We start from the raw sequence: 288,358 nt of genomic DNA, 5'->3' as shown, positions 1-288,358 counted from the left end.
TCTCTTTATCCAGCATCTTCTCTTAAACTCTTTCTCCCTCCCCGTTTCTCTGTCTCTACTCCTCTCTCACTCCTTTTGTCTCTGCTTCTCTCTCTCCCTCCCTCCCTCCCTCTTCATCCTCCAGATCTCAGCCCCAGCACCATCTCCTCCAGGAAGCCCTCCCTGACCCCTCCTCCAGACCCAGCTTCTGTCCCTATGTCACAGGCTCCTAGAACTGTGTTCCTTCCCTTCAGAGTCCTTACCGCTATTTCTTTTTTTTTTAAACATATTTATTTATTTTTATTTTTGGATGTGCTGGGTCTTTGTTGCTGCTTTCGGGCTTTCTTTAGTCGCGGCAGCAGGGGTGGGGGTGGGGAGAGGGAGCAGGGCTACTCTAGTTGAGGTACTCAGACTTCTCATTGGAGTAGCTTCTCTTGTTGCAGAGTACAGGCTCTAGGGCACACGGGCTTCAGTAGTTTTGGTGCATGGGCTTTGTTGCCCCTCGGCATGTGGAATCTTCCTGTACCAGGGATCAAACCTATGTCCCCTGCATTAGCAGGCGGACTCCCAACCATTGGACCACCAGGGAAGTCCCTTACCTCTGTTTCTAATGAATGATTACAAATCAGGGTGTTGGTTCAATGTCTGTCTCCATCTTCCACCGGAGTGTAAGTTTCATGCCTGCTTTTGCCTTAATCAGCATTGTATCCTCAATGCCTGGTGTACAGGAGGGGGGTGTGTGTGTGTGCGTGCTAAGTCGCCTCAGCTGTGTCCGACTCTTTGCGACCCTAGGGACTATAGCCCATCAGGCTCCTCTGGCCATGAAATTCTCCAGGCAAGAATACTGGAGTGGGTTGTTATGCCTTCCTCCAGGGGATCTTCCCAACTCAGGGATTGAATCCGTGTCTCCTGCATTGGCAGGCGGGGTTCTTCACCACTAGCGCTACCTGGGAAGCCCATACCGGAGGCTCAGGAGGTGCTTGGTGGATGCTTTTGGTGTATTGCCTTTCCTTCTGCCCTTCCTCCTCTCTCCTCTACTGACTGCCTACCTGCCCCAGCCTGAGGCCCCTCTTGTCTTTCATTTAACCTCAGGCCCCCTGGTCCCCACAGCTCCCTGTGGCCCAGGGTGGGCCTTGGCTCTCAACCTTCTTATCCAGGACCCTCAAAGCCCTGAGTGGAGACCCCGAAGTCCTAAGCCTGATCCAGCCAGCGGGTGCTCACTGTACTTTTGTTGGAGGAATGAGTGATACAAAGAGAAGGAGATCGTATTCCTGCCATCCCTGCTTGGTGCCACCTGACCTTGGGCAAGTCGTGACAATACTCTGAGTTTCTTTCTCCATCTGTGAAGTTGATGAGGCTGGGGTGAGGGGTGGGCAGCAGAGGCATTTGATGGGTGCCTGCACTATAAGCCGTAAAGTGCCTGGTTGGTGTCTGTGACCAGCAGATGTTGGCACATTTTCTTCTGATATCTGAGCAATGAGGAGATGAAAAGCCGATTTGTTTCCCCACCTCCGGTTGAAAAGCAAAGGTATCACTTTGCCAACAAAGGTCCGTATAGTCAAAGCTCTATTTTTTCCAGTAGTTACGTGCAGATGTGAGAGTTGGATTATAAAGAAGGCTGAGCACTGAAGAATTGCTGCTTCTGAACTGTGGTGTTGCCAAAGACACTTGAGAGTCCCTTGGACAGCAAGAAGATCAAACCAGTCAATCCTAAAGGAAATCAACCCTGAATATTCATTGGAAGGACTGATGCTGAAGCTCCAGTACTTTGGCCACCTGATGCAAAAAGCTGACTCATTGGAAAAGACCCTGGTGCTGGGAAAGGTTGAGAGCAGTAGGAGAAGGGGGTGAAAGAGGATGAGATGGTTGGATGGTATCGCTGATTCAATGAACATGAGTTTGAGCAAACTCCGGGAGATAGTAAAGGACAGGGAAACCCAGCAAGTTGCAGTCCATGGGATCGAAGAGTTGGACACGACTGAGTGGCTGAACAACAACAACATTCAGGGAACCCACAGTGGGAGGAATTTGGGGTGCTGGAGCTCTTTGATGAGGGGATTAGGGGGAGAAGGAAGTCGAAGTGTAAAACGGTTCTTTCTTGTGTGAATTACTGAGCGCCTACTGTGTGCCTATCACCAGTCAAGACTTGGGCTCTGTGAGCAAACAAAGCCGAACCCTGCTTTTAGTTTCCCATGCGGTCATTCCACCATCCGTGCATTTAGCAGATGCACACTGAGCACCTACTGTATGCTGGGCACTGTGCAGGCTCAGAGAGAAGCGGTGAAAAAGCCTGGCACGACCACGTTCCTCTCCCACTCTTCTGTCTCTGCTCAGGGCTGGGTGTCCTTCCACACTCAGAATTACCTTCCTTCTGCCCATTTGAACTGTGAGGAGGGATTTCTCTTCCCCATTTGTTTGATGGAGAAGCTGAGCATTGGGCCACCCACCCAAAGTCATGTATGTTAGAAAGTGGGGGACCTGGATCAAAACTCAGAACTGGCTGATGCCAGGGCCCTAATTCTCTGGGGCCCTTGGGTTCCACTCGGCCTCTCTTTCCAAGCCTTAGTTTCTCTGTCTGTATGCCAAGGTGGTGAACGGGGTGACCCTGAAGCTCATCCAGTAATGTGGGTCAGTGGAAGGAGAGCTGGGGGTCAGTGGAAGTTGGGGAAGGGGGGTGCCCCACCAGCTCAGCCTCCACGGGACTCTCCCGGCTGCAGAATCCGGAGGTGGTTCCTATTATTGGCTCCAAATGACTTTTGCATCCATTTATTTGCTGCATTTTGATTTTGCATTCAATTTCCGGGCCACTCATGGTGTCTGCGCTGCCTGGGGGATGTGAAATTGAGGCAGCCAGGAGCGCAGCTTGGACACGCCTGACAGCTACTGCTCCTTGGAGGGGGAATCACTGGACCGACTCCACAGTGGAAGGGCCCGTGAGCTGAGGCTGCCCTGCTCCCCACACACCCACCCCCCTCACCCCAGCCAGAATCTAGCTGAGGGGCCTCCTGCTTGGGAGCTGGACTCCTCCATTCCCCCCATCCCGGTCTGCATATACCTGAGATGAGAACCTCACTGGTACCTTGAGGCCTTTAGGAAAACCAGGCTCTGGTTTTTCACAAAGAATCTGAAATCCTGCTGGAAATGTTCAGGGGCATTTGAGAAGGGAGTCCAGATTTGAACCCCAGCTTGATCCCTCCAACCTCTCTTCCCCAGTCACCATCAGCGTGACTTTCTAACATTCAGTCTGACTTTGCCACTCTTCCACTCAAGACCTTCCCATGGCTTCCCATTGCCCTCAGGCTTAGGTACAAGTTCCTGGCTTTCCAAGCCCTGTCCGCATCAGCCTCTTCTCTCAGCACTTCCTGCCATACACCATAAGCTCCAGCGTCTCCCAGCAGCTCATATTGCCCCGTGTCCACACCTGTGCATAGATTGTTTCCTCTGCCTGGACCATTTGCCTCCATTGTGCCCTCTAAGCACTCTGGCACGTGTGTGCCAAGTCGCTTCAGTCATGTCCAACTCTTTGGGACACTATGGACTGTAGCCCACCAGGCTCCTCTGTCCATGGGAGTCCCCAGGCAAAAATACTGGAGTGGGTTGCTGTGTCCTCCTCCAGGGGATCTTCCCAACCCAGGGATCGAACCCATATCTACCTGCATTGACAGGTGGGTTCTTTATCACTTGGGGAGCCCTTAGGCACTCTTAGTGCTCCACAAATTGAGAGCCATCAGCTAACCTTCTGTAACAAGAGCTACACTTAGCACTTTTTATGCCTTCCTCGCTTGGCACTCACAGCCCCCTAAGAAGGATTCCTGTTACTAGCTCTTTGGAATTCAGTGGAAAGGCTCAGAGAAGCCAAGCAAGTTGCCCAAGGTCACACAGCAAGATACCAGTGCAGGCAGTCCAACCTCAGAGCCCATGCTCCTAACCTCAGAAGCCCAGAACCCAGTTCAGAGACCACCTCCTGGGGTGGGTGAGGGGTGAGAGCATCCCCTCAACTACACACACCCACCTCCATCCCAGCAGAGGGACCCCCTTCTTTGACACCTATGTACCTAGGAAGTTTTCGATGATTGCACTTCTACACTGGGGTGGTGCTCTTATTTTTTAGCGTGTCAGGCTCTCTCCCAAGATGCCAAGGCTTATCAAGGGCAGTGGCTGAGGGTTCTGGTGCTCAGCGTAGGCCTTGGCACAAAAGGTAAATAGAAATTAGGATTATTCTCGTCAGGTACCCTGCAGCGATGATGGAAAGAACAAGTGAAGTAAAAGTTGCAAACAGACCTTGTGTGGCTTCTGGGGGGAGAAGTGGGAGGGGGTTATTATGCAGAGAGGTCACATGCATTGCCTGAGCCTGCACAGCAATGATGGGTAATGTCTTCCCTCCACAAAGACAAGGCAGGGAGAGTGGGTGCTGAATGATCTCTGAAAATGCTCCCCCATAGCTGATTCAGTAGCATTCCAACCCTCGAACATTGGCCTTGGAGAATTTGGGGGAGAAGGAGGGTGCCTTTGGGGTAAGGGGTCTGATGGAGGCCATCTATCATAGCAGTAGCTGACACAGAGAGATGGGGGCGATTTTTCTTCATGGTTTGCAGACAAATGAGGTGGACAGAAAATGGATGGCAACCTGCGGGCTGTGAGAGGCCTGGGGCCGGGCGGGGAGCCTGGCCACGACTGCCCAAGCAGTGGGGAACACGTTACCAGGCGACCTCTGACTCCCAACCCAGGCTGCTTGCCTCAGCACAGGGTTGGAGGCAGCCAGGACCGGGGAAGGTGTCAGGACAGGAGAGGGGCGGGAGGCTGTGTGTCAGGGGGCCGGGGTTTGTGCAGCTGGCTGTGTGATCAGAGCAAATCAGGTCTTCTCTGGGTCTCAGCTTCCCCACCTGGCCCCGTGACTGGACTGGGAACTCTGCAAAGGAAGGCACTACAGCTTCGACTGACGGGGGTATCTGAGCCCTGCCTCATCCAGGCCTGGCAGGATCTGGGCCAAGAAGATCACCGGCTTCCCCCCAAACCTCCTTATTCCTTAGCTGCCCTCCGAGGTGGCCTGGAGAGTCAGAAAAATGGACACGATCCTGGCAGAGGCCTCAGGAGCCCCAGTACTAGACTTTCCCTACTTCCACGTTGACTTGAACTATGGGGTTTGGGAAGCTTGGAATCTTAGAACCTGGGACACTTATCTCCCTGGAGACCCAGATCCCTCAGTGTCAAGTATGATGGGTGTAATTCTCCACTCACCCCAGGTGTACAAGAAACGTCACTTCCTTGGCTTTCCTATGGGGCAATGTCATTTCTGGGTAGGGGCCTGGGGCTGCCATGGTGGGAGAAACCCAGGGAGGTGGGGGTCTTCTCTTTGATGTGGCCGGAGGACATTTTGGGGACTGACGTGGGTCTTCAGGAAGGACAGTTGACCCTCAGTTGCTGTCCACCATCAAGACACGCTGCCCTGCTCTCTGCTGCTGGTCATCCTGGGGTCCTGCTGTCCAGAGGCCCCTCTGGGGCTGGGGAGTCTCCCTGATGCACCATGCCAGGCATGGGAGCCTCTGAGAGGTCACCTCGGGTCTGTGTACCCAGACTTTTCTTCTCGGATTCAGTCTGGAGTAGGGCACAGGTCACCCTGCTCTCAGGCTTCCCTGGCGGCTCAGTGGTAAAGAATCCACCTGCCAGTGCAAGAGGGCAGTTTCAATCCCTGGGTCAGGAAGATCCCTTGGAGGAGGAAATGGCAACCTACTCCAGTATTCTTCTCTGGAGAATCCTGTGGACAGAGGAGCCCAATGGGCTACAGTCCTTAAGGTCTCAAAGCATTGGACACAACTTAGAGACTAAACAATGACAATACCACCCCTGCTCTCGAGTCCTCCAGACCTGACTCAGTTCTGTTACCATCCTCAGGCCTGGAATTTGGGTAGGACTCCTTTCCGAGAGGCCTCAGCTTTCAAGGCTCCTTCTGATTCCTCATCCCAAGCCCAGCTGAGGGAGCTGTCTTGGGGTCTCAGGGCTGCCTGAGAGCCTGGACACTCTCTGGAGCATCAGCCTGCCTCCCACCTCTGCTGTTTGTGCCCCTAAACCCTCCTCTTCCTTGCAGGGTGTGGCTTTGCAAACTTAAGACCAGGAGGACACCAGTTGGAAATAAGAAAATGGATACATACTTCGAAAGGATCATTTGACTACCCTGAAACATTTGTTGTTCAGTTGCTCAGTCGTGTCCAACTCTGCGACCCCATGGACTACAGGATGCCAGTCTTCCCTGTCCTTCACTGTCTCCCAGAGTGTTCTCAGACTCATGTCCATTGAATCGATGATGCCATCCAACCATTTCATCCTCTGTCACCCCCTTCTCCTTCTGTTCTCAACACCGAGATATTAGAATGATATAATTTGGGGATCTTGGAATCTCAAAATCACAAAAAACAGGATTACTTAATTCCCATTACAATCTTCCATTGGAAGATAGATAAATAAAATGTGGCAAATTAGTAAACTGAGCATACCAGTTATAGGTAATGAACTTCAGCCACATGGTATCGACATGAATAAATTTCAAAACTATAATGGTGAGTGGAAAAAAAAGAAAAAGCAAGTCACAGAAGGCTAAGTATTATTTAATATGTAGGTAAAGATCAAAATCTCACCAGCAGTATGGAAACATTCATAAACAGTTAAAATACAACACAGAAGGATTCCTAGAGAGTGTTTCTTTGGGCTAGGGAGAAAGAGAAGGGGATTGAATTGAGGAGGGGTGTATTCAGGGGTCCTCAAGTGTAGCTGTAACATTTTATTTCTTTAAAAGGTCATAACTAATAAAATATATATTTATAAATATACAAATTTGTAGGGTAAATATGCAAATAGATAGTATAAATATACAAATTTTAGTGACCAAACCACTGCCAGGTTTTTGGGCTTCCCTTATAGGTCAGTTGGTAATCTGCCCGCAATGCAGGAGACCTGGGTTTGATTCCTGGGTTGGGAAGATCCCCTGGAGAAGGAAATGGCAACCCACACCAGTATTCTTGCCTGGAGAATTCCATGGGCAGAGGAGCCCGGCAGGCTACAGTCCAGGGGCTCACAAGAGTTGGACATGATTTAGCGACTAAGCCACCAAGAACAGGAGCAAGTCAGGCATCATTCTAAGTTAAAACTGGGTGGTGAGTACATTGGTCTTCATTACATTGTTCTTTGGATATTTGAAATAAGTCATAATAAAAATAAATTGTATTTTTAAAAATCCTGAATCTGGGATGTAGGAGACCTCTAATCTTTGGTGTTGCTGGGGATTCGGGATGAGGGCTTCCCAGGTGATTCAGGGATAAAGAAACTGCCTGCGATGCAGAAAACGTGGGTTTGATCCCTGGGTCGAGAAGATGCCCTGGAGAAGGAAATGGCAACCCACTCCAATATTCTTGCCTGGAAAATTCCGTGGACAGAGAAACTTGGTGGGCTGCAGCTCATGGGGTCACAGAAAGTCGGACATGACTGAGCACACACCGTGTGTTTGAAACATCCAGGGTCTTACTCAGCTAGCTTCCATCCTCTGTGCGTATGCTTCCTACCATGGAATGGCTCAGAGCTAAGGATGAGATGAACTCTGGGGCTGGATGAGGTCGGGAAACAAACATAACCCTCATCAGTAGAAACTGTTCACAGGGAAGAGAAGTGACCTAGGGTGATATAAGAGGAGTTGATAACACATCAGGGGGCCAAGCTGTGCCCTAGAGATGGGTTGCTGAAAATGAGGATGGGGTCTGCATAGTTGGAAAGGGATGTTCCAGAGCAGAAGGCAGTGTATGGATTCAGCCTGATAGAAGGGAGGCTGGTGGGCCCAGGGACTCAGGCCTGGACAACCACACCTCCCTCCTCCCTGTCCTGTAGAACCCAGTCCTTTTCACCAAGTTCCCTTATGGCTTACAATCCAGTCCTCCAGCCCCTCTTTAACTTCAACAGCATGTTTCAGGATGCATGCGTGCCTGAACACGTGGATCATGTCCCTGCCTTTGTATGTCCCTGGGCTTGTGTGCTCATGGGGTGCCCAGGGTAATGTTAGCTGCCCCTGGACCAAGTCCCCGACACATCATCACTGCTGCCAGATGACTCCCAGCCTCTTCTTTGCTTCTCTCCTCCCACCACATCCTCTCTGTTCTCCACATTGAGCCAAGAGTGGGGGAAAGATCTAAAAGATCTTTCTTTTAGAATCCCAGCTTGACTCTTTTTTTTTTTTAACCTTTATTTATTTGGCTGCACCAGGTCTCAGGTGTAGCGTGTGGGATCTTTGATCTTTGTTGGGGCATGTGGGATTTAGTTCCTTGACCAGAGCTAGAACCTGGGCCCCCTGCACTGGGAGTGTCGAGTTTTAGTCACTGGACCACCAGGGAGGTCCTGGTGGGGAGATTTTTCTGAAGCACAAAGCTGACTCTGTCACGCCCCCATGTGGATGAAGAAATACGTGTCACAGACAAATTAATGTGTTTGCGCATGTAGGCTCCTGCATCAATGTGTGAACATGTGTGTAAACACCATATTTTGCTTTCATATATATTTTCTTTTTGTTTGGGTAATAATCAGACATGGTAAAAACTTGATACAATGAAAAAGATACAGAGGAAAGGTCAGCATCTTAGCGGCTGACTTCTGGAATGATGGAGGAAGGACTTCCAAAAATCTAATCCTCCATAAAAGCAACAAGAACACTGGAAAAACTCTCGAATACATTTGCTTTGAACGTTGGAAATTAACTAAAGGCATACAACAATGTGAGGGGTGTTACTTCAAGAAAAATGGCCAAATCTTGGTAAGAACAGTGAGTTTTGTGATGTTTCGATTTACTTTAATCTTATCCCCTCTCCCCAGCTCCATGGTAAAGCCGACAGCTTTGCAACCACAGTAACTGTGCAAACCATCAGCCTAGCAGCCACTAGAGCAGACAGAGTAGGTTTGGAAATCCCCAAAAGTTTCACTCCTATAGAACTGTCATTACTTGACCTGTTTGGCAAATTGCTCAAAAATTTCATTTTTAGAACTGGTCTTTATCTGCCCTGAATTAGAGCTCTCTCTGTGCAAAAGTTCTATGTCCCAGGGCTTTTGTGACAACAATCAGAGGCACTTGTTTAACATCACAGCTCCCTGAGGCAGCAATATCTTAGTTAGAGCTAAGAAAAGAGTAACCAAAAATCTTAAAAGAAAATTGAGGGAATGAATGAGGGACTTTGAAAATCCCTAACATATCTGGGGATTCTAGAAGGCCATGTGCATGCCTAGGAAAGATGTGAGAAGGCCATAATCTTTCACCTGTGGCTGATCTGAGGCTCTGTGTAAGTAGAAAGTGAATACAGGGTTTTAAATTCCCCAATACATGCACTCAGTCCTATGGCAAAGACTGTGAGACTTAACAGGTTCACAGCAATTAAGAAAACCTTAAATGTCTAATCATTCGATTCAGTTCAGTTCAGTCGCACAGTCGTGTCCGACTCTGCGACCCCATGAACCGTAGCACGCCAGGCCTTCCTGTCCATCACCAATTCCTGGAGTTTACTCAAACTCATGTCCATTGAATCGGTGATGGCATCCAACCATCTCATCCTCTGTCGTCCCCTTCTCCTCCTGCCTTCAATCTTTTCTAGCATCAGGGGCTTTTCCAATGAGTCAGCTCTTTGCATCAGGTGGCCAAAGTATTGGAGTCTCAGCTTCAACATCAGTCCTTCCAATGAACATTCAGGACTGATTTCCTTTAGGATGGACTGGTTGGATCTCCTTGCAGTCCAAGGGACTCTCAAGAGTCTTCTCCAACACCACAGTTCAAAAGCATCAATTCTTCGGTGCTCAGCTTTCTTTATAGTCCAACTCTCACATCCATACATGACTACTGGAAAAACCATAGCTAGGACTAGATGGACCTTTGTTGGCAAAGTAATGTCTCTGCTTTTTAATACACTGTCTAGGTTGGTCATAACATCTTCCAAGGAGCAAGCATCTTTTAATTTCATGGCTGCAGTCACCATCTGTGTCTTTAGCGTATCTTTACTCCCCTTTTACATGTTTTTGAGAGTACCTGTGTCGGGTGTTCCCTGTGTCTAGTGGACATTTTCAGTGTCCCACTCATATTCCTGGCCTACTCTGTGGGCCCCTGTGGACAGCTCTTGCTTATGCTAATGGCTTTCTGTGTCTCCTTCTAAGGGCGTTTCCTGGGTGCACTCAGCTTAGAAATTCAGGAGAATTAATGCCCAGGAGCAACACTCAGCCATTGAGGGACAGGATTTTCAGACAAATACTCCAACTTCCTTACACAGTTCCAAAGTGCACTCCAGAGTGTGTCCACAGTTCCTGAGAATGTTTGTAAGTCATCAGGACTTACATACCAGGGACCTCCATGGGCAAATCATTCATTAACACACCCTCCTTGTCTCTTGTCTTCCGCCCTGTGCTTCCTGCCACCCCAAGTCCACTACTTGTATTCAAATCCCTATCTTAGCATCTTTTTTGTAGAGAAGCCAGATTTAGACTCTGAGTGTACATGTGTGAATACGGTGCACACATGTTCGTGTTCATGAGTGCATAGGAATCAAGGCATGAATGAGGACATGTGTGCACCTATGGCAGCTTTTCTGTTTGAGAACAGGTGTGATGTGTGTGTGTGCACATATTCATGTTTGTATACACTTACACTCCAGTCCAGATGCTTCCACTGCCGGCTCTGCACACCTATGTCTGGGCAAAGGTAGATATCTGTCATATGGTGCGTGAATGGGCTCTCACTCCTGTTTAAGGGTATGCTTGTACACATGCATGTGCTGGCGAGGTCAAAGGAGCCTGAGAAAGGCCCCCGAAGGCCCTCTGGTGATTCGGAGCCTCTGGTTGGGTGGCGTTGGGGAGGTGGCCAGGGTGTGCACTCTAACAGCCACCTGTCTCCGCTTCTCTTTCTCCACAGCCACCTGTCTGGAGACAGCCTCATCAGGCTGGTCCTGGATGTGTGTTCTCTCTGACGGGAGGCAGCTGGAGCGGCTGTCAGGAGCCTTGCCGGTGATAGCAAGCAGTCTGCCTGGCACCTGTGGGCAGCACCTAATCACTGTCCTGGTGATGGCTCCTGGGAGGGAGGGAAGAGGTGACACAGAGCAGCTATTCTTGGAGTCTGGATACTCTTCACTTCACTGCTCCTTGTCCCCTGTACATGGGAGGGTGAGCCCCAGTTCCTGTACCTCGTCTGGAATCACAGAGCTCACCCCTACCCCTAAAGGACTGACCTCACTGGCTTTGACTCTGGCCTCTGCCACTGACAGCCCCTACTCATCTCTTTTTGGAGGAAGCATTAATGTTAGGTCTCCCTGTGTTTCCCACTCCCACACCCTCTACCTCCAAAGCTTTGACTTCCCTCTTCTGCCTGGAAGAAGTTCCCAGGGAGGACAAGGTGGACTCCTGCCTCTAATGCCCCAATCCCAGTGTTTGAGGCTTGAGGAGGGAGACCAGGTGGGCTCAGCTGCCCAGAGCCAAAAAGGACAAGGACCAGAGGTCAGGCAGACAGGGACCCCAGGAAGGCAACTCTGTTGGTGTTAAAATGAGACCACCAGCTAGTGGGGAGGAGAAGGCATAGAGAACGGCCCCAGAGCCCTCCTAACTCTCAAGAATAGGGGCTGCAGACCACAGAGCAGGGTGTCAGGATCCCAGGACAGAGGTATAGAGGTCAAGACAGGGCTGAGGTCCTGCAAAAATTGGAGGGAAAAACCTCATGCTCTAATTGAACTTACCACTTATGAAGGAGACTGGCACCCCCTGGACGCCAGTTCAAATCCTAGCTCCTCCAGTTATCCAGCTGTGTGACCTTAGGTGAATAGCTTCACCTCTCTGAGCCTCGGTTGCTACTATTATAACGTGAAGATAACAGTGCTCAATGTAAGGAGATAATTTTGGGGAGGACCTCACTTAGAGATGGGCATAGAGCAAGCACGGCTATCCACCTTGGGGAAAGAAAACCACGGCTCTGCCTACTGGGATTATCTGAGAAAAGCTTAGGAAACGCTGCCAACTCTAGCTCCCTATTGTTGGTGGAGGACTCACAGTAGCCCTCAGGGTGCACTTGAGCCCTCAGTCCTTCCCTTCCTGACTGCATGACCTCTTCACACCTCAGTTTCCTGCCCTATAAACTGGAGATACTAATAGAATACAAACAGAGTGTGCGTGTAAGAATAAATTGCTATTAGTTGCTCTAGGAGTGAACTACTTGTTAATTACTATGAATGTTAAAAATTAACTGCTGCAAGAATTCATTGCTTTAAAGTACCCATCACAGTGCCTGACACATAGTGAGACTCAGCATTAATTAGCTATAATTACTGTCATTCTTGCGTCAAGAATGAACACCCACTCTGTGCCAAACTTCATGTGAGGCCTCAAGGGTCTTGGGAGAGAGTGCAGAGCTGGGCTTGGTTTGGTCCCTGAGCGCTCAGTCAAGAGGTGGCAGAGGGGAAATATAGAGACATCCAAATATGTGGAAAGTGCCAAACAATACAAAACAGAGTCATAAAAAGGTGAGATGTGGGAGGGCTTCCTGGAGGAGAAGGCCTTTGACTGGTGTTTTGATGTCTGGGAGTGTGATGACAATGCAATTAATGTTTATCAAACACTTGCTCTGTGCCAGTAATATTGTGTTCTGCCTGTATTATGTTCTTTAAGGCTCATAATAGTGATAATTAGTTAGGACAACCCATTTCATGGATGAAGAAACTGAGGCTTAGAGAGACTAAGACATTTGCCAAGATCACACAGCCTGAATTTAAATTCCCAGTTATTTGAACTCTGAAGCCCCACACTCTTCCATTCACCAGGTAGAGGGATGAAAAGTTGCAGAATTAGGAAAAAGGTGGGTACAAGCATTAACTACACACCTGTTCTGGAAGTATGCCAGACCCTGGGCTAGGCCCTTGGCATACTTGATCACATGCAATCCTTACAACAAGCCATATGAGGGAGACAACAATTTATTCCCATTCTAGAGATGTGGCAACTGAGGCTTGAAGTGGTTGAGTGTTTTACATAAGATCAAACTAGAAAGTGGTAGCATTGGGATCTGACTCGACGTTATCCAAATCCCCAATCCATGTTTTGTCTTAAATCTCAGTCCCAGGTGTTTTGTCTCTGACATCAGGTATATGCCCTGGGAATAGAGAAGTAATTGTCCAACTCTAAATATTTAAGAGTCCTTAAAAGGCATAGAGGATGGAGCAATTGGGGCCAGATTGCAGAAAGTTAGATGCCTGTTCATGCAGTTCATATGGCAGGCAATGGGGAGCCATGAAAGATTATAGAGTAGGGGCATGGTGGGGCCAGAGCCACATCTTCCATAGATAAATCTCACTGCAGCACCTAAGATGGATTGGATGGGGGCGAGAGGTGACGCTGACGTTAGATGACAAGCGATATGGACAAAATGGCCTTCTGCTGGGTAAGGAAAGCAGAGAGCTCAGTGATGAGAAACAGCCAGGGGCAGGGCCATTAGCCTTATCAAAAAGCTGATTGCTCTTAGCAAAGTATTTAATATAATTTCCCACTATTAGGACCTAAACCTGGGCTAGCAAGATTATTAATTCTAAAGATAATCATTAAGCTGGGCGGATGGTATTTTAATATATGGCAACAGGCAAGCTATTGTCATTTTTTCCCTTCTATCTTGATTGCGGGTCACCCAATTAGGGCTGGCATCAAATGCCCCTTCCTGGAGGCAGTGAGATAAGGCTTAATGTTCTCAAACAAGAGCTATTGGCTGTGACGAGAGGTCCATAAATATTAATAAATCTATAATTAGTCCTGTGAAAAGGGGGATCAATCCAGGAGAAGAGTTCACCCGTTAATACGAGAAATCACTTTTGCAAAGTTGCTGGGAAAGCAAGGCTTTTCTGTTCCAAATGCCAGACTGTTCTTTGTTCTAAGAAGATGCAGTTCTGTTGAATCTACCAGCCTCTTGATTCACATCTTATTCTGAGATAGTAACTGGGGGTGGTGAGAATACCCAGAGGGCTCAGTCAGGAACAGAGGCAGTGAAAGAAGGTTGGGGTCCCCATGATCTTGTCTTTAATTAGTTTAATGTTTAACTTTAAAAATTTTAAGTTACTGTGTTTCAGAATCCCAATAAGAAAAGACTTCTTATTTTTCCTACAAAATTCATGTGGGATCATGGGCTAAATTAAGGGGGCTTGTAGAGCTGTACCCAGAAATTTGAATGTGTTACTTTCCTTTTTTTTTTTTTTTTTTTGCCCATGCCACTGGGCATGTGGGGTCGCAGTTCCTCAACCAGGAATGGAACCTGTGTCCCTTGAAGTGAAAGTGCAGATTCTTAACCATTAGACTTCCGGGGAAAACCAATATGTTACTTTTCTATTTAAAAATTTTTATTGAGGTCTAACATACACTCAAGAAAACACACAAGTCTGGAAGTATAAAGCTCAGTGACTTTGACATATGTTTATCACTACATGAATGTGAGCAAACTCCAGGGGATAGTGGAGGACAGAGGAGTCTAGTGTGCCACAGTCCATGGGGTTGCAAAGACTCAGAGACAACTTAGTGATTGAACAAGAACAACCACCACCACTACCTAGATTGAGATAATGTTTCCATTACTCCAGAGGCCTCCCTTGTGCTAGACTAACCAGGTAACCACTTTTCCAATTTCTACTACCACAGACAGTCTGCTTGTTCTTGAACTTCATAGAGATGGAATCATACAACACGAACTTCGTGTCTGGCTTCTTTCACTCATTATTATGTTTCTATATCAGAAGTGAACTATTCATTCTTAAATAATTGCTTCTGCTTTTTGCCTTATCACAAAAGTAACACTTGTCCTTGTATAAATGACATAAAGCACAAATGAATAGAAAAGAAACCAACGGACATCACCCTTGTACTTGAGTACTTCTAAGAGCATCTCTCTATATTTAAAACATTAGACTAATTAGGCATGTCCATGGTTGAGATTTTGGTAAATGAAAGACCTCTGGTTGCAATGGACAGAAACTCAACTTCAACTAGCTTGAGCAAGATTCAATTTGTTGGCTCATATAACTTAACAATAGACCCATGTTCCCCTAACAGTGGAACCGGGAATTGGAACAGTGTGTCTCTTTTTCTCCCCATTCTTTCCTGGCGTGGCTTCAGTGAATCAAAAATGTTCTTCTGTGGCCTGTGAAACGGCTACCAGCAACCCCAGATTCAAGTCCCCATTTCAGCAACCCTAGCTGAGAGGGCGGAGAAGGTAATGGTACCCCACTCCAGTACTCTTGCCTGGAAACTCCCATGGACGGAGGAGCCTGGTGGGCTGCAGTCCAAGGGGTCGCTAAGAGTCGGACACGACTGAGCGACTTCACTTTTTTCACTTTCCTGAATTGGAGAAGGAAATGGCAACCCACTCCAGTGTTCTTGCCTGGAGAATCCCAGGGACGGGGGAGCCTGGTGGGCTGCCGTCTATGGGGTTGCACAGAGTCGGACATGACTTAAGCGACTTAGCAGCAGCAGCAGCAGCTGAGCGGGCACAACCCACGGTTTTTATAACCAATTCCAGGGCAAGCTCTGATTGGCTTTGCTGGAGTCACATGATCATCCTTGGCCCAATCACTCTGGCTATGCTAATGAAGGACCTTTGATTGGCCAGCCTGAGTCACAGCTAGAGCGACTGGTGACTACTTCAACCCCTCCAGGAACAGAGGGGTAAAGAGGGAAAGGGTTCCCCCAAGAGCACCTGACGGAGAAGGCGATGGCACCCCACTCCAGTACTCTTGCCTGGAAAATCCCATGGACGGAGGAGCCTGGTAGGCTGCAGTCCATGGGGTCGCGAAGAGTCAGATACGACTGAGCGACTTCACTTTCACTTTTCACTTTTATGCATTGGAGAAGGAAATGGCACCCACTGCAGTGTTCTTGCCTGGAGAATCCCAGGGACGGGGGAGCCTGCTGAACTGCCGTCTATGGGGTCGCACAGAGTCGGACACGACTGAAGTGACTTAGCAGCAGCAGCAGCAGCAAGAGCACCTGAAGAAAGTAGGCTAAAAAAGAGTGCTGGGGTCACTAAACTAGGGGACCCCATGTCTGTCTGCTCTGTGGGGCAGGAAATCCTTCAAGGAGGGGGCTGAGGTGGCTTCCCCTCCTTTGTGCTCTGTTACTCAGCTGTTTTAGTCTTCTCTTCGCCTTCTGTGCCTCCACCTCATTTTTTTTTTTTGTTTTTCCAAAGCCAAAAAAAATAAACCAGCTTTGGGGCTTAAAAAAAATGAGCCATCCTGCGGAGAAGACAAACCTTAACCCTCAAGTCAAAACTAGCCGACCCTGATGAGCCCCTGCGTACACCCGGCCAGCCTCCTGGCTGGGTCCTCGCCCGGCATCCAGCCCAGAGCCTGGCACCAAGGCGGTGCCTTCAGATGTTGTTTGACTAAATGGATGGAGATGGTGACAGCCCTCCTCGAGCATTCGCGGTGTGCCAATTCTCCATAATTTTCTAGACATCTTGCTTTACCCTCACAACTGTCTTCTGTGGTAGTGTTTTGATTTCCATATAACAGATTTGCTCTTTTATTTATGTCACTATATATTTGCTATCGAGTGTCTAGGGGGTGCAAGACAGGCAACATACTGGCTCTCTTTCACGAAGCTTACAGTCTAGAGGATGGGGAAACTGAAGCTGGCAGAGAGGGCGCGCGGAGTGGGGCATGGGGAGGTGGGTGGGGGCTGGGAGGAGGAGAGGCTCTTTCCCATCTCCATCTGGGAGGGGTCCAAAACAGGGATGAGAGAGGTCACCCGAGCTCTGAGCTGGGCTCGGAGGGGATGGGGGACTCAGCAACTGCTTCCCCGGGAGCCTGGACCGGTTTCAGCCGGTCCAGGGCACCCGGGCTGCTCCAGCCGGGCCCTCTCCCCTTCCTCTTCCCCCCTCCGCTGCTTCGGGCACAGTGATTGACGCGGTAATTGGCGCGCGTAGGCACAGGGCTAATTGAGGTCGGGCTGCAAATTGCTGCAGCGGTGGGCGCGGGGACTGCGCTCTCTCCCTCCCCTTGCTGGGCTGGGTGTGGGGACGGGATGGGGGTGAGGGGGTGGCGCGGGGCCCCGCCCCTCCGTTCCAGGTGGAGGGGAGATGCTGAACCACGCCGGCCGGTATCCTGAGGACTCCCGGGGTCTCTGATTTCAATGGGATGGGAGATTCCAGGCAGGGGAGCAGTGGGGGCAGGGAGCCCCCCAACCCAGGTTGAATCTCCTCCCTGGTGCCTGCGCTCCTGGGGAGGGAGGGACAGGAGAAATAGGCCCAGAATCTATCTTTGCCTCATCCAGCAGCTGGGGGCTCATGTCCAATAATTTCCCCTCTTCCAGCCTCTATCTCATACACTCACTCACTCACTCATTCCTTCATTCACTCACCTTTATTGAGTGCGTTATGTGTTTCGCTTACTGAAGATGAAGTTGAAATCGGATGACTTGGTTCCATCCTCTGGACGCTAAATACCAGTGGGGAGACAAACCTTTACCAACCAATATTTATTATTACAAACAGAGGTGCTGGGAGAGGCCTTATCTGCAGAGATTATTCATATATGATGATCAAAGGGGGTAAGGGGGCCTCTCTGTAGAAAGGACATTGCAGCTGAAGTCTGAGGGGTGAGAACACAGTGGGAGTGGTGTGTGTGTGTGTGTGTGTGTGTGTGTGTGTGTGTGAAGGGGCAAAGGAAGACCACCTCTCAAGGAGAGGTGAGCAGAAAAGCCCTGATGAACTGGGGTCCCATATTGTGCAGGATGCTGCAACTTGCTTGTTTGGGCTCACATCCTCCTGAGATGGAGGCATGATGATACAGAAGCCACCCCTGCGGAGGTGATTTCTCATCTGCTGCCCAGCAGGACTCTTGTTTGGAGAGGGACAAGGAAGCTGACAGGGCTGGAGGCTCAGTGCAGACAGCTGGCATGGGAGGAAAGGGTAGTGAATGTACCAGGTAGGTACAGGTTCCCTGGTGGTTCAGGCTCAGAGCTTCCAATGCAGGGGATGCTGGTCCCATCCCTGGTTGAGGAATTACGATCTCACATGTCAGGTGTTGGAGGAGGGCATGGCAACCCACTCCAGTATTCTTACTTGGAGAATCCCAAGGACAGAGGAGCCTGGTGGGCTCCAGTCCATGGGGCCACAGAGAGTTGGACACAACTGAGTGACTTAGCACACATATCCATACTTGCAAAGAGATGGAAATTTTTAGGTAAAAATAAACAATAAATTATTATCAAGTGAGAGGAAAGACTGGGAGCTTGGGGTAGGAGACAGACAATCTGTATCACTGGTAATAACTGAATATTTAAATATGTGCCTATACTTTTATAATAATTTTTAAACTAGTTTCTAAACAAAAGCAAGTGAACCTGGAAACCCAAATCCCTGGAAGCCACATATATATGTGTGTCTTCCAGTCACTTGACCCTGTTGCTCTGAGGACCCGTCAGAAGTGGTTTTCACCCAACCCAGCATCATCAATGGGACATGTCTGCTTTGGTTCAACAAGATTGTATCATCTATCTAATTTCTTTCTGCTTTGTCTTTTGTAATTTACTCTGAAGATTAGATTGTATTTTATATTTCACTCTAAAAATTTTATAATAGCCATTGGCCAAAAGTGTGAAAGATCTGAACTTGACAGCTTTGTAAATTACCGGCCCACACCAGTCTGTTCCTGTCTGCCTCCATCCAGGTCATCCTCCCACTAGCCACCCAAGAGCTCTAAGGAGCAAATCCAATCCCATGACTCCCATGGCTGCTGAAACCTCCCCAGGACTCCCTGCTGCCCTCAGCATAACTGATAACAACAAGGCCATCTGTGGACAGAGCACTGACCATGGCCCAAGGCCGGCTTTACGTGGACTGTCTCTTTGAGTTGTCACGAAGACCCAGTGAGGCAGGGATCATCTTAAATCATTTGATGAGGAAATGGACCCTATGGACTGTAGCCTGCCAGGCTCCTCTGTCCATGGGATTCTCCAGGCAAGAATATTGGAGTGGGTTACCATTTCCTCCTCCAGAGGATCTTCCTGACCCAGGGATCTAATCTGTGTCTTTGTCTCCTACATTAGTAGGTGGGTTCTTTACCACTAGCGCCACCTGGGAAGCCCCGCAAGTATGTATATATACAAGTAATTCCTTTCTCTCCAACACAGTCAATATTTTACACCCTGCTTTTTTCAGTTAATGGTGTGTCTGAGAGATCATTTCATATTAATTCTTAAAACAGCTATATAATAATCCAGTGTGTAAGTGGACCATTATTTAACCAGATCCTGCTAGAAAATATTTTGGCTGTTTCTTCAGTGTGTGTGTAGGAGAAATGAGATTGATAAGATAAAGGGGACAGACATTCTTTTTTCTTTTTTTAATATTTACTTATTTTACTGCACCAGGTCTTAGTTGCACCATGCAGGATCTTTGGTCTTCATTTCGACGTGTGGAATCTTTAGTTGCAGCATGTGGGATCTAGTTTCCTGACTAGGGATCGAACCCAGACCCCCTACATTGTGAGCACAAAGCCTTAGCCCCTGGACCACCAAGGAAGTCCCATGGAAAGACCTTCTTTATGTTGATAAATGTTTCCAAATGATCCCCTTGTAGGGAACACTGTTGATGCTCCACTGTGATCTCCTTGGGTTTGCTGTGAGTGTGCCAATGTTCTGGGCTTTGCTCCTGATAGTTCACACTCGTGACCTTCTTCAGCAGCCCATCCATAGGCTATTGGAGCTGCTTTGCCCATAAAACAACTGAAATGCCTGAATGTAAGTCCTACCTCGGGGGACTTTCAATGACTGGCCCAGGAGAATGAAAGCCCAGTTCTCATGTCTCGAGGCTGGACAAACTCTGATGTGTGATTTATACTCCAGAGCTCCCCGTGGGACCAGGTTGAGGCTGGAACTTTGCCTAAAATCTCACTGTGGCAGGCAGCCTCCAAGATGGCCCCAGGATGCTCATGCCCCTGGTAGTCATCCCCACATTTGAATCTAGACTGTGATGTGACATCACTTCCAAGAGTAGGCAATAAGAAGACCAAGGCTTCTGTTTTGGGAACTCTCTCTTGTCCCCTCTCTCTTTCAGATTTCTTATTCTGTCCTGTTCTAAGCAACATTACAGAGTGGTCCATGTGCCAGGGAGCATCCAGGGAGGACCTGAGGCCTGTCAGCACTTACAGGAATGAGTTTAGAAGTGGATCCTCTCTCAGTCCAGCCTTGAGAAGCCTTCAGCTCTGGTCAAGACCTTGACTGCATCCTCTTGAGAGACCCTGAGAGACCTTAAGAGATCCCGTCTAGCTAAGGCATTCCTGGATTCCTGACTCACAGCAACCATGAGATAATAAATGTTGATGGTTTTAGATTCTAATTTGGGGAAATTTGTTATGCAGCAACAGCTAACTGATGCATATATCTTGCTTGGCTTCCTCCCTTCCCTATCTTGCTTCCCCCACACCCTTCCCAGTCTTCCCAGGGAGTACTCCTGTAATAAGTTATGTGCACAGGAATCCTCATCTCCCTCCAGGAAACCAACCCACCTGCCCCTATAGGATTTATGCAGTGTTCACTGCCTACATTTGGAGGGGAGAGGAGCTATTCCCCCACAGCCTCACAACATCATTTGCTATCAAACTTTTAAACTCAAATGTTGTCATGAATTGGACATGACAAGAGGACTCTTGATTCCAAAGAGGATTACACAAGGAGGTCTGTATGTCAGAGCTATAGACATGTGACCCATGTGCCCCTTCTTCAGCACTCCTTGTAAATTCCCACCTCTCTGCCCTTACATAGGCTGGGCCTTTGCTCACTTCATTTGTCCAAATCTCTGTCCTTTCCATAAGGTCCTATTTACCATCCCCTCTCCCTACAGGAAGCATCTTCTGACCTCTCACTTCCTTCCCCCAAGCTCCCTCAGTTCCATGTGTCCCATTCTGATGGCTGTTCTCATGGCTTTTCCCCAGCTTATTATTTCTGCTCAAATATTATCTCCCTGCCCACACTAAGAGATCTTTGAAGGATGGGACTCACCTTCCAGGAGAGTGCTTGGTACAGAGGAGCTGTGCAGCCATTGTTCATGGATGAATGTGAATGAACACACAACCTAGGTTATGCTCAGGGAACCGTCCCAACCTCCTTCTGCCCTGTGTGTCTCCAAGTCCTGCTCCTTCCCCTCCTTAGCTCTGGTTCAGGCTTCACCTGTGCTGATGGTCAAGGCCCTTCCAGTTCCATCCCTGTTTTGTCCTCCCCTTTCATGTCTTGCTGGCCCCCACCTCCCTCTCCATCCTTTTGAGCTATTCTCAGTTCCCTGAAGATGATAACTATTGTCAGGGCCACTTCCGAGGCCCTGTACTAAGCATTTTACATCCTCACGATTTCTGTGCAGCAGTTACCATTATCAGCCCATTTTACAGATCAGAAAACCAAGGCACAGAAGGGCTAAGGTCACACAGTTGGCGAGTGATGGAGGCAGATGCTCTTGGTTCCCTGTCCCACCATCAACCTGCCCCAGGGGGCATTTGTAGCCAGACACTGGACAGGTCAAGTGTATCTCTGGCCTGTGGGGGCATGTTGAGCCCAAAGGGGCAGACAGGTAAAAAAAATGAGGGCAGGATTCCAGCCTCCTCACTCCACAAACCCCTTTCCATCGCCTCAGGACAGTTCTGCAGCCTGTTAGGCACATGCTCTCGAGCATCCCCAGCAGAACTGGGTTCCAGGTGCCCACAGCAGCTGCCTGCTCGTGAACATACCCTGCACTGTCTACCTTCCCTTCCGTTTCCGGTCTCACTTCCCTCACTGTGCTAGGATCACCCCCCAGATATACTGCTTACACGTAAATTCTCACCTTAGGATCAGCTGTGAGAAAACCCCGATGAAGCAAGCAGCCTCAGACTGGGATTTGCCCTCAATCTGTCTGCCTTGGGGCTACCCTGCTCCAAAGCCTCAAGTCCTAGCCCACCAAAAACCCTCCCTGGGGACTTCTCTGGTGGTCCAGTGGTTAAGACTCGGTGCTCCCAATGCAGGGGCCCTAGTCAGGGAACTAGATCCCACGTGCTGCAACTAAGACCTGGTGCAGCCAAATAAATATTAAAATAATAATAAAACCCTACCTGGAGTATACTCTCCATCCCTGATCACCTCACCTTCACCTAAAAGACCCAACATAGATAGGTTTCTATAAGAAAATTTGTCTGACATCCCCTCCCGCAGCCATGCCCTCAGTAGCTCAGTGGACAGGCCTCACTCCCAGACTCTGTACAATCCCTGTGCTGTTGTCTGTGCGCCTCTGGCTCCCTTGTCACCCTGGGAAGGATGCTGTCTTACTCATCTTGGAAAACCCCAGGTCCACGCTGGACTTCAGTAGCAGAGGCCCTGGTCCATGTTCAAATCAACTGCAGCTCCGCAGATCAGATTCCTCCTCTACCCTCTGCCTCTCTACTCCTTTCCACCCCACCCCCAACCATTTAATGTCATTTCCCAGGGGCAGGCCATCGTTTCTATCTTTTAGTCTGCCTGCTTGGGCACCCCCACATCCCCTGCAGTGCCTCACCTCTCTCGGGCACGCAGTCTTTCTCTGCGACTTCCATCACACTTCACTGCACTAATTTATTTTCCTATCTGCCTTCCCAACTGGATTGTGAGTCCTTTGAGGCCTCCTGTGTATCTTGTTTATCGCTGTATCCACACTGTGCCCCTTGCATGGTACCTATTACATAGTGGGTGCTAATAAATGTTTGTTGAATGGATGAATGAATTAATTACTTAATACACATATCCCCAGATCCCTGAAAGGAAGGATAAAGGAACTGGTGTAAATGACTTAGAAATCTCTGGGTTGTAAGTGAGAGAAGCAGATCTCAAGCTGGCTTAAGTAAAAGAGGGACTTTATTGGCTCAATCACTGGGATGCCCAAGTGGACTTCAGGCATGGCTAGATCCAGAAGCCAAATAAGGCCAGCTGCAAATTCTCATTCATTTCTTCTCTGAGTTTCTCTCTGTCTTTCTCTCCCCTTCTCCCCCTCCTCCCCTTATCTTCTCCATCTCTTCTTCCTTTCCTCTCTGTGTATTTCTCTTCATGTTGACTCTGCTTCTCTTTGAGTATTGACATTTTCTACTACCATAGGCAAGTGCAATCAGAAGAACTTAGTTTTTTCTCTCCTTGGGCCTCAATTTCCCTCATCTGTAAAATGAAGTGGTGATTCAATCTGATGACTTCTAAGCCTCTTTCATATAGTCTTCAAGGGGATCCCAGATAACGTTTCCAGTTTCTAGTTAGGAAAACTGAGGCCCAGAGAAGCAAGTGATTTGTTCAAGTTAGGGATGGAGTCCTATGGTTAGGCACCGTAGTCTAAGTCTCTGACCTTCATGGAAAAGAGGACGGTGTCATTTTGGACACAGAACAGCAGAGAGCAGGGCCTCAGCATTGACTCCGAGCAATCCACCTCCTCTCTCACTTCACCCTGGCTCATCCAATGCTGAGACTCTTGGGCCACTGAAAAGATTTATGTCGAGTATCTGTACGTCAGATACCCCAGACCTGGATTTGAAAATCAGCTCTACCACTGGCACTGCCGACCCTGCAAGTCATTTCCTCTCTCAGCCTCTATTCTTTTCATCTGGAAAATGAGAAAATAATAGTAACAATGAGCCCTACCCTTCTGGGTTGTGTCAAGGATTCCAGGAGGAGATGAAAGTAAAGCTCACAGCACAAGGGCACAGGGAGAACACTCGCCCATCTTTGTCTGGGACCATCCTGCTGTTAAAACTTAAAGTCTCACGATTCAGGAACCCCTCCATCCTAGGAAAAGTGGATGGTTGGTCACCCTATCAGGCAGGCACCCACATCTGGCAGCAGGGAGTAAAAGGTGTCCTCAGAAGACCCCAGAGATCAGGCTCAAGCAAGCCACATGGCCCAGAGCAGTGAAGGAGCCTTGCCCAGGGTGATGCTGGGAAGCATCCCGGCCTTTGCTTTTCAAGCCGCTAGCACAGTAAGGAGGCCTGAGATGCTGCAGCTCTCTGCTTTTCTCACTGACCCCCTCTCCTAGTTTCCAGAACATTCAGGGGCTCTCAGAAACTCTGACTTCAAGAACATGCAGCTGGAAAAGACCCCAACCCTTACCCCTTCTCATTGAGCACACTCCCAAAACCGAGGTCCACAGATGGGGAAACAACTGGCCCAGTGTCTCGTGGTGGGCTGTCTCCAGTTTGTCTGACTTTGCAAGTGGGCTCCTGGATGCTTTTGGTTAAAATTCAGTTGCACCTATGCTGGGGTGAGAGCTGGAAGATACAGATGAGTGATGTCAGCATGGTGGGGGATGGGCACAGCTTCAGAGCCCAGTTCTCAAGGCCACAGACTTGCTCAGTAACCTCCCTGGGCCTGAGTGACCCATCTGTGAAAAGAAAAGGTGATAATCTCACCTGGAGTGCCCCAGGCACTATGGTTTAGGAGTGACTGAGAGCTCTGGGCAGTGTTAGTCCTGTGTTTATTGGATTGGAAGACTGCTTTAGTGTTTCTGAAATCTTGGACATCCTCAGATCACACCTGTATTATTAGTTAATATTGTTCTTTAAAATAATTGCCTTGTCAAAAACTTAAAGTATTTTAAGGGACTATGTCACATCACTTATTTGATATACCAGTTGCATACTTTTCTCATCCTATTTAAAGTAAGTTCAGGACTTCCCTGATGGTACAGTGGATAAGAATCCACCAGCTAGTACAGGGGATATAGGTTCGATCCCTGGTCTGGGATGATTCCACATGCCGCAGAGCAACTAAGCCCGCCTGCCCTAAAGCCCGCACGCCACAACTCCCGAGCCCATGTGCTGTAACTACCTAGAACCTATGCTCTGCAATAAGAGAAGCCACCGCACTGAGAAGCCCGCACACCGCAAGGAAGAGTAGCCCCCCTGCTCACTGCAACTAGAGAAAACCCACGCAGCCACGAAGACCCAGCGCAGCCAAAAATAGAAAAAAATAAATAATATTTTTTAAAGGAGAGAGACACAATATTATTTTTTAAAGTAAGTTCAAAACTATTCAAATAAAGGTTTAATGCTGAAATAGCCCCCTGCCAAAACCTAGGGTATACCCCCAGCAGCATGCACATAGTACTTTGCAAAACACTGAGTTCATCTAATCCACACCCCCTGCGTCCTGAGGGTTACAAAGCAAGGTCCAGAAAGAAGCAGGGATGCAGCTGAAGCCACACAGAGCGAGTGCTAAGGCTGAGCGCAGACTCTGCCAGTGTCGCCACCACTCTGGGGCAGAAGCCGCTGTCCAAAGGAGCCAGGGCTTCCCTGCTTCTAGGCGTTTGCACAGCCTATGCCCTGCCCTGGAAAGTCTTCCCTCAGCTGTCCTAGGCCAACTCCTGTTCAGCCTTTGAGACTCAGTCACTTTCTCTGGAGCATTCTTGGCAGGCAGAGTGAATCTGACTCACTTGTAAGCCCAGATTGCAGTGGCCTCCTTGGGAGGCCCTCTCTTCCCACTGAGCCAGGGGTGTCCTCCAAGGTAGGGCCATGTCTGGTTTATTTCTACTGGGAATGGGTACCCTGGGGCTGGACACCCAGGAGTCCCTGAGCAGTGCTGGTTAATTAGGGGAGGCTGAGGGCAGTAGGAAGCTGAGTGCTGTAGAATCGATGCTTTGAACTGAGGTGTTGGAGAAGACTCTTGTGAGTCCCTTGGACTTCAAGGAGATCAAACCATGCAATCCTAAAGGAAATCAGTCCTAAATATTCTTTGGAAGGACTGATACTGGAGCTGAAGCTCCAATACTTTGGCCATCTGATGTGAAGAACTGACTCATTGGAAAAGACCCTGATGCTGGGAAAGATTGAGGGCAGGAGGAGAAGGGGGCAACAGAGGATGAGATGGTTGGATGGTATCACTGACTCGATGGACGTGAGTTTGAGCAAGCTCTGGGAGTTGGTGATGGACCGGGAAGCCTGGCGTGCTGCAGTCCATGGGGTTGCAAAGAGTCGGACATGACTGAGCAACTGAACTGAACTGAACTGAGGAAAGTAGGGCCCTGAGGCCTGGGTCAGTCCTGTCCAGGCTCAAGAAAGACAGGGCACCAGGCCAGCAACTCATCCCAGTGATAAAATACTTCAACTCGGGCCCCCATCACTCCACCAGATACATTTCAGCAGCTGAGAAACAAGTTCAAGGGCTCACCTGGGTCCGTTGCTTAGCAACAGGAGGCTGTAAATGACATCGCTCTGACACGTTAACTAACCCCTCCACGGCAGGCAGAGGATAATGAAGGCAAAGGCAGACGGCGAGACGGAATTAAAAACCTGACCCAGGAAAGAGCAGAGGCAGGTGCTGGGGAAAGTGGGAGCCTGCAGCAGGTATATGTGGGCCTGGGGATGTGGGAGGGATCTCTGAGACACTTGCTGGCTGCCCTGTTCCTAGGAGCCTTGATCAGGAGTTCTGGGCATGTTTGCTAACCTATAAAGGGGATTTGCAGAGCTTGGTCCCTAATGACAGGTTAGGCCTTCCAGGGCATGGTGCCTGTGATTCCAGCGGTGGCCACTAGGAGGACAGCAGCGACTCCAGCGCAGTGGTCAGAACTTAGATCTTTTACGCAGTGGTCCCCAACCTTTTTGGCACCAGGGACTGGTGTCATGAAAGACAGTTTTTCTGCACATCAGGAGGGGGATGGTTTCAGGATGATTCAAGCGAAGCACATTTACTGTGCACTTTATTTCTGTTATTACATCAGCTCCACCTCAGATCGTCAGGCATTAGATCCTGGAGTTTGGCGACGACCCCTGTTTCCTTGTTTGTTTTAATTTGACTGCACTAGGTCTTAGTCGAGGCAATGAACTCTGCACTGCAGCATGCAAACCCTTAGTTGCAGCATGTGGGATCCAGTTCCCTGACCAGGGAATGAATTTGGGGCCCCTGCATTGGAAACGTGGAGTTTTAGCCACTGGACCACCAGGGAAGTCCTGAGGACCCCTGTTTTATAGAATTCCTAAACTGGCAGCAAACCTAGATGAGGGTAGGGGGTGCAGGGGACATTGATTCAGCACCACTTTACTTTTTAAAAACTCATCTGATTGTCTTAATAGCTCCATAACTTAGGGAAGTATTTTCATTTTACAGATGAAGAAACTGAAAGCCATTCATTGAACAAATGTTAACTGAGCACCTCCTGTGGGCCAGGCCCTATTCCAGGCAATATATAGAACGGTGAGGAAGACAAACATCTCTGCGCTCTTGGAGCTGCCACTCTAATCTAGGGGATAGATAATAAATAAGTAAAATGTATCAGCTAATGGTAAGGGCTCTGGGGAAAGTAAAGCAGGAAAGGGCACAGGCGATCCGGGGCATGCGAATAATTTGAGTGGTCAGAAAAGGCCATACTGAGAGGCCATTGAACCAAGATTTCAGGGAAGTGAGGAGTAAGCCATGTGAAAATTCAGAGGAAGTATGTACCAGGCAAAGATCCCGAGGTGGGGGTAAGATTGGGGTTTATCAGATTTGGTAAGGAGTCCAGTGTGGCTTCAGTGGGTGAAAAAGGAGGAAAGTAGGAAGATGGGAAGAGGGTGTGGGGCCAGGTTATGTAGGGCCCTTGTAAGCCAGTATAGGGACTCTGGGTATTTCTCTGAATGAGATGGGAGCAATAAGAATATGACCATTTAATTTACCAAATAAAAATACAGGATGTCTGGTTAAATGTGAATTTCTGGGGACTTCCCTGATGGTCCAGTGGTTAAGACTCCTTGCTCCCAATACAAGGGGACTGGGTTTGATCCCTAGGCAGGGAACCAGATCCTGCATGCTGCATCTAAGAGCCCACATGCTACAGTGAAAATATCAGGTGCTGCAATTAAGACCTGGGGCAGCCAAACAAAGTAAAAAATAATAATAGTAAAAATTTAAAATGTGAATTCAGATAATGAACAGCTTTTTCTTTCTTTCTTTTTCTAGTGTAAGTATGTTCCACATAGTGCATGAAACATACTTCTAATAAAAGTTACTTTCTGTTTACCTGGAGTTCAGATTTCACTGGGCATCCCATATTTTATCTGGCATCCTAACATTGGAGAGTGTCACAGAGGAGTGAATGGCCTGACTTGTGTTTCAAGTGGGTCTCTCTGGCTAGTGTGGGGAGCATGGACCAAAGGGAGTAATGGTGAAAGCTGGGAGCCTCATGAAAAGGTCATTATAGGTGATCCAGGTGAGAGATGATGGAGGCTTGGACCAGGGTGATGGTGGGGGAGGTGGTGAGAAAGGGTCAGATTCTAGACACATGTTAGAAGTAGAGCAAGTGGGGTTTCCTACTGGATTAAATGTGGGGTGTGAAAGAAAGAGGGGTCAAATGTGACTCAGAGGGGTTTAGCCAGTGTGACTGAAAGGATGAAGTCATCACTTACGAAGATAGAGAAAGCTGAAGAGGAAGCAGTTTGGGGGGCAGAAAGGGGAGATTGGGGTTCAGGTTGGACATCTTAAGTTCAAAATTGAGGCATCCCATAATGAGATTTGGAGTAGTATCTTGTACAGGGTTGAATAGTGTTTCCCTCCCCCAAGTCCATGTTTACTTGGGACCTGTGAATGTGACCTTATTTGGAAACAGGGCCTTGGCAGCTGTAATCGAGTTAAGATAAGATCTTGCTGAAGTGGAATGCGGATGGAGCCTTTAATCCAATGACTGGTGTGCAGTAAGAAGATGGAAATTTGGATGCAGAGAGACACAGAGAGTGAAGGTGATGTGAGGACACAGAGGAAGATGGACGCTGGGATCAGAGTGATACATTGGCAAGCCAAGGAATGCCAGGGTGCTGGCACCCACTGGAAGCTAGGAGGGAGGCAGGAAACATGTTCCCCATCAGGTGCCCCAGAAGGAAACAGCCCTGCTAACACTTTGATCTTGAACTTCTAGCCTCCAGAGTTGTAAGAATAACCAGTTGGTTGTAATTTGTTATGACCGCTGCAAGAAATTAATACAGATCTAGAGGTCTGGAGGAGAGGTCCTGGGTAGAGATAGGACTTAGTAGACATCAAGACATAGATGATATTTACTTATTACTGTTTTTATTTATTTAGCTGCATTGGGTTGAGAGATCTTCACTGTATCATGCAAGATCTTTCATTGCAACACACGGACCCTCCAGTTGTGGCACACGGGCTCCAGAGTGTGTGAGCTCAGTAGGTGTGGAGCACGGGCTCAGTAGGTGTGGAGCACGGGCTTAGTTGCGCTGCAGCATGTTGGGTCCTGGTACTCTGTCCAGGGATCGAACCGGCATTCCCTGCACTGGAAGGCGTTCTTAACCACCGGACCACCAAGGAAATCCCAGATATTTAAAGTCATGAGACTGGATGAGATTACCAAGTGAAGGCAGATGAAGAGGACCAAGGGCTGAGGCCTGGGGTCCCCAGACTGAATAGATGGGGATTTGAGGAGGGGCCAGCAAATGATACAGAAAAGCAGCAGTCAGTGAGGTGGGAGGGGGGCCAGGCAAAGCCAAGTGAAGAAAGTGTTTCCAGAAGAGACCATAATCGATTGTATCTGTCATGACTTTTCGAGCAAATGAAAGGAGAACTAAGAATTAACCGTTAGGGTTAGCAGCCTGGAGGCCATGGGTGACTTTGATCAAAGCAGTTTTGGAGGAACGATGGGAGATTTAGCTTGACTGGAGCAGCTTAAGAGAGAATTGGAGATTCTGCTTCGTCTCTCTTCTCCGTCCTTCTCCTTCCCCCAACTCTCTTTCCTTCCCTGCTCTTGGAAGTGACAGCCTGGCCAGGGGCTAAGAAGACAGCAGGATCAAGGAGGCCACAGGGCCAAGGACAGGGTTGGCGTGGTTGGAGTCTGTTTACATCCAGGGGCTGAGCAAACCCATAAATATACTGAGGATGATGGAAACCAGGGGTCCCAGGCTAGAAAGAAACCTGACATATCACGTTGGAATTGGAGGTATTGACTTGAACTGATGGTTACAAATAGCTATAGATATAACTACAGGTATACATGCACAAATGTGTGTTTAAATGTCTGTACGTATGTGGCATAATATTTCCTAGCTCTGTTGAGAGGCCTTGTGAGCAATGACTCTCACTCATTTTTTTTTTTAAATACCATCTTTTCTCACTGTCTTGTCTCCTCTTGCCGTCTCGCCTACCTACCGCCTGGGGGATGCCCCAGGAATATTTGCTGCCTTCCTGGCAGTAGAACCCCATCCGAGGCCCCCGGGACAGCCCCTTCCTCAACTCAAACGAAGCAGTTCTGCTTTTATCTGCTTTTTATGTTGAGGTTCTGCAAAGTATTTCTTTTGAAGGAAGGTTCACACATTGCATAAAGCTGGGAACAACTTGAATGTCCGTCAGTGTGGGGAATAGATAAATAAACCGTGGGTTATTCATACAGGGACCAATAGGCAGCAGTGAAAATGAATGAACTAGAACTGCTGGGATGAAGCTCACAACATAATATCAAGTGAAAAAAAATAGGTTTCAGAAAGATACACAGAGGATGACACAATGTATATGGAACTCTAAACGGATATAAAACAATACTGTTTAAGCATACACACCAGAGTAAAAGTATTTTTAAAAACATGCCTAAAAATGCTAAACAATCAGTTTTACATGATGGTCATCTCTGGGGAGGCAGGAAGAGAGGGATGGAGTTCAGAAGAAAAACTCAGGGGACCTCAAAGGTCTCCATAATGTTCCATTGTTTAAGCTACATGCTGGGCACAGGGGTTTTTGCTACATAATTGACTCTGTGTTTTGTAGGTTAAGATCATCTTTGGCCATCAGGGGTCTAGTGGGAAGAGCAGACTTAAGGAATCTCTCAGGGCTGGGTTTATATCACAGTTTCCTAGAGGTGTGGCTATGGGCCTATGGGCAAGGAGCTTCACTTATTTGAGTCTTTTTAGATCTGTAAAATGGGCATCAAGAATTCTCACCTCACGGTCTCTCTTTCCTCCCTACTCCCTCCCTCCTTCCTTCCTTGCTTTCAGTGGGTATTTATTGAACATCTACTGTGAAGAAGGTCCTTCCTGTACGAGGTACAGGTGGTAAGGTCCCTCAAGGTGCTTGCATCTTGAGAGAGACAGACACGTATCAGACCAACACATTGACACAATTTTAAACAATGATAAGAGCTTGGAAAAAAAAATAAATAAACAGGCTTCGGTCATAGAGAATCACCGGAGACTCAGATGGAGGGATCAGAGGCAGTTTCTTAGAGACCTGAAGGTGTAGGAGTGGGAAGAGCGGGGAAGGTGGCTGAGGGACAGCATGGATGAAGGTCCTGGAGTGGGGGAGCACCTGGAGAGCTGGGGTACTGGAGTTAGAGTGAAGCTGGAGCGAGCTGGAGAGTGAGGGGTCATGGGGGAGAGCGGCGTGACGTGGCAGACGGGGAGGGTGAGGTGCGTGATGAAGCACGGGCTTGCAGGGCATGCGGCAGGACTCTTGGTATGTGTGCTCAGGAAAGGCGTTGGCCTTCCCCCCATCTCTTCTTTTTTATTAAAAAAATTTTATTTATGTATTTATTTATGGCTGCTCAGGGTCTTTGTTGCTACACGAGGGCTTTCTCTAGTCGTGGCCTCCAGGGGCTACTCTCTGGTTGCAGTGCATGGGCTTTTCACGGCAGTGGCTGCTCCTGATGCGGAGCCCGGGCTTTAAGGAGAGCGGGCTTCAGTAGTTGTGACTCTTGGCTTCTAGAGCATGGGCTCATTAGTTGTGGCACATGGGCTTAGTGGCTCTGCAGCATGTGGGGTCTTCCTGGACCAGGGATGGAACCTGTCGCCCCTGTATTGGCAGGAGGATTTTTAACCACTGAGCCACCAGGGAAGTGGCTCCACCTCATTTTGGGGGAGTAGCTGGGGTGACAAGTGGACATCTGAGGATAGGAGGGGAGCCTGGAACCCTGGACAGCCCCCAGAAGCACCTGCGGTGGCCTGGACTGTGGCTCTGAGTCTTTCCATCCCTCGCTGCTCCCCCAGTTATAGGTCGGTGCTCTCTGCCATGTTACTTTGCCGTACTTCCCACTGGGATTCTGACTTAACACTGCTCAGCTATGGGACTTGCTTGGGCCAGGGGGCTGTCAGCAGAGGAGCAGTGAGCAGAGGCTTGAACAGCACGTGCGTGGTGGTGCTTCTGCCTTCGCCACAGTAACGTGCCCAGCCTGGCCTGCTGGTCCTGAAAGGAGATGGGGGCCAAGCAGAGCCACCCCGGCTGACCCAGAGATTTGCAAGCTAATTAAATGCTCCTTGTTGTTTACCACTGAGATTTTCCCCGCTGTTTGTTATGCAACATCCAGTTCCTTGCTTCAGTGGTATCCCTGGATGCCGGGCCTTTCCTGTCTTTACCCAAGCCCAGGAGGGTGGGAAGAAATCAGTGGGCTGAAGCCCAGAATTCTGGCCTTGAATCTGCCAAAGCCTCACTCTAGGCACTGGGCAAACCCTTCCCCATATGGAGCCTTGGTTTTCCCATCCATGGAATGAGACTTCTCACCTTGATTGCAAAGGCCTTCATGGATTACAGCCTCAGGGAATAGGAGCTTAGTCTGTCCAAATATAACCATGTCCCTCCCCTGATTAAAACTCTGAGTGGCTCCCTGGGGCCTTCAGAGAGAAGTCAAAGCTCCCTAGATGGGACTTACCTGGTGGCCCAGTGGTTAAGAATCCACCTGCTAGTGTGGGAGACAGGGATTCGATCCCTGGTCCAGAAAGATCCCACATGCCACGGGGCAACTAAGCCTGTGCTCTGCAACAAGAGAAGCCACGGCAGTGAGAAGTCCGGGCACCACAGCTAGAGAGTAGCCCCCTCTCGCTGCAACTAGAAAAAGCCCATGTACAACAATGAAGACTTAGCACAACCAAGAATAAAAAGAAAGAAAGAAAAAATCTCCCTAGACTGGTATTCAAGGCCCTGCATGATTACTTCCTGCCACAGACACAGCTTGCCTCCCCCAACCCCTCACTCTTTGCTCCAGGCATGCCTTATGGGTCCCAGGCAGCCTGCTTGTCACACTGTGCTTGTCTGTGCCTCTGGGCCTTTGCACCTGCAGTTCCATTTATTTTCAAAGTCTGCCACTGCATTTCTCTGCTTTGTGAATTCCCATCTACGGGGCGTGTTTTGTTTGTAACTAACATTCCAGTTCTCATTATATAAGCAGGTACCATTATCTTAGCAGGTACCATGCTAAGCCCTTTATATGTGTGTTCCAATTTAGTCTTCAAGCAACACAATGAAGTAGGTATTATTATCAACTCCATTTTAGTTATGAATAAACAGAGGCTCAGAGCAATAAATTGACTAGTTCAAAGTTATAAAGCTATTAAGGACTGAGGGCAATCTGACCCCTAGGTAACCGAAACAGATAACAGATTCGAACCCAGGTCTGTTTCCAGGCTTCCAAGGTGGTACTAGTGGTAAAGAACCTGCCAGCCAATGCAGGAGACATCAGAGATGCAAGTTCAGTCCCTGGGTCTGGAAGATCCCCTGGAAGACAGCACGGCAGCCCACTCCAGAATTCTTGCCTGGAGAATCCCATGGACAGAGGAGCCTGGTGGGCTACAGTCCATAGGGTCTCAGAGTCGGACATGACTGAAGTGACTTAGCACAGCACACACTGTTTCCAGAGCCTATGTATTTAGTCACTTTTTCATGCCTCCTTTGCCTGCAGAATTCCTATGCAGGTGCATGAACTATATTCATTCAACTCACAAGCACTTTTTGAGCGCCTACTGGGTGCCAAACACTAAAGCCAAGTTCTTTAAGGGTAGTCGTTTCCTTAATCCTCACACTTGCCCTAGGCAGTCATCATTTTTACTGATCCCATTTTGCAGATGAGAACAGCTGAGGTCCAGGTGAAGTGAAGGTCTTGCAGCCCGTAAGTGGTGAAGCTGGAACGCATACCCAGGAAGTCACATACCCAGGCCCAGACTTTACTTCTTGGTCACTCTGGCTCTCAGTTTGCCATAAGATTCAAGACCAAGTTCAGACACCATCTTCAGGACGTTGAATATTGGAATTCCAGGGGATTCAGGACTCTAGCCTGTCCATAGGCTCCCTCACCCAGGGGCTCCACAGCTGACAGTTCGGGGTACAGTATGGTCTGAACAGAAGTCGGGAGCCTGATAGCACCGTCAGGCCCCCCACTCCAGTTTCCAGCCTGATGTACAGACCCCCAGCCCCCACCCCACCTCATCCCTACCCCCTGGGCCTCAGTCTGAATCCAAACAAACACAAAGCCAAATGACTTTCACTCTGTCCCTTCCATCTCAGTGATTTTGGAGGAGAATAAATACCGAAGCCACTGGCATGAATAAAAATTAATATAGAACCATGCTAACTGCGCAGGGATGTTTTTTAAAAGGAAAAAATCCTCAATTTAAAATCTCAACACAAATAGACTCTTATAAGGTCAAATGAAAGATGCATGCCTCTGGAAAGCAAAGAAGTCATCATTTGGGCTGAATTCTCACTCTTATTTCCTCTGCCTCGCCTTCATTCTGTCCCCTGTCTACATTTCTTTTTAGCCTATCTTTGCCTCTTCTCTTACCTTCGCTTGCTCTTCTTGACTGTGCGTTTGTGTGTGTCAATTTCTCACTTGAAATTCAGTGCAGAATTTCAACCTCGGGAGAGTAGTATGACCTTGGTGAAGTCATTTTTCAGCTTTGTGCTTCAGTTTTCCAGTCTTCATGATAGGAAGTATAATTACTCCTTGCAGAGGGACTCTAAGCATAGCACGACAGGCCTTCATAAAGGAAAATGATGCGTCCAACCAGTCATGGGCAGTCTCACCCACTGTCTGGGTTTGGGCCTGGAGGGTGGGCAAAGATTAGGAACAAGCACCATCTGGTCACCAAGTGATGCCAGTGAATCACTGTGGTGAATGGTCTTTTGACCTTGGGCTCTTTCCTGCCAGTCTGATTCAGTCTGGAGCTATCCTAAGAAGATGATTCTGGTTGTAAACAAAGGAGAGGGTGAGCAAAATGTAAGGCCTAGTGAGAAGGAGGGTCCTCAAAGGTTAGGTAAGAGCCACAGCGAATGGGACCATAACCACAGGATGAAGCCCCCAACAAGTTTAAATGAAAGTCAGAAGCATCGTGATTAGTAGAAGGAAATGTCCTTGACAACTGAAGGGAAACAAAGCCCCACGAAGACCCTACTGGAATGGGAGGCCCTAGGCTGTGGTCTTTTTAGGGCAGGATCACATCTTTCTTGTTCACCATATCTCCCCAGGACACAGCAGAGGGCTTGGCTTTGTAAATGCTTGCTGAACAACCTACTTAATGAGTGAGTGTATCTATTCCTGGAGCCCCCTAAGGTGTGACTAGACACCATTCTCCCCAGAGCACAGAGCCTCACACACAGCATGTACTCATCACCCATGGGCTGAGTGTCGAATATCTGGGTTTTCTGGTTGCAGATTTGCTGTTCTGCCCAGGTATCTCTTTAAGTGGATATGAGCGGGGAAGGGGGGCATCAGCAGACTGGGTCACTCTGACCCTCAGTTTGCCATAAGCTTCAAGATCCAGTTCAGACACCATCTTCAGGATGTTGAATAGTGGAATCCCAGGGGATTCAGGACTCTAGCCTGTCCAACAGCCCCCTCACCCAGGGCTTCACAGCTGACAGTGCAGGGCACAGTATGGTTTGAACAGAAGTCAGGGAGCCTGATAACACAGTCAGGCACCCCCTCCTCTAGTTTCCAGCCTGATGTGCAGGCCCCCAGCCCCCACCCCACCTCATCCCTACCCCTTGGGCCTCAGGTTCTGAATCCAAACAAACGCGAAGCCAAATGACTTTCACTCTGTCCCTTCCAACTCAAGGAGTGAGGGCACCTGAGTATCACTTTCTCAAGCAGCCCAGGCCTCTCTACCTTTCGTTTGAGGCATTATGATAACAGGAGGCAGAGGGTTGGATTGAAAGGATGACAGCAGCCCATGTATCCTCTCCCTCCAAGGGGCACCAAGCCCATGCAGAGAAGAGGGATGGGACAGTGGAAACACTGGAACTGAGAGCTCTTGGGCTCGGTAAAGTAAAGCACTTGACTGGGAGTCGGGAGCTCTGGCTTCCAAACTCAAATCACAACAAGAACATCAGGAAAACACCCCAGAGCCTGCTAACCAGCAGGATCTGATCTAGTCCTATATCATAGGCTGGGTTTACTGGAAGGCAGACTCAGAGATGGATGGAGCTCAGGAGGCAGAGTGCTTACTTCTTGCAGGAAGGGGAGACCCCTTCCAAGGCCCAAAAGCGGGCTCTTGTCTAACACTCGGAAATGAATTGTCCAAGGAGACATACGTGCTGACAACACAAGAGACTTTATTGGGAAAGGGTGCCTGGGGCGGAGGGCAGGAGGATAAGGGAACGCAGGAGGACTGCTCTACCACGTGGTTCTCGGGCTTTATGGTGATGGATTAGTTTCTGGGTTGTCTTTGGTCAATCATTCTGACTCAGGGTCCTCCCTGCTGGCACACGCACTGCTCTGCCAAGATGGATGCCAGCGAGAAGGTTTCTGAGAGGTGATAGGACACGTGGTGTCTCCTTTTGACGTTTCCCGAACTCTTCCGGTTAGTGGTGGCTTGTTAGTTTGGCGTTCCTTACCAGGACCTCCTGTCGCAAAAATAACTCACGCAAACGGTGACTGTGGTACCTGGCCAGGGTGGGCGGCTTCAGTCAGTGGGCTTCTCCTCACAGTTAGGGAGTGCTCTTCAGGATCAACAGCCGTGGGTGAGAAGGGACGGGGTTGGACTGAACAGAGGGAAAGCAGAGCTGTGATACAGACTCCACAGAGGCCTCAGCCAACCTTATGGATAGTTTTGAAGATAAGATGACATTTAAGTTGTCCAGAGTTGGGACAGGCCTTTATGCTGCCTTATAAGTCAGCTATGGGATGCAGCCTGCCCTAGGAAAAGGTGTTAGGTTGAGTGAAGCCGTTCTCTTCAGCAGATGCAATCCCTGTAGGGGACTGATAACTTGTGGCTTTCTGATGATGGCACCCCCATTGGTGGGGGAAATCCTTTGGTTCTGAATGGGGGACCTGGATGTGTATCACAGCATGCTACCTACTTCCATTAACACTAATCCTTCCTGCAGTCTTACAAACTAGATATTATTATGTGATTTCACAGATAAGAAAACTGAATTCTGGAGAGTGTATCTATTGCGCTTTTCCCAAGCCACACAACTAGTAACGACTAGTTGTGGAGCTGATTCAAACCCAGGTCTTTTCGGCTCTTAAGCCCTTCCTTTTTCAACTACATCTCACTGGCTTGAGATTCATTCATCCCACCCAAAATTCTACTTGTTCACTTTGAAGACTCTGACACATAGCCTTCTATCCATGGGGACTCAGCCTCTCCATCTGTCAAATGAGGGGTTTAAACTGTATTTAAGATTTTTAACCAGGGGTTCACATATCCCATAAAATTATAATCTAAGTTTATGTATGAGAAAAAATTTTGGATTTGTATATATTGCTGGGTATGTGTGTTAGTCTGTCAGTCATGTCCGACTCTTTGTAACCCCATGGACTGTAGCCTGTCAGGCTTCTCTGTCCATGGGATTCTCCAGGCAAGACTACTGGAGTGGGTAACCATTCCCCTCTCCAGGGGATCTTCCTGACCTAGGGATTGAACCCGTGCCTTCTGCATTGCAGGCAGATTCTTTACTATCTGAGCTACCAGGGAAGTCCATATTTCTGAGTAGAGGATCCTAAAAGGTTTTTGAATCCCCAAGGAGGTTGAGACAAACCAGACTGGATGGTTTAAGGTCCTTTTCAGCTCACATGTGCTGCAATTCTTTATCCTTGAGAGCTGAAAGATCACAGAGCCAAAGCCTTCCATCCTCTGTGGCAAGGTCCCACCAACTTTTTTTTTTTTTTTTCAGTTGAAGGATAATTGCTTTACAGAGTTTTTTTTTATTGTTTTTTTTTGTCAAAGCTCAACATGAATCAGCCATAGGTATACTGCTTCCTAGGTGGCTTAATGGTAAAGAATCTGCCTGCAGTGCAGGAGACGCAGGTTCGATACCTGTGTTGGGAAGGTCCCCTGGAGAAGGAAAAGTCAACCCACTCCAGTACTTTTGCCTGGGAAATCCCATGGACAGAGGACCCCGGCAGACTATAGTCCACAGGTTCGCAAAGAGTCAGACCCGGCTTAGTGACCAAACAATGAAAGAATGGATGATGGAAGACCCTTGACTACCCAGAATCCGTGAGATAAGAAGTCAGCCTGTAATAGATATGGACGTTTTTTCCTCTCCCTCCTGCTTTTTTTTTTTGGTGAAAGAGTCCCAAATGTTGCAGTTGTCCTCATAGTGACATTTCCCCCATCCTGGGGGCCTCTCATTCCTCTCCCCCCAACAGTGACGAAGAGGGTATCGAGCCGGGCAGTGGAGAACCCTGGTGACGGATTAGTGCTGCCAACCACCGACACAAAACCATTTGGTGTGGGGAAATGATAGATGCTAACACTCATTTTAAACACAGGCAACTGAATTCCTGCAGACAGGCACCACGGCTGGAATTTAGGGCACAGCTGCTAGGTTCAGATAAGGTGCCGAATCGGCTCTGCATACCTCGATGTTACTTAATAATGAAAATGTGGTGATTGATGCTGCTGTCTTGAGAATATAACCTCCCCATTTGGAGGTTTGCAGCTCCCAAATCATCCATTCCACTGTTTTTTCCTTTCTTTTTTTGGAAAGGCAGTGTGGAGGAGGGGTGGATAAAGGATGGGGTTGGCAGGGGAGGTGGGGGGTGCGGGATGCAGGGACCTGGCAGCAGGAAGCTTGTGATCCTAAAGAATTTGAAAAAGTCGAAAGAGCTTAGTTGAAAGAATTCAATTCTGGCAAGCTTACCTGGGACAGGAAGTTCAACATGGAAGACCGGGTTAGACCAGTTACTCCCAGTATTTTCATGGTCAAGGGCTTCTTTTACCACCCCTTCTCCATTTCTATGATGTCACAAAGAGCCAATCAGAGTTTCTGATACAGAACTTCACCTCCCACCTCTCCCTTGAGCTACAGGAATGTGTTATCCGACTCTTTGTGACCCTGTGGACCGTAGTCCGCCAGGCTCCTCTGTCCATGGGATTCTCCAGGCAAGAATACTGGAATGGGTAGCCATTCCCTTCTCCAAGAGATCTTGCCGACCCAGAGATTGAACCCGGGTCTCCTGCATTGCAGGTGGATTCTTTACTATCTGAGCCACCAGGGAAGCCCAAGAATATTGGAGTGGGTAGCCCTTCCCTTCTCCAGGGGATCTCCTGACCCAGGATTGAACCCAGGTCTCCTGAATTGCAGGCAGATTCTTAACCATCTGAGCCACCAGGGAAGCCCTGAGCTACAGGAGACATTGGCCATTTATCTGCAATCTCCTGAACACTGTTGCTGAGAAACCTCTGATTCGGCGTGTCAAAAACTGAGCTCATCATGCTTGTATCCAAATCTACCCTTTTTTTCTCACTTTGGCAAGTGATACTACCTATGAGAGATACATGGGCATTATCCCAGACTTCTCCTTCTTCCTCATCTCCCATGTTCCAGATCCCTAATCCTGCTATTTTTATCTCACAAATCATTCTCTTTTGAATTTACTTACTTTTCTGTATCCCCATGGCCTTAAAACATAATCTTGCTTCTTTCATGATCTCACCTTCTTTCCCCTAAATATCCTTCTGGGCCCCAGTTTTTCTCTCCTATCCATCTTCCATCCTGAACATGAGTAATCTTCCTAAGTAGAAACATACCATGTTATTATCCCTCTTCTTAAAACCCAACAGTGGCATCTAACTTCCTCTAGGACAAAGTCCCATTTCCTTATCTTAGTACCGAAGCCATTTAAGATCTGGTTTAACCCTAACCCTGACCTATATCTGTAGCCCGTCCCTCCATGTACCTCACACTCTTTTGTTGGATCTACATGAAACTCATGTTTCATGGATTTCTGCTTCCTTGCTTTTGCCCACGCTGTTCCCTCTGCCTTGCAGGCCTTCCATCTTCTTCATCTTCTTCAAGACGCAAATGTTTTCTACTTAGAGAAAGTTATCACCGCCCTCCATAACTCCCTACAATGTTGATTTCTCTTTTTTTATTTGCTATTATAACTATGAAAAAAGTGAGTGTTAGTCACTCACTGGTGTCTGACTCTTTTGTGACCCCATGGACTGTAGCCCTCCAGGATCCTCTGTCCATGGAATTCTCCAGACAAGAATACTGGAGTGGGTAGCCATTCCCTTCTCCAGAGGATCTTCCCAACCCAGGGATCGAACCCGGGTCTCCTGCACTGCAGGCAGATTCTTTACCCACTGAGCCACCAGGGAAGCCCCACTGTAGTCACCCTGTATTACAATGGTAGGTAGCCGTCATCACCTCACTTGCTAGACCTGGGTTCAAACCCCTGGTTTATCAACTGGTTTACCATTTATCAACTGTGTGATCTTGAACAAGTCATGTACTCTCTGAACCTCGGTTTTTTTCTCTATAACACGGGAATAATAATAGGACCCATCTCAACAGGTGGTGGTGAGGATTAGATGCTAGATGTAAAGCATCTAGCGTGGACTCTGGCACACAGAAGATGCTTAATAAATGTTAATTCCTAGGGTGATGTTGTCAAGCTAGAGCCTACGGAAAATGGGAAGTGCCTACTTCTGGTCGGAGTCCTAGAAGCAGAGCGTGAGAGGGGTTTGGTTCATGGGATTTGTTGAAGAAGTGCTTTTAAGCAAAACCAGACATTACTTTGCCAACAAAGGTCCATTTAGTCAACGCTATGGTTTTTTCCAGTGATCATGTATGGATGTGAGAGTTGGACTGTGAAGAAGGCTGAGCACCGAAGAATTGATGCTTTTGAACTGTGGTGTTGGAGAAGACTCTTGAGAGTTCCTTGGACTGCAAGGAGATCCAACCAGTCCATTCTGAAGGAGATCAGCCCTGGGATTTCTTGGGAAGGAATGATGCTAAAGCTGAAACTCCAGTACTTTGACCACCTCATGCGAAGAGTTGACTCATTGGAAAAGACTCTGATGCTGGGAGGGATTGGGGGCAGGAGGAGAAGGGGACGACAGAGGATGAGATGGCTGGATGGCATCACCGACTCGATGGGCGTGAGTTTGAGTGAACTCCGAGAGTTGGTGATGGACAGGGAGGCCTGGCGTGCTGCGATTCATGGGGTTGCAAAGAGTCAGACACAGCTGAGTGACTGAACTGAACTGAGTAAAGGAGGGCGGGAAGCAGGAGAGGGAAAGGAGAGGGGACAAGCACAGATGTCATCTCAGGTTATCCACTGGGGGCTCTGGAGCATACAGTGTCAGTCATGACTGGCTCTGAGCTGCCCCTGGGTAGGAGATGGGGAGGGGGTGTAACCTCCCAGATGGGGGGGTATAATCTCCCAGAAGAGGTGCCCCGTCAGTGACAGGGGGATGAGAAAGCTTGCCTGGGAAAGTGGGTCTGGATAGCTGTGCCAACAAGACCCATCTCAACATCTTAGGAGAGACTCATTGCTTTCAGGGGACTGGGAGGTTATTCTTCATGGAATGAAGGCAGAGTCCAGACTTTATAATTGCCTCAAGTTTCACTCACTCAATATATTCACTCTGAAAGTGTTTAATGAGCATCTCCTATGGTCCAGAGACTTTCCTAGGCTCTGGAGAAACCATTGGAGAGCAAAAGATGCCCTCAGGGACCTCGTAATCAAGTGTGAGTGACAGAAGGTCATCAAATTATCACACCAAAAGACAAAGGTCTCTGAATAGAAGGATCTCAGTTCTGTGAAGGGGTATAATAGAGGGAATCAGGTCCCTGGAGGTGAAGGAAGGCTTCCTGAAAGAGAGCCTTTTGAGTACAAGTCTTAAGATTAAGAGTAATTAGGTGGGGAAGCGGCGGGGATGTGTAGCTTTGTTCCTACCCCTTTCTTGCAGTCCTGCTAAAGGGAGTGCCGCTGCCTTAGAGCTGTTGTCAGTCATTCACACTTGAGTATGAATGAGATTTTAATCCTTTTTTGAGAGAAGGGGAATCAAAAGTCTGGGGGCAATAAATACTTTGAAGAAGAAAAGTTATTTGTAAAAAAAAAAAAAAAGAAAGAAAGAAAAGAAAACTAGAAAAGGGAATTGGGCAGAAAACGAAAGCAAGAGCTTTGAGAAAACCTTGATTTTGCATCTGCAGTAGTGCCCCATCTTCTCTAGGGCTTCTCTCCCTCTCTCAAGCAAACTTTGGAAGCTGGGAGTAAAAACTTGACTTGGAGCCACCCTTGCCCAGGGTCTGCCTTTCTTGAAGCCAGAGCTGGCAACTGTCTATGTAACATGATATAAAATCCTCCTCTCTGCCCAGTCCTGCTGCCCATGTGTCAGTGGTCACTGCCTAAAATTCCCACCATTAGTATCTCCAAGCTGAGGCTAGTCCCAGGAGCTCAGTTCTCATTCTGACTCTCTTTTTCTGACCCTGGGCATGTCCTTTCCTTTCTTACACACGAGGGAAGGCCTGGACTCAATTTCTCTGAGCCCCTGCGGCCCTAGCTGTCTATTTGTTTCTTCTTTGCTCACTACTGCTTTATTAAGGTTGCAGACTCAAGGTGGTAATCGGAGGACAGAGGGGGGGAACCCTTGAGAGGTCTGGAACCCAGGCTGGGCCCCTCTCTTGGCCCTCTGGTTCTCAGAGGTTGTGGCCCAGGAGTGGGGAGGGAGAAGGGCACTGGAAGAGGCCTTCAGCCTCTCGTGGCCCTTTAAATGCGGCCAAAATGACTCCTGCTCTCCAGATTGCTGCCTGCAGCTGTCAGACACGCGTCAAGGTCAGAGGTGTGCATCTACCCCAGACACAGCAATAATGGCTTCTAATGGACTGTAAACAGGTGAAGTTTGCTGCAAAGATGCCGCCACTGCTGCTGGAATGATAAAAGCTCCTTTCTCATTAACCCTCTCCTGGATTTTGCTCGTACCATGACTGCACTGTCTCCAAACGGCGCCTTCTCCAAAGATGATCTTGGCTGGCATCTCATCCACCCTTAAACAACAGGTCAAGAGGAAGGCTATTATTATGTCCACTTTACAGATGGGGAAACTGAGGCCCAGAGTGGGAAAGGGAGTAGCTTGGAGTCTCAGAGTTATGACGTGGCACAGTCAGGACTAGACATCAAGACTTCTCTGGTTTCAGAATCCACGCTGCTATGAGACCTTACTCTGCTCTGTCTGCAGCCTACTAATGATTTGCAGTGGGCATGGCCAAGAGGTGCCAGAGAAATAAAAAGTGACCTTGAGGACCAGAGTTCTAGAGGGAAAAATGAAGGCCTTTGAGTCAGACCAACCTGAGTTCAATTCCTGATCTGCTTTTGACTAGCTGTGTGACCTTGGGCCCATTAATGAACCTCCCTGAGCCTCAATTTCCTCTCCTAAGAGGGAGCAATAGGATGATCCTGAGGGCTGAAGGAAGCTGTGCGTGAAGTATCCAGCACAGGGCTTCCCTGGTGGCTCAATGGTGAAGAATCCACCTGCCAATGCAGGAGACATGGGTTCGATCCCTGGGTCAGGAAGACACACAGCAAAGCAACTAAGCCCATGCACCACAACTGTTGAGCGTCTGCTCTGGAGTTCAGGAGCTGCAGCTACTGAAGCCTGCGTGTCCTGGAGCCCGTGTTCCACAAGACGAGAGGCCCCACCACGATTAGAGAGTAGCCCCCTGCTCATCGCAACTAGAGAAAAGCACTCGCAGCAACAAAGGCCCAGCACAGCCAAAACAAAATAAATGCAAATTATTTTTTAACAATTGTCTGGCGTGGAGGTCTCAATAAAGGTCAGCCTCCTCTCAGGCTCGCCTTTAGCGGGACTGAGCTGTCTGAGGCTTTCTAGATAGAGGAGGTGACCTTCATATTGGGGCTGCCACAGGAAAGGCAGTGACCCAGGTTCCCAAACCCACCCCTCCCCTGGGGACCCTGAAGAACACTGTTCCCAAGGTCATCTGTCGCCAGGCGGTGCCCTCCCCACTGCAACCCCCTCTCCTTCCCTCCAAATCGCCCTCCCTCCAACACCGTCCACCCTCCACACTAGCGGGCAGGAGCGAAGACAGCACGGGCCATAAATAAGGCCAACGAGGAGGCAGTAATTCGACGGCCGTTTCCCGTCACGCTGCTACTTTTACTGCCACCACTGTCACCGCCGAGGCTGTAGGGGGACGTTGGATGGCTCCTCCCATGGGCCGTTTCTTTCTGAGCCTGTTAGATGCCAGGCAGGGAGGTGAGGGGGGTGAGGGCAAGGGCACGTAGGGGAAGGCAGATCAGGACCTCTGCTCGCCACCCCCCGCCCCTGCTCCCGCCCCCGTTCCCCCTCCCCTCCCCACCCAGTGCTGCTCTCCCACCCTGCCCCACCAGGCTGCCCTTCACCCCCGAGTGGAGACCTGTCTCCTCTTGGATCAACTTCTCCCTGAACCTCAGAAGAGGGACCCTTGTCCTCCGCTATAGATGCACCCCTGTGCCTGCTGTCACCCCCCACCTCCCGGCTTTCTCTCCACAGCCCTTTTCACCATCTGACATCCTGGTCCTTTATTTACTTAATTTTTTTGGTGTTGCCTGCTTCTCCCCAGCACATGGTCTCCTCTCACCAGGCTCCCTGAGGGCAGAGGTTTTGTGTTTTGCTTACTGCCCTATTCCTAGCACCTAGAACAACACCCAGCGCTTAGTAGGTGCTCAGTAAAGCACAGAATGTATGTATGCACTCCGCTACTCTTGGCTGTCTCATACTTCTTCCAAAGCATATTGATGGTAATAAGCAAACATATCGGTTCTAGGCACAGGGGTGAAGTGCTGCTGCTGCTGCTGCTAAGTCGCTTCAGTCGTGTCTGATTCTGTGCGACCCCATAGGTGGCAGCCCAACAGGCTCCCCCATCCCTGGGATTCTCCAGGCAAGAACACTGGAGTGGGTTGCCATTTCCTTCTCCAATGCATGAAAGTGAAAAGTGAAAGCGAAGTCACTCAGTCGTGTCCAACTCTTAGCAACCCCATAGACTGCAGCCTACCAGGCTCCTCCATCCATGGGATTTTTCCAGGCAAGAGTACTGGAGTGGGGTGCCATTGCCTTCTCCAGGGGTGAAGCGCTAGTGGCATCTAAATGAACCACCCAGCTCCATCTCTGCCCTTCAGGTGGGGGGGACTCAGCAAAGTGGCACAACAAAGGAGCTGTGATTACTGACTCTGGAGTCAGAATGCTTGACCTTACTTGGTATGTGACCTCGGGAGAATTTCCTGTACCTCTGAGCCTTGGTTTCCTCATCTGTAAAGTGGGAATGGTCAAAGGTGTTATAAGGAGTCAGTGAGGGCATGCATTCAAATGTGATTTAGCATAGTGTGTGTGAAAGTTGCTTAGTTGTGTCTGACTCTTTGCAACCCCATGAACTGTAGCCTTCAGGCTCCTCTGTTCACGGAATTCTCCAGGCAAGAATACTGGAGTGGGTAGCCATTCCCTTCTCCAGGGGATCTTCCCAACCCAGGGTGTCCTGCATTGCAGGCAGATTCTTTACCAGCTGAACTACGAGGGAAGCCTGATTTAGCATAGAGGCAGGTGCTAGGAGTGCTCAGTGAACATTGGCCATTGATCTATGGTTCTTACCCCGTGAGCTCTAATGTAGGAGGAAACCACGTCCTGAGAGTCTGTTGGGGAGGAGCACGTGATCGTGATGTGGAAAATCGAGGGTATGGTTTCTAAGGATCAGGCATCCAGAAGCCGGGAGTTCCTGGTGGAGGACACAGAAGGAACAAAGGAGTAGAGGAGTGGGAGGAGCTACAGGCTCCTGGTGAGTGTGTGTGTGCGCGCCTGCGCGCATAGGGTGGGAGAGGAAGAGGAAGAAGAGGTGGAGGGGATGAGATCAAGGAATCCTCCAATCCTGAGAGGAGGAGTTTGGACCCTGTCCTAGGGATGTGGGAGCCACTGAAAGCATTTGCACAGCAGTGGGCATGGCCAACCCTGGGATTTAAAACCTCTATTTGAGGTGGTCTGGATGGGCTTGGGGGACAAGAAGCAGAGAGGGCTGCCAGAAGAGGGCTGGTATTCCAGGTGGGAGATGCTAAAGATTAGACAGGGGCTAGCAGTGGTACCCAGACCCAGGTACCCTGCTGATGGGCATAGGCCACCTGAGATGCCCACCCTGACACCCACTCCTGATCCCCAGGAGGGTTCCAGGGAAGAAAAGAGGAGAAGAACCTGGGATATATGTCCCTACTCCTTTCCTAAAATGTCTCTGACTTTCAGAGACCTCAATCATCCACTCAGCTCTATGGGTGGAAATCCCAGCTCCACTACCTACCTAGTGGTAGTGGCATGACCTTGGCCAAGTCACTTCACCCTCTGGGTCTGCCCGTTTACCTGGCCCATGGGGGAAGGCTGAGAAGGGAATAAACCACAAGTCCCTACTCTATATCAGGTCCGCCACTCACAGAGGAAATGCCTCTTCCCCTGAGAGTTATAGGAATTTCACATGAAGCTTTATATGGGGCTAATCCCATATAAATGTTGGGATTAGATGTTGATGGCATCTTATTCCTATTTTACAGACTGGGACACTGAGGCTCAGAGAAGAGAATTGAAGTGGTGGAACCAGGCGGTCTGGTTCCAGGGTCTGAGATGCTCTTGACTCCTGTCTTAAAATGAAGGGTAGCAGAAACCTCATGGCCTGTGGAGTTGCACCAACTTTATGTTTTCATCTCAGCTTCACAATGTATTAGTTTTATGGTCCAGGGCAAGTCAGTTTCCTTCTCTGAACCTTAGTTCCTCACCCATAAACTGTGCATCACTGCAAAATAATGAAAATAAATGGCATTGAGTTTGAAAGTGCTAGGTACATAATAGGTGCACAGCAAAATAACTGGGCTTCCCTGGTGGCTCAGACCGTAAAGAATCTGCCTGCAGTGCAGGAGACCAGGATTCAATTCCTGGGTCAGGAAGATCCCCTGGAGAAGGAAATGGCAACTCACCCCAGTATTCTTGCCTAGAGAATTCCAAGGACAGAAGAGTCTGGGGAGCTACAGTCTGGGATCACAAAGAGTTGGACACGACTGAGCAACTTAACTAGAAAGTAACTTCAGCTACTGTTTCTCCCCTTGTAAAACGAGAAGACGGCACCGGAAGATCTCTCACTGGAAGGTCAAGTCTGACCCTCAGCTCCCATGACAGCTGTTGATGTGGGAGAGGCTGTTTAGATCTTCTGAAACCACCCCAAGCAGCCTCCCAGCTTCATCCCTCCATGAACCAGTGACCTGCAAAGGGAGGGGTTGGCTTAGTGGTGGTCTACAGGAGGGTATGATGAGAGGTGGACAGGTGAGCAAGGAGACTTTAGAGATGACTGTCAGCTGCCAACTCCCCGAGTATAGGGTGGGGCTCCAAGTACAGTTGAGTGTAGAGGGCTGGGGCCCCTGAAGGGAAGCTCAGCTGAGGTTCAGACCCAGGGGAAAAGGAAAGGACACAGTTAATAGAGTGTGACTTGTTCCTGGAACAGAGTGTGAAAGCCCTAGCTTGGCAGAAAGATGCTCAGAAACCTGATGTACTAAGAGGTACCATTTTACAATCCCAAGACCATTGGTATTAATACATTGCTCTTAAAATGCAAAGAGCATTGGTAATTGAATTGTATAGAAACACATATACATGTGAATACAAGTAAAACTGGAGAAATTGGAATAAGATTAGTAGATTGTATGTCCATGTCCTGATTGGAATATTGTACAATAGTTTTGCAAGATGTCATCATTGGGGAAAACTTGTAAAGGGTGCATGTTATCTCAATGGACTATGTCTTTCAACTGCATTTGAATGTACAATTATCTCAAAATAAAGGTTTACTTGAAAAGAGAGGGGCAGAGACAGACACACACATACCACCTACATATACTGAGGCAGAGGATGGGGTCTAGAGCGTCCTGGGTTTGAATCCCAGCTCTGGCCCTTTCTCATTTTGTGGCCTCTTCACCCCTTTGACTTTCACTTTCCTTATTTAAAATGGAAATAAAATGCAAGCCATTCAGAACCGAAGGGCAATGAGAGTGTGTCGTATCCCCACTGGTGGCATGTAGACAAGAAAATATTCAGAGGGAGATTTTTAGCAGGTAATGCATTTATTAGAAAGCAAGAATGAAAACTTTCATTTTCTTACACTGAAGATAGTAGAAATACGACAAAAGAAGTCAAAAGGAAATAGAAAGAAGGGGACTTCCTTGGTGGTCTAGTGGTTAAGAATCTGCCTGCCAATGCAGGGGACACAGGTTTGACCCCTGGTCCTGGAGGATTCCACATGTCCTGAGGCAACTAAGCCTGTGTGCCACAACTACGGAAGCCCACGTGCCTAAAGCCCGTGCTCTTAATGGGAGAAGCCACTGCAATGAGAAGCCCGTACGCTGCAACTAGAGGGTAGCCAGCCCCCCGTCACTGCAACTAGAGAAAGTCTACACACAGCAAAAAAGACCCAGCATCGCCAAAAATAAATAAAAATGTAAAAAAATAAAATGAAAATAATTTTAAAAGATCGAAGAAGAAATGGATGAATCAGAAAATGAGATGAAGACGATAACCCTTACAAGGTAGAGCTGTGGCAAGACTGAAATAAGATCATTCATTCATTCACTCAAGAAAAATGTGTGGCACAAGCGCATCCTGTATTCCAGGCACTGTGCTCAGTACCAGGGGAACAAAGGGAAGCAAAACACACAGCCCTGCTCTCGGGGAGTCTTCAGTCTAGTGAAAAAGGCAAAAGCAGTATGATGTTCAGTGAAATCAGGGAGGAAGCACAGGAGGACTGGGGGCATCCAGAGGGAGCAGGAAGTATTCTCCCAGGAGCTGATATCTAAGGTGGATAAATGGGGTTGTCCATCAGAGTGTTCCTGGCGATGAAAATAGCATGTACTAGTGTTGATGCAAGACAAGTTATGCCCCAGAAGGAGAAACAAGCATCCCTGACATTCACTGAGTACTTACAACAGCCCAGGAAGGAGAGACTATTATTATCTCCATTTGTAGTCCAGGGGATTAAGTCTCAGAGAAGTTCCTTAACATCTCCTAGATTCTTCAGCAGGAAGTGATGACGTTGGGGTTGAACTTGAAGGCTGAGGCAAAGCTTACATCCTTTATAAGGATGTGATTCTGGGACAGTAAGAATGAGGAGGAAGGGGAAGTGAGATAGAGAAGGAGGGAAATACATGATGGTATGTTTCCGAGCTGGCCCCAGCTTGGAGCCAATGCAGCAGGGGGCTAGGTCATGTGGGGCAGCGCATCCATAAGCCATGTGAGCCTCCATTCTTTGAAATAGTTCATTGTGTGTGGCTTTGTCCCCTCTCCTGGTCATTAGTTCATTCAGTCCACGGAGCGCTGTTACTTGGCATCTCCAGGAAGCCACTGGGGGAACCAGACCCCATGCCTTGCACATGGTGTTTTATCTGAGCATGAAAGAGCCAGAGTCTCCCTCAGACTGGGTTGAACCCAAGTGTTGGGCCCTGGTGAACGTGATGCAGGCGATGCTGCAGGCTGGTCCTCACCCAGAGGAGACTGAGGCAGCTGGGCTAGACGATAAAGCAAAGGCAGAGGCCAGGCTCACCGCAGAGCAAGAGGGGACCAGGTGGGACCGAGTCAATCAGAGAAGATGCATAAACTGGGTCTGGGGTACCAGGTCTGCTTGATTCTGGAACTGATGCACAAGTGGTTGGAGCTGAGGCTGGGGAACTGGGTAGCAGCCAAAGCCCAGAAACCTTACTGCTTGATGGGAGAAATGGGGCTTGATCTGCAGGGCAGTGGGGAGACGTGGGAGCATCCTTAATGCCTGGCCGACTGGCCGGCACCAAGAGCAGCTCAGGACGAGCTAGATCCCATTGGCGGGGAGTGGGGGGCTGTCCCATCACCCTCAGCGTCCCCCTCCCCCAGGTCCAGCCGAGATGACTGCAGCTCACATCCTTCAGCATGACATTGGAACATCGCTGGGGGAGTGGAGGGTGACGGAGCACCATCCTGGGCGATAATGGCTCCAGCGCCAGGAGGAAAATGACATAAATAATATCCCATTAGAGGCCCCGAGCTGCTCTGCTGAGTGCCTTGTTTTGCTGGCAACATTATGGGCTTCATAAACAGACTCATTTATTTTCCAGCCTTCTCTCTGGCTGAGGTGGGGGGCTGGAGGGTGGGTGTCGGGGAAGGTGACCGGGGGTGGCAGAGGCGGTGAGGGGCAGGAACAGCAGGATCCTGTCCTAGCCGTGGCTGCCAAGGCCCGGCACAGCCCACCCCTCCAACCTCAGCCATCACACGGGCCTACCTCTCCCACCTCCAGCCTTTTCCGTGTTCTCCTTCTCTACCTGGAATGCTCTCCCCAGCTCAGTCTTTAGAAATTCCACTGCTTCCTTCAAGACCCAATTTTGGTGCTTCCTCCTCCATGCCGCCTGCCTTGATTTCCCTTTTTAATGGGACCTCAAATTTCCCTTAGCTCTTGTCAAGGCAGGAGGCCATCCTGGAAGGAGTTCTGGTATGGATGGATCTGAATTCAAATCCTGACCCTGCCTCTTGCAAGCTTGCTGACCTTGGGTAAGTCCTCTTACCTCTCTGAGCCTGTTTTCTCTCGTGAAAGGCAGTAATGAGAATAGCTTATACATGACTTCCCTCATGGTCCAATGGCTAAGACTCTGCACTCCAAATCCAAGGGGCCCAGGTTCAATCCCTGGTCAGGAAACTAGATCCCACATACCACAACTAAAAGTTCCCATGCCACAACTAAAGATCTTGCATGCCACCACTAAGAATTCCACATGCCAAGACTAAGACCCGGAACAGCCACACAAATAAGTACATTTTTTTTTTTTAAAGAAGAAATTTCAGTCAGGTGGTGGCTGGGGTTGGTGCAGCTGGGGGCTTCCGAGTATCTCTTTCTTTCTCTGCCTGTGCTCTCAGGGTTTCTCTGTGTGGTTAGCTTGGCTTTTCTCATAGCATGGTGTCCTCCAGACAGTCATGCTGCTTAGTTGGCAGCTCAGGGCTCCGGAGTCAGTGTCTTCAACCTCAACGCAGAAGTGTTCCATTGTTGCCTCTGTTGCATCCTATCAGTTAAAGTCAAGTTGTGAGCCCACCCTCAAGTGGAGCGGGAGGATGTCAAGGTTATATCTGATGAACAACACAAAGGATGCGACCATCCTTGGAAAATGCAATCTCCCATAGATCTGAAAGATGAGTAGGCATTAAATAGGGCAAGAAGAGAGGGAAGAGGGTTCTAAGCAGAGGGATGGTTGGTGCAAAGACCCTGGGGTGGGGAGGACCATCTAGCCTGGCACTGGGGAAACATTCAGGGACACAGTGGTGAATAAGACAAAAACCTGTGACCTTTTTGGTTGTTGTTTTTGATTGTTGGTTTGTTTTTGCCACACCACATGGCATGCAGGATCTTAGCTCCCGGACCAGGGGTCAAATCTGTGCCCCTGCATTGGGAGCTCAGAGTCCCAATGACTGGATGACCAGGGATGGCCTCCACACCCATGACTTTTTAGAGCTCACTTTCTAGTGGAGAAGACAGACAATAAGTAAATGCACAAATAAATAAACAGCCTAATTTGTGGTTGTAATAAGGGCTGGAAAGGGCATACATTGGTGCTTTGATAAAGTGAGCTTAGAGGGAGGGTGGGGTATTATTTCAGGCTGGGAAGACCTCTTTGAGGAAGTGACCATTTAGCTGAGATCTGTGGTTGAGAAAGAGTTGGCTGGTCGTGCAAGGAACTGAGAAGAGAGCTTTTGCATTAGAAGGAACAGCATATGCAAAGACTAGGAGATGGCAAAGGACTTGGCAGTGTAGTTGGAAGGTGGTAAGCAAATGGACAAGAAGGTACAAGGTGATGATGGGCAGGGAGAGAAGGCCAGCTTTTGCAGAGCCCTGGAGTTTGGGTTTATTTCTCACTGTGCAGGGCATCACTGGTGGGCCTGAAACAGGGGAGTGATCTGACCTGATTCTATAGTAAAGATTCTCCTGCTGCTGGGTGTACAGTGGAGTACAGGGGCAGGAAAGGAAAGCAGGGAGCTCAGGCAAGAGATGGTGGTGGTGGCCTGGACCAAGGTGGTCCCAGTGGAGATGATGATGAAAAATGGACAGGATCGTGACAGACTCAGAGGTAAAACCAACAAGACCTAGTGACTGGATGTGGAACATGAAGAGAAGGAGAAGAGGGCCCTCTTGTATCTGGCAAATCTTTTTGTTTTTTACTTTTTAAATAATTTATTAAGTACTGCCTATGTCTTTCTTTGTTATCTATTTTGGAGAAGGCAATGGCACCCCACTCCAGTACTCTATTTTTAAAAATTTATTTTTAATTGAAGGATAACTGCTTAACTGCATTGTGTTGGTTTCTGCCAGATATCAATATGAGTCAGCTGTAGGTATACCCATGTCCCCTCCCTCTTGAACCTTCTTCCCACATCCCTCCCCATCCCACCCCTCTAGGTCATTACAGAGCCCTGGTTTGAGTTCCCTGAGTCATACAGCAAATTCCCATTGGCTATCTGTTTTACATATTGTAATGTATGTTTCCATGTTACTCTCTCCAAACATCCCACCCTGTCCTTTCTCCCCTCCTCTGGCAAATCTTAATCTTATTTTACAGCCCAAAGAGGTTAAGTGACTAGTCCACAGTCACACACTATCCGCAGTACCCCCAGAAACAGCATCACGCCCGGCAGTCAGTGCCACCCTCTGGGCCAATCCTGGGCCTAGGGATGCTGCCATCATGGGGTCCTTGGTTCTCCTCTCTGTGTCTCTCCTGCCCCACCCCTCCCATTATCTCTCCTCACTCCTCCTGGGACGCTGGCAGCTCTAGCTGACGCAGGCCCAGCAGGTGTGCCTTGCCAAGCTGTCGGCATGATGAACAGCCTCCCTTGGCCGCGCAGATAACGGTACACACACAGGTCAGAGGGGCCCCATGTAGCCCATCCATCAGGCCCAGGAGCGGGCGGGTGGCCGACACACCCTTGTGCCTGTTATCTGCCACAAATGTGTTTTCCCCCCAAGGTTAACAGGAAGAGTGACAGCCAGGTGCCTGACATCAGCGGGGCTGGTGCTTACAGGAGCCAGCCAGGCACCATCCCCACCCCGCCTCCTTTTTCCCTCCACCTTTGAAGGCTCCTTCTTGCCTAAGCATGGAGACACTTAGAGTCCTAGAATTGCAGACTCCTCAAGCTTCGAGCACCGAATCTTTGAAAATTAGATACACACAGAATCCTCAATTCCTTGAGGCAAGACCATGTGGTGGTTGAAAGCATGGACTGTGGATGCTGCCTAGCCTTCTTGGGTTCCAGTCCCAGTCCTGATGCTTACCAGCTGTGTGATCGAAGGCAAATTACTTCATATCGCTGTGTCTCATTTTGAGGACGATAGTAATGTCTACTCCATGGGTGGCAGATGAAAGGAGCTACTCTTTGTAGAGTACTTAGAACACTCCCTGGCACAGAGTACTTCTCTCACTATGTGAGCAGAGATGAAGAGCCCTTAAGGACACAGAGTCTTACATTTTCGGTCTTAGGGACATAGAACCTAGAAACCTTTGAATCTTCTAAGGGACATGGATTTTCAGCTCACTGTTATAGACTATTAAAGTCACACCTGCAGAGGGAATACAAAGGGGTGGCTTGGGGGGTTTAATTTAAATTTAACTCTATAATTTCTGCCACCTCTTCCTTGTTTATTTTGCATGGACAACTGATAGTTTCTGAATCTTTTGTAACATGTTCTGCAAATATAATGTCAAGCCCACCTTCCAACTGGTAGGTTGCACCCACATAGAAATTGTTGGGGATCGATATCTCATTGTCCCTGTGTACTCTATCTATCTACACATCCGTTCATCCAGCCCCTTATTTGTTTACTATCCATCCTCCCATCCATCCATCCACCCATCCATCCATCTATCCATCCTTCTATCTATCCGTCTTCTCATCCACCCATTCTTCATCCATCTATCCATCTATTCACCCATATGCCTATCCCTGCTCCTCCTCATCCATTTATCTTCTTTCTTTCCTTCCCCCTTTCCTTCTTTCTCTCTTTTCTTTCCCTTCCTTCCTCATTCCTTTCTCTTTTTTTCTTCCTCACCCCACCCTTTCTCTCCCCTTACTTCCTAAAAGGAGTACAAAGAACAGAAAGAATACCCTGACTTCTCCTTCCTTCCTCCCTCCAGTCTTCATGTGCTATGGTCTGAGGAGACAAATAAAAGAAGACAGGGTCTGCCCTTAAAGCCTGCAGAGCTTAGAGTATCATTTCATAGAGTATGTTCCTCAAGGTACTGTCCTTCCAGATCCTTCTTGAAAAAGATGCTTAGTGCCAAATAAAGACTAGAAATGCTAAGTGCAAGCACTCTGCCCTGCAGATCTGCCAGGCTCACTAGTTACTATATTGAAGACTAGCAGCAAGGTTTTAGTCAGTTCTTTCATCTATCAATTGGGCATACTAATTAACTAATAAGCTTCTGTCCTCACGGAACTTACAATCTAGTAGAATATAAGTTAATGGGTTGATTGAACTATAAAGGAATAAGGCAATAAATGTAAAGTACTTAGCATAGTGCCTGGCATATAGTAAATGCTCCATAAATGCTACTCTTAAAGGCTCTGAAAAGTCCTACAATAGACCCCTCTTAAACCCAGAGCTTTCCAAACTTATTTGGTCTTGAAACTTCCCTCTTTTTTCCCCCTATGGCTTGTATACACACTCACACAGAGAGAGAGAGAGAGAGAGAAACAAAGATACAAATAACTACTACTGCTGGATAGTAAAATATTAATCAGGCTTTAAGAAATTGAAATAGCTCATCTCTTACTTTTAAATGACTACAGTTTGTTCAAATCTGTTCCTGGGAGGGCTGGCAATGTGGTTCACTTTCATGAGTTCTCTGTACCAACCATGGGCGTTGTTCATTTATTCACTCCACAAGCATTTATAGCTGCTTTTTCCGTTCTGTGCTGCATGCCTGGCACAGGGACACCGATTTCTCCAACCTGTAAAGGCACCATTCCAATGCAATCTGTAGGATCAAGATATGCCCTGTATGTTGGGAGCTTAAAGAGAGATGGCCCATGACCATCTGGGAAGGTGTCCAGGAGGAGGTGATGCCTGAGAAAGGGGTTGAGCTTGGAAAGATGAACAAGAGTTAGCAGAAAAGAGGGGCCCTACAGGCATGAGCCTCCCAAGAACTAGCCTGGACTAGCCTGGTCTTGGCTCTGACTCCTTGTGGGGGGTCACAGTCCACTTTAGGCCCAGGAGGAAGGCAGATGTGAACTGAAATGCTCTGGTCCCTGTTCGTTACTCCTTCACTTGTGTTAGGGGTTTGGGGTCCATGGGCGGAGCACCAGGCTGAGAGTCTGACAGTGCAGGAGACGACCCCAGTCCCTTACCCACTAGCCTGTAACCTTGAATAAGTCACTCCTGCTCTCTGGACCTCAGCTCCCTCATTGGCAGATTGGAGATAGCAAAACTTCCCTCCCTGGGTTGATGGGAAGAGCAAGGGAGACGATGAATAAGAAAGTGGCCTGTAAACTGAGGTGCTTTGCAGACTATTGAATATCATGCATACTGCAAAGCTTTATATGTATGCACTGTGTTAGGCGCAGGTCTTAGCTCAGGGCCCAGCTTGTAATAGGGGCAAGAAGAATTGTGGAACTGAATTATTCTGCCACCTTTTGAGCTCTGTTCCTCTGATTCTCTAAATTGTTTGGATTTTTCTGAAGTTCCTTATTAATATGCCAACACCTTGAGAGGTGTTAATGCTTATTAGCTAATACCTTAGTTAGTGCTGGCACTTTCATTAGCAGTTAACACCTTTAGTTAGCAGCTAACTCCTTCAAGGGGATCACCTGGCATTTGGCTTCAAGAAGATGGGGTCAGGAGTGCTTCCTGCTGGTCTTGGGGAACCATGGGCAGAAGAAAGCGGCTCTGAAAGGAGAGATGATTGTGCAGAAGAAAGATCCCTGACAGAACTGATTTGCTAAAGGACAATTCCATTGCCTCTCCTTCAACCGAGGCCGGACGGCAGTACCCAGAATCGTCTCTGCCATCTTCCCTGACTGAGAGGCTTTGAGCAAACAACATAGTCGCCGTGAGCCTCAGTTTCCTTCTTCATCACGTGGGTTATTAAGCCGTACCTTTCGGGGCCACTGTGGCCAACTCCACGTTTTTCAAATTTGCCGTGTATTTGCAGGTGGTGTAGAAACATTTTTCATTTTAATAGTGATGCATTTATATCAGTCAGCTTAAATAATGTTATACTGTGGTGACAAATGACCCTCCCCCAAATCTCAATAGCTTTCAACAATAGGGTTTTATTTCTTGTTCACACTGCGTGTCAGCCACGGGTCCGCTCTGATTCTACTCCGTATCATCATGCTGAGGTTGAAGCTAAAGGGGCAGCCCCTGCCCACAATGCTGCTGGTTACGTGGCAGCAAGAGAGGAACAATGGCGGAAGCACGTGATGGCGTGAGAGCTTCCACGCAGCTCTGCTTTCCACACACACAGCTCTGCTTTCAATTCAGGAGGCAAAGCAGGCCACGTGGCCAAACCTGGTGTCCAGCAGGTAGGAGCTACAGTCCTTTGCAGGGAGGGACCTGGTAAGGAGGGCAACAAGTATTGTTCTTTTAAAAATGTTATTGTTTCTTTAAATTTCATTTTGTTTATTTTTTGGCTGCACTGGGTCTTTGTTGTGGCATGGAGGCTTCCCTAGTTGTGGCTCACAGGCTTAGTTGCCCCACAGCATGTGGCATCTTAGCTCCCTGACTGGGGATCAAACCCACGTGTCATGCATTGCAAGGAGAATTCTGAACCACTGGACCAGCAGGGAAGTCCCATAAGTTTTATTTTTTTTTATAGTAATGTTGTATAGTGTTTCTGTTAAGGTATACTAGAAAAAAATAGAACTATGCAGATATAGAGCTTTCCTGGTGGCTCAGACGGTAAAGAATCTGTGTGCAATGCAGGAGACCTGGGTTTGATCCCTGGGTGGGAAGATCCCCTGGAGAAGGAAATGGCCACCCACTCCAGTATTCTTGCCTGGAGAACTCTATGGACAGAAGAGCCTGGTGGGCTACAGTCCAGGGGGTTGCAAAGAGTTGGACACGATTGAGCAACTAACACACATGATGCAGACGTAAGTTAGAGAGAGAGAGAGAGAGAGATAAAGATAAATGGGGAAAAATGTGTATTACTGGTGAATCTTGGTGAAAAAACATCTGTATGGATGTTCTTTGCAACTTTTCTGTAAAGTTTAAAATCGTATTAGGGAATGCCCTGGCAGTCCATTGGTTAAGACGGTGCTTTCACTGCTGAGGGCCCAGGGTTCCATCCTTGGTCAGGTAACTAAGATCCTGCAAGTCCCAAGGCACAGTCAAAAAAAAAATTATATTAAAATGGAAAGTTCTATATACAAATCAAATCAAACCATGATTTCATGGTTGCTTAAGGCAAAGCAAACACAGAGAGAGTAAAAACTAATTGAGCCAATTTAAAGAATATTAAATAATAGTGCCTGGTTCTTGTGAAAGTCGGACTTGAAGGGCAGTTGTTTGGGCAATGCTCGGGTAAGTGTACAAAGATCCTCACTGCTTGTCGGGGGTCCTCAGGCTGGCCGTCCCTCTCTTCATTCATTCATTCTACTCCTAGTTGTGGAGTACCTACTGTGCACCAGGCCCCTCTGGGGCACTGAATACACAGTGATCGATGACAGGCGACAGCCAGGTGCCCTCCCTGGAGCAGCTCTCAGCTCCTGGAGGTGTCAGATACAAAGACACGTGGCGAGTGGCCCCGGGGAGGCCAGTTGTCAGTTGGCTGTCTGTGGAGGGAGGGCTGGGCTGTCTAGTGGCTCACCACTGGCAGTTGGCATGGGGGAGTCCACCTTGAATCCTGTGATGCTGGGCTTGAATCGAGCACCTCTGGGTCTCCCCGACAGTGTGTGTGTATGTGTGTGTGTGTGTGAAGGCGGGGGTGGGAAGCAGAGAGGCAGAATCACAGTGTAAACACCACACACCTTCCTAGGATGTTTATTTTCTTTAAAATTTATTTATTTGTTTATGGCTGCGCTTGAGCTTTCTCTGGTTTTGTGGAGCGGGGGCTACTCTCTAGTTGCGGTGCAGGGGCTTCTCATTCCAATGGCTTCTCTTGTTGCAGAGCCCAAGCTCTAGGCGTGCAGGCTTCAGTAGTTGTGGTCACAGGCTTTAGTTGCCCCGTGGCATGTGGGATCTTCCTGGGCCAGGGATGGAACCTGTGTCCCCTGCGTTGGCTAGCGGATTCTTTACCACTGGACCACCAGGGATGTCCTAGGATGTTTATTTTGATGCCAAGATGTGTTATCATGGGGCCAGCAGAACCTATTATTTTTACATTAAAAGCAACAGGACTCAGAGGAGGCACAAGAGAACTTTTTAGTATAATCAAGATGTTCAGTTTCTTGATCACAGTGGCAGTTACCTGAGTGTAATACATCGATATTCATTTGTCAAAACTCATGGAAATGTACACTTAAAATGCATACATTTTATCATTTGTAAGTTACATCATTTTTGTAAAGTTGATTTACCAAAAAACCAAACCTAAGAAACAGACCAGTGTGAAAATTACATATTTTGGAGAGGTTCAGAGAAGTTCAGTAACTTGCCTAAGATCACACAGCTACTGAAGGGAGGAGCGGGAGATGAGACCCTGGTATTCTTGACTCCAGAATTGGTGCCATTAACTAAGGTTAATATACGCCCTTTATTTACCCAGATGAACAAAAGCATTTCCATTTCAAAAGGCGACATTAACAAGCAGCACAAAATTTATCCCAGGCATAAAGATTTCAGAATTAGGAAGGAGTTAAGTGGTCTCAGAGTTCGGCCTCCTTCCTCCTCTGCCGGCCGACCCACCCTTGTCTCTGGCCCTAGTTTACCTCTGGCTCCTTGGGGGCCTCTTTAGAAACTTCCATCTATTCTTGTGCTGCTCAAGCCTCCCTTGCCATCACCATGTTTCACCTGTCGTGTGCTCTGGCCCTGGGGTTTCTGAGGCTCTGTCCACCTTGGCATGGCCCAGCTAAATGTCCTCATGTTGTTCTTGCTATTTATTCTTCCACAATCTGGAAGGCTAAGAGGGAGCCTTTTGATCTAATAGGCAGGGACAAAATTAGAGGGTTTACCGTCAACCCACTTTATGGATGGAACAAAAAGACTCAGAGAGGTGCAGAACCTGCCTAAGGTCACACAGTATGCATGGGTTAGAGCCTGAACCCACCCAGTTCTGTTTGATTCTGGACCCTGGTCTCTTACCCAAGAAGGCAAGAGGAGGCCAAGTGACGAGGATGAGTGTTGAGGGGACGCAGAGGGGCTGGGAAGTCCCCTCCACAATCCCCCCTCCCCAGAACCAGCTCTGCTGTCAACGGTTGAGAAACCCCTGGTCCCAGAAGGGACAGGGCTGCCACGGCCTTTTGCCGAGTGACTGCAGACCACATTTTTCTTAATCTAAATTGAAAACTGCTCAAGTAGAAAAATCATTTCACCGCTTCATCTCAGAAAGGCGAAGAAGAAGGGAGAAGGAAGAAGGGAGGGGTTGGGTGTGGGGGGAGGCGGGTGTAGTCAGAGGGGAAACACTGGTGGCTGAAGAGGGCTGGGTGCCAGCCCTGCTCCACCTGGCCACCCACAGCCCCGGGGCCCAAAGGGATGGGGGGTGGTCGGCCGCAGTGGCCAATATAGTTGGGGTCAGCAACCACTGAGAGCCCTCCTGTGTGCTTGGAGACCCTGGGACAGGCTCCTGGGACAGTAAAACACTGTCAGGAACAGCTCCTGTCCTTAGGGGGTTTCTAATTCCTCCTTCCTTCTTCCTTTCCTTTATTCTTCCCTTCAACAGATATTTATTGAAGACCTACCATATGTCTGTTGCTCGATGCTTGGGGCACAAAAATGGTCTTTGCCCTCCTGGAATGCAACTGTCTAGTGAGGAAGACAAATGAGCACATAAATAGAGAAGAACAAACTGAATTCAGCTCTGAAAGAAGGGTGACTATTCCACGGGCAGGGGTGGGAAATGTGATTTAGGCTGAGCAATCAGTGTGTCTCCTGGAGGAAGTGATATTCCAGCAAAGGCAGGGTGGGTAGGAGTTATTCAGGCACAGGCAGTGGAGGGGTCAGTGGTAGGAGTAGGGGAGCACCTTCTGGACAGAGGGAGGTACTATATAGGGTTGATCCTTAAGTCAGGCTGATTGGGTTCGAATCCCAGTTCTGCTGCTAACCAGCTGTGTGATCGTGGACAAGGTGACTGGCCCCTCCATGCCTCAGATTCCTCATTTATAAACACAGGATTATTGTGAGGATGAAGTAAGTTAACATATGCAATATGCTTAGCATGATGGCCAGCACATGATTTTAAGTTAAACAGGCAAATGAAAAGCCCCAGTATGTACAAAGGTCCTGGGGCAGGGAACTGCCAGGTGAGTCATGAGAGAAAGGTCTATAAACAAGCTCAGCAAACACAAACCAAGTACACGCTATGGAAATGCACAGGGTGCAGAAAGGGGGCAGGCTAAAACTGTAGATGTACCATGAAATTATAGCAAACATGCACTGGTACTTTATACTTCTCTTTTCATAGCATCTCCATAACTTGGGGGAGTAACCATGGTTATCCCCACTTTCCAGAAGAACAAACTGAGGCCCAGAGAGGTCAAGTGACTAACCCAAAGTCATACTGCTGGGTTTGAGCTCAGTCTGGCTAGCTCCAGAGTTGAAGTTTCTTGCCACTGTGCTCTCTACCTCATTGCTGAGACGCACTGAGACATGACTCTGTGTCTAGGTTTGACTGTTTGTGTGTTGGACCTGGGCTATGCATGTCACATAGGAAGCAACTTATAAGATGTAGCCTAGGTAGAGAGGTTATATAATATTTGGCTTAAACTGAGTCACTTTGGGCAGTGAAAGGGGTGTTTTAATACTAAAACTGGAACAGCATGTGTAAACTGGGACCCAGGGCCACCCCAAGCATAGGGGATGGGACTAAGGGTATGGAGTTTGGTAGATATGGCTGGCTGCATGCTCTTGAGCAAGTTGCTTCACTTCTCTGAACCTCAGTTTCCACATATGGGCATAAAAGTTCCAGGTGGTACTAGTAGTAAAGAACCCACCTACCAATGCAGGAGACACAAGAGACATGGGTTTGTTTGATCCCTAGGTCAGGAAGAACCCTTGAAGAAGGAAATGGTAACCCACTCCATCATGCTTGCCTGGAGAATCCCATGGACAGAGGAGCCTGGCAGGCTACAGTCCTTGGGGTTGCAGAGTTGGACATAACTGAGCAACTGAGCACAACCTGGAGTTGTAAGGATTAAATGAGATGACGGGCTGCAAGGAAGGTTAGATATTATCACTGAAGATGCAGCCTTTTGGTCTCTTTCAGTCTGTTTCTTTGTCTATCTCCATGTTTTTAGTTTTCCCCCCTCCATTCTCCTTACCTATTTCAGGATCCAAGTCTAGTCTGATTTGCTGTGTGTCTTTGGGCAAATCCCTTCCAGTCTCTGGGCCTGCTCCCCCCATCAGACTGGATTGTGTTGACAAAGCTGTTGGGGTCTCGCTTCTCCTCCCTTCCTCCCTCAGCTGGCCCTCCTGCCCTGTCATTCATACCCAGACTCATTTTACAGGTCAGTTCCCTTTAATTAGCGAGGGTCTGAGCCTTTTCCCTCGCAAAATGGAAACTGCAGGTTCATCAAAATCTCATTAACCTCCATTCCCCCTGTGGCCCTGCGGGGGTCAGAGCTGTCTTGGGCTGGGGGAGGCCACCTCCCAGCCAGCGGGGGTCCAGGTTCTATCTGAGGTTGGGGGTAGGGTGGGGGTTCTGGTTTGCTAGTTCCAGACAATATTCTGGCCCCAACCCCCTGCCCTGCCAGCCCTCATCATCTGGGGGGTCAGGGAAGGGAGGGAATCTCCGGTGCTTTAATTTGAAAACTTGCCAGAGGACCAAGGGACTTAGGAGCAGAGGCGAATGGCTGACTTCAAATGAATTAATGCTTGGCTTGTAGCTGACAATTTTCTCCGCTTTCATGTTGCCTGGCTCTTCCTTCTCCTTCTTTCATTATTTTCTTACTTGGAGGGGTTACAAGGTCTGCTGCCATCTCCTCTGTCACGCTTCTAAGTTTTAGTCTGGACCTTGTCTGAGTTTGGCTCTGGGCGAACCAGCCCTGCTCATGAGGGCAGCCCCTTTGGAAGAGCTTGAGAGCAGGGTTTCCCTGTGGGGACCTGGGGATCCAGCACTGCCACCTCCTTACTGTGGGGCCTTGGGCAGATAGCTTGCACGTGTGTGTGCTGAGTCACTTCAGTTGTGTCCGACTCTTTGTGACCTATGGACTGTAGCCGGCCAGGCTCCTCTGTCCATGGGATTCTCCAGGCAAGAATACTGGAGTGGGTTGCCGTTTCCTCCTCCAGGAGATCTTCCCTACCTAGGGATCAAACCCGGCATCTCTTGGTCTCCTGCTTTGGGTTCTTTACCATTAGCACTACCTGGGAAATGAAAAAGGAAATATTAGTCTCTCAGTCTGGACTGTAGCATATTAGGCTCCTTTTTCCATGGAATTCTCCAGGCAAGAATATGGGAGTGGTTTGCCATTCCCTTCTCCCTGGGATCTTCTCAACTCAGGGATCAAACCCTGGTCTCCTGCACTGCAGGCAGATTCCTTACCATCTGAGTCACCAGGGAAGCCCTGGGCAAATAGCTCAGCCTCTCTGACCCTCACTTTCCTCACCTATTCTGAGAAGAAAATGAGATAATGTATTTAGTACCCGGAAACGACTTTGAAAACCACTGTGGCAGTGTCGTACAACATTAAAGTGTGCTTATCATATATCCTGATCATCCCAATGCTAATGTATTTCTTTGAGAGAAATGAAAACCCTGGTATACCAAAGACCCATCTGCAAGTGTTTGTCCAAACTGGGAAACTGTCCCAAACTGGAAGCAACCCAAAGGTTCATCAGTTGGTAAATGGGTGGTAAATGAATCACATACATCCATACTAGGCAAATGCCTCGGCCGTAAAAAGAAGCAAACTATTGGAGCCCATGCTCTCCAACAAGAAAAGTCACCGCAATGAGAAGCCTGTGCACTGCAATTAGAGAGTAGCCCCTCCTTGCCAACTAGGGAAAGCCCGTGTGCAGCAACAAAGACCCAGTACAGCCAAAAATAAAGAAATAATAATAAAGAAATAACTTGTCCCCAACAACATGTTAAATCTCAAAAGTATTCTGCTTCGTGAAAGAAGCAGATGACTCAAAAGGTTAAATGCTAAATGATTCCATTTAATGACAGTTTGGAAAAGGCCAGACTCTAAGCACAGAAATGAAACCAGTGGTTGCCAGGAGCTAGAGCGCAGGGACGGGGAGGACAGGTGGGAATCAATTGCAGAGGGGCACAAGGCACCTTTAGGAGGGGGCTGGAAATGTCCTGTATCTTGTTCGTGGCAGTTAAGCTGGCGTATGCATCTGTCAAAACTCATCCAGCTATGTACTTTAAAGGGGGAGGTGTGATTGCATGAAGATTATATCTCGATAATCCTCACTTAAATGTTAGCCAATAAAAATGTTAGTGATTTTAAATTTTATTTTGCTTTTTCGTTGAGGTGTATGGTGCACAAATAGTCTAGTTACTCCATGAAGTGTACCAATCTTATGTGTATATTGTGACAACTTTTTACATTTTTGTACCTCCCATCTATTGATACATCAGGATAAGGGACATTTCCAACCCTTCAGCTCCAAGACCACAGTTCTCAAAGCTGACCACTATTTTGATTTCCATCACTTCTGGTTAGTTTGGGGAGATCTCTGAATTTCACATAAATAGAATTATCAAGTATATAATCTTCTGTGTTTGGCTCCTCGCTGGTTGGGCTTCCCTGGTGGCTCAGATGGTAAAAAATCTGGCTGCATTGCAGGAGACTCAGGTTTGCTCCCTGGGTCAGGAAGGTCCCCTGGTGAAGGGAATGGCTACCCACTCCAGTATTCTTGCCTGGAGAATTCCACGAACAGAGGAGTCTGGTGAGCTACAGTCCATGGGGTCACAAAGAATCACTAGTTATTGAAGTCATCTTTTAAAGTCACAAATAAGATCACGTCATTTCTTGATTAAAAGACCCCTGACCCCTTTCTAATAAGCTTCTGATAAAAACCTCAAACCCTTACCCTGCCCACCAGGCTGTGCATGGTCTGCCCCTCCAGGAACCCATCTCTGGCTCGCCCTCTCTGGCCACACATGACACTTTCTGGCTGTGAATTCTACCTCTGCCCTCTCAGATTCCTCTGCCTGAAATGTCCTTCTGCAGGCCTGGCTCCTTCCTGTCCTTTAAAGTCTCTGCTTCTGAGTCATCTCTTCTGAGAGGTCATCCCCATCTCCCCACACTAATGAATTCCTTATCCCACTGCTCGGTTATTTACCATCTCTATACCCACTGGCCTTTCTGTAACTCATCATGGCTTATAATTGTTTGTTTAGGGGTTGGTGGCCTTTATCTCTGCTGAGTCTGAGAGTTCCTGCCAGGGCTGGGACTGAGTCTAATCTGCCTGCATGACTGAGGTGCTTAATACATACTGAAGGAGTCAATACAGGCATCACTTTAAAACATATATGTTTATGTTTTTATTTGGCTGTTCAGTTCAGTTTAGTTCAGTTGCTCAGTTGTGTCCGACTCTTGCAACCCCATGAACCGCGGCATGCCAGGCCTCCCTGTCCATCACCAACTCCTGGAGCCTACCCAAACTCATGTCCATTGAGTCGGTGATGCCATCCAACCATCTCATCCTCTGTCGTCCCCTTCTCCTCCTGCCCTCAATCTTTCCCAGCATCAGGGTCTTTTCCAATGAGTCAGCTCTTTGCATCAGGTGGACAAAGTATTGGAGTTTCAGCTTCAACATCAGTCCTTCCAATAGGTCTTAATTGTGGCATTCAGAATCTTTAGTTGTGGCACGTGGGATCTACTTCCCTGAACAGGGATTGAACCTGGCCCCCCTACATTGGGAGCATGGAATTGTAGCTCCTGGACCACCAGGGAAGTCCTTGTGCATCAGTTTTTTATTTAGAAGCTGGTTTCTGATACACCTCCCCAAATTCTTTTCCCAATAACATGGCAAGGGCAGTAGGCAGTATCAGCATCTCCCCAGCAGAAGAACCTGAAGCACTTAATCTGGTGGCCCAGGTCACAAAGTGAGTCTTAAGAGGGCTGGGATCTGTCACTTCCTCTTTGCCCTCTTTCCCACCTCTCTGGGCCATCAGAGCCTGCTCTGGCCTGCACCCATTTCTTCGTTGATGTTGTTGTTAAATTAAAGCATAATTTATATGCCATAAAAATGTAAGTGTACTCTTGATGAATTTTTACTTAGGTATACACTCACAGAGGGCTTTCCTGGTGGCTCAGACGTTAAAGCATCTGCCTGCAATGTGGGAGACCCAGGTGTGATCCCTGGGTTGGGAAGATCCCCTGGAGAAGGAAATGGCAACCCACTCCAGTACTCTCACCTGGAAAAATCCCATGGACGGAGAAGCCTACGAGGCTATAGTACATGAGGTCGCAAAGAATCGGACACGACTGAGCAACTTCACTTTCAGTTTCTTTCACACTCACAGAACCCCTACCCCTACTGAGTTGTAGAACAGCATACTAGAAGCCCCCTCACAGTGGACCCCTTCCTAGTCAACACCACCCCCCATCCAAGGGGAACCCTAGTCTCAATTCTATCACCATAGTTTGCATGTTTTTGAACTTCCTGTAAAGGACTCATACACTATGACCTCATTTGTCTCACTCAACACATTATCTGGCAATTCATCCATGCTATTGCATTTAGCAATAGCTTGTTTTTTGACTTTATTGCCATGTATGATTCCATTATATGACTAGATCATGATTTGTTTATCTCTTCTGCTGGGAAAGATTGAAGGTGTGAGGACAAGGGGACAAAAGAGGATGAGATGGTTGGATGGCATCACCGACTCGATGGGCAAGAGTTTGAGCAAGCTCCAGGAGTTGGTGATAGACAGGGAAACCTGGCATGCTGCAGTCCATGGGGTCACGAAGAGTCGGACATGACTGAGTGAATGAACTGAACTGAACTGAACTGCTGATAGGCATTTGAGTTGTTTCCAGGTTTTGGCGATTGTGCGTAGAGCTTATATAAACATTCTTTGGTAGATGTAAGCATTTATTTTGTTGGGTATATACCTAGGAGCATCCCAGGTGGCCCTAGTGGTAAAGAACCTACCTGCCAGTGCAGGAGACATAAGAGACAAGGGTTCAATCCCTGGGTCGGGAAGATCCCCTAGAGGAGGACATGGCAACCCATTGTAGTATTCTTGCCTGGAGAGTCCCCATGGACAGAGGAGCCTGCCAGGCTGCAGTCCATAGGGTCACAAAGAGTGGGACATGACTAAAGCGACTTAGCACAGCACATACCTAGGAGCAGACTACATATGCAGTTAGCTTTCCCAGATACTGACAAACACTGTTCCAAAACAGTTGTAACTCATACATTTTAGGAGCCCAGCAGCTGGAAGTTTCAGCACTGTCTCCTCTGCCGCCTCCAAACCTCCTGAGATTGGTTAAGTCACAAAGCTACTCCACTGCTGGGGGCTGGGCCCCAGAGCTACCCTGTGGCAGCCACCCTCCAACATTAGCAATCAGGGCAGAGAAAGGGGCTACTGAGCTGAGTGGCAGTGCAGACCTTTCTGCTGGGAGGCTGGCTGGCTCTCTGAGCCCAGCAAAGGTTAGGCCACCTTGCATTTTCCCCTCCAGTGATCCCAGCTCTTAGGGGCAATTAGCCGTCAGTGGAGCAGGGAGCTCAGAACACTAACTAGTCGTCGTCTATTGTGGGGAGCATTTCTTACCCTCCACCTGGGCTGAGGCCTGACCTTGCTAATGAATGGAGACCCAGGGGAGGGGAGCATCCTTTCTTATTGCCCCTGTGCATTTTACTAGTCTTCTGGGCCACCAGATGCTCTTTCTGGGGAAATGGAAATGGTGTCTGGTGCCACTCTGCTGTTGCATGCCTCCAGGGACAGGATACTCATCTCCACTCCTGGCTGCTGGCTGCTCCTTCAGGCTGCCCTGCCCTGTACTTCTTTTTCCATCATGGCGCTATTTGTAACTGCCCTAAATTGAAAATATGCTAAAAGTCCATTGGAAGGGGACCAATTAACTAAATTGTATGTTATATACAATTAAACATATAATGAATATGCTGCAGTCACTATGTACAGAAATAACACATGTCTACATCATGCTCCTCTGATGTGATGCTGGCAGAGGTCACAGCATCACTCCTGTGCAATTCTTACAAAAAATGCATGCTCTCCATCTAATCGTGAGAAGCTATCAGACAAATCCAAATTGATGGACAGTCTGCAAATTAACTGACCAACAGTTTTTAGAAAGTGTTAAGATCATGAAAGACAAGGAAAGACTGAAAAATTACAACAGATTGGAGGAGACCAAGAAGGCCTGACCATTATATACAATGGAAGATCTTGGAACAGAAAAAAGACATTAGTGGAAATACAGGCAAAATTCAAATTCAGTTTGAAGATTACTTTATAATAATGTTATCAATGTTAATTTCCTGCTTTCAACAATTATTTTACGATTATGTAACTTGTTTCTTTTAAGATTTTTTTTTTTTTAATGTGGACAATTCTTAAAGTCTTTATTGAATTTGTTACAATATTGTTTCTGTTTTGGTTTTTTGGCTGCAAGGCATGTGGCATCTTAGCTCCCTGACCAGGAGTCGAATCCACACACCCTACATTGGAAGGTGAAGTCTTAGCCATTGGACCAACAGGGAAGTCCCTAATGTGTTAACATTAGAGAAAGCTGGGTGAGGAGTGTGTGTACTATTTTTGCAATGTTTCTGTAAATTTAAAATTATTCCAGAATAAAAATTAAGAAAAAAGGTGAGTGTAGGTCAGAGTTCCTTCTTAACCCTTGCTGTGCCATAGACCTTTAAGGTGAGGCCCATGGCCACTTTTGCAAGAATAATGACTTTAAACATGTAAAATAAGATGTTGAAGCTTTCCAAGAAGACTAATTATATTAAAATACAGTTATTTAAATATTTTAAAATTTCTGATATAGTAGGACTCATGCTTCTTTATTATATTCACTAACAAGTGCTTGCAGCTAGTATAATAACTGTTGGTATTTCAAAAGAAAGATGAGTATAAACAATATTTCAAGCAACAATGGTAATTTACTATGAAAACATCTATGATCACTTCTGATGGCAAGAATACTGCTAATACTACTCTGGCTTGTTGCCTACTTTCAAGTTGAAGGAAATGAGAAATTTCAGTTAGAGGTTAGTGAAAATAAGGACATAATTTTTTCCCCATTCAAATTCACAGACCCCCTGAATTCTATTTGCAGTCTGGCAGTATCTATTACATCCCTAATGTAAATGTATATTTATTGAACTGGAAAGAAGCCCATAATATATTGGTAATGGAGGAAAAGAAGGTTATAAAGCAATATATACAGTAGGGTCTTATTTTTGTAAGTTAAAAATGTGTGTGTGCATTATGTATTCATTCAATAAGTGCTCCATGATCATCTACCTTGAGCCAGATTCTGGGAACATAACAATAAAAGACTTGGTTTTACCTTCCCAGTGCAGGTCAGCTGGAAGCATTAATAACTTGCAACAAAATGGCATGTGACTATTTGGTTATTCATTTTTCCTTCTTACTTAACTGTATTTTCTAATTTTTCTAAGTAAAACATGTACTGAAAGTGTTAGTTGCCCGGTCTTGTCTCTTTTTGACCCCATGAACTATAGCCTGCCAGGCTCCTCTGTCCATGGAATTCTCCAGGCAAGAATACTGGAGTGGGTAGCCATTTCCTTCTCCAGGGGATCTTTCCAACTCAGGGATCAAACCCAGGTCTCCTGGTTGCAGGCAGATTCTTTATAGCCTGAGCCACCAGGGAAGTCCAAACATGTATTTGGGTTAAATAAAATATTTTTTTAAAACAAAGAAGAAGGGACTTCCCTGGTGGTCCAGTGGTTAAGAAAGGGTGCAGATTCCATCCCTGGTCAGGGAAATAAGATCCTGCATGCCGCATGGTGTAGCCAAAAGAATAAACAAACAAAAAGACAAACAGAGGATAAAAGCAAAGAAGAAAACTCATCTTCTTCTCAAGCTGAACCCTGCCTGTAGGTCACATACCCCATTGCTCCCGGATCTGTCTTCTCATCCCCACTAACCTCATCCCACCTTAGTGAATTCCTCATCCAACATCATCTTGAGTCTTTTCACTAACACAGTGACCTTTCTCTGGACCCACCCTGCTTTTCTCACATCCTTCTTCCAGTGTGACATTGATGCTGAGCTCCAGTCGGTCTCACTTAGATTGCAAGCAGACCATCATCTTCCTCCCTCTAGACACCATGCTTCTATTTATGTAGTCTAAGACAGTAATCATTCTAAAAACAGTTTTATTGAGATATAACTGATATATCATATGTATTTGTTTTGTACTGCTGCTGCAACACATTGTCACAAATTTAAATAACAAAAATGCATTATCTTATACGTCTGTAGATCAGAAATCTGATGTAGATCTCACGGGCTAGGATTAAGGTATCAGCAGGGCTGTGTTTCCTAAGCTCTCTAGGGGAGAATCTGTTTTCTTACATTTTCTACCTTCTGGAGCTTGCCTGCATTCTTGGATTGTGGTTCCCTTCTTCCATCTTCAAAGCCAGCAATGTTGGGATGACTCCTTCTCACAATGCCATCTCTCTGGTTCTCTTCTCAGAGTCTCTCTTCCATTGTTTAAAGTCCCTTGAGGTTACATTGGGCCCACTGGATAATCTAGGATAATCTCCCTGGTTTATTTTTATTTTATTTTATTCTATTTTAAAGTCAGGTGATCAACAACTTTAATCCCACTCGCATTCTTCTTTTTTTTTTTTTGATGTGGGCCATTTTAAAATCCTTTATTGGATTTGTTACAATATTGCTTCTGTTTTATGCTTTGGTCCCTTGGCTGTGAGGCATGTGGGATCTTAGCTTCTTGACCAGGGATGGAACCTGCACCCACTGAATTGGAAGGCAAAGTCCCAACCATTGGATAGCCAAGAAATTCCACCACCTGCATTCTTAATTCTTGTTTGCCATGTAACCTACCATATTCAGAGGTTCCAGGGACTAAGGCGCAGACCCCTTTTAGGGGCCCTGTACCATAGAATTCACCATTTAAAGTATACAACTCAATGGTTTTTTAGTATATTCACAGAGTAATTGGAAACCATCACCACTTCAATTTTTGAACATTTTTCATAACCCCCCAAAGACAAACTAAACCTGTTAACAGTCACCCCATTTCCTCCTAGTTCCACACAGATCCTCCCCTTCTCCAGCCCCAGGCAACCATTAGTCTATTTTCTGCCATGATAGATTTGCCGATTCTGAACATTTCATATAAATGGAATCAAATAATACGCAGTACTTTGAGACTGGCTTCTTTCACTTAGCATAGTATTGTACAGGCATCAGTATTTTACTCCTTTTTACTGTCAATGATATTCCATTGCAGGCATTATATCACATTTTATTCATCCATTCATCATTCCATTATGTAATGGACATATGGGTTGTTTCCACTTTTTTGACTACTATAAATATAATGCTGCTATAAACATTTGTGAGCACATTTTTGTGTGAACATGCTTATATTTCTCTTGGTTATATACATAGAGTTGGAATTAATGCATCATATAACAACTTCATACATAAGGTTTGAGGAATCACCAGACTGTTTTCCAAAGCAGCTGTACCATCTTACATCCCCACTAGTGGTGAATGAGGGTTCCAGTTTCTCCACATCCTCACCAACACTTGTTGTTTTCTGTCTTTTTTCTTTTTTTCAGTAACTATCTAATAGGTATAAAGTGGTTATCTCCTGGTTTTCATAGTGGTTAATGATGTTGGGCATCTTTTTATGTGCTCTGAGCCATTTATATATCTTTAGTGAAATGCCTATTCAGATTTTTTGTCCATTTAAAAAACTTGAGTTATCATTTTATTATTGAGTTAGAAGAGTTCTTGATATAGTCTGGTTCCAAGTCCCTTATCAGACGCAAGATTTGCAAATATTTTCTCCCATTCTTTGGGCTGTTTTTTACTTTCATGATGGTATCATGTGCAGCACAAACGTTTTCGGTTTTGAAGAAATTTAACTAGTTTTTCTTTAGTCACTTGTGCTTTTGGTGCTCTTAGAGACCAACTCAAAGTGATGAAAATTTGCTCTTATTGTTCACTTATTCTAAAAATGTTATAGTTTTAGCTCATATACTTAGCTCTATAATCCACTGTGAGTTAGTTTTTGCTTATGGTGTGAGCTAGGGGTGTGGTTATCCAGTTACAGCACCATTTGTTAGAAAGACTACTCCTTCCTATTGGCACTTTGTGGAACGTCAATTTACTGTAAATGTAAGGGTTTCTTTCTGGACTCTCAGTTTTGTTCCATTGATCTGTACGTCTTTCCACTGTCATACTGTTTGATTACTGCAGCTTTATCAGAAGTTTTGAAATCAGGAAATGTGACTCCTTTCATTTCATTCTTTTCCAAACTGGTTTTGGCTATTTGAAGCTCTCTATAATCCCATATGATTTTTAGAATCGCCTTTCCATTTTGTGCAAAAAAAAAAAAAAGATTAGTAAATAAATCCAGCTGTAATTCTGGTAGAAGTTGCATCGAGTCTGTATTTCAGTTTAGGCGGTACTGCCATCTTAACAATATTAAATCTTCTGATCCATAAGCATGTGATGTCTTTCCATTTATTTAAATCTTCTTTAATATACTTCAACAATATTTTGTAGTTTTCAGAGTGCAAGCTTTACTCTTCTTTTGTTAAAGTTATTCCTAAGAATTTTATTCTTTTTGCTGCTGTTGTAAGTGGAATTGTTTTATTAATTTCATTTTTGGATTGTTCATTGCCAGCATATACAAACACAATTAACTTTTGAAAATCTTTTATCCCATGACCTCGCTGAATTTATTTATTCTAATAGTTTTCTTTTTTGTTTTTTTAATAGGGATTTCCTAGGGTTTTCTCTATATAAGATCATGTCATCTACAATTAGAAACAGTTTCACTTTTCCTTTCCAGTCTGGAAGGTTTTGTTTCTTTTTCTTGCCTAAGTGCCATGGCTAGAACCTCCAGTATAATTTTGAATAGACTGGGTGAGAGCAAGTATCTTTGCTTGTCACTGATCTTAGGAAGAAAATGGGTTTGACCACATTGAATATATTAGGTTTTTTTTTTTTAGATGGCCTTTAGTGGATTGAGGAAGTTCTCTTCTTTTCCTATTTTGCTGAGTGTTCTTTATAATGCAAGGGTGTTGGATTTTGTTGAATGCTTTTCCTGCATATATAGAGATGATCATGTGGGTTTTGTCCTTTATTCTATTGCTATGGTGTATTATATTAATTGATTTTCATGTTAACCCAACCTTGTACTCCTGGGATAAATTCCACTTGGTCATATCATATAATCTTTTTTATATGTTGTTATATTTGCTTTGCTAGTATTTTATTGAGATTTTTATATCAGTATTCATTCATACATTGTTCTATAGTTTTCTTTTCCTTATGATGTCTTTAACTGGAGAAGGCAATGGCACTCCACTCCAGTACTCTTGCCTGGAAAATCCCATGAATGGAGGAGCCTGGTGGGCTACAGTCCATGGGGTCGCTAAGAACCGGACACGACTGTGCGACTTCACTTTCACTTTTCACTTTCATGCATTGGAGAAGGAAATGGCAACCCACTCCAGTGTTCTTGCCTGGAGAATCCCAGGGATGGGGGAGCCAGGTGGGCTGCCGTCTATGGGGTCGCACAGAGTCGGACACAACTGAAGAAGCGACTTAGCAGCAGCAGCAGCAGATGTCTTTAACAATCAAATTTTTAAAAGTCACATCACATTGTTGACAGCAATTCTGATGTCAACCATTTCCTCCTGCACAAGACAAGATGTTTGGGGACCTGGACTGGCTCCGAAATTGACAAAAATCATACACTGCAGCCTTTTCTAGATCTCAGTCTCCTCTTCTATAATTACAAAATTTTAAACTCTTAGAGTCAAAGAGTGTCATGGCTAGAATGGAATCCCAGTCCAGTGCTCTTTCCCTAGGACCAAATCTGAATAGGTCTTCATTGTCCCCAGTGATAAATAAGATAGATCAGCCCTTTTTAAACAAAGTATACATGAACAAGGTATGTAAATCATCAGGGAATCTCATTAAAATGCAGGTGCTGCTTCCATCGGTCTAGGGAGGTTCTTGAGATTCTACATTTCTCACAAACTTGATTGTGCTGCTACTGATCCATGGACTCCACTTTGAGTGATAAAGAACTATTATATTACTTCCCAAACTTCAGTCACATAACTGCCAACTTCATATTTTTTGTTATATTCTTCTTCCATCTATACTATTTAAAAAATATTTTTTCTTTTAATTGGCTAGCAATTAAATGACTTCTTTGGGTGAGGTTTAGATTCATTCTAGACATCAAATTTTATGTGCTAGTTATGAGTTTTATGTTCTAGTTATATTTTTTCTAACACACATCAAACATCCCTATTCAAATTACAAAATTGTTCATCTGTGTACTGCCAGAAATTATTCAAATTAAAAAATTGTTCATCTGTGTACCACCAGAAATTATCTCATGTGCCACTGTTTCACGCATCTTCATGGTAAGAACTTCCAAGGGACTGAGAATGGGGTTCTTGCCCTTTAAACATCATCACACTTTAATTGGATACCTTTGATTTGTGTCTTATGATTTCACCCTATTTTTCTCACTGCAATTTGGCCAGTGATTCCTGTCTTTTCCTCTATTATCCACTCTGATTAACTCAGCTGCACCTGTCAGCCTTTATTCCTGTGAGCGCATGGAGTGAAGCAGGCTGAAGAAGTTGTTAAAATGCATGAGTTTGATCGTATTCACTCTTTCCTGTGCAGAGCAGAGCATAGGGGGCTGAATGCTTGACCAGCATCTGGGCTTCGTTCCACTGGCCTGGGGTTCACGGACCTGGGTGAGGACACCTCTGGGAACCAACAGACCCAGCTTGCAGGCCTCATCTGGTGGACATAGTTGGGGGCACAGCTCAACTAGGTCTTTGCAAGCTTTTGAGTTTCCTCCAGAGTGCCTGGTGCCATTGACTGTGGGAAGCGGGGGCCAGGCTGTTCAGTGCATTTTACCTGGATTCTCCAGGAACTGTGCTCATGACGATGGAGCAAGGCTGGCTCAGAGACTTTTGAATGCTCTCGTTTCTGTTTGTTTCTTTCAGGTATTTGTAGGACAAATCACTTAACTTCACTGAGCCTCCTGTCTGCACCTGTAAAATGGGGCTGATAACGTCTGCCATGTGAGGTGGGAGGTGTAATAGTCGATTTCAGTGTCCAACAGGCTGTTTCTGTCATTTACAAAGTGTGCGATGTCTGTTTCGTCCTCTGTAGAATGGAGATAACAATACCCACCTCACAGTGACAATGGAGGATTAAGTGGTGTTAAACGGGGGGCTGGTTTAGTGGGAGAACTCAATTACTACAGTTATCCTCATCATCACCATTATTCTTATGTAAAATATTTAGCAAACCTAGAATCTTTTTTAAAACTATTTTTCTTTTTAATATATTTGGCTGCAGTGGGTGTTAGTTGTGGCATTCGGGATCTTCAATATTCATTGCGGCATGTGGGATCTAGTTCCCTGACCAGGAATGGAACCCCGGCCCCTTGCATTGGGAGCGTAGAGTCTGTCACTGGACCACCAGGGAAGTCCTGCAAACCTGGACTATTTTGAAACTTGATACTAGTTTCTTCGTCCTTCCTCTTTCCCTCACTCCCTTGCTCCCTTCTTTTCTGTCTTCCCACCTTCCTTTCTTCTTCCTTTTCACTTTCGCTCCTTCCTAGAGGCATCTGATTGCAGCTGTGAGGGGCAGTGGATACTTAAATTGGAAAAGTGGATTTGTGGTCAGATCCTGGAGGGACTTATCTGTGAAAGGAAGGAATGTAATCTTCAGCTGGAGGGCAATAGTAAGCTATTGAAGGTTGTAGAGCAGAAACAGAATATAGTGAAAGTGGGGACATGAATCTGACAGTACAGATTGGGAAGGAATGGTGAGGGTAGAAGCTGGAGCCGTAGAGGTGGGACAACCAGAGGGGGTCCTGGAGATCAAGGGATAAGGGTGAGAGGAGGGGCTGCCCTCAGAGGCAGTTCATTCCCAACTTGCCCATAGAACCCAGCCAGAGCACCCTCCCTCGCTGTGTGACCTCACACAAGTGCCTAACCTCTCTGAACCAGCAGTAACAAAGATCCGAGGCCTTGACACTTTCTGGCTTCCCAGCAAAGACACTGCTGGATCCTCCAGGCTTCCATCATTTTCCAGGCTGCTCCTCGTTCAGAGATTAATTTGTTTACTCCCTTGCCTGGAGATGAACTGAGAGAAGTAATCGTCCATCAGCCACTGCTCCCCCAAACCCGCACCTCCCGCCCCGAATGTCCATTTTCTGGCAAAATATGTTCTTGCTGCCGCCAACACTGCTTGGAAAATGCTAATTTTATCCTCCAATTAAAATTTGTTCCTTTATCCTTGTTTTAATAAAAATGAAGGGTCCGGAAACATTGCCACGGTGCGGAAGAGAAAGATCCGACATAATTTTTAAAATGCCTTCAATCACGCTGCCTTCTGAACGGTCTGTCCTCTCGCCCTGACCTCCCCCACCATCTTCCCACCCCCTGAGGCAGCATTTACATTTCTTAATAACCACTCATTAATATTCATGAGAAGGGGCGGGTAATAATGGCTGAGCACACCGCACTAATTCAATTTCCACCGCCTCGGCGTGTTTACTTAATCACCAAGGGACCCGGGTAACTCAGTACAATTATTTATTTGGAATTAGATCTGGAGGCATCTGGACTGAAAACAGGGAACCAGGAGCAAAATGGAAATCGAATTATCTTTGTCTTTCCCTCCCAGCCACCTCCTCCTGACTGTCTGCCAAGGCTCCAGGCAGCCGGCAAGGCCTGGAGGACAAGCCTCAGTGCTGATCAGGCTCTTCCTGAAGGCACTGGCTTGTGCTGAGCTTGAATGCATTCCAGGTGCTCTAGCCCTGGCAGGAATCTCTCGTCAACAGTGGTCTAGGAGGTAATGCCAGGCCCAGTAGTGGGCTAGGCTACCATCCAACCAAGAGGGTGTCCAAGCGTGTCTGGCCAGAGGTGGGGCCTCTGGGGGATACTGGGGGTTTGGCCCAAGCTGGACATGCAGCATGGTCAAGCACTTGATTGCAGTCCCCTGTAGAAGCTGAAGTTTGTGACATGGGATCTAAATAATGCCTGTTCATCATTCACGCTCAGCTTAACTGTCACCTCCTCCAGGAAGCCTTCCTTGACTCCCCCCTACCCACACCAGACTAAGTTAGGTTATCCTTTTACAACCAGGATGGGCTTGGTCATAGCACCTAACCCACTATGGGTGTTCACACAATCGTTTCTAGTAAGTTTTTTAGGGTCTGTTTCTCCTAGACTGTCAGCTCCATGGCAGCAAGTCCCATGGCTGTCCTGGTCATCCTTTATACTCAGCATCTAGAATGGCCAGCACAGAGGAAGTGCTCTACAAATATTTTTTGGCACCTTATCTCCCTCTGCCCCTCAGGTCTGTGGGTGGTGGCAGCCACCGGCTGTTTCTCCTCTTTGGGCTCCTTCACTGTGTCCAGTTGGCTTCTCAGCTCTTCCATCACCTTTCATTTCCTGGATTAGAGTTCCTATTTTGTTAATATTCAAGTGTTTCCTGCTTAGACACAGACTCAAGTACTCCCCTACCAAGGCTCCAAGCTCCTGGTGGGAAGGGCACCATCTTGTATCCCCAGGGCCTGGACACAGAGAAGCAACCAAAAGGAGAATGAATGAGTGAATTTCGTCCACGAACCTCTTTGCAGGGCAAGAATAGAGATAGAGGTGTAGAGAATGGACTTGTGGTCACAGTGGGGAAAGAAGGTGGGACACGTTGATAGCGTAGCATTGACACATATGCTTCCCTGGTGGCTCAGATGGTAAAGAATCTGCCTGCAATGTAGGAGAACCTGGGTTCGATCCCTGGGTCAGGAAGATCCCCTGGGGAAGGAAATGGCAATCCACTCCAGTATTTTTGCCTGGAGAATTCCATGGACAGAGGAGCCTGATGGGCTACAGTTCCTGGGGTCACAAAGAGTCAGACACAGCTGAGCCCCTAACGCTTTCACTTTTTATGTGTAAAACAGACAACTAGTGGGAAGCTGCTGTATACCACAGGGAGCTTGGTGCTCTGTGATGACCTAGCCGGGTGGGATGTGGCGGGGTGGAGCGGGAGGGAGGCTCCAGAGGGTGGGGATATATGTATTCTTATAGCTGATTCATGTTGTTGTACAGCAGAAACTAACGTAACATTGTAAAGCAATTAAAAATAAATTTTTTTAAAAAAAGGAAAAGGCTTTTCTTTATGGGGGGGGGAAACAACCTCAATAATGCTAATGAATTGTCTTGTGAATAGAAAAGGCTTTATAAACACCTCTAAGCCTGTAAAGTTCTTTGTAAACTATAAAGTTCCTGCCGCCAGATCTGGCTGTCCTGTTTCAGAGCTGCTCAGCCTTCCCGCGGAGGTGGCTGCAGGCTGGGGAGGCTGAGAGAAGAAAAGAAAGATAATGGATTAGAGATAACGTCTCAACCAAAGCACAAGAGGTGGGGCGGAGCACAGGAACAGCCGATGATTTAATCATCACAGACTCATTTAGAGAGGCCTTTTCTTCCCTGTCTCCAAAGCACCTGGACCCCCATGTGCTGTGCCAGGTCCCTTCGTTCAAATTTCTCAGAACAGAGACTGGGTTGGAAGATGGTCAAGACCTGCCGGCTGACCTGCCTGGCGGGGGACGGGGGTGGCTCTCTAGGAGTCACCCGGGACCAGCAGAGCAGGTGGAACTTGGGGTTCAGAGAGGAGAAAGGGAATTTCTGAGGTGCAGGGGAGTGACCCAGCCTGTGTTAAGACTACATTCTCTCCCAAGGCAGAGCCTGAGACGAGGACTTAGGGCATGTAATTTCCTTGAGAGGTGAGCATGGCAAGCAGGGGTGAGAGAATGGGGAGATGGGGAAGGAGTTGGTTGCTGCTGTGGGTACCTGGGACTCAGACCCCGGAGCACCCTCTGAGTACCAGGCACAATCATTCACCCCAAGGATGGGAGGCAGGGACTCTTATCCACCAACTTACATTCCCCCAGGGGTTAAGCATCTCCGCAGGGGGCATGAACCCCCTTGTACCTCTGGACTGTGCCTATGGGTGGGTTGAGCAAGGGCTCAGGGCTCCCAAGAAAGCCTTGGGTGGAAAAATTAAAAGACTGGGTGGGTACTTGTGGGAGGATACTGCCAGTGTGCATGGGTGCTGTTCACCAGGGCTGCGGCTGAAAGGTGGGGTGAGGGGCTCTGACATGGGGTACCCACAGCATCTTCCACCCTCTACTGCCCCTGATGTTCTCCAGCCTGAGTGTCCAAGCTCCACGGCCTTTTCTCCCTTCCTTCCTCCTTTCTTCCTTTCATCTTCTCTTTCTCCCTTTTCTTTTCCCCTCATTCATTCCACAAACACTCCCCCAGTTTTTATGCACTAGAAACAGTGCTGGGTGCTGGGAAGAGTGGGTGAAAAAGATAGACATGGCTCCTGACCTGACAGCATGTATTCAAATAGAGAAAACGCTATAAATAAGTGTATGTGCAAATGAACAAGAGGATGCTTTCAGAGAGGAAGTGTTCTGAACGGAAGAAACAAGGAGCAGAGAGAAAACCTGGGGAGGGAGAGAGAAGCCACCTCAGGCAGGATTGCCAGGGAGGGTCCCTCTGGGCGGTGATACAAAGCAGAGCCCAAACGATGAGATGGGACCTCCTACCACCAATGGCTTCTGACTCCGCGGTTCTGAAACTCTGAGGTTTCAGAAAGTGGCATGATATAAAACTTTTTTGTTGTGAGAACCAATGTAGGGTTATTAACTTCTTATTTTGCCAAGTAAAAACACACACACAAAATCTGACCTACAAAGATCATTTACTATCACCCTAATTTCATAAACATAAAGCCATTTTAAACACCGTTAAAGTAGGAAGGCCATGATCTTGGAATAAAGACTGACCCATAAGTGAAATAAACTTAGTTGTATCAAAAATGCCCTCATTTTGGCCCTTACTCTTGAAAACATCTCTCCATCTCAAGGGCTAACTTGGGTTTTAGGACACACTGTTATTTCCTTGTATTTCTGCCTCAGGGATTTTAGGAACAGGAAGGAAAGGTGAGGATTGCTTTGATCTGTCCATATTCAGCAATTTTTCCATCTGTAAAGTCAGAGTGGGTAGCTGCTTGAATTTGTACCTAAGGTGTGGATTAGAAAGGGGGAGGCCTTAGCAATTCATTTTGAAAGCACAGAAAGTATGTGGAACCCACCCCCCTCCCCACCCCATCCTCTCTGCACAGTGAATTCCTCTTTTACTCTCAAAACCCTGTTCAAATATCCCCTTCCTGGATTACTCTCTGTGATCAGTCATCCATCCTCCTGTTCCCGTTGCAGGAAGTCCTGGCCTGTACTGAGCATGTGTACCCATACGTTGTGATGGAGGATTCTTTCTGGGTAGGGGGAGTCAGTTCAGTCTTCCTTTCAGAGAACCTTGCATTTTCCCCAAACTCCTCACTGTGAATGTGGATAATTCAGAAATACAGGGAACACAGAATTGTTAGCAGAAGAAAAAGGCAAGTGAGGTAACATTTATTATGTGCTGTTCAGATGCTTTACATGTGTTGTTTCATCTGAAGCCCTCACTTTCATAAAGACAGTCCCTCCCACACAACTGCTGTTCCTCATCCCATTCTTACACACTGGTTTTTCTTCCATCTATGACACCCTCCTTCTGGTCTCAGTTACCATCCCCACCCCGTTCCTGTAGGGTCTGTTTCTTCTCCTGTGCACTTAAATGCATTTTACTATTATTATTTTTTAATTTTTGGCCATGCCAAGCAGCATGTGGGATCTTAGTTCCCCAACTAGGGATCAAACCCGCATCCCCTGCTGTGGAAGTGCAGAGTCAACCACTGGACCACCACCTGCTCTTGTGCACTTAGAGGAATGTGGTAAGTGCTTCCAGACCACACCATGCAATTAGGGTCTGCACTGAGAGAAATGCTCAGAGAGAAATGCTCAAATGAAGAGGCTGCCTGGCCCCTTCTAGCCTGCAAATACCGGGATCCTTTAAACCAGGAACTCTTTTGTTCCAGGGACTTCCCTGGTGGCTCAGATGGTAAAGAATCTACCTGCAATGCAGGACACCTGGGTTAGATCCCTGGGTCAGGAAGATCCCTTGGAGAAGAGAATGGCTACCCACTCCAATATTCTTGCCTGGAGAATCCTATGGACGGAGGACCTTGGAGAGCTACAGTCCATGGAGTCGCAAAAAGTGAGTGTCCCAAGACTGTCCCTTGGGACAGTCCTGTGTCCCAAGACTGTCTAGAGCCGTTTGCAGCTGTATGATGATGATCGTCCTGGAATATTGAATCTCTCCTTCTAAGATTCTGGAACACTAAAGATTCTACAAAAAGAGGAGGAAGCTTTTGCTTTAGGACTTGAGCAGTCTCTGCTACCTTGCCAAGGGCCCCCAGGCCGCAGGACCCCAGACAGACCACTTGAGGCCAGGCCCAGCCTGGAGGAGAGCACTGACTTGCCTGTCTTCCCGTCTACCAGCACATGTGCGGTCTAGTTCATAATTGATTCAGTTGCTTGGTGAGCAGGGGGCTGCAGATGCGTAGGGGTGGAGCGGGGAGGGGGCGCCCTGGAGAGACCCTCCTCTCCCCTTTGAGGAAGCAAGTGCCTCTGCCAGCCCCCTAGCCCCTTCCTCCACAACAGCTATTTAACGCCTGGCAGTCCCTGTGCCAGCCTCTGTCGCCCGCACCAACTGTTTCCCATTTCTCATTCTCCTGAGCAAGGAGCCAGTTTTCACTCAGCAATCCTTTAGCAACAGGCTCCTGGGACTTGTGTGGCACTCCAGAGGCTGCCAATGCAGGGGACGCTTCTTGATCCCTGGTCAGGGAACTAGATCCCACCTGCTGCAACTAAGACTGGGCACAACCAAATAAATAAATAATTTAAAAATATATTCACTAATTAAAAAAAGAAGATACTAAGTGCTGAGCGTTGCTTCACAGACTGGGATTTCCAGAAGCAGAGTTTGGATGCGAGGTATTTATTAGGGATTAACACCTGTGAAAGGAAGAGGAGACAGCAGGGTTGGATGCGGGGAGAAGTCAACAGATGCAGGTTCTACAGAGCCTCAGGCAGCCCAGCAGGGAGCTCTGGAATGAGCATTGCCTGGCAGTGTGGCTCTGCGTCAGGCCTTAAAACCCTGGCTCACCCAGAGACCAGATGCAGGCTGTCCCGGGAAGGGTGTGACCTCAGGCCAGGTGGCTCGCTGCGGCTGAGGCAGACCTGGAAGGGCTGACAGCTGTTTGCTGCCATACTCCCCACAGTGGGCAGCAAACCCTTTCTTAAAGGGGGTATCTGGGCAGCCTCTCTCTTTGTCCACCACCACTGCCATAATAGGGCTTCCCTGATAGCTCAGTTGGTAAAGAATCCGCTTGCAATGCAGGAGACTCTGGTTCGATTCCTGGGTTGGGAAGGTCCCTGAAGAAGGAAAAGGCTTTCCACTCCAGTATGCTGGCCTGGAGAATTCCATGGACTGTATAGTCCATGGGGTCGCAAAGAGACGCAACTGAGCAACTTTCACTTCACTGTCATAATCTAATTGAAACCTCCCCCACCCCCACCCCCTGCTCTATGCTAGTGCAGGAATTAACCAGCTTATTTTATAGATGAATTCATAGAGGTTGAGCAGCTTGCCCAAAGCAACTTCCAAAAAGAAAGTGAGAGTTAGAAGCCAGGTCTGTCCATGGCCGAAGTTTTATGGTCTCCTTATCACATCATGGGCTTCCCTGGTGGCTCAGATGGTAAAGAATCTACCTGTAATGCAGGAGACCTGGGTTTGATCCCTGGGCTGGGAAGATCCCCTGGAGAAGGGTGTGGCAACCCACTCCAGTATTCTTGCCTGGATAATTCCATAGACAGTGGAGATTGGTGGTGGACTATAGTCCATGGGATTACGAAGAGTCTGACATGACTGAGTGACTAACACTTTTGCTTATCACATCATAGGGGTCTTTTACATTTTTATATTGCAGATCCATTTTTACCCTTTTCTTTATTTAACTTTAAACTTTTCATTTTGTATTGGGGTATAGTGATTAACAATGGTGTGGTAGTTTCAGGCGAATAGTGAAGGGACTCAGCCATCCATATACACATTCTTGGTTTTTTGTTTTTGTTTTTGTTTTTTTTGCCATGCAGTGCAGCTTGTGTGACCTCAGTTCTCCAACCAGGGATGAAACCTGGACACACAGCAGAAATAGCACAGAGTGTTAACCACTGGACCACCGGGGAATTTCCCTATCCATTTCTTATAGGCACAAACGGTAACTGGATGGGGAACGCCAAGGATAATCTTCCCCGAATTTCACCTCCATCAAGTGACTTTAGCAGCCAGCCTTCTTTTCCCCCATCTTCCTTTAGGAATCCCCTCCCCACTGTCAGTCAGTCCAGAGGTCCAAGTGGGGCTCCACCTCCCACACCAGAATAAAGGAGGAGCCAATCAGTGTATTATGTTCCCCTGGCCAGGCCATTGGAGAAGGCAATGGCAACCCACTCCAGTGCTCTTGCCTGGAGAATCCCAGGGACAGGGGAGCCTGGTGGGCTGCCGTCTATGGGGTCCCATAGAGTCGGACACACGACTGAAGCAACTTAGCAGCAGCAGCAGGCCAGGCCATTAGTTCGTAGCGGGCATATGACCCAGGGGAAACCAATCAAAGTGATTCCAGGACTCTGACTCTTAGGGGAGCTGCCAGAAAAGTTCTTGTCGCCCTTGAACTTGCAATAGAACTGGAGCTGCCAGTATGTTTCAGTTATTCATTGGTGTGTAACAAACCACCCCAAAACTTGGGAGCGAAGCAACAATGATTTATTATTTCCCAAGATTCTGTAGGGTGGCAGTGGTGCTTCTGCTGCACATGATGTTGGCTGGGGTCACTCACGTGGCTGCATTCAGCTATGACTGTACTAGAAAGGCCCGGGACCAATAGAGTTGGAGTGGGGAGATGAGTTGGGGGTGGGAGGTGGTCCACGCTAGGTGCTGACAAAAAGGAAAAGCATTTTTTGCAAAAAGTTGAATAATCATTGTTGTTGTTGCTATTTTAGTCTCTAAGTTGTATCTGAGTCTTTTGCAACCCCATGGACCGTAGCCCACCAGGCTCCTCTGTCTATGGGGTTTTCCAGGCAAGAATACTGAAGTGGATTGCTGTTCCCTTCTTTGGTGGGATCATTCTAGACCAGGGATTGAATTCAAGTCTCTTGCATTGGCAGGCAGGTCCTTTACCTCTCAACCACCTGGGAAGTCCCAAAATGATAGTTAACATTGGTTAAAAGTCAGTCTGCTTTTTACCACCCAATGCTGACAATCCTAAACAATGTTTGAGTTAAACACCCACACTTCTAGGGCAGACTGCCATCCCCCTTTTGACAAAGTCTCTCGCTTAGAATCTGGAACTTCTGTGATGACTATTAGTTGGGGAACCTCAGTTCTGCCCTGTGTCGCCTTTTTTCTCATATGGCAGGTCATCTTCCTGGAACTTTCCACGAGGTTTCCACTCTACATCAAGATACCCCAGTATTCCTTTCAGTATGGCAGTGGGATTCCAAGAGGGAGCATTCCAAAATGTCAAGCACAGATGCTCAAGTGCTTCTGAAGCCTCTTCTTGCCTCATCTATGCTAACATTCCATTGCTCAAAGCCAGTCACATGGCCAAGTCCAGTGTTCGCTGTAGGAGGGGACGCCCAAGGGCACAAATAATGGCAGATGTGGATCACTGAGGGCCACCACTTGGGACTGACTTACCACCAGAAGAGGGTCAAGCAGAGCCTTGAGCTGCCGGGGTGTAACAGGCAGGGTCCTTGAAGGAGACAGAAGCACTGGAGCTGTAATTTCAGGAGACTATAAGAAAGGAGCTATTGTGTTTAGGGATAGCCTCGGGAATCCAACAAAGGATGACGCAGCTCCTCTGGGCTAGACAATAGGGAGCCTTTGGCACCCCTAATCTGAAGGGCAAGAGCCAGATATGGTTACTGGAATCCAGGGAGAGTAGCTGTGGCTCCAAGAGGCTTCTGCCTGGCAGGAACTGGGGCCTTTGGTGGAGGGAGCTTACAGGGAGGGACCTGGGAAAGAGAAACAATCTACCTCTCTACTCCCTCCTTCTGATTGCTTGCTCTTGCTTCCCATTGGCCAGACCCTACTGGAAGCAAAAGGGAAGGGACCTTGCTGATGTCATCGGCCTCCATGGAATATGATTCTCTCTCTCATATCTCCGCTCCACTCTGCCCTTTAGGGCTTAAGGTAAGGTAAGTCACTTTAGTCGTGTCCGACTCTTAGCGACCCCACGGACTGCAGCCCACTAGGCTCCTCTGCCCATGGGATTTTCCAGGCAAGAGTACTGGAGTGGGGTGCCATTGCCTTCTCCCATTTAGGACTTATAAGTAGATAAATCTGCAGAGAAGAAAGGGAACCTTTCAAGGTATCACTCACTCTGCCCCATCACATGTCTTTTTTTTCCTTTCTTCTGCAGATCTCAGCTCAAATGTCACCTCCTCCAGGAAGCCTTCCCTGTGTTCCTACCCTTCTCTGTGCTCCCATAACCCTTAGACTGATGCTGCCACAGTTGTGCTGGCACTGTCTGTTGAAATGACTTGTTTTCCACTCTCCCTATACTGGGCACGCCTCAAGGGCAAGGCTTGTGTTTAAATTTCTCTCTGTGGCTGCAGCTGTGCCTAACACAGGGTCAGGACAGGAGGAGTATTCACTCCTGTTCGCCAAGCGGATAAATGGATGCATAGGCCCCTCCAGTCTGCTCCACTTCTGGACCCCTGCCCCTCGGGGAAGAAATGCTTTCTGAGAGCCCATGTGGAATAACTCAAGATCACCAATGGCAGGTGGGGCTGGGGGTGGGACACCCACCCTTGAATCCAGCTGTACCTTAGCACAGCCTCTCCTGCCCATGATGCCAAGGCCCTGTCAGAGGCGTGACAAACAGCTTGGCTGATGGCTTATAATGTCAGAGATGATGGAAACAGGGAGGCAACAGCTGAAAGAATGGGTTGGGGACGCTTGTCATAACTTTATTTGTGGGAGGTGAGTTCCTGTCGGCTGGGTGATGGATGGTGCCAGGGAAGGCACAATACAGACCCTGCCACTGCATCTCCCCCTTCTCTCTAAACCAAATGGCTTTGGGGATGAAAAATGACTTTCTTGTGAGAACTGGGGGGAGAGGAACTTCACGGGAAGGGGGCCCTGTGGTCGGCACCTTGGAATGACTTTTGCTTTTCTTGCTGAAAGTTCCATTTTGCCTAGTCCAGCCTAATAGTGTCTTTCCTTTCTCCCTTTCTTTGTTCCAAGGAGATTATTGAATAATCCCAGACATATTACCTGCCTTAGTCCTCAAAACTGCCTAAAAAGGAATGCAGACTATACAGATGAGGAAGCTGAGGCTTAAAGGAAGAAAGTGGTATACCTAAAGTCTTCTGTGAAGGAAGTGGCAGACCTGGGATTCAAACTCGAGTCTAGTTACTCCAAAGCCTGAGCTCTCTCCATAAGGATGCAGTGAAGACCACGAAAGTAGCACATGCCAAGCTCCTTGGAAGCACAGTAAAGAGAGTAATTAATCTGATGGGGAAAAAATCAGGGAAGACTGCCCAGCAGAAATATTTGAGTTGATTCTTGAAGGGTGAATAAAATGTTAACTGATAGAGAAAGAGGATATTGGGGGTTGGGAAGAGAAAAGAGAAGAATAGTGTAATTTTTGTTTGTTTACTCAAAAGCTGTCATTGCCCTCTTTTCTCCTTTCTAATAGAAACTCAATTTGGGGGATAATCCATCCTCCTACAAATGAACATAAACAAAAATTCAGCCATTCATGAACTTTCCATTTGCCCTGTGGCTGATTGGTTTGGAAACAGGAATGGGAACAATTTCGGCCAATAAAGTAAACGGAATATTTTCTCAAGTACTTCTGGAAAAGGTTTTCTTGCTCAAAAAAAAAAAAAACACAACAAACCCTCTACTTTTGCAGGATGTGGTCGTGTTTTGTACGTGATATCTGGAGATGTAGCAGCTATCTTGTGACCAGGAAGGTGAACAAACACATTAATGATGACATCATGGGAAGTTGGAAGGGACTTCATTGAGCTGCTGAATTAATGACTCCTGCAGCCATTAAACCTTGAAACTTAATCTCTGAGTTGATACATTTTTCTCATTGTTAATCAACTAAGTTGGTGGTTCCATTTTTGCAGCCCAAAGCATTCTGACTGATACAGGAGGATAAAAGGATGCCAGGCCAAGTGGTTGTCTTCACTGCTCAGGCCTGGGAGGGCTTACGGTACAGGCTTTGCAGTCAGACAGAGCCAATTCAAGTCCCAGCTAACTGCTTCCTAACTCTGCGACCTTGGACAAGTTGTAATGTTAATGTCTCAGTTAATGCCTGTGAGAGTCAGTTCCTGGGGAGGAGAAAACTCATACCATAGGACTTTGACAATAAAATAAAGTAATACACAGAACGGGCTCCTTTGGACTGTGCAGGGTGTATAATAAGTACTTACTATTTTATACCAGTTCTGGTTGTTGCTATGGTCATCATTGATTTTTTTTTTTTTTTTTTTTTTTTGCCTCTGTGGAAGCCTCTACAAACTTACCCTAAGACTAGACTCATCTGATCTCTAATTACCAAATCCAGTTCCCATAACGCTGGTGGTTATGTAGATTTCTTTTTTTTTTTTTTTAATGTAGATTTCAGGGTCCTAGAATTGTATTCCTGAATCCGGAGGAGGAGAAGGAAAGGCCCTTCTTACTCCACTCAGTCTCCCTGGGCAGCCCTGTTCACTTCTGCAGCTCAGCTTCCACAACCCCAGTGTACTTACTATGTCCAAACCCCTAGGTCTGTTCTGAGGACAGACCTAGGACCCCTAGGACCCCATCTGAGCTTCAGGCTTTGAAGCATGGTGGAGACATATTGATCACTGTCACAGTGGGCATCAGGATTCTTCCTGAAAACAACTGTTTGGGTTGGGGGAATACTTTGATAAGCTTCCTTGGAGACAGGTGAGGCCCATTTGGGCATGGATGTGAGCAGGCGCTAAGATGCCAAGTGCGGTGGCTAAAAGGTGATGATATGGTTGTGGTAAACTGCTGGCCAAGAACCAAAGGGCGGAATTTGTAATCTGGACTAGGAAAAGGTTGGAGGAAAATAATAAGAAGACTTGGGAGTGGGGAGAGGGGAAGGGTGAAAGAGAACACAGCAAGCTATGAGACTAGATTCTGTATTAAAGACAGAGAGAGCCCCTCCCTCTAATGGCATGGGGATGCCCCCAACACCTTGAAAATAGGAGATTTCCTATCTGAAGAGGAGTAGTCTGTAATGGTTAACAGGGCCCGTGCAGTGTTCACATCACTTTATCTGAAATCTGGCTATACCTGGCTGTGTGACCCTGGGTAAGTTACCTGACTCCTCTGAGCTTTGGTTCCATCAACTGTAAAATGGAAATAGAGTCCTTGTTAGGATTAAATAAATGTTAAGCACAGTGCTGGCATGTGCTGGGCCTTCAAATAATGCCACCAGAAAACTGAAGTTCAGAGTTATCTAAGGATATAACCCAAGGTCACAGAGTCAAGCAATAGGGTGGAAAGAAAGTGGAAGTGTTAATCCCTCAGTCACATCTAAGATTCCGCAACCCCATGGACTGTAGACCACCAGACTCCTCTGTTCTTGAAATTCTCCAGACAAGAATACTGGAGTGGGTTGCCATTTCCTCCTCTAGGGAATCTTCTCAATCCAGGGATTGTACCTGGGTTTCCTGCATTGCAGGCAGATTCTTTACTGTCTAAATCACCAGAGTTAGTGGAGATGCAATAAGGTGGAGACAGGCTGAAAAGTCAAGAATACCCGATCCCAGAGGATCCAAGTTTCTCACTGAAGGTGGCTTTACGGAGACAGGACCAAGGCCAGGGCACCAGCTCAAGGCTGGTTTTCGGGCAGCTGACTCCTTGTTCCTGAGCGCTGGCTCTGCCAACTGAGGCTAAGAGTTGACTTTGCTTCCCCGTCTCCCCCACCTTCCCTCCTCCTCACTCTCCTGGACAGTATTTCCCTGGGGCTCCCATTACCAATTTGCAGAGCAAAGGCACGCACAGGCAGTTCAGGGGTGGCGCGAGCTCAGCGGCACTGGTATTGTTTTTAATTCAATATTTTGTCCCTGTGCGCCAGCCACCTTTATTGGATGAGAACACTGTTATTGGATCCTGCCCTGCAGGAGAAAATGCAGACTTCCCCTGACAATGGCAGCTAGGTTGTTCTAGAGTCTGATGAGCCAGGGCAGGGCAAGAAGACAGCAGAGAGTTCCAGAAAATCTGGTGATTACAAGCTGTTCTGTGACACGCACAAAATTATTAACATATGTATTCTTGACCTTTCCCCTTGCCCTCCCTTCCAGGGAGGACAAAGCCCAGGAGGCAGCCTTCACATCGCCTTCTTCCTTTTCCAGCACATCCAGTGTGTATCTTGGCTCTGCTGATTTTTCTCCAGCTTTTGCCCACCCCCAACACACCCAGTTCAAGCCCCAAGCACCTCCTACCTGGACAACTGGTCTACCCATCCTCCCCTGCAATACTCAAACCTGTTGTCTTTATGATACACTATCTTATTAGGGATCTCCCCAAAGCCTGAGATAAAAATTCATATATACAGAGTTTATTTGGAATGTGACCCCAGGAAACACTGGCCAGACCTCTGGGAGCCAGTGAACAACACCATAGCTCAGAGTTACCCCACCTGAGGAGTGAGGGAGCTGGGCATTTATGTACTAAGTTCTATCAGGCTGAGAGCTGCTCTGGAGTGGGAGGGTAGGGTGGACTGTTAATTCTCTGACACCTCTGACCTGCTCCACAGACAGTCAAAGCATGTTCCAGTGGCCAGAGCAAGGCTGCTCAACTGAATTCTTGTAGATAGCATGCCTGTGTGCTCGGTCATTCAGTCGTGTCCAACTCCTTTTGACCCTATGGACTGTATGTAGCCTGCTCAGCTCCCCTGTGCATGGGATTCTCCAGGCAAGAATACTGAAATGGGTTGCCATTTCCTCCTCCAGGGGATTTTCCTGACCCAGGGATAGAACCCGTGTCTCCTGCATCTCCTGCATTGGCAGGAGGAAGCCCTGGGAAGCCCTCGTAGATAGCACCTTCCCCTAACTGGGCTTTCCCCAGCTTTTTTGGGTGGGCTTTCCCCAGCTTTTTTAGGTGGTAGAGAAACATGTTGAAATCATTGTCCTTCTTGCAAAATAGCGTGAAATGGTGACAAATTAATTTTTTAAATGAGTAAATACATAATTTTATGCTAAAATCAAATACTATCTTGTATAGGGCTCTGCCATAAGAAGTGAAGGCAGGTGCTGCAGCTGGGGGACATGCATTGAGGGAAAATGACCAATGAAGGTAATTCTACCTGTTAACCCTTCCCTCCACGAGTCGTCCCACAACTGCCAGTTCTCCACAACTGGATTTTGGAACAGCTGGGAGCAGTTCATGAAAGGGTTCCATAGGACCATAATTTGAAAACCACCAGACGAGCGGCTGGAGTAGGAGAGACCAATTAATGGGCAAGTTGCTCTTCCTGTATTTGCTAGTTACTTAAGACCAACTAGTGGCCTCCCTGGAGCAAGCCGATAGGATTCTGTGTGTTTTTGTATTAGCTTCATTTTTTTTTCTCTGTCGTATGCTCTTCTCCGTGTTTTTTCCTTTTTCTTATACCTTCTTTTAATTTAGGCTACCTTGTTGTGTTTTATGTATCTTCTTGTGCTTAGTTATTCAGTCATGTCCGATTCTTTGCGACCACATGGACTGTAGCCCGCCAGGCTCCTCTGTCCATGGGGATTCTCCAGGTCAGAATACTGGAGTGGGTTGCCATGCCCTTCTCCAGGGAATCTTCACAATCGAGGGATCAAACCCGGGTCTCGCACATTGCAGGTGGATTCTTTACCAGCTGAGCTACCAGGGAAGCTATGTATCTTCTTAAGTCACTTTAAATCCTTTCTTCCTAAATCACCAGGAATAAGGTGATGGTATAAGCAAAAACACATAAATAGAAAATGTAATAAACTCCATAAAAACCTATTCCAAAAATACCAACAGTGGTTATTTATCATGGAGAGAAATAGGATGATTAGAGGTACGTTGGGGGAGGGGAGCATCCAAAGAGAATAGAAACCATGTCATTTTACAAAGCTTAAGGTGTGGCATTACAAATAACTAACACATAGCATGGACATAAAAAACAGTTTTATTTTATTGCCTTTGTAAATACTTATATATTTTATATATTTATTATTTACTTCTATAATACTTGTTAAGGATAGAAATGGAGAAAATGCAAATAAACAACAACAACAAAAAGAAGAAAATTAAAGCCACTCATAGCCCACTCCTCAGAGAGCATCACCACTGACATCACATAGCCTTTGCAACTTCTTCATGTAAGATCCGGGCTTCCCAGGCTGCGCTAGCGGTAAAGAACCCACTTACCAGTGAAGGAGACATAAGAGACGTGGGTTTGATCCCTGGGTTGGAAAGATTGCCTGGAGAAGAGGATGGAAACCCATGCCAGTATTCTTGCCTGGAGAATCCCATGGACAGAGGATCCTGGTGGGCTATGGTTCACAGGGTCACACAGAATTGGACACAACTGAAGCAACTTAGCACACATGCACGCATGTATGTAAGATTCAGAGAAGGGGGTCCCAGCTGATCTAATAGGACTTTAGATTCTAATAGAATCTGATGGACTAATTAACGCCTCCAACCAGGTGATGAGGGTGATGAAGAAGAGGAACAAGAAGAAACGAAGAGGAGGAAGAGAAGTAGGGAAGGGAGCAATGGGAAAGAAAAGAATCTTTTGAGGTTTTGTGGGCATCTGAGGGTAGATGGGGAGTTGGGAGAACAGGGTATTGTCTACCACTTGGTCTCATTCAGGGATGGAGCCCGACCCTCTTATAGAGAGATGCTATGGAAAGAGGAAGTGAGATTCGAGGTACAAGCAGAACTGCTTTGGCGTCCAAAGGGCAAGTGCCACCTAGACTGAGGAGAAATGCCCACTCCCTACAACTCTGCAGGACACATTCCAGCTCTGTGGCTCTAAGGACCCAACCAGGAGCCCGTGACACCTCCAGGTCCTGCAGTTTCTGGAGCGCCAGGGAGCAACACCCTGAGAAGTGTACCAATGGCGAGGGTGAGGCTTCCCTTCAAGTTACTTGGGGGCAACAGCTGCTAATGAGACAGTCAGTCCTTTCTTTCTTTCTTTCTTAATTTCATTTATGTATTTATGGCTGCTCTGGGTCTTCGTTGCTACACGTGGGCTTTCTCTAGTTGTGGCTGCTCTAGTTTCGGTGTGTGGGCTTCTCATTGCAGTGGCTTCTCTTGTTGCAGAGCGCGGGCTTCAGTAGTTGCGGCATGTGAGCTCTAGAGCGAGGACTCAGCTGTGGCCCACAGGCTTTGTTGCCCTGCAGCATGTGGTTTCTTCCTGGATCAGGGTTGGAACCTGTGTCCCCTGCATTGGCAGGCAGATTCTTAACCCTGGACCACCAGAGAAGTCTAAGAAGTCAGTCCTTTGAGAGGATCAACCAGGGGTGTACATGGGTATGTGCACGCCCAGAAAGAACTCAGTTGTTTATGAGAATTAGGCTGGGTGGGGTGGGGTTTCTTTGACTGGTGTAGGAAGAAGCTCTGTGTCAGAGAATATTAAATAATGTCAATGGGACATCATTTATGTGCTCAGGAGGTCAGGCTTGGAAAAATTTAGGTCTTTTAAATGTATACATGGATATGCACAGATTTTTTTTCTAAGCAAAAATTTGAGATCTCACTCTGAGTAGAGGATTTGCTGAAACTTCTGCGGAGGTTGACGTAGAGCAGTTTTTCTTAAGATGTGTTTCTCAGAATACTGCTTCCACAGATGTTGCACGAAAAATGGCTTCTGTGGTCAAATAGATTGGAAAGCATTGAGTAAAGCAGTTAAACAGGTTTTCCCCTACAAGACTGCTTGGAGCTTTTTAATATACTGACATGCATCATGATCCTCTAAGAGAAGATGTACACTTAGGAGCTGCCCGTCTATGTCGACCTGGTGTGCAGGTCCATTCTCTGCCCTCATTGATGTCTACCAGGAATGGTTCAGGGAGTCTAAAGGGGTATTAATCAGATGCTCAGTTTATCAATAGGTCACGGCGGCAGCCAATGATGGGAATGTCACTCTTTGGCACCTCACCTGCTTCTTCGATTTTTTATATCCATTGGTGCGTAGCAAATTACTGAAAAACTCAGGAGGTTAAAATACCAAAGCATTTATTATCTTGGTGTTTCTGTGGACTAGGAAGTCAGGACTGGCATAGATGGATGATTCTGGTGCCCCGTGTCTCAAGAGGCTGCAGTGAAGATGTCAGCCAGGATTGCGACACCTGAAAGCTTGACTGCATTGGAGGCTCCACTTCCAAGATGAACCCAACGACTCGCTTCCTGACATTCATGCCCTGTGTAATCCTCTCCCACAAAGAACAGGTCTGACCTATGCGGCCCATAGGATGTTGCAGAAATGATGGACTATAACTTCTAGGATGAAGTCACAAAAAACGTTGTAGCTTCCACCTTGATCTCTCTTGGATCACTTGCTCTGGGGGATGCCAGCTGTCGTGTTATGAGAACACATGGGTGGTCAGATGGATCCATGTGATAAGGAATGGAGGTCTCTGGCCATCAGGCACCATCAACCTGCTGGGCGTGTGACTGACCCATCCTGGAAATGATTGACATCTTGACTTTAATCTCAAGAAAGACCTTGATCCTGCTAAAACTGCTTCCAAATTCCTGATCCACAGAAACTGTGTGAGATAATAAAGGTTCATTGTTGTTTTAAGCCACTATGCTTTCAGGTAACTTGTTATACAACAGTAGATAGCTAATCCATCTCCTCAGTGCTATGCATGCATGCTAAGTTGATTCAGTTGTGTTCGACTCTGTGCAGCCCTATGGACCGTAGCCCACCAGGCTGCTCCGTCCATGGGATTCTCCAGGGGAGAATGCTGGAATGGATTGCCATGTGTTCCTCCAGGGGTTCTTCCTGACCCAGGGATCGAACCCGTGACTCTTACATCTCCTGCATTGGCAGGTAGGTTCTTTACCACTAGTGCCACCTGGGAAGCCCCCTTAGTGCTAAGTTAGGTAATAAACAGCTGCTTCAGCTCACTGGCTAAGGAACTTGCTTACTTCCTAAGTTAGAAGTGGTCCTTTCACTGACCCCAAATAGTGATTGCATTAAGAATTCTATTCCTTTTTTTTTAATATAAAGTTGATTTTAAAAAAATGTCTATTTATTTGTTTGGCTGAATCAGGTCTTTGGTTGCGGCATGAAAGATCTTTTGTTCCCTAAACAGAGATTGAACCTGGGCCTCCTGCATTGGTAGCAAGGAGTCTTAGCCATTGGACCACCAGGAAAGTCCCTCCATTCCTTTTTATGAGAGCCTCTCAGCAAGGTCTGACTCACTGGGACCATTGGTATGAGGCATTGATGGGGAACCCCTCAGAATTAGGGGTTTATGAGACTTGTTACACTGTTAGGAACTGCTGTGTGTACTGGCACTCATGGCTTTCCCAGCCCCACACACTTGACCAGGGAATCTTTTCTTGTGCAATAGACACAGTTGGTCCCTACCCACGTCCTTTCTTCCTTCTCCCTCCCTCCTAAGAGAAAGCCTCAAGAAAAGATGATCCTTTTTATTATTTTTGATGTTATTGTGGCTGGAACTGCTGCTGCCATTCAGTTGCCAGGAGAGTAAGAAAATGAGCTCCCATGCATCCGTCACCCAGCTTCAGCAATTAATGGCTCACCAACAAACTTCTCATCTAGGCTTCCACCCACACCCGCATCCATCCCCCACACTTACCCCCACACCTACCCCCTACCTTGGATTATTTTGAAGCAAATTCCTGTCATCACATTATTTCATACAGATATTTCAGTATGTATCTCTCAAAGATTAGGACAATGTAATTCAATTCTATTATCATACTTTAACAATAATAAAGCCCCCAAATAATTCCTTTGAGTTGCACCTCCCTGACTGTTAGAGTTATTACTTGGCTCCCAGTGTATCTAAGAAAGCAAACTCTCCTTGTGTCTAATTGAGACCTGTGCCTACTGGGAGAGATAATTACTCTTCAGCATTCAGTAATCATCTGTGCTTGGATCATAAGTGTCAGCACCGTTTGGGAGGTTCACTGAGCTCAAATCCCTACTGTGCAGTGCATAGTCAGACAGGCTCGGATTGGAGTACTGCCAATGACTAATACTATGACTGTGGGCAAGTGACTAAACCTTCTACATTTCAGCTTTCACTATTTAAAAATATTGGAGTAGGATTTCCCTGGTGGTCCAATGGTTAACAGTCTGCCTGCCAATGCAGGGGACACGAGTTTGATCCCTGGTCCGGGAAGATTCCACATGCCGTTGGGCAACTAAGCCCCTGCACCACAACTACTGAAGCCCCTGTGCCTGGAGCCCGTGCTCTGCAACAGGAGAAACCATTGCAGTGAGAACGCCATGCATCCCAACTAGAGAGTAGCCTGAGCTCCGCAACAAAGAAGACCCAGTACAGACAAGAGTAAATAAGTAAGTAAACAAACAAATCTTTTAAAAAAGATAGCAAACAGAAAATCCAAAATAAAAAATTAAAATACTAGAGTAGACAGGATCTGAGAACCTGGACTTGGGGAGTGAGAGGCAGAGGGAACAAAGACTTCTCTTGAACCCCAGAAACTGCATTCTGCTCCCCAGGAAATATATATCCCCTTTCCACTGCCTACCCTGCGACTCTTCCCCGCTCATTCAGTGCCTGAATGGAGGCGTCTGGATTTCTTCGACACTGTCATATGTTTCCAATCAGTCCATAATGGCAGGGTAGGAGCTCAATATTGGTGATAAATACACTTTATGAGTGTTTTTTCGGAGGATATTTTCTTAAAGGCTGTTCTAACAAATAATTTATTGTGGCAATAAAAGATGGAGGAGGAGACTCTGATTACATCTTGGAGCACCTAAAGCTTGAAGTTTAAGGAAAACTAGGAGGCTTCACAGCTACTTGAAATTTTCCAGAAGGAATCATTCTTCCACATTAGATTTTTAAAAAGGTTACAGCCCAGCAGCTGGTCTCCAGAGTGGTGCCCTTCTCCCGTCTCTCTTGTGGAAGCCACACTCAAATCATCATCATTATCACATGTTTTTGGACTGTTTGGTGCATAACCGATAGCTCTTCTTTTTTTTTTTCCTTTGTTAGTTTTTCTATGTATGCTTTACATAAATCATATTAGTGTACCATGTAATGTTCTACATCTGTATATATTGCAAAACAATCACCACATAAGTCCAGGTAACATCTTTGTTGTTTAGTCACTAAGCCAGTCTGACAGTTTGGTGACCCTGTGGATTGTAGCCCGCCAGGCTCCTCTGTCCATGAGATTTCCCAGGCAAGAATATGGGAGTGGGTTGCCATTTCCTTCTCCAGGGGATCTTTCCAACCCAGGGATCAAAACCATGTCTACTGCATTGGCAGACTTATTCTTTACCACTGAACCACTTGGGAAGTCCATCCTACATCATTACAAAAATTATTTATTCTAGTAATGAGAACATTCAGGATCCGTTCATCTAGCTACTTTCAAATATGCATACTGTATTATTAATTATACCCACCAAGTTATATATTACAATCCCATGACTAATTCATCTTAAAACTGGAAATTTGTACCTTCTGACCCCCTTTACCCATTTTGCCCACTCCCCACCCCTCCACATTAGGCAATCATCAATCTGTTCCCTATATTCATGAGCCCATTTTTTTTTTTTTTTTGGTTTTAGATTTCACATCTAAGTGAAATCATATGGTATTAAGCTTTTTCTGTTGGACTTAGTTCACTTAGCATATACACAGCTTTTCTGAACTTTCCTCATCTTTAACATCGGAATAGCATTTTGTTAGGATTTTGGGTAGGGATTTGAAAGTATTTGGTAGTATTATTCCCAGGATTGTATCAATTTTTCAGTAGATTGATTGGTTCATCTATTAAATCAACAACTGTAGGGAGTGCCAGTTGAGTGCTGCTGCTGCTGCTGCTAAGTCGCTTCAGTTGTGTCCGACTCTGTGCGACCGCATAGATGGCAGCCCACCAGGCTTCCCCGTCCCTGGGATTCTCCAGGCAAGAACACTGGAGTGGGCTGCCATTTCCTTCTCCAATGCATGAAAGTGAAAAGTGTAAGTGAAGTCACTCAGTTGTGTCCGACTCTAGCGACTCCATGGACTGCAGCCTACCAGGCTCCTCCAGCCATGGGATTTTCCAGGCAAGAGTACTGGAGTGGGGTGCCATTGCCTTCTCCGAGCTAAGTGCTAGATGTTGTATTAGGTTCTGAGGTTGCTGTGGTGAGCAATGCAGCAATCCCTGGCCTTGTGGAGCATAGCATATGAAAGAGAAAACAGACCCCCCCCCCCCCCAATGAGTGAAAAGAAGATAAATACAGAAACACAAATCACAAGTGTTCTGAAGATAATGGTCAGGAATGCTGATGGAGAATCTTTTCGTAAAAACGTACTTGTGTCTTTATTTATTTGGCTGCTGATTTACCAAGCAGGGTCTTTTGCTGGGGCACACAGACTCTCTAGTTGTGACGTGCAGTCTCAGCAGTTGCAGTGCACAGGGCCTGGTTACTCCACAGCATGTGGGAAATGAGTTCCCTGATCAGGGATCAAACTTGTGTCCCCTGCATTGCAAGGCAAATTCTTAACCACCGGACCACCAGAGAAGTTCCTGATGGAGAATCTTGAGGGGACGGAGGGACTATTATAGATCTCATAGTCAAGGAAGATGCCTGTGATGTGGTGACATTAAGCTGAGACCTGAAGAATGGGGGCCCCAACCTTTATCCCTGGGGAGGTTCCTAAGGAATTATTAATGGACTTTCCCATCAAGATAAAATTGAAATATCACAATGTGATATTCAAGATCCTCCATGATGAGGATTGCTAGATAAAATACAGGATGCCCAGCTAAACTTGGATTTCAGATAAGCAACAAAAAGCTTTTGGTATGTTACTACATATTCCATGGAACATATTTATATATTTACTTAGTTATTTATTAAAATATTTATTTATTTGACTGTACTTGGGCTTAGTTGTGGTATGCAGGATCTTTAGCTGCCACATGCAAACTCTTAATTTCGACATGTGGGATCTAGTTCCCTGACCAAGGATCTAACCCAGGCCCCCTGGGAATGCAGAGTCTTAACCACTGGACCACCAGGGAAGTTTCTAGAACATATTTTATCATTTAACTGAAATTCAGACATGATTGGGTGTCATGTTTTTATGTGTTAAATCTCTTAATTCTCTCTGTGCTCTTCCTCAGCTAAGTCGCCCTCTCCTCTCTTACTTCCTACTATTCCCTTCACACACAATATTCCCTGTCCAGTTCCTTGTCTATGTCCATGCTGTTTCTTCTGTCCACGTCACCCATCTTTCCTCATGTCCTCTTGGCAAACTCTTCTCATCCTTTAAATCCTAGTCCAAATGGCACCTTCTCTGGGAAACCTTCCCTGGAAGGTATATTATCCTAATTTCAGGGTGCTCCCCAAACATGGTTCTCATATGATTTTGCCTTATGATTCTATATTTTAAGGCCTGGTTTCTAAAAACACACAGACTTTACTGAATACCTTCAAAGGAAAGGACATAAGAAATGAGCTCATTTTCCCCGCCCTACTCCCTCTCCCCCAATTCCCACTCAACTCTTATATTAAGGTCAAATATTGATTGAGTACTTTGCTATGCCAGGCAACAAGCTAAGTGCTTTGCATGCAGCATCTCTTGTAAATTCCCCATAATCTTATGATGTAAATTCAGTTGGATCTCCACTTTTCAGAGAAGGCAATCAGGTACATAGCCACTTGCCTCTGTCTTCACACCTGTAAAATGAGGATGATTTTACATCTTCATCTTTCTTGTTAGGTTTTCTCCCCAACTAGGATGTAGGTCCCAAAAGGGCAGGAACTTTTCTCCTTACAAACTTCGATATCCTCAGAGCCTAAAATTGTGTCTGGCATTGACCAGGCACTCAGTGAATTCCTGAATAAATGAATGAGTCACCTTACATATGAGGAGACTGCAACTTTGAGAGAGAGAAAGTAACTTGTCTAAGAGCACAGAGGTGATTGTGGTGGAACTTTGGCCAGAACCAAATTTAGTGATGTGTTGGTAAAGGTTTAACAGTCAGCTCACTGAAAAACCAAGAGTCATAATTTGTAGCATATGTTGATTTCTATGTTTTAAATATGCCCACTGAGGCAGATTTGAAGGAACCAACCTGACGTCAACTGGCTTGTAAACTTCCTGAAAGTTTAACCCCAGGGTCTTGCAAGCCTGTCTATATAAGCTGGTTCCAGATACCAAGAACTGGGACATAGTTCTAAAGAGTACACAATTCCAAAGTACACACTCCCACCATTACTCTATCCTGCATCCCTGAATAAGGCACAGTCTACACTCACAGCTAAGTAGGAGAGGAAAAAACACTCAAATAACTCAGTTCAAAGCAGAGTACATAGGTGAATCTTAAAAACCATAAACCCAATCACAACACCCCCCCAACCCCCCAGCTTAAAAACTTTTCAATATCTTCCTAATGCTCTTAGCAGAAAATCCAATCTCCCTATCATGACCCACAAGGCCCATTTGTGGAAACTCCTCCTCCTGTACCGAACCCTGTATTAGGGTTTTTGTCATAGGATATAGTGGTTAACATGACATCCACAATTCCTGCTCCCGTGCAGCCTGTGTCCAGTAAATGAGGCTGTCAATAAACAAGTAATCAGCCATTAAGGACAGACCGAGACACAGTGAAGTAGAGAAGGTGCTAGGAAAGAGAATCGTGAGGAGGGTTTGCTTACTTGGACCCAAGGTGAGTAGTGGAAGATTATGCTAAGATAGTGACATTGGAGGTCTGAAAGATGAGAAACAGTTGGTTGAGGTGTGGGGCTAGTGTCTAGGCAGAAGAGGAGAGGATTTGGTAGTTTGAGGAATAAAAATAATTTCTGTACAATTGGAGACAGTGGAGGTAAGATGAGGAGGATGGTTATCAATATTGTGATGGTCAGAATGTTTGTGTCTCCCCAAGAAACCCATAATTTGACATTTTAACTCCCGAGATGATGGTATTAAGAAGTGAGGCTTTGATGAACTGATTAGATCAAAAGAGTGGAGCCCTCCTGATTAGTTTTGTAAAAGAGGTGGGAGAAAAATCCCTCACCCGCTTCTGCCATGTGAAGATACAGTAAGAAGGCACTTCTGTGAATCCTAAAGCAGGCCCTCACCAGACAAGGAAACTGCCAGTGCCTTGATCTAGGACTTCTCAGCCCCCAGAGTTGTGAGAAATAAATTTCTGGTGTTTATAAGCCAACCACTGTATTTTTTTTTTCATAGCAGCCTGAAAGGACTAAAACAGACAGCATGAACATGAAAAGCACCAGACTAATGGCCAAGGGAACTAGCTGAGAGGCTTAGCTCTCTTTGAAGACAGAAACATTTAAATCCCAGGAGCTCAGATGCACTCTTTGAATAGTTCTTTTCCAATGATGGGCAACTTTCACCTACAGAAAACCTATTTACACCACTTAAGTTGAAACAGGATTATCCAGTTTCCACTGGCCTTTGCATAGATGAATAAACAGAAGCCCAGAAAAGGAAATGTCATCACCAACTGTTTCGCAGGCACTAACAATTGTATGGTCTTGGACACTTTCTGAGCCAGTTCTGTCCAACAGAAATGGAATGGAAGCCACAAAGAGAGCCACACGAGTACTTTACATTTTCTACTAACCACATTTTAAAAAGTAAATAGAAATGGTGAAGTAAATAGTAAAGTGAAATTAAATTTTATATTTTATTTGACCCTAAGTATAACTTCAACATGTAATCAACGCAAGTCTTAGAAATCAGATGGGTATTTTCATTACACTTAAAGCACATTTTAATTCAGACTAGCCATAGTTCAAGCCCTCTACACATGTGGTTAGTAGGTAGAGTACTGGACAGCGCAGTTCAATGCCTCAGTTTTCTCTGTGAACTGAGAATAAAATGAGGACTAAAACTGCCTACGTCACTGATGGATTAAGAGAGGACAAGGGAAACACCGTGCATTCTGCCCTGCACTCCGCCCAGCACTTAGAGGGCGCGCAATAAATCTTGCTTCCTTTACTCTTTTCTTTTAACGCACCGCCCCCTTCAAGTCTCCGCCCCTTTCCCCGCCCCCTTCAAGTTCCGGGCGGAAGTAGTGCTGTTAAAAGCAGGGCGCTTTGCACTATCGCTGCATTTTACTGCAGTGTGGCCGGCTTGCTTGTCGCGCGCACTTCTGCTTCATTGGCTCTGCGGCCCCTGCTCCAGGAGCTTTACGGCAGTGTGGCTGGAGCTGCTGCTCTGGGGGCCGCGGTTTGGTCGTGAGTGGAGGGAATCCGAGTAGCCAGTGTTGACTGAGACTGCAACCATGGACGTTGGGGAACTTCTGAGCTACCAGGTATGAGGGTCGAGGAGGGCTGGGGGGACCGTCCTCTCACCCAGGCAGGAATCGCAGGACCAGAGTTCCTTCATATCACTTTCTCCCATCTCTTCCCTGGCCCTGGGTCCTCTCACTTCTCGTGTCAACCGGGTCCCTCCCTCGAATTTCTCCTGGGTTCTTTCAATTCATTACGATCCTCAAGGCCCGGACCTCTTCTTAACTTCACTCTGGGCCTCTTCTCACCCTACCCTGAGACTTGACTGCCTTTCACTTTTCTGAAGGCCCCAGACTATCTTCACAACCATTCCCCTTTAATTCTCCTCTTCAAGTCACTGAGTTGATGATCGTGGTGGGAAAGCATTGGCCTTTCTTGCATTTGAGTATCAGCTTCTCTACTGATCGACTCTGTGGCTTTGGGACAAGTTTTGTTGTCTTCTTGGAGCCTCAACTTCTGTATGTATAAAACAGAGACAGTAATAGCTACCTATTAGGGTAGTTTGCGGGGAAGGCAATGGCACCCCACTCCAGTACTCTTGCCTGGAAAATCCCATGGACGGAGGAGCCTGGAAGGCTGCAGTCCATGGGGTCGCTGAGGATCGAACACGACTGAGCGACTTCACTTTCACTTTTCACTTTCATGCATTGGAGAAGAACACTCCTGTGTTCTTGCCTGGAGAATCCCAGGGACGGGGGACCCTGGTGGGCTGCCGTCTATGGGGTTGCACAGAGTCGGACACGACTGAAGTGACTTAGCAGCAGGGTAGTTTGAGGACTGTAGTCAATGAGTATGAAAGCTGATTTTAAAGTGCAGAAAGTTGGACACATGTTAATTGCAGTTGTTGGCAGATGCTTGACTTTCTCACATGTGATGGATCCCTAGGACTCTTCTTGTCCCATTTGCTCAGAATACATGTGGGGAAACTGACCCAGAGGGTAAAAAAAGACTTTTCCAAAGTCACTCAATAAGAGCTTTGATTAGAGACGAGGTCTTTTGGCTCCCAGCTCAACCGTTTTACCTTTCTTTGGTCTTCCTAAATGTCCAGTATGGTAGCCACTAGCCACATACAGCTGTTGAACACTTGAAATGGGACTAGTCTGAATTGTGTTAAATTACACTTTCTGCCGTAAGGGTGGTATCATCTGCATATCTGAGATTATTGATATTTCTCCTGGCAATCTTGATTCCAGCTTGTGCTTCTTCCAGTGTTTCTCATGACATACTCTGCATATAAGTTAAATAAGCAGGGTGACAATATACAGCCTTGACGTACTCCTTTTCCTATTTGGAACCAGTCTGTTGTTCCATGTCAAGTTCTAACTGTTGCTTCCTGACCTGCATATAGGTTTGTGAAGAGGAAGTTCAGGTGGTCTGGTATTTTCATCTCTTTCAGAATTTTCCACAGTTTACTGTGCTGGGAGAAATATTAATAACCTCAGATATGCAGATGACACCACACTTATGGCAGAAAGTGAAGAGGAACTAAAAAGCCTCTTGATGAAAGTGAAAGAGGAGAGTGGAAAAGTTGGCTTAAAGCTCAACATTCAGAAAACTAAGATCTTGGCATCTGGTCCCATCACTTCATGGCAAATAGATGGGGAAACAGTGGACACAGTGTCAGACTTTATTTTTTGGGGGCTCCAAAATCACTGCAGATGGTGATTGCAGCCATGAAATTAGAAGACGCTTATTCCTTGGAAGGAAGGTTATGACCAACCTAGATAGTGTATTAAAAAGCAGAGACATTACTTTGCCAACAAAGATCCGTCTAGTCAAGGCTATGGTTTTTCCAGTAGTCATGTATGGATGTGAGAGTTGTACTGTGAAGAAAGCTGAGCGCCGAAAAATTGATGCTTTTGAATTGTGGTGTTGGAGAAGACTCTTGAGAGTCCCTTGGACTACAAGGAGATCCAACCAGTCCGTCCTAAAGGAGATCAGTCCTGGGTGTTCATTGGAAGGACTGATGTTGAAGCAGAGGCTCCAATACTTTGGCCACCTAATGCTAAGAGCTGACTCATTTGAAAAGACCCTGATGTTGGGAAAGATTGAAGGCAGGAGGAGAAGGGGACGACAGAGGATGAGATGGTTGGATGGCATCACCAACTCAATGGACATGAGTTTGGGTAAACTCCAGGAGATAGTGATGGACAGGGAGGCCTGGCGTGCTGCAATTCATGGGGTCGCAAAGAGTCGGACATGACTGAGCGACTGAATTGAACTGACTGACACTTAGAATAATCAGTATAAAAAAGTAAAATTTTAATATTGATTACATGATCATATCAATTACTTTGACTATTGATCATACTGATTAAATAATTGTATATGGGTAATGGGCAAAATAAAATATATTCAAAATAAATTTTACCTATTTCTGTTGACTTTAAATGTTGCTACTGGCCTTTTAGTGTGGCTACTAAAATTACATATATAGCTGGCTTTTCATTTTCCTTGGACAGCTCTGCAGTAGAGAATAGGGGACTAAGAACCATGCATCTGGAGCTCTGTTGCTTGGCGTCCCTGTTTTGCTGCTCCCTGACTGCTGTGACCTGGAACAAAATATTTAACTTCTCTCTGCCTTGGTTTCCTCATCTTGTAAGTGAGGGCAATGAAAGTACCTATCATATAAGTCTGTTGTGAAGCTGTTGTGAAATGTGAAGTGTTTGGAGCAATGCTTGTCACAGAATAAACGTTTGAAGAATATTAGCAATTATATTCATGCAATTCCCTCAGCCAATATATTGTACATAGTACTGACCTTGGAGACTCTGGACATCATGGGAAAGAACTTGTAAGCAATATGAAGTATATAGCCAAGTGATTTCCTTTTTAAGACAGTAATTGGATGTGAAAGAAGAACGGAGATAGGTGGGTTGAATGAGTGGTTATATCTCTGGTGGCTCAGATGGTAAAGGATCTGTCTGCAATGTTGGAAAACTGGGTTCAATCCCTGGGTCAGGAAGATCCTCTGGAGAAAGGAGTGGCAACCCATTCCAGTATTCTTGCCTGGAGGATCCCATGGGCAGAGAAGCCTGGTGGGCTACAGTCCGTGGGTTCCGAAGAGTTGGACACAACTAAGGCAGTCCATTGAGTCTCAAAGAGTTGGACATGACTGAGCAACTAACACTTTCACTTTGATGCCTGTTTGGCCTACACATGAGCACACTACTCATAAAATGGGCTTCCCAGGTGGCTAAAGTGGTAAAGAATGTGCCTGCCAATGCAGAAGACACAGGAGACTCAGGTTCAATCCCTGGGTCTGGAAGATCCCCTGGAAGAGGAAATTGACAACTCATTCCAGTATTCTTGCTGGATTAATCCCATGGACAGAGAAGCCTGGTGGGCTGCAGTCCATGGGTTCCAAAGAGTTGGACACAACTAAGGTGGCAGAGCACTCATAGAACATTAAAGCTTGAAATGGTTCATTTATTTGCTCAACAAATATTTATTGAGTATGTACTTTGCAAGGCACTGTATCCACTGATACACAGCACTGAACAAAACAGACAAGGTTCTTGCTTTGTGGAGCTTATAATCTGGTGGGGAAGTAGCAAGATAAGAGTAAATGAATGAGAAATTCAGGTCATGAGAAGTGCTTTGAAGGATACACAGGATATACTATGGAACTGGGCTGTCTGATATAGCCACTGGTCACATGTTACTAGTGAACTCTTGAAATGTGGCTAGTTTGAGTTGAGGTCTGCTACCATGTAAAGTATACACTGGATTTTCAAGATTTAGTGTGAAGGAAGTGATGAAAAGGTGACTAAAGTATATTATTTTTTATATTGATTCCATGCTGAAATGATGCTCAGGGTATATTGACTTAAAGAAAATTATTAAGACTAGTATTATCATCTTAAAAACATTTAAAATGTTTTTAAATTTAAAATGTGGCTACTGGAAAATTTAAAGTTATATATGCATCATATGCAAAAGTTATATTTAAAGTTATATTTGCCATATTTAAAATGTGGCTACTAGAAAATTTAAAGTTATATATGCATAAAGTTATATATACATCTTATGGCTTTCAATATATTTTTGTTGGACAGCAATGGTTTTATTTTTGTCTTTATTTATTTATTTTTTAAATTGTTGGGCTGCACTGCACAGCATGTGGAATCTTAGAGTTGCCTGACCAGAGACTGAACCTACACTCTCTGCAGTGGAAGTGCAGAGTCCTAACCACTGGACACCAGGGAAGCCCTGGACAGCACCATTAAAGAAAATAACCCACGGAAGTGGGAGACAGGACCTATTATTTTTAGATAATATGGTCTGGGAAAGACTTTGAAGAATGGACATGGTAAGATGGTTGAGAAGGAATCAATCATGTGAAAAGCACAGAATAATCAAAACAGAGGGAATAGCAAGTACATAGACTCTGAAGTAGAAGGTGGTGCAGCCTGTTAGAGGATCAGGAAGAGGACTGATGTAGCTGGAACTTGGTAAATGAGCAGGGGAATGAAAAGCGATGAAATTGGAGATGTAGGCAGATGACCAGCTATGGAGGCCTTGCTGTGGGCCATAATAAGGAGTTTGAATTCCATTTTGAGAGTTGTTACAGACACCCTCATTCAACCCACATGTGTACAAATGAAAAGTGAACCCCATTTTGGTAAAGGGACTTCCCAAAGGTTGTGGGCCAAGGTAGTGGCTGGAGTCAAAACCAGAATCCTGATCTTATTTCCAGCTCTGTTCATTCTCTATGCGGCACTGTTCATGCAGTTTTCTTTCTGTAAGATCAGTGTCCACTCCTCCTGTTCCTAAAAGATGGTACAGTCTAGAATCCAGTCCATGATAAATCAGATGCACCCATCCTCTTGTGGAAAGTCATGAGGATCACCCAAGTTAACAGCTGCAAAAGCTCTTTGAAAACGGGAAGTTTTTATAGACATGAAAGATGGATTGCATGCTTGCATCCTATCTCTAAATATAACAACCCTATGTGGAGGGCTGTTTTAAATCTCTGCTATACAAATGAGAGAACTGAGGTACAAAAAAGTGCCTGCCCCAGAGCTGGAGCTCCTACCCATGGTGCTGGGCTGAACTAACCTGCTTTTAGATACGTCCTTACATTAATTCTCAACATGCTCTTTGAGGTAGGTGGCAAGCCCGTTTTATAGAAAAGGAAACTCAAGCTGGAGGGGTCAGTTACCTGCCCAAGATGAAACAGTAAGGAGCAGAGCTAGAACTGGAAGCAATTGAATACCCAAATCTAGTTTTCCAATTTAAAAAAAAACTTTTAAAATTGAACTATGGTACATGTATAGACGAATGCACGAATCTTAAGTGCTTTTGATTTTAGTTGTCATTTACAAAATAGACTGAGCATGACCACTAGTGTTCATTTCTCAGGGACAAAGCGGTCTGATTTGAACATCCCCACCCCCAGAGTTTGATTCAGTAAGTCTCCCATGAGACCTTAGCATTTGATTTCTAACAAGATGCCAGGTGATGCTTAAGCTGTGGGTCCAGGGACCCCACTTTGAGACCCCCTGGCCTAGAATGATCTACATTCCTCTTAAGTTTTCTTCAACTGAGACATTTCACCTCCCTTTTCATGGCCATTAGTTTGCAGTATTTTGAGTGTAAGCTGTACTTTTCCCCCTGCCATCTAAGATATTGAGAATAAATCAGTTAATCTTTCTGGGCCTCAGTTTCCTCATATGACTAATGAGGGAAGATTAAGTAAGTTCCTCTGAGCTCCCTTCTAGCTTTAAAATTCTGTGATAACTAATTATTTAGGCCAAGAGTGCCAGAGATTTCAAGGGATAAAAAAAGCTTGACATAGAAGGATGAACTGGGGCTGAAAATCTGGGAGACTTGAGTTTTAATCCTACCTTTATCATTATTTATCTGGGTGACTCAGGATAAGTCGCTTTCTTCTCTGTACATCATTTTTTTTTTAATCATGATTAATATACAATGAGATTGAGCTCTATGACTTCTCATTCTTTCCTTTCCTAAAATTCAAAGGTAAATAAAGAAAATCTGTAATGTCAAGATGTTTATTAAAAGTATTTGACATTTTTTGAGTGCTTACAAAGTCTCACTTTTGGGGCAGCTTGGTGGGAAGATTGCAATTTTCTACTGAGATTGGTTCTTCTAATAATAGAGTTAGGCAGCAAGCGCCTCAGTATATGCCTTATATCCTTGACATATGTTAACTATTCATTTGAGAAGACAGGAGAATTACAATGTGGACAGGAGGTGGTGGAAAAAGTCTTAAAGAGGAAACTAGTTATGTTCCCAATATGGAAATGTACTTTTTTGATGCCTTCAGGCTTAGACATCTCATCAAGAAGTGTGCCCAGCAGTTCCTTGGCTGAGAAGTTTCTGCTGCATAGACGCGTGTATGAACTCCAGGGCATTCTCATTAATACTAATTCCACAGATGTCTGGAAAAAGTTCTTACCTCTGAAGTTTTCCAATAAAGAATTCTCATTTAGTGCAGTTTGGCTCGGTGGGAATGACTCGCTTTGTGACACGAGAGTATTCTCTTTGAGGCAGATTGGGGTCGAGGACCCTTGGTTTTGGCAATACTGCAGACACCCACTCCTCTTGTTACTTGTCAGTAATATAACAGTTCCTGAGATTGCAATGGCTTGTTGGAATCTAGCATCTTTCTCCTTCACCCTTCTTCTTTCTTTCTTTTGAAATAAAAAATTTTAATGACAGTAATTTGACAGGAGTAATATTAAAAGAAAGTGTTCAAGAAAAAGGAAACTATTACCCCTAATCCTATAAATATTTTCATATTCCCAGAGGACTTTTGTGTTTTTCATGATTATGCTATGCTATGCTATGCTAAGTCACTTCAGTCGTGTCCGACTCTGTGCGACCCCATAGACGGCAGCCACCAGGTTCCCCCATCCCTGGGATTCTCCAGGCAAGAACACTGGAGTGGGTTGCCATTTCCTTCTCCAATGCATGAAAGTGAAAAGTGAAAGCGAACTCGCTCAGTCGTGTCCGACTCTTAGCGACTCCATGGACTGCAGCCTACCAGGCTCCTCCATCCATGGGATTTTCCAGGCAAAAGTACTGTGTGTTCTATGTTTTAACATCGCCAGAAATATTTTTTGTTTCTGCATGTTATTTTTAATGTCTGCAAACTTTTTTTTTTTTTTTTTTTTTTGCTTAAGTCATAAGCCAACCATTTTCTCCTAAATTGTTCTTCTATAATCGAGTACTTAGGTGGTTTCCAGGTTTTGTTCTTGGAGATAATATTGCTGTGAACTTCTTTATTCAGGTAGCATTTCCCCCTCACATCTGCTGTAGTAATTATCAAATGATTGGATTTGCCTGGAGAGGGGATGCTGGAAATGGATTGGTTTGGTTGTTGAGGAAAAGGAGAAGATATTGGAATCTCAGCCCTGATGAATGAAGGGGGCTAAGGAGTCATTCTTGACTATGGTTAGGGAGTACAAAAGCCCTCAGTGAAATGTACAGAGCATTGAGCAAGTGAAGAGGAGTGGCAGCAAATGACGGGTTGCCTCAGCTGCAGAAGTTGAAGCAGGACACAGCGCTCATGTGGGATTAATCCCTTATCAGTTGACAACAGTGGTATGTGTTCTAGTTTTACTGCAATCTTGACAACTACTAGTTGTCTTAATTCATTTTTTCTCATTAATCTAGTAAGTATATAAAGTGTTAGTTCATTTGCTTTAATAAGCATTTTTTCCGTTTGTTTATCGTTTGTACTTCTTATCATCTGCTTCTTTTTCCTAGAGTTGTAGTTTATAACTGTGCTTTTCTGTTGTGTTTTTTGTTGATGAAAAAATTTCAGAAGGCTGGACCCTGTGCTCAAATGTATCTTTTCTTTGGTAGCCCCATTTTACCCAAGAACTCTGAGAATATTATCCTAATCATGATGTCTCTTACAGCATCGTGAAATAGGCTCTTTTTGCATGACGGTTGAGACTAGCGCTTTTCGAAGTTACTCGTTGGTGGGACTATAAATAACAAATTGCTATTGGTATTGATATTCCCATTTCAGGGTGTTTTCTGTTTCATCTTCTGGGTCACTTTTTTGTTAATGCTCCCTCCCTCCCTTTGTGATCTTACCTTCTCTCTTTTCCCTGGTGAGTTCCTTTTATGCTCATAAAATACATTCTTTTTATGTACCTCCTTGCACACTAGGCAGTGAACTGAGAGGCAGGGACCAGCACCGGAGTGTCTCACTCATAATTGATACCTAATAAATGATCATCTAATGATGGAGTGAATGAACTAGTATGTGGCTTTAAATATGCCTTTTGGAAAGCTTTTCTTCTAATATCTTGTCTGCTTGCTGGCTTGTATCTCTTTGCTTTCATGTTAGACTTCAAGAAAGTTTGTTTTAAATCCATTACTTCAGTTACTAAATTGTCCTCTGCTTCCTTATCATGTCTTGCTCCTGTTGCTACAAAACCTACATTCTTTTTTAAGAAAAAAACAACAAAACTTTTAATTTTGATCTAACTTTAAACTTACAGAAGTTTTGCAAAAATAGTATGGAGAGTTCCCATATGCTCCTCAAATAACTTCCCTTAAAGTTATACAACCAGAGTACAGTGGTCAAAATCAGGAAATTAACATTCGTATACCGATAACAAACTATAGTCTTAAATGTCACCAGTTTTGTTTGTTTTGTTTTCTAACATATATTGTAAATGCTTTCTTTTTTAATTATTTTTTTTATTGAAGTATGGATGATTTACAATATTGTTGTAGTTTCTGGTTTACAGCAAAGTGATTCAGTTAAAACATGTGTATCTGTACCTGTATATATTTTCCATCATGGTTTATTATAGGACCCTGAATATAGTTCCCTGTGCTATATGGTAGAACCTTGTTGTTTATCTATTTTAGGTATAGTAGTTTGTACCTTCTAATCCCAAACTTCTAATTTATCCCTTCCCACCCCCTTTCCCCTTTGGTAACCTTAAATTTGTTTTCTGTCTGTGAGTCTGTTTTGTAAATAAGTTCATTTGTATCGTATTTGAGACTCCACGTATAAGTGCTATCACGTGGTATTTGTCTTTCCCCTTCTAACTTACTTCACTTAGTATGATAACCTCTAGAGCCTCATTATTCTTGACTCTTCACTAGAATTTGATTCTGTAACCCGGTTCCTCAGCTTAGAGGAACTCATCCATCCTTTTGTCCTTAGGCAGCTTTATATAAACTCTTGGCTCACTAGCCCTGATTTAGCTTTCATGTGTCTACTGAACCTTCTAACCAGATGCTCTGGTATCACATAATCCCCTGCGTCTCTCCACCAGCCCCCTTATCACCTACCCCCGGTTCTGCATTTCAGTCAAGGGTGTAGCTGCCTCCGGCTGACTTGAGAAAAGCCCTGGACCTATTTCTCAAAGATGAAAGACAGGTTCTTTTCTGTATGGAAAACACGAACTTTCAATTGGGGGGCTAGCTCCTCTCTCAGGAGTCAGGAGGGTGCTAGGATCTGAAAATGCTTAAGCCACTGTTCTGGCTGTCATGGCAACCCACTCCAGTACTCTTGCCTAGAAAATTCCATGGATGGAGGAGCCTGGTGGGCTATAGTCCATGGGGTCACAAAGAGTCAGACACGACTGAGTAACTTCACGACACCACGACGACCGGCTGTCATGGAGCTTACAGTCTAAAGGGAAGCGCCTCACAGATTTGAGAATTGATAACACAGGTGTCTGGCGGGCTGCAGTCCGTGGGGTCACAGAGAATTGGACGTGACTGAGTAACTGAACAACAGCAAACACTATGCAGTACCACTGAGTGAACAGGAAGTCGGGGCAAAGAGGCAGGAGGAGTCCTGCCGTTGGGAAGTTGGGAAGGCTTTGCAAGGGAGTTGTGGCTTCTTTAGGAGCCTTCTCTCTATCCTTTCTATTTCACTCGCCACCATCTTAGTTTACACTCTTGGGACTTTGTCAAATAAGTAGTTTTCTAGTAGATCTTATACTGGCATGATAAATGTTGGTTTGTTTCCTCCATGAGCCTACTCTGATCATGGCCGTCAGCCCTACCTATTTCCGCTTCCTTGGAGATAGGTCTTATTGAGATGCCTAATTTTGGAGGTGAACTTAAGGAAGCCATAGCTTTCTGCAGTCTTTCACTAGATGTCACTGTTTAAATTGGGGGATTGCATTTATAAGACCCCGATAGAGAAGTTGTCACATGTAAAAATGATTGCTTTGGAGAATGTGGATGGTTCAAAATAGCTCTGTTGGAGAAAATAGTTCAAACACATGCCCTTCTGAATGTGCTCATTTTAGACATCTTTTAATGTTTAGTGTGGTGGGTGAACCTTCACTCTGGGTTAGACAGACTGCCTGTGTTTGAATTCCACCTCTGCTACTTGATAGCTATGTGACTTTAATTAATCTCGTTAAGCCTCAGGTCTTCATCTTTAAAATACAGATTATATAATAGAGTCTGTCTCTGCCCCACCATCTTTTTAAAAAGCTCCACTTCACCATCTTTTTTGAAGATACAGGATCAAATGAGACAGTGTGGGAAGTGCTAAGTAGTATAGTGCCTGGCATATGGTAAGTGTCCAGTACATGCTAGCTGTTAATTTTGTGATTGATATAATTATAAACAACACCGATGGTATAGCAGAAGGGAAAAATGTTTTTCTCGAATTCTGCAGAGCTGCCTTAGAATTCCCAAGGTCACCAGTCCCTTGGAGATTAAGGTTTCGAGCGCTATAAAAGGAAATGGGAGCAGTTTGTCACACACACGCCAACGTGTAGAACTGTTCTCGGTAGATAGAGTGTAACCCTGTGCTACCACACTTAGCAGCCACCGATACCAAGAATTATATCCTCAACACAGTAATTCTTTTTGCCATGTCTCTTTAATATTACTAAGATATCTCAGCTTTCCTCTTTTCTAGCGCCAGGAATCTCATTTACAAATTATTCCTTTCTTTTTCTTTTTTCCCCTTAATGTTCCTGAAGGAAGTAATTGGTTTTGGGCTGAGTCTTGTACAACTGTAGAGAAAATGGAATCAGGAGGAGATACAGCAGGCATTCTCTAACCTTCTCCAAGACCAGCCATTTGATTCTAGTACTTCAGCTGAATAGTTAAAGAACATTTTCTTTTCCATGGAGTTCCTGGAGCCTGTTGGCCTAAACTTTGGAATGCCAGCTCCATTGTGAGCTGGTAAATAGAAAGTGGATTACCTTCCTTGTGAGTTCAGTGAAAGGTCTAGTAAGACTGCCGCAGCGCCATTTCATCTCTTAACTCATTTTAGATTATCAGTTGCCTGTAAGCAGATTGTCTACTTTGGCTCCTCAGACTTTCCTTCAAGTACCCATTGGTGTCCAAAGTCAGGGACTGAACTGAGAAGAATTTGAAATAGAGCACAGAGTATTATGATGCTTCTCTCTGACTGTGTCTGGCTGTATTCCAAAGACAGGTATGATCAATTATTGAACACTTTGGCATTATTCATGGGCTCATTCTGTTAGTACATAATATTGAGCATTGATTACATTTTTATTTGACACCCCTGCTCCAGTTAAGAGCAACTTAAGTTTAGAATCACTTTTGGATTCAGTCTTCAATAGACTTAACCATTAACAGTCCATCAGCCCTCTGCCGGTGTATTGTATGTTTTTAGGGTATTATGACACATGCTCACAGTCAGGCTGTGAGCCAATCCAGATTTTTGAGGGCTGGTAAATTTCATTGGGGCTTCCCAGGTGGCGCTAGTGGTAAAGAACTTGCCTGCCAACACAGGAGATGCAAGAGACTCAGGTTCGATCCCTGGGTCGGGAAGATCCCCTGGAGGAGGAAATGGCAACCCACCCCAGTATTCTTGCCTAGAGAATCCCATGGACAGAGGAGCCTGGCAGGCTACAGTCCATAGGGTCACAGAGAGTCAGACACGACTGAAGTGATTTAATACCTAAATTTTGTTTGAATTGGTAAGGTTTTAGAAAAGGCAGAGGAACCAGAGATCAAATTGCCAACATCTGCTGGATCATCGAAAAAGCAAGAGAGTTCCAGAAAAACATCTATTTCTGCTTTATTGACTATGCCAAAGCCTTTGACTGCATGGATTACAATAAACTGTGGAAAATTCTGAAAGAGATGGGAATACCAGACCACCTGACCTGCCTCTTTAGAAATCTGTATGCAGGTCAGGAAGCAGCAGTTAGAACTGGACATGGAACAGCAGACTGGTTCCAAATAGGAAAAGGAGTACGTCAAGGCTGCATATTGTCACCCTGCTTATTTAACTTATATGCAGAGTACATCATGAGAAATGCTGGGCTGGAAGAAGCACAAGCTGGAATCAAGATTGTCGGGAGAAATATCAATAACCTCAGATATGCAGATGACACCACCCTTATGGCAGAAAGTGAAGAGGAACTAAAAAGCCTCTTGATGAAAGTGGAAGAGGAGAGTGAAAGAGTCGGCTTAAAGCTCAACATTCAGAAAACGAAGATCATGGCACCTGGTCCCATCACTTCATGGGAAATAGATAGGGAAACAGTGGAAACAGTGTCAGACTTTATTTTTCTGGGCTCCAAAATCACTGCAGATGGTGACTGCAGCCATGAAATTAAAAGATGCTTACTCCTTGGAAGAAAAGTTATGACCAACCTAGATAGCATATTGAAAAGCAGAGACATTACTTTGCCAACAAAGGTCCGTGTAGTCAAGGCTATGGTTTTTCCTGTGGTCATGTATGGATGTGAGAGTTGGACTGCGAAGAAGGCTGAGAGCCAAAGAATTGATGTTTTTGAACTGTGGTGTTGGAGAAGACTCTTGAGAGCCCCTTGGACTGCAAGGAGATCCAACCAGTCCATTCTGAAGGAGATCAGCCCTAGGATTTCTTTGGAAGGAATGATGCTAAAGCTGAAACTCCAGTACTTTGGCCACCTCATGTGAAGAGTTGACTCATTGGAAAAGACTCTGATGCTGGGAGGGATTGGGGGCAGGAGGAGAAGGGGATGACAGAGGATGAGATGGCTGGATGGCATCACTGACTCAATGGACGTGAGTCTGGGTGAACTCCTGGAGTTGGTGATGGACAGGGAGGCCTAGCATGCTGCAATTCATGGGGTCACAAAGAGTCAGACACGACTGAGCGACTGAACTGAACTGAACTGAATCCTTATTGAGCCTTTCATCTTTGAATTATTCAACACATTTATGAAGTGCCTACTAAATGCAGGATGTTTTTGTAGACACCAGAAATGGAGTGATACATGAGACAGTTGCAGTCTCTAGTCTTTAGAGAACTTATACCCAGGGAACCAAGACAGAAAATAAAGAGAAACAAATATAAATAAGAGCACCTAAACATGCAAACAAATAATGCTAGAGAAATAAAAACAAGATAACTTTAAATAGAGATATGAAGGGGGAAAAGGGCTGATGTAATGGAGTGATGGGGGACCACCATAAGTTCCAGAAGGGCTCTCTGAGGAGATAATGTTGATACTGATAATGAATAACGAGCAGGATCCAACCACATGAAGAGCTGTGGGAATAGCAACGTAAGCCAAGGGGAAAACCACTACAAAAGCCCTAAGGTGGGAACAGGCTTGTCATGTTTGAGGCAGTATAGGTAGAGCATGGTGAGTGAGGAGGGTAAGGATGGAGCGGTCTGCTCTGGGGAGGATCAGTTCAGTTCATTCGCTCAGTCGTGTCAGACTCTTTGTGACTCCATGGACTGCAGCACACCAGGCCTTCCTGTCCATCACCAACTCCCAGAGCTTGCTCAAACTCACATGCATCAAGTCGGTGACACCATCCAACCATCTCGTCCTCTGTCGTCCCTTTCTCCTCCTGCCTTCAATCTTTCCCAGCATCAGGGTCTTTTCCAATGAGTCGGCTCTTTGCATCAGGTGGCCAAAATATTGGTGTTTCAGCTTCAGCGTCAGTCCTTCCAATGAATATTCAGGACTAATTTCCTTCAGGATTGACTGGTTTGATCTCCTTGCAGTCCAAGAGTCTTCTCCAACACTGCAGTTCAAAAGTAGTTCTCCTGGGGAGGATGGGAAACCCTAAAATGTTCACATGTTATTGTCAGTACATCGGGAAGCGGTTGGGGGATTGAAGCTGTGGAGTGATACAATATGATTATGTTTTAAAAGGCCACTACATCTGTGGAATGGAGGCTGGATTGTTGGGGAGCAATCTGGCTGGCTTCATTGTTCAAAGAGGGTGGAATTCACCTTTGTGCTGCAGAGGGCCACAGCTGAAGCTGTGCTCTCACTAGAATAATTGCTTTCCCGCCTAGGTTGTTTTCAGAATCTCCCAATTCTAAACATTTAATCTGTGTTCTGGCTTAATCAAGAAGCAGCACTTTTCCTAGTGCCAGGCTTGGCAGGGAAAATGTGGGCATGGTGCCTTGTGTTGAGCACCCTGGCCTGGAGAGAAAGAAGAAAGCAGCCTCTGGTGGACCTGAGGACAATGCAAGTGACCCTCAGCACCTGGTAACTTGTAGGAAGCTTTGGAATCCATAAACTTTATGTGCCTCTGCAAAACAGTTGCAGATGGTCTGGACGGATGATTAAATATCACCACTGTTTTGCCCAGATCTGCTCTGCTATGGCCATCCTCTCCATGTCTGGTTTTACATTACAGTGAGTAATTAAAGGGGCACCGCCTTTCTGGTTACTTCCAGGACATCTTTTTCAGTTGGCTTGAGGGGAATTTCAGTCTCTGCCAGTTTTATGAGTGACTGCTGTGAGCAGTGGTTGTGAATGGCTACTCTTTGTTTTCAAAATTTAAAAACAACAACAACAACAAAAAAAAAAACACAAAACTGAAAACACAACAACTTGAAAAGAACTCTCTCTAACGAGGGGGAGTAATTGCCTGACTTTGCCGTCTCTGCTGATTCTTCCAGTGGGAGTTCTGCCATCAGACTTGTCACAGTTAGTTGGCAGGGACTTTTTTTCCTGAGTTTGCACGTAGAGATCTGAACGGGCAGAGATAACACAAATTAGCAATGGTACAGGCCTATCTGCAGAGGAACAGATTTCCTTCTGACCAGAGGTGCTGTTGGTGGGCACCATCTAATTTTCTGTGCATCTCTTACCACTGATGACAGGACTTTTCTGCAAATAAAAAGAATTGCTTAAGCACCACCCGAGCTGGGCAGTTTTTACAAGACTTGAGAGTTTCAAAGACCCTCAGGCTGCTTAGCCTGCTAATGTAGTCCCTGAATATTATCTTCCTGGCTTCTCACTGGGGATCCTTATACCTTATTCAGCATAATGAACTTAAGGAGACAGAAATTCTGATTCTTGTCCCTCATTTTTCTCTTTTTCCAAAGATTTCTTCTTCCATCCCCACAGAACTTAAAAGGACACAGAGGGCTCAGTGGGGGGAAAAGAGGTGGTGTCTGCCTTCTGGCTGACGTGACTTGTATGAGTGGTCGGATTCCATAATGAAGATTGCAAATCGCTTTCCATCTTCTTGGTACCTGCCCCATAATTAGAGGTTTAAACATTTTGTTTAAATGAGTAATTTTCCCCCTTACCTTTTCTGTGTGCTTAAAACCACCATTAGAGCAAGATGGAGACTGGTTAACAGTCTGATATTGGGCTCCATATTCTAGTTGTGCTGTTGGCAAGATGTTGATGAATTCTTATTTTAATTGGAAAAAAAAAAAAAAGAAGCAGTTTTTAGCTGTGGTTCATTTTGTGTGAGGTGGAGGCACTTTGATTGCTGAGTATGGGGAGTATACCTTTTTTAGGAGCTTGACACCAAATCTAACAGGATAACATCAGGAGGTGGTGTGCAGCTGGTCTGGAAGTACTGCCTCTACATTAGAGGCAGAGTTGCCTTCAGTTGACAGGTTACCTTTGTGTCTGTCGGAGAAGGGGGTCACTTAAAGGGTTAGTATGTTCCTGATTCGAAGCGAATGAAAAACAGCTCATAGAGGAGCTTGTAGAAACTGTCTTACTTTCAATGAAATAAAAGAATATGTGTTTTCTCCTTCCTGTGTCACCAAGGCAAAAGGACAAGATAGAAGATTGGGAACTACAAGGTATTGAAGAGCCAGGCATTGAGCTATTTGATTTGTCATTCTGTCACATCCTAAAGGCAAGTCCAGGAAGACAGTATTCTTATTTCTATTACATAGGTGAGGAAAGAAAGTTCACAGAGGTTTAGTGACTTGCTCAAAGATAGCCAAGAAGTAGGTGGTAGAATCTTTTTCCTAATTGAGGGCTTCAGTGGATGAAGGTAGCTTAAAAAAAGAAACACCCTAAAGACGAGAATGCAGCAGAATGCTGCCATCACCCTGCCTTGTATTCACCTGTGCTCGGCCATGTGTGTCATTCCTGCCCAGTAGAGCACCACACACTGGTTATCAAATCCAGGGTGGCAGAACACCGTGCATCAGTTAGCAGTCCCCGGGGAAGACTTCAAATGCTGCCCTGGCATCTTGGTATTGGAGCTGCCAAGGAAGGCACAACACAGTCAAGCACTGGATGGAGCAATGCTTTGCTCACAAAGAGGAGAGACAAAGAGAATCAGCTCCGGTGGTGCGCGTCAGTCCCTGGTGGCTAGCAGGGCCCCCCCGCCGCTCCTGTGATGGACGGCTGGCCTGTGTGCACCCCTCTTTCTTAGAGCAGCAGAAGGACCCAGACCTGAAAGGTGTGGTACGACTCAGGGCTGTTGACAGTCATACTTAAGCAGAACAAAGGAACACTTGCTGAGCCTCAGACAGGGAAAGATACTCCCGTACAAAGTGGCAAACCAGGCATTGGCCATATGGGTTCCTTATCTCTTGTAAAGAAGTATTCCAGGCCCAAGGCCCATTTTTATGTGACTGAGTGGGATTTGAAATACTGCATGCATGAAGCTGCCTTTCCCAACAATTCTTTATTGAAATTACTTGATTACCTCTTTCTTCCCACTGGACTTTGATTTCCTCTAGGGCAGTGACTATACTGTACCTACTGTATAATAAATACTCAGTGAATGTGTCTTAACTGAAGAAAAAAAAGAATGAAGGTGAATGAATGAAGCAGTGAATCAGTGATCAGGTGGCTGAATTTGGGTTTCTTCCAGGTATCTTTTTACGTGAAGACTTGGCACCTTCTCAGTTGCCTTCTCTTTCTTGTCTCTCATTTCTTGATGGAGAGAAGATTAAGCTGAGTTTGTGATTGTTAGTGGCCCTGGTCATAGGACTCACTGGGTTGGGTGAAACTTAACAGTTGATGATCTTGATAAAAGTCTGATTTCAATACTGTAATAACCTGAGAGTTGGCTGGATTTTATTTTTTTTTTCAAAGATCAGCGCTGTCTCTTACTCCAAAACAAGAGATTAAACTAATCATTTGTTTCAGTACAGTTCAGTTCAGTTTAGTCGCTCAGTTGTGTCTGACACTTTGCGACCCCATGAACCACAGCATGCCAGGCCTCCCTGTCCATCACCAACTCCCAGAGTCCACCCAAGCCCATGTCCATCGAGTCAGTGATGCCATCCAACCATCTCATCCTCTGTCGTCCCCTTCTCCTCAATCTTTCCCAGCATCACGGTCTTTTCAAATGAGTCAGCTCTTCGCATCAGGTGGCCAAAGTATTGGAGTTTCACCTTCAACATCAGACCTTCCAATGAACACCCAGGGCTGATCCCCTTTAGGATGGACTGGTTGTATCTCCTTGCAGTCCAAGGGACTCTCAAGAGTCTTCTCCAACACCACAGTTCAAAAGCATCAATTCTTCGGCCCTCAGCTTTCTTCACAGTCCAACTCTCACATCCATACATGACCACTGGAAAAACCATAGCCTTGACTAGATGGACCTTTGTTGGCAAAGTAATATCTCTGCTTTTGAATATGCTGTCTAGGTTGGTCATAACTTTCCTTCCAAGGAATAAGCGTCTTTTGATTTCATGGCTGCAATCACCATCTGCAGTGATTTTGGAGCCCCCCAAAATAAAGTCAGTCACTGTTTCCACTGTTTCCCCATCTATTTCCCATGAAGTGATGGGACCAGGTGCCATGATCTTCGTTTTCTGAATGTTGAGCTTTAAGCTGACTTTTTCCCTCTCCTCTTTCACTTTCATCAAGAGGCTCTTTAGTTCTTCTTCACTTTCTGCCATAAGGGTGGTGTCATCTGCATATCTGAGGTTATTGATATTTCTCCCGGCAATCTTGATTCCAGCTTGTGCTTCTTCCAGCCCAGCGTTTCTCATGATGTACTCTGCACATAAGTTAAATAAGCAGGGTGACAATATACAGCCTTCACGTACTCCTTTTCCTATTTGGAACCAGTCTGTTGTTCCATGTCCAGTTCTAACTGTTGCTTCCTGACCTGCATACAGGTTTCTGAAGAGGCAGGTCAAGTGGTCTGGTATTCCCATCTCTTTCAGAATTTTCCACAGTTTATTGTAATCCACACAGTCAAAGGCTTTGGCATAGTCAATAAAGCAGAAATAGATGTTTTTCTGGAACTCTCTTGCTTTTTCAATGATCCAGTGGATGTTGGCAATTTGATCTCTGGTGCCTCTGCCTTTTCTAAAACCAGCTTGAACATCTGGAAGTTCATGGTTCACGTATTGCTGAAGCCTGGCTTGGAGAATTTTGAGCATTACTTTAGTAGCGTGTGAGATGAGTGCAATTGTGTAGTAGTTTGAGCATTCTTTGGCATTGCCTTTCTTAGGGATTGGAATGAAAACTGACCTTTTCCATCCAAAGATTTATACCAATGCGACTTTGGGTTGTAATTGCTGTTTTCTCTTTACCCAGCCTTATAGGCAAAAGATAGGAAACAATACAGCAAGGTTAATATTTATTTCATGTTGATTATATCTGGCACATCCATTTCCATTTGATTTTTTTTCCCTTAAACATTTATTATTTTTCTGGGTTAGGCACTTCCTTGCTGTGGGAGCTTTTTCCAAGGATGACACATAGCAATTTGCCCAAGCAAGGTCACACACTAGTAACAACAAAGTTAGGTGTCTGACCACTAGAATCCATTCTCTTCTGCCTGCACTATTCCCCCTCTATAAATTGGACTACTTTGGCAAATCCCATGGACGGAGGAGCCTGGTAGGCTGCAGTCCATGGGGTTGCTAGGAGTCGGACACGACTGAGCGACTTCACTTCACTTTTCACTTTCATGCATTGGAGAAGGCAGTGGCAACCCACTCCAGTGTTCTTGCCTGGAGAATCCCAGGGACGGGAGAGCCTGGTGGGCTGCCGTCTATGGGGTTGCACAGAGTCAGACACGACTGAAGCGACTTAGCAGCAGCAGCATCATTTTGAATGTACTGTATATTTTATACAGGCTGAGGACAAACGTGGGTTTCTTAAACAGGAGGTGGTAGAGCTGCTAAAAGTTCACTTAAGCTTGGGACACAGATCGGTAGCAAGCACAGAAGTCAGTTAAGGTGGGAAAATTTCCCCATCACATGGTAGGAGTGTGGTATCCTGGCAGGAGTGAGAGCTTGGGGCTTAGATTGACTGCTTGAATCCTGTCTCCACTATTTCCCAGCTCCTTGACCTTGGGCAGCTTGTTAAGCAAGCCACCCCCCGAGCTTTGGTTTCCTCACTTGAAGAAACAGGGAATGGTCTTACCTACCTGGCAGGGTTGTGTGACGATTGAAAAAATAATGAAATGTCAAGTTCTGGGTATATAATAAACACACTGTTAATGGTCACTGTTCTGTAGCTTGGATAATCACTTGGTGAGGGATCTGGAGGAGGAATTCTTTATGGTTTCTGTAAACCCCACGATTCTCTGACCTCAGTGCCTCCTTGAGAAGCTCTTGGTAAGGTTTATATCCAACTTGGCCTATTGAGGCCTGTCCTGGCTTACTTAGGCAGCTTTGTTTAAAGGAGGGGGCCGAATTCCCTTGTGTATAGGTTTCTCAGCCAGTGTCGCTCTGTTTTTTTGATATGTTTACTGGAATTCTCAAGTTTCTAAGTAATTTCAGTCTGAGACGAGAGAGTAGGATTGATGTCAGGCTGCTTTAACACAGGTGTTATAAACAAGATTAAGAGGTTGTTGAAAAGATATCAGTGGAGCTCCGGGGCTAGCTTCCTGGAGTCATTCTAAATTGACAGCTAATGGGTAGTTTGCTTTGATAGCTCTCTCTGAGTTGGTTGTAACCAGCTAGAGATTCACCCACAGAGGAAACCTTCTTATGAAAATTCACTTTACTTTCCTTTATAAAAAAAATAAAGCTATTATAACTTGTAATGATGTCTTTGCATGATGCAAAAAATAAACACACACACACACAAACAAAAACAGTGTCTTTGCACTGTTTTAAGGTAAAGTTTTTTTTAAAGACTTCCCTGATAGCTCAGTTGGTAAAGAATCCGCCTGCAACGCCAGAGACCCCGGTTTGATTCCTGGGTCAGGAAGATCTGCTGGAGAAGGGATAGGCTACCCACTCCAGTATTCTTGGGCTTCCCTTGTGCCTTAGCTGGTAAAGAATCCTCCTGTAATGCGGGAGACCTGAGTTTGATCCCTGGGTTGGGAAGATTCCCTGGAAAAGGGAAAGGCTACCCACTCCAGTATTCTGGCCTGGAGAATTCCATGGACTGAATAAATAGTCCATGGGGTTGCAAAGAGTTGGATACGACTGAGCAACTTTCACTTTTTTTAAAGGAGCTCAATTAAGTTGTTTTTTTTAAAATGCTAAAAGCCTACCAAGCTTCCAAGAAAACTTTAAAAAGGAGAGAGGCGGTTCAAAACAGTTATTTTATTCTGCCATGTATTTAATTTTTTTTCTGTATAAAACATTATTTAATTATCTTGATCCTTGGTGGAGTTTCTTCCTGCACAATAAGGTATGCATTTTGCCTTATCTAGTTTACTAGACAGTACTGCTAGGAAACTTAAGTGTCCTAAACTGTTTTTGAGGTGAGCAGTTACTAGTTTAAAATCACCTTGAAGCCACTTTTATATTCTTTCTGAGAGCATTGTGCTGGTGGGGATAGAACTTGTAGGGGGAATTTGTAGGTTCCCAGGAGGCATTCACCCAGGTTACCAAAGAATTCCGTTTGATCGTTTTCCACATGGTCATTGGTTCCCTCTGTTTTCTGGGTATAAGAAATGTTTCTGACTCGAACTCACTTACCATCCTTGTCTTTATTGGGAATGGAGGTATTTTGCTAACTTTAGTGGTCTGTAAAGCTTCTAGAAATAGTAAAACCTTTGAGTTGAGGAAAATAAAGTGCATCCTAGACAAAAGCAGACATGAAGCCGTCTCTTTTCGTTGTTTTTGATGGACTCATCAACAGGCATGTGTTGAGGCCATAACACCAGATACTTCATTCAAGCCGAGAGTGAAAGGTAAATCGGCACTCCAGTGCAGGAAAGTATATTGTAAAATCGTGCTACATTTGCAGACTTCAAAATGTTATTCATAATGTTGAAAAATACTCTTTGACAAGATAGTTCAGTCGCTCTGCTGCTGCTGCTAAGTCACTTCAGTTGTGTCCGACTCTGTGCAACGCCATAGACGGCAGCCCACCAGGCTCCCCCGTCCCTGGGATACTCCAGGCAAGAACACTGGAGTGGGTTGCCATTTCCTTCTCCAATGCATGAAAGTGAAAAGTGAAAGTCAAGTTGCTCAGTCGTGTCCGACCCTTAGCGACCCCATGGACTGCAGCCTACCAGGCTTCTCCGTCCATAGGATTTTCCAGGCAAGAGTGCTGGGGTCGGGTGCCATTGCCTTCTCCGGTTCAGTCGCTCAGTCCTGTCCAACTCTTTGTGACCCCGTGGACTGCAGCACACCAGGCCCCCTGTCCATCACCAACTCCCAGAGCTTGCTCAAACTCATGTCCATTGAGTTGGTCATGCTATCCAACCATCTCATTGTCTGTCATCCCTTTCTCCTCCTGCCCTCAGTCTTTCCCAGCATCAGGATCTTTTGCAATGACTTAGTTCTTCTCATCAGGTGGCCAAAGTATTGGAGCTTCAGCATCAGTCCTTCCAATGAATATTCAGGACTGATTTCCTTGAGGATTGACTGGTTGGATTTCCTTGCAGTCCAAGACTCTCAAGAGTCTTCCCCAACACCACAGTTCAAAAGCATCAACTCTTCTGTGCTCAGCTTTCTTCATACTCCAACTCTCACATCCATACGTGACTACTGGAAAAACCATAGCTTTTACTAGATGGACCTTTGTTGGCAAAGTAATGTCTCTGCTTTGTAGTATGCTGTTTAGGTTGGTCATAGCTTTTCTTCTAAGGAGCAAGTGTCTTTTAATTTCATGGCTGCAGTCACCATCTGCAGTGATTATGGAGCCCAAGAAAATAAAATCTGTCACTGTTTCCATTGTTTCCCCATCTATTTCCCATGAAGTGATGGGACCAGATGCCATGATCTTATTTTGAATGTTGAGTTTTAAGCCAATATCTTTCACAAGATGCTCAGGGTAAAATTTCACGTGAGTTCTGTCTTCCTTCAAATAAATGTGGCAGCCATTGTGTAACAGATTTGTTGGATAAGTTTTAAGCTTTAAAAGAAGTAATGGTAATATCTGATGTCCTGAACTCCAGAGATCAAAATCATGTCAAAACCCTTAAGGAAATAATAAGCAGTTGTGAAAGTGTTAGACTTTGTAAATGAATAACATGACATTTCTCACTTATGATCTGGTTCTCACTCAGTCAGTCTCAGGCCATTCAGTATACTCTGAATATTTCCCCCTCCCCATTTTCTAAAAATATCTTCACTTTTTCATTCCTATCTGTCTTTCTGCTAGTATATCTTCTCCCCCTACATCACAACCACTCTTTCTGTTTGAAAGAGGAACGCAGTTTTGAGTCTTACATCTGAGCCTTGGGTCTAAAACTATGAATCATTTGAACATTGCTATATTAATTTGTTATTTAATATTTAAAGATTAAGAGTGGACTGGTGTTCATGGTAGGTACCCACTGGGCTCAGTGTGGGTTGCCCAGATGATCTAGGGGAAGGAGTTTTACAGAAATCTCCATATAGACAGATGACAGTAAGCTGTTCTGGTCAGTGAACTTTCAAACAGGCAAGGAGCAGCTCTAGAAAAGAGCTTTCCTGGCTGGAGGCATGGGCAGGAAAGTGACAGAAGAGATCTTAGTGTTAGTTGAATGATGATGGCAGCAGGGAAAGATGATGCAAATTGCTACCTTTGAGGTAATAGTTTCTGAAGTTGTGACTAAGGAAAGTGGACTGGGGGGTTGTGTATACTGCTGCTGTCAAAGTGGGAGTTAGAGTTCAGACCCAGCTCTATGGCTTCAGGCTCAAGTCTTGTCACTTCCTTGAGTCATAGTTTATTCATCTGTAAATTATGAGGTTACACAGACACTTTACTGTTCTTCCCCTCTGAATACCACTTGGTGCTACCATGAGAAAACTTGCTAAGCTGTGGCCCAGAGGGGCATAAAATGATTAAAGATGAAAATACAGAATAGACGAATTCTGCCTGGTTGCTGTTATCTAATGATCCAGGTAATTCTGAGAATATGCATACATTGTATACATTTGCTAATTATTGTTGTTCAGTTGCTCAGTCGTGTCTGACTCTCTGTGACCTCGTGGACTGCATGCAGCATGCCAGGCTCTTTCGTGTCCTTCACCATCTCCTGGAGCTTGCTCAAACTCAACGTGCATCGAGTCAGTGATGCCATCCAACTGTCTCATCCTCTGTCGTCCCCTTCTGCCTTCAATCTTTCCCAGCATCAGGCTCTTTTCTAATGAGTCAGCTCTTCTCATCAGGTGGCCAAGATATTAGAGCTTCAATTTCAGCATTAGTCCTTCCCATGAATATTCAGGATTGATTTCCTTTAGGATTGCTAGTAGTGAATTATGATTCTTGAGTAGTACATTGGTTTAGGTCTCCTTCCCTTGTCATCTCTCATTGATTTAGCAACATGGGTTAAGTACCTGCTATGAGCTGGATGCTGTTGGATGCTGAGTGTGTTAGCAGCAAGGTTAGATCTCAGGACACCTACCCTAGAGGACTTAGCCTATGATTTAGTGGTGGAGATGGAGATTTATTAATGCACATGTTGTGTACTGATAGAGGTATGATATGATACAGTGCCAAGGAAGCTCAGAGGTCTTCCTGGGCAGCATTTGGATGACTTTTAGAGAGGGTGACCTTTGAGTTGGGGTTTGAGGCTGAGTAGGATTTCTGTAGCTGGAGTAAAAGGAGAAAGGAGGGTGATCTGTTCTTCATGGTAGCACTGTGTATCCATTCCAAGGCATCATTCGAATAACTGAAGGTGACTCCTGGGTCCCTTACAGATTCTTCTCTCATTCCCTTATTGTTTGTTTTTCTGTAGCAAGGGTTCAGACCCTGTGTTACCCTGCTTATGCAATATTGAGATTACAGTGCCTCTTGTAAAATGTGGTGGCTAACTGTGTTCTATGGGACTGTAGCCAAATTGGATATTTGACTTCTAATAGTGCACCCTTAATGTGCATTCAGTTTTTAAAAAATTTAAGTTGGCCATCCTGTTGAAAAAGACGTTTGCTAAAACTGTCAGCTCTGAAGTCATATATCCCCTGGCAGGGACTTTATGTATTTACTATTTTGAATTTAAACAGAGGACTTGAGCCTGCTCATACTCTTTCGGTTCAACCAGTTAGGATTCTACCTGTCTTTACTACCACTCACCCAGTTTAGGGTAGTGGTCACGTCTAAGAAGGGGGATAAAGAACCTGGATTAAGGAGGGGTACACAGTGACATGGGATTAGAGAAGGGTACATAGGACACTTTAATTGTATAATATTTTATGCTTAAAAAAAAGATCTGAAATAAATTTGGCAAAATGGTATGGTTATGCACACAATAGGGGGAAGGGGGAAGGAGAAGCTAGTAGGGAATCATGCAGAACAAGTCACTCCCAACTGGTTGTAGTCCCTTGATATTGTTACTCCTGACTAAGGCTAAGGGTTTACAATATCTACAGAGTATCTTTATCTCATTAAAACCTTTCACAAAGTCACTCAAGTGGGCAGACAGAGGAATATAATTGTGATTGTATTCTGCGTCAAAAGTAATTGTAAAAGTCTGTTGTATATGTAGGACTTTGTGGTTAGCTGTCATTAAAAGAAATTGAATCCTAGGCTCTGTTTTCTTTTCAAAGTGCTGTATCTTTATTTTACTTACTCTTACTCTCCCTTGCCTGATTAAAGACAATCCCGTGAGGTAACAGAGCAAGGGCAGAGCATTTTTATAAATGCAGGGCTAGTAGGTTCAATGACTAATCTAAAGTCATGTGACTTTTAAGTGATTCGCTAGCACCCAGATTTTTCAGATTATTGGTCTCCTCTCTTTGCATTGTACTCTGTTACTTCTTTTAGATCAGTGCAGTTCTACTGTGGTGGTTGTTCTTGGTTTGATATCTGATATTCCCTCCAGCACCTAATAGAGTGATATTCAGGTTCTATTAGCTCAGTAAATACTTCCTGAGTGAATGAATGAATGATCATGGTTCTGGTGTAGCTAACAAAACATTCATATTGTCTGTTAAAATGGAGGCGGTTTACCTTACAGTGATTTTACAAGTATCTGCCTCTGTTAGGCTTGATAAATAAAGAAACCAAATCAACATTCGGCTTTCTGATGCAACTGCAGAATTAATCAGAGAAGATGTCAAAGTAAATCACAAACGCTAAAGAATAGTTTGTACTTCTAAAAAAGAAATTATGCACACTCTTTGGAAGCGAGATGAACATATATTCAGGCTTTAACAAGGAGTAAAAATTCTTTTGGTAGGAAAAATTGTTAAGTAGGGTCTTCATGACTGGTGATTTAAGTCATAAATCACATCCATGTTGCTTGTCAGCCAATCAGATTCCAGATCATACATGAGAACTTTGGTGATGTTTCTTTCTGATACATTGATTTCCCCCCCACCCCCACCCCTTGTGGACATTGGTAAAACCCACATTCTCGAGCAATTACTGTGCTCTTAGTATCTGTAATCTTTTAAATTGGGAGTTAAATAAATGAGGGTTCTGTTTAATATTTGCATTGACTTTGCTTTGAGATTTTGAGGAGTTTTTGGTACCTGGTTTTTCTTCAGAAGAAAAGGTGACATATTGCCATGATTCTTGCAAAGGCATAATGTATAATTATATGTGAATATCTGGAATTGCCACTGAGATATTTCTTAAAAATGTGATTATGATAATCCCTTATGTTGATAATAGTGCTTTATAGTTTACACAAAGCCCCTTTGTAAGATGTTTTAATCATCACAACAACCCTTTGAGTGGGTAGAATTTTCTGTCTCGGATGACTTTGATCCCTAATTATGAACTCTGGCTGATGATACTTGCGGCATTAGAGATTGTGAGCTTTTTCAGTTCTGGTGCCTCAAGCAAATTTGCAAGGGAGCCCTGATGTTAACTTTGGCAGGTTTCATGCCTACAAATATTGATTGAGCCAGAAGCCCTAGTTGTAAAATGTCACCAGTGAATGTGCAGCCAGCAAAGGCAAGGGAAAACTCATTACCGCAGCTCATCTGTAACTTCTGGGTCAGGCCACTCACTACCATCTGGTCAAAATGAATGTTTGAAAACTCCTTTTTATTCTGACAAAACGTAATCAGGCGAGGTTAACAGCAGATGATTTCTGAGCACTTCGAACTGGTTAGAGCAATCCATCCACAATCTTGGGTTTGTGGCATTCCATATGTCTAATCATCTGAAGAGGTATCGGAAAGCTTTAAAATTATGAAATCCCAAAATAAAGGTAGGAAGGAATTTAATTATGTATATACCTCCCGCAACTGTGTTGCACATACTTTTCCCCTCTCATATTGAAAGTGTTTATTTTGAAAAGAAAAGGCAATGGGAGAGGCAGAATGACATAGGATTACTGTCTTAAAATCTAAAGATTTTTTTTTTTAATGTGAGAGTGAGACTAAACCAATTTTATATTGCTTTAAGGAGAAAGATTATGGACTGGGGAAGAAAATTATAAGTTGAAAGGTTTCTCCTTAATTGAATGAACTCTCTGAGTGATCCAGAAATGGAGGGGGTGCAGTTTAGGGAAAATGTTAAGTTTCTGGTCACCAAAAGTGTTAGGAAAGCCCCAACCTATACCACAATGTTTTAAAGGGTCTTCACATCTCAGAAAGATAATCCAGTTAGATGAAGGGTTCCTGAAGTCTGGATTGTCTCTAGCACTCAGAATTATTCCACAAGGTTTCGAATCCAGATGTATACAAGCATTTTCTGTAGAATGAATCTCAGTCTCTCAAAATCTCTCTGAAAATTGATCACTCTCTCTCCATTTCTGTCAGCTCTGCTCTTCTCTGTCTCAGAAATGTGGGAGTTAAAAACACAAATTCAGTAGAAAAATATTACCAGATACGTAGAAACTATCTGTTGTCATTGTGCATTTTCTCACTCATTGGATACTAAAAAATGCAGCTGGGTGTGGGGTCTGTCAAATATGTTGACATTAAAAATGGGATCCTTATTTTAAAAACTGATAATGGTCAATACCCTTTCCAACCTTGAATTTCTTTGATTTTGAGTCAGGTGTGTCCCAGAGAGATACATGTATTGTCTTCTATGGGCTAAACTATGATCAGCACTTTAGAAAGACTGGCCTTTATCTGTATATATACAAATATACACAAATGTTCGTGTGAAAGCGGTTGTTGTTCCTAGTTTGTAGATTGAAAAAACGCAAACCTGGAATGAGTAAGTTACTTTCCAGGGCTGCTAAGTAAAGGGACCAGGATCTGAATTTAGGAAAATCTGACTCCAAAATTCCTTCTCCAAACAGGATATCACCACTGCACACAGGTTAGGAATGACTGATTAGTATGGCAAAGGAGGAAACGAACTATATTAGGAATTAGAAGCCTTATGTTATTACCTACCACAGACAAGGTGCTTAAACACACTGAGCTCAGTCAGTCAGTCAGTTCAGTTGCTCAGTTGTGTCCGACTCTTTGCGACCCCGTGAATCGCAGTACCCCAGGCCTCCCTGTCCATCATCAACTCCCGGAGTTCACTCAGGCTCACGTCCATCGAGTCAGTGATGCCATCCAGCCATCTCATCCTCTGTCGTCCCCTTCTTCTCTTGCCCCCAATCCCTCCCAGCATCAGAGTCTTTTCCAATGAGTCAACTCTTCACATGAGGTGGCCAAAGTACTGGAGTTTCAGCTTTAGCATCATTCCTTCCAAAGAAATCCCAGGGCTGATCTCCTTCAGAATGGACTGGTTGGATCTCCTTGCAGTCCAAGGGGCTCTCAAGAGTCTTCTCCAACACCACAGTTCAAAAACATCAATTCTTTGGCTCTCAGCCTTCTTCGCAGTCCAACTCTCACATCCATACATGACCACAGGAAAAACCATAGCCTTGACTACATGGACCTTTGTTGGCAAAGTAATGTCTCTGCTTTTGAATATGCTATCTAGGTTGGTCATAACTTTCCTTCCAAGGAGTAAGCGTCTTTTAATTTCATGGCTGCAGTCACCATCTGCAGTGATTTTGGAGCCCAGAAAAATAAAGTCTGACACTGTTTCCACTGTTTCCCCATCTATTTCCCATGAAGTGATGGGACCAGGTGCCATGATCTTCGTTTTCTGAATGTTGAGCTTTAAGCCGACTCTTTCACTCTCCTCTTTCACTTTCATCAAGAGGCTTTTTAGTTCCTCTTCACTTTCTGCCATAAGGGTGGTGTCATCTGCATATTTGAAGTTATTGATATTTCTCCCGGCAGTCTTGATTCCAGCTTGTGCTTCTTCCAGCCCAGCGTTTCTCATGATGTATTCTGCATATAAGTTAAATAAGCAGGGTGACAATATACAGCCTTGACATACTCCTTTTCCTATTTGGATCCAGTCTGTTGTTCCATGTCCAGTTCTAACTGTTGCTTCCTGACCTGCATATAGGTTTCTTAAGAGGCAGGTCAGGTGGTCTGGTATTCCCATCTCTTTCAGAATTTTCCACAGTTTATTGTAATCCATGCAGTCAAAGGCTTTGGCATAGTCAATAAAGCAGAAATAGATGTTTTTTTTTTGAACTCTTTTGTTTTCTCGATGATCCAGTGGATGTTGACAATTTGATCTCTGGTTCCTCTGCCTTTACCAAAACCAGCTTGAACATCTGGAAGTTCACGGTTCATGTATTGCTGAAGCCTGGCTTGAAGAATTTTGAGCATTACTTTACTAGCGTGTGAGATGAGTGCAATTGTGCAGTAGCTTGAGCATTCTTTGGCATTGCCTTTCTTTGGGATTGGAATGAAAACTGACCTTTTCCAGTCCTGTGGCCACTGCTGAGTTTTCCAAATTTGCTGGCATATTGAGTGCAGCTCTTTCACAGCATCATCTTTCAGGATTTGAAAGAGCTCAACTGGAATTCCATCACCTCCACTAGCTTTGTTCATAGTGATGCTTTCTAAGGCCCACTTGACTTCACATTCCAGGATGTCTGGCTCTAGGTGAGTAATCACACCATCGTGATTATCTTGGTTGTGAAGATCTTTTTTGTACAGTTCTTCTCTGTGTATTCCTGCCACCTCTTCTTAATATCTTCTGCTTCTGTTAGGTCCATACCATTTCTGTCCTTTATCGAGCCCATCTTTGCATGAAATGTTCCCTTGGTATCTCTAATTGTCTTGAAGAGATCTCTAGTCTTTCCCATTCTGTTGTTTTCCTCTATTTCTTTGCATTGATCGTTGAGGAAGGCTTTCTTATCTCTCCTTGCTATTCTTTGGAACTCTGCATTCAGATGCTTACATCTTTCCTTTCTGTATTTCTATAAAAAGTGGGAGAAACTAGATTATCTCTTTGAGCTCAGATTTCTGAGTCTTTCCTATTGTTTGATATTTAGGAAACGGCCCTTTGTGCCCCCACTTGGAAGGCCCATATTCTGAAGATATGTGACCTGCTTGGTGCTAGGTGAAGAATTCCTGGTTTATTATAAAGTTAACAGATTTCCTTTGAGTTTTTCCATTTCCTTAATAAAATTGAACATATTTTTTCTGCCATTAACATCAAAGTACATTTTGTGAAAATTACTCCATTTCTTAGCCAGGTAACTCAGAATATTGAGCTACATTTAGATGTTCCCCCCACAAATGCACATCTACATTATATCCTAGTACAAATGTGCTCTTCACATTAATAATTGCACTGTGTGTTTTCATAATTTATCATAATGATATCATTATTGCTTATTATAGAAGTCCCCTTTCTTCCCCCCCATCCCCAAGTCTAATTGAGGTCGAGACAGACCATAAATGCGATAATATAGATTGCATGCTCAGAGGAAATGGAGTTGGTTTCATAGTGGAGTTTTAATTTAGGATTCGTTCTGGTGAGGTAGCCTCTTCCTATGGTACATTACTTTGAGCCCAATATAACTGCGTTTTCCCACAGCCCCTCATTATAGCTACAGCTTCTCATTGCTTTTTAATTAAAAAGAGAGAGAGAGACAGAGAAAGAGAGAGAGGGGGAAAAATGAAACCTAAAGCTTTAGGTTGGATATTGTCTGGGTATGCAGGGAGTATTCTAGGCAGATTGCTTATTTAATTTTTTTAATGCTTTCAAAGCTTTCATGGAGATGTCTTGATTTTTATTTCTAGTCAGATGGGTGTATATATATATGTCATCCATCATACACAAGCACACAAGCCTTCAAGATTTTTGGAAAGTTAAAAATATATATTTATATGTGCATATATATATATATACACACATATAATATATATGTAATATGTATTCTTGGAGCTTCCTATTGGCTTTGAGCATGTGGGAACCCTTTGTGTAGCCTAGAAAGGATACCAGCTGTATCCTGTAGTTGGCTGGTGGCAAACGCTTAGTGAGCATTTATTCCACTCACCACCTATTGGGAGTAAGCAGAGAATTGTAGAAGACTGTAAAAATCCTTAAAGGCTGATGTTCTAGTACATCAGAAGTTAGAAGTTAATCATTTTTTTGCTGTGGGCAGCAGCAACCGAGAAATGACTTTATTAAGAACAGTTTCTTTTGTCATTCCTTCATCTTGAGGGATTCCAAACACCTTTCAGATACCCAAACAAATTAATCTCCCAAGGTGACTGGTAAGAATGGCTTGATCCTCTTGGGACTGGTTGTGTGAGACACAAGGAGACCTCAGGCCTGAGCTGCTGACCTTTCTCTGACAGGCTGTGAGTGCTCTGTGTCCCTTCTAGATCCAGAGCCCGTTGGCTCTTCCGTAGTGAAATCAGTTTGACAGCTCCTCGGTTCTTCTCTGCCTGCATATTCTTGCTTTGTTTTATGCAACTGATCACTCCCTCAGTGATGAATATGGGTAAATATAATCTAGAAGTTTATTTCTGGGTCAGGGTGTTGTTAGCTTCATAGGTTTTAATGGGTGATCTTTCATATTTCATAAATATGAGTGCCTATTTCATTGTCAGAAACCCAATTTTATTTTGATATTATCAGGGAACAGGAACCCCTCAGATGAAAATTCCTTAGACCTGGGATGTCAGTAAGGTAGCCACTAGCTGCATATGTCTGTTGGGCACTGAAATGGGGCAGGTCTGTGTTGAGATGCATCACGAGTGTCAAATAGATCCACCAAATTCCAAAGACTTAGTATTTACAAAAAAAGTGAAATACATCATGAGTAATTTTTTCTGTTCATTGCAGGTTGAAATGATAATATTTTAGATATAGTGGATTAGATAAAATATATTAAAATTAATTTTGTGTATTTCTTTTTACTTTTTAAAATTTGGCAGCTAAAAAATTTTAAATTACATCTTTGGCTTACAGTGTATTTTGACTGACTGCTGTGGCCTAGACTTTTAAGCCCCTTGAGAGCAAAGCAGTGTTTGTCTCATTTTCACATGTGTCCCTAGTCCCCAGCACAGTGCCTAACATGGAGTTGGCGTTTATTATATATTTGTTAAAGAAATGAATTTTTAACCTTTATTACTTAGAGTGGTCAGATTTCAGAAATGAATAGAAATTTCTCTATTTAGAGGGTTATCAGTATCTGACAGAGAGAATTGAGAGTTCAGAAGAGAAATGAAGGACAGAAGTTCTTAAAATTTTGCCGTGGGAGAGAAAAGTGCTGAAATGAAACATATCCAGGGCTTTGAACAACTTATCCATCTGTTGGAGAGTGGGATGGGAAGCTGGTATGTTGGTGAAGGAGCCATGTTGAACTATCCCGGTCGGTCTTCCTGTGTCTGTTCTGTCACAGAGTTGTTCTCCATGAGAGGAGGTAAAGCTGAATACCCTGTGTGAACAGGAGGGAAATTGGAGACGCAGTGGGTAAACCTAAAGGTTGCCCTCTCAGGAGTGTGCTTAAAATTCTTCATGAAGATTAGCAAAGCTATTCTTGTCTCTCAAATCCATTCTCACAGTCTATCCCAGGTCCCCATTTAGACATTACCCTAATGGAAGCCTGGGACTGGTACTAGGCCAGGCTGATGACTCGAGGATCCTTCAAGCTTTGGAGTTCTTTAATAAGTTATTTGTTGAATGAATGGCCTAGCAAATACTATTTTAACTTGGCCGAGGTCTTGTATGACTTAGGTTCATGGGTATTTGTTCTCGCCTGAAAGTCCCTCAAATCTGTCTCAATTAGGGATCTTGAATCATGGAAATTGGCAAACTAGCCAGAGATCAGTTTCAACTTTTAGAAGGCGCCAGGTTGTCATTACAAGAGTTTATTAAAAGATCTCAGGCATCCTGTCTCCCTGCTTATAAAATAGAACTGTTAATTACTTCTCGTCCCCAGAGATGGGGTGAAGATGAAAAGGAGCGCTTGAAGTTCTGCAGAAGGAAAGTGCTATTTCACTGGAAATTATTATTATCAGTGGTAAAAATGAAACTCCTCCCTGACCTCTGAAACCTTTGTTTTACAGAAGTGGATTAGAAGATGTGTTCAAAAGAGCCATTGCCAGTATTCTTTTTTGCATTTTTTAACTGTGGCTGAGTTTAGCTTTCCCCTTTAACTGTGGTCCACTGCCTTTGCTCTCTGCTCTGAGATAAACAATCCAGAAATCTCCTCTCCATGGAGAACTGTGGAGTTCATGCTTTGACTTGGCTGCTGCAATAGGCTCACGCTAATCAGAACCACAGCAGGGCTTATTTTATGAGCCCGAAAGAATTAGTGCTCCCGGCAGGGCTGAAGTTCCTTACCTGCTGGGGAGCTACAGATTTCCAGTTTAGAGCCTGCCCTCCTTTCAGAACTAACTACCTCCTTCTTCTTCTCACATGAAAACCACCACCTCCTTTTCCTTGTACTCTGTGGTTACTGCCATGTTGATTTCCTTTTTCTTCTCTTCCTTTTTAAAATGTTGACGGGTAATAATGGCAGCAATTTTGGTAATTTTTATATTTATGGAAATAGAGTGTGATCATATGAAATTATAATCTATCCCAGGGAGACTCAGGAGCAGAGTGAAAAATAGCAGGTGGTACCCCACAAACCAAATTGTCTAATGTGAGTTTTCTAAGCGGTGTCGTATGCTGAGACTTACTGAAGCACCTGGTATGTGGGCCCAGCAGGGTACTTGAATATAGAGGGGAATGACTTTGCACCACTGGGGTGGCGGAGTTCAGTAACAGTGTGGCTTATAAGTCACAAGATGAGATGTGTAACATGTGGAAGAGAAATTTGTCTGTTATCACCAAACAACTTAGCAGGATGGCAGTGAATGCAGCGTTTTCCTCACTTTGCTAATAACATACCACGTTGCACCCAGCACACTTTTGGTGTGTGCGGTTAGTATCACAGATAAAGAAAAGCTCATTGAAGAGTCTAACACTCTAAGTGTTTTGTGTTGGGGAAGACACAATCATTTGATGAATTAACTCACAGAAATAATTTTATATGCTTCCCAGGTGGCTCAGTGGTATAGAATCCACCTGCCAAGCAGGAGACGTGGGTTCAATCCCTGGGTTGGGAAGATCTCCGGGAGAAGGAAACGGCAACCCTGTCCAGTATTCTTGCCTGGGAAGTCCCATGGACAGAGGAGCCTAGCAGGCTACAGTCCATGGGGTCTCAAGAGAGTCTTACATGACTTAGAAACTAAACAATAAAAATAATTTTAATTTGTCTAGTACTGTTACATGAATAATTTAGAGTTCTTTCACTAATGTTTGCAGCCATTTGGTACAAACTTCCAGTTATAAGATAAATAAGTTCTGGGAATCTAATGTATAACAGAGTGACTATAGTTAATAATACTGTATTAGTACTTGAAAGTTACTAAGATCTTAAATGTCCTTGCCATCGGGGGTGGGGGGAAAATGTAATTATGTGAGGTGATAGAGTTGTTAACTCACCTTATTGTGGTATTATTCACAGTATGTGTGTGAATCACATCATGTTGTCATGTGTACACTTTAAACTTGCACAGTGATTAAGTTTTTAATGTCAGTTTATATTAACTGACATAATGTCACTTATATCTCAATAAAGCTGAAAAAAATGGTTCAGATACACAAACTTTTTTTTTTAACTACACAGGGAGAAAAGGGTTGTAATCTCCCTTTTCAGATGAGAAAACTAAAGCTTAGAGACATTAAATGAGGTGCCTGAAGTTGTACAGTAGCACTTGGAGCTGAATGGAGGCATCGGGCTGTTGGGTGTCTACTGCAGTGCTGTAGAGTGCTGAGAAGAAAGATTCCCCTCAGTTCTGAAGCCCATTTCAGAAGTGCCCTGTTTTATTCCGATTGAATGGCAAGCAGTTGTAAAAACTGCTGTTTTGTGACCATGGGTAATCATTGACCTTTGGCCTTACTATACTTGCCTATAAAGTAGGAATTTAAAGTGTCGTGGACCCTTGGAAGTTATATATGTAGTATTCTTTGTTTGAGCTGCTTGTGAGTGACTATAATCTGTCTCAGACCTGAATTAAAACCATATGCTAAGGGATTGGTGTTGGAGACTGAATCCTAACTATTAAATAGAGCTTAATTAGCTCAAAGTGACTTTGTTCCCTGTGGTTTCTGTATAAACAAGAACTTTTGTGAAGGGCTAACCTTTGTGTCTTGAAAAAATTCTGTAACAAATAAAAGGCAACTATCTTATAGGTTGGAGAAGGCAATGGCACCCCACTCCAGTACTCTTGCCTGGAAAATCCCATGGACGGAGGAGCCTGGTAGGCTGCAGTCCATGGGGTCGCTAAGAGTCAGACATGACTGAGCGACTTCACTTTCACTTTTCCCTTTCATGCATTGGAGAAGGAAATGGCAACCTACTCCAGTGTTCTTGCCTGGAGAATCCCACGGACGGGGAAGCCTGGTGGGCTTCCGTCTATGGGGTCGCACAGAGTCGGACACGACTGAAGCGACTTAGCAGCAGCAGCATCTTGTAGGTGACTGTAACCCTGTATGTATAGAATCGCTAAGGGCCTGAAAAATAATGACTTAGAGCTTTACTTCATTTTGTGGTAGAAATTGTGTGCTATGGTGCTTTTCGGTTGTGGAATTTTTGAACACTTTTGGAATATTTGGTGTGTACGCCCTTCTACATATTTTCCAGCTCTAAAATCCTGTGTTTCTTTTTTGTCTTTCTTAGCCCAACAGGGGCACAAAACGTCCCCGGGATGACGAAGAGGAAGAGCTGAAGATGCGTCGGAGACAAGCTGGTACTCGAGAGCGTGGCCGCTATCGGGAGGAGGAGATGACTGTGGTGGAAGAAGCAGATGATGACAAAAAACGGCTGCTTCAAATTATCGACAGAGAGGGTGAGGAGGAAGAGGAAGAGGTAAGGTGGCAGAGATGGGTTGGGGGCTGAGATGCTCAGCCTTGATGCAGTGTCTGTAGAGCATAATTTGGGATTAAATGCTTAGTTTCTTTGAGCTTCCCAGCTTAATCTGTAAAATGGGGTTAAGAATATTTGTTTCACAGTGTTGGTATGAAGGTTAAGTGGAGTTTGGAAGGCATTTTGCAAAGTGTGAAGAACGTTACAGATAGAGTTTTTAAATTATTCTGGATTATATATTATAACTGAGGCCCAAGCACTGAACTGTGGGGCTATTGGTATGGACTGAGGAGGATCACTGTGGTTTCCTACCCCATACTGAGGGCACATAGATGGCACTCATTTTTAAGCATAGTCAATAGTCTTTGAAAGAGGAATAGAATTTTATCAAACAAGTGGAAGAAGGGCCTTTCAGGCAGTTAAAACAGCCTTACCAAAGCAACAAAGTTGAAGAAATTACAAGAGGAGGTAAGGGATTGGGTGTTTATATGTGATTGAAAAAATGCTATTTAGGGAAAGAGCTGGCCAAGCCTTTCTATTTGCTGTTCCTCAGGTGGCCTCCGGGCCTTTGCACTCACTGCTGCCTCTGAACCTTCTCCCTTCTGTGCCCTCTTGAGAGTAATCATTCTCTTACTCTCTTACCACTTTATTTTACATACTGTCTTCACAGCTCTTGCCATGATCTGAAATTCCTATTTGTTATTTTACTCATTTGTTGTCCTTCTCCCCAACCTCCTCTGAAAATGGGGACTGGCTGGGTTTTGTTCACAGCTGTATCTCTAGCATTCCAAGCAATGCCTAGCTCTTGGTGTAAGCCCTTAACCAATATTTATTGAATGAATAAATGAATGAAGCTGAAAAGAATAGAGGTAAAATATCAGCGATTAAAAATCAAATGACCTTGCCTTTGTGTCTTTTGAAATCCTGAAGTGTTAACTTGTATATTATTTCACCCTGGCATTTTGTTCAATATGAATTATGGAAATAGATTCTTAAGAGCCAGCTGTTTTTTGGTTCCCTCAAAGACATGATGCTAAGTTTGGATTTTAAAAAATGAAGCTGGAGTGTGAATCTGAGAAGGAAAAAAAAAAAAAGGATTCATATTCTGAAATAGGTCTTTACTGTGTTATAACAGTAGCCCTCTCCTCATTAGGATTTCTACCAGTGCTAGTTTGGGGGTCTGCCCCTAAAAGGTGGTGACACTTTGGGAATCTGTGGTGGGAGACAGTCCTGATTCTCGTCTCTGAGGACAGCAGTCCTGCCAGCCTTAGACAAACAGTGTGTGTAGCACATTTTCCCTCTCGCCCTCCCTCCTCACTAGCTTCTGCTCAATCTGTTAGCCCTGCAGCAGCAGTTAATTGGCAGGTATAATTCCCGTGTCGGGCACTGCTGGTACTGGGGGATTAGGCTAGTAGCTGTCATGGGTAAATGGTTTCTAGCCTGGGAGACAGAAATGCAGTGTGGGACCAGCCCTTCCGGGAAGGGACAGGGAAAGAGAGATCGCTTTGTAAAAATGACACATGGAGGGCTACAAGTCCAGGAGTTATTTTCTCTCTGCCACCGAAGTCCCATCTGATGAAAAACAAGTGATGTTTGCCCCTGTAAAGTCACGTGAACTTGTAAAATATGATTGTCCTTTTTGTGCTACATCACCAGCATTCATCTTTCTGAAATCTCCCTCTGGTTTCTGACGTTGAGCTATTGGAGATACTGCTGTGGCCGATGACTAAGACTGATAATTCAGTTTTCCCCCAGTGTTGGAGACAGATTAAAGGAGGGAAGGCCAAACCCTGGAGAGGCTAAGACTTTGGGAATCCTGTGAGCGCTGTATTATTAACACTAATAAAGTTTTCTTCTACAGGGTGGGCAGGATGTTAGCTAAGGGAAAGAAGAGCCGTGGGTATTGAAGTTGCTTAAAAGTGATTTAACCCTTTCCTAGAAATTTAAATTATTTTTTAGTTAAATCCCAGTGATAAGTTGGGTACATTAACAGTCATGCTAAGAGTTACAATAAGGGCCTCCCAGGTCGCTCAATGATAAAGAATTCACCTGCAAAGCAGGTGACACAGATTTGATCCCTGGGTCAAGAAGATCCCCTGGAGATGGAAATGGAAACCCACTCCAGTATTCTTGCCTGGGAAATCCCAGGGATAGAGGAACCTGGCAGGCTACAGTCCATGGGGTCACAAAAGAGTCAGACATGACTTAGCGACTAACCAAGCTACAACGAGTTACAATAATAGCTTACATTAGTATAGTGTCATGTAGTTTATGAAACAGATTTATGTGCTTCATGTCTTTAGGTCATCTCTATGACCTTGAAAGATAAAGGTAATAGTTTTCCCCTCTCTGCTTGCCTTCCTTCCTTCCTTCAGCAGATCTTCACTGGATGCCTCCTGTATGCCAGGCCCCATCCTGGGCACTGGAGACTCAACAGTGAACAAGTGGGCACAAGCCACCAACGGGGATTTGGGGGTTGGTGAGATTACTGGGCCAGATCCTGCCAGACCATCCTTATATATGTCATGTGAACAATTTGGAATTTTATTCAAAATGCAAGTGGATGGACTCACATATGAGGTAGAATCAATGAGACTTGGTGAGGGTTTGAAGATAATACATTCAGCAAAGTAACATTGCTACGTGGGTAGTAAGTAGTAAAGCTACAGCTCTGAGTCCTGACTGGGCCAGAGCTCTGACTTCAGTTTTTACCAAGTCAGGGAACTTCTCTTTAAAGCCATAGACACTGGGGAGCAGGTTGTGGGTGGTTCCAACAGAGTCCCTCTGGGTCCAGGAGTCATTGATTAAAAGTCTAAGAAATGTGTCATGCCCAAATGAATGTTACAGGTATCTCCCATTTAAAACTCAATATGTCAGAATCTAAATTTAATAAAATAATAGCTAACATTTTGGGGAACTTAAAAGAATTATGAAATGATTCAGTGCTTTCCAAAAGGATCTATTTCTGGTTCTCTTAATGGCATTCGGTGTGAGTTATGGTCAGTGACTACCAAGCTGTGAAGCTAGGAGTTGGGAGAGTGTTAGAGAGGCAGAGTGAACTGCAGCAGATTAAACTGGGAAATAAACTGAAGAAAAAGCATTTCTGAAATTTTAGTGTAGATTTTTTTTTTTTGGAGGAAATGATTCTGTTTTCAAAAACTCATTTTATTTACCTTTGTAGGTATTATTCCAGTATATGAGAAGTGAGAAAACTATGTGGCTTGCCGGGGTGTTTTTTATGCTTACTCTGAGTGAGATTACTAAATTCTTGTTGCTGTATCAGGATTCCAGGTTCCTGTTTGATTCCCTTCTCAGCAGCTAGGATGGGCTAGATACAGTAATGTATAAGAAATGTAATGTAATGGATAAGAAACACAAAGCGGTGACTGTTGCTGCTTAATAACCATTCTTATCTTGTGTGTGTGTGTGTGCGTGTGTGCTTAGTCACTCAGTCATGACTGACTCTTTGTGACACAGTGAACTATAGCCCATCAGGCTCCTCTTCCCATGGGGATTCTCCAGGCAAGAATACTGGAGGGGGTTGCCATTTCCTCCTCCAGGGGATCTTCCCAACCCAGGGATTGAACCCAGGTCTCCCGCATTGTGGGCGGGTATACAAAAATAGGCTCTAAGTTGAATTTGATATGTGGACCACAGTTTGCTGACCCCTGGTGTGGGGAAAAGATTGAGGGCCACTGTCATTGACTCAGGGTTTGACCTTGAACAAGTTCTTTTAAACCTCTGAAGGTTATCTTACCTGTATGAAAGAAGAAAAGGATGAGATAAATATTATGTAATATTCATTTACTACTGTTGCTTACTCCAATGCCATATAGTATACTCAAGTATTTGTTGAATGAGTGAATCTTTAACACCTTAAGCTGAACTTCCTGGGCTAAATGTGAGACACACAGAGTAATGATACTAAGTAGCACATGATGTAGACCCTTAACCCTCATTCTAATGAGGGGTGGAGGGGAGTATGTGTGTATTGTACACTTAATCCAGAAAGGTGAGTGGCAGAGTGGCATAGTAAAAGCCATGGGAAGGAAGTAGTGATTAGTGAATAAGAAACAATCCCTTTGGACTGAAATTGTTGTCTCTTTACACCAGGAAGAACCATTGGATGAAAGCTCAGTGAAGAAAATGATCCTGACATTTGAGAAAAGATCATACAAAAACCAAGAGTTGCGGATCAAGTTTCCAGACAATCCAGAGAAGTAAGGCTCCATTTTGCTGTTTTTTGCCCGTTCTCCTCTGAGATGCTTTGTTGCTGTTTTTTGTTTTGCTCTTTGTGTGTTTTGTCTGCTTTGGTTTCTGGGCTTTGGGTCGGGAGTCCCAGGATGACTCACTTGTTTGGGAAATCACTAGAAGTTCTCTCGGGACTCAGAATCAGTGGTACTCTCGGGTACACAGTAGGATCAGCAAGGGGAAAAGACACATCAGGCAGTTTGGAGACATTCATATACAGGCTTCCTGTGTTTTCTCCCGCCCCCTGGGAGGGGTCAGCAGACAGGCTCCTTCTTCCAGCAATGCAATACATCATCGCGTGTGCCCTGTTTCTGTTAGGGAAGCCCATTTGAGACTGAGACCAGGATAATTTATTGAAGACAGACCATGGCATTCTCTGCCAGCAACAACTACTAAAATTGCAGACTCACAGACGGAAAGCAGATGTTCAGTGCCCCAGATGGGTAAAGCAAACCTTATCACTTAGGAACTGTTTCAAAAGCCAGGTTCCCAGATGCCACCCTAGGACCTGTTTACTCTTTTTTGCATTTCTCTTCCAGGCCCCTAGAAAACTAACCATGGCTGCCAGTAGCGATAGCTTTACTACTGAGAAAATGTCAAAGGCTTTGGGGCTAGACAAATATGGGTGTGACTCCCACATGACCTTCAGTGAGTCAGGTCTTCTTTCTTAGCCCCAAGTGTCTCATCTGTATAAAGAAATAGTACCTCCTTCACAGGGTTGTTGTGAGAATAATGACAAGGACTTAGCTCAGTATCTGGCGCATAGTAAGTGCTCATGAACTGATAGTTACCTGATCACTCCTCAGTGCATGTGAAGTGCTGCTATGAAGACTCTGATAATTTTCAATCAGTTTTGAATCCAAAGTAAGTAGATTTTCATATTTATACAGATTTTAACGTCCTAAATTTCTCTTTCTCTCCCTTCCTCCCTTCCAGGACATATACTTTTAATGAATCTTAATATTGTCCCTAGGCAATGAGGAGTTGAATAGTATAGTCTTTGCACTCAAGTTTAAAGGTTACTAGGGGACAAAGAACTCTGCTCAATGTTATGTGGCAGCCTGAATGGGAGGAGAGACTGGGGAGAATGGATACATGTGTATGTATGGCTGAGTCCCTTTGCTGTCCCCTTGAATCTGTCACAACATTGTTAATTGGCTATCAGTTCAGTTCAGTTCAGTCGCTCAGTCGTGTCTGACTCTGCGACCCCATGAATCGCAGCACGCCAGGCCTCCCTGTCCATCACAAACTCCCGGAGTTCACCCAAACTCATGTGTATCGAGTCTGTGATGCCATCCAGCCATCTCATCCTCTGTTGTCCCCTTCTCCTCCTGCCCCAATCCCTCCCAGCATCAGAGTCTTTTCCAATGAGTCAACTCGTCTTATGAGGTGGCCAAAGTATTGGAGTTTCAGCCTCAGCATCAGTCCTTCCAATGAACACCCAGGACTGGTCTCCTTTAGGATGAACTGGATGGATCTCCTTGAAGTCCAAGGGACTCTCAAGAGTCTTCTCCAACACCACAGTTCAAAAGCATCAATTCTTCGGCACTCAGCTTTCTTCACAGTTCAACTCTCATATCCATACATGACCACAGGAAAAACCATAGCCTTGACTAGACAGACCTTTGTTGGCAAAATAATATCTCTGCTTTTGAATATGCTATCTAGGTTGGTCATAACTTTCCTTCCAAGGAGTGTCTTTTAATTTCATGGCTGCAGTCACCATCGGCAGTGATTTTGGAGCCCAGAAAAATAAAGTCTGACACTGTTTCCACTGTTTCCCCATCTATTTCCCATGAAGTGATGGGACCAAATGCCATGATCTTCGTTTTCTGAATGTTGAGCTTTAAGCCAACTTTTTCACTCTCCACTTTCACGTTCATCAAGAGGCTTTTTAGTTCCTCTTCACTTTCTGCCATAAGGGTGGTGTCATCTGCATATCTGAGGTTATTGATATTTCTCCAGGAAATCTTGATTCCACCTTGTGCTTCTTCCAGCCCAGCGTTTCTCATGATGTACTCTGCACGTAAGTTAAATAAGCAGGGTGACAATATACAGCCTTGACATACTCCTTTTCCTATTTGGAACCAGTCTGTTGTTCCGTGTCCAGTTCTAACTGTTGCTTTCTGACCTGCATACAGGTTTCTCAAGAGGCAGGTCAGGTGGTCTGGTATTCCACTCCAATATAAAATAAAAGGTTTAAAAACAAATGGAGAAACAAAATTACTAGGGAAACTGACAGTAAATACATGGTAACAAAGTATACTTTAAAAGAAATACAAGAGGAAGAAGCAGTGAATAGTTGGGGCTTATTGAGAGCTTCACAGAAGAAGTGGTATTTGAGCTGATTTTGATTTTAGTTAGGCCGAAAAGAACAGGGAAAGGCACGCCAGGCAGTGTGACCAGCAGGAACAGAGGCACAGAGGTATCAGAGGGCCTTCTGTCCTCACGTCAACCTGGAAAGGCTGGTGTCCACTGCATTCTGTCTGTATGGTAGATGAGGAGGTGGAGAGGGGAGAACCTGGTTACTGGACCTCAGGCCACAGCCCCCTTTGATGGTAGGAGTGGCTGGATCAGAGCTCAGCTTTCCCAGTGCCAGAGTCCCATCAGGTTTTGCACTGATCTCCACCGAACAACATGGGCTTCCCTGATGGCTCTGTGGTAAAGAATCCACCTGCCAATGCAGAAGATGCAAGAGATGCAGATTCGATCCCTGGATTGGGAAGATCCCCTGGAGGAGGAATGGCAACCCACTCCAGTATTCTTGCCTGGAAAAATCCATGGACAACAGGCTACAGTCCCTAAGGTCACAAAGAGTCGGATACGACTGAGCAACTAAGCACCACCACCAGTACCATACAGCAGTAATTATACTTGTCATACCGCATGTGTGTGTGTTTGATTATATAATACGCAAATAGACTGTCGTCATAGGAAAATACCAACAGTGCATAAGTAGAATGAAAAATGTGAAAGATGAAAGCTTTCTTTCCCTGCACTGACCCCCTTTCCATTCCCCTACTTAGAGATAGCACCTGTGAACACTTCTGTGAGTATCCTTTTTCATTATTTTCTGTACACTGATTTATATATATATATATATATATATATATATATATATATATGGATGCAAAATTTTTTTCCCACCTAAGTCATACTGTACTTATCTTGCACCTTTACTTTTTGGTCATGAAACAGAATATCTTTCAGCGTTACTCTGTGCGTAGTTACCTTATGCTTTGTGGTTGTTTGCATAGTATTTTGTAGTTTGGAGATAACCATGATTTATTTGTTACGTTTTTATAGATGGACATTGGGTTATTTTTTTAGTCTCCCTTTTTTATTGAAGCATAGTTGATTTACAATGTTATTTGTAATACTGACTTTTATGAGTAATACTGTAGCGAACCTCTATGTACATTTGTCTTGGTATCCATGTGTTTCTCTAGGATACATATCTAAATATTGAATTCCCAGATTGAAAGCATGAACATTTTAAACTTTGATGTGTGCCTGCGTGCTCAGTTGTGTCTAACTCTTTGTGACGCCATGGACTGTAGCCCGCCAGGCTCTATCCATGGGATTCTCCAGGCAAGGAGACTGGAGACATTTCCTCCTCCAGGGGTTCTTCCCAACCTAGGGATCACACCCGCATCTCCTGCATTTCCAGCACTGCAGGCAAATTCGTTACCACTGAGCCACCTGGGTGATAGCTGCTGCCAAATTCTCCACTGTCTCCTTTAGTTCTTCCATCAGCAGTTCTCTTTCCCTGCATTCTTGCCCATAATGAATTTGATCTGCCTTAACATCTTTGCCATTTGTTATTGTTATTTCTTTACTCAGTGGTCTTTCTGCATTCAACTCTGTGCTCCTTTTAGGTGGACTGTGTATTGCTTGTCTCTGTAGTACCTAGCACAGTGCCTACCATACTGTAGGTACTCAGTAAGCGTGAGAGGTCTTACGTAGTTGATGTCATGTTTACTATATCCCCATTTCTTGGAACTTAAGGCTACATTATGAAGCAGCTATGCCATAGATGGATGACACTGGAAATTTAAGAAACTCAGTTTACTTATTGAAATGCCAGTATTGCCTTTGCCCATTTGGTGGGTATACTTTAAAGCAGTGGGTTTCTGCAGCTTTTGTTCACCATCTACGTCTTAGGTACTACGTGAATTCATTGTTACAATTCATGAACTGGTTTTAAGGAAATGTTATTTTATTTAAAAATATCAACAGTGTTTGACATTCAGACAAAATATATACTATTTTAGTTTTTAAATCTGAACATTTGCAAATTGAAATCATGCATAAAGAACATTTTTTTTTTTATGTTCAAAAGCAGTCAGGAAACTACATTGTGTTTTAACCTTGAGTTCTTGAATTCTTACTGGTGCAGTGTCTTTTATAATTCTCTAGACCAGCGAGGTGCAATTAAGATGAAAATTGCTAGAGCATATTTGAATGAAACTTTCCAGTTGAGATCAGAAACATTCAAATTTATTTTCCCATATATGCAATTGTCATTTTGATTGCATACCAAAAAATGCCTCTCTTCATTTGGCTGCGTTTCAGATTCAATTGACAATTCTCCTTATGCAGCCTCTGCTCTGCACTGTGTGATCTTTCTCCCAAACAGCGCATAGAGTGGAGTGTGCTATTTCCCCAGTAAGTCCTTTAGTAGTTTTTCTCTTCATTTTTGCAGGGGCAGAATTATTTAGTTTAGTGGCCGTCAAATTTTTTAGTCTCAGGCATCTTTTGTACACATAAATTGTTGAGTACCCCAAAGTGCTTATCTTAGAAGATTCTAGAATATTCAAGCACACATATCATTAGCCATTAGGGGAGTGGTAGCATCACACGTTGTATAGTCCTCTGAAAAACTCCACTGTATACTCCCGAGAGAAAGAGAGTAAAAGAAGCAAATAATGTTTTGGAGTTAGTCTAAAAATAGTTTTGATGCTATAGACCCCTGAAAGGATCCCCAGCCACCACCTACGCTGACCCTGCAATCCCAGGACCATGCTTTTAACCAAGTGAAGAAAGCACCATGTTCTCTGTGCACTTATAGCTGGTTTTGTGATTGCAGGAGCATGTACTGGTTTCTGGTGCTTTTATAGTGTTTTTGAACACTGCTGGTCACTTGCTAAAATTCACTTTCGTGGTTGAAGGAGGGCATCCTGCTGATACGAAGCAAATGTACATGAGCAGGCTAGCGGAATATTCTCCGTCATACCAGATGGAATCAGTGACCCCATCTCAGCCTGGGGTACTGTTTTAATATGTTGCTCTATTGCTTTCCCATTGACCTCTAACTTGATCCTTTCCCCCAGCTGTGAGTCATCTGTTGTGGAAGGTATGCCTAATCCCTAGACAGCCGTCTGCAAACAGTGTAGTGTGTGCTTAAAAATGAGTCAGCTTGTACTTCTGTCAGCAAAAAGAGAATTTTCTTTGTTATAGCATAGCAAACTTGATGGAATCTAGATTCATTGATTGCCTGCTATCTACCAACAATTGTTAGGAACTTCTTTTTATCTCTCTTAATCCTCACTTTAATTCAGAGAGAAAGATGAAGGAAGTTGAGTTTTAGAAGTAGGTTAGTTAATATTCTCTGTCTCCCTTGACAAGGTTGGAGTCTGGTGCTCTGTGTTCCAGGGGCAGTTTTCTTGGGCAGTGCTGGATATTCTTGCTACTAATTGGATGCAATAGATTATTTATATTTGTGCTAGGATAGGAGTTCAGTGAGGACAGCAACTGGGATTGTTATCTGTTTTGTGGACACCTAGTATGTGCCCATAAATACTTAGTAACAAACTGCTAATGGTTACACAGGCTGGATGTGACCCAGGTCAATCTCATTCCCAAGTCCAGGCATTTCTCACCGTATCACGCTACTCTTGTAACATGGGACCCCCAGTGGTATTTTTATGCTATATCCCTGCTCACAGTTGACTTTCTGCTGGTTTTATTTTGTTTTGATAATTTTCTGAGTTTCTAAACTTAAAGATACTTGGTTAGGATTGCATATTTGAAAGAGCAATTTCAAAGTTGGAAGGGACTGGAAAGTACAAGTCTATTTCTCCCTTCTAATTATTGATTTTTAAAAATATCACCCTTTATTAATTACCCCCAGTGACAAGGGTATAACTTTCCAAAGAAACCTATTTCATCATTTGACAGGTCTGACTCTTAAGATTTCAACTCAGAATGAAAAAGAATTTCAACAGATCCTCATGGGAGAGGGTAGTTAGACTCCTTATGATTTCAGTTGCTTCCGAAAGCTATTTAGTTTCCATAACTCCACTCCAGTATTCTGGCCTGGAGCATTCCATGGACTGTGTGTAGTCCATGGGGTCGCAAAGAGTTGGACATGACTGAGCGACTTTCACTTTCACTTTCATCCCTCACAAAGTAGATTCCCATAACAGATGTCACAAACTTTTAGGCCATCTAGTCAGCATAACTCTATCTTGTTGTCTTCTTTTAAGCAGCCTAAAACCATGGTAGCATTTGAGGCAGCAATTTTCCACTTCTCCCTTTGACAGGCACCTTTGGAATTTCTGCAGTGGACAGGGAGTGTGTCTAGTGCTAGATGTCCAGAGAGGACTGAGAAGTAGTCTGTGTCCTGGCAGAGCTGTCTCATGGTCTGATTTGTATTGTGATTACTGTTGACTTAAAATCATCAAGTCCTTTCCACCCATGTTCACTTACTATCGACAGAGGAGCCTGGTGGACTACAATCCATGGGATTGCAAAGAGTCGGACACGACTGAGTGACTTTCACTTTTTCCCACTTATTATACTGTCTTTCCTGATCCATGTATTCTTGCCTTTTTGGTTCAGTGCATTATTCTCCATGTGGATCCTAGGTAATTTTCCTCCTGTTAGATTTGGCCTGTCATCGTTGCCTGTCAGGAACTTTCTGAATTGATTCTGTCAGCTGCTGTGTTCACTGTAAGCTTTGTGTTATATGACATTTGTTAAGTTTGCCTTTTATGTATCTTCACCTGAGTCGTGGGTCAAAAAATAACAGTAAAATACTTAAACAGACTTAAGGATGGAGCCCTGAAGGGTACCACCAGAAGCCTGTCTCCAGGCTGGCATTCATTCACTGATTATCACTCAAGTCCCCCTATCGCTTCCTTGTATCCAGCATGATTTGTTTATTACTAGTTGCTGCCCAGTCTCCCTTGCTAATTCTTCCTGGTGAGCTGTAAAAATCTTTTGTCAAGTTACTCTCAAGAAATCAAAATTTTTTTTTTAATTACCCACATAAGGCAAAGAAGCCTTAGAGGCTTGCTGAGCCCATTAGATTCAAAGATTATATAGATCTACTGCCCCATAGACTATTTGAATTCTGCACCAGCTCTTCCAAGTCATGATTCTGATTTGGCTTCCACACTTGAAGTAATGGGGAACTAGTGATTTAAAAGGTAATCTGTTTGTAAGCACTGTGGAAGGAGACTTTTTTAGAAAAAGTGGTATCCGGGGGCCTTGACAAAAATAATTTTAAAATTTACTTGGAATAATAAACAGTTGAGAACAGACAGGGGCATTTAAAAAGAAGGCTAGTATGGGAGTGTTTTGCAGTAACAGACATAAAATATACTGTAACACTATGGAAAGTGTGGTCCTGGCTCAGGAATTTGCAGACAAATCAATGAAATGGAGTGAAAAGCCCATAAACAGATTAGAGTATGCATTAAAATTTAGTGTGTGATAGAGGTGGCATTTCTTCAAATCTGTGGATAAAAGATAGATTATGGTACTGGGGCAATGGGCCAGACATTTGCAGAAATAAAGTTAGATCTTTGCCCTATATTATACTCTGAAATAAATCTTAGTTTTATTACTCTAAAACATTTAAAAATGTATAAACATAAAAGTACACCATAAAATATATCTGATCTTAGCATAGAGAAAACCTTGTTCAGAATACATGTAAAATAGAATTCGTGAGGCAAAAATTTCCCTAATTAAAAACCTTTATATCAAAAAGCACAATGTACAAATTAAAGGGCAAATATTTTCTCTGTTTTTTTTTGCAATGTATGACAGAGATTAATTTCTTTAATATATAGAGTACTTATAAATCAATAAATAAGATGAACACCCTGATAGAAAAATGGGCAAAGAAGAAATACAGATAGCTAGTAAACAGTAATTGAATTTTAACCATTGTGGTATCAGAAATGCAAAATTTTAAAAAGCTGCATTTCCCATCTCAAATTGGAGATTTTAAATAGATAATACCTGTTTTGAACAGGATGAGGGGAAACAAACTTATACACTGTTGGTACCTTTCTGGCAGGATGTATCAAAACCTGTTAAGTTATGCATACTCTTTGACTTGGTACTTTTCCTTCCTGGGAGTTATCTTAACACAAAACTATGAACGCATGTATCTTAGTATCATTTGTTGTCACTGAAATGCTGTGTTGAGAAGGATTCTGAAGTCTTGTCTGGGCTCAGCATAGGCGATGCTGTGCTCAGTGTGGGATTTTGCCCTGGGAGAAGAAGGACTGCGAAGTGTGCTGGACACTGACTTTTCCTGTTGTGGAATCTTTAATGATAAGAGGAATTGTTCAGCCTCTGCTGACAACAAAAAGCAAAAATCGTACTTAGAACTGTATACTGTGTAGGCTACTTTTGGGTAGGGGAAAGGCCAAGAGTTGAGAACAATGACTTAAACTTACCAGAGTATTATCAGTGGTTGTTTCTGGTTAATAAGGTTATAGATGATTTGTTTACTTTTCTTTATTTTTGCCATTTTTAAGATCTCTGTTTACTTTTTGAGGGCTTATCTTTCCCCAGTTTTTTACGAAAAGTAATGTTTTATCATCAGAAAAAAAAAATATATATGTAAATGTTATGGTTAAAAATAGTAATGGAGAGAAACAGTGGTAAGATATTGTATAAAATATGGACATGTTTTTAAAAATGGTAGTCTCTAGATTTTGTTCTTGCATGATCTCCCAAGTTCTAGAGAGACGGTGTTTGCCCAGCTCCTCGGTATCTATTAGTTGATGAGTCAAATGACTTCAAGAATCCCTGCTTGTGTTCCTTTTCTTTAGCAGGTATCTGTGGATATGTAGGGAGAAGGCAATGGCACCCCACTCCAGTACTCCTGCCTGGAAAATCCCATGGACAGAGGAGCCTGGTGGGCTGCCGTCTATGGGGTCACACAGAGTCAGACACGACCGAAGTGACTTAGCAGCAGCAGCAGCAGTGGATATGTAGAGACAAAAGATCTAATTTCTGGTTTATTTGGTGTGTTGTATTTATTTTTTATTAAACTCTTTATTTTGTATTGGAGTATAGCTGATTAACGATGTTGTGATGGTTTCAGGTGAACAGCAAAGGGACTCAGGCATACATATACATGTATCCATTCTTGTAATTCCTGTTTTTAAGAAGCTTACATCCTAGAAGGGAAGGTAGACATATTATAAATAATCATTGTAGTAATGGAAATGAGAGCACACATATTGTGCTTTTTGCACGGCAAACACTTTTAAACTGCTTTATGTGTGTGTTCATTAACTTTTTACAGTAGCCTGTGAGATAGGTAACTTTATTATTCCATTTATTATACAGATGAAGAAACTGAGGCATAGAGAGGCTAAGTAAGTGGGTAAGTGAGGTTCAGAGCCAGGCCGTCTGGCTCCAGTCTGTTTAACCACTGATTCCTCTCAGTCAGGTATTGTTCAGTTGCTCTACATGGATCCCGCATTGTGTTCTCAGAACAAACTTTCCTGTCCTGCTCATCAAAAGCTTAGTGGGCATTTCTTCAATGTCAGACACTTAGGAAGGGCACGCAGGGGTGAATGAAAAGCAGTTCTTTCTTAGTGCCGGGGTGTAGGTTGGCTGAAAGGTTCAGGTGTGGAAATGTGAGTGAAGTATTACGCTACTTAAGGTATGGAGTTACGGAATGCCAGACTTTACCTGCTTTACTTTGGGATGTTCCTCTTCATCAGCTCATTGGAAAGGGGATGGGGAGGGGAAGGTATTTCTGGATGGTAGCAGAATCTGTATTTTCCTTTGGGTAAGGGGGATAATTGGCCCTTGATCTGAAGTGACAGGAAAGAGAAGTCCTTTTTGGATTAGCAAGATGACTACCTTCAGGGCAACAAAGTGAATTGCCATTCCAAGGAGTAATGGTAACTAATCCACAGGACTGGTGGGCAGATAGATCACTGAATGCGGCAGAATGCTTTCAGAGCCTCTCAAAGGGAACTTATGACTGCAAGGGTAAGGGGAACCCTGTAACGAGATCTGAATCCAGAATTGATTTTTGTAATGAGGAAATCGATTTCCCAGGGAAGTTGCGTGACACTGTGATGTTTGGATGAGCATTCTTCTTGGTTGGTCTGTTGAAGATGCTTTGACAGATTGTCTCTGGATTATGTTGCTGTCTGTTCCTCACTACTGATTGTACCCCTTCCCCTGCAGTGACACTGTCTTGTTTTCCCTTCCTAGGTTTATGGAATCCGAGCTGGACCTCAATGACATCATTCAGGAGATGCACGTGGTGGCCACCATGCCAGACCTATACCACCTTCTGGTAGAGCTGAATGCTGTTCAGTCTCTTCTCGGGCTGCTTGGACATGATAATACAGATATCCTTTCACATCTGTCCTCAGTGGGAAGGAGGACGGACGTGGCGGGGGAGTGCTGTTTACTCTCTTCTCCTGTTTGTCTCTGCTGATGTCTGCTGTCACGTCTGGTGTTCTATTTCCATTCTAATTATCTCCCTTCTTGAAACACACGCTGCTTTTTACTCATTCGGAAGTCTGGTTTTTAATCTATTAATAAATCTTGGGCAACCCTTAATTGTCCTATTTGCTCTTATTAGTACTAGAATTCATCGTGATGTATCTGTTCTTATATTAACAGCATTAATTTTTCAGGATCTTGATTTGGGGGCCCATTATATAGGCAAGACCAGGCAGGATTTGCATCTCTTGATCTAGACATCATTTTGTTAACAGATGGCCCAGTGGAGCCGAGCCTAGAGGAGACCATGAACCTTCCTTTAGTTTCACATTTATTGTCCAGGAAGACAGGGATTTTTATCTACTTTGTCTACTGCTATATTCCCAATTCCTTTAAAAAGGACTGAGTGCACATGACATTTAATGTTTGTTAACTGAGCATTAGACATAAATAGGCGATCTAGGTTTGACTCCCAGCTTTATTTCTAGTATGAAATTTGGTGCCCTCCCCCCACCCCCAGGCCTTAGTATTCTCGTCTGCAAAAGTAGATGAGTTAAGTCACTAGGACATAAGCAGACTTGGGTGCCTTAAGGTTTAACAGTCTTAAGGGCATAGAACATTAAGTCACTGAAGGATCTAAGAATTGTGAATTTAGTTTCTCAGCTTGATTTCAAGACTTAAATGCTATAGACTGTTCTGTGGGTATGATACTGTGTATATTCATGGATGGCATTTAAAAATATATATATGTGTGTGTGTGTGTCCTCACTCAGTCTTATCTGAATCTTTGTGTCCCCCTGGGCTGTAGCCCACCAGGCTCCTCTGTGTTGTTGTTCAGTTGCTCAGTCTGTCTGACTCTGAGACCCCATGAACTGAGGCGCTCCAGGCTTCCCTATCCTTCATTGTTTCTCTGAGTTTGCTCAAACTCACGTCCTATCCTGTGTGTGTGTGTGTGTGTGTGTGTGTGTGTGTATGTGTGTATAAACATTTGCCTTTCAGTGTTGTTGAGAGGATTAAGGGAGTTCATATGCTGCTGCTGCTGCTAAGTCCCCCATAGACAGCAGCCCACCAGGCTCCGCCGTCCCTGGGATTCTCTAGGCAAGACACTGGAATGGGTTACCATTTCCTTCTCCAATGCATGAAAGTGAAAAGTGAAACTGAAGTCGCTCAGTAAGTGTCCGACTCTTCGTGACTCCATGGACTGCAGCCTACCAGGCTCCTCCGTCCATGGGATTTCCCAGGCAAGAGTACTGGAGTGGGGTGCCATTGCCTTCTCCAGGAGTTCATATGAGTGCTAAACAATTTCTGATACTTAGTAGGTATTTAGTAAATATTGCTTTTAACTGAAGCTGAATCATGACTTCCAAAACCTTTCTATACTTTGTTATCAGATTCGAAACCGCTTTAGTGGAAAAGGTTTTTGATGTGCCTGTGGTCGTGGTCATGGTCATTAAAGCAAATTCTCTTCAGTAGTTGTTCTGTTTGAATCCAGATTTCCGAAGGTAAGAGACAAATGTAGTTCGTCTGCTTGAGTGATATTCATGGGAGATCTGCTGCTGCTTCATGTTATTTTCATCTTTCTGGTAATCTCTCTCCTGAGAGCATGTCTGACTAGGTTCTTTCCTGCCTGATAATTCTCATAGAAATAAATCAGTGAATAATTTTAACTCAGGCTTCTTGAAGGGTGATCTTAAGCCATTTCTGATAGTTCATGTAATGTTAGACAGTCTGGAGAATCTCTCTGTCAGTATCCGGATTGATGAGAATATTCCCCAGGATTCACTGGGCGGTTCTGGGTGGTATGAGAACCCCAGTCAGTTAGCTTATTTTGGGTGAGCTCGATACGGGTCTCGTGAATTCATTTGAGAAGCATGGCTCTGAGTGCTTATCAGGCACTGTGCTCAACCCCCAGGAACCGCAGGCTGCAGTGATGCTCAAGCAGCATCCATCAGTAAACATAGTGGATGTCTAGCATAAGTCCTATTTAGGATACTGGACTTCAGGATACCTATTTAAGGTAACTGGCCCTCCCAGAGTTAGCAACCAAGAGTTCTAATTGTGACTTCACATTTCAGCTTAACTACAGAAGGGTAGATTTTCAGAATCCAAACGGACTTCAGAGATGACTTCGTCCAGAGCCTTATTTGTTTCGTTAGTAGTATGTCTGAGGTCCAGGTGTTGAACCAGCGGCTGTTGCGGTGGGGGTTTGCAGTCCGGCGTCCTTTCCTAGCGCACCCTGAGTCTCTCCCCCTAGGGCTCACTGCGCCCCCGACAGACTTGCAGTGTCACTGTGGCCTTGTGTGTTGATGCAGCCATCACCTGTTTTGTTTCTGGAAACACAACTCTGATTTCTTTTTTCTATTCCTGCCAACTCAAAATAATAGTGGCAGCTTTCTGAAGATACTGACATTTTGCTGATTCACCAGCCTGGTTCCTGCTGGGGAGAAGACTGACGCAAGAAGTGTGCTCGACATGGCATACTTGGGAAAGGCAAGGGCACAGATGTTCCAAGTTGTTAAGTTCTGGTCTTTAAAAAGGAAAAAAAAAAAAAAAAAAAAAAAGTCCCCCTGTAATAACTTTGACAGACTGCCATTTCCCTCCTGTTTTCTCCAAGCTAAACTGTTTTTTCCCCTCTTGCTGCTAATCTTCACCCTGCTGCCCTAATTATATTTTTTAAAATCTGATTTTTTAATTACGCCCTACATCAAATTTAAAGTGCACTTGAAATTTTAAAAATTACCTAATTTTAATCAGATGCAGCAACTAGGGTAAATGTCATCTTCCTCCTAGTACCATTTTTCTTGGGCGTGGTTTCAGGGAAGGGTCAGCCCTCTTGCCTTGCATCTAACACATCTCGATCTGTTGGAGCGTTGATCTCCCAGTGGCACTGCACTCTGTTTCTTGTCTTATCTGTGATCTATAATGGAAATTTTTCTTCAGGAAACAGTTGTTAACAATTTACTGTTGTACAGCTGTAACTGCCCAAAACACCTTACCATGAATAAACAATTTCGTGGCAGTCATGACTTAAATTTTTAATCTTTTTTAACTCTTCATTTATCAACCACAGCCTTACATGGCTGGTTATGTTGCCAGCAGGCACAGGTCATTTTTGCTTTGTCCTTCTTTGCGAAAACATAAACTATAGGGATTTTAATTGGATCAGAGGCTGGTCTGTTGTAACCTTAAGAGGCAGAGGATGTGAGAAAACAGCTTGAGTCTTGTCCTTTCAACCGTGAGAAGCCGCTTCAGAGTTTATTCTGGCGCTCTGCATCACTGCTCCTGGGGAGGGCTTGTCAGCGCTTCTGGGCCTCATCTCCCCGCCTCGAGAGGCTGCAGCTCAGCCGTCGCTTGGCTGCGGAGAGGAATTCTGGTCTGTGAAGAGCACCTCTGGGGGTGCGGGGGAGAGGGGGGGCACACCCCTCACGCAGTACTGAAGAGTCACTCTGAATGCATTAGGAGGGAACACGAGGTGGGATCCAACAGCTGTTGCCTTTCAGAAATCGGGCTTTTAAAAACAATTTTTCCTTTAAAGTAAATCATTTAAACATGTTTAGAGCCCTTTTTGGTGAACCTTTTGGAGTGTTTCTACAGAAAAATGAAATCAAAGGTACATTTAAAGATACCAGTATTTTCTGAAGGTAGTGCTAAACAATCAGCTCCGTGGCCTAGGTTTACTCGATATGCCTAAAGAAACAAGGAGGGCTAAAACAAGAGGAAGCTAGAACCCCAGATGATGGCTACCTCTGCTGCTATGACCAAAAGAAAAAAAAATCTAGGCACGAAATCCATAAATATCTGATTTTTGCATGTCATCTGCTGTGTTCTCAACTTGAGGGACGAGTCCGTGGAATCCTTTCTAAAGTTCTGTGACAGATCATGGCATTTACTGGGTTCCTCCTTTGTATGATAAGCCCTGTTGGGTGCTATTAGGGTGGCAAGAAATAATAACTCCAGTTGATAGCAAAAACACTCACCTTGCTGTGTGGTAAGTACCCTTGGAGTGTTTTGCACAGAAAATACCACTGGAGTTCTGAGAAAACACACATCATCTCTGGCTTGGCAGTGATTAGAGAATTGGGCATTGGAGATGCATAAGCTTTTGATAGATTAGGGATTAGTATGCATTTCAAGTGTATTTCTACAGTGTCTACCTTGGCAATGGAGATTGCCATTCCTCACGTGCTGGGAGCTGATGTGGCCATGTAGTCACCTCAGACTTACATGGATATCAGGTCCATGGCTTTATTTATTTTTAGAGTCATGACAACTGCCCCCATCTAAATACCCTCTTCTTTAATTTAAAAACTATTGAGTAATTCAAACCAAAAAAATTTTTTTTCAAATCTGCTTTCTATCCACCCATTTGTGATTCAGAAAAATGAGGTCTCATTATACTTCTGAGTTCTCAGGTGGTGCTAGTGGTTAAGAACCCACTTGCTAATGGAGAGACATAGAGATGTGGGTTCCATCTTGAATCAGGAAGATCCCCTGGAGGAGGGCATGGCAACCCACTCCAGTGTTCTTGCCTGGAGAATATCACTGACAGAGGAGCCTGGAGGGCTCATGAGGTCGCAAAGAGTCGGACATGACTGCAGCCATGTAGCGCTCAGCACACGTTGTACTGTTGGCTCAGGGCGTCAGCACGGTGGGTTGTGTGCTCCTGCGCAGGAAGGGGGGTTTCGTTTTGTTAGTTGCAGAGTGGATTATTGGTGCTGATGGGGCAGTGCTACTTGGTCTGAAATAGGGAGTGGTCGTTAGCACTATTCTTTTCTAAATTACTGCTTAGTTTTCTCAGATCCTAGAAAGCCAGGAAAACTTGCATGAAGTTGTCCTGTTGGATTTTGTGAAAAATTGCTGTGGGAACTGGAAAATAAAGAGCAGGTGGGTTTGTTTTTTTTTTAATAAAGTCCAGCAGGGATTGTAGAACTTGAGCAATCGGAGTCTGTGACTGTGACGTAGCATATTATCCCAGAGGGCGTGTACAAGGAGTGCCTCGTGTTTGAGCCCCCATGCTGATGAGCAGGAATAGGGCTGGGAAGGGTTTGCGCCTCCTCAGGACTTTCTTCTAGTTGGACTGGAAGGGAGTTGGTTATTGCGCCATTACTTTCCTGAAAGCACTGTCTAACAAGACTTCTGTATCTCAAGCTGTTGTTTTGCTGGGAGCTATTCTCATCTTGATATTTCTAGAATCAAAATTACATGGAAAAGAATTTACTTCTTTTCCTCATTGATAGTCCAACTTCCCTGATAATCTGTACTGATAAACCGAACACTCATTTTTTGGAGCTGTTTCAATACGCTCTGAAATAAATCAGATTAGACGAAAAGTACCAAAACGGTGGTCTAGGAAAAGCATCTCTTCATGTAACTTTTGATCTTGCTTATGAGTTTTAGGTGAATTCCATGTCTTTGGAAGGTTAGGGTGGCTGTGGCCTGCTTGGGACATTTCCCCTGTGCTGTAGAAGTGCCCACTAACATTTATTGGGTACCTAGTAAATGTAGAATGGGAGCATTTCCCCCACTCATGTTATTTAGATTAAGGATTGGGATAAAATTAAAGGCCTAGATTCATTCTAGGTAGTTCTCTTTCAACTGCTAGAAAAGGAGGAAAAGACCATTTTGTCTGTTTAGAAATTCATCTACATTAGTTGAGCTATATCTAAGCATTGTCCTAGGAATAAAATTTAAAAAAGACTTAAAAAAAAACCCACCCAGATTTATTTCATTAAATCAATTATATACTGTGACTCTAGACTGGTCATTTTTCTTAAGACACGTTGTTGAAATGACTTTTTTTAAAAAGCCATCTGCTTAATATATTTTATTCGTCTTTATCTTTTTTTTTTTAATAATTTTGTTCCTATGGCCATATTTCATTGAAGATTAATGAAATTAATGCTCTGTTTCTGTCCTAAGACTCTCCATGAGATCAGGCCAAAAACAAGTATCTAGAACCAAAAAATAAAAGCCAACACCCCTCTTTTTATAAAAAGCCATTGGGTTGTGGACCATTTTGTGCCCAGCTGGTCTTTTCTACTTCACTTCTTATTATACTAGCTTATTGCCCCCTAGTGGGCAGGTGCTGAGGGAGTGAATGGGGTGGCCTTTCTACCTGACTTGGCAGAATAGGCTGTCACAAACTGTGTTTTAGTAATTCGCAGAGAGACAGGCTCTCTGTTTTCCTATTACACTTGGATGGGAGAGCCTTTTACCTTGTGAAATGAAATTGTAACTACAGTGGAAAAACCTATCACCCATGCCCAGAGTCTGCTTGTGAAAAAATGCTGGATGGGTGGCAGACCATGCTGAATTTTCTCATCAAGATTGAGAGTTCATCTGTCTGTCTTTAGTTTTGCTTCTTATTCTTCTTTCTGGTCCTCAAATGACCTCCATCTTATGGGTCATATTATATTACTCAGGAGTCGATTACAATTACGGACTCATTTACTGCCTTGCTGAAATGCTATTTGGTGAAAGTTGAGAATTTACATAAAATCAGTTAGTGCTAGAATTGCTGAGTTGTTTGCCAGACCTGGTAGCTGGTAACTTGTTTCTTGTTTGATTTCTCAACTGAGGCAGGAATGTAGGCAAGGAGATATCCACTGGACCTTATAAGAAATAGCTGCTCTTGATAAGAGTTAGACATTTATTCTGTTCCTAAATAAAACCACCATCATTATCAAATTTTCTTTTCCTTTTTTCTCCAGGTTTTCTATGACCCATTTGTGAGCATGGTATAAGAATAATCAAAGAAAAATATGATACCTGCCTGTCCCATAAAACCTTAGAGGCCGAAAAAGGACTTGATCAATCTGAATTTCTGTGGCATAGCTGAAATATAAAATTAGATTTTCAACCCAATGTAACCCAAAAAGGGAGGATGGTGTTGTTGTTAGCTTAAATTTTAGATTTTAGAAGTTTTAGAAAAATGAAGGCAATGGTGAAGGTTTGACCATTCTGTGGGAAGAATTGACTAACAACGTTTATTATAGTGCTTTCTTGTTTTCTCAGTACTTTGATTTAATTGCCCTTTGACCTTATGATGTCATTTATTCCTTATAGTTACTGGGTGAGATAGGCTGGGCAGAGATCATTACCACCTTATTCAGATGAGGCAAATAAGCTATACGGAAATAAAGAAGCTTGAGCAAGATTCCATAGTATTAATAATTTAGCGATAGTTTGGTTCACTAAAGATAGGAATCATAGATAAATATGATATGGCCCCATCCTTGAGTTTGCTGTGACTCTTCATCTGTTTTTTCACATATATCCCACATGTTTCTCGAGGTTGCTGTTAAGTCGCTTCAGTTGTGTCCGACTCTGTGCGACCCCATAGACGGAAGCCCACCAGGCTCCCCCGCCCCTGGGATTCTCCAGGCAAGAACACTGGAGTGGGTTGCCATTTCCTTCTCCAATGCATGAAAGTGAAAAGTGAAAAGGAAGTCGATCAGTCATGTCCGACTCTTAGCGACCCCATGGACTACAGCCTACCAGGCTCCTCCATCCATGGGATTTTCCAGGCAAGAGTACTGGAGTGGGGTGCCATTGCCTTCTCCATTCTTGAGGTTAATGTTTAATTAATAATCATCACATATCAGGTTAGTAAGTACTTAGTGGGGCGTGATGTTGGGAATGTAAGGATAGTACCCATTGCATGCCTGATTCACATCCTTGTCCTGTAGACATTTGACTCCACCGTGGTTGGATGGATGGATGGATGAGATGTCGTCATGCTTATTAAATAAACAGATGGATAAATAATAGTATTTTTATATCTCATATGTAAAAACTGTTCAAGAGAATCAGTATGGGAGCTTTTTAGATGAGGAGAATGACGGGGGTGTTGTCAGCATTTTGTCCTTTTTCCTGGAACTTTAATAATTTATGATGGAAATAAATGACAGTCCTTTTCTCTGTTATTATAGTAGGGTCATTAGCTAGAATTTAGTTGTAGTTAAAGCTGGTGTATATTCCCCTCTGCATTAATATGAAGAGTAGTGGCAGAGATACTGTTTTTGGAATCATGCGAACCTAACATTCTCCCTTACCGTTGCAGTGACCTTTAGGTAAGTTACTTAACCACTCTGAGCTTTCACTTTCCTGTCTGTAAAATAGGGATCATGCCGTTGTGAGAATTCAGCAGCACAGTGCTTGGCATAATGATGACTTTTAAAAAATGCTAGTGATTATGATGGTATCTACTGCAGTGTTTAGAAAGGGAGAACTACTAATTCCTAACGCTCAGCATTTCTAGAGCTTAGTTTGATTAGCCCTTTTTTAAAAAAATTAATTCAGTTTATGTATTTGGTTTACTATATGTCACTTATGATACCTGGTCTTTTATGTCAAAAGCTTTCTAGTTACTTTGTTAGTAAAGACTGCATAAGCATGAAGGAATTTTGTCCAGAGGCCTTTTCTCTTTTCATACACATTGAGTTTCATAGCACACCCATGTTTTGCACAAATATTACTTTAAAGTGCGAGAGAATAAAACACAGAAAGCTTATTCCTGATGGCCAACTGGTCAGTTATAGAGAAAAACAAAGCTCTGAATAATTTTTCTTTTAGCAAAAGGTGTTCATAAGATATCCGTAACATCAGTTGGCAGTGAGCAAGTCCTGTCGTTCTTGTTAATAGGTCCTGTGTGTTTCTTATTATCTTTTTCTTTCCAGTTTGTCTGAAACTGCCCTGCCCTGATAAGACCTTCATCGTCTTGCTTCTGGACCCTTGTGTGTGTGGTAGCTTAGTGAAGGTTTTGCTCCTTCAGGCTTGACGTTTCCCCGGACCCCACGTCTGCCCACTCCCAACCCTCACAGAGCTGTTTAGTGCTTCCTGCACATAGTTGTTAGGTTATTCTTCCAAGACATTATTTTCTTCATATGATTCTAATTTTCTCCCCTCCCTGCTTCCGCAATCCTCTTTCTTCTCCTCTTCATATACCCTCTTACGTTCGAATCTCTCTGCCTGTATTCCTGATGTTTTGCTTTCCAGTTTACCTGCCCTCATCTTTTTAGTTGCCTCTTTTCTGACCAGTCTTCTTCTAGCAAATCTTTCCTGATTTCCCAATTCAATTTGATTGCTCCATTTTTTAAGGATGTCTGCAGTTCAAGTTGTCCGTATTCCTCATTTGTTACACATTGATAATTGCCTGTGGTGTATAATTGTTTGAAAGTGAAAGTGTTAGTCACTCAGTTGTGCCCGACTCTTTGTGATTCCTTGAATTGTAGCTTGCCAGGCTCCTCTATCCATGAAATTCTCCAGGCAAGGATAGTGGAGTTGGTAGCCATTCCTTTCTCCAGGGGATCTTCCCAACCCAGGGATCAAATCCAGGGCTCCCACATTACAGGCAGATTCTTTACCATCTCAGCCACTAGAGAAGACTGGATAATTGTTTAAATGTCTTTGATTACCTTAACTTCCTCGTTTTATTGATGAGGAAACTGAGGCCCAGAGTGAATGGATTTGCCTTTGTCTCTATCACAATGCTTTATTCATCGTAAGCATTCAGTAGATGCTGACTGACAGCAAGTGGTGTGTGTGTATGTGTGTATATATGGGAAACTTAGTTTAGTTCGGGCTTCTTGTTGTTGTTTAGTCACTAAGTCATTTCCAACTCTGAGACCCCATGGACTATAGCTGCCAGGATCCTCTGTCCATGGGATTTCCCAGGCAGGAATATTGGAATGTGTTGCCATTTCCTCCTCCAGGGGATCTTCCTGACCTAGGGATCAAACTCGTGTCTCTTTTCAGGTGGATTCTTTACCACTGAGCTACTAGGGAAGCCCTTAGGTCGGGCTACCAGTTTATCAGTTACCAAACATAACTCCTTTTTTCTCTTCTTTGTGTGTCCTTTTTCTTACGTGTTCCCCCTCTCTCTTTTTGCCTAGTCTGTAATCATCATTGTTTACTTTCCTTTTGTGTCCAAAGCAGAAGCGTATTTAAGGGGAAGGGAGGTTGGTGGAGTCTAGCACAGTCCAACATAAATCCTACAGTCTAAATCTGTTTGTCATGCCCTGATTTCTGAAGACTCCTTGGTGAACACCGGCCATCTAATCTCAGAAAAAATCATTACTGTCTTTGAAGGTAAAGTACACAAGGTAGTTAAGATTATCCTTACTCAGTTCCAAGAATTTAAATTATGAGGTAAGGTTAAGGGTGTTGGCCTATTTCTCACTGGAAAAGCGACCACCCAAGTGATCTACTTGAAGCTGTGAAATTTATGAAGATGTAGTGAACCTATGGAATAAGTTGCCAGGAAGGCAGCATAAGGGAAATAGCCTAAGTGAAGCAGTTACCAACATGTATTGAACAGCCACTGTGATTAGAACCTTGTTGAAGAGATGTTTATAAAACTAGAGTGTATTAAAGGTAAACGGTGGTGAAGCAATTGACCAGGAAGTGGCCGGGAGCCAAATATTTCAATAAAATGTCACTAGGGTTTTCATATGTGTGTGTTACCCTTAACATTCTTCACATGTGTCCATAGCAGTGGTTGATTTGCTTCAGGAATTAACAGACATAGACACCCTCCACGAGAGTGAAGAAGGAGCGGAAGTGCTCACTGATGCTCTGGTAAGTTGTGCGGCCCTCTGGGGTTTTGCAGCTGTGTGTATGGTGTCTGCACCATCCCCACCGTTGTCTCTGTGAGTGGTATCAGGGAGACAGAGAGCTCTGTGGCAAGGCTGGACTGAATAAGGAGGATATGAAAGTAGAATGCAACCTTGGGGTACCTTATTCTTTGGAACTGTATTAGGGCAGGGGGCAAAGAGTCCTGGCATTTGTTGACTATCTGCTGTAGGCAGGCCTTTACACTTTATTTGCTCTTCACCGTGTCCCATCAGAAGGGTGTTACTGCTACTATTCCCACTTAGCCATGGAGCTGAGGCTTTGAGAGACAAAACAAACCTACCTGTGGTCACACGGCTGGGATTTGAACCTCTGTTCTCTTTGACTCCAATTCCAGCTCACCCACCCTCACCATGCTGCTTCTAACCTCTTTTACGAGGAGTTTTTGCAGAAAAGAGTTTCTTTTCTGCTCTGGGCTCTAGGCTTTGTACTCTCAAGCGCTGGTGAGGACAGGTATCATTATTACTTATTTTACAGATAGGGAATCAGAGAATGTTAAAAGCAAGAACAAACTTTCTAGCTTACCCTGGCCCGAGGAGCATCCCTTGACTGCAGAAGTCAGGGTCAGCTGATTTCTGTGTCCCGGTTTTTGGAGCCTAGGCTGTTATTCCAGGCAGCAGCCACTTGCAAGAGTTTATATGTGAGGTGAACTGATGTCGTCTCATCAGCCCACTCTACCCATGAGGAAGCCCAGCTGCAGAAGTGAAGCCTTCCCCGCGTCACTTAGCCAGCCCCTGTGATAGCAGAGATGAGCTCCTGCATGTTGCGGTCCCCTCTGCCATCCTGGCCCATGACACCAGCTTCCCTCTCTCGCCAGAGGGCTGGTGGCAGGGCTAGTCCAGCCTCTTACCCTGATACCGCCTATGGACCTCTTATCTAACCCATCAAGCTATCTCATCCTCAAGTTCCCGTCGTTTCTCTTGTCTTCTACTGTCTGATCTTTTCTCTCTGGTTCAGAATGTTAGTAAGTACAGGGTTTTTGGTTTTGTTTTTTGGGTGTTTTATTTTTTTTTAATAATAAGTTTATTTATTTACTTATTTTTTACTGTGCTGGGTTCTTCATTGCTGTGCAGGCTTTTCTCTAGTTGTGGAGAGTGGGGGCTACTCTCTAGTTGTGGTGCTCAGTTTTCTCATTGCGGTGATTTCTCTTGTTTTGGGGCATGGGTTCCCTAGCCCATGGCGTCAGCAGTTGCAGTTCCTGGGCTCTAGAGCTCAGGCTCAGCAGTTCTGGCACACAGACTTAGTTACTCTGTGTCACGTGGGATCCTCTCCAATCAGGGATCGAAACCCACGTCTCCTGCATTGGCAGGCGTGTTCTTTACCACTGAGCCACCAGGAAGCCCTACGCACTGGTTTTGTTGCCGTGTGCAGAGTTCATCAAAGATCGGTATAGCTCCTTGGATTAGAAGCACCTGGGGTGCTTGGTTAGGCTACTTTCTGGCCCCATCCAAGACCTGCTGCATTAGAATGGCTGGGGCTGGGACCCCAGATGATTCTGAGACCCCATTGCTACACTGCCCAGCCCCTCCTCACCCTTCTTTTTCAAGCTTCTTGACACGAGAAATTTCCCATGTGCCATGCTCGCAGCTGGCATTTGGTGTGCATGAAGGGGTTGTGAACCCACTGGATATGAAGGACTGTCTCTTACAGAGAGAGAGGCTGGAGTCCAGCAGGGCCATTTGTGACTGAGTATGATGAAAATTTCTATGGCCATTTTTCTTTCAAGCTCCTTCCTGGAGCGAACTGCCACTTTTGTCGAATCCAGGACCTTTATTTTCCCTTTGAACCGCCGTGCAGAAAGGAGAGGATGGCGTCGGGGTCTTTTGTTCGGAGGCGCATCTAAAGGAAGGCTGTGGCGCTTGCTCCTTCTCCATGGCCCCACAGTGGCATTTGTGTAGTCTTGCCTTCCAGAGGTTAATTACAGTGGCCCTGAGTGAGCCTTCCTGCCTGGTCCCTGGACCAATTTTAATTATCCTCCTTTGCCTGTGTGAATAGAGGAGACGAAAGAGGATCAGCTAGCTGGTCTGCTGCCTGTAAAGCGTACCTGGAAACAGCAGTTCACACAAAAGCCCCCTTTGTGTCTTCTGTGTTGCCAGGCCCACTGACAAAAGCTGGATCTTGCAGATTTTATTGTTTGTTTCGGAAGAAACAGTTCATCCTCAGTCTGGGGAACCATTAAGTAGCTGCTGTACGGGGTTTTCTGTTTGTTTTGTTTAGTTTCTGTTTTGTTATATTATTTTAAAGTTTTGACTCTTACAGCTTTATACTGGTGGGGCTGGCATGAATCACAAACAAGTGAACATTTCTGGACTCCCATATATTATCTGCTGATCTTCAGCCAGTCAGGAGCCATCAGTAAATGTCAGACAGCAGAACTGGGAGGTGGTCTTCATCTGTGTCTTCCTACCCTTGTGCTGCATTCAGGAAGAAGTTTGATAAATATTCTCATATTATAAGGGTTGAGTTGTCCTCGTAGTTTTAATTTGGGGCCAATATCAGAGGCCTGGAATTACACGAGCAGAGGCTAGAGGGCATATAGCAGAATTTATTGTGATGTGCAGTTTGCAGTTATTGCCTTGGTCTTTTTCCCAGCTGGAGGTCCTAGGCAATAGAACAGCACATTTGTGGGGAGAGAGTGCGGTCCTGGCATTCTCAGGGATCTTCGGGGTTTAAAATTTGGTTTACATCCACTGCTATTACTTACACAGAGGCGAATATTTGTGCTTTGTAACAAGTTGACTTGGTAGCCTGGAAAATAGACTCTTTTTTGAAGAGTGGAAACACAAGACTATTTGCTTCGATGGCAGTTCCTCTGGCATGCCTCTCTAAAGAAGACTCCTTGAGAGTCATGATTAAATTACAGTCATTTCCCCACTTACTAGTCCCCAGAATTTGCCATGCACTTGGCAATCCCATGTCTTTGCTCACATCTGCCTTCAGCTTGGCAAGCCTGGCTTCCCCTGGGCTATTTGGAATACTCCTATTCATCCTTTAAAGCCTCACTTAAACCTCATCTCTCCTGAGTCTTTTTTCAGACTCATCACCTCAGCAGAATTTGTGTTCCTCTGCTTCGTGGTACATCCTGACACTCGTTACATTGGCTTATAGACATCTTGTTAGAAGCTTGTCTTTCCTGAGATGTGCTCCCCAGCAGGGGAGGGGCCAAAGTGGTGCTTTGTCACTTACCTGTGTGTAACCTTGGAAAGGTTACCTAACCTCTCTGCGCTCAGCTCCTTCTGTCAAGTGGGAAGAACAGTAGTAGGTCTATATATGAGAGAGGTTCCAGCAGGCCTAAGTTTTGCATTATAACCATATTACCATGTGTATTTTCAAAACTTACTGCTTGGTCAAGATTCAGTGGGTGTGTATGTAGGGGTCAGGGAGAGGATTTATTATTGTTTTTTAAATATGAAATTTCCGGAACTCATAGTAGGTAGAAAAACCCCAGTCAGACTCAAGAAACCTTGTTGGCAGATTGTGGAAGATAGAAAAAGAATCCTTCAAACCCTCTCATCTCCTTTCATCTGTCCCTTTCTTATTTCTTCCTCTTCTCGTGTATCTACTGTCTCTGCACAAGCGGAAAAATACGACTGATTTTGCCCCTGAACTTTGTCTCGGTAGAATCTGGTGGAATATTGTTAGGCAGGTATGCTAACAAGTGGAAATACCCAATGACTTATCAGAAAACGTCAGACTTAAGACAGTCACGATTTCCAAGGCCAGTGTTGCTGTAGCTGATGCTTTAAGCCCTAAGAAGAATTTGTTTTTAGTTTCAGAGTTAGTCACAGGTCCAAAAAAATAGGCATGAAGGCGGTAGACCCAAGAGTGTAGAGGGACAGAATGCTAATTTGTGCTTCTTACTAGATGATATCTGGAGCTATGCATAATATAAATATTTTTCTGAGGGTTTTCTCAGCTAAATGTATTTTGACTGCTTTGACCCTCCTGCAATCAGATAAAATTGCATTTAACCCAGCTAAACATAAAGTTTCACACTTTGCAAGCTTTATAAGGCTGTTTGTTAGAAGTTAGATTTTTGTAGCAAGGAAAAAAGATTTTCTCCAGCCAGACCCATTACCAATAACCATCTAGTTCTGGAATTTGAGTGTGTTGCTTACTGCCTGGCTCAGTGACAGGTTCAGGAGACGCAGGTTCGACCCCTGGGTCGGGAAGATCCCCTGGAGGAGGAAATGGCAACCCACTCCAGTATTCTTGCCTGAAAACTCCCACGGACAGAAGAGCCTGGAGGGCTACAGTCCATGGTGTTGCAAAGAGTCGGGTACGACTGAGCAACTGAGCATGCACACGTTGTCCCCACCACCTTCCAGACAGCCGACTCTGGTAACAGAACTAAGAATCGAGGAAAGGGAGGGAAAATAATGCAGACACGGCAGCGGTAAGCAATTGAGAGTGGCGAGGCAGTTCACAGAATTGACAAGCAGTGTGATACCCGGTGGAGTTGCAGTGTCTGCTGCTGTAGGATTCAGGGAGATTACAAGTCAATCAGGGTGATTTAGGGGAAAACAAACTGTGACATGGTTCATGTTTTCCCCCAGATGTTTTTCTGTTTTCTCTCACACACCCAAATTGTCCAATTAATTAAGGAAAACACTGCAGTGGATTTCTTTGAAGCTTTTGCTGGCTGTGAGATTTGAGAGCAAGATTGTATATCTCCTTGATATATAAGAGGGGGAAACAGCTCTTTCTCCTATTTATAGGAGCTCTCAATTCTGGCATCAGTATCTCCTCCAATCTGCAGCTAGGGTCCTCACAGCGGGGCAGAAAGGAGAGCCTAGCAAATCTGCTTCCTTGGTGATGCAGGTATCCCCAATTAGTCAACACTTTCAACTTCTCCCCCATCTGGATGCTTCCCTCAAGTCTCGCCCAGAAAGAGTAAAGAGGCCTTATTTCAAGATGCCATTGTTCCATCCTCAGGCTCAGTTTGAATTGTCTGTAGAGGGCCTTGTGCAGAAGTATTCAGGAAGCATCAGTTGATGAGATCATTTCTTCCCTGTCCTTTCTCTCCTCTCCTTTTCTCCTCACCAGAAGCAACAGGATATGATGGAAAAAAATAGTCTTGGAGTTGGTCACTTCTGCCACAAGCTCTGTGACTTTGACCAGGCTAATTAACCCTTCTGGACCTTTGTATTCTCACAGGTGAAAGCTGTGAGGGATACTTGAGAGTAAATGAAGCAGTGTATGTAGAAATACGATTACAGTACACAAAGTGAATGTTTTGTCAGTTTATTTAGCAAAATTACCGAATGTCTGGTATGTGTAGTGTTGCACTTGACTTTGAAGAGTGTACCAAGATAAATGAGGGTGCAGCATCTGCCTTCACAAAGTTTGAGTTTTTCTTAGCTCGTGCAAGAGATGGAACACTGAATAACCAGGTATCAGAAGAAGGAAAGGGCTATCTGCTTAATTTTTAAACCAGACCCAGGGTAAGGCATGCCATATAGTTTCATTAAATCTTTACAACTCATTCCCATTTCCTAAGTGAAGAAGCTGGGGCAGTGAGAGAAAGGAGCACCATGGGTACGCAGCAGATCTTGTCGACCGGTATAGGTTTACTTATTGGCTGCGACTTGGAAATTTATTACCAGGCAGATAATCACTTCTTGATTTTTAGGTGTTTCTGTTTCCTTACTTACCTTCCTCGGGGTGCTCCTGGGTTCCCCAGTGGCAGTCTCTGTGTAAGGGCACACACTGTCAGAAGGTAGCATGGAGTGGCGGAAACATTGTTTCATCTAAGAAGGAAGCTTGGTTTTTGCTTCTGCTGCCACTGCTTAGTAAACATGTGGTCTCTGCCAGGTCACTAATCTCTTGAATATCATCTGTATGACATGGCTACTGAAAATTTCTTGTAAGTGGTATGTGGTTATATGAATCAAATGAGAGAAATAAAATTGCTTTTTTAGGCATTATACATAATAAAACATAAAGCATTTTATTATGTTAAGATTCTTTTTGAGAAGGGGTCAGAAGTTCATCAAAGGTAATAGTTTCATAAAAGCTTGGTTATGGAAACTTAGAAATGGTTTGAGTTTAACCTGAAGTTTTGAGATCAGTGTCAAATACAGCAAGTAAACTTCCCTACCTAATATCTCTTGGTGCTGTAGTCAAGAAATGTGCTTCTCACTTGAACGATCTTGTGACTTGAGAAGGCATTTTCGTAAGGTGTTTCATACTCTCTAGAAGTAGAAGGAGCACATGACTTGATTTCAGAAGGCCTAGGTTCAAGTGCTAGCATGTAACTCACTCACTCTTACCTTGGATTTTACCTTGCCCCCTTAAGCTTCAATGCGGGATAATGAGGCCTGCTGTTTCTTTGCTTCCGGGTCACTGCAGGACTCAAAAGAGATCTTGGGATGGGAAAGCACCCTGCAGACCACAAGTGGAGGCTGTTTACTTTGCTCGTTCCATAGAGAAGGGGGTACAGGAGTGGGAACGTTTTGGGGACCATCCTGTGACATGTACCCCTCCCTTTCTCTTGCTCCCCTGATGTACAGGTGGATGGGCAGGTGGTCGCATTGCTCGTGCAGAATCTGGAGCGTCTGGATGAGTCTGTGAAGGAAGAGGCGGACGGCGTCCACAACACTCTGGGTAAGGGGGAGAGTGGCCAGCACTTCGTGAGTTTTTGTTTGTTTTGGAGGTTGGCACTCATTTCCTTCTTCCTTTATAATAGAGTCAACAGCCAGAGGGTTTTCCTTTTTTCTGCTCCCAAACTGCCTGTTCAGAAATGAAGACCCTTGTGTAAATTTCATATAACTGCTGCTTTGGTTGGGCTTGCAGGTAATAAAAGCTGAAATCCACTAAGTAGGTGACCTTCCTGGACAAAAACGGCTGGCTTCTCTGAATAGGCCTTTGCCTCTAAAAGTCAGGATAAAGTCTATGCAGGATGAATTTTTTTTTTTGTTTTTCCTTTGGAAAGTATGTATTTTAGGATTTTTGAATCCCCTTCTATTGGTTTTTCTTCCCATTTTTCTTCAGTGAAACTACAAACTTTTGAAGCACTGTGCATAGGCATACCTCATTTTTTGTGTGTGTGCTTTATTGTGCTTTGCAGATGTTACATTTTTACAAATTGAAAATTTGTGGCAACCCTGCATTGTCAAATGATAGATAGCAGTATTTACTAATACAATATTTTTTAAATGTGCATTAAGGTATGCACATTGCTTTTTAGACGTAATGCTATTTATTACACACTTAGTAGATAACAGTATAGTGTAAGTATAACTTTTATATGCACTTGGAAACCGAAAAATTCATGTGATTCTCACTTTATTGTGATATTCACTTTATTGCAATGGTCTGGAACCAAACCCACAATATCTCCAAGGTACACCTGTGCCTTTATTTTATTTGAAAAAGGACATTTTATTTGAAAAAGAGTTAGTATTTCCTTCCCTTCTTATGTGTACTTTGCCATGTAAACTATGAGTTGAAATATTGCTGTTAACTTGTCTGTCCCTTTATCATATGTTCATTTAAGTAGATTCTTCTGCAATATTTCCCCTCCTCCTCCTCAAGTCTCCCCAGTCTTTCCCTCTGCAAAGTTGATTAACCAATAGTCTGTTTAAAATTATAGTTTGGGGTAGCTCTGTTTATCACAATTTGCTGTCTTATAAAACCAAAGGTGATGTATCTGTAAGCAGAGCTTAAGAAACGAACAAGGCCCAGCAGAAGTAGAAATTTTGATGAGGTTAGATTTTCTCCCAGCTCCTTTGTGTCTACCACATATTTCCATTGTAGTTTTATACTCTCTCCTGGGAAATTATCATAAAGAAGGAGGAAGACATAGCACCTAGGGAGTAAGAGAAGAGAGAACACAACAGTCTGTGATCTGGGGGTTGGCTGTAGTCTAGAGCCAGAATTTGGCATTGCCATCTGTTAGCCTAATGCTGAATTTCACTGAATAGAAGGCTTATCAGAAGTCTTAACGGACTGTTTATAAAAAGAGCCTGATGTAATGGGAAAAGCACCAGCCTGTCAATCTGTGAAGATCTGTGTAGTTTCAACTTGGTCCCTTACCAGCAGCTCAAGAGATTCATCCCTCTCTTCCCTACTAAGCATGTGATGTTTGTCAGGCACTGTTCTAGGCCACTGGGTACATTAAAGATGAAATTAGACACAGTTCCTCTTAAGAATCAGACTGATGGGAAAGTCTTGAACAGAAAGGAGAGAGAATACAGGGTATTGTAATAGTATAATAGGAGTCAGTGGGGAGCCCTATGGAAGAGAAGAGGAAGGGTCTCCAAATGACTGGGTAGGAGCAGGTAGCTGATTGAGGCTGAATATGAAGAGGGGTGCATTTTGATGGAGAAATGTGAGCCAGACCCTCAGGCAGGGTAGTATCGTTTGTCAAGTCATGAATGGGTAAGGGCTTTGGGGAAAGACTAGAGATGTGCTGTGGCAGCGAGAGGTAAAGATGGTAGGAGATGGGACCAGAGGAGTGAGTTCGTCCAGACTATGAAAGACCTTCTAAACCTTGACAAGATGTCTGGATTTTATTCTAGTGTTCAATAGAAAGCCACCTAAAGGGTAAGCAGAGTAAGATTAAAGGCATCAGAGATTAAAAAGAATGAGCCAATTTCTTAGAAAACGTCAAAAGTAATTTAAGGTATTCAAATGGTCTCCATCTCTCAGCGGTCTCGTTGCTACTCTGCTCTCACAGCTTTGTGTCTACTCCCCGGGGGGGCTGCCTGGACATCCTTTAAGTAGCCATTGGTGAGGCCGACATGGGCTGAAGAGTGAGAAGGAAAGAGGTGTATTGCTTCCTTCAGCTCTTTCTCCTAAAGGCTCTGGGCGTTGTGCTTAGAGAGCTCAGAGCTCCATCTGCTCTCTGGTAGTAACATATCCTGGCATGGGGAGCAGCAGGGGCCTGAGGGAAAGGAAGGCACTGAATGTGTTCAAATGAGGGTTGGTTTGTACAGTTGCGTTTGTTCTTGGCTGTGCTAGGTCTTTGTAGTGGCATGTGGGCTCTTCTCGACAGTGCAAAGGTGCTTCCCTGGCTGCAGCACAGACTCTAGTTGCGGTGCGTGGGCTCTCTAGTTGCAGCAAGCAGGCTTAGTTGCCCTGTGGTGTGTGGGGGTCTTAGTTCCCCAGCCAGGGATTGAACCCGCATCCCCTGCATTAGAAAGTCAACTCCTAACCACTGGACCATCAGGGAAGTCTGTAGTTTTTTTTTTAATGGCTTTTTTTTAGTCTCATAATCATACAATCACTTTTTTTTTTTTCCTCCTTATTTAAAATTTTTCTATTAAATGGCAATGTGCTTGTTGTAGGAGGTAGCAGGACCAAGTATATTTGCTTCTGAGTACCTGACAGTTACCTCTGCCAGCATGGCCTTTCCTGTCTATGCACCTTGTTTTGTTCAATTAAGAAGATCATGCTTGCTTCCCTTGTAGTATCTGAAGAAAGAGATCTGAAAGTGGGTGAATCAGGAGAGGAAGAGGCTCTGAATTCTTCCACTGATTTTTCCCTATAAGGCTTCTGCCCAGCCCCCTGTGTCTTCCGTCACAGGTCTCAGGGACCGTAGTACTGTGACAGGAAGAGGGCCTTGTTAGGCAGATACTCACACTTTGTGTATTCTGCTGCAGTGTTCTACACAGCAGAAAACCTTTCACTATTCCTTTAGTGAATTCTGACAAGTTCAGTTATGAGTTTTACTTGTAACATAACTTGAAAGGAAAAAAAAACAACATAGCATGTCCCTAGTTAATCTAAGAATGACAACACAGCATCTGGCTGGGAGGAATACAGGCAAGCGGGAAGAGGAATATAATGTCTGGCATGGGAAGCAGGCTACAGATGGAAACAAAGTTGCCCTCCCAAATGACTGGTGTCTGTCTCTCTGCAGCTATTGTGGAAAACATGGCCGAGTTCCGGCCGGAGATGTGCACAGAGGCCGCCCAACAGGGTCTTCTGCAGTGGCTGTTGAAGAGGCTGAAGGTAAATCTTTTCAGGGTGCATGGCTCATGCTGGGTCACTGGCACAGGTTGTTATTCCTGTGCTGTGTGATCTCATTTGGGAATCTTTTGGCAAATGTTGCCTCTTTCTTTGCTTCTCTTCTTCCATTTGTTTTAAAAATAGCCTTTAATAGCCCCGAAAATAATATAAACATGTTGTCAACACAAATTCACATAGTACAGAAGGTTTATACTGGAAATAGAAGTTCTCCTCTGCTGATTCCTTCTAGTTCCACTTCTCAGAGACAGCCACTGTTAACAATGTTTTATCTATCCTTCCAGAAATTGTCTCTGTAAATAGGAGTGTATGTGTGTGTTTATATGTGTTTCACAAATAGAATCATACATAATTTTCTTTTGCAAGTTGATTTTTTTTCACTGAACTAGTGGCTGCCTAGTATTCTGTTTTATGGTTGTGTCAAATTAATGTAACCATTCCCCTGTTCATAAGTTTTTTGCTCTTAAAACAGCACAATAGTGAGTATCCCCATGTACACACACACTGTTTTGTTTTCTTTTTTTTTTTGCACACTTGTGTCAGTTTATCTGTAGGATAAATTCCTAGAAATAGAATTGTAACGTTAAAGGGTATGCACATTAACATTTTTGGTAAATGTTGCAGAATTGTCCTCTATCAGTTGCTCCACTGAGTTGAGATGTCTATTTCCCCTAGCAATATTGGACATTGTCAAACTTAAAAGTTTGTTAATTTGATAAGTGAAAACTGGCATTTTATTTTAATTTGGAATTTTAAAATCAAGTACAGGTGTTGGCTTTCACCTGTTTATTAGCCAGTTGTATTCATCTCTTCTAGCTTCCTATTTATGTGCTTTGTTCATATTTCTGTTGGATCATTCATTGATCTGTTGATCTGTTGGCTCATTGGTCTGTTGGATCATTCATTCACTTTCCTTGTTAGCATAGTCCTTTGATCATCTTTTGACCATTTAGTGCCTGTACCATAGAGTGAATGAGGAAAGGGAGAGGTCAGGGCTTCTCTCGAGATAGTGTTAACCAAAGATGTGCTGGGAGGAGGTTTGGAACTACTTAATACTGTAGTACTGAAATATTTTGGGCAAGCAAGGATTCCCAGCTTTTCAGTGAGAAAGCTTGTTTGTGGCTGGAATGATTCTTTAGGTAGTCCTGGCCTTGCTGAGCTCCAGAGGGTCATAGAGATGCAGAAACTCTGAGGTGCATCAGGTCCAATTTATCCCCACCCCTGCCTCCCCCTCTCCCCCGCCTCCCCCCCTCCCCTGCTCCCACTGTCTTGGCAGGGGTGAGGAGGAAGATTCTGCTTAAGATATCATATGTCCACATGGTTCCCTCTCTTTCTGACAATTTAGGTCTTCCCAAATCCTTCTTATTTAACCCTTTGTTGCCATTAAATCTGTAACATAGACTTTCATAACATGACTTGAGGACACTCAGCTAGCCTGTATGTTCTCATCAGTGGGTAGCGGCACACTTGCTGGTATAAGGATAAACTTAGTGCGTAGTTCAGGGGATGGCAACCGCCTGTCCACACATACACACCCTCACCTTTCCTTTGGGGACAGAGTCAAGTCTGGTTAACTCACTCATTGTCATGTTTGCAGCTTCCTTTTGACCTCCTCTCGTGAATCTTTATGTCCTTTGGTTTCCCCATGGAATTACACTCTCATCTCCCTCAGTTTCTTCGTTCCTTGATATTCAACAAAACTTTATTCTGCCAAGCTGTGAGACATTTTGGGGGTGAGGAGTAGGGGAGAGGAAAGTAAAACACAGAGCTAAGGTGATGGGCTAGATGGCAGGGACCTGAGTCTTAATGGGATGGCCACGGGTTGGGGCCACAATTGTATACAAAATAATCTGATAATTTTTGTCTTTGTGAGGTCAGGACCAATCTTTCCCAGGTGCTTGAGGCTTGGTACTGAATCAGGGATCTTTATTAAACTAGAATATCCGGCCTCTTCTGCCTTTTGAAAGGTGTTGAAACTTGCCGGTCTTTTTATGAATTGGTAACAGGAGGGGAAATTGAGACCTTTGGGTGTTTGGTTGGATTCCATTACTCTTATGAGAGTAATAAAGAGGCCCATTTGGCCGTCTTGCAAGCTTTTGACTCTTGCCTTTCAGCCGTAGTGTTTATGCGATCCTCGGGGCACAAATAGCCATGTTGTTATCTCTAAAACAGTTTTTCAAAATTTGGGGGTATCTAACCATTAAAATGCTATTTGGTTATTTTACTAGTAAGCGAAAATTCTTAGAAAATTCTGTGCTGACCAGACATTAATGAAAGTTTCGCTTCAGGGTGAGGCCAGCAAGAAGTCATGTGTTTAAAAGCAATTCCTTGCTCTTATTTCTCACAATCTGGAGAAGCGCTTACTGTAATCTTCACGATCATAATCATCTTGGTGAAGCAGATTGAATGATGGACCCAGATCCTTACTTTCACAGGTAGAACTTTAAAAAAATACAAATTCCCAGACGTACTTTCTCAGTCTCTGTCTTCAGTGTATTTTAGACACGTTCCACGTGTGGTTATAAATGTACAGTGAATTATAAGATCCACTGGTCTCTAGAAATGTGAGCATTTTTGTTACCTGTTTTTGTTCAGTACTACTCCAAAACTAATTTAAAACTTCATTTTCATTATACCATTCCCTGTTCAAGAACCTTCCTACAGTGATGCTAATGCCCTCTGCATCAGATCCCACCATCTCTGCCTACTTTTTAAGGCCCCTTAACCTGGCCTGATCTGACCCTTCCATTTCTCAGTTTTGAAACATTGGCCTTTTAGTTTTCAGACATGCCTCTCTACGTTTGCAAAGGTCAACATTGTTGACCTCTATGTCTTTGTTCCTGTTCCTCCCTCCACCAGGAATGACTCCTGCCTTATATATTTCTAAATTGTACATAACCTTCTTAAACCAACTTAAACCCCTACTCGTCCATATTGCCACCACCATTTTTTGAACTGGAAGGAATCTTATAAGTTCTATAAAAAATTAAAAATCAAGACCTGTAGAGATTAAGACAGTTAAGATCCCCAAATTCATGTAGCTAGTTAGAGATAGAGCTAGAATTAAAACCTAAGCTTCCAGACTTTCTTCATGTACTCTTTACATAGCACTACTTTGCCCATACTGCCCTCTTTCTTTTCTGAATATCAATCTTTTTTTTTTTTTTCATGTTGGTTCTCTTCTGGGAGTTAGCAGATCTGGGTTCTAACATATGCCTATAGCTGTGTGAAACATACCCTCATGGAGTATTTTTTCTTCATCACCTGGGAGACTTTCATATTATTATGTGTGCTCCTGGTCTTTCTCCAAATATCCTTAAACTCCTTAACAGCAAGGACTAGGACTTCATCATATGTGCATCTCTTCCCCGTTGTTCTCTGGGTGTGATTCCCAACGAGGAGCGTCAAAATTACCTGGCCACTTGTTGGAAATGTACATTCTTGAACCCGCCCCAGACTCACTAAATCTGCCCAGCTTGGAGTGGAGCCAGCGATCTGTGTTTTAAGAAGCCCTCCAGGAGACTCTGATGTATGCTGAAGTCTGAGAACCCCTTTTATATTTACATTGCTTTATAAAACCTTGCTACCTAACTGATCATCCATTGTTTATTCAGTAGTCCTTGAGTAACCCCTAAGTGAATGGCACGTTAGTCAGTCTCCTTTCGGTACTAGTAGCCTAGCAAGCAGTATATAGAGATACTTACAGATTTTTTCATTCACTAAATGAAACCTTACTAATTTGTGCTGCTAATGGGGATAAAACCCATTTCAAAGGATTGCATTAAAAGATTTAACAAGTAAGCAGATAACTGTAGTGTGAGAGACGCTGCACCATAGTTCACTTTTTGATGGGGAATAGAAACTTATTAGGATACTGTATACTATGGAAAATAATACCAAAACTTTTTTCTTTTTTAAAGAAACAAAATTAAGATTGCTTTTTGTTTCCCAATGAAATCACTGCTTCAAAAACAGTTGCAATATTCAGCATTGAGCTCATGAGCTGAGAATTGGCTACAGTGTACTACATGTACTACTGGTTGACGCTAAGTCCTTGGCCTCTTATGACCAGGAGTTGGGATTTTTGTAGGGCACAGGTTGCTCTGACGATTGTACAGGGCTGGAGCCATGTCTGAACCTGCCCCAGGTACCAGAGGAAAGCTGCAGAAATAATTTGCAGCTTTTGGCTGCGGGCGGTAGCATAATTGTCTTGTACTTTCCAAAAAAGCAGCAGCTCCCCAAAAGGTGAAGTTTAATTTTATTCAGGGCTGGTGTGTGCTGAGTACAAACCTATGCTCGACTCTGTAATTACTCTGACAGCTGAAAGATTTAGGATCACCAGGCTCCTGGATGGAGGAGAGCCCCAGAAGCTCCAACTCCCATTGGGTAACTTTGCAAAATCCAAGAGAAGATACCTGGTAAATGAATTCTCCCTCCTCCGGATTTTGACTAAATGTCCTTGTAATTTGGCAGTTTGGTATTTTGCAGGCTTGGAGACTGTCATCTCTGAGTGAGATTTAAACAGAAATAAAACTTCCTTCATGACTTTTGTCTTTGGCTAGACATGAAAGATTAGTCTCCTTTTTTCCCATCAAGCCCACGGTTTCACTCAGTGTAGGAGATATCAGGCAGGTTAGAGAGGCAGAGTAATTTTGCGAAGATCACATAGGTAGTAACTAATGTGTGGAACTGAGATTCTAACCTGGATATTTCTGATCCCAGTCATCTGAAAAACATGTAGCACCTACTATGTGTTCAGTTCAGTTCAGTCTCTCAGTCATATCCGACTCTTTGCAACCCCATGGACTGCAGCACGCCAGGCCTCCCTGTCCATAACCAACTCCTGGAGTTTACTCCGACTCATGTCCATTGAGTCGGTGATGCCATCCAGCCATCTCATTCTCTGTCGTCCCCTTCTTCTCCCACCTTCAATCTTTCCCAGCATCAGGGTCTTTTCCAGTGAGTCAGTTCTTTGCATCAGGTGGCCAAAGTATTGGAGTTTCAGCTTCAGCATCAGTCCTTCCAATGAATATTCAGGACTGGTTTCTTTTAGGATGGACTGGTTGGATCTCCTTGCAGTCCAAGGGACTCTCAAGAGTCTTCTCCAATACCGCAGTTCAAAAGCATCAATTCTTCGGTGCTCAGCTTTCTTTATAGTCCAACTCTCATATCCATACATGACTACTGGAAAAACCATATCCTTGACTTAGACAGACCTTTGTTGACAAAGTAATGTCTCTGCTTTTTAATATGCTGTCTAGGTTAGTCATAACTTTTCTTCCAAGGAGCAAGCATCTTTTAATTTCATGGCTGCAGTCACCATCTGCAGTGATTTTGGAGCCCCCCAAAATAAAGTCTGACACTGTTTCCACTGTTTCCCCATCTATTTGCCATGAAGTGAGGGGACCAGATGCCATGATCTTAGCTTTCTGAATGTTGAGTTTTAAGCCAACTTTTCACTTTCCTCTTTCATTTTCATTAAGAGGCTCTTTAGTTCTTCTTCACTTTCTGCCGTAAGGGTGGTGTCATCTGCATATCTGTGATTATTGATACTTCCATATTGTGTTAGGTACTTCCATATTGGGCTTCCCTGATGGCTCAGTGATAAAGAATCTGCCTGCCAATGCAGGACACCTGGGTTTAATCCCTGGGTTGGGAAGACTCCCTGGATTAGGAAATGGCAACCCACTCTGGTATTCTTGCCTGGGAAATCCCATGGACAGAGGAGCCTGGCAGGCTATAACCGATGCGGTTGCAAAAGAGTCAGACACAACTTAGTGACTAAACAACAGCAACTTCCATATTATTTAATTCTTATAGTAACCCTCCAGAGAAGATGTTATTTTATTGTCTCCATTTTACAGATAAAGAAACTTGAGACCAGGAATATTACTTCAGTCATAGATGACCATTCTTAATTTATGGTGCCATCAATATCTCAGTAATTTTTTTATAAGGTCTTATGCCAAAAAGGACCTAATAGTCCCATTTAAGGCAGTTAGGTGCAAACAATTTCATACGTATTTATGTCCTAAGAATTTAGTAGCCATTTGAAAAAATGAAATGCTTGGATTAAAATATATTTTTTATTTCATTCTTAAATACCACAACTGCTTTCCGATAGATGTGTGTGCCTTTTGAGTACTGCACAACTTCTAAAACCTTGGAATCAGATTGAACACCACCATCTTTGTTTCTTCTCCACGTTGATTTTCACACAGCTCTTTTATCATAGTAACCACCCAAAGCCAGCCCGTCAAAGAAAGGATGTCATCAAAAGAAAACAGTACCTGGAGCTAATGGTTGATGCATTCACTATTCCACAGATGTTAGATGTCACTGTGCTTTTCTTGGAAATACTGTGAACCCTTGGAATCCCCTGTGGATTCAGTATGGTGTCCCATGGCACACAGTTTGGGAACTGCAGACTTTGGGTTACATACATAGTGCATGCTTCTGAGTGAAGTCTCGGTGTGTCTGATCCTAGATTTACGTCCTTTTTTTTTTAATATACATGTATTACTTGATGAAATCAATTTTAATTCAGCGTAACCTTTTAAATGATGTAAGTGGATCAGGTTCATGCAAATTCACCTCTGTTTGCTGTCATGTTTAATTTTTTGTCTTAAATTTAGCAAGTGCCTACTAAACAACTTGTTGGGAAAAGAGGGAAACCTTCCCCCCTACCTTGGAGATAGAATTTTATACAATCAAGTAAAAGCCAAGAGTCATTGGAATCACAGAAAGGCTATTGCTCCAGGGGCCTGATATCTTTTGGCTTCTTTCAGTTGAGTGTATCTTGTTTGAACCAAGAACCTTGACCCTTAAAAAGCTACATATAAGTTGGTATGGCTTAAATCACTTCAACTAGCAATAAATATATAAATCCATCGCTCAGTCATGTCTGATTCCTTGTGACCCCATGGACTGCAGTGCACCAGGCTTCCCTGTCCACCGTGAACTCCCAGAGCTTGCTCAAACTCGTGTCCATTGAGTCAGTGATGCCATCCAACCATCTCATCCTCCGTCGTCCCCTTCTCCTTCTGCCTTCAGTCTTCCCCAGCATCAGGATCTTTTCCAGTGAGTCAGTTCTTTGCATCAGGTGGCCAGAGTACTGGAACTTCAGGTTCAGCCTCAGTCCTTTCACTGAATATTCAGGGCTGATCGCCTTGAGGATTGACTGGTTGGATCTCCTTGCAGTCCAAGGGACTCTCAAGAGTCTTCTCCAACACCACAGTTCAAAAGCATCAATTCTTCCTTGCTCAGCTTTCTTTACTGTCCAGCTCTCACATCCATATGTGACTACTGGAAAAACCATAGCTTTGACTCGACGGACTTTTGTCAGCAAACTAGCAATACTCATAACTTAAATAATTTGAGTGATTTGATTAGCAGATTCTTCATTCTGATAGAGATACTCACCCCTTGGCTTTTCACTTTTGTGTTTTGATTTGTATAAAACTGTTTTTCTTAAAGTGAAAAATACCACAGTTTGCATTTAAACACTGGCTGTTGTACTGAATTTCCTGAAACAAGACCTTAAGCTTGCCCAGGGAGCATACCTTGCAGTCAGCACATGTAAGACCTTGTATTTACAGATCTTTTAACCTGAGATGGGTCATACCTGGTCAGCCTCCTGGAGCCCTGTGGGGTGCACGTAGGCTCGATGAGGAAGACGTGCAGAGAGAGCTGAAAAGATGCTGGGTGTTGCTTCATTAGGGGCCAGTCTTCGTTCTTAAGCGCAAAATCAATGTCCAAACAGAACTGTGAATGGTGCTAAGGGGATGGCGGTATTAGCTTCAAGATAAACACCTCCCCTGTCCTTTCCAGGTACAGTAATTATTTCTCAGTTCAAAAACCTGGATGGGTAGCAGGGTTGCTGCTGATTAACAGCTGTTATTGTGCCTGCATTTTAAGGATCGAGGGTCCAGTAAATAAAAACACATCGATGAGGCTCATGCTCCTCTCTGTGTCCCTTTATCCACGGGGTATCGTTAATGGTGAGGCACTTGAGTTTCGCTCAGGAACAACAATGTGGGTTACCGTGAAAGATGGGCTCTGCAGTGCATGTGTCCCCTCTGCGACTCCAAGTAGCAGAGCATGCAGCAGGAAAAGAATTGTGGGTAGTAATTTGGGTGTTAAAATATTAACACATTTCTGCATATTTAATGTGGTTTCCTTTTTAAATAGTAGGCAGATTATGGCCCATGAGCAGATAGGTTTATGATTTCAAATTAAATTTTAAACATTAAAAAAAATTAAAAAATCCAAAAAGGAACTACTTTGTTACAAAGACATTCAGCTAATCTAAATAAGAACTGGCTTTGTTTTCAGCTTCTCTGATCATCTGTCCATAGGCTAATTTACAGCCTAATTTTATGACCGTCACTCGTGACTGAAGCTTCATGATAGATTTTAGTCTTAAAAACTTTCATTCATCTACTTTGCATTTGAGTACATATCATGTGCTCAACCATAGTCCCTAGACTCACAATGGGGAATCTGGGACAGCTTCACAGAGGAGGTGACATTTGTATCTGGGCATTAGAAGGGTGAGGACCGCTGTGTACATAATGCTGTTTATGGTTTTGCTACGTTGTACTTGAGTCTGGTCTCTCGAGAGCAGAGGCAGACTTTTTTTTACCCATAACCTACCTTTTCCTGTTCTCACTTCTCTATCTCTCCAGTTCAGATCCTAATACTTGTGGAGAAAATTGTCCTGGGGAAAGAAACAAGGGCCCTTAACATATTTCTCCTTTCTCCTGTTTTCCCACAGGCAAAGATGCCTTTCGATGCCAACAAACTGTATTGTAGTGAAGTGCTGGCCATACTGCTCCAGGACAATGATGGTGAGGCTCCCTCTCGGTATTGACATTCTGTTCGGATAGGAGCCAGGCTTGTTTCAGATGATGACAGCAAGCTCTCTTGCCTTTGGCATCCCCTTGCTCTCCCTCTCGCTCTCTGTGCAGCTTTTGTACTCTGTCAAGCTGTATTGATTTTGTTTGCTGATGTATCAGTGTTAGACGGCTGTAAAATCTGACAGTTAGCTTCATTTTTTTTTTTCTTCTTCTATTTTTTTCCCCCTTTTAGAAAACAGGGAATTGCTTGGGGAGCTGGATGGAATCGATGTGCTTCTTCAGCAGTTATCCGTGAGTAATTCTTATGCTTCCTGTCTGCCATGAAGATACATGGCTTGTATCTTTAAATGGGAGGTGGAACTGGAGATTGTGGGAAGGAATCAGCCATGTGATGAAGCCATATGGGGTGTGTTGGCAGGCTTCAGGTCACACTGGAGGCACATGGTTCGCCTCCTTTCTTAGTTCGTTTGCTCTTTATGACCAGATAGCACCATGTGTCTGGTGTGGACTTTCTCAGGCTCCTGATGTTTGTCAGTCCCAAAGACTTGTGCTTCCCACTTAAGTATATATTTTTGAGCCAAGAATGCCACATTATTTTCAGTTGACCCACTCCCAAGATTATTCACTTTCTTTTCTCAGTCTGCCACTAAATTGGAGTCTGTTCATTTAGGATCCAGGTAAGCTTCACGTGTACAAGTTCCAGTGCAACAGGATAGAGGTCAAAGAGGAGGATAGGGGGAGGATGTGGCACTGGAGGCTGGAAAAAGAAATTAGAAATTGCCATTTGCTCAGTGTAAGAAATGTAAATCCCATCGAAATGTTCTGCTGGCATTCTGAAAATACTGTTAAGATTTTTTTTTCCTAACCAGTCTCATCTGTGCTATTCCAAAACCAAGACTGAAAATAGATCATTTGGATAAAATCTTTAGAGTGTTGGGAGTGTCTGAGATGTCAGTTTGCATACAGCTTCCATCCTGGTGCCAGCAGCCTGAGTGGTTTGGCCTTCACCCCAAAAAATAGAGCTTTGAAATGTGAATCTCTTCCCAGTTCTGGGAAAGTGCTTAGTCCTGCTCCTATAAGATTGATCATTTTGTAGCAGACTGTATGGGTATGCATACACTGTTAAGAAGCTTTCCTCTTAACATGCCATGTATCTCTGGCAAAGATAAAAGCTGCTTGAAGCCATTCCCACGACTTAGAGCCACAAATGGTCTGTAAGGCAGTTCATTAGCCCTGGTGATTAGGAAACTGTTCCTTATTTTGGGCCAGGATTTGCCCTTCAGAACTGTGGTTTGTTTTACAAGGGGAAGAAACGTGTTGTGGTCGGGTGGGCCAAGTGGAGAGCTTTGGGGTGAGGGTAGCTGGCAAAGTTGTTTCTTGATCTGGGTGATGGTTTCAGGGATGTTCACCTTACTCATTTAGCTGTACATGTTACAGAGTTTTCTGTAGGTAAATATGTTTCATAATAAAAAGATTTTGTTGGTTTTTGTTAAATCTGCCTCCTTGGAACTATGAATCACTCCTGGACCTAATGGTCAGTTGAGTGGTTTTCTGTTGTTGTTGTTGTGGGGTTTTTTTGTTTTTTGTTTTTGCATGTAGCCATTTATTTAATACCTGTGAATCAGCCTAGTTTCTCTAAAATGGAAACAGATGAGAATTTTGTTTGATAGGGCTCTGCTTCTTCAGTTGTAGGATTATTGGAGTAGACAGGCTTCAGAAATTGGTGAAAGCTGGTTGATGAAAAGACCTTCTCTTATGATTCTGTGCCTTCTGTTATTTTTGCTTGACAGGTGTTTAAAAGACACAATCCTAGCACAGCCGAGGAGCAGGAGATGATGGAAAATCTGTTTGATTCCCTCTGTTCCTGCCTAATGCTGAGTTCCAATCGTGAGCGCTTCCTTAAAGGCGAGGGTCTTCAGCTGATGAATCTCATGCTAAGGTATGCTTCTCATCTCCTATCATGTCCTAGCTGTCCATCTTTTTTTGTCCAACTCCTCACTGTTAGCCTGGATTCGAGAACATGTAGCTAGCTATGATCTTTTATTCCTTTGAGTTTCCTAGATATGTAAAACAGTAGTCTTAAGGTGAGTGTATAGTCTTTTCTGAAGTTAGTTTGGATGAATACAGAGTATGTTTTGGTCTGTTTGTATCCTATTGTTATGTCATTTGGTACTAGGACCACTCCATTGAAGGGAAATTTTGTTGTTGTTGTTCCTTGTCATAGTGTGTTGGTTTGGGGAAATCTAGTCATTAATTTCTAAACATACCCTATGTTAATTTCTAAACTTAGCCCAATTTTCTTTTTATCTTATGTAGACCTATCTATGCCATATGTTTGTCCATATTTTTACTATTGACAAAAATCTGGTGGCTCAGATGGTAAAGAATCTGCCCACAATGCGGGAGGACCAGGTTCGATCCCTGGGTCAGGAAGATCCCCTGGAGAAGGAAATGACAACCCACTCCAGTATTCTTGCCTGGAGAATTTCATGGACAAAGGAGCCTGGCAGGCTACAGTCCATGGGGTAGCGGAGTCAGACATGACTGAGCGACTAACATACTTTACTATTGACAGCAGAATGTAATTCCTATTTTTCATTTATACATACTTTTCATTATATATTATTTTCAGTAATGAGTTATACCTTGCCATGTGGCTAGCATAGGAGATATGAAAATGTGCAAGACAGTTCTAGAACTTTCTTCATAATTCCTTCCTTGTATCAGTTCAGTTCAGTCATTCAGTCGTGTCCGACTCTTTGTGACCCCATGAATTGCAGCACTCCAGGCCTCCCTGTCCATCACCAACTCCCAGAGTTCACTCAAACTCATGTCCATCGAGTCAGCGATGCCATCCAGCCATCTCATCCTCTGTCATCCCCTTCTCCTCCTGCCCCCAATCCTTCCCAGCATCAGAGTCTTTTCCAATGAGTCAACTCTTCTCATGAGGTGGCCAAAGTACTGGAGTTTCAGCTTTAGCATCATTCCTTCAAAAGAACACCCAGGGCTGATCTCCTTTAGAATGGGCTGGTTGGATTTCCTTGCAGTCCAAGTCTCAGGAGTCTTCTCCAACACCACAGTTCAAAAACATCAATTCTTTGGCGCTCAGCTTTCTTCACAGTCCAACTCTCACATCCATACATGACAACTGGAAAAACCATAGCCTTGACTAGATGAACCTTTGTTGGCAAAGTAATGTCTCTGCTTTTGAGTATGCCATCTAGGTTGGTCATAACTTTCCTTCCAAGGAGTAAGCGTCTTTTAATTTCATGGCTGCAATCACCGTCTGCAGTGATTTTTGAGCCCCAAAAAATAAAGTCTGACCCTGTTTCCATGTTTCCTGTTTCCCTGTTTCCCCATCTATTCCCCATGAAGTGATGGGACCAGATGCCGTGATCTTCATTTTCTGAATGTTGAGCTTTAAGCCAACTTTCTCACTCTCCTCTTTCACTTTGATCAAGAGGCTTTTTAGTTCCTCTTCACTTTCTGCCATAAAGGTGGTGTCATCTGCATATCTGAGGTTATTGATATTTCTCCTGGCAATACCTAGATCTAATTTAAAGCTCAAACAGTAAACAATCTGCCTGCAGTGCGGAAGACCTTGGTTTGATCCCTGGGTCAGTAAGATCCACTGGAGAAGGGAATGGCAACCCACTCCAGTATTCTTGCCTGGAGAATTCCATGGAGGAGGAGCCTGGCAGGCTCCAGTCCATGGGGTTGCAAAGAATCAGACATGACTGAGTGACTGTCACTTTCAGTTCACTTTCATATCTTATTATTTGTGCATTCATTTCTTAAAATACTTAAAGTAGGTTTCATATTAGTGTAATTCACAGAATCTGGAAGTAAATGGGAGATAGCTTGTAATTGATAACTCTTGAGAAATCTGGCTTGGAAGCAGATTAGAGATATAGGGTGAAGGGGTAACCAGAGTGGGGTGTTTAGTTGACAATGGTCAGTTTTTTAAATTGAGAGATGTAAGAGCATGTTTGATTGGTTGGAGGTCTGAGCATTATGGGATTATCCTTTATGAAACTGAACCCAAGTCTGCTGTTTTGAAACATATCTGGATAGATTGAAAATTTCAGTGAAAAGAATTTTTAATAAATTTGATACATATCTCTTAAATATAACTTAGAATATGGACATACAAAACTGTTAAAGCACTGATAAGGTAATGTGTTAAGTGCTTGGCTTGTACAGAAATGAATGGTAGGATTCCTGTCTCCTGTATTTTTAGTTTTAGAAGCTAAAAACACAACCCAACTTTGGATGCAGATTCCTTGGAGTCTTTTCCCCCATAATTGTTTTCTTATTTTTAACAGCTTTTTAGGCCTACCACATTTGTAATTTTCTGTACTGTTAATTTTTTTTAACTTAACATGCTGTTTGCCATGTTGTGACATAATCTTCAATGACAGTTTTCAATAATTGAATAATGGTGACTCTAAAGGAATATAACTTACTTGGTCTTTCTTTGTTATTGATATTGTAGTTATTTCCAATGTTTTGTTGTTATAAAAAATTCTCCAGTGACAGATTCTACAGATTTTTGTGCTTAAAGCTATTTTTGTACTTAAGATCATCAGGGTATGTGTTTCAAAAACATCTTCTTTTTAAAGGCCTGTGTAGGCCCAGGGGCACAGTAGACCTCTTTGTTTGTCCAGTGTGTACCAGACCTTGGATTGATTGAAAAATCTTCCTTGGTGGAATTGTTTTCAAAAATTTATTTTAAAGTACAGAGAGGGGCATTGTAATTATTCAGCGGCCTTTAGTGTTCAACTGATTTTTGCTGGCTTTACTCTCTTAAGTCTTTTGTTTGTTTATTTCCTTTACCCTTCTAATTGCCTGTCCTTTTGTTGAAATGATCCACCTTCTCTCAGGCACATAGCATATAAAGAAGATGCATTTGGCTTCCTGGGCCTTTTAACCTTAAAACTATATTCTATACGGACTTTCTTCTAAGCTTCTTAAAGGTCTGAACCGCCAGTGTCTTTGGATGTTTGAGTGCAAATATGAGGTGATGTATTCCTGTAGCATATGGCTTGGAAATGTGCAGCAGTGGGGAGCTGAATAAATAACCAGAAGTATGGATTATTCAAGCAGGAATGGTGAGGTTCTGGGAGCCTAATTTAAAAAGGAGCTCTAAAAGATGTAGAAATAGCACCTTTCTAGGATCTCCTAACTTTTCATTTTTGAATGCTGAAGTTACTGTTAAATTAATTCTTTTACATTAATTAGCTATATCAGCAGATTCAGTGTTTCTTTTTTTTCCTTTCCCATGCTCTTTGTTCTGTGTAATTTTTTTCCTTCAGACTCCCAAATGAGAAGTTTAATTGGGAGGGAGTTGTTTCTCCCTAGTAGATCCATCCTTCCTGATCTAGCAAGAGCTGCCAAGTTGCTCTCTGTCTCAAGGGAACCCATTTAAAAACTGCAGCTATAACACTAGAAGTTCAGGAAAATTCCTCTGGTTCCATTGCCCCTAAATACTGATTTTTGTTTGAATTCAAGCATTCATCAAACAGTTAATGAAATGCCCACCTGGAGAGGTAGCAATATGGTATAGTGTTAAAGAATGGGGTTTAGAGTTAAGGGAGATGTGGATTTGGAACACAGCTCTTTCAATGACTAGTTCTGGATGTTTGGTGAGTTAGTCTAACCTTTCTGTCCTCTGATTCTCCTTTTTTTCATCTGAAAAATGGGAAGGATTTCCATTTCCAAATTTCCAGGGATTTTGTGGGAATTAGACTATAAATTGTCTGGGACAGCTCTGCAGTTATTAAAACATTGATAAAGTGCTATGTTCACTTACTGTGTTAAGTGCTAGGCTTATCACAGACATGAACAAGACAGGATTCTTGCCTTCAAGAAACTCAATAGGTCGTGATGGAGGCCGACAGTAAATAACTCTAATATAATTTAATGTATTGACTGTTAAGAGTAACAATGAATTTTGCATGTCCACAGCCTATGAGTTTTTTTATGTTTCTGATTATTGATAAGGAACGATCACCAACAAGATAGTCATTTATACATTTATGTACACACATTATCACACATACATATATATGATTCAATTTTAATATTTTTATCATCTTTGCTGCTGCTGCTAACTCGCTTCGGTTGTGTCCGACTCTGTGCGACCCCATAGATGGCAGCCCACCAGGCTCCCCCATCCCTGGGATTCTCCGGGCAAGAACATTGGAGTGGGTTGCCATTTCCTTCTCCAATGCATGAAAGTGAAAAGTGAAAGTGAAGTCGCTTTATCAAGGCATAAGCTAAGCTAAGCTAAGCTAAGTCACTTCAGTCGTGTCCGACTCTGTGCGACCCCATAGACGGCAGCCCACCAGGCTCCCCCATCCCTGGGATTCTCCAGGCAAGAATACTGGAGTTGGTTGCCATTTCCTTCTCCAATGCATGAAAGTGAAAAGTGAAAGTGAAGTCGCTCAGTCGTGTCTGACTCTTAGCGACCCCGTGGACTGCAGCCTACCAGGCTCCTCCGTCCATGGGATTTCCCAGGCAAGAGAAAAGTGATATATAATCAGACACTCATTTTAAGTATATAGTTTTAATTTTGACAAATGTGTATACCTTTATTTTCACCACAAGGAAGATACACTGTTGACTGAAAAACATGCACAACATGAGAGCTGTGAGTTAAGTTTTATTTGGGGCAAAATGAGGACTATCGCCTGGGAGACAGCCTCTCAGATAGCTCTGAGGAACTGCTCTGAAGAGGAAGTGGGGAAGGCAGTTTATGTGTACTTTTGGTGAAGAGAGATATGTGTACCATTTTGGCAGAGTGTTGCTGCTAATCACGAGGAGCAGATGTCTCCATTAATGATTTTATTGCTTTCCTAGATAGGAGAGGATGCAAGAAATTAGGCCCAGAAAATCTTCTCCTGTCCTCACACCATACACAAAAATAAGCTCAGCATGGCTTTAAAAACGTTAATAAAGACATGACACCATAGAACTCCTAGGAGAGAACACAGGCAGAGCACTGTGACATACATCATAGCAGTGTTTTCTTAGGTCAGTTTCCCAATGCAAAAGAAATAAAAGCAAAAATAAACAAATGGGACCTAATCAAGCAAAAAAGCTTTTGCACAGCAAAGGAAATAAAACGAAGGGACAGCCTCCAGAATGGGAGAAAATATTTGCAAATGATGCGGCAGACAAGGGCTTAATTTCCAAAATATACAAACAGCTCTTACTGCTCAATGTCAAAAAAAAATAAATAAATAACAACCCAGTCAGAAACTGGGCAGAAGACCAATATAGGCACTTTTCCAAAGAAGACATACAGTACAGATAGCCAAGATAGTCAACAGGTGCATGAAAAGATCTTCAACATTAGTAATTATTATAGAAATGCAAGTCAAAACTGAAGTGAGGTACCACCTCACACCAGTCAGAATGGCCATTGTCAAAAAGTCTACAAGTAATAAATGCTGAGAAGGTGTGGAAAAAAGGGAGCCCTCCTGCAATGCTGGTATGTGTGTGCTCAGTCGCTTCCATCGTGTCCAACTCTTTGTGACCCTATGAATCGTAGCCTGCTGGCCTCCTCTGTCCATGGGATTCTTCAGGTAAGAATACTGGAGTGGGTAGCCATTTCCTTCGCTAGGGGATCTTCCTGACACAGGGATCAAAACCGCATCTCTTATGTCTCCTGCATTGGCAGTCAGGTTCTTTACCACTAACGCCACCCGGGAAGCACAGTGGGAAGCTAGTGGGAATATAAATTGGTGCAGGCTCAACAAGATAGAGGTTGCTTAAAAAACTAAAAATAGGATGATCCGGCAATCCCACTTTTGGGCATATATCTGGAAAAGACGAAAACTGGTAATCTGAAAAGATGCACGCAGCAGTGTTTCTTAGCCACATTACTTAAACAATAACCAAGACATGGAAGCCACTTGTGTCCGTCAACAGATGAATGGATAAAGAAGATGTGGTTATATATACATACAATGGAATATTATTCAGCCATAAAAATAATGAAAGAGCCATATTCTCTCTCATAAAAGAGAATAAAATATTGTCATTTGCAGCAACATGGTTGAACCTGTCATTCTAAGTGAAGTCAAAGAAAGACAAATACATTAAGTCACTTATGTGTAGAATCTTAAAAAAATGATACAAATGAACTTATTTACAACATAGAAATGGACTCACAGACATAGAAAATGAGCATATGGTTAACAAAGGGGAAAAGTAACCAATATTATTTATCAATAAAAAATATTATTAATCTATTTTACATTCATTTTTTGTACTAACTCTTTAAAATCCAGTGTGCATTTTACATTTACATATGAATTCAATGCTAGGTTTTCATTAAAGTACTTGGTTTTTATTTAGATTTCATACAATTTACAGTTGAAAAAGTAGATTCCCATACTTAAATATACTTATTCCAAACATACTTAAATATTTCCCAATAACTGAATCAGGTATCAATTTTTAAACTTAAATTAAATTTTAAGTTTCCTCAACTTAAATCTGAAATTTAGCTGTATTTCAAATACTCCATGGCTGTATGTGGCTAGTGGCTACCATATTGGATAATGCATGTATAGATCATTTTTATCACCCTCTGAAATTTACTTGATCCCTTTTACAATCAATTCCCATCAATCCAGCTTTGGCCCCAGTCAACCATTATCTTTCTAGAATTTCATATAAATAAATCATACAGTATGTGTTTTGTTTAGCTTATTTAACTCAACAGATTGTTTTTGAGGTTCATTTACTTTGCATGTATCAGTAGTGTGTTTCTTTCTTATGCTTAGTTCAGTTCAGTTCAGTTGTTCAGTTGTGTCTGACTCTTTGCAACCCCATGAACCGCAGCACGCCAGGCCTCCCTGTCCATCACCAACTCCTGGAGTCCATCCAAACCCATGTCCATTGAGTCGGTGATGCCATACAACCATCTCATTCTCTGTTGTCCCCTTCTCCTGCCCTCAATCTTTCCCAGCATCAGGGTCTTTTCCAATGAGTCAGCTCTTCGCATCAGGTGGCCAAAGTATTGGAGTTTCAGCTTCAACATCAGTCCTACCATTGAACACCCAGGACTGATCTGCTTTAGGATGGACTGGTTGGATCTCCTTGCAGTCCAAGGGACTCTCAAGAGCCTTCTCCAACACCACACTTTAAAAGCATCAATTCTTCAGCGCTCAGCTTTCTTTATAGTCCAACTCTCACATCCATACATGACCACTGGAAAAACCATAGCCTTGACTAGACGGACCTTTGTTGACAAAGTAATGTCTCTGCTTTTTAATATGCTGTCTAGGTTGGTCATAACTTTCCTTCCAAGGAGTAAGTGTCTTTTAATTTCATGGCTGCAGTCACCATCTGTAGTGATTTTGGAGCCCAGAAAAATAAAGTCTCTCACTATTTCCACTGTTTCCCCATCTATTTCCCATGAAGTGATGGGACTGGATGCCATGATCTTCATTTTCTGAATGTTGAGTTTTAAGCCAACTTTTTCACTCTCCTCTTCCACTTTGATCAAGAGGCTTTTTAGTTCCTCTTCACTTTCTGCCATAAGGGTAGTGTCATCTGCATATCTGAGGTTATTGATATTTCTCCTGGCAATCTTGATTCCAGCTTGTGCTTCATCCAGCCCAGCGTTTCTCATGATGTATTCTGCATATAAGTTAAATAAGCAGGGTGACAATATACAGCCTTGACATACTCCTTTTCCTATTTGGTCCCAGTCTGTTGTCCCATGTCCAGTTCTAACTGTTGCTTCCTGACCTGCATACAGGTTTCTCAAGAGGCAGGTCAGGTGGTCTGGTATTCCCATCTCTTTCAGAATTTTCCACAGTTTGTTGTGATCCACACAGTCAAAGGCTTTGGCATAGTCAATAAAGGAGAAGTATCCAGCAGATGTTGGCAATTTGATCTCTGGTTCCTCTTCCTTTTCTAAAACCAGCTTGAACATCTGGAAGTTCATGGTTCACGTATTGCTGAAGCCTGACGTATTGTGGATCTTCACGTATTGCTGAAGATCCCCTGGAGGAGGAAGTGGCAACGCACTCCAGTATTCTTGCCTGGAGAATCCCATGGACAGAGGAGCCTGGTGAGCTACAGTCCACGGGGTTGCAAAGAGTCGGACACGACTGCAGCAATTTAGCACATAGGCACGCACAAGGTTGTTAAACATCTTTTCATGTTGACGGTTCTCACATCTTTTGTTTAGTCAACCCTTTGTTCAGACTTATTGTCTAAATTTTATTTGGGCTGTGTTATTGAGTTTTAAGTGTTCTTTATTCTAGAAAGAAGTTTTTGTCAGAGACATGTTTTGGAAATATTTGTTTCCTAGTCTGTGGCTTGCCTTTTCATTTTTTAGCAGTGTCTTTTAAAGAGCAAAAGTTTTACTGATAAAGTCTAATTTTAAAATATATATATATTTTTTTTTTTAATTGTGCTTTTGGTATGACATATAAACTATGTTTCCCTAAGCAGAGTCTCAGAGTGTTTCTTTCATCTTTTTTTAGAATTCTCAGTTTTATGTTTTACATTTATAGATCTGTGATTGATTTTAAATTAATTTTCATATTTGGTATTAGGTATGAATTGAGGTTCTTGGTTTTATTTATTATTTTTGCATCAGTTCAGTTCAGTCACTCAGTTGTGTCGGACTCTTTGCAACCCCTGGCGCAGCCAGCCAGGCCTCCCTGTCCATCACCAACTCCCGGAGTCCACCCAAACCCATATATCCAATTGTGGCACCATTTATTGCAAAGATTGTGCCCTTTCCAGTTAATCGCCTTTACACGTTTGTCAGAAATTAATTGTCTTACTTGTGTGGGTCTACTTTTTGTGCTTTCTGTTCTGCCTCATTGATCTACGTGTCTGTCTTTTTGCCAACACAACCCTGTTCTGACTGTACGGTTTAGTCTTGAAATGATGTGATGTGAATTGCCTTAATGTCTTTTTAAACACTTTTAACTATTCTAGTTCTATAGTTTCTTTGTATATAAATTTCTAGAAAAACTGCTGGGGTTTTGATTGGCATTCTAATGATTCTAGATTCTTCTGGGGAGGATGCACGTCTTTGCCACAGTGAGACTCCCAATCCATGAACGTGGTATATTTCTCCATTTATTTAGGTCTTTCATTCTTTCATCGGTGTTCTGGGTTTTAAAGACAACTTGATATTTTGTATTTTCCTAGAAATTTTCAGTTTCATAGACTTCCAAGTTTATTGATAGAAGTTGTCCTTGTATTTGTGTAATTCTGTTCTGTATCTTCCATTTCCTCTTTTTCATTTTCTGCTCATTATGTCTTCTTTATAACTGCTAATGTTTTCTATTTAAATTTCCCTGCTTTCTTACTCAATCAGCTTTGTTACAAGTGATTGAGATTGTCTTTGCTTTTGGTTTGGCATTTTGTTTATTTGTATACTTTTTGCCTTCTCACAAGTTTATTTATGTCTTTAATTCCTGTTTTCTTCTTTCTTTCCATTTATTGTGTTGCCCTTTTCTAAATACCTGAGTTGAATGGTTAATGCTTTTAAAAATAATCCTCTTATTTGAAAATAAAAACATTCAGGAATTCCCTGGCAGTCCAGTGGTTAGGACTCTGCTCTCACTGCCAAGGGCCCTGGTCAGGGAATTAAGATCCCACAAGCCTTGTGGCACAGACAAAGGGGAAAACAACAACAAACAAACTTTAAGGTTAAAATTTTCCTCTTAAAATGGCTTAGCTTCATCACACAGTTTCAAGTGGTTAAGTCTTATTTTCTTATTGCCTTAATAGAAAATATAGGCCGAATACTATCTGCTTTTCTAATTTGAGACTTTATTTGTGGCCTTGTAGATGGCTAGTTTTTGTGTATATTCCATGGACACTTCGAGTTTGTGCTCCTAGAGTATAAAGTGCTGTACGTAACTCCTAAATCAATTTTTAAAATATATTTTAACTCTTCCATATCCATTTAAAAAAACTAATCTGTCAAACTTAGAGAGTAATATTGGTATCTTAATATAACCGGCTTTTTTTTTTTCTTTTATTCTTGACTCTTTTGCTCGTTATATTCTACATTGTTTATTCAGCAAATAAATGCTAACTCTTTTATTTTAGTCTTGAATTGTATATCTTTGCTAGCATTAAAATAGTCCTCTTTGTTGCATGTAATGAATTGGTTTTGAATTCTTTTATAATTTTCTATTTATCTATTGTATCCCTTCCTATGGTTTTATTTTAACTTTTTATGTCATTTTATATTATATGTGACTCCTATTAAGAGCATGTGGCTGTTTTTTTGGATTTTTAGTCCAATGTGAGAGTTTGTTTTTAAGCAAATGAATTTAATGTACTTGTTTCTATTACATAGACTGTTAGGTTTGGCCCTTTTCTTCTCTGTGTTTTGTTCTGATGGTTTTCTTGAAGATTTTATTTTGTTTTGTCTTTTAGTTCTTTCATTTTCCTTCTGTGGAAATTAAGCAATTTATTCCATTTCTTTTCTATTAGTGTAATTTACTTTTTGAAAAATGAAGCTTGATTTATTTGTTTATGAACATTTGGAGTGGTACCAAGTCCCTTCAGGATCTGTCCTCTGCCTAATTCTCCTGTGGCCATCTCCGCTCATTCTCCTTTTCCCACACATGTACTTTCTGTTCTCTAAACCAAACTATTTTAGATTCCTTAACACATTTCTTTATTTTCTCTGGGTACCTCACCCTTGATACTTAGGCTAAAGTTCTTTTAAGAAGCCTCTGTCCCTATATCACTTCCCCTTGCCCTGTCCTTACACCCACACACCCCCTCTTGATTTCAGAGATTAGGTTCAGGCATCCCTTGCTTACCCCTGTGGGAGCACTTACCATCCTGTGTGGCAAGCGTCTCTTTGTCCCTGGCTGTACTATAAGACTCTTGAGAGCATGGAACCAGGTTTTCCTCTCTGTATCCCCAGAATCTAGCAATAATACATATTAGGCACTCAGTAAATATTTTCTAAATGAATAAGGAAAGTCTTGAGAAATATTTTTGCTTTTTAGAATCATTGGGTCATGGAATTGCCGGCAGATCCTGTAGATAGACCCAAAGAATGAGGAATGATTTATTAAAAGCCATGTAGCTGAGAATGTAATCTCCCGTCAAGAGACATTTAGTCCTGTTTGCCCATGTGAAATTTTTTGGTGTGTGAGGAATATAAAATAGGGTGGTGGTGAACCTGATCAAGACTCCAGGAAAGCCAGGCATCCGCTGTAGTCCTGGGCTCGCTGCCGTGTTTGGCTTGTGCCATGCTGGGCTCCAGAGCAAAGCCAGCGCAAGCATCTACACTGCAGTTTATCCCCGCTTGGAACACTTGACCCTCTCAGCTCTCTTCTTCCATCCTCCTCCTAGATAGTTTAGGGTTATGGTTTAGGTATTTATTTCTTACAACCTTTCTACTCAAGGTTCAAGGAAGCCCTTCGTGTAGATTTGTAGCTGAGTTTCAGCTTTTGTTTCTGAGCACTGTTTGGAGGTCTGGGACCTCTTAGCCCTTCCCTCACGGGCCTTTGCCCTCTTCTTTCCCCTCCATCCCACTGTTAGTTTAGTTGTCAGATGACTTTTTTTCATTCCTGTGTTGAGAGTGTCTGGATTTCACAGTGCTTGACAGAATCAATAAGGGGAAAAAGGCTATTTTTTTGTTTGTTTTTTTTCTCTCTCTGCCAAAGAATAGATGAAGACATTTTGAAAAAGAAGAAAAAGGATTGCTGAGGTGATATTTAAAAACGGAACTCATGCTGTGAAAGAAACAGCGGGTAGCCATCCTAGAGTATAAGAACTCCAAAAAAAAGGATTTCTCATTTGGCCGTTGTTTTTTGATAAGGAAAGAGAAAATATGAGGTGAGGGTGGGACCCACAGAGCCTCTTGGGCGGTGGAGAACTCTTCTGAAAGGAAGAGAAAACCAGAGGCCCTGAATTTCGGGTATCTTCCCTCATTCTTTTGGCTTGGTAGTCAAGAGTTAGGGTGGTTGTTGTTGTCTAGTCACTAAGTCGTGTCTGACTCTTTTGTGACCCCCTGGACTGTAGCCCGCCAGGCTCCTCTGACCATGAGATTTTCCAGGGAAGAATACTAGAGTGGGTTGCCATTTCCCTTTTCCAGGGGATCTTCCTGAGCCTGGAATCAAACTCTCATCTCCCGCATCGGCAGTCAGATTCTTTACATCTGAGCCACCTGGGAAGAACTAGGGTACAAAGAGGATATTTGGGTGATCCTTGGCTGGCAGCCAGAGAGTTAAGATAGGAACATGAACCAAGTGGTATTTTGGTAGTCAGGAATAGTTGAGAGAAAAATAAAATTTGGGAGAGCTACAGTTTATTGTGCAGTTTAACAAAGTAATGAGATTTATAGGGTCCAATTCACAGAAATAAGACTAAATTATACCTATGGGGCCATGGCCATCTTAGAATTTAGCAGAAAATGAGGGTGGAGCTGTAAAGACGGCCTCATTGCCCCTGGATGGAGACTGGTTTGCCATTTCTTTGTGCTTGGTTACAGAAGTCTGTCTTTGGTAAGCTGTTGCTACAAATTTAAGATTTCAAATATACCGGATTTAATTACAGACTGTGCTCCGAAGCGTTTGCTTCTTGCCTCCACAGAGCACTTTTTAACAGTATGTCCTTTTATCAAATGGTTCAGTGTTCTCTGAGAAACAACAAAGCCAGTGGGAGACAGAAGAATTACATTGTCAGTTTCCTTGAAAACGTTGACATGAAGCTTATTACTTCTGTTGTAAAACCCTGTTCCAGTTAGAAAAAGAAGAGACCACCGTGATCCCAAGGGATGTGTACAATTGCAGCTTGGGGTTGTGTAGCAGAAATACAGTGAACCCATGCTGATTATTAACTGTATAGGCCAAAAGGGGGAAAAAAAAAAGGAAAGAGAAGGGTACATTCATTCATACGTCCGTTTTCAGATCAGATCAAATCAGTTGCTCAGTCGTGTCTGACTCTTTGCGACCCCATGAATTGCAGCATGCCAGGCCTCCCTGTCCATCCGAGACTCATGTCCATCGAGTCAGTGATGCCATCCAGCCATCTCATCCTCTGTTGTCCCCTTCTCCTCCTGCCCCCAATCCCTCCCAGCATCAGAGTCTTTTCCAATGAGTCAACTCTTCGCATGAGGTAGCTAAAGTACTGGAGTTTCAGCTTTAGCATCATTCCTTCCAAAGAAATCCCAGGGCTGATCTCCCTCAGAATGGACTGGTTGGATCTCCTTGCAGTCCAAGGGACTCTCAAGAGTCTTCTCCAACACCACAGTTCAAAAGCATCAATTCTTTGGCGCTCAGCCTTCTTCATAGTCCAACTCTCACATCCATACATGACCCTAGGAAAAACCATAGCGTTGACTAGATGGACCTTTGTTGGCAAAGTAATGTCTCTGCTTTTGCATATGCTATCTAGGTTGGTCATAACTTTCCTTCTAAGAAGTAAGCGTCTTTTTTTTTTTTTTTTTTTAAACTTTACATAATTGTATTAGTTTTGCCAAATATCAAAATGAATCCGCCACAGGTAGAGGGTTCAGGGTGGGGAACACATGTATACCTGTGGCGTCTTTTAATTTCATGGCTGCAGTCACCATCTGTAGTGATTTTGGAGCCCAGAAAAATAAAGTCTGACACTGTTTCCCCATCTATTTCCCATGAAATGGTGGGACCGGATGCCATGATCTTCGTTTTCTGAATGTTGAGCTTTAAGCCAACTTTTTCACTCCCTACTTTCACTTTCATCAAGAGGCTTTTTAGTTCGTCTTCACTTTCTGCCATAAGGGTGGTGTCATCTGCATATCTGAGGTTATTGATATTTCTCCCAGCAATCTTGATTCTAGTTTGTGTTTCTTCCAGTCCAGCATTTCTCATAATGTACTCTGCATATAAGTTAAATAAACAGGGTGACAATATATAGCCTTGACGAACTCCTTTTCCTATTTGGACCCAGTCTATTGTTCCATGTCCAGTTCTAACTGTTGCTTCCTGACCTGCATACAAATTTCTCAAGAGGCAGATCAGGTGGTCTGGTATTCCCATCTCTTTCAGAATTTTCCACAGTTTATTGTGATCCACACAGTCAAAGGCTTTGGCATAGTCAATAAAGCAGAAATAGATGTTTTTCTGCAACTCTCTTGCTTTTTCTATGATCCAGCAGATGTTGGCAATTTGATCTCCAGTTCCTCTGCCTTTTCTAAAATCAGCTTGAACATCAGGAAGTTCACGGTTCACATATTGCTGAAGCCTGGCTTGGAGAATTTTGAGCATTACTTTACTAGCGTGTGAGATGAGTGCAATTGTACGGTAGTTTGAGCATTCTTTGGTATTGCCTTTCTTTGGGATTGGAATGAAAACTGCCCTTTTCCAGTCCTGTGGCCACTGCTGAGTTTTCCAAATTTGCTGGCATATTGAGTGCAGCACTTTCACAGCATCATCTTTCAGGATTTGGAATAGCTCAACTGGAATTCCATCACCTCCACTAGCTTTGTTCGTAGTGATGCTTTCTAAGGCCCACTTGACTTCACATTCCAGGATGTCTGGCTCTAGGTCAGTGATCACACCATCGTGATTAGCTGGGTCATGAAGATCTTTTTTGTACAGTTCTTCTGTGTATTCCTGCCATCTCTTCTTAATATCTTCTGCTTCTGTTAGGTCCATACCATTTCTGTCCTTTATGGAGCCCATCTTTGCATGAAATGTTCCTTTGGTATCTCTGATTTTCTTGAAGAGATCCCTAGTCTTTCCCATTCTGTTGTTTTCCTCTCTTTCTTTGCATTGATCACTGAAGAAGGCTTTCTTATCTCTTCTTGCTATTCTTTGGAACTCTGCATTCAGATGTTTATATCTTTCCTTTTCTCCTTTGCTTTTCGCTTCTCTTCTTTTCACAGCTATTTGTAAGGCCTCCCCAGACAGCCATTTTGCTTTTTTGCATTTCTTTTCTATGGGAATGGTCTTGATCCCTGTCTCCTGTACAATGTCACGAACCTCATTCCATAGTTCATCAGGTACTCTATCTATCAGATCTAGGCCCTTAAATCTATTTCTCACTTCCACTGTATAATCATAAGGGATTTGATTTAGGTCATACCTGAATGGTCTAGTGGTTTTCCCTACTTTCTTCAATTTAAGTCTGAATTTGGCAATAAGGAGTTCATGGTCTGAGCCACAGTCAGCTCCTGGTCTTGTTTTTGCTGAGCTTCTCCATCTTTGGCTGCAAAGAATATAATCAGTCTGATTTTGGTGTTGACCATCTGGTGATGTCCATGTATAGACTCTTCTCTTGTGTTGTTGGAAGAGGGTGTTTGTTATAACCAGTGCATTTTCTTGGCAGAACTCTATTAGTCTTTGCCCTGCTTCATTCCGTATTCCAAGGCCAAATTTGCCTGTTACTCCAGGTGTTTCTTGACTTCCTACTTTTGCATTCCAGTCCCCTATAATGAAAAGGACATCTTTTTTGGGTGTTAATTCTAAAAGGTCTTGTAGGTCTTCATAGACCCGTTCAACTTCAGCTTCTTCAGCGTTACTGGTTGGGGCATAGACTTGGATTACTGTGATATTGAATGGTTTGCCTTGGAAACGAACAGAGATCATTCTGTCGTTTTTGAAATTGCATCCAAGTACTGCATTTTGGACTCTTGTTGACCATGATGGCCACTCCATTTCTTCTGAGGGATTCCTGCCCACAGTAGTAGATATAATGGTCATCTGAGTTAAATTCACCCATTCCAGTCCATTTCAGTTCGCTGATTCCTAGAATGTCGACTCTTGCCATTTCTTGTTTGACCACTTCCAGTTTGCCTTGATTCATGGACCTGACATTCCAGGTTCCTATGCAATATTGCTGTTTACAGCATTGGACCTTGCTTCTATCACCAGTCACATCCACAGCTGGGTATTGTTTTTGCTTTGGCTCCATCCCTTCATTCTTTCTGGAGTTATTTCTCCACTGATCTCCAGTAGCATATTGGGCACCTACTGACCTGGGGAGTTTCTCTTTCAGTATCCTATCATTTTGCCTTTTCATACTGTTCATGGGGTTCTCAAGGCAAGAATACTGAAGTGGTTTGCCATTCTCTTCTCCAGTGGACCACATTCTGTCAAATCTCTCCACCATGACCCGCCCGTCTTGGGTTGCCCCACGGGCATGGCTTAGTTTCATTGAGTTAGACAAGGCTGTGGTCCTAGTATGATTAGATTGACTAGTTTTCTGTGAGTATGGTTTCAGTGTGTTTGCCCTCTGATGCCCTCTTGCAACACCTACCGTCTTACTTGGGTTTCTCTTACCTTGGGCATGGGGTAGCTCTTCACGGCTGCTCCAGCAAAGCACAGCCGCTGCTCCTTACCTTGGACGAGCAGTATCTCCTCACCGCTGCCCTTCCTGACCTTCAACGTGGGATAGCTCCTCTAGGCCCTCCTGCGCCCGCGCAGCCACAGCTCCTTGGATGTGGGGTTGGTCCTCCCGGCCACCGCCCCTAGCCTCGGTCATGCGGTTGCTCCTCCCCGCCGGAACCATCAATTTTTTTTACTCTTGAGTTTTTTTTTTCTTTCAGTTTAGCTGTTTAACTCACTATAATTATTTTGAGATTCTGCCACATGTAACAATTGCTTGTCCCTTTTTCTTTGCTGGATAGTATTCCATTTAAATATACATCAATTTGTTCATTTGTTGATGGACATTTAGATTTTCAGATTTTTGCTTTTAAGAACAAAGCTACTGTTAATATTCATGAATAAAATCTTTGGGTGAACAATATTTTTCATTTCTTTTGGATAGATATCTATGAGTTGATATCTATGAGTTGAATCATATCTAGGATCAGTATAATAGTTGATCCTATCATATCTGGATCATATGATAGGTATATATAGTGTTTTGTATTTTAGTCATTTTAGTGGGTGTATATAGGTGTCTTGTGGTTTTAATTTTAATTTCCCTCATGGCTAATGATACTGAGTGTCTTTTCATGTGCTTATCTGCCATCTACATATCTTCTTTGGTAGTGTATGGTCAAATCTTTTGCCCATTTTGATCAGGGGTAAGAGTGGTTGTCTTATTAACATTTCTTTCTGTGTCATAGATACACTCTTGTCAGATATATGTTTTACAGATATTTTCTTCCAGTCCATAGGTTACCTTTTCATTTTCATAGCATAGTCTTTTGAAAAGTTTTAATTGGGCATTGAAAACATGTATAATATCATATATGAAATGAATCGCCAGTCCAGGTTCGATGCATGATACAGGATGCTTGGGCCTGGGATGACCCAGAGGGATGGTACAGGGAGGGATGGGAGGGGAGTTCAGGATGGGGAACACGTGTATACCTGTGGCGGATTCATGTTGATGTGTGGCAAAACCAATACAATATTGTAAAGTAATTAGCCTCCAATTAAAATAAATAAATTTATATTTTAAAAAAAGTTTTAATTGGGGATTGGGGGGGTGGCAGTCGCTGCACCACGCATCTTACAGGATTTTAGTTCCCCAACCAGGAAATGAACCCAGGCCACCACAGTGAAATCCCCAAGTCCTAACCACTGGACTGCCAGGGAACTCCCAGAGAAGTTTTAAATTTTGAGAAAGTAAAAATTTTTCACTTGTTCCAGTGATCTTTTTTCGTTTTCTTTTTTTTGTTTTTGAGTAAACTTGGGTAGTTTGTGTCTTTTAAGGAGTTGATTTTATCTAGGTGGTACAATTTTTTGGCATAAAGTTGTTCTTGAATATCCCCTTATTATCCTTTTAACCCCTATATAATCTGCAGGGAGCTATGCCTTCTGCTATTTCTAATGTTAGTCATTTGTGTCATCTTTTCAAAGAATCAGTTTTTGTTTTCACTGATTTCTACTGTTTTTTTGTTTGTTTTCTGTTTCAGTGATTTCTACTCTGATCTTCATTATTTCTTTTCTTCTGATTGCTTGGGGTTTAATATGCTATTCTTCTGATTCCTCAAGAAGGGAATTTGAGATCGCTGACCTGACATCTTTCTTGAATTTTCTAATATATATTTAATGGTATAAATTTCCCTCTAATTGCTGCTTTAAACCATGTTACACACATTTTAATATGTTGTATTTTCAGTTCAAAACACCTTCCAATTCTCTTTTGATTTCATCTTTGACTCATGATATATTTAGGAGTGTATTATTTAGTTTTAAAATATTTGGGAATTTCCTCCCTTTTTTTTTTTCTTTTGGCCATACTTCATAGCATGGGGGTGGATCTTAGTTCCCCGAGCAAGATCAAACCCTCATCCCTTGTGTTGGAAGGGTAGAATCTTTTATATATATATATATGTATATGTATATGTATATGTGTATATATATATATAAAATTTTATTTGTTTATTTTTGGCTGTGCTGAGTCTTCATTGCTGTGCAGGGGAAGCGTGGAGTCAATCACTGGACTGCCAGAGAAGTCTCCCACATTTTTGATTTTTACTATGTTTTTTTATGTCTACTATAGTGCTAGAAGCAAAAATCTTACCTTTGTTTTCTGCATATTTGTTTCATTTTCTGGCACAGGCAGTCAAGAAATGGTTGGTACTAGTAGTTTATAAAAAATGAATGGAAGTAGAAATTGAAAAAAAATGAATCTAGCAATATAGAAGACTGCCACTATTCTATTTTAGAGGTGGAATATCTCTTAGCATCTGCCATAGCACTAGTGTTCTTTGGCACTGTACTTTGAGAGCACCTGTGAACTTAGTCATGTTGATCTTATGTCTAATTCATAGGAATCCTGGATCCCGGAAAGTGATATATTTGGGGAGCTAAAGGGAAATGAACGCAATCATGTACATTTTAAAGCAAACAAAAATGATCTCATATGTCATTATCCACATTTTTTTGCAGAAATAAGTTTATGGTTCACAGTGTCTTTTAAAGAAGATTGTCACTGCCTATCACTTTTTTTTCTTGATTCCTCACAGTCTTCTGGTTGAGAAGGGAGTGGACTTTAACTCTTTTACTTGTCTTTCGAATAAATTTCCTCCAGGGTTTAATCTCTCTTTTCTGCATATTTTGTTCACCCTCTTAGGGTAATCGTCACATCATTGATTCAATTATTAGCTATAGATTTAATCATTCTTACACATGGGATCACAAAAGAGTTGGAAGTGACTGAGCACATGCATTTCCCTCCATTTTTAAAAAATAATTTTATTTTTATTAATTTGTGTTTGGTTGCGCTTGGTCTTCGTTGCTGCACATGGGCTTTCATAGTTGCCGAGAGCCAGGACTGTTCTCTAGCTGCGGTGCACAGGCTTCTCACTGTGGTGACTTCTCTTGTGAAGCACAGGCTCTGGGTGCTGGCTTCAGCAATTGCAGCTTGCAGGGCTCAGTGGTTGTGGCTCATGGGCCCAGTTGCTCTGCAGCATGTGGAATCCTCCCAGACCAGGGATCAAACCCGTGTCCCATGCATTGGCAGGCGGTCTGCCATCCACTGTACCACCAGGGAAGTCCATTTCCCTCTATTTTTAATCTCATTCCTGGACTGCAGACCGGTAAGTCTAAGCTGGTGTCTCACCAACACCCAGGATCAATCTGAACTCACCTCTTTTCACCCATAGTCTCTTGTTACTTGGCCTTTTTTACCAGTGTCTCTGCCTTCCATGTATTTCTGCTCTTTCTTCTACTTCTTCATCTTCCCCTCCCTTGGTACAGTCCAACCCACTGTGGCAAGTATGATCTTTCTAATACACAGAATCAGCTGGCTTCATTTTTTTCCTGCTGCCCGTCTGGCTCTTAATGTTCTCACAGGACCATGCACCACTTTCCTGAATGTAACATGCTTATTCATGCCTTGGCATATGCTGTTTCCTTCTGCTTGAAATACCCTTATCTTTTTTGCCGATCTGAGAAAGCCATCCGGTGCACTTTGGTTCAGGCATCATCCCCTTTGTGAGGCCTCCCTGACTCATAGCCCTCCTCCCTGCATTCATTTTCTCCTCTGTATACACCTCCACTGGAGTACATGGCTCTTCTCAGTATACCATGGTCTGCACATCTGTCTCCCTTGTGAACCACACTCCTCAGAAGCATGAGCTGTGCCTCTCTTTACATCTCAGCTTAATATCTGGCACTTGTTAGGTGCTTCATAAATATTTGATGAAAGAACATACTCAGAATGCATGTTTATTACGAAAGTGTTTCTGTCTAAAAAAAAAAAAAAGAGAGTTTCTGTCTAATTAAGCATAAGTGGAAGCTTCCCTCTCCTCCCCTTTCTGCCTCCTCAGAAGGTTCACCTTGGTAGAAGAGTAGATGACTCAGTCCTTTCCCACCAGCACCCATTTTATAGCAGCCAGCATCCACATTGGTCCTGGCATGATCGACAACCTGATGAACCCAGCCAAGACTAAGATAAACTACTTGTCCTCAAGTAGAATAAATATTTCAAATAAAGCCAACCCAAGAAAGTCAGGCCAAACAGCTATTGATTGCTAAAAGCCTGAACTTGAGCCCAATGAATATTCCAAAGTTCACCTCCATGCAGCTTGCCTAAATGGTGATCAATATGCAATTACTGCCCCCTTTAAAGGCGTCTTACACTGCCTACCTGGAAAAGGATTTTACTTTTAAAATCTTTTGTTTGTTGAATTTGCTTAGGCAGGGAAAAAAGAGAGAGAGACTTGGCTAAAGCAGCAACCTTTACCTTTAGCATTTCAAACAATTCTGTTATATGTGAAATGGTTTGAATGTATGCGGAATGGTAACTGGAAGGTGCCCTGTTACATGACCGTCATTCATTTCAAGAGGACTTTTTCTGAGTGGCTAAACAGTAAGGATGTTGTATTTCAGTTTCCTAATTTCTCCTCACATGGTTACATGCCCTAGTCATAACCTTTGTAAATTTAAGTTTGTAGAGTGGGATGCTGAAGTCCAGCTGCAGTGAAAACAAATATATTATTTGTCTAGTTTCCTTTCAGAATTTTATTTTGATGCAGAAAAACCCCTCCCTGCTGAATTTAGAAATTTTATTTACCCTACTCCTGATATTTAAGATTTCATGTCTCACAAGTAGGCCTTTTTGATACCCTGCCATAATCAGAGCTCTTGTTTTCACTTGCACTCTTGTCATATTCTCTTAAAGGTGCCCCCGACCCCAAGCTCTGTCCCTCCAGGCCCTTCATCACACTACTGCCAGATTAAGCTTTCAAAAATCTATTTATGTAACGCCGTCCTTTTCTTAAACATATCGCGGCTTCTTCAGCATCAGTGGCATGGAGCCCAGGTCCCTTGGGCAGCACAGCCAGGGCCTGTCGTGACCTGTTCCTGCCCACTCCCCCTCAGTTGTCTCCCCCATGCCCCCGCCCCGCCCCCCACCCCCCATCATTCAAAGCTACTTCCAATCCCTCCAAGTGACACGCTCTTACAGACCTCCTGTACCTTTGCATATGCTGCTTACCGCCACCAATATCATGGCTTTCTCTTCTCTGCCTGGCAAGTAATCATACTTCAGACTCAGTTCAGATGTCACAATTGGACACCCACAGGCAAATGGATGCAGTTGGATCCTTAGCTAATACCACATACACAGATTAATTCAAAAATAAAGATCTAAATGTAAGAACTAAAACTAGTACACTCTTAGAAGGAAACATAGGTTTCAATCTTCATGACATTGGATTTGGCGATAATGACAGTGTTCTATAATTGCCTACGGTGATGCTGGCGCGTTTCTGAATATTCTAAGATCCATCGAATTGTACATTTCAAATGGGAGAATTGTATGGTGAGTCAACTGTATCTTGATAAAGCTGTTAAAGAGAAAGAAGAAGGAAGAATAAGTGATCCATAATCCTACCACCTTGAAATGACCTGTTAGTATTTTGATCTGTTTCTTTCCAATGTCTTCTAATGCATATTTTTTACATATTTTTACATGAGGTAATGCTTCATATGGAATTTTGAATATTATTTTTCATGCTTACCATTCTGATCTTAAGAACTTGTTGATTCTAACACCTACTGTCCTGATTGTTAATAAGTGTATAATATTGCATGTAGATGTACTATAATGTAATAATATTTTGACTGGTGGACCTTTAAATTGTTTTTGCTTTTATTTTTCTTTTTTCCATTGTCATGAATTTTGTAGAAAATACACTTTTTCTTTTTTAAGACTAGACCATGCTCATGAAATGCCTTACGTAAAACCTCTTTTGTTCCCAGAGAAAAGAAGATCTCCCGGAGCAGTGCCCTGAAAGTGCTGGACCATGCCATGATTGGACCCGAGGGCACAGACAACTGCCACAAGTTTGTTGACATTCTTGGCTTACGGACCATCTTTCCCCTTTTTATGAAGTCTCCCAGGAAGATCAAGAAAGTGGGAACCACTGAGAAGGAGCATGAAGGTAGGGTTTGCTGGAGAAGTCAGCCTCATTTAAAGGTGTTAGGAGAAATGGGGGAGATGAGAGCTGCTTTGGCAAAGTGCTGTGCAGCTGAGGAGTCGACTCTTGGGTGGAAGTGTGCTACCTTTTTCTTTTTTATCTGCTTATTTTCTGTGCCTGGAAAAGCAATCCAGTGACCCCTGGTCACGGATGGCCTTTGTCATGCTGCTTCTGGTGGTTCCATTCCGTGCTGGCCTGTTAATAAGCCGGTGCGTGAAGGTTTTGTTTTCTTCACTATAATTTGTAGCGAGGTGTCTCTCTGATGGAAGACCCTTTTGAAAAGAGTAATGAGGTAGCAACACATGTCACCTCCGGAGTAGCGCTTTCATGTATTTCTGTATTAAAGTATGATTCAGCCAACATCAGGAATTGCCGAAATAAACTATTTACAGCCCAGGTGCCCCTTTTTATGTTTCTCCTCCCTGATGGTGCGCACTCCCAGCAAAGTGCCATGAATCGCGGTGCTGGAAGCAGAGTAGTTGCTGCTAGACCAGTCCCGCCCTGCTATTGTCTAGAGGCCTGCTGCTTCCCTCTCCCAATAAATGACGGCAGCGCGATCTGGAGGGCCCCGGATTTATGAGCACTGACGGTTCTGCTGGAGGCTAACAAACACTTGCAGAGGGAATTTACATGGTTGGGTGGTTATTTTAAAGTATGGAGAAAGGGCTACAGGGCCAATAAGGTGGTGGTGTGTGTAAAAGAGGAGGACCTGGGCTGACTGGCTAATTTGGTCATCTTAACAGAAGTTAACATCTGTCCCATGATTTGATTTTTTTTTTTATCAGTGATTAGTAGAATAGCATAGATGTCTTCCAAATCTTTTTTATTCCATACCCTCCTAGATAAAAGTTTGAGAGTTCCTGTCTGTCTCTTTTTATCTTGACTTGACTTAGTCTCTACCAACTTGAAATGGCTAAAAGGAAGGTGGTGTGGCATGTCTTCAGTGGTTACCACCAGGGATACCTTCTTTGATGGAATCCCCTCTCCAGACACAGCAAAAAGTCTGGCAGGGAAGAACTAGAGGCTGGAGGTCTGACAACACATAGAAAGTTCAGGTCACCTCAAACCAGGTACTGACTGAAACCCCAGCTGTTGAAACACCAGCTGTGAGCATGTTAACCCCATTGCTGGTCTTTTTTCTTTCCTCAATGGAAATTTATGCATGGGAGAGAGAATGGGTGGTCTTGAAGATCTTGGAGATAAAATTTAGGAGACTGTCACCATTCATTGAAATCCTGCCACATTCCTTGCACGGCTGCATTATGTGCTACCTTATTTGGGCCTTACAAGTGCGTGCTCAGTCACTTCATTTGTGTCTGGCTCTTTGTGACCCTACGGACTATAGCCTAGCAGGCTTCTCTGTCCATGGGATTCTCCAGGCAAGAAATACTGGAGTGAGTTGTCATCCCCTCCTCCAAGGGATCTTCCTAACCCAGGGATCAAACCCATGTCTCGTACATCTCTTGCATTGGCAGGCGGGTTCTTCGCCACTAGCTCCACCTGGGAAGCCCCATTTGGACCTCACAACCCATGAAATAGATGGTGGTATCCTTGTTCTTTAGATGAGGAGATCAACTGAGGATGGAACCAAGCTGTGATTCTACAGCTAAGTAGCTGTGTGACTTTAGACACTTTACTTAACTTCTCTGGACTGCATTTTCCTTCCTGCTCTGTAAGATGCGGAAACTAGAGTAGTGAAATAGAAGCTCTGATATTGGTACCTTAAGGTCCCGAGGCACAGGCCCTGGTTGTCAAGGCTCTGTCCTGTAATCCAGGAAACTCCTCAAGGACTGTGTGTGGCTGACCAGCTGGGTTGTACAGGGAGGCTTGGTGCTTGCTGCACCGTGAGCATGCGTGAAGAAAATGAAGGAAAACAAGCCCTTTGCGGGCTCTTGCGTTGTGTGCGTGATGCTGAGAAGACAAGTGACAGATTCAGTGAGCAGCTGTTTTCCTTCTGAAAAATGTGCCCGGTGCCGTGCTGGTAACAGTACATTTGCTTTAGAGTACCCGCATTAGGAATTTGATAACATTGTATTAGTGAGGGCAATGGCTTGGGAAGACAGCTCCTGGAAGACATGTTTGGACTATAATGGGCTGGGGAGGATGAGCTCTGCATCCTGAATACACCGGCACCCAAAGAGCAGTGAACCCCGAGGAGGAAACACAGCCCCGGCCCTTTTCCCACCCCGCCTAGCTGCCTCTGCTCCTGGCCGTGAGCAGTAGGGTGAGAAGGCAGGCAGGGCGGAGCACGGGCGCCTTGTGCAAGGTTTCTTTGTCCTGTCTTCTGGGTCCCTGTGCACATGCTCACCCTTCTGAAGCAACTGGACCAGGTGTGTGTGGTAAGCCGCCTCCCGCATCAGGAGTGTTTGCGAACATGCCCAGCCCCAGGTTTCAACCACGCTCTTGCCTCCGTCTTAACAATTTTCTCTGACCTGTGCACCTGACTGCCTTTCAGTCATCCTTCAAGTCCTCAGTTTTGATGTCACTTGCTCAGGGAAACATAACATGAGCCCTGGGGCTAGAATAGAACCTCTTCTGAAGTGAACTCTTGAACCTTGGACTTTGACTTCATAGCCTTGAAGATTATGGAACTAATAACGTTGTCAACTCAGGATCCCAGGGCCTAGCCCTGTGCTTGGCATGTGGTGGATGCACAGTGTATGTTCATGGACTGCGTGAATGGATAATTGCTTCCCTAAAAGACTGCTCATTAAAGACAAGCATGGATTTGGGGCTCTCCAGAACCTTGCAGGGTTGAGTCAGTACAGTTGACGGTTGTTGATCATGTCCCTGAGGCGAGTGGTTTTTCAAAAATCCCAGCTTGTTTGGAAGCAAAACCAAGAGGGTTCCTAGCCTTAAGTTTTTCTTTGTCTCGTGCTTAGATGGAGAAGGAAATGGCAACCCACTCCAGTGTTCTTGCCTGGAAAATCCCATGGACAGAGGAGCCTGGTGGGCTGCCATCTATGGGGTCACACAGAGTCAGACACGACTGAAGCAACTTAGCAGCAGCAGCAGCAGTATGTGCTTAGAAGTTATGGCAGAACTTCTCTCCTCTCCTTTAGAGCTGTGCCTTTCAGAGCCCTGTCATGGATAGAACTTCCTTAGAGGCGAGGCCACCCTATGACAAACTCCTTTTGGTAATCTAGCAACTCCTAATAAAGCACTGTGGGCTGGGAGTCAGCTTGCCTGTCCAGAACCTCTGAACGGCTGCCCTGTAAGCTTCCCTTTCTTGTCAAATTCAGGATTAAGTTCATCCTGGTCCAGTCTCAGCCCCTGTCACTTCTCAAAACTTTCCCAAACTCATACGATAGCAATATAGCCTGATGTGGTACAGAAGGATCCCCTGCTTACCCACGGGGTTAATTTTTAAACTCTCCAAGCCTTGTTGTTGTTAAGTTGTGTTTGACTCTTTGCAACCGCATGGACTGCAGCACTCCAGGTTTCTCTGTCCTTCACTGTTTCCCTGAGTTTGCTCACATTCAAGTCCATTGAGTCAGTGATGCTGTCTAATCATCTCATCCTCTGCTGCCCTCTTCTCCTTTTGCCTTCAGTCTTTCCCAGCATCAGGGTCTTTTCCAGTGAATTCTTGCCCCTTATGTAAAATGCTAGGTCTACCACCGAGGGTGGTTGTGAGGGTCAGGTGAAGTGACAGTTGCAAACGTAGCGTGGACTCTAGAGCATGGTAGGCACTTCAGGAAGTATAAGTTCTCCACTAAATCTGTCTCCAGTTCTGCCCAACCTGGCCTTAGTCACACATACTCATTCTTCTAGGAGGTCACTGGAAAGCCAGGCAAAGAGACTTGCCCACACCCCAGGTTGGGAGAGTGTGGGTTTTACTGGCCTGCAGTCTAATTGCCACGTGATAGCTTCTAGAGAATAGGCAGACTCATTCTTGACGGAACTGTCAGGAGTCATGATATGCTAAATAGAGGAGTGGCATAAAAACAACCATGATTTATGTTCCCCAAGCCAACAGAAGGGATTGAGAGAGGACAGTCTCTAGATTAAGCTGACTCTAGAGAGAGAAGGGAAGAAGCAGAGACCACTCTTATAACCTAGAATTGCTGGGAATGTAGTTCTTCTTTTGTGAGTTGGGATGAAGAGGGAAAAGAATTATTGTAATTGAAACACATTCAGGTTCACATAATAAAACCTTCTGAAATAGATCAGGGGAGGCACTTAGCTTGGGGGACGGGTTGGGAAGAAAAAATTTGCCCTTGGGTACAATAGCATGATTGGCTGCCGCCTTGGTTTTATAGAGACTAGCACGGCATATATTGTCTCCTTGGAATTAACTGCTTCAGAATATGAGGGAAGAAGAACAGAGCTGGGATCCAGAAATGGCATTTGACCTTTACTTCTTGTCTCTTTTAAAAATTCTTATTAAAATAGGTCCAATTTTCCATGTATTGCTTCATTAGGTAGGTGAGTTATTGAGTTTATAGCAGTTCTAGTTAATTGTGCTGTTTTAACGTGGTTCCCCTGGAGGCTATTAGCGGCTTTCAGGGGGTGAGCTACCAAGCAGTGCGTAGGTGTGTGGTGTGCATGGTAGGCATATGTGCACATTTTAGCTCATCAACAATGACAGCAGTTGAGAACAGGTCACTGCTTTAAAGAAGACTTTTCTGTTATCTGCAAAGAATTGTAAGTGATTCTGGGGGACTCCTCAAGTCAGGAGGTATGCAGTTGCCTGGTACTTACAGGCTCCTGACAGTGAGGACCTGCAGACCAGAGCTCCCACCATCTATCAGGGTTAGAGGAGGGAAATAGCAAAAGCTTTCCTGCAGTCAGAAAAGAAGGGAGTTTAGCCAACACAGGCAAAAAAATTTTGTATCGTGTCCATGGTGGGCTGTGGTAATGACATGGCATTGTTTAGGGCTGACTTTTAATTTTATAGGGCCTCATACTATGTCCAAAATTTAACAGGCCTATTATGTGACAGGATAATAGGGTTTCCCAGACTTCCATCTCCAGATCCTTTGCTTCAGCCTGTCCCTCACATGCATTGGCAGTGTCGTCCCCCGATTCTTTTTCTTTTTTTTTTAGTTCCTCACACTCTCCTTGATCTCATCTACTACCTGCAGCTTTAACCTCTATCTGTTTGCCACGGATTTCCAAGTCTTCAGCCTTGTCTCTTTCCCAGGCTGTAATCAACACAGCTAGTTAACCAGAAGACAGCTGCCCCAGGTACTCAAACTCAGCTCATTCAAAACCATACTCATTCCTTCCAAGTCTCTTTTGCTTTTCCTATACTGGTAAATGGCACCACTTCTACTCCACCACCCAAGGCAGAAATCAACACACCATGCTTAATTCTTAATATTCCCCACATGTACACGACAAGACTTGGGTTGGTATCTTGGTCCTGTCATTTTACTAACTTATGACTTTGGGAATGTTCCTTGACCTCCCTTATTCTGTATTTCCTCAACTGTAAAATTGGGATAATATTGAAATCTATCTTTTTATAAGGTTGCTGTGTGAGGATTAAATGAAATAATACTGATCAACTGCTTAACATTGTGTCTGCTTCACTAATACTAGTGGCTGGGATGCGGGTAGGTTTCCTATTTGTGTTCCTCTTCTTTCTACACTGTTGGTAGTTTTTTTTGTTTTGTTTATTTTGACTGCGCCAGCTCTTAATCATGGCACACGACATCTTTAGTTGCGGCATGTGAGATCTAGTTCCCTGACCAGGGATCAAACCCAGGCCTCCTGCATTGGGAGCTAGGAGTCTTAGCCACTGGACCACCAGAGAACTCCCTCTCTTGGTAGTTTTAATTAAAAGTACCCTCCAGATGAAATCCTTTTCCCCCTGAGTCTGCCATTTAAGGAATAGATGTAAACATCCCAGTCTTGATGAGACAAGACCTCTCCCACAGAGGGTATGACTGGGGAGACCCAAACCCCCACTGCTTCATATCATGTAAACAGAGAATTCAAAGATTCCCCTCCCCACCACTTTTTTGTGTGTTCCTCAAGCTTGAAAATCCCAGAGTTGATTATAGTAATCAGAACAATGAGCAAGTGAAGAGTAAATGGTATTTAATTTTAAGAGTAGCATTAAGCCATCTACTAACAGGCACTTTTATGTTAAACAAGGATGGAAATGTCTGGCTGTTGTTTTTTGTTGCCATCCGAAAACCTTCTAACTGAATAGTTCCTGGATCCATTTCTTTTCTCTCCCTCCAGCTACTTGTCTCATTGCTGACCTCAGATGACAAAACATAAGGATGCTGAAATAAGCAATGTGTTTGGACTTAAGGGGTTCCTCTTAAGGCTTCCTCATCAGGCTTCAGGGAATGATTCTGAGTGTTGCACAGCTGGTTTGCTAACTGGTTCCAGTCATATGAAGGAGTAACAACCCACAGGCCTTTCTCAAGTAGAGCACGGCGTAGTAGCTTGCCACTGAGGAAGACAGTAAAGCAGTGGATATATTTAGTATCCTGGAAACTGCTCCTGCCCTTTTGTGGGAAGAAGCTCATAGCCAGCTCTCATTTTATTGGGCATCTGATCTTCCCGACCCAGGGATTGAACCCAGGTCTCCTGCATTGGCGGGTGGATTCTTTACCTCTGAGCCACCTAGGAAGCCCCTGTACTGATATATCAAGGGTGTTATAGGTGTATATACTTTATGAATTAGGCATTTCTATCATCTTTTTATAGATGAGTCTCAGGGAGTTTGTTAATTACCAAATACCTTTCAACAAGTGAGTGGCAAAGCAGGATTTGAGCCTAGTCTGCTTCTAAAGCTTCTTCTAACACCAGGGTGGCTCCAGTGGTCTTCTGGTTGGTACCCAGAGGCAACAGAGCAAAGGGAAAAGGAGGACTGTCTTTGTGAGACAACCTGGCTTCACATCCCAGCTCTGCCCCCAAACTAGCTGGTGGCCTTAGGAAAGTTATTCTTTCTAGATCTTCCATTTCTCTTCAGTCAATAAGCCAGATAAAAACCTTCCTCAAATTGTTGTGGGAACAATAATGATCATGAGCATCCTATATAGTCTCTAGCAGGTAGACATTTACTAAATGGTCAAATAGTTACTGTGTCTCCGCTTCCTTTCAAAAATAGTCATCCTTACCTCTCTGATTTCACATTTACATTTACATGTCGAGTACAGTCTCCTTGACTTTTGTGGGTTTGAAGCCCAGTTGTGGACCAGGACTCCGTATGTGGGGAGGCTGGGTTATAACAAGAGCTACCAAGAGATGAGACAGCCAGTTTATCGTGATGGCCTGGCAATCAGGGCCCTTAGGTATAATCCTGGTTGTGCTGGTCCTGTCAAAATTTATCACACCTTGAATGAAGTACCAGACCTTTCTATTTCCATCTGATGCTCTGTGTATAAGAGCCCTAAAGGTAGATGAGTGAGGCTTCATTCTTTTATCAAACAAACCACTAGCTCTTCTTTGCACCAGGCTTGGTGCTGTAGATGGAAGGTGAATAAGCCCACAGTCCAGTTAGGGAGACATGGAAACCTGTGTTTATAGTACAAGGGAAAATGATAGAAGAGAGCACAGATCAGGGGCTCCTAGGCAGTGGAAGAACAGATGAAGGTTAGAAACAGCTCTACCTTAGCAGTGTGGCTCTTGAGCCAAACCTTAGATCTGAGTTAGCCAGGTGAAGGAATGTTAAATGAAAAAAAGCAGCATATATAAAACAAAAGATGGGGGGCACAGGCTATGGTGGCCCTTAAACCTCACCGCCCCTCAGAATCATGGAAACTTGTTTAAAAGGTAGCCTGCTGGGACATGTGTCAGAGTTTCTGATTCCACCAGTCTGCATTATATTGGTGGATCTGTACTTTGTTAAGCTTGCCACGAGTACCCTCTGAGACCAGTCTGGCACCAGCCCTTGGTAAGAAGAGCATGGAGCAGAAGATTAGACTAGTTAAACAGAAGCCAGACCTTGGAGGACTCTGCAGAGCTGTTGTGAGGATTGACTGAGTTAATACACGTACAGTGCTTAAGACAGTACTTGGCACATGGTAAGCATTCATTAATATTGATAGTTATTGCTGTTCTTATATTATGATAAAAAAAAAGGCCTCCTCCAAATTTTTATATGTCATAGGTATAGTACTAATTTTAATTATTTTGACTATTTCAGCTAATTTAGCATAAACTCAATTTTGATATTGAGGGCCTGGGTGGAAAGAATGAATGAGAAACATTTATCACTATTTTTCTTCTGCGTTTTCATTTTGCCAGGGAGAAACTTAGCTCTTCAGTGGCAGCATTAGCTGAATTCTTATTTTAGATATAGAATTTTCCACTGGTACATTTATTATTTTGTCAATATGACTCTGTTAGTTTTCATTTATTATCTTGATTAAATTTTATAGAAATAGTTTAGTATGCAGCATATCTCCTTTATAGAAGTAAAACCAATACCAGGAATGTGGAAACAGTAGTCAAGAAATAGCCAAACCTTTATAGGTTATTTCTTTAGCGTTGGGTGGTGCCAAAATGAGGAATAACTTAGGAGCTAGACAGTAATTAAGTGGTTTGTTAAACCTGACGTATAATAACCTGGTTTATTAAAATTCAACACATAATCTTTTCTGTGTTGTTCAGTTGCTAAGTCGTGTATGACTGTCTGCAACCCCATGGACTGTAGCACGCCAGGCTGCTCTGTCCTCCACTTTCTCCCGGAGATTGCTCAAATTCACATCCATTGGAAGAAAAGATATGACAAACCTAGATAGCGTATTAAAAAGCAGAGACATCACTTTGCCACCAAAGGTCTGTATAGTCATAGCTATAATTTTTACAGTAGTCATGTACAGATGTGAGATTTAGACCATAAAGAAGGCTGAGCACCAAAGAATTGATGCTTTCGAGCTGTGGTGCTGGAGAAGACTCTTGAGAGTCCCTTGGACAGCAAGGAGATCAAATCAGTCAATCCTAAAGGAAATCAACCCTGAATAATTCAGTGGAAGGACTGATGCTGAAGTTAAAGTTCCAATACTTTGGCCACCTGATGCAAAGAGCCAACTCATTGGAAAAGACCCCGATACTGGGAAAGACTGAGGGTAGGAGGAGAAGTGGGCAACAGAGGATGAGATGGTTGGGTGGCATTACTGACTCCATGGACATGAGTGTGAGCAAACTCCGGGACGTAGTGAAGGACAGGAAAGCCTGGAGTGCTGCAGTCCATGGGGTCACAAAACATCAGACACGACTGAGTGACTGAACAACAGCAACTTGTCCATTGAACGGTGATGCTCTCTAACCATCTCGTCCTCTGCTGCCCTCTTCTTTTGCCTTCAATCTTTCCCAACATCAGAGAGGGTCTCTTCCAATGAGTCGGCTCTTCACATCTTTACCATGATATGCTTCTTAATCTTACTATTTGGGGGCTTTTTTTGTTGGGTACTCTGATAGGCAAAAGCCTATCAGGTAAAAACAATTCATTATATCGTTTTACCTAATCCTCACAAGAGCCCTGTGAGCCATGTATTATCACCTACATTTTACAAGTGAGAACACTGAGGCATAAAGAAGTTGTCATTTTCCAAAGACACAGCTAGTACATGGCCTTACTAGGATTTTAAGCTAAGATTTTTCCATGGTTTCTGAAAATTGAATGCTATGCAGTTCTTTTCTAATTCTTCTTTTAATCATAAATCAGAACTTGCCCAGTAGTAGTGGGCCTGATTTAAACTGCTCTGTGGTATCTTTGCCTATTTGATTTCTTCTCAGTCATCAGTAGTCCTGCATCCAGTACTGCATAAACTCTCTCAATTCCAAACATTTTGCCCTGCCACACTTTGTTCACCTCTTCGTGGCTTCCAGTTTTCAGGGGTATCTGTCCCCTTATAGTCTCTTCTCTTCAGGCCTCTCAGGCCTGAAGCTCAGCACTGTTTCAGCCTTCAGTTTCTGTTCCTACACATTGCAGTCTGCTTCCTTTGCAGTTGTCTGCCCTTGAACCCTTCACTCAGCACTCTGGCCTGTTTTCTCCCTCTGTTGACTCCCTGGAGAAAGAGACATGAATCTGTAGTTTTCAACCCTCACCGATGGTGAGTAAGACTTGAAGAGCTTTAACAGAATACACATGCCTAGACCCCACCCCTAGGAATTCTAAGGATCAAAACTCCAAACCTCTGTAATTTTTAGAAGCTCCAGAGCCTGTTGCTCAGTTAGTGCTGAGACTCACTGGCTAAAATGCTCAGAGCATAAGCCTTGGTGAGCATATTTTGACTTTCTCTTTGGGCCAAGAGAAGATTCTTGACATGGTGGATCTTAGGGGAAGGCTTGTTAGATATATCGTAATACTTTTTCTGAGTATGAATAATTAACCTAATGTAGAAAGGTCAAGCATTGTGGAAAAGAAAGGAGGGAAAGTAAAAATCTACTCCCAATTTCACCACCCAGAGTTAATCACTAGAAATATCATGGACACTCTCCATTCAAACATCTGCATTAGGGGTGGGGCTTGAATATATGTGAATATAATTTTGTATAATTGGAGGCATGGTGTATATGCTATTTTGTAACCTGTTTTTACTCAGCGTGTCTTGGGCATACTTGACAGGGGTGTCTTTTAATACAATTAGGAAACTGGACTGTATATTTTTAGAAGGCAGGATAGATTTCAGGTGAAATGATTAGGCTGTAGAGGTGATAGCATTTTGGAAAGGGTGAGCTGGGCTTGGATGGTGAGGCTGGCTCTTCCAAGTTGTGAATGTGCTGGGACTTCAGTATGGCAAGGAAAGGAGGTGCGGACTAAAGGCTAATGCATCTCAGTTCACTTGGTTCTAAGAGAAGTGAAGATGCCTTTCAAATGTTTTTTTAAACGTATGAGTATTTTAAGGTGTTATACATGTTGGCATCTAACAGCGGATATAGTGTAGAAGGAGATAAACTGAAAATAGACCCGTATACATTTCACTGCTCATAAAGAATACACGTGTGAAATGTTTGTTAGTGTCCACCTTCCTGGATTCTTGTGATATTGGATGTGATTTTTATACACAGCAGCTTGCAGGTTGCTGGGGAAATGGCTCTGTGTATTTAATCATGTTGCAGCCTTACTTGTTTGTTTTCTTTATGGTAAGAAAATGTCTTTGGCTTGCTTTTATAGTCAGATTGCTTTTGCTTGTGGGTGTCCAGATGCTGATGAGCTGTAATTAGCATAAGAAGGAGGTTGAAAAGATGTTGAATATTCTTTTCTGGTAGCCAAACAAAGGATCCCCAAACACAAATTATTCTTAGGTATCAGGTTAAAGAGAAGCAGATCTTTTCTCTTTAAGATGCGGGTTTATTAAAGGATCTCTGTGTTGAGCTGGGGAGGTCAGCCTGGGGTTGGGGCTGGACAGCCTTGCAGTGAACCATCTTGGGGTAATTTTCTGAGGTAAGCACCTCTGTTTGCATAGCCTATTACAAAGGAGCCCTGGGCTGGGTTCACAAGGTCTAGATTTGTGTTTATACCACAGCTCTGTGACTTTGGCAAGTCATTTACTCTCTGAACCTCAGTTTCCACACCTTTAAAGAGAAAGATTACACTATTTCACAGTGTGTGAGAACTGGATAAGATAAGGCGTGGGGAAGTGCTTCGTATACTGTAAGATTTTGCCCCTGTACAATATGGCCATGGTACTGGTATATATTACAATCAGTGTTTCTCCCTTGTCTCTTCTACATCCCTTACATTTTTTTCCCCCTTGTAACATTTTTCTCCCTTGTCTCTGCTCCAAAGTAGAAAGAAAATGATGGTTAATTTATTCCATATTTGCTGCAGGGTTACCATAAAATAAATTAAGCGTATCATTTTGATAATCACTAAAAATATGCCTACAACTTTCTTAAATGTATTGATTACTAATAAATCATGTCTCTGTTAAGCATGCCTGCTGGCTGGCGAACTTGTGGAATAACAATGTTTGCTTGCCTCGTTAGCAGGCTGATTCTCCTGATGATGTACCAGCCAGTCTGAGGTTACCATGGACAATGATGGCTGCCATGGTGCCTCACATTTATTAAGTGTTTGCTGTGTTCCAGTTTATCCATGATGTCATTATCCCTGCCATCAGCTCCATGTGGCGTATCATTAGCCTGCTTTATTGCTGAGGAAAAAGCCCCCAAGAAGTAAAGTACTTTCTCAAATCATGCACAGTTTAAACAAACGTCTGCAGAGAAGGCAACGGCACCCCACTCCAGTACTCTTGCCGGGAAAATCCCATGGATGGAGGAGCCTGGTAGGCTGCAGTCCATGGGGTCGCTAGGAGTCGGACACGACTGAGCGACTTCACTTTCACTTTTCACTTTCATGCATTGGAGAAGAAAATGGCAACCCACTCCAGTGTTCTTGCCTCTGGAGAATCCCAGGGACGGGGGAGCCTGGTGGGCTGCCTTCTATGGGATCGCACAGAGTCAGACATGACTGAAGCGACTTAGCAGCAGAACCCAAAGCCCATGTTTGTGATCCTGTGCTTTAAGTCTCTCAAGGAGACATCTGAAAGCCAGAGTTAAGTGACTTTTAATCATCAAAGCAACCTTTAGTTATTTCTAGAAATAAATAGGAAAATTTATAATATTGGCATGGCAGGGCAAGGCAGAAAAGTTCTATTACTAAGTTTTTTTGTATTAAGTAGAAGGTGAGTGATGGGAGGGGCAGCATTTCTGCATTGTGGGATGTGAAAATTTTTTTATAATGTCAACCTAAATTTTTGAAACGATGAATTTTGTTATACTAAGGTTTTTTCTATATATTTTCTAGTAAGTTAGATGTGTTTTTCTAAGTCGTAAGCTTGGCATAGATCTTAATAGCAGTGTATGGGGAAAGCTTATAGAACATGCAGGCGTGAGTTCAAATCCCAGCTTATACCAGTTGTGTAACTAAACTAGGTACTTTGAGGCTCAGTTTCCAAGGCAGAGGTGGGTTGGTTTCCTCATACCAACAAGGAGTTCGGGAACACCAGAAGGCCGTCTTAGAATTCACTAGAGTTCTGACTCCGTAGACCTGGAGACAACAGCAGATTTCCACAGGTTGAGGGCTTTGTCTCACAAGACCACCCCATTCCCTTCTGACACCACTCTTAAGTCCAGGTTGTTACCCGTACTTTGGACCAATTGGTTATAAATCAGAAGTTTCTAAGACCTATTCCTTGGGTTCAATTAATTTGCTAGAGCAGCTCACAGAACTCAGTGAAACATTTTACTTACCTGTATGTTGGGCTTCCCAGGTGGTGCTAGTGGTAAAGAACCTGTCTGCCATGCAGGTCTGATCCCTAGGTCAGGAAGATCCCCTAGAGGAGGGCATGGCAACCCACTCCAGTATTCTTAGGAGAATCCCATGGACAGAGGAGCCTGGCAGGCTACAGTCCATAGGGTCCACAGAGTCAGACATGACTGAGGCGACTTAGCACACACTCACACTGGTATATTATAAAAAGATGTAACTCAGGAACAGCCAAACATAAGGTGTGAAGGAAAAGTGTGGGGAGAGGGCACATAGCTTCCATGCCGTCTCCGGGCACGCCACTCTCTCGGCACTTGGAAAACTCTCCAGACCCCATCCTTTGGGGTTTTATGGAGCCATTATTACCAAAGTGTGATTGATTACATCATTGGCTGTTTGTGACTGATTAAATCTATAGCCCCTCTCCCCTCCCAGGTCTGTTGTTGTGACTGAAAGTTGAAACCCTCTAATCGCTCTAATATCTTGGTTGGTTCTGTTAGCAACATAATATTAACATAACAAGAGACACCATTATGACTTTCATCACTTAGGAAATTCCAAGGGTTTTAGGAGTTCTTTGCCCGAAACTGGGACAAAGACCAAATATAATAATTCTTATTATAAATCACAATATCACAGTAACCTTAGGCACATTAATTCACTGATCCCAGATATACTGCATCTACAACAGTGCTTCTCAGTGTTTATATTGCAGACAGATGACCTGGGGATCTTTTAAAAACACTGTCTGCTTCGGTAGGTGTGGGTGAGGCCTGACATTGGGTATTTATAACCAGCTCCCAGGTGGTGCTGCTGCTGGTGGTCCTCTGACCACACTTCAAGGAGCAGGAGTCTATAACACTGATGAAAGTGAAAAGTGATGTCGCTCAGTCATGTTCGACTCTTTGTGACCCATGGACTGTAGCCTGCCAGGCTCCTCCATCCAAGGGATTTTCCTGGCAAGACCACTGGAGTGGGTTGCCATTTCCTTCTCCAGGGGATCTTCCTGACCCAGGGATCGACCCTGGGTCTCCCACATTGCAGGCAGACTCTACCATCTGAGCCACCAGGGATACCCTAATATCAGAAATGTATTCTCTCACAGTTCCAAAAGTGAAAGCGAAAGTCACTCAGTCAAGTCCAACTCTTTGCAACCCCATTGACTATACAGTCCATGGAATTCTCCAGGCCAGAATACTGGAGTGGGTGGCTGTCCCCTTCTCAAGGGGATTTTCCCAACCCAGGGATCAAACACAGGTCTCCAACATTGCGGGAGGATTCTTTACCATCTGAGTCACCAGGGAAGCCCTATAACACCGATAGGGACAGAGTAAAGGGGCAAAGTAGGTGATTGATTAGTTAATCACACTAGGGGATTGTAAGTAGAGAGGGAAGTATGGAAGACCCCTGTTATGATCCACTCAAGAAAGCAAGTTTGCTTAACCACAAAATCAAGCAGGCTTGCTTCACAACAAAACCACACAGCAGAAACACAGACACGCTCCAAAACACTAGAACAATGGTGACATGAGACCGACGTCCTGCCCAGTGAGCTCACTAAGTTGTCTGCCTCTCGGATTCATTGTGGCTTATAGTAGGTGCTTAACAAATGTTAGCCCTTTTGCCTTTTCCTTCCAACATGGCCTTTGTTTAAGATGTACTTCTGGAAACATGTATTCCCAGCCTGTCTTATCTCTGTCAAAAGTTCCAGGCTACAGAAGACATGTCACAAGTAATAAGCTCAGGATTAAACTTTGAAATGGGCTTTATCACATGTGAATATAGCTTGGTGACTTAGGAGGTCATCTTGAGGTGTTTGCCCAGAGCTAGGAGTCACTTAGGAACTCTGTGAAAACCTTGGTAAGGTGGCCCAAAGGAATCCTCCCCTGACCTCTTCCACGAGTTCATTCGCTCTACAGTTCTGCAGCCATTATTTGTTGAATACCTGATAGTACCAGGCAGGGTGTCAGATCCTGGGAACACGTGTGCCCTGGCGGCAGCTCAGCTTCCAGGCGACATGCACATGATGATTACAGTATAATACTGTGAAGATGATAAAGGAGGTGGGTACAGGTTGCAGATGGAGGCATTGAAGGAAGAAACAGGCTTCCAGTCCACTTGGAAATCTTCCTTGAGGGGACTAGAAAGATTGAAGTGAGTAGGAATGTCCAAAATGAACAAGAAAGAGAACTCTTAACCAGAGAGAACGGCATATAGAATGGCAACCGAGAATTTGATGGAACTCTGGAAAAGGCAAGAATTACAGCGTTGTGGTTAGAGACTAAGCTTAGTGAGCCAGACTGCTGACTATATTTGTCAAGGCCAGTAGGGGTGACCAAGACAGCTGGACCAAGGCAGCCTTCTCCTACAGCAGCCCAGCAGACACTCACTCCCAGCTACAGTATCATATCTATTGTACGTGCCTAAAATCTTCAAAATCTGAGAATGGAAGGAGCTTCAGCCTCTTCCTTGGCCATCATCTATAAATCTACTAAATTCATTTTATTTTTTTTTAAGTCCTTTTGTACATTCTTCTCTGATAATCCCAATTTTGGTCTCCATAGGCAAACTTCTCTGATCTCTACTTTGGAGTTCTTTTGATGACATCAGTTATAATCATAAATTATCTCTTGAATTTAATCTTCTTGTCATTTCTATCATCCCTATTTACCCTCATTCCTTTTAGTTCCTTTCTCAGATGGTTGCACCATTTTTCTTCCCTGACTCACTACTGGAATTCTCGCCTCTCTCCAGTCCCTTTTCTTCCCGAGTCTTGAAACACACAGATAAACTGCCTCAAGTTCCTTTAAAATATGATCATGTGACTCTGCTGCTCAGTCTTTTAAGAGCTTCTTACTACAGGTCAAGGGAGGCATCTAGACTCCTTAGTATGATGTAGAAGACCTGGCCGTTTGGCCTTCTCTTGCTGTCCCCTTCTTGAAATTACCTGCCCTTAGCCTGAGCTAGTGTAGTCCCTCTGTGTCTCAGCTGGCACTAAGTGGTAAAGAACATGCCTGCCAACGCAGGAGACATAGGAGATATGGGTTTGAACCCTGGATGGGGAAGATCCCCTGGAGGAGGGCGTGGCAACCCACTCCAGTATTCTTGCCTGGAGAATCCCATGGACAGAGGAGGCTGGCAGGCTGCAGTCCATAGAGAGTTGGACACTACTGAAGCAACTTGGCATGCACATGTATTGACACCTCTTGCTTTGTTTAACTGAGACACTTCTTTACTCCCGTCTCTGTAAGACTGACTAGTTTTTCTCTGGACTTCCCTCCCATCTTGCTTCCTTCTTGAATCCCTTCCTGGCTTTTCCACTTCTGTTTTTAGAGTGGTCCCTTTCTTATGCTTCTTCAGGCTTCTCTGGTAGCTCAGACAGTAAAGAATACGCCTGCAATGCTGGAGACCTTGGTTTGATCCCTGGGTTGGGAAGATCCCCTGGAGAAGGCTGGAGAATTCCATGGACTGTATAGTCCAAGGGGTCGCAAAGAGTTGGACACGACTGAGCGACTTTCACTTTCACTTCACTTTTCACTTCTTTCTTATGCTCCCAAATAGCATCCCTTGTGTGTGGAGGCTGTTGGCTGGCTTGTTTCCACTCAGCTGTGAGCTCTGCCAGGTCAAGGAGCGTGTCTTATGCTTTGTGTGTGTGTTGGCAGGTGGTGGGGGGAGCAGGTCCCTTTTTTTTTTCCTGAAATATTTTAAGGCAACCCTAGATATCATGTAATTTTACCTCGGATATGGAATGTTTAATTTACAAAATTAATAATTTATATGAATGAGAGCCTTGGATTTAGGCATTTTTCGAGCTAAAATATATATATATATATATATATATTTGTTGATAGTTCAGCCTCATAACCATTAGAAGGCAGAAGTAGCTAATATCAAGGTTTGTTAACCTTGGCACTCTTACCACTTTGGACCAGATAACTCTGTTACCCGGGGGTGGAGGGGCGGTGTCCTTCCGGCACTGTACGTTGTTCAGCAGCATCCCTGGCTTCTTCCCATTAAATGCCAGTAGGACCTTCCCCCTGCCCCAGTCTTTTGTTGTTATTTAGTCTCTCAGTTGTTTCCGACTCACTGTGACCCCATGAACTATAGCCCACCAGGCTCCTCTGTCCTTGGGATTTTCCGGGCAAGAATGCTGAAATGGGTTGCCATTTCTTCTTCCAGGGGAAACAACCACAGAAAACCTGCAAAATACCTCAGACAATAGAATCTTCCTCTATTGAGAACCACCGACAAAGAGGGAAGAATTTGAGAGATGTTGAGAGCTCAGAGGACTATTCAGTGGACAGTTGGGAAACTGAGTCCCAGAAAGGAAGCATGCCTTTCTGAGTATTACTGTGCTTATTCTTGCCAAGCTGGAGAAGAAAAGCTGTTTTCCAATCCCCGCACCAACATGTGTCCTACTCTCTTAAACACAGTTTCTAGAAGCCACCAGAGTGAGGTCAGAGGCCCCCCAAGCTCAGGAAGACTCCCTGTGGTCCTGGTGGGGGCGTCTCACTGAGCAGAGGGCTGCAGAGCCGGGCTGCCAGGATATCTGGCAAGGACACGCCGCTGCTAATCTGCAGCCGTGCCCAGCATCTGCCAAGGCGCCCATCGTTCCCCTTTACCAAATATTTATGACGAAGCCGCCCGGGGGATTCTTTCCTTGGGAATGCATCTTGGGTTCTGTAGTGGTAAACAAGTAGGATTTGCTTCACAGAAATTACTCTGAAGTCAGTTTGTTTTTCCCCCAGAAGCCTTCTGCTTTGTATAAAGCAAAAAACTGGCATTCAGTTAGTAGCTTTGTTCAAAATGGGCTCCCTGCTTATTTCTCACAACTCAGTTTGCTAAGAAGTACCTCAGAAATTTGGGTGCTACGAAATTCAGTTCACCATTAAAAAGGCAGATTAGGAGTAGTGGGGGGAAAAAAACTGGTCTGATCGGTCTCTGGCTCTTACTGTCTCTGAGAACTTGAATAGGACATATAACCTCTCTGGGCCTTTTTTTTTTTTTCTCCTCATCTATAAAATGAGGAGAATAATTCATTCCAGTGTGGTTATGAACATGAAGTAAGAAAGAGTATGCAAAGCACCTAGTGCAGTAACGAGGCATGTGATACTAATAAATGTGTTTTTTCCTTGTAAGAAAGACTCACTGGGGAGTTCCCTGGTGCCATAGTGGCTAGGGCTCCAGGCTTTCACAGCGGTGGCCCAGGTTCAGTCCCTGGTTGGGGAAGTGAGAACCTACAAACCACATGGCCAAAATAAAAATGATCCATTAGGAAAGGGACGTAAATCTCTAAGGCCCTTAGTTCTTTAGGACGTAAATCTTTCAGGCCCTTAGTTCTTTACTTGTCCAACAATGGCAACCCATTCCAGTATTCTTGCCTGAAGAATCCCATGGACAGGGAAGCCTGGCGGGCTACAGTCCGTGGGGTCTCATGAGTCAGACACGACTTAGCAACTAAACCACCACCACCAAAATGGTTGCACTGAGTATCTGGAAAAATTAACTTTAGAGAAAATGATGATGGCAAAGTACTCTATATATCTGCCAATTGTTTGATTATATCTTAATCGTAAAACAACATGGAATCAGTCTTCACAAATGGCACTGTTTTTTAGGATTAGTCAGGTTCCTTTATCACCTCCCTGTTTTGAGTCTAATACCAGTTAGAATATGGTTCTGAAGCATTTTCGCAGAGATGACTGCATGTTTTCCCAGTGGGTTTTGGTCTGTGCAAGACTGCAGAATGGTTCAGTTCCTTAGTCTCACACTGGAAACGAAAGAGCTGTGTTAGCGCAGCTCTGAAACTCCTCTCTACTTGCGCTGCTGTATGACTGGCTGATGGAAGAAAGGTTAAGAAGTCAGACTTCAAGAAAATGAACATAAGGCCACCTTGGGTCTGTGAGCAGGTTTTTTCTGGTTTCTGTGGCAATCCGCTGAAGCCCTGGAGTCTGAAGGTAGAGTGTGTGGAGCCCAGCAGTTGGTGAGGCTGCAGCAGCTTAAAGGAGGACTCTGCTGCTAAAATGTGGGAAGAATGGGAGGAGGAGCCGGTGGCTGTTTGAAGAGTGCAAAGGCAGGACTAGTGAATAAGATGAAAGTAGCACAGACGTAGGTTTAGATCATTCCCTGAAGGCCCTGAAAACAGGTCTTTCTTTCTTTCTTTCTTTTTTTTTTCTAAACTGAATTTCTGATCTAAAGCAGGCATCCAGGGATGGCTCTGAGAGCAGTGTGAAAACACCTCCCTTGCTTTGGGGCTGTGATGATCAGCTCTCCTGTGCCAGGGCAGGTTGATACTTGGAGAGCAGGGAACTGGGATAGGGAAGAAACCACTGATGAAGGAAGGGGAGAGTGGGAGAGAATTCTGGCACTTGTGCTCACCCTCGTGTGTCCATGCTGTGACAGGGTTCTGCTGGGCTCGCCTAACCTTCTAGGCTTATCTGAGAATACAGTAAGCTGAGCATTGAAAAGGACTCTAAAAAAAAGTCGCAGCACAAATATCCACAGAGATTGTCTCATTTTTGGATCTAAAGGTTTTTTGGTAGGGCATGGGTGGAGAGAGGAGTGAGAACTCTATAATTTACCCTTTTAACCCTGGAAGAGCTTCTTGGTCACAGAGTCCGTTTAATTTAGATGAAATACTTCTAAGTGATGTGCTAAAGGAAAGGAAACGGTAACCAGCCACCCCTGAGGTTCAGATGGCTTCATCAAGTGGGATCAGCAAAAGACTCAGGCTTGTGAGTCAGAAACCATGCATCTGAGCACCATCTCATCCCAGTTCTTCAGAATATTGCCAGGTGTGAGTGCTGCTTCCGTGAGCATTGTGGGGAATGCAGAGAAAACAGAGGTGCTGGAACTCCAGGCATTTATTTCTGCCATTATATGGATGAGGGTTAATATTTTTAATATATAAAAAAAAATTCTTTAAGTTGTATCAGTCCTGCCAGCCAGGTTCTTCAGAACGTAATAGGAAAGTGTCTTAAGGAGGTTCTTCAAGACAGTGAAGTGAAAAGAAGGAAATGTACCTTTTTATCAGCAGTTACTCCTTGTTCTAGGACTTTCCCCACTGGCTTGTATGGCTGGCTCCAAAAATGAGTGAGACTGTCCATTCAGCTTCTCGGGGTAAATCCAGAATGCAGTCTGTCTTTGGGCTTCCTGGAAAAGGACTAGTATATCAGTTAGGAACTGCAGTTGCAGAACACCGGGGCTTTATTTCTCGTAAAGTCAGCCCAGAGGTCAGCAGGACTGGCTGCACCCTCACAGTGCCGTCCAGAGCCCAGCTGCCTTCTGTCTTTCTATTCCCGCATCACAGGGCCGGGCTTGTTTGCTTGTTCATGTGCCCCAAACTCCTTCTTTTATAAAATGCCTGGCTTCTGTTTCCAAGGTTGCCTCCTGGTCTCAGATGGTTCCTAGAGTTCTGGTTACTGTGTATCCCATACTGCAGGAGAGCAAAAAGAGGAGGGAACAGGCAGAAGGGGGCATGTCCCCTCCTGGAAGTCCCAAGTACTAGTTCACCTTAAGTCTTAACCCAAAGTTAGTCACACAGTCATACCTAGCTATAAGGGAAGAGGTGGTTTGTTTCCTTAAGCTGGGCGTATTACCAAATAAATACAGGTTCTATTAGTACGAAATAAGAGGAGAAATCGGCTAGGCAGCTGGCAGTCTCAACCAGTCAGGTTGCTGCCGCTTGGTACAGAGCATCTGTCTTGGGCAGAGCTTGTCCAGGCCGCCCCAGAAGTCTGAGGCCACAGGTGCCCAGCTCATCCTTCATGGTGCTCCCCAGAACCAGCTGCCTTCTCAGACCACACTGCCACTGCTGGAGTGATAGGGCTGGTCCACTGACAGAGCACCTTGTGGGAGCCATAGAGAAGGACAGACCAAGTCATTTCCACAGGAGATAGTCGCTTACTCACGTGGCAGGCACTTAGAGCTTCATGGCCCTCTCCTTCAGCTCATCTGAGATATGGACCTTCCCTGACAGATGAACCTCAGACTTTGGGAGCTTTCTTGCTTTCAGCTTAAGCCCTGAGTAGGAGTGTTAGATGCCACATCCTTGGGGGGTTTTTTGTTTTTTTTCCCACTCTGAGTCCTTGGAGAATATGTAGTGAGAATGTATAGTAGAAAAAAGCATTTCTTGGGCATACGTATAGCCCTTTCCTGCTGTAAGGCCCATTTTCCCACAGATGCAAGTCTGTAAATTAGTTAAGCTAGCACCTAAACACTTTCTTAAATCTATAGTGCTACTGGAACCCTGAAAGGCAGGAAAGAAATCCCATGGGAAAGTGGACGTAAATTTTTAAAAAGCAACGCCTGTCATATTGCTTTGCACTCAGTAGATGCTTAGACACTTTGTAGAATCTCACTGCAACTGGAAAATGAGAATACTGAATTAATTTTGGCCATATTTCAGGTTAAATGGGTTTCAGTGGGCCTGTATCAGTGGAAAATGCATTCAAAATCTCAAATAACAGACATATTAAAAGGCCACTTTTTGGAAAAATGGCCTTTAGGGATCTCATCATTTATAATATATTCCAAGTTCACATCTCTCTTTTTTTTCTTGCCTCCTTTCTCCCAACATTTCCTAAAGGAAATTTTCAAGTATACAGAAAAGTTGAAAGAACGGTACAGCAGATGCTCACGTCCCCACCACCTAGATTGTACAGTTTACATTCTGTTGTATTCACTTTGTCATGTGTCTGTCCATCTCTGTCTCCCATCCATCCATTTGACTTTTTGATGCATGAAGTAAATTGCAGACATCAGTACAGTTCATGCTTAGCTCTTCAGTATGAGTATCAGTAACCTAGAGTTCAGGCATTTTGTTTGTTTTTTAATAAAATTGCATAGAGTGAAACGCCCCGATCTTGAATGCAGCATTTGATGGATTTGAGCAAATACATACTCTGTCAGGGCTTCCCTGGTGACTCAAATGGTAAAGAACCTGCCTGTGATGCGGGAGACCCAGGTTCAATCCCTGGGTCGGGAAGTTCCCCTGGAGAAGGAAATAGCAACAACCCACTCCAGTATTCTTGCCTGGGAAATCCCATGGACTGAGGAGCCTGGCGGCCTACAGTGCATGGGGTTGCAAAGGGTCAGACACCACTGAGCGTCTGACACTTCCTTCCTTCCTTATACTCTTGTCAAGGTACAGGACTTGACCACCACACCAGGAAGTTCCCTCATGCCCTTTTCCAGTCAGATCCCTTCCCCCACTTCACAAAGGTATCTGTTCTGAGTTTTTCACCATCAAATAACCTCATCTGGAGCCTCGTGTCCACGGCCTCAGGCAGTGTATTCTCTGCAGGGCAAAGCTTCCCCTCAGCACTGTGTTTGAGAGTCACCCATGTTGTAGTCGTCCATCGTGTGGATGTCTTTCCATTCTTCCTGTTACAAACTGTTTCACGAGGGGGGCGATTGTGAATAGAGCTGCGGTGAGCATTCTTGTGCAAGTCTTTCTAGTCGTATGTTTTCATTCTCTCATGAGTAGATACCAAGGAGTGGAATTGCTAGGTCATTTGGTAATCATTCATGGGTTTTTTGATAACTAGAGTCTTGTTATTGAATCGAGGGAGAACCTTGTATATCTTCCAAGCTACTTCTTTCGTTTTACAGTCACGGAGATTGAGGCCCAGAGAGTAGGTGGACAAGAGACCTCGTTAGAGGCACATAGAAGATTTTCCTCTGAGTATGGACTGGAAACCTATATCTCTTTACTCTGGTGATCTTTATGTTGCACCTCCTTTCTTCCCCCAGAAAGAGGGCAGGGAAATTGGGCTTCTTTCTGAAAGATCATTATCTCTTTCAGGTTTTGCTTAGGGAGAATTACCTGTTAGATATACCCAAATGCAATTTGTTGTGTTTATTACATATGTTTCTGTGATAATCTGGATCTGATCCTGCTTCTCCTCCAGTGTACATTCCTACACATCTTCCAGGATGATCTTTCTGGGACAGAAATCTGGTCATGCTGCCTGTTTTCTGTCAGTTCTGTAGGTCCTGCAGGATAAAGTCCAGACTCTAGTTGAGTCTACGAGGGTCTTGCTCACCTCTCTTCCCTCACCAGCCATTTCCTCACCACACCCCACCCTCCCCCACAGCTTGTCCTGTGTCATGTTCATTTCTATCTCCATGCCTTTAAATCTCTTGTCTGGAATGCCGTTCCCGCCTTTGTCTCTCTGATAAATTCCTTCTCATCCTTCAGAGTTTGGTTCATCCAGTCCCTGTCAGGGAGTCAGTTATTATTTCTTTTTTATACAGATATATCTTTGATAGCTAACTCTTACCATACTGTATAGTTAGGATGTCAAATTCAGTATTAGTTGAATGCCTGGCGCGAGGCTAGACACTGAAGGTGTGGCAGTGAATAAGATGTGGTCCCTGCCCTGGAGGAGCGCACCATCTGTTGGGGAGATGCACACAGCAAGAGTGGTTTCAGTCCTGCGTCCACAGTATTCATGGGCCAGCAGCGCAGGGGGCTCCCCTCCCCACAGCCTTCCAGGCGTCAGGTATTTTGAAAACTTTATCAAATGAAACTATCTCATGATTTTATTGGTACTGCTAAGAAAGCTGAATGCTTTTTTAATATTGTTACCGGGTATTTTTTCTTAACTCTTGAGGAAAATAATCAAGTTGTATTATAGTGGAACTAATGAGGTCACTTCCTAGTTATTAATAGCTGAGAAACTCTGGGAGACCAATTTTTTTTTCCTGAGTCTCTAGTTTCATACCTGTAAAATAGGGAGAATAATAAACATGTTTCAAAGGATTGTTGTGAGAATTAAATGAAGTAATACATGCAGAGCACACAGAGGCACATAGTAGGTTTACAGTAAATGTTGCCTGTTTTAAGTCCCCAGTCTCTAGCCCAGTGCCTGCCAGGATTCAGCAAATGTTTGTGAAGAATAGGAATGTATGTATTTTGTGTATGTGTTAAAAGGGACTATATATAGATGCTAACACAGATCCATCTGTCTTGAGAAAAGCGTTTGATTTGACTTGCATCAATATTCAACTGGAGTGGCTGAGCACACACACGTGACTCTTCTAGGGTTACCACATCCCCTGCTAGGCAGATGTCCATTATAATGAAATGTAAAAAAGGAAAAAAATAATAACAGAGACAGAGGAGTGTGATGTTATAGCTTGATTTGACAGGGCCTCCTGCTACTTCAGCTGCCAGTGCCAGGCATGGAACAGATTAATCTGTATTCCAGCACACCCCTACTGAAATCAAGATCGATCTAATTAGGGTATTTTACACATCCTGTTTGCATCTAGAGTCTTACCAGAAAGCAGGATGTCTCTCCATCTGGGGGAGCTCAGAGGGGAGGTGGGCAGCAAGGTTCAGCAATAAAACAGAGATGGTTTTAATTTTAGAATTGAGGGAAGACCACCTCTGTGTGATTTCCTTAAAACAAAAGAGCTAATGGCCTCAAATGTTCCATGGAAACAAAGGCAGCTCTGCAGCATGGCCTGGAATTTTAAACTGGCCCTGCAGAATCTTGCCTTGACATGGGCCTGATGGTTGAAGTCCAGGGACCATTTCCACGCTAAGAATAGAACTCTGGCTGACCCATATCATTCTTAACCATTTGGGCTGCTGGAAGGAGATGCAGGCTCTGAAGCTGGGTAGGCAGAGCAGCCCTGAATTTATTCCCCCATGAGCCATGCTAGGCCAACATTTAAATGCCAGGCCATCAGAATATTGGTCAGGGTCCGCTTTCCATGGGCCAGTGTGTCTATTTATCCTTGATCTGCACCCCTCCCTGACCTTGCCAACCTAATTACCTTTTTTTTCCCAACTTTTTTTTATTGGTGTATAGCCGATTAACAATGTCATGAGAGTTTCAGGTGACCAGCAAAGGCACTCAGCCAAACATACACATGTATCCATCCTCTTCCCGACCCCCCTCCCAGCCAGGCTGCCACACTAAGTACCTTTCATCCCCCTTCCCTCCCACCACGCTGATCTCGTCTCAGTTCTTGGCCCGTACCCTGTGCACTCCAGCTTCATGCCTTTGCATCGTGCTTGGCCGTCTGCTCGGAATACCCTCGCTCCCATTGCTCTTCTCTTGCCTGCTTCTCTTCAAGGCTCAGCCCAAGTGCCATCTTGCCTACCAGTTGCCCCAGGTATCCTCGCTGGCAGAGTATTTGCCTCACTAGTAGTTTCTGCCCCTTTCCCCTTCACTGTCACTTTCTGTCAAGTAATTTTAGACATAATATACCTGAGTCACCTAGAGGGCAGAATTCTTGTCTGATTGTCTCGGTCCCCAAACTCTACATCTTGTATGTTGTAGGAGTCTATCTTATGAATAAATGAATTAGTGTCCGTTCCTATGCCAAAGACCATCGTGTGGCCCAGCTCAGCTGGTTAGTGCCTCCTCTTCCTTTCTGGTGGATGTGATCTTCCCCTGCCTCATGGGACCAAAACGCCAACAGAGATGCAAGTGGGGCCCCCGCGAAATCCAGAGTCATGGAAAGAGGAGGAGGTCACCTTTGGAGATTGTTACTGTTCACCTTGTCACCTTCTTCCCTGTTTTCCACTCCCACCCCAGTCCTCACCTTGGGAGACTCATTAATGTAAATAGTAGTCCATTTGTCCCAGGATTCGAGAATGTGGTCCAGATCTGTGCTTCAGGAATTAAATGTGCTCCTAGAACCCAAGATCCTAGATTTGGTCTACCAACTTTAGCACAGAACACTTGGAGCTGTGAGCTCACAGACGTTTCCTTGCCATGTAATACACCCAGCCTTGCTCATAAGACGATGCAGAATAGCTTCTCTAGAGGGGACCATCTTCCTTCATCTCTGCAGTCCCAGTGTTTAGTACATTGCCTGGCACATAGTGGGCACTCAGAAGTGTGAGTAAAGGAATGGTTGGTGTGTGTACTACTTTGTGCCCTGCGATTAGTTGTCTGTGATTATGAAACTCATAAAGGAGAACATCTTTTTCATTTCCTCTGCAGATCGTGTGTTGTGTTTTCAGCTCTTGCAGCAAGATCAAAAGGCAAATGATTACCATGGCAAAGTATGTTTAGTTTTATTAAAGGAAAGGACCATCTCTGCTTAGATGTGCCGTGTCCTTCAGCCTACTGGTAAATAGCCACTACGCACCTCAGGGCTGCCCACAGGTCTCCCATAATCATGTATTATTTGGCTTCTATAAAGGCAACCACACATAAAGCTCTTTATTTTAATTTATTGTGGGATTAAAGAGTCTGAGTGAAGTTGGCCCTGTTCCATTTTAGGGTTAGAACAAATCTCGAGTTGTAGAAAATAGCCCTACCAGCTGAGAAAGTCAAGTGATTCAAGTTCCTATTTTTCTCAGCAGGAGCTAGTTAGAATAACCCAGGCTGACTGAAACATGTTCAGAGGCCAACATGTGATCAGGATGCAACACGGAAGGAGCAAGGTGACAATTTTGGCAGGTGCCTAGGTGAGAGAATCTCTTGTGATGCTCTCTTTCAGTGCAGCGGGTCTCAAACCGAGGTCTGTTGAGTGCCTACTGTGCACATGGCCCATTTGATACAATGGACTTAATAGATAGAAGGTACAGCCCCATTTTACAAATAAGAGAACTGAGGCTCAGAAATTAAACAACATGCCCATGGTTTAGTTTAACCAGCTAGTGAGTGCCAGAGGCAAGATTTGAATCCAAGTCCGTGTGATCATAAAGCCCCACATCAGTCGTTCATTCATTCACTTGACGTTTCTGGAGGAGGTCCCAGAAGTTAGTCCCCTCAGCGTCGCTCTCAGCAGCAGACGCTGATAGACTGACTTGTTTTACAGGCCTGGGTGGCTAAGCAGCTCTCTTCACAGAGACAGCTGATGTTAGCCTGTTGGGGTTTGGACCATTCTTCTTTAAGAATAAGGGTGGGAAATGCAGTTCCACCTTACTCTCTACAAAATTGGCACACACTGCATGTAAGAGTGGAGAAGGAAATGGCAACCCACTCCAGTGTTCTTGCCTGGAGAATCCCAGGGATGGGGGAGCCTGATGGGCTGCCATCTACGGGGTTGCACAGAGTCGGACATGACTGAAGTGACTTAGCAGCAGCAGCATGTAAGAGGCTGGTTAGAGCGACGGCCACAGTCTGTTTGTGCCATTCTGGAAAGACTTCTTATCTGGGTTCTTATCTGGTTCTTAACCCAAGGAGTCAACCCTAAGAGATGAGAACACTCTGACGTGTGTGTGTGTGTGTGTGTGTGTGTGTGTGTGAGAGAGAGAGAGAGAGAGAGAGAGAGAGAGAGAGAGAGTGTGAGACAATAGCATACATAAGGGTTCATCAGATTCTCAAAAGTGTTTATCATGATTTTAAGAAGAAAAAAATGTGGTGGGGGTGGGGAGGTTTGCCTCAAATTGCAGATCTAGATTTCAGTGGCCTGAAAAGTGACTTTTGACCGGAAGCAAATCACATCCTTTATCTAGGCTATTGTTTCTATACTTGAAATCCAAGAGGAATTGAACTGAAGATTTCTGATTCTCCTTTCAGCTCTGAAAATTACAGAGTTCTAACTGACCCTAGAGAATCAAACTTTTAGTCCCCTTGCATATACCAAGGCTTATACCTTGCATTTCTTTTCCATGGGGATGGTCTCAATCCCTGTCTCCTGTACAATGTCACGAACCTCCGTCCATAGTTCATCAGGCACTCTATCTATCAGATCTAGGCCCTTAAATCTATTTCTCACTTCCACTGTATAATCATAAGGCATTTGATTTAGGTCATACCTGAATGGTCTAGTGGTTTTCCCTACTTCTTCAATTTAAGTCTGAATTTGGCAATAAGGAGTTCATGATCTGAGCCACAGTCAGCTCCCAGTCTTATTTTTGATAACTGTATAGAGCTTCTCCATCTTTGGCTGCAAAGAATATAATCAGTCTGATTTCGGTGTTGACCATCTGGTGAAGTCCATGTGTAGAGTCTTCTCTTGTATTGTTGGAACAGGGTGTTTGCTATGACCAATGCGTTCTCTTGGCAAAACTCTACTAGCCTTTGCCCTGCTTGATTCCGTATTCCAAGGCCAAATTGGCCTGTTACCCTAGGTGTTTCTTGACTTCCTACTTTTGCATTCCAGTCCCCTGTAGTGAAAAGGACATCTTTTTTGGGTGTTAGTTCTAAAAGGTCTTGTAGGTCTTCATAGAACCGTTCGACTTCAGCTTCTTCAGCGTTACTGGTTGGGCCATAGGCTTGGATTACCGTGATATTGAATGGTTTGCCTTGGAAACGAACAGAGATCATTCTGTCATTTTTGAGATTGTATCCAAGTACTGCATTTCAGACTCTTTTGTTGACCATGATGGCTCCTCCATTTCTTCTAAGGGATTCCTGCCCACAGTAGTAGATATAATGGTCATCTGAGTTAAATTCACCCATTCCAGTCCATTTTAGTTCTCTGATTCCTAGAATGTTGACGTTCACTCTTGCCATCTCCTGTTTGACCACTTCCAATTTGCCTTGATTCATGGACCTAACATTCCAGGTTCCTATGCAATATTGCTCTTTACAGCATCGGACCTTGCTTCTATCACCAGTCACATCCACAACTGGGTGTTGTTTTTGCTCCATCCCTTCATTCTTTCTGGAGTTATTTAAGGTCCATCTAGTCAAGGTCATGGTTTTTCCAGTGGTCATGTATGGATGTGAGAGTTGGACTGTGAAGAAAGCTGAGCGCTGAAGAATTGATGCTTTTGAACTGTGGTGTTGGAGAAGACTCTTGAGAGTCCCTTGGACTGCAAGGACATCCAACCAGTCCATTCTGAAGGAAATCAGTCCTGGGTGTTCATTGGAAGGATTGATGCTGAAGCTGAAACTCCAATACTTTGGCCACCTCATGGGAAGAGTTGACTCATTGGAAAAGACTCTGATGCTGGGAGGGATTGGGGGCAGGAGGAGAAGAGGAAGACAGAGGATGAGATGGCTGGATGGCATCACCGACTCGATGGACATGAGTTTGGGTGAACGCTGGGAGTTGGTGATGGACAGGGAGGCCTGGCGTGCTGCGATTCATGGGGTCTCAAAGAGTTGGACGCGACTGAGTGACTGAACTGAACTGAACTGATACCTTGTATATGCACCAGAGCTTCCCTGGTGACTCAGCTGGTGAAGAATCCGCCTGCTATGCAGGAGACCTGGGTTCAATCCCTGGGTCGGGAAGGTCCCCTGGAGAAGGGAATGACAACCCACTCCAGTATTCTTACCTGGAGAATTCCATGGACAGAGGAGCCTTGCAGGCTACAGTCCATAGGGTCTCAAAGAGTCGGACACAACGGAGTGACTTTTTTTTTTTAATATACCCAGGGCGCATCTAACTCATTGCTAATCACTCTTGAGAGACCCTGAAGAGTTGATCTGGGGGAAGAATGGGCCAGAGCCACCGCTCTACATCACATGTTCTTTTCTTCCCAGGCCCTGCCATATAGATTGTTCTCCAGTGCAGCCACCGCATCTGCCCTGTCCGTGTTGACAGCTCCATAGCCATCCTTCAGCTCCATTTTATCCTGTCGAAATGACAGAGCAGCTGAGCGGTGTTGGCCAGCAGATAAACCTGTTATCTCCCCTGCTTTCTGTGCCAGCAGCTCTCCCCATCTCCTCTGTCCATGAAAAATTGACACCACCTTGGGCTGAAATCTGTTCCTAGGGAAGCTACATTTATTAGTGGCTAATGAAACTGTGTGTGTGTGTTTGTGCTCACGTACAAGCACAAAACTTGGGGTGGATGAAGTATTTTCCTATCTGGCAGGCACCAGTGACCTACAGCCAGCCACAACACTCAGAGAAAGAGAGAGACAGAAAGAACATAGGCAGATTCAGGTCTCCTGAAATGGGCAACCTGTCCGTTACTTAAAAATCCCAAGCAAACAGGTATATGTCATTTGTTCTTAGTGCACCACTGCGATTGGTCAAGGTATCTGCTGCTCCAGGCTGTGATGAGTTATGGAAATGCATGTTAATATTATCTAGTTCCAGAAAAAATGATTCTTCTGTTTATTACATTTTCTTTTGTGAAAATTACAGCTCCTGATACTTTCTTTCTCTGTGCCACCAGCACCCCACACCTCATCTTGTTGAGACATACAAAGAACATTCTCTTGGGAATTCCTTGACCATCCAGCGGTTCAGTTCAGTTAAGTTCAGTTCAGTTCAGTCGCTTAGTCATGTCCGACTCTTTGCGACTCCATGGACTACAGCACGCCAGGCCTCCCTGTCCATCACCAACTCCCAGAGTCTACCCAAACTCATATCCATTGAGTCGGTGATGCCATCCAGCCATCTCATCCTCTGTCGTCCCCTTCTCCTCCTGCCTTTAATCTTTCCCAGCATCAGAGTCTTTTTCAGTGAGTCAGTTCTTCACATCAGGTGGCCAAAGTATTGGAGTTTCAGCTTCAACATCAGTCCTTCCAATGAACGCTCAGGACTAATCTCCTTTTTGATGGACTGATTGGATCTCCTTGCAGTCCAAGGGTCTCTCAAAAGTCTTCTCCAACAGCACAGTTCAAACGCATCAATTCTTTGGCACTCAGCTTTCTTTACAGTCCACCTCTCACATCCAAAGATGACCACTGGAAAAACCATAGCCTTGACTAGACGGACCTTTGTTGGCAAAGTAATGTCTCTGCTCTTTACTATGCTGTCTAGGTTGGTCATAACTCCCCTTCCAAGGAGTAAGCGTCTTTTAATTTCATGGCTGCAATCACCATCTGCAGTGATTTTGGAGCCCCAAAACACAAAGTCTGCCACTCTTTCCACTGTTTCCCCATCTATTTGCCATGAAGTGATGGGACCGGATGCCATGATCTTAGTTTTCTGAATGTTGAACTTTAACCCATGTTTTTCACTCTCCTCTTTCACTTTCATCAAGAGGTTCTTCAGTTCTTCACTTTCTGCCATAAGGGTGGTGTCATCTGCATATCTGAGGTTATTGATATTTCTCCAGCAATCTTGATTCCAGCTTGTGCTTCATCCAGCCCAGCGTTTCTCATGATGTACTCTGCATATAAGTTAAATAAGCAAGGTGACAATATACAGCCTTGACATAACCCTTTCCCTATTTGGAACCAGTCTGTTTTTCCATGTCCAGTTCTAACTGTTGCTTCCTGACCTGCATACAGGTTTCTCAAGAGGCAGGTCAGGTGATCTGGTATTCTCATCTCTTTCAGAATTTTCCACAGTTTGTTGTGATCCACACAGTCAAAGGCTTTGGCATAGTCAATAAAGCAGAAATGTTGTTCTGGAACTCTCTTGCTTTTTTGATGATCCAGCGAATGTTGGCAATTTGATCTCTGGTTCCTCTGCTTTTTCTTAAACAGCTTGAACATTTGGAAGTTCATGGTTCACGGTACTGTTGAAGCCTAGCTTGGAGACTTTTGAGCGTTATTTTGCTAGCGTGTGAGATGAGTGCAATTGTGCAGTAATTTGAACATTCTTTGGCATTGCCTTTCTTTGGGATTGGAATGAAAGCTGACCTTTTTCAGTCAGTCCTGTGGCCACTGCTGAGTTTTCCAAATTTGCTGGCATATTGAATACAGCACTTTCACAGCATCATCTTTTAGAATTTGAAATAGCTCAACTGGAATTCCATCACCTCCACAGCTTTGTTCGTAGTGATGCTTCCTAAGGCGCACTCACATTCCAGGATTTCTGGCTCTAGGTGAGTGACCACACCATCGTGATTATCTGGGTTGTGAAGATCTTTTTTGTACAGTTCTTCTGTGTATTCTTGCCACCTCTTCTTAATATCTTCTGCTTCTGTTAGGTCCATACCATTTCTGTCCTTTATCAAGCCCATCTTTGCATGAAATGTTCCCTTGGTATCTCTGATTTTCTTGAAGAGATCTCTAGTCTTTCCCATTGTATTGTTTTCCTCTATTTCTTTACATTGATCGTTGGGGAAGGCTTTCTTATCTCTCCCTGCTATTCTTTGGAACTTAGGATTCCGCTAACAGGGCCCCGAGTTTGATCCCTGGTCAGAGAACTAAGATCCTGCAGGCCGCTAGGCCCAGCCAAAAAGAGGAACATTTTCTTACAGTTCCTCATCCATCTTAATCAGGAAGATGAAACAAGGGAATTATTGAGAAGTTCTGGTTCAGTATTTTGTAGAACTGCTCCATTCTTTATTTGGACTCTACTAGAAATTACTTCCGGAGAAGGCAATGGCATCCCACGCAGTATTCTTGCCTGGAAAATCTCATGGACGGAGGAGCCTGGTGGGCTGCAGTACATGGGGTTGTTAGGAGTCAGACACGACTGAGCGACTTCACTTTCACTTTTCACTTTCCTACATTGGAGAAGGAAATGGCAACCCACTCCAGTATTCTTGCCTGGAGAATCCCAGGGACGGGGGAGCCTAGTGGGCTGCCGTCTCTGGGGTTGCACAGAGTCGGACACGACTAAAGCGACTTAGCAGCAGCAGCAGCAGAAATTACTTCTGGAAAGAGTGATTCAGTAAAAGAGAAAAGAGGGGTTGTTAGTCATGTCTTACCTCCAGATGGCCTTTCACTTCATTTTCCTCTCATTGGAACTGCTGAGTTTTTCCTTCATCCACGGTTGCATAGTGCCTATCTTTTGGACTCAGTGAGCCCCTCATGAAGCACATTTTTGGGCTTTGCACAGTTTAGTTTCTGATCTCTTATTTTCCTTCTTTAAAAGCTTTGGATTACCTTTTACGTGTGGGAAGCATGTAACCTATTAGGAAGAGTTTACGTTTTGGAGTCAGACAACACGAGCTCAAATCTAAGCTCCCACCACTCTCTGAAGGACATGGCCTTAAGTAAGTTGATTAATTGCACTGACACTTGGATTCTGCATTATGACACAGAAATAGGAGTAGTACCTTTCTGATAGCTTACTAGTGAAGATTCATTGAAAATATTGTATACAGACTGAATTCTACTGTTATAGATACACAATGAACTGGTGACAGTTATTATTGTACCCTGCTTGCTTTTACTTTCAGATAGGATTTTGAAGCAAATTACAGCAAAACAATGTGGTGATGCTAAATCTTGGCTTTGAGTAAGAATTTGTCAAGACAGATGTCAAACTGGGGGAAACATTTGCAGTGTAAAAGACAAAAGGGTAATATTCTTAATTCATAAAGAGCTCATAGAAATCAAAATTGGCAAAGGATGTAAGGCTAGGCACTTCACACAGAGAGCAATACAAATGGTCAGTAAACATCAGCAAAGGAGTTTGACCTTATTCATAACAAGAACAAAAACGTGCTAATCAAAAGAAGATTCCATTTTTCACCTACCAGGTTGTCATAATTTCTAAGTTGGATAATATCTAATCTGAGTAAGGATATGAGAAAACAGATACTCTTTTACAATGTGCTTCTACTCTCAATGTGTATATGTGATATATGTGTATGTTCATCTTACACAGTACATACCTACATGCACATACTGGTTAATTAACTTACTTAAGGTCATGTTCTTGAGCAAGTGGTGGGAGCTTAGATGTAAACCATGTTGTCCTACTCCAAAACGTAAGCTTTCCCTACTAAGTTACATGCTTCCCACACAATAAAGGTGATCATCCAAGCTGCTTATATGTATACAGTGCATACATACACATACTGAGGGTGAAAGTCAGTTGCTACAGCCTTCTTGGAAGACCATTTGTCAGTGTTTTTCCAAAAACAATTTTTTTTTCTGGGTTCCTCAGTCCTTTATTTACTATAGGCAAATCTATATACCTTAGTTGAATTGGCCTGGTAATAGTTTGGGCTTCTTTTTGAACTATTTTGTAGACCAAGTTATCTCCAGCTTCTAGGAAACAATATAGACAGTAAAAACAGACCAGTGTGTTTCTGTCTTCAGTATCCCCTTCCTCCACCCACCCCCCACCGCAACCCTGTGCATGTAGAAGTGATGTCTCTTCCTGCTGTAATCGCACGGGCCCTAGGTCAGTCCACCTGTGCTTGCTTTTAGTTTTTCAACGTTATGTGTCAGTAGCTTTTGCCTCACCCACTTCCAGTGCTGCTGCTGCTGCTGCTGCTGCTAAGTCACTTCAGTCGTGTCTGACTCTGTGCGACCCCATAGATGGCAGCCCACCAGGCTCCCCCGTCCCTGGGATTCTCCAGGCAAGAACACGGGTGCATGCAAAAGTGTATCCATGCCAGAAATAAAGGTATAAGTGCCAGAGTGTGTGTTCACAGATGTTCACTGTGGCATTATTTCTAACAGCAAAGACAAAACAACCCAAAACTGGAATCCATGTGAAATAACCACGATTGGGGACATTAGTTAAATTATGATAAATAAGTTAAGTGAAATTCTGTATAACCATTTAAAATAAAAAATGTGTTGATATGGAAAGATATAGAAGAGAAAACCTGTGTGTGTGTGTGTGTGTGTGTATGTAGATACATTTTTCCCCCTCCCCTGTAAGTATACACAAGATACTTAGTAGTTTTTTGTCATTTGGAAGAGATGAACAGGGTAGTAAGAGGAGTAGGGGGGGAAATGTATTAGTACATGCTCAGTGAATAACTATTAAGGACATTTATACCTTTTTGTATAGTTTGGTTTTTAACCATAACTATATAACCATTAATGATGCATCCATCACTTTGATTTTAAAAATTCATTGGTGGAGAACAGAAGGAATCAATAGTAAAGCAATTTTTAAAAATTGATTCCTGTGGTTGAATATAGACTCATCTTTGAGCTTCCTGGTAGCCAAGGCAAAGCAGGAACTCAGGTAAACAAAAAAATTCATCAGGAAAGAGAAATATTTTCCTGATCTTGATCTCTGAAAGGAATCTAGCAGCCAAGGATTGGGCTAAACTCTTATCTAGTATCGTCTGTCTCCAGCTTAAAATTCATTTGTGGATTTTTGTGACTTTTCTCTTCAGACTCTTCCCCACCTGGCTGGCCTCGCCTCCCTCATGTGTGTGTAACACTCCATCCACACTGGCCTTTGCATATATGGCTCCTTCTTCCTGAGTGCTCTATCTTCTCTACCTAGTTGTCAGCCATGACTTGTTTTGTGTGCTTTTATGATTTTCAGCTGTTCCTTACCTCCAGTGGGAATCCCTCTAGGTCTGCTATGCTTCTTCTGTGCTCCTCGCATCCCCTCTGCCTACCTCAGTGATGAAAGTTGGCACACTGCACTGTAATTCTTGTTTTGTTTTCTCTGTGAAATAAGCACGTCCTTAGGGTTAGGGATACTGTGCTGTTTGGAAGCTCTGATCACCAAGTGCTTGTCAAGCACAGAGATAAGTGGTCAGTGAATGACTGAGTGAGTCATCTGAAGTTTGAGTTCTACCTCTTTCACCAGTTAGCTGTGTGGACAAGTCACTTCTCTCTGGACCTCGATTTTTCTATCAGTACAATGAGAGATTTGGCCCAGATAATTTGTGAGATCTCCGGGCTGATCTTTTTTTTTCCTTCCTCTACGGGTGTCAGATTGTCATACATGTATATATATATATATGTATATACACATACATGGAGGTTGTTAACAGGTGTCATGCTGAGTAATTTCAAAGTTTCAGAACTAAGCTTGTTAAAATTCACTACTTTTATTATGACCTGTCCCACGTCTGTTCACCAGCTGAGAGATCAGAGCCACATCTGGTTGTTTGGCACAAGATTACAGAACTGATTATATCCCCCCGTCTTCCTTCCTGTAATCTTTTCCCCTTGATATACACAGAAGTTGTTTGTGGTTTGTTTTTGTTTTTTTTTGCCTGCCATGAGCCTCCAAAGACATCATTTCTTGTTCTACTTTGTCACCCTGAGCTGAGCCGTTCACTGTCCTTACCTTAGGTTCAGGATGTTTTTTCTCATCTCGCCCCACTCCTGTTCCCTTCCCCTCCCTTTTTGTTCAGGATGGAGATTAAAGCACCTCAATCCCAGCTTCACAACAAAAGTTAGTAGAAAGATATTGGGGTGACTCAGGAGTCACCTTGACAAGCTGTTTAATACCTCTCTCTCTACAGCATATTTTATGAAAAACTTTATACTTAAAAAAGTGAATCTACTAATTAGAGATCTTTTATTCAAACTCATGGCTCCCTAGGAAAAAGTTATCCACTCATTTCCAAATGCAAAATATCTTTAAGGACCAATTTTGTAACTGATGAGTATATTACCAATGCAGAGGTGCTCTTACTCTGAACTTGGGATAGGCACTGTGTACAAGAGGTGAAAGCTATACAAAGGCATTTGAAAAATACCAAGAATTCAAGAGTGGTTTGTTTGTCTGGTTCTCCCCACCTCCCACCACTACCACCAAAAACTTGCACTGAAAACCTGCTTTCTTCCCATACATTCAGCAAGTATTTCTGAAACACCTACTATGTGCCAGGCATTGTTGTGAGGCCAGGGATATATCAGTGAACAAAGCAGACTAAAATCCCTTCCTTCAAGGAGCTTATATTCTAATTGAAGGGCAGCAGTAAACAAAACAAACAAGTAACTTGCACAGCATGTTAGAAGATAATGAGTGCTGAAGGGAAGAATAAAGCAGGTAAGACTTGGAAATAGGCAGCACTGGGGCTTTTCATTTTTAAGTAGGGTGGCCAAAGATAAGCCTCACTGAGAAGAGGACAGTTGAGTAGGACTGGGTCTGAGGATTGAGCCACACAGATATCCTGGTGAGGAGTGTCTCAGGCAGGGAGAACAGTAGGCACAGAGGCCCCAGGACAGGAACATGTCTAACGTTAGAAAACAGTATTTAGTCTGAGTGAGTTGGGGCTCAGTAGAGGGTTTTACACAGAGCAGTGATAGGGTGTGACTTGGGTTTTAACTGACTGCTCTATGGAGATCAAGGCGAAGAGGGCAAGGGTGGACGCAGAGTCCCACAGCAGGCTGTTGAGTATTCTCACTACTGTGCGCCAGAGTTATGAAGGGCGTGGGGGGGCAGCAGTAAGAAGAGATGGAATTCTGGATGTAATTGAAGGTACAGCTGATAAGGTTTCTGTGGGATGTGTGAGAAAGAGGAGAATCAGGGGTATCGCCACTGTGTTTGACTTGAGAAACTGGAGAGCATGGTTGCCGTTAATTCAGCGGATAAGATTGTGGGCACAGGTCTAAGGAGAAAGGTCAGGAGCTTGTTTTTGGACATGTTCAGTTTAAAAGACCTGTTAGACAACCAGGTGGAGAGAGCAGGTAGACAGATGAATGCATGAACCTGTGTTCAGAGAACAGAACTGACCTGTAGAATTTGGGAGTAGTCAGCATTGGCACAGTGATAAAGAATCCCCCTGCCAACGCAAGAGACGCAAGAGAGGCTGGTTCGATCCCTGAGTCAGGAAGATCCCCTGGAGTAGGAAGTGGCAACCCACTCCAGTATTATTGCCTAGGAAAATCCCGTGGACAGTGGAGCCTGGCAGGCTGCAGTTCATGGGGTCACAAAAAGTCGGACACAACTGGGCACACACGCGTGCAACTGGTCTCTAAAGCTATGGGACTAGATGAGATCCCCAGGGAGGTGAATGTGGCTAGAAGAAGGTGAATAACTCTCACATTAGGAGATTGGGGAAATGAAGTAGTGAGGAATGCTTCTGATATAAGTGAGGAGAAAAACAAATACAAAATTGTATCCGTGCTACCATAAGAATTCTTCCTTGTGACTTTAATAATCAAGTGACTTTTTGAGAACTCACGGTAAATTTGCATATGAAGGTGTTCTTCACTCCATTTTCAAAACAGAATGTTGCCCACACTGTGGGCATTTTATTTCAAAATAAACGTTTTTCTGCCATCTCCATTTCAAGGTCATTATTCTTGATTTTTAAAAATTCTTTTTAAAGAAAAGAACCTTTTAACAGCTGAAGCCTATAATATACCTTTCAATTACCCTCTTCTGCCCTGGCTAGAATAATAGTATCTCATAATAGAAGCCCATAGGTTATGTGAACTGAAAAAAAAACGGTTATCGTTTTGAAGTACTTACTATCCAGCTGTCTTTAAACAGGTAAGGATTATAGCTACACCAGAATGTAAGTGATAGCTCTGGGACCCCATCATATTTCTGATTTAATTCTGGGATATTTGCTTGGGAAAGTTTTAAGATGATTTGAGAATATGATAGAACACGTCTTGTTTGTTCATCGCGTGCTCCCCTCATGGTTAGTATTCATACACTGTTCACAGGTTATTTCTGTAAATGCAGAGATTAGTTTGAGGTTCTGTTGTGGACAATAGAACTCAATTAATTCCAGGCAGAACAGAAATTCTAACTTAGTTTTGATTCAGTTGCTCAAGTTGTCCTTGGGGATGTAATCCCCTTTGAATATATTTCTTGCGCTGTCTGTGAAAATCAGTTTAGTTTTCCATTGACACAGTTTAGGTTCTTGTCTTATTAATCAATAGCAGCAGTCAGGGAAGGCCTACTTATTCCTCCTTCAATAGAACCAGATCAGGCTTGAAGAGAGGTAATAATTATTGCTCTGATCACAGCATGTTCTCTTTTCTCCTTCCCAACCCAGAGCATGTCTGTTCGATCCTCGCTTCCCTCCTGCGGAACCTGAGAGGGCAGCAGCGGACCCGGCTTCTGAATAAATTCACTGAAAATGACAGTGAGAAGGTAGGTGCTTGGTGGACTGTACGATGGGGCCAGGACCCAAGGGGAGAAAAGGGCTGTTTCCCCAATGCGATCTGAGGAGTGCTGGGTAGAGTGATCCTGCCCTAAAATGTCCTCTCCAGCATCTGGGCCCCATTGCTCTGGGTCTCAGAGAGTTTTCTGGTTGTCCTGCCTCTCATTTCCAAATGCAATTTCCCCAACCCCAAATATTTTGAAACATCTCTGTATGCACTAATGTACCATTATGGATCATTAAGACGAGGAGGAAAAGATGAAGTCAGTGCTTTAAAAATTCTTAACATGCAGTGAAACCATTTGCTCCCATATAAGTAATAGAAATAAATGCAACTGTTGTCTGGAAAAAAAGAAAAAGGCCATCAGGTTAGGACAGAGAACATCTTAGCAGTCATGTCACCCTGGTGACACCATCTAATGTCTTATGTGTTAGTTTCCTCATCTTTAAAATTAGGATTGCTCTCTAGCTCCCTGCCTACCTTATCAGGTTTTTCTAATGTTTAAGGAAATAGTGGATATGAGAATACTTTGTAAACTGAAACCTGTAAGATTTCAGGGTCTTCCTTGTTAACCAGGGAAGGTGTGGGCACAGTCTTCCTGTCTGATGCCATGTTGAAGCAACATCTATTATTAATACCAGCCCATGGGTAAACAGGCTTCCCAGGTGGCTCAGCAATAAAAGAATCCACCTGCCAATACAGGAGACACAAGAGATGCTGTTTCAGTCCCTGGGCAGGAAGATCCCCTGGAGGAGAAAACGGCAACCCACTCCAGTATTCTTGCCAGGAGAATCCCAGGAACAGAGGAGCCTGGTGGGCTACAGTCTATGGGGTCAACAGCTAAGTGATGGGGTGCTCATGCATGCACATGGACACACACACACACACACACACACACACACACACACAACACACACTGGGTAAATTCCAGGGTTACCAACAGCCGTGGTGGTGCCAACCCAGTAAAAAGAGGTCAGAAGTCTAGGCTGGCTTCACAGTGTTCCTTCAATCTCTTGGAAGTCTAAGGGGAAAAAAAAAAAAAGAAACTTTTTCAAACCTACTGAGTGTTCCTTGGGCCATATTTGAAGCGACTTTTGTGAAGTTTGAAACTGGTTTTTAGGTTACTGCTAAGCAAAAGTCAGGGCTTTTTTTAAGTTGCTGAAGGAGTTTTTCTTGCACTCTGTTCTCACTCAAAAGCAACTAAAGAGATTTTACTCAGACCTTTTTAAAAAAAGATTAGCTCTGGGGCAGAATCCGAACATGAAAGGTTTCAGTTTGAAAAAAAGAAGTTTCGGTAAAGTTCTGAGTGAATATCAAGTATGTAACTTCAAGCTCCTCTTCTTTGCAAGAAGGGTCTTGAATTTTTATTGATTTATTTGTTTTTAACAGCTTGAATTCAGGGGAGTCCAAGGAGGGCTGGGAACACATGATGTCCTTCAGGAATGGACCTGTGTTCAGTATCCATGCTAAGCGTTTGCTTTGTTCTGCCCCAGCTGTTTGATCCATTCCTGATCCATTCCAAGGCAAAGCTCAGATCCAGAGTGAGAACTGGTAGAGGGGCTCTCCCTTTGTGTAGAGCGACAGTGAGATGAATAGGCGCTCCGCTGTTCTCTTGCCCTGGTATTCTCTTCCCTTCTCACTCACGCCTGTGAAACACCTCTCTTTCAGGTTGACAGGCTGATGGAATTGCATTTTAAATATCTGGATGCAGTGCAGGTGGCCGACAAGAAGATTGAAGGGGAAAAGCATGTATGTATCCCTGCCTGTCTCTTGCCAGCTCTTCTTGACTTGCACTCCATTTGGGTCCCTGTGCACCCCGTATCTTCCCACTGGACAGGCCAGGACAAAGATACCACCTGCCCTCATGTGCCAGTTAGCATGTCATCCTGAGCAGGGGGTGGTCTGCCAGCGGTTATAACTGCTCTTCTAACAGGATTGAAGTCCCTAAAGAGGGCAGATGTGTACAGTCGAGCCAGGGCTGACCTGGGAGTCTGGGTGGTAGCGCAGGTACCCCGACAAGAGCTCCTCCTTGAAAACCTGATCAAGGCACAGTGCTGTGACTTGGTACCACCCTGGCAGAGTGTGTCTTGGCACACACACTTCCTGGCTTCAGTAGTTACAGGGAGGCACTGGAAGGAAACTGGGAGGTCATTGAATCCAGTTCCTGTATTTGCAGATGGAACCTGGAGACCTAGAGAAGGGAGCTCAGAGCTGCGCGGCCTGGCCCGCACACTGGGTCAGTGACTGAGCCGCTCTTGCTGATGCGATGGTTGCTGGGAGAGGTGAAACCTGCAGGCTGTCTTTCCTGAGGGGCCGGACTTAGCACGGATGTTACCCTACCTCCTGTATTTTCACCTCCTTCTATTTTGTTCTCTGCCATCTCTGGCCTCGGTAGCTTTCTCATCTGTCTCTTTAATCAGGACAGGTTTTCATATCTGTTGGTTAATGTCCGATTTGTATTCTCTTCCCTACAAGACATTCTTCAGTCTTTGGTCAGGTTACAAAATGATCCTTTTCTTGCTTTTTTCAGAGTCGTTTTCTTTGTGTCTTGGTTTGCTGTATCACTCCCTTTTTTCACTCTTCTTGCCTTAAAGACACACTTGAGGCTTTGAAGCCTCACTGGTGGGAGTGCGCGCCTCCGCAGCCCCCACTTCTGTGTTGTTGGGGCAAGCCAGCCGTGAGGCAGAGCTGTGTGCATTGGGAATCGCACAAGCATCTTCCCTCAAGATGTGCCTCAGGCCAGGGTGAGAGACTAGAGCTTGGGGAAGACAGTGACCTTGTTGTCTGTGTCCTTCTTAGCTACCCATTCCCTTTCACAAAATGTACCTTCGTTTATAAATAGCAGGAGACAGTAACCGTGTGTATCATTCTTGTGGTTTCCTTGCGCTCTCTAAACCTGGTGCGTGCTCAGATGTTTGTTGACTGATTGGATTGATTGACTGGGACTGTCTTCTTTTATATGATGAGACTACTACAAGACAACCGGCAGAGGCTCTAAATTCTGAGGCTGGACTTCAGATACCAGCATATTCTACACACAGCCCTGTATTCACCCCCTCTATTTTATTCTTTGCTTAAACTTTCCTCTTCCATCTTTTCTTCCCTTTACAGCAGCTTGTACATGGTCGATACTTAGTGATTGTTAAAATGCCAGAGTGGTGTATTCTTTTTCTTAGACTGAACGATAATTAGAAACAGATTGAATTTTCCCTAGACTTTTGTAGGGAGACAGCCCCAGGACAACTAGAACTCCAGCTCTGATGGCGTCCCCCAAGTTATCTGCTGAAGGAGATTTTCAGGGCTGGTAGCAGGAACACCTGGGAGTCCGAGGACTAGGATTTGAGTGCAGGCACCTACCTCAATTTCACCCGTTGCCTCATCTTGTCACCACGCCTCATGTAGCCCGGGTTCTTAGCTATAACATGGCTTCCGCAAAGGGGTCTCTCAAGTCCCCTCCAACTTAATGTTTTCCCTCAGGTTCAGGTGAACATACTTTGGTAACTTTGCCATTTTTTGAAAATGGAATAAATGAAAAGCATAGTAAGAGGTTGATTAGCTGCTGTCTTCTGTATAGAAGAGCAGCAGTCTAGTGGAAAGTTAAGCATGAGGCGTAGGGAGCCAGATAAGCCTGGATTTGAACTTGAGCTCTGCTGCTTCCTAGCTCTGAGACCTTGGACAAATGAGTTGACCTCCCCCAACCTTTTTTTTTGGCTGCGCACAGGCTGGTTGTAGTGAGCTGGGGTTAGTTTCCGTTGCAGTGTGAGGGCTTCTCATTGTAGTGGCTTCCCTTGTTGCGGAGCTAGGACTCAAGAGGCTTAGTTGCTCCGCAGCATGTGTGATCTTCCCGAACCAGGGTTCAAACCCGTGTCCCCTATGCTGGCAGGCAGCTTCTTAACCACTGGACTTACAGGGAAGTCCCCTCTCTGAGCTTTGATGTTCTCATCTGTAAAATGGACGTAACACCTCCCTTTCGGTGCTGTTATGAAGACCAAGCATAAAGTATGTCAGTACCTTGCTCAGTACTTAGCTGCTGCTGTTACTAGATTTTCCTAGCTTCCTTTGTAATTCCTGTGTAACTGTTAGGTAAGCCAGGCCGCCCTGTTCCTAAGAGCATCCTCCTTCCCAAATAACCCAGAAGGAGCTGTCCTAGCAGACCAGAGCATTGGCACCATCCGGTGCTTTGTCTGAGGCTAAGCTGGAATAAGCTTTGGTTTTTGCTTGTTGTTGTTTTTTCTATTTTTTGAAGGGGTATTGTTTTGTTTTCTGAGAGAGACCAGAGTAAGCTGTTGGGCATTCTGGAGCAGCTTGCATGAAGCTGTTAGGAAACTTGGCCTGCTTCCCACAAGATTATCTATTATCAGCATTGAAGAGAGTATGAAATTGATTAGCACTGATGGAGAGTAACGGCTGCAGCCATTCTCCCCAGCATCCCCAGTGCTTCCGTGTGCCACAGGTGCGGGGCCCTGCCATTCCCTGACAAACATCTGTCTCCTTGATGCCAAGGCCGTTCAGCTGGGCCCTGGCAAACATTCCAAGGCTGTCAGTGCTCAGCAGCCTTGGTGTTGCTCAGAGAGTCGGGGCGGGCTGGGGGGCGAGGGGTACGTTTGTGAGCAGCGCACTCCGCCAGCACTCAGGCTCCTGCCAGGTGAAGCTGCCTCCCAGGCGTAAAGGGACTTGGAACCAACAACCTCTCTCCTGTCTCTCCTTCATGCGGCCTCCTCCCGTAAGTCACAGACCGTTTGTTGCCTCACTCCACCCTACTCTCTTTAAACTTGAATGTTCTACACCTACTAGGAATTCAGCAAATATTTGTTGACCAGAATTGAATCCTTGTTTTTCTTGATAACGTTGACTATCAGATCTGTAAAGAATAAATATCTCATATATTGTGCCAGGCCTGCAACAAAAACACCTTAAATAAATTGACCAAGAGAAGGAGGATCAGGTATTGACAGTCTGAGTGTCTCGGAGCCACCGCTGTCCCTGCAGACTTCAGACTGCCATGGGCACCGTGCAGACGTCCACGGGTTTACAGTTGACCAGGATGCACCGAAAAGAATCCCGTCATGTGGCACGTGTTTCTCAGGCACCTGCTCTGTGCAGGCACTATCAGCTCGACACTGGCTTGGGGTGAGCACAGGTTCAAGTGTCGAGAGAAAAAGGGGCCCAGGGAGCACTGCTACTGCTGCCGAGGGCTGGACGAATCCGGGGCGCGGGGGGGCCATCTGCACTCGAGTCACCCTGAACAGTCCTGCGGATGAGGCAGAAGCCGAGCTGCACCTCAAAGGGGGACGTACAGGGCATTTCCAGGAGCAGGAGCAAAGCAGCAGCAGTGGGAGGCCAAGTTAAGTTTGGGGGCCACTGTTAAGTTATATTCCAGGAACAGAAGGTGTGATGGGGGAGCATGGACTTTAGAGCCAGGCTGCTTCAGGTTCTCCTACTGCAGACACACAGCCTCATTTCTCCAGCTTTCTTTTCTTCCTTTCTGGTGTTCTGTTTTTTGAGGTGCACATCTCAACCTGTGGGTGTGTGAGGAATTACACATTTCAGAATTCAGTGACATAGATATCACACAGGTGAAAGCTGCTTTCACAGGTCCTGGCATGGAGAGTTGCGAGAGAACCTTTCCTTTTTTCTCTGTGAGGACTGTTTCTACCACCAGCCCTCCGCATACACATATTTTCTTCCTTCCCTTGTGCTGCGTGGTTTTGTGGGATCTCAGACCCACCCCCCACCCCCACTTCTCCTTTCTTTCCTGCTGCTGTGCCTTAGCTTCCAGTCTCATAGTCTTTGCTTCTCCCTCTGCCCTGCCTCTTCTCAAGCCGGTGCCTCCTTCCGCCTTCAGGTCTCAGCCTAAATGTCAGCCCCTCAGAGTGACCCCCCTGCCACGTGTGAAGCAGTGCCCCCCGACTGCCAGTGCTTCTTCCTGACCTGTGATTACTTTATACATTTGTTGACTCTCTCTCTCTACGACTCTCATCCCTCTTGTTCATCATGTTCTTAGGACCTACTTAGTGATTAACATGCGGTAAATGAAAGACAACTACTCGTGAGTTAAAATTAATATTTGTCCGTGGGTATCAGGAAGATAGAGAGTCCAGAGTTTCCTACATTATATCTAAACTTTCATTGTTAACCCTAATTTGTATTTTCCCTGAATAGCCCCATCATCAAAAAAAATATTTTCTACAACTGTGTACATTCTGTGGCATACGTATACCTATATTAAAACCCTCTTATTTAGAAGCATCTGCAGGACAGACTGATAATTGTATTATATACAGACTCGGTTCCAGTTGCGTTACTGCAAGAATCTGTTAACTAGCGAAGACTTCCACGGCTTGGGCAGTTGTCCACCGCTTTCTCATGTTATATGCAGTGTCCGTGAGACTCCAGGGCCACAAAGCATCTGAACATACCCTGGGGCTTCCTGGTTAACAAGATTTGACCTGAACTTTTAAAGGGCATGTAATTCTTGAGCCTCTTGGAGTGAGCAGCAGTTCTCTGTGGTCTGTAAATACCCAGGGTGCTTGTCTCAGCAGATTTCACCTGACTCCCCAAGCAACAAGAAACCCAGAAAATACCAAGGTCCCTGTTGTTGGGCAGATGTCCTGACTTCTCATGGGTTTCTTCTGGCTTCTGCTGGTTCAATGTATAGGGTTGCCAGGCTTCTGCATGTCAGAAATAAGAGATAATTATTTAGGTACTGGCAGGGATTTTAAAAGAGAAAGGAAAGAGCCTTGGAGAGAGGTTTTCCTTTTTTTAGTTCCTGGGAAAATTATTCTCAGCAGGTTTATTCAATAAAACCTTCTCGCCACATACTTTGTACCGTAATGACTTACAAATTGCATGCTAATTTTGCCACAGTTAAATCATCCCAGGCTTTATCCTGGAAAGAGAAAAACGGACTTCTTGTAATGAAACAGTATCCGCAGGACTTGACGGCTGAGAGAGACTTTGACGATTTCCTTAGCATTTGACACTCATTTATAGATTTGTACAAAGGAGGTAAAGTGCAGGAGCAAATGAGTGGGGTCCGTGATCATAAAGCACACCTACCAAGCTGTGTAGATAATGGAAGTGTGAGACTGCAGTCAGGTCTTCTGCTAACTGTGCTGGAAGCTTCTGGGCAAGCCAGAAAAAAAAGGGAATCCTGCTGAGAGCTCCTCTCAGCTGTTCCTTGAACAGTGGTTCGCAAACTTCTCAGTCTATGAATTTGGCAGACCACAGCTTATAGCACATGCAGAAGCCGGAGCTGGTGGGGGAGGGGATGCGGTAGTGCTTTCCCCTCCCTCCTGCTTCCCTCTTTCCTAGAGGCAGATTTAGCCAAATGCCCACTCCCAGCTCTCTCCTTCCTCCCTGTTTGCCCCCTTCCCAATCACAATCATCCTTTCTACCGTTAGAGGAGAAGCTGGGGGACTTGGGTCCTGGCCCAACTCCTCTGCCTCTTCCCTTGCAGTATGGCCTTGAGCATTCTTTTAAAGAATTTTTTTTTAATGTGGACCATTTTAAAAGTCTTTATTGAATTTGTTACAGTATTGTTTCTGTTTTATGTGTTGGTTTTTTTTGGCCATGAGGCCTGTGGGATCCTAGCTCCCTGACCAGGGATCGAACCTGTACCCCCTGCATTGGAAAGTGAAGTCTGAACCACAGGACCGCCAGGGAAGTCCCTGGCCCTGAGCACTCTGCTTTGCTTTTCTCATCCTCTCTGTCCTCCTCTCTCAGGGGGCTCACAGTCTCTCCCACAGCGCTTCACAGAAGCCCTGGTTTTCTCGAGGCTGGCTTGGGAGAATGTGTGTGTGCTCAGTCATGTCCAACTCTTTGCAACCACGTGGACTGTAGCCCACCAGGCTCCTCTGTCCATGGGATTTTCCAGGCAAGAATACTGGAGCAGGTTGCCACTTCCTATTCCAGGGGATCTTAACCAACCCAGGGATCAAACCTGCATCTCTTTCATCTCCCGCATTGGCAGGCAGATTTTTTAGCACAGAGCCACAAGGCTGTCTTATATGTTGTCAGAATTCAGTGAATGAGTGGTCTAGCAGTCTGCTTGTTTGTTTTTAAATTTAGGTGGTTGATGTGACGCCACCTGTGATGGAGGCGTCATGCTACCATAGAAGGAACATGAACCCTGGCATCATATAGCCCAGGTTTAAATCCCAGCTCTGCCACACACAAATTCCATTCTTTTGGGAAATGCCTTACCTGGTGTGTATATGTGTGTGTGTGTTAGTTTTCATGGTAGCTTTCTTAGAGGGGCACATGCTCATGAGTTAAGGCTGGCCTAACACATAGTCTCTTTTCTCTGTGCAAACTCTGGCCTGATATCCTTGGATTCTTATCAGAGCTGCTATCAGTTAGCTGTAAATTCTCAGAAAAAAAAGAAAAAAATCCCTTTCACTAGTTCTCCAGCCTGTTTCCCCTGCTGAAAATGACTTGCAGTCCCTCGTCTCCTTCTTTCACAGTCTGCCCTGTTTCAGAAGCTCTTGGAAGAAGATTTTGTTTGGCTGTTGTTTGTGCCTCCTCCTTCTCCACTTTCCTGTCTCTGCCTTTACTCTGGAAGAAAAAGGGAAATTGGCCTTTTCTCAGTGGCGGGGCAGTTCCTGTCCATGACTACACAGCAGCAGTGACCCCCGCTGGGGTTCTGAGCCATGTCCCCGCTTATTAGGGAAAGAGGGATTCCTATTGGCTTCATAGCAGCTTCTTTTATGACTGTCTCCTTCCATCAGCGAGGGGCAGCTGGCCGCCTGTCAGGGGCAGATTAGAAGTGGCATCCACACGCTCATTTGGAGGCTTGCAACTTGCCTGCGGAGAGAGATAGAGGCACCTGGCAAGGTAGTGATTTGGTAGCACTCTGAAGACAGATTAACATTTAAAGTGAGGATGTGGCGGGGGAGGGGACGCACACGCAGCCCTGCAGCAATGGTACCTCGAGGCCACACGCACCACCTCCTTGTGTGTGTCTCTGGAGACGAATCTGTTTATTTTAGCAGCCCCCAAACAGGCTTATGCTGCCCTGAATTGCAGTCTGTTCTACTTAATGCGCTATTCACTGAATAACCGTCTAAGTTTTTATTCAGTCCTCTCTTATGGAATGAACAAAATAAAACCTTTCAGATTGTCTTTTTTTGTTTTTTTAACTCTCCTGAATTACACATGGAATTTGCTAGTCTAGCTAGAGATCCCTCCTCATTTTTTGTTTTTTTAAGTTTCTTCAGTTTATAAGAAAAAGGCAAAAGAGCTAGATGACCTTACATTTAATGCTGGTCATTTGCAGTGGTTCCCAGATACAGCATGAAGAAAAACCCCATCTATTTGCTCATAGGCTACTACTGGAAAAGGTCTATAAAACAAAGACATTTTGAACTAGGGAAGTGATCACAGGCTTGGAGCCAGACTCATGTGGGTTTTTATCCTGTCTCCAACACTTACTCAGCTCTGAGCTTTGTGACCGTGGGAGAATTCTCCCCTCTTTAAACCTCAGTTTCTTATTTGAAAGTGGAAATAGTTATGATTCTTATTACCTCTTGGGGTTTAAGGAAAAGTGAGAAATTTATGAAAGTGAGAATTCAAGAAATTCACTGTGCTAAACATAGTGCCTGATAAACAGTGAGGACCCAGGAAATTTTGCCGTTATTATTCCATTTTTCCCGCCCATCCTTCCCTCCCCCCATATTTATTTATTTGTTTGTGTCTTAGTTGCAGTATGTGGGATCTTTGTTGCATCATTCAGAGTCTTTCGCTGTGCTGCACAGACTCTCTAGCTGTGACGCAGGCTGAGTTCCTCCGTAGCATGTGGGATCTTAGTTCCCTGACCGGGGATTGATCTCATGTCCCCTGCATTGCAAGACGGATTCTTCACCCCTGGACCACCAGAGAAGTCCCTCGTCCATGCTTCATCAGAGTGAAAGGACTAACAGGAAAAGGTCTTAGACTAGGAAATCATATCCCACTAAAGTCTCTAAGCAAAACTCAGTGGCAGTCATTTGATGTCTATCTCAGTTTTTCCATCTGTGAAATCTGAAAATGGTATTTCCTGTGCACAGACAACCTACAGCAAGTGAGGTTAATGCAGGTCCTGTGCTCTGGAGAGTAAAAAAATGCCGTACATGGATGTTGAGTTGTCATTGCTTCGCAGAGAAGACGGTCACCTCCCCTCTTCTCAAACGTGAGAGTTGAATGTATTAGCTTGTGAAAGACATCCTTTAAATCTTAACTCTCATGCCCTATTTCAAATATAGTTTGACATGTATATAGATTTTCACTTAGAAATTGGGTAAAGTACAATATCTTTACCATACTTAAGGAGGCTACTGGTTTGGGGGAATTTCTCTTTAATCTCTATTAATCATGTTCCCACTTTAAGAGCATTCAATTTACACACTCATATTGTTTTAAAATAGCCCCTCTAACATACCAGCAAATCCAAGAGTTGTCTCTTTCTTACAGGGAAGTTACTTTGTTGATGACAGGATGAGCTAATTGTCAGTGCTCACCACTTGCTGTTGAGGTGACGACTACTGGAGGCATGTTTCCCGGTGGCCCTTCTGACTGTCTCGGAGCACTGCCTGTCAGCAGCTCCAGTCTATCAGTTTACCCGTGTGTGGGCAAAAACCCATTGCTTCTGGCTGTTGAGGTGCTTCAGTCCTAGATTTGCCACAGGTTATCAAAGCTAAAAGGCACCTTCAAGAAGATCAAATCAGGGAAGACAAAAGTCAGCCCTGTCACTCCCCAACCTGCGACTGGAGTTTACAGTGCCAATAGAGTTCAGTGTTCTTCCCCAGCTAAGCTCCAACTTGGCTTCACAATACTTTGCCAATATGGTTCTCTATAGCCATTCTAGTGGATTCGAGTTGGCACTCAGGAACTGTATTTCCCTTCGCAGATACAGTTGAGGCTTCTAGTTTCCAAGCAAAGCAGTCACGGCCGAAAAAATTTAAATGACTTGCCTATGGACCCTAGTAAGTTTGAGTTGAGATCTGATCCCATTTGCTTAGTTCTTTCCAATGTCTAGCTCTTTTTCCTCACACTCAGAAATCCAAAGAACTGTATCACGTTCTTATCGCAAGATCAAATTGTTATCTAGTATCTTAGAAACCAAGAAAAGGAGCCAGAAATTCATTAATCCATTTATAAAAAGTTGGCTCTGTTCACACAGAGTAAGACAGGCGTGGATAATAAAGGTGACATACCATCCCACTTCTTTTTTAAAAAGACCAGAACTTAAGAAAATGTGCCTTAAACAATTCTTACCCAGACTTCCTTATTTTCCATCAGAATAATACATAATCACCTTGCTTTTTTTAAATTTCCCTTTAAACATGAGGTACACACTTGTGCTCACCTTCCCTGAATCCACTCGGCAGCAAATATTCCATGCCACAGAGTTGTAACAGGCTAGATTAGGTGCTGTCCTGACAGGAGTCACCAGCTCTCCATGCTGGTTTCTCTGATGCTTCTACAACTGTCAAGGCAGAAACTCCCATCTTCGAAGCCAATCTCTGTTTCATCTTTGTGTGTGTGTTCAGTGCAGTTATGGTGATGCCTCTCCTGGAAATGAACTGCAATCCTGTCTCAGATCTGCATTTGAAAATTTCACTTTCAAATCACGCGGCCTCATGTCTAAAAGTAGAATGTCGAAGTGAACGTTGTCGGAGTCTTGAAGTTCTGGGAAAGGAGGAAAAAATAGGGTTTGGCAGTGCTCTCTTGGGTCCATCCTTTCCACATGACAACATTTGGAGAAACTGGAAGGTACAGTGCGTCTGGTTAAAAGAGGATCAGATTGCGGGGAAGAGTGTGAAAAGGAAAAACTACCAGGGCACTTCTGACGTAATTGGAGAAATTTAATTTTGCTAAGCTCTGTTCCTAAGCCATTCTACCACTCTAATTTAGTATCTTCCTTTGTTCTCCAACCCGCTCTAAAATCTGTCATGCCTCCGCAGACGTGGTAGCATGAAGAGAGAGCACAGACTTGGATTTGAGTCCCCCGTCCTCCTTCCCACTAACCTTAGGGAGGTTGTTCGGCCTGAGTCAGTTTCCTCATTGGAAATAGGGGCGATGATCCCTATTGTCGTTGTTCAGCTACTAAGTCGTTTTTGACTCTTTGCGTCCTGATGGACTGCAGCATGCCAGGCTCCTCTATCTCCCAGAGTTTGCTCAGAGTCATGTCCATTGAGTTAGTGATGCTATCTAAGCATCTCATTCATAGTATTTGTGGGAAGTAATGGAGTCGGTGTAGGTAAAGCACTTGGCACTCAGCAAACTAAGCCCTCAGCAAACACAAGCTTCTCCCGCAAGGCGGGTAGATGGTGGTGGCAACGGTTACTATTCAGACTGCCTCACACAATGCCTGGTATTTAGTAATCAATCAAAAACTATGATGTGCCAGGAGCTAAGATCTAATAAGCAAAGAAACACTCCCTTCTTTCTCTGTTAGTAACAGTGGTATCTCACTGTTGTGGGGTACTTCCACCCTCACCAAGCTGACCCATGCTATTGTTGCTCCCTCTGCTTAGAATGTGCTTTCCAGCTTGTCATGCTTCTTCAGAATCCAGCTCAAATGTTATATTTTCCTGGAACTCTCCTGATAACCAAAACAAAACAGGTACTGAGGTACTGAGTGCCTCTCCTTCTGGCACTCAGTACAATTTGCAAGGTCCTTCATAATGGCCATTACTACATTTAAAAAAGAAGTTTGTTCATACCTGTTAACCTCATTAGCCTTTAATCTCCTTGATTCTGTAGACTGTCCTATTTATCTTTGCTGCCCCCAGCACATCATATAATAGCTGGTTCATAGTTAGTGTTCAGGAACACTGAGCTAGTGTTCTTTACCAGTGGATGAATGAATATGTTTCTCCCCACGTTCCCAGGTTTGCACTGAGGGATTGGTCTCTCTTCTCTCTCCCCCTCCACCCCTCTTCTCTTCTCCATCTGATCTGCTTCTCATATAGGCTGACACTGTGCAACCTACGAGCTGTACACTTTGCCTACCTCTCAACACTTGAAGCCACCATGTCCGTCAGACAGGTGTTCACACATCCTCATTCACTTTCCTGCACAGCATAGTCTGCAGCTCATCCTGTCTCACTTCTCTGGCCGACAGATTCACAAATGCTTTTCAAGAGTCTGCTTTGCAGAAAGTAATATGCAAGGTGCTTTGTAGGGTACAAGTTTTTAAATATCTCAGGAAAAATTTTATAAGGAATATCACATTTTGGACTTTATATTACGATAGATATTGGGGTGTGGGGAGAGTACCAACATCACAAGCAAACGTGAGGGGGCCAGAAAAGGGAGGGCAGGCCTGTTTATGCTGTGTGTGTTGTGGGGGGGAAGGCCAATGAGCAGAAAGTTGAACAGCATAATGCATTTTGCATAAGGCTTCAGGCCACAAAAATGCCTTCAGTTTATTTTTTTTTTAATATTTATTTCTCTGGCTGCACCAGGTCGTAGTTGCAGCACACAGAATCTCCGATCTTAGTTGCAGCGCATGGCATCTTTAGTTGCAGCATGCAAATTCTTAGTTGCCATGTGTGGGATCTAGTTCCCTGACCAGGGATCATATCTGGGCCCCCTGTCTTGGGAGCATGGAGTCGTAGCCCCTGGACCGCCAGGGGAGTCCCTGCCTTCATTCTTAAGTCATCTGTCCTGCATCTGCCGGTCAAAAGCCTTGAAGCCTTATCCAAAAGTCACTTCTTCCCAGTGTCTTATAACCAACCCTGATTAGCACCCACCACTTGTAATTACTTTAAACTTGTAGACGCACTGCATCCCTTTACTTTTTGATCATTTTCTGTGTTGCTGTGATCTTCCCAGTCAGACCGGCAGCTCCTTGGTGACTAAGACCAGCACATCCCCTTAGCTTCATTCTTACTCCTTTTCTGCCTTCACTCAGTGCTTGGAACAGTGTTCTTGCCATAGGGCAGTTAAGCAGGGTCCGGATCTGAGCATCCACTTCGTGTTATTCATTTCCACCTCAGAGATGAATCAGACAGGATTCCTGTCCCTGGGGAGTCCATATTCGAGTAACTGGTAATTATGTAATTATGAACAACTTACTTAACCTCTGTGTGCCTTGGATTCTAATTTGTACAGTGGGATTAATATCCCTTCCCTGCTCGCTTTAAATTTGGTAATAAGGACCATATATATAATAACACTTTAAACTCCACCGCATTATAGAAATGTGAAGTATTAGCCGCAAATGCTTTTTGCATGAGTGGAAGTCAAAGAGTAATTTTCCTTCCTGTGCCCCCAGCTGTTGAACACTTAGGAGTTGTGGAGCAGGAAGCTATGATTATGAACAAATGAGAAACTGAAGAGGCCCTTCTATTTTTAAACTCCTTGGACATCAGTCCGGTGCTCCGTGACTACCTCGTGACCATTAACACTATCACCAGATCACCAAGGAACTTGCTACTACACAAAGCTCTGAATTAGTGGCGGTGCTTTACCAGGCAGCGCCGGGCCTGGCAAACCTAGAGCCTTCTTTTGCCTCACAGACAGAGGCCTTTAGGAACAAGATGAAAAGTAGCTACAGGCAGGCCCCCTGGGCAAATAAAGAAGCACGTTATCTGTGTCTAAATAGTCTCTGAAGGATACTGGTTGGAGATTGATGACCACGGTGGTAAGTCCTTCGAGTTTGGGAGAGTGGAAAGCAGGGTCCCCAGGGCTTCCATCAGTGACAGGTGGCTGAATTGTCAGAGGGAACCATGGCCATAAAACCACTGACAGAATTAAGAAATGGATTGTTGTCATCAGAAGCGTGTATTCAAGCACCTGTCTTCTTAGACCAATCTGCTAGTCGTGCAGAACGAGTCCCTCACCCAGTTCCGACTCTGACAGCCTGAAGCAGTTATGTCTCTTTCCTCTCATTCACCACGTGGATGTTTACTGAGCCGGGGATGTAAAGACAGAATTCAGTCCCCACTTTCACAGAGCTCACAGCCCACCCTCATGAAACAGAGGGAGTTGTAGAAACAGGGAGCTGATGGTAACTGAAATCAGTGTGGATATGGTGGGCCAAAAGACGGTGTGCCATGGAGTGGCCTGCAAGGGTGCTGTCCGGGATTTTGGAAAGGAGTTTTGTTATCCTTAAATGATCAAGGAAGGCTCTGTAGGAGAGGTTGCTTTATAGTGTTGGCATGAGAGATATCCCAGAACCCTTAGGAAGCGAGGCAGTAAAGGCCCTGAGACGGGAAGAAGAGCTGTCTTGGCAGAGGTGGTAATCCTCTGGATGAGGGGCTTTGGGGTGGAGTGGAATGAAAATATGCTGCGATGAGTGTGGTGGTGGTTGCATAACTGACTACACGCAAAACTGTTGCTTTACATGGTTGAATACTGTGGTACATCAATTGTATCTGGATAAAGCTAGGTTTGATTTTTAAAGAATCCACTCTACAGGAACATATATGGGGAGAGCAAGTCTGATAGGTCTGGGTTACAAAACTTTAGGAAAGAGACTCCCTGAAGAGGAAAGAGATTAGCTCTTTGACCTTGAGGAAGTATTGAACTCGTGGAATGAAACGGAAAGGTTGGCGTTTTGTATCTAACGAAATATAAGCCAAAAGGGACACGTAGAATGGGTACCTGCACCATCAGAAGAGCACCAAAACAGATATAGAGAAAGCGGACCTCTCCTCCCTAGGTTAATTTAATTTGGAAGAAAAAGAGAGTTAAGTATATCTTGTAGAGAGGTTACTGATGGAGGCGGGAACCAAAGGGTAAAGACTGAGTAGAAGCAGATAAATAGATTTATGTTCCCATCAGCTTATTTTTTCAGGTTGAATGTGTGGATGAGATCATTTTGGCCTTGAGTCATTGTATAGAGAAAATAATGGACGTTAGTCTTGACTCCGTGAGCCTCTAGTCCGTTGACAATGAGAATGTAAGATACTTTAGAATAAGGAGACGAGCAGGAGGCAGATGAAGGCAGAGTGGTTTTCTTTTGTTGTTGTAGCTGTCGTTACTACTCTTTTGTGAATCGTGAGAGGACTAGAAACCTATTCTTTCCTCCTCCACTCACCATCTGACTTTTGTTCCCCAATGTTCATTCCTTTCTAGGACATGGTCCGGCGTGGAGAAATCATAGACAATGACATCGAGGACGAGTTCTACCTCCGGCGCTTGGATGCTGGGCTGTTTGTCCTCCAGCACATCTGCTACATCATGGCAGAGATCTGCAATGCCAACGTGCCCCAGGTAGGAGGGGCTGCCCTGGGTGGGCCCATCCATCCCTGCCTCCTTGCCTGCCACCGGCTTAGGGGAGAGTCTCTCAAAGAAGGAAGTGGATCACACACTCCTTGAATTCCTTCACTCTACGTGGGGCCTCTTTCTCAGGGATGGGGGTGAAGGGAATACTTCCAATGTGATGTATTCTGATGTCTACCAGGACAAATGATGCTCTTTCTTTCTCTGTCCACTCTTTCTTTTCCTTATTAGATTCGCCAGAGGGTTCACCAGATCCTGAATATGCGTGGAAGCTCCATCAAAATCGTCAGGCACATCATCAAGGGTGAGTTGGATGTTGCGTGTGTCTGGGGCTCCAGGGAATTAATTAGATGATGCTTTCTTTCCATCTGTGTCTATATGCCTGGAATTTGGTGCGTAGCATTCTCTGTACTGCAGGCTTAAGTGTGTTGTCCAGTTCGGTCTGTGTCCAGATCATCCTGTCAGAATACCAAAGACTAACCTAGTTAATCTCTGCCTCTGATTCTCCACTTCCAGAATTTTAAAAACACAAACAAGAAGCACTAGGGATTGGAAATTAAGACACACACACACACAAACACACAAAAATCCAGGTCCAAACTGCATGTAGTGAAAGGAAATTGCTTTCTTAGGGGAAAAAAAGCCAAACTAATAAGAACTACCTGGAGTTAAGGCAGAAGGAAGTGAGTTTGAGGCAGGAGAAAAAGCATGCGTGCTTTCCAGTGCTAGCTCTGCCTTCCCCCAGCTGTGTGAGCAAGATCTAGAAGAAATTTGGAAACGTTCATGAGATGCTACATGACAGCATCCAGCCTAGTGGCCAGCACACAGGAAGTGCCCGGGTGAATTTCCTTCACCTTGCCCAGCGGGCCCGTCAAACACTGTTGGCTCTTTGGCTGGACCTGACTCAGCTGGAGCGGCTCCCGGGAAGCCCCTGGTCGGTGAGCACGCTCTCAGTCAGCTTTGTGGTGCAGCGCCCGCCCTTGGACCACTCAGCACAGACCAGCCCACGTAGCAGCGGGAGCCTCTGCTGGACTTTACTGATAACACCAGAGTTCAGAGTCATGGTGCACGGTACCGCAGCCACATCGTGTCTCTCTCTGACCCTTGTTCTGCCCACTTCTTAGCTGAGGAATTAGGCTAGATTTACTTGAAGGGTGTGCGGGTAAGTGGCTTATAACTCCCATTACAGGTGGGAGATGAAATGTGAAGATAAACGATATATATAATAGAGTGAGGAGACGTTAAGAGCCCTGGGTTCTGGGATCTGGCTCCTGGAAGTGAATCCTGTTCCTTCTGTTTGTGGTGCTACATCAGGCAAGATATCCAATTGCTCAGAGACCTCCTAGAATAGGTACAAGGATTAAATGAGATGATGCATGGAAAGTATCTCCAGTTCATAAGTTCTTGGTAAATGCTAGCTGAGTATTTGCTATTTGCTTGGTAAATGCTATTGTGAGTATTATGAAATGTGATGATAACTATCGTCAGCAGTGTTACAAGTGAGGCACGGCTAACATCCCACGGGAAGCTGTGTGGGAGTAGGAACATTGAGCTGGGTCTTAGACATTCCAAAACAAAGGAACCGTGTGGGTGAAAACCTAGGACTGGAAGCCACATGATCATCACTGCGCTCCCCGGCGCGTGGGGATGGTAAATCTTGTGCCCATTTTGCAGATGGAGCCTATGAGGCACTGGAATTTATTGTCTTCCCCCTGAGAAAAAGGAAAGGGGGAACCCATCCATGAGCCTCACCTCGCGTCTCCCGTAGTGGCATCCTGGGTGCTCCCTTCTCCCCCGTGAGTTACTGCTTCAGGTGTCAGGCCGCCTCCTCCCTCAGGTGCGGCGGCGGCGATGAGAAAGCCCAGCCTCTAAAGAACATTCATTTTCAATGCCCACACGTTCAGTTAGAACTTTTTGTGACTCTCAGCTCCGCTGTCTTGCATTTAAGCTTCTCCCTGCACCTCCATCCCCACGATCAAAATAGTGATCTTCTGAGAAAGGAAGAGTGTTTTTAACACCTAGTAGGGGGATGCTTTTCTTCCTAACATCCTAACATGTGTACCTGAGGTTATTCAGGATTTTCAGTTGTTGCGAGCCAGCCTCTGTGCCCCTCAGAGCCCGATTTATTCCCCAAGTGCCTGTTAAAGTGCTGGGCGCGTAGTGGGTGCTGAGTACACATTTGTTGATTGTCTGGCCGGGTGAGCAGGTGAACAGCCTGCACAGATGCTGCGTTCATTCCACCACTCTTGTTCCTCTCCCCAGTCGCTTTCTTTCCCCCACTCTCCAGGATCTCAGGTCCCTCCTTCCTTCCAGACCCAGGTCCGGCCCTTCAGCTCTCTCTCCAGCCCCCTTCACAGCCAGTTCCTTGGTAAATCTGCCATTCCTGCCTCCAGCCTCAATCCTGAATCAATCCACTTCTCTCCATCTGTTATTTCCCATCATAGCACCGTGTTTATTTCTTTCCTAGCCCTTATCACAGTCTGTAATTATTTTTATTTATGTCTCTGTTTACTTGTTCTGTGTGTCTCATGCATTAAAATGTAAGCTCCATGATGCAGGGCCATTGGCTTGATCCCTGTGTCTCCTCAGCACCTAGAGCAATGCCAGGCACATAGTGGACACCCAGGGAATATTTTAAACGTTGTTCAATTCAACCCTACCCTTGTGTGAATTTAAACTGGCAGATATTTACTGAGACTCCTCAGGGCTCAGCACAGTGCTAATACTGTACTACTGAGGTGTCACACAGCTCCTGCCCTCATAGAGTTTTTAGTCTTTTGGGGGGACATGGTTTAGTCGCTAAGTCCTGTCTGACTCTCTGCAACCCCATGAACCGTAGCCCACCAGGCTCCTCTGTCCATGAGATTATCCGGGCAAGAATGCTGGTGTGGGTTGCCATTTCCTTCTCCAGGGGGTCTTCCCCACCCAGGGATCGAACCCACATCTCCTGTTTGGTAGGCAGATTCTGTACCACTGAGCCAAACAAAATACATGCTTCAGCAACTACTCAGCCAGTGTTGCTGGGTGCCAGGCTCTGTATCCAGGGCTAGAGAGACAGGGAAGAATCAGCAAGATCCCTGTCCTAAGGGTTCATGGTCTAGTGGGAGAAAGACTCAAAACTAATTATAACGTGATAAGTGCTGTGTTGAAGTTGTGAACAGAGTGTTAAAGGAGTGATAAGGAGGCAGTAATGGAGGCACAGGCCACACCCGGGAATCCCAGGGAAGAGAAAGGATGCTCTCAGGACTGGGAAGGTTGTCCAGGGTGGGAAGCACATCCCAGGCAGTGGGAGCAGAGGCCTGAGGCGGAACAGGATGTCAGTGGCCTTCATACGGAGTCTCCCCCATCAGGGGAGGCCTCACAGGGATGTGGGAGGCTGGAGCATCAGGTGGGGTTGGGAGTGTTTCTGGACAAGGCTCTCGAGTTCTGTTGGATACATGGTGAGTTTGGGGGGACAGGCAGTGCCTGCACCCCATTGTTGGCCAGCGGAGAGCAGACATTCTCATTCAGGCAGAAGTGCTAGTTTGGACAACTGGAAGTCTTTACAAGGGAGGTGATATTTAAAGCCAGGGAATCAGATGCCACTGCCCAGGTCAAAGATGTCCTCAGAGGATGCTGACCACAAAAAACAAACAAACAAAAAAGCGTTCTCTCCAGATGGAAGGCTAAGGTTATAATAAAGGGCTCACACTGGCCCCAGGAACCCGTCTGTCTGCGGTGTTGGGTGGCAGAGCTGTACCACGGTCCACCTTTCCTCAGCCCGTGAATGCGGTCCAGCAAGCACCCTCCAGACAGTGCTGAGGTTGAAAAGGGGTGAGTCTACCACGGGACTAGGTGGGGGGCGATGGCTGGGCTTCTGCTTTAGGCCCACCTCTTAAAAGCCTTCACTCCCTCCCCCAGCCTTCATTCCATCAAAATGCACAAAAAAACAAAGCCTCATAAAGAAAACCAGCTCATCAGTCTGTCGTCTTTGATTTTAATTTTGTTTTTTGGTTTGGGTTGCGTCCCTTTTTTTTTTTTATCATACTAATTAGATGCAAGCTTTTTTCTTTGATTTTATGGCCTACATATTTCCCAAGTTTTGCTGCCAGGATGACAGCTGATGGATCCCTTGGGGTCTCAGGAAAACGCTGATGAGGCAGGCCCAGCAGGGGACTCTTCCCATTTTATTTCTGTCCCCTTTCTCACAGTTTCCCTCCCTCCTTTTGTACTGGGGGTGCCACGAGAGCTAGAAATAATTGATGGCTCATTAAAGTGCCTCGGTCTGCAGGCTGCGTACTCAGTGCTCCTGAAGTCCAGCCTTCCCTGAACGGGTAGCCGCTCTGGCCCGAGGCCTGTGGCACCCACCTGGGGGGCAGCGGTCTCCGTACTAGAGAAAGACCGTGTGCTCCACACGGGCAGTGACAGTAGTCCTGCCTTTTATCTTATGGTGCCTAGGCCGCACATGCCACAGAGAAGGGGCTCGGCTAATGCTTACTGGGGATGCACTTCAGGCTTCTTTGTGGTGTTCCTGAAATCAGGGTCACAGTAGATAGAGTGGTCACTCCCAAGCACATCCTCTGTGCCAGGCTTTTAATGTTTGTTCTCCGGTTCTCACAAGAGCCCTAAAAGCAGGATTACACTCTCCATTGTGCCCACAAGGAAGCCAGGACCTGCAGAGGTTAAGTGGCGTTACCCGAGTCGCTCTTAATGCAGGAAAACTGGATCCAGACTCAGTCGGTCTTTCCATCTGGCGGAAAGGAAAGCTCTAACTGGGCCAGTTGGCTGATACACTCCTCAAGCATTTCAAGAAAGAAAATTCAGGGTGGCAATCTTTTCAGAGCACCCAGCAGCATCACAGGGCACTCGGTGGGCTCCCTAGACACACCGAGGAGACCCTGTCCCCAGGGGGTTTCAGTCCCATCACATGAGGAATAAATAACCGCTACACAAAGCAGACTGAAGTCAGTGCTAAGAGATGGAGTGGGAATCAAGAAAGCACAGTTAATTCTGCTGGAGATGGAGAGCCTGAAGACCCACCCAGAGAGGCTGCAAGAAGAGGTGCTTGTTTTTGTTTTTTAATTGTGGTAAAACATGCACAGGAGTTACCATCTTAACCATCGCAGCCATCACCATCACCTGTCCACAGAACTTACTTTCATTTCAGCATAATTGAAAGGCTGTACCCATTAAACCCTTCACTCCCCATTCCCCCGTCCCCTAGCCTCTGGCAGCCACCCTTGCACGTTCTGTCCCCATGAAGCTGATGACTAAATAAGAACGTGGCTTCTCGAAACGTGACACCTCCATAGGTAGACACAGGGGTACATTGAGTGGTCCCCTCGTTGGATGTGGAGTAGGACCTGTGACCTGGAAATACTTTGAGTATAAATACTTGTGCCAGGGCTTACTGTGGAAGCCTCCAGTGAATCTCCTGAATGTTTCAGTCACTGGTGAAAGTTAAGACCATGTGGTGGTAGGCTGTTTGGCAGAGGAAAGCTTAGAGGATTACTGACTCAAAAAACTCTCAGTGGTGGTGAAAAGACTGAGCCAAAGTCTTCAGAACGCTTTCAGAGATTGGCTCCTGGCCCTTTGATTTGCTTGTATTCCTTATGGCTTGAAGTCCTTTCTCAGGAGCTCCTAAACATGTGTTCCCGTATTGATTTGGAGCGCTTGGTAACCTGAGCTTGGCCTCTGTGATTTGCAAGCTACGGAAGCTGCTGGGATTTCTCTTTGATGACATGTTTGTGTGTGTGTGACTTCCACCAGGCCTTGGCTGCTGGAGCCTCTAGGATTTAGGGAGGCGGGAAAGGATCCTAAAGAGGGGCCTCTTTAACCTCGGGCAGCTACCTGCCCTCCCCCTAAGCAGTTCCTGCATCTATAAGATGGAGATGAATAACTCGCCTCCAAAGTTTGCTGTGAGAATTAGATGAGGCTCTGCAGTAAAGGGCTTCCATGTTGGCACATGATAAGTGTCTGATGACATTAGCTACCTTTACCGGTGTGACTTGAGTCCCAGCTTACATGGGAAGAGGTAGAACTGAGATGCACAGTCCAGCAGGATTCTGGCTCTCTGTAACTTGGGGTAAGTTAGTAGATAACATGTGTGAGCCTGGGTTTCCTCCTCTGTAAAAAGCAAACCGAAAGTGAAGATTGCCCCCAAGGATGGCTGAGATAGAGATGCAGCTGGGGACCTGGGACAGAATACTTGCTCAGTAAATGCAGATTCCTTCCTTCCCTTCCCTGCCCTCATCCTTTCACCGGTGCTGGCAACAGCCTGGACTCAGAGGCAGTCAGGAAAGCCCAACCCAGACCTCACTCTTCAAGGGTGGGGCGGGTGGGGTGGTGGTGCTTTTCCAGACAGCTGAAATGTCTGTGGAAAAACAGTCTGTGGGGATGTGACCCTATTAGCTTCGTAAGCAAAGAATAAGCTTCCTTCTGTTTCTCCTTAAGTAAGTTTCACCGTCCTGATGTCCCTGATGAAACTTACACCCCCCACTTGCAGCCCCAGCACAACATTCTCCTCCAGAGAAGCCACGTTAGTCCTTCCGCATCTATCCTTGTCGCTGAGGAATCTCTGTTAGACCTCAAGGGCCTTACTCTCCTAGTTTCTATTTCATTATTATTTCTATGTCTTCAAGGGTTTTCAGTGTAAAAATGCTGACGTTCCTCTTCTCCCCAGTCACCCTTCCTTCTGCACTTTTTCAGAGGTGAGCATTTAAGGCTAAAGGTCCAGGGATCTGAACCGGGCTTGTGAGCGCCAGTCCCAGTCTGTGTCCTGGACAACACTTCTTCCCCATCTTCCAGTCAGGGTGCCCCTCCCTCTCCCTCTTAACATAAACAGAATAGCTCAGATTCCATGTCTGAACAGTAAACCTGCTGTCTAAAGTTTGCTTTAATATTTATGCGTTCAACGCTGCTGTCTGTTTCTAAGCTCGATCAAAGCCTTTATTATAAGAGCATTTGAAAATGCTGGGGAAGGAGAGAAGGGAGTGGATGTATCTGCCCCGTCTTTCTCACTCTCCAGACCGACTCACTCTCTCCCCCTCCCTCTCCCTAACCCCGAAGTTCTCCCTTCATCTAGCATCTCTTTGTTCCCCTCCAGTCTCTCCCTTTCTTACACACACACACCGCAAAGAGAACTCTTTCCTGAGACTCTGGGAGGGCCTGTTCCATATTTATAAATTGCTGCAGCAGCCGTAAGCACCGGAGGTAGCTGGCACCACCGCGGTTTGCTCCAAATAGGATTCCACTCTGGAAACAAAGAACAAGTCAGGGTCAGGGGTGGAGGGTGAGACGTGAGGTGCACAGCTGGTACCAGCTGCCAGGGCCAGTGGGAGAGCAGTCAGGGCTTGTCAGGTCTGCTTCCGGGGCCGGCTCTCTGTGGGCCCCTGGCCGCTCACCTGTCCCTCCGGGTTGCTGTACATTTCTGAGAGCCCTGTCAGCCCTGACATTCAGTGACCAGGCACGAGGGAGCATGGCCCCAGCCAGCACTCCACGTCTCTTCTGATTGCTGAGGCCCCTTGACCCCGGGACATCCCCTCCAGAGCCTTACCTGTTATGAGGATATTGACACCAGATGCCCTGCCAGAGCTGGACTGCCTTGGAGACTTTTTTCCACAAAGGATGGGGAACAGGCGGGGTAGGGTACTGCCTAGAGAAAAGGATGCCACTTTCGGGACCAGCTCCCCTGCCCCCCAGTAGCTTTGGAAGTGCCCTCTTGACTTCTCACACATGTTCTTGGTTTGAATCTCAGCCCCTCTGCCATGCTGCACCTGGGCAGGTTGCTTCAGCTCTCTAATAAGCCCCAGTTTCCCCATCTGTAAACAGAGAAGGTGCTCTTTGCCTTGTAGGATTGCTGCAAAGATTCAGTGAGACAACATATATAAATGCCTGGCACATCAACAGTGTTGCCCACATGTGAGGTCCCATTCCACTCTGTGCAGGACAGCCCCTCTTCCTCATTTTACTCCCTTCCTTCACAGCCCATCTCCAGAGAGCAGGTAATCTGACTGTTTCCTCCTTCTCCGCTTGTGGAGCATCCAAGGAGACTTGTCCATTGACCGGTGTTCTGTGTACCGTGGTGGCAGGCGTTTTTTTTACAGCCTTGGTAGCGGCGATTCAGCAAGGGGACTGATACAGACATTGGTGCTCTACTCTGCGCATCCCTGGAAAGCAATAAGGTCCCTCCAGGGAAGCTGGCTTTTCTTGGAAAAGTATTGCCCCAAAGGATCAGACTGTGTCTCACTTCCTTCTCTCCTGGGTCTGAGAATCCATTAGGAGAACAAAGTGTTAGTTCAGTCCATTAAGATTCTTGCTTTCAGGCCAGGCCTTTGAGGGTATTAAATGCTATAATGGTCATTTCTCTCTCTCCTGGGGCAGCGACTAGATCATTCACATGAGAGTAAAAAGATACCAGCCCAGAGCCTTCTCCCACCACCCACTTCCTGTTCTCCCATCACCCCAGCCCTCCCTTTAAGGAGCCTTCATGGAAGGAATCACAGCCATTTGCTGTTGGAGGTGATGGATGGGCCTCACAGGAGAGGATGATTTCGGGAGGGGGGGAGACACACAGCTGGCACGTGTCTGAATCCCGTATCGCCTCTTCCGGCACATGTCCAGAGTCATAAAGAGGATGGAGACATGCAAAAGTGGCAGGAGCAAGAGGATTGCCCCAGCACGGTGGGGGAAGGAGGTAGGGGAAGGGAAGTGGGGGAGGTTTGCAGGCTTTCCTCCTTTCCCCAAGTCTTTGTCTGATTTGGATCTGCAGATGTTTTATTATGCAGATGCCTTTTGTGGGAGAGTTTTCTATTGTTCCATCTCTGGCCACCCCAGACAGGGGGCTGGGGGCAGACATGCAGGTACTCGTCCTGATTCACTGCTCTTGGGAGTTTATTCACTAAACAGCCAGGAGTTGGCTGTCAGCCCGGCTCTGCTGGGAATTTAACTGAAAGTGAGGCAAAAGCCCCTGCCTTCATAAAGCTGCCAGTCTGGATGGAGGGACAAGTAGAGGATCATCCAGAAGTCAGGCCTGTGACGGGAGACAGAGGCCTGAGGAGGGGAGCGGGAGTCAGAGGTGACTTGGTGGGACTTGTGTGGGATTGCAGTGAGAGACGTTACTGGCCTGAGCAAAGCAGGCTGGAGAAGGGAGCCGGTGTTTCTGAAACATGTGTTATCACTAAGCTCTTTACATGCATTTTCAGAGGGGAGACCATGCAAGGCCCCCTGGGACTGTGAGTCAGGGTCAGGATTCAAACCTGATGATGTCGCAGCATCTCCCGAGGGCAGGGGCAGGGCACGGTCAGCGCTCAGAGGAGCAGGACCGCCGTCCACCGGGCTCTGTGCCCCTGCTCGTGGGAGTCACCCCAGGAAGCCCGGGGCGCCACTCACTACCCAGCCCTGCCCTCTCATCCCAAAGCTCCGTACATCATGTCTGGGCCATGTCCCACTCCCTCCCACCTCCTAAAACCAGCTGCCCACATAACCTGGGGGCCCGGACACTTTCGAGAATAAAATGAAGGAGTGTTACGTGTTGTGCTGGGGTAACAGGTAAACTGGTACGTTTACCCACCGTACAGCTCTGATGACATCCTGCCATCAGCATCGTGTCCTGCATCCCATTCTCTCTAGACGTTATTTCCGGTATCTTCCTGGTCTGACTGAAACTGTGTCTCCCTGGGATGGGCCCACTCAGGTGGTACCTGCTTTCTCTCACAGACCGTCTGCCGGTGAAGATGGGAGAGGGGTCTTCCATGCTTCTCCTGGGCACCTCTAGACTATTCCTCCTCCCTTTTTCCCAGAAAACACCCATTGGTTTGAATCTCAGCAGCAGTGGACTGTACCCCAGCCCCCGTCCTTGTGGCATGGACACCTGTTCCCCTCATCCCTTGGAGGAGTTCGAGCTCACTGTCACCCTCTCCACCATCTCCACCTCTCCTGTCGTATTTCTTGGTGACTTCAGTATCCAACGTCTCTTCCTCTCCCACCCCATCCTGCTGGAGGCACCGTCAGGATACATCTAAAATCTGAAGACATCTCTCCTCTACCATGACCTTGGGCCAGACCACCATCAAATCACATCCCCTTCTTTCTGCCCTTGGCCCCTTCACTGTGTCTTCCTCGTGGCAGCTGGAGTGAGCGCTGCTGAACAGACGGATCATGTCATTCCTCTGCTTACAGCTCTCTCGTAACTTCTCATCTCCGGGGAAGTGCCAACAGGGGCCCGCCTGCCCCGTGCCCACCCCGCCCGCTCCCCTCTCAGCGGGACTAGGTCTGCTCCCCACTGAAGCCCCAGCTCTGCTTGCCCCCTGCCGCTCGCTCCCAGATACTCCCCTGCACACCTGCTTCAGCAGTGAAAGTGCCGAGTCCTCACCACTGGACCACTGGGGAGCTCCTGACATCAGCGTTTCTAACAAGTTCCTACATGACGTTGCTGCTGGTGGTTGGGGTCATACTCAGAACCACCGGCTCTGGGGCAGTGCCTGCCCATAGTTAACACTGTATATGTTAAGTGGAGGAAGGCTCGCCTGGAGAGGATCGCGAGCAGGGGCCAGGGAGTTGGTCCACCACAGACCTCGAGGGCAGGACCCAAGGAGATTGGGCACAGCCACCGCTGTGGGTGCCCCTGGAGGCACACACCCCCGGTTGCCAGGGTTCAGGGAGAGGTGCGACATGACCCAGCCACGATGGCCCCCACTCCCCAGACTCCCCCTGACCCTGCCTTTGTCTCCCCAGAGTACGCGGAGAACATCGGGGACGGCCGGAGCCCGGAGTTCCGGGAGAGCGAACAGAAGCGCATCCTGGCCTTGCTGGAGAACTTCTAGGCTGGCTCAGCAGCGGGGCCTCCCTGGGGCTCCTCCGGAAACTCTTTGTGGAGCTCGATGTGACTTTTGGACAAATTAAAGTTAGTTTTGGTATCCCCGGGCTGGTGTTCTTTGTACCGTCTGACCTTTAGCTGACACCTCTCCCCGCAGCGCTCACAGGACACGGCTAAGGAAGCTTGATGGTGGGCCTCACCCTTCCAGTGAGAAACCAGAGGCTCTGAGAGCAGATGATGAGGTGATCATCAGTGATGAGGTGGCCACTCTGCTGCCCTGGGGGTCGCGGGGAGGCTGCCCGTCTGCAGCTGGAAAGGTGAAGGCGTGGACTGGAGATCTCTCTGGGGCTGAGCCTGTAACAGGGGGCACATGGCTCGTGTGGAAGGGCTTCCATGGCGCTGCAAGGCTGGCCACAGAGCATGCCATCCTCAGAGCAGTGGTCTGAACTCAACCACACATCAGAGTTGCTCTGGTTGGAGAGGGGACCTAGAAGTATGTATCCATGTTGGTCCCACCCCAGAAGGATTAAGTCAGAATCTGTGGTTTGGCCCAGGTGCTGGCGCTGTTCTAAGCCCCCAGGTAGTTCCAAGAGCCACGGCTTTAGAGCCTAGCTTCATCGTTCACCAGATGGGACTGTCTGGATAAATAACTTTACCCTCTTGAATTTCATTTCCTTCATCTGTGAAATGGGGGTAGTAAGCCCCACGTGGGGATTTCTTTTGTCCTTCCCTCCCAAGTCTGTGGCCTCAGAACTGCAGTCTCACCCCTTTCCCAGAGACGATGAGAAAGTTGGTCTCCTCCTTTATGGAAGTCAGCAGCCCTTTAGCATGGTTTCAGTCTGTCCCAGAGCATAGAGTCCTCACTATGAGGAGTAGGACAGCCGACCTAGAATGAAGTGTTAGCCCAGGGTCAGCTGGTAGACTGCAAGGGACGCCGCCTGCCCCGTGCAGTGCCTGTGGCCACCATTCAGTCAGAGCTGCTCTGACTGCTCAGTGAGGCCCCAGGGACGGGGCTCCTGGTGGCCGCTGCTATCTGGCCAGAGCTGACGTGCCCTCTACATCCATGCTTTCTAACCTGTGCAGCAGCAGTGCTGGCGGAGTCATTATTCCCGGTTTACTGAAGCCGAGACTGAGGTCCCAGAGGGTAAATAACTTGTGTGAGGCCCCGGGGCCAGTCCGCACAGAGCCCACATTCAAAGCGAAGTCTGTCCAACTCCACAGCCCAGGCTCTGCTCTCCCCCGAGCAGCCTCCATCAAGAGACCGTCACAGGTCACTGACTGAAGCAGTCCACTTCAATCGGTTCTACTGTCCAAGGGATTTAATGAATTCACACAGAATGTAACCTGTGGAATCTTACACTTTTTACAATTTACTTTTACTGAAATAAGTTTACAATGTTATGTTAGTTTCTGGTATACAGCAAAGTGATTCAGTTATACAAGTGAAGTTAGTCACTCAGTTGTGTCTTACTCTTTGTGACCCCATGGACTGTAGCCCGCCAGGCTCCTCTGTCCATGGGATTCTCCAGGCAAGAATACTGGAGTGGATTGCCATTCCCTACTCCAGGGGATCTTCCCAACCCAAGGATCAAACCCAGGTCTCCTACATTGCAGGCAGGTTCTTTACCATCCGAGCCACCAGGGTGTGTGTGTGTATATATATATATTCTTTTTCATATTCTTTTCTCCTTTTTTTGATTGGACCATTTTTAAAGTCTTTATTGAATTTGTAACAATATTGCTTTTGTTCTGTGTTTTGGTTTTTTGGCTGAAAGGCGTGGGGAATCTTAGCTCCCCAACCAGGAACTGAACCTACACTCACTGCATTGGAAAGATGAGGTCTTAACCACTGGACCACGGGAGGTCCCTGCATTATGGTCGATTACAGGATACAGAATGTAGTTCCCTGTGCTGTACCGTCAGGCCTTGTTGTTTATCCATCCTTTATGGAATAGTTTGCCTCTGCTGATTCTCAGCTCCCAGTCCATCCTTCCCTCTTCCTCCTCCCCCTCGGCAATCACAAGTCTGTTCTTTATATCTGTGAGTCTGTTTCTGTTTTATAAATAAGTTCAGAATCTTAAAATTTTTGAACTAAGGTTTTCATTTATATCATTAGTCCTTTGGCTTTTCTTTTTAAATTTTCTTTTTACCCAGGTAATACTTGTACAAGGCACTTCCCGATGGCTCAGTGGTAAAGGATACACCTGCAATGTAGGAGACACAGGAGATGCAGGTTCGATCCCTGGGTTGCGAAGATCCCCTAGAGGAGGAAATGGCAACCCACTCCCAGTATTCTTGCTTGAAAAATCCCTTGGACAGAGGAGAGCAGGCTACAGTCTGTGGGGTCACAAAGAGTCAGATACAACTGAGCATGCCCAAGCACAAGCAAATGCTTGTACATGGTACAGAAGTTCAGATTTCAACAATACGTTCGCAGTGAGGAGTCTCCCCTCCCATCCACCCCCACCCCAGGCCTCCTCCCTATTCCCTGGACGCAACCAGGGTCACCCGATTATCCTTTCAGAGAGGTTCTGTCTAGCCGCTTTCTGCTGTATTCTGCCCTGAGCCACAGGCTTGCTACAAGTGCATTAGAAGCCAACATAGACGAGAAGGTGGGGACTTCCCTGGTGGTCCAGTGGCTAAGACTCCATGCTCCTAATGCTGGGGGCCCAGGTTCGATCCCTGGTCAGGCAGCTAGATCCTTCATGCTGCAACTAAAGATCATGCATGCCACCGCAAAGACTGAAGATCTCACGTGCCGAAAACAAGCCCCACCCGGCACAGCCGAATAAATATTTTAAAAGAAGAAGAGAAGACGGGTAGGGCTCCAGGAACTCACTCCCTCCACTGCAGTCCTCCTGCTTCCTATATTGGACTGCCTCCTGGGATTTCATTTGTCCAACAAGTCCATGTAGGAAAATCAAGTTTGAACCCACACCTTCACTTTCAAATGAGGAAAATGTCCCCTTCTCCAGCAGTTTTGTGGAGGGGGGAGGGGCGGGAATGTGATTTATCATCCCTTAAGATCAGAATGTATCAATGTGAGAGTTGGACTGTGAAGAAGGCTGAGCACCGAAGAACTGATGCTTTTGAACTGTGGTGTTGGAGAAGACTCTTGAGAGTCCCTTGGACTGCAAGGAGATCAACCCTGGGATTTCTTTGGAAGGAATGATGTTAAAGCTGAAACTCCAGTACTTTGGCCACCTCATGCGAAGAGTTGACTCATTGGAAAAGACTCTGATGCTGGGAGGGATAGGGGGCAGGAGGAGAAAGGGACGACGGAGGATGAGATGGCTGGATGGCATCACTGACTCGATGGACGTGAGTCTCAGTGAACTCCGGAGTTGGTGATGGACAGGGGGGCCTGGCGTGCTGCAATTCATGGGGTCGCAAAGAGTCAGACACGACTGAGCGACTGAACTGAACTGAACTGAACTGAAGATCAGAAAGAGTGTAGAGTTCTAGAAGCTGGGGAAACAAGGAGATGGGATGAGGAGAAACCTCTAAACTCGGCTATTTTTAACAACCTGCCACTCGGGGCTAAGACTTAGGAGCAAGGGAAAGCCCCTCATTACTGATTTGATTCACCCTTAGGCTCCTGGGGCCTGGTTCTACCTCTTGAGCCTGCTCACGGCTGAGATTCTGCCTCACCGAGCAGCCTCGCCCCTCCAGGAGGGCTTCTTGGGCTCAAATAAAGGCCCCATTTGCCCTGTGGTTCTGAACTTGATTCTTGTTTCCACCACTCGGGCTTCCCAAGCTCCGCCCTTCAAACAATGCCCCTTCATGTCCATCTTGTGTTCATAGCTGCGTGCAGGACATTGCACCCTAGTGAGCAGTATTCCTTTTCCCATCTAAACTTGGCAATAAAATAGTGATTCAGATGGTAAAGAATCTGCCTGCAAAGCATGAGACCTGGGTTTGATCCTTGCCTAGGTAGGGAAGATCCCCTGGAGTAGGAAATAGCAAACCACTCCAGTATTCTTGCCTGGAGAATCCCATGGACAGAGGAGCCTGGTGGGCTACAGTCCATGGAATCGCAGAGAGTTGGACATGACTGCGTGACTAACACTTTTTTTTTCACTTTCTTTATTCACTGTTAGCCAGAATTTCTTCATGAAAGGAATGAAGATTTCATTTTCCTCTTCCTTCGCAGCTTGCTGCTCTGTTTGTGGTGGTCTGCCTGAATTCAGCGGCAGCAAGATGGGCTGTGTCTAATTTAGAGAGATTTGCATGCAGTCTGCGTTCCTTCTTTATCTGGGGAAAAGGCATTGTCAGGGAGGCTGGCAGGCATCCTTCAGTCACCCCCACAGCAGCACCAGTGCCCAGGTGGCATCTCCTGCCATTACCGAGAGTGTCGATTTAGTGTCAACAGGGAAACGAGACTCGCTTTCCTGAAGGCAAAAACTTCTTGATTAGATTTTCTTACTCCACAGTAGAGGTAAAAGCGGAGCCACATTTTTCAATCTGTCCTGCTCCCTGGTACACATGGAAAGTGGTTGGTATCGCAGCAGTGGGCCTTCGTTATCTGTGCCAGGAAAATGGCAAGCTCTCCTCCAGTTATCTGTGCCAGGAAAATGGCAAGCTCTCCTCCAGTCACCTTTCCCTTGATTAGCTAATACACGCCCTTAGTATAAACTTCAGAAGGTACATAAGGGGATTCAGAACATAAATCTCCCTACCAGCTGCATCTCCAGGCCACCCCAGCCTCTCCCCACAAGCAGCCAGTGCTAATGAGCTGGAGTAGCCCTTCAGAGGCGGTCTTAGGTGTTTGCAAGTGAATAAAAATATAGCTAACACAAAGGGTGGCATCTCCTGTTCTCTGTTCTGCACCTCGCTTTTCGCTCTACACTCACCCGATGCACAGAGTACCCCACCCACCCACCACCCACTCCTTTAATAGCCGAGCTCCATGGCAGAGCTGTACCATAATTTAGTTAATCCTGTTAATGGACATTTAGGTTGTCTTCGATCTTTGGCTATTACAATGCTGCAGTGAACATCCTTGTATAGAACATCATTTCACACATGTGTGAGTTTAAATTCCCAAGCAGAATTGCTAAGTCAGAGAGGATGTGCGTTTTTCACTGTGATACAGATTGTCACGTTGCCCTCCTTCCATCAATGGTGTACGTGAGGGCCACTCCAACCCCCAACCCCACCGTCTCTGTGCCTCTGTTAGCCATTTTCATCTCTGCCTGTCTGAACAGGGAACAGAGTTTGTTGTCTTAATTTGCGTTTGTCTTATGAGTGAAGTCATTCAATGTTCACAAGGATGGATGTATTAAGTGCCATGTGAGCTGTGCTCATGGAGCCCTTGCTATGTATGAGCTAAGTGCTTTACTCAGATGAGCACGTGGAACCATCATTCCTGCGGTGTAGGTACTTTTTATCATCAACCCATTTCACAGATGCGGAAAGCAGATTGAGAGGATCAGTGGCTTACAAAGAGACAGAGATGGGAGAGAACATAAGCAAAGTGGTTCCAAAGCCTACACTCATCAACCCCAGAGCCACACTGTCCCCCAACCATGTGGCAGAGACAGGGCCCCGCCTTATCACACCACTGGAAGCAGAAACGCCAGAGAAACAGCCCCATGACTGAAGCCCTCAGAAGCCCTGCAGGGCCCTTGTTCTCTCCCTGTGTCTCTCACGTGCCATCTGAGTGGTGGCTGCAGCACTCACCTGCATGGGGGGCCCTGGGGCCAGGCTCCCTGGCTGCCCTTCCCATAAAGAGGGAAATCGAGAAACGTCTGGAAGGTTAGGCTTTCCCACCACAGCAGGGGGGAGGAGCCACCTTCAGGCACCCTTGGGTGAGGCTCCTTGCCTGCCTTCCCCACCATCTCTGCCTCTGCCCACCCACCCCTCACCCAGCACCTCCCCGCTCCGCGCTCCTCATCCCACGTTGCCTCCTTCCAGTCATCTCCTGGGAGACGTCTGCTGAGCACCTGCTGTGTGCCAGGCCCCATGCTGGGCTCTGGAACCACGCACTCCAATTTGAAAGGCAGTTTGAACACCCCCATGGTGGCCAAACAGGGTGTCACAAGAGAGCAGTGATGGGCTTCAGCAGAGGTGAGGGGCCCCCAAACCTGGCAGGACAGATGGAGAGAGATGGGACCGGCACCATCACTATGTCTTGAGTGACTTTCACGGGAGCCTAGGAGCGCCATGAGTCTCAATGCCCAAGAGGCAGGACATCACTCAGAGCCAAGGGAACTGCATGGGATGGGGCCCTTGGGCATGTGGGGGTTTCACGTTTACCTCATTGGCTGCCCTGGGGGATGAATGAGCTCCTCGCTGTGGCAGAACCTGACAGAACCATGTGCAGGGTGACTTCCTGGGAGATCAGGGGTCACATTTGTCCAGAGTCACAGCTTGTTCCAGTTCAAGTCTCCACAGTTCCTGAGTGATGGGAAAGCAGATTCCGCTGGATGGGGATGAAGCCTCCATTCTGACCCCTCAAGCAAGACCTGACCTCACAGGGTCATCCAGAAAGCACCCAGGACCCAGGTAAGAGGCCACCACCCCTAAGGCAGTGAGAAGGCTGTGGGAGGCCCACAGCCCCTGGGAAGAGGCTTTGCTCTTGAAGCTGTAGGGAGCAGCTGGGGAAGAGCCACCAGAGTCGGGTCCACAGAAACCATGCCATGGTCTGGTCACAGCTGAGGAAGGTTCCAGCAGCCAGGCTCCAGCTCCAGGGGCCTCAGGAATCCTGCCCATCCAGGAAACACCCAGAAGACAGGGGACAGGGACCAGGACCCCCAGCCCAGCCTCCGTGAGACCTTAGAACGTCCCTCTCCCTCTTGGGATCTTGGCTGTCCTTCATTTGGGGACTGAGGTGCCAGCCTGGGGAAATCCACGTCTGTGACCAGCTCACGGTACCTGGGTGTTCATCAGCCACCACCCCCCTCCCCCGCCATCACTTACTGGACACTCACCGTAGCTGGAAACAAAACAGACATTGTCCCTGCCCCAGGAGCTCACGTCCTCGAGGGACAGACAATAAACAAGTAAACAAAGACACAGAATGATCACCGAGCATTATCAAGGGGCAAACTCAGTGCAAAGTGATGGAGACTAGATAATGGCTGATCCTGAGGACGGGTGTCCTGAGAAGTTCTCTTTGATGAGGTGCCTTTGACTGAGCTCCGAATGATGCCAAGGAGTGGGGCAGTCCAAGAGCTGAGGGAAGAGGGGTCTAAGCAAAAGCATAGGTGCAAAGGTCCTGGGGCAGAGAGAGAGAACACCATCATGCTTCAGAAAACAGCCAAAAGAAGTCACAGTGGCCCATGCGTGAGCCAGAGGCTGGTGGGGGAAAAGGCCAGAGAGGTGGCAGGTGCTCTTGGAGGGCCACAGAAGGGTTTTGAGCTTGCAAGGGACGTGATCTGGTTTCGAAGAGATCCCTTTGAAGGTTTGATGGAGGACACACTGTGGAGCCCAGCGTGGAGGCAGGAGATCCAAGAAGAGATTCTGGTGCCTTGGACCAAGAAGAGGGAGCAGGTTAGAGACAAGGGCTGGGGGTGTGGCCGAGACAGAGCCAGCCAGTCACTCTGCAGGGAGGGGCCCCACCCGGTGGAGCCTTCTCCCAGCACTGAGGACTGGGAGCAAGTTCACCGGCCCAGCAGGAGTCAGGTGGGGCCAGCCGAGAGCTGCTCAGTATATAAATATCTTTAATGAATAAATAGAAGTGCTTTTAGGGCTGGCGGAGTCATATCATTTCCACCTGCCGTAAAATTTCATTAGAAGCAGGCGCTGCAGGGGGAGAGGAATGGCTGCAATAAATCTGCCCCCCCCCTCAACCCCCAGGCCCTGCCTCCACTCCGAGCAGACATAGCCTCACTCCCTGGAGGGTCCAGACCCAGGTCCTCCTCCTCAGGCCTTCCTGGGGCCCAGGGGAGTCTGGTCCTTCCCCGGCCAGCCCCACGACTTGAACAGGCACGAGGCAGCAGCGGGCAGGGACGTGTGACCTGCCACTAAAATCCAGGGGCCTTACTCTCTTTACCTGGGAAATGGGCACAAAATTCCTGTCCCCACCTTTAAGCCCTCGCCCCTGGACACAAGGGTTTTACTGTATCCTCATCTAATGCAGATGAGTTGAGTTTCAGTGGAAGCAGTAACCAACACTGCTGGACTTCCCTGGTGGTCCAGCAGCCAAGACTCTGCCCTCCCAATGCAGGGGCCTGGGTTCCATCCCTGGTCAGGGAACCACATCCCACATACCGCAACCAAGACCTGGTTGTTGTTGTTGTTTAGTCACTAAGTCGTGTCCGACTCTTTTGCGACTCCTATGGACTATAGCCTGCCAGGCTCCTCTGTCCATGGGATTCTCCAGGCAAGAATACTGGAGTCGGTTGCCATTTCCTTCTCCAGGGGATCTTCCCAACCCAGGGATTGAACCTGAGTCTTCTACATTGCAAGTGGATTCTTTACCAGTGAGCCACTTAGGAAGACTTGGTACAGTCAAATAAATAAATATTAAACAAATAAAAAAATCCACTGCTGAACTCCTGGAACAACAGAGCTGGGGGAGAGCAGACTTTGGGGTCAGATGTTTCACAAATGAGAAAACAGAGGCTCCAGAAAGTAGGGGAATGTCCTAGGACCTAACAGGATCTGCAGGCCCAGCCCTCCAAAACTACCCTGGTGTCAGCATGATGGAACTGAGTAAATGCCTGACTCCTGGAATCCTCCCCACATCCATGAGAAAGAGATTGTACCATTTTGCCGATGAGAACACTGAGGCCCAGAGAGAGCTAGGATCCAGTTCACCCCCTCAGTTAGTGACAGTCAGAGGAGAGTCCAGGTCTCCAGTCTCTCACTGCAACCTTTTTCTGCTTTATTCAAATGTGGTAGGACTGGGATGCTGCAACTTGCTGCATCCCTGTAGCATCCTCCAAGGGGCCATGCTCACCTCCATCTTACAAATAAGGAAAGGAAGTTCAGAGAGCTCAAGGAATTTGCCCAAGGTCACTGATGCTGGCCTTGGCTGCCAGTGCACACACAACTGGAGCTCCTCAGGCCCCTCCCTTGGCCCCCTGCCACCCTCCCCCAGCCAGTGGGTGTAAGGCCAGGAAGCCTGGCCAAATGCACAGACCCAGCTGGCAGCCTGCCTGGGCCCATGGTTATCAGTTAAGCTCATTAAGTAGCCATGGCAGGACATGACCTGGGCTGGCTGTCTTCTCTCCCCTGACTCCCACCTTACTCTGGCCCTCTTGGGAGCAAAGCCTGAGGACAGGTTCTTGCTTTTAGCAGCTGCAAGCAAAAGTCTCTCTATAACTTGGGTAAATGTAAAGATGTACAAACAAGTTTCACCAGGCTGGCCCCGTGGACCCACACTGGGCAAGGATGCTAGAGGCAGGCTTTTGCTGTTTAGTTGCTAAGTCATGTCCGACTCTTGTGACCCTATGGACTGTAGCCCACCAGGTTCCTCTGTCCATGGGATTCTCCAGGCAAGAACTGGAGTAGGCTGCCATTCCCTTCTCCAGGGGATCTTCCCGGCCCAGGGATCAAACCTGCATCTCCTGCATTGGCAGGCAGATTCTTTACCACTGACCCACCAGGGAAGCCAGGTTAATGCCTACTGTATTGCTTAGCTATTTAGCAGAGACAGGCTAACTGAATTCAAATCTAGCCCTGCTTCTCCCCAGCTTTGTGACCCTGGATGGGTCACTTCACCTGCCAGAGCCTTAGTTTCCTCCCCCGTAAAATGATCGTGCTATACAATACAACTCACTGTCTAGACCGGCAACAAACTGATAAACAGGAAGTGCTGTATGTAATGTGCTGGTCAGTGGTCGTATCATTCTTCCCTATATCCGCATCTTATTGGGCATTCTTGCTCACCTTCCCCACTGGACTGGCGGCTGAGTCATCTTTGCTTCTGCCTTTCAGAATGAAGGAGCAAACCCATGAGGGCATCAATCCATCATCAAGGCAAGATTCTTTATTTTTTTAAATAATTTTATTTAGTTAGTTATTTTTGGCTCTCCTGGTTTGTTGGTGCGTGTGGGCTTTCTCAAGTTGTGGTGAGTGGGGGCTTTGCATTGCGGTGGCTTCTCTCGTTGCGGAGCAAGGACCCTAACACACACAGGCTTGAGTAGTTGCGGTGCACAGGATTAGCTGCTCCGAGGCATGAGGGATCTTCCCAGGCCAGGGATCAAACCCGTGTCCCCTGCATTGCAAGGTGGACTCTTAACCACTGGGCCACCAGGAAAGCCTTCAGCAGAGATCCTCTAGGAATAAAGGGGGAACAAACAGCGGCCAGCCACTGCCTACAGCCTGCACTGATGCTCACCCACCCCAGGCCCTTGTCCATGGCCTTCCTTCTCTATGATCTGTCCTGCTTTCCATTTCCCAAATCCCTGCAGAGCCTCCAGACTAGCTCCCTCTCTGTAAGCAAGAGTACAAGTCCTGCCTTCAGGGGCTCCTGGCCTCACGGGAGAGACAGAGGCAGATACAATGCCCATCAGCAAGAGCCTAGTAAGCAGTGGGATTGAGAACCATACACTCTGCCCTCACCCCTGAGGACCCCCTCATTCCTCTTCCACCCCCTCTCTGCCTTCCCCCAGGGAACCTCCCTTGAGCCCCCATCTCCCCACATGCCCTGTGAGCTGCTTGAGGGCAGAGGCTGCATTTCACCCATTTCTGCTCTGCCGTGCCCAGCCCAGGGCCCCCTCCCATCCTTTGGCCCACCAGTCAGGGAACTAGATCCCACATGGCAACGAGGATCGAAGATCCCACATACCGCCCCTAAGACCCAGTGCAGCCTGATGAATAAATACTTAAAAAAAAAAATAGGAATGCTCCAGTGCCAAGGCCAAGCACTTGTACTCTTTTTGGAAGTCCAAGAGGGGCTCTGGAAGGGTTCTCAACCAAAGACAGGCACGTCATATACGTCCATGAGTCTGAAAGACTTTATGGTTTTGGGCACAATGGGTGGAAAAGGGCTAAGTCAGGAGACTGGGAGGGCAGGGGACCTGCTGGTACTGTTGTCTAGGCCAGTGTGCTGGTGGCTTCAGGCAGGGGAGGTGACCTTGAGGATGAAGAAGAGGAGACATATCTGAAAGGTGTGATGGAGTGAGAGAGGGCTGGGCTTGGTCAGAGAGAAGGGGGGTTGAGAGCAGAGGTGGGTCCCCTAGGGGGTCAGGTAGCTCCATCACCTCCCTGGCTGGAGGCTAAAGCCATCCATTAATGCATTTATCCATCTCCACCCATCCATCCACCCAACCCCTCACTTAGCCTTCCTTCCATCCAGCAGGTGTCAGTCCCCTCTCTGGACGGGTCCCTCCATGTTCTGCAGGGTGGAGGGAGGGCTTGGGATGCCTGGACCTGTCCCTAGACCCCTGGAGCACTTCACAGTCATAACAGGGAAAACACCGTGCCCAGAGGTGTTCACAAGCCAGTGTGCCAAGCACGTGTGAAAAGGGAGACAAAGATGGGAGGAGGGGTCCGGGAGATGGCAGGGAGACGAGAGGGGAGGGCTCAATGCAGTCCAGCTCTGCTTCGGGAGGGTAGATCGGCATTGTCATTGTCCCAGACAAAGGACAGTACATTATTCATGTTATTAATTATCATTAATCTAATTAAATGGCAATTACAATTAAGAACACAGAGATAAAAACGCCACCTTGGATTTAAGTGCCTCTTCTCTTCTGGCTTCCCCGAGAGTGATGCGAGCTCGGCCCACCCCCCTACCCCCCACACCGCTATGGCTCCACCTCCAGCCCCCATGTCTCAGGGTCCCAGCTGAGGGGGTCACAGTGTCTGAGTCCCCTCATTTTACAGACGGACAGAGGCCCAGGGAGGAGAAGGGACAGGCACTGGGGTCGCCTGCAAGACTGTGACGAAGGTGAATTTAAGCCAAGAAGCCCGATTTCTGCTGCTTCCTGACTCACCTCATCCCAAATAGCCTTTTTTTTTTTTTTTCTGGGAAAAACAGCTGTCAGAGGCAGCTATCCTGTTACCTATTAAACAAGGCAAATTCTATCGAAACAGAGTCGGAGACACCCCTGGACACCTAATTACACAGGCTGGAATGAGGAACACGGGCAGGAATATAGACTTGTGAACAAACAGGGCAGGGAGACCGCAGGGCTGTCTCCCCGTCGCCCCATCCCCCCGAGGTCTCCAGACCCCAGGCCTCTCCCAGTCCTTGAATAAGATCCCTGCTCCCCAGGAGGGGGCTCCCCGGCATACACCACCACCTCCACAAAGAGACAAACTGGAGCCTGTGCACACCGGGCTGGAGCATTGCCCCTTCTCTGAGCCCCCAGAGCCCCATGGAAAACTGGTGCCATTTCAGGTCGCCAATTGGGGTCATCGGGGCCGAGCTTGCGCTGGACCCCACACTCACGTGGCCCCAAAGCTCTGTCCTGGGTATGATCGAGCGCTGCTTGTCCTTTGACCAACCCCCAGGAGGGCTGTTCCAGGAGATTTTGTCCCCACAAGTAGTGTGAGGGGCAGGAGGCTGGGCTTTGCTGCCCAACTAGACATTGGACAGGTTATGAGCAGGTGAGGGCGGAACCCCAGTCTGATTCCATTTCTGCATCCCCCACATCAACAGGCACCAGGGCAGGCACTAATGATCGGGTGAATTCCAAGTTCATTCTGCCATATTTATCCAGCATCTCCTTGTGTCCCGGCTGGGCGCTGAGGTGATGGGAAGGAACAAAACAAAGATCTCTGCTCTTTTTTGGCCACACTTGGAGCTTGTGGGATCTTAGTTCCTCGACCAGGGATGGAACCAGCGCCTCCTGCAGCGGCAGCATGGGTCCCTAACCACTGGAGCGCTGGGGAATTCAAACGTCTCTGCTTTTAAGAAACTCGTAAGTGGAAAGAGACAGGCGCAAAGTAACCAAAAGAAGAGAATGAGATGATATAATTTCAGATAGAAATAGGCGCGATGAACAAAATAAGGTAATGAGATAAAGAGCAAATTAGACAGTGTGTTGCTGGGGGGAGGGGGTTCTACTGGAAATAAGATGGTTCTGGAGGGCCCCCTCCGAGGAGGTGATACTCCAGCCGAGACCTGAGAGGTGGGCAGGGGCAGCCAAGGGTGGAGCTGGAAGAATGTTCCAGGCAGAGGGAACATGGAGCATGAACAGAATGAGCCAGTGGATGGATGTACACGTGAATGAGGAGGAGGGGGTCTTCTGTGAGCAAACAGGCCGGGAGCCAGGGCCAAGTAGGTGTCTCCCCCAGTATGGCTCACAGGCCCCTCTGAGAGTCCCATGAACCAGCCTGGTGCCCCCAGTGTTGGGGCAGCTCCCCTCCACCCTCATCTCCCGCAGGCCCCAGGAGAGGCCTCTCCAAGGTGACTTGCTCATTGGTTACTGTTAGTATTATTGGTGCACCATTAATAATCATTACCCCTCACCTGCCCCTCCGCTCTCCACTTTCCACCTTTGATTATTTATTTTTGGCCAGGCTGCTCGGCTTGCAGCATCTTAGTGCCCTAACCAGAGATTGAATGCAAGCCCAGGCAGTGATAGCGCTGAGTCCCAACCACTGGCGCTCTCTGCTGCTCAGTCGTGTCTGACTCTTTGCGACCCCATGGACTGCAGCCCGCCAGGTTCCTCTGTCCATGGAATTTTGCAGGCAAGAATACTGGAGTGGGTTGCCATTTCCTACTCCAGAGGCTCTTTCCAATCCAGGGATCAAACCTGCGTCTCCTGCACTGGCAGGGGAATTCTTTACCACCAGCACCACCTGGGAAGCCCCCCTAACCACTGGACCATCAGGGAATGCACCATTTTCCACCTTATCGTAGGGCCTAAGTCACTGGACTTTCTGAGTCTTGAGTCCTCCATCCCAGGGTTCTGATTCTTCCAGGCCAGGATCTTCCAGGGCTGTGACCTCAGTTTTCGTGCTTTGTGACCTGCAGCAAGTTACTGGTCCCCCTTAGCTTTCCTTTCTGCCTGGAGCATAGAGATGGGGCAGTACCCCCGCCTCTACCATGCTATTTTCCACCCATCACCCAGCAGCTCGTTGAGTTCATGCCCACAGCAGCCCTGCAAGATAGAGATGAGATTGTTACCATGACCACCCACTTACAGATGCAGAAAGGGGCCTCAGAGGGGCCCTGTGACTTGGCCAGAGTCACACAGCCAGAGTGACACAGTGGGCTTAAAATTCAGGCCCTGGCTGAGCTTAGACAACAGTGATATTTCCACACAAATCTCTCAATTCCTCAGGTTATACTGTGGTTATGTAAGAATATGTCTTTAGAAAACACACACTGAAAGTTGGAGGTAATGGCATATCACCAACCACACCCACAACTTTTCTGTAAGGGCTTCTCTGGTGGTTCCAATGGTAAAGAATCTGCCTGCAGTGCAGGAAGGAGACCGGGTTTGACCCGTGGGTGGGGAAGGTCCCCTGGAGAAGGAAATAGCAACCCATTCCAGTGTTCTTGCCTGGGAAATCCCATGGACAGACGAGCCACGGTGGGCTACAATTCATGGGGTTGCAAAGAGTCGGACACAACTGAGCGACTAACACTTTCACTTTCTGGATGTTGGAGATTTGTTCAAAATTTTAAAAATTTAAAACATCCAAAATACAGAAACAAAAACCAGCAAACAAGGTCTGTGGTCCACCACCATGGGCTCAGGGTCCAGGCACGGCTGGCCGGGCTGCCACCAGCAAGGTGGGCGATGTGGTTTTGCCCCACACTGTGCAAAACTGGAGACAGAAGCTCAGAGCTGTCCAGTCGTTTTCTGAGGCCATGCAGCCAGTGAGCGGCCGGATGCCTGTCCACGGGGAGCTCCCATCCAGTGAGGCAGAGAAACCAGAGGGAGGGAAACACAGAGTGGGGAGGGCAGGGGCGGCTGGTGATTTGTGGCTGGGGGCGCCCAGCAGGAAAGGCCTCTGGGAGATGCAAGGTGATGCCAGGGGCTGGATGCCAGGCTGTTGCAGGCCGGATGCTGGGCCGAGTGGTACCCCCACCCCTGCCCCTCAGAGCCCTCAGCCCTCACTGGGCTTTCATCCTGGTCTGGGGCTGATGGATCCTCCATGGTCCCCAGAGCTGATGCCATGTCCGCACTTTGAGCTGCTGCGTGTTTTCTTGTCTCTGATTGTAAATAGATTTGACTAAAGAGGTAAATTAGAAGTTAATTAGAGAGAACATGATTGATGAGGCAGTTTGCCGTGATTGGGAGGCGTGGAAAGGATGGGGCTCCCTGCAGGGAGGGGACGGAGGAGGGGGGCAGAGGGAAAAATCCACTGGCCGGTGAATCTGGAGGGGGCACCCAGGGTGGTGAGGGACCCAGTCTAAGCTGCCTTTCTCCTAGGCCCCAGGGTCAAGACCAAGGCCCCCCGGCATGAGGGCCCAAGTGAGCACTCCATGAGACTCTGAAACTGGGGTCCAGGCCTTGCTGGACCCAGGAAGAAGCAGCTAGCTTGTGCTGTGTTCAGCCAGAAGTCAAATCCTCAATGTGCGGGCTGGGCTGGAGAAGATGTTGACGCTTACCAAACACTTACACAGCTCCAGGCTCTACATAGCTTCTCAAAACCATGCAAGGTCAAGGCTATATCTATTTCTAGATTAAGTGCTCTGGGAGATTCAGAGACCTAACCAACTCGCCCAAGGTCACAAAGCTAATAAGGATAGAGCTGAGACTGACCTCTAGAGTCTGCGTCTCTCCCAATTCCAGGCTGTGCGCCTGGTCATGTGTCCAACTGCCCAGGCAGTATGGGGGTCTTCCCCAGAGCACCCCATGCTTACACACCTCCAGCAATGGTGAGCTCACCTCCTCCTGAGGCCATTCATCTGGCGGTAGGACAGCTCTGACTGTGGGAACATTTGTCCTTAAGTGGGCCTGACCTGACTCCCTCCAGCCCCACCTCTAGGCCCTGGCTTGGTCACTTGTCTGCTTCCTTCTATATTCCAGAACACAGACCCCCTCCCCAACTCAGGGTGAGGAGGAACCTTAGAGGTCACCTCACCCAACTCCCTCATTCTTCCAGGGAAACTGAGGCACAGAGAGGGACCAATACCCCAGAGACACAGTGAGCTGGGGTCAGTGCAAGGCCCAGGCTCCCCTACAGCGATCAGGCCCCCCACCTCATCTGTGGTCACGTCTTTGGCTCCCCAAGCTAAAGAGTCAACTCTTCATTTATGTATCCATTATCTCCCTTACTTATTCAGTCAATGAGATTCACCAAGTGCTAGGCTCAGAGAATATGAGTGAGGAGAATCAGACCACACCCTTGGGTGCTCAAGCCCAGTTTGGGGTGGCAGGGCTGCAAAGGAGAGGGGTGACGGGCTAAGGAGAGGCCTCAAGAGGGACCATGGACCCCTCCAGGAAGTAGCACTAATGCCAGACTCTGGGAGAGATATGGGAGTGTTCCTGGCAGAGGGAAGTGTGGTAGGAGGGAGTAGGTACATTATAGAAACCTCCAGAAGGCCAAGTGGCTAGGAGGGAGAGTGAGGGGGAGCCCACGGGTGGTGATGTCACAGAAGAAAGCTGTTTGGGTTTTATTCTAAGCATGGGAAGCATTTAGAGTTTTAAGTTAGGGGAAGGGGTTCAGAAGATGTTCATTTGGGGTGCAGGGCTCGGGGAAGGATTCCCCCTCTAAGGGGATGAATCCCATCTTGGGGAGAAGGATCCCATCTCTGGGGGGATGGATCCCATCTGGGAGAGCTAGGATGGATCCCATCTCCCGGGGACAGCGATCCCATCTCAGAGGCAGGATAGAGGGATGGCTGGGGACTGCTCCTGAGACGGGAAGTTTAGAAGAGGGCAAGACTAGAGGAGAAGATAGGAATTCTGGTGAAGGTGGGACGTACTGGGTTTGGGAGCCATTCAAGAGGAGACGGGCTCTAGGCAGGGAAATGCTTGGGTCAGGGCTGACAGAGCCAGACTTGTGTCCCCCAGAGGCTGATGAACTCACCCGGGAGAAAACGTGTGGTCTGAGGCTCCCCTCCTGACACTCTCTTCCCTGCCAGTGAGTCAGTCTCCCTCTTTAAAGGCGCAGAAGAGTCAGGGCAGGGCTGGGGGAGGCCAGGGCTGGACAGATCAGGGCAGCCCAGCCCCTTCCTCGTTCTAGGCTGTACCCTCCTCACAGCCCTACCAGCGGCCACGTGGCCTGGTCCACTGACCTCTGGTGTCAGTGGAGCCGGAAGCCCCCTGAGGGCCTTGAGGCCTGACTGTCAGCTTCCTTCACCACTCAGCACCTCCACACCTGAGCTGAGCCCACCTGGAGAACATCCACCAAACCAGACCAGCCACGAGGGAAGTCGGGCCTCGCTGCCACCTTGCCTAAGCCTGAGCCACTGTCTACCAGGCGCTGAAAGCACCCCCTCCCCTAGATGCTACGCTGCATTCAAGATCATAGCTAAAGATATTCCTGAATTAGAAGGGAATTTATCCCCTCCCTGAGCTGCTGTGGCATGATTTACAAGCCTTGGCGAGTGCC

General features: G+C 45.1%; 1 protein-coding gene across 2 annotated transcripts; it reads left to right on the top strand.

Moving 5' to 3' along the window:
• The first annotated feature begins 100,552 nt into the window (after positions 1–100,552).
• Positions 100,553–271,046, top strand: CTNNBL1 (catenin beta like 1). Of its 2 annotated transcripts, none has more exons than XM_006051738.4 (16): positions 100,553–100,770; positions 136,214–136,402; positions 140,513–140,619; positions 151,130–151,269; positions 161,847–161,944; positions 168,511–168,604; positions 171,864–171,955; positions 180,747–180,819; positions 181,061–181,119; positions 182,619–182,767; positions 204,990–205,171; positions 243,831–243,928; positions 245,608–245,688; positions 260,005–260,142; positions 260,383–260,455; positions 270,865–271,046. In XM_006051738.4, exons 1-16 carry the CDS (start codon positions 100,741–100,743, stop codon positions 270,951–270,953), a joined length of 1,692 nt encoding a protein of 563 aa, XP_006051800.1. In that variant the 5' UTR covers positions 100,553–100,740; the 3' UTR covers positions 270,954–271,046. The 2 variants fall into 2 exon arrangements, with proteins under 2 accessions (XP_006051800.1, XP_044783596.1); XM_044927661.2 differs by lacking the exon at positions 100,553–100,770 and adding an exon at positions 108,299–108,319.
• Positions 271,047–288,358: the final 17,312 nt, after the last annotated feature.

Source organism: Bubalus bubalis, chromosome 14, assembly GCF_019923935.1.
Source record: "Bubalus bubalis isolate 160015118507 breed Murrah chromosome 14, NDDB_SH_1, whole genome shotgun sequence".
NCBI lineage: Eukaryota > Metazoa > Chordata > Mammalia > Artiodactyla > Bovidae > Bubalus > Bubalus bubalis.
Note: the sequence above shows the minus strand (reverse complement) of the source record. Positions and strands in the feature narration are given on the sequence as shown.

What these genes read in the sequence shown, in the direction of transcription:
- CTNNBL1 (XM_006051738.4), top strand. Translation starts at nt 100,741, where the DNA reads ATGGACGTTGGGGAACTTCTGAGCTACCAG. An exon ending in GTGAGGAGGAAGAGGAAGAG is followed by an intron (nt 136,403 to 140,512) that starts GTAAGGTGGCAG and finishes TCTTTACACCAG; the next exon opens with GAAGAACCATTGGATGAAAG. An exon ending in GGCTGTTGAAGAGGCTGAAG is followed by an intron (nt 171,956 to 180,746) that starts GTAAATCTTTTC and finishes GTTTTCCCACAG; the next exon opens with GCAAAGATGCCTTTCGATGC.